This window comes from Thalassophryne amazonica, chromosome 6 (genome assembly GCF_902500255.1).
Source record: "Thalassophryne amazonica chromosome 6, fThaAma1.1, whole genome shotgun sequence".
NCBI lineage: Eukaryota > Metazoa > Chordata > Actinopteri > Batrachoidiformes > Batrachoididae > Thalassophryne > Thalassophryne amazonica.
Window position 1 is genome coordinate 4,649,175 of NC_047108.1, and position 240,000 is coordinate 4,889,174.

The 240,000-nt window shown below is 43.0% G+C and overlaps 2 protein-coding genes across 2 annotated transcripts; both read right to left on the reverse strand.

Annotated features, from left to right (window-relative positions):
* Positions 1-80,643: 80,643 nt before the first annotated feature.
* On the reverse strand, positions 80,644-102,494 carry mapre1b (microtubule-associated protein, RP/EB family, member 1b). Its single transcript, XM_034171677.1, has 7 exons — positions 102,329-102,494; positions 96,323-96,453; positions 91,140-91,285; positions 89,567-89,768; positions 88,714-88,823; positions 88,338-88,490; positions 80,644-80,995 (listed from the first exon to the last, which is right to left on the reverse strand). The coding sequence occupies exons 2-7, from the start codon at positions 96,441-96,443 to the stop codon at positions 80,951-80,953; spliced, it is 777 nt and encodes a 258-aa protein (XP_034027568.1). The 5' UTR covers positions 96,444-96,453; positions 102,329-102,494; the 3' UTR covers positions 80,644-80,950.
* Positions 102,495-110,008: 7,514 nt separating this feature from the next.
* Positions 110,009-231,010, reverse strand: LOC117513134. Its single transcript, XM_034173468.1, has 27 exons — positions 230,890-231,010; positions 228,495-228,640; positions 216,956-217,109; positions 204,056-205,533; positions 201,956-202,123; positions 192,878-192,976; positions 192,413-192,653; positions 192,082-192,141; positions 176,014-176,168; positions 163,872-164,009; positions 163,685-163,792; positions 163,360-163,498; positions 159,400-159,563; positions 159,131-159,292; positions 158,227-158,659; positions 148,358-148,405; positions 146,139-146,227; positions 145,907-146,019; positions 145,010-145,193; positions 144,483-144,567; positions 133,185-133,330; positions 120,139-120,229; positions 119,456-119,604; positions 119,176-119,261; positions 118,994-119,063; positions 118,743-118,864; positions 110,009-112,922 (listed from the first exon to the last, which is right to left on the reverse strand). Exons 1-27 carry the CDS (start codon positions 231,008-231,010, stop codon positions 110,009-110,011), a joined length of 7,863 nt encoding a protein of 2,620 aa, XP_034029359.1.
* Between the last annotated feature and the right edge of the window lie 8,990 nt (positions 231,011-240,000).

Below are 240,000 nucleotides of genomic sequence, written 5' to 3' on the forward strand. Positions count from 1 at the left end.
AATGCTACTGTGTCAGTTATGCAGTTTTCTCGTGTGTCAGAGGCAATCAAATGTCATCAACATACACTAATAGTTGGCTATCTGCCGGTGGAACGAAATTGGCTAAACATGCTGACATGACTTGAGAATAAATAGTTGGACTCTCTGCGTAACCCTGCGGTAATCTGGTGAATGTATATCGTTGTCCTTTAAAGGTAAAAGCAAACCAGAATTGACTATCTGGGTGTACTGGCACAGAGAAAAATGCATTACTTATGTCAATTACTGAGAAACTATTAGAATTTGGTCTCAGCGAATTTAACAAGGTGTGTGGATCTGGGACACATGGTGCTCTTTTAATCACAGCAGCATTTACTGCCTGCAGATCTTGAATCATTCTCCACCCCACTGAGGGCGGAGCCTTTTTCACAGGAAATATGGGTGTGTTACATGGTGAATCTGGACATGGCACTATTACTCCTGCTGTTAATAAATCCTCTATTACTGGCCTGATTCCTTCAATTGCATCAGGTTTCAATGGATACTGTCTTACACATGGTCTGTATTCTGTTTTTGGCCTTATAACTACAGGTTGTGCATTTTTAATCAGTCCTACGTCTGAAGGACCTGTTGTCCACAATCCTGACGGTACTGAAGAGAGAAGAGCATCCTCTTCAGGACTCAACTGAAACACTCAGGATTGTGAAGTGGACACATCAATGTGTGTTCCAGCTGTCAGCACCAATGAGACATTAACTGGCACTTTATACAATTTAGTTGATGGACTGAACTCCGTTCATGGTCCAACTCTGCTCCAATCAGAGGCTGACAAAGCTGTTATGACTGTCAGTCCCAATTCTTGCCATTCTGTCAAATATGGCTTACAAAGTGACATATGTAATGGCATACCTGTGAATCTCAATTTTGATACATCTTCAGTGGCGCCTGTTACTGTTATGACAGCTGTTGAGTTGCCATCATGAATCAAATCGGTCATTGTCAGTTTCACAGGTGAAACATTTTTCAATTTAGTTTCATAGTCACCATCCGGACCTGGAGGATCTTTATGCCACATTGTGACATGCAGGTCAGGTGGTGACATCTGTTGTTCAGGATTTTTTAGTAGGGCTGTCGCTTGCAAGACGACATCTTTACCCCATCCTGCAGCATCTTCTTCTGAGATGTCAAATGTATAGTAATAATGGAATGTGGGGTCAGCGCTTTCTTCTCTTACCATGTTAACGCCTCCTGTGCGTTCAACAACTAATTTCCCTTGTTCCACAATTATGGACAAGCCCAATGCAGTCAATCCGTCTCGTCCTAGGAGGTTAACTGGACATTGTGGCATGCTCAACACTGACATGGTACACGTCAGGCCAAATGGATCTGTCAACGTTATGGGTTTGGTGATAGGGACGTCTGATGGTTGTCCATTTGCAGAGCGAACCCTAAAGATTTCGTTGCTTAATTGATGGACAGATATGTTGTCATTACATGTGGTTCTACATGCTCCTGTATCACAAAGGAATGTCACTGGTCGTCCATTTACCAACAAAGTCACTTCTGGTTTTGGTACCGGATTTCCCAGCAAGGCACACAGATCCATATCACAATCAGACTGCCTATCTGATGTGGAATCATGGATTATGGATTCTAGTCATTGTGGATACTGTGGCTGCGGAGGATTATTCCGTTGTGGAATTCCTCCTGCTGCTCCCTCAGTAGGTGGATTCGGACAATTTCTATACATATGTCCCTCTCTTCCACAGTTCCAACAAATCAGGGGACCACGTGGTGGCCCTCCCTGTCTGGGCTGCTGTTGTGGTTGCCATGGTCCTTGACGTTGTGGCTGTCCACCTTGTCTATTTTGCCATGGCTTTTTGGGGCGTTTGCACTGCTTCTGCTGTCTTAAGTTACCCTGCTGGTAATATATTTCATCATCTCCATGTGCTACATACACTCCTTTGTCGCTGTTTCTTGTCTTTTTCTGCTTTAAGACTTCTTCTGCATGACAGCAGTGTGTATGTGTGTCTTCCAATGTGCCTGTAGGCAATCCAATCCAATGTTTCTGTATCCAAGCTTTTATATCCTTATTGGAATGTTGGATCAGAGCGTTTTTCAATTGTTGTTCATACACAGGTGTTTCTGGCAATATGCCACTATGGACCCTAAACACATTCTCAAATCTGCACCTAAACTCTGTCCATGGCTCTCCTTCTTTCTGAGTTGTCTTGGTAATTTCAGTATAGTTTATCTTTGGTCCTAACACTCCTTTTGCACGTGTAATCATAGCTTCCACTCTTGTTTTCAAGACTAGATCATCATGTGTCAGTGGTACGCCTTGTTGATCTGCAGGATTCCAGTCTCCACGTACCTGACTCCATTTAGGGCCACATGCTTTCATCCACACCTGTTGGACTTCAGGTCCATTAAGGTGGTAAGATGTTCTAATGTTTTCTATATCCTGCATAAATCCCTCAATGTCGACATGTGGCGATGGTATCATGTCGACTGCTGCTTGATATCATCAGCATTCCATGTCCGATAAACGAGCATGGTTGGTAGCTGTCCTGCTGTTTCTGCACGAGGATTTGGTACTTCTATCATAGGATAGGCACCTCCCTGATCACTATGTTCCACCATGGGAGGGGCTGTAGGCACTTTTGCTTGACTGCGTGTTTGTGGTTTTTCTGGTTTTTCTCTTTTTACCTTAGGTTTTACTGCCAAATCATACTGTGGTGGCGGTACATCGTCATCCTCTGGTAGAGGAGATAAAGGTCTCTTTGCCACCGACGGTCCAGCCGGCGGTGGTTGTTGAGGCTGTTCTGGCTCTCTGTGCTGAATTATCACATCTTCTTCTGCCTTACCTACAGCTTTCTTTTTTCTTGCTTTCTCTAATCGTCGCTTCTCTGCTCCTTTCTGTCTGTTCTCTGCTTCCTCCTCCCAAAATGCCACTAAATCTGCCCCTACTTTCTGCATCTTTTTCTCATCACCTTTATGTTCCCGTTCTAACTCCTTCTTCAGCTTCTGTATACTGATCAGGTTCAGTCGTCCGTCAAAGTCATGTTTATTTATCCAGGTCTCCAATTTCTTTGTTGCTTTTGGATTTTTTGCCTCCATAAATTTCCAGTCGTCAGTTGATAAATTTTCCTTATTTTTAGACGTCTTACCCCCCATTTTTATTATCCCTTGTTATAATTTGGACTTCAGACGGGGGCACACCTAGGGTGTTCTAAATCTGAAGTTTTCACACTTTCTTTGGACGTGACAATTAATTTGCCGTCGTGTGGTTGATTCCTTTCACCTCCCCGTAGGAAGCGGAATCACTTGCCTCTGCTTCCACACGCACGGTTGTCACTAACGTTGTCCAAAGTATTACACACACACAGTTTTCACACAGTTATTTACACTTGCGCAAAACACTATTTACACATAGAAACACTCCTAATAATTGTACGCGTATTCTTATGCCAGGGGAGCTCACCCTCCTGTGAAATTTAACTAATGTCCTGCATTAGGGGACTCCGCCGTCCCTGCCAAATTTAACTACTTTTTACAGTGCACGTATTTCTACCCGGGATTTCCTTTACGTATTAAAACAGAGGAGTCCGTATCCTCCTTCCGGAATTTAACTACTTGCGTCCCTCGCAACCGTAGAGGAGTCCGCCCTCCTTACAGAGTTTAACTGCTTTGCATTAACAGACGATTCTGTATCATCGCTTACGGAGTTTAACTGTTCTATGTGATCACTTTTATCCCCTACCGGTACACGTATATAAACAGAGGAGTCCGCACCCTCCTTACAGAGTTTAACTGCTTTGCATTAACAGACGATTCTGTATCATCGCTTGCGGAATTTAACTGTTTATGTGATCTGATCACCACTCACTCAGTACTATTTACAAAGAAATTCTACTCACTGACTCGACTTCCTGTCTGTCTTCTTCGGGAAAATCTCGTCAACCAGACGATGCCAACGGTGGTCGACAATTGCAGACACGATCAATCGATCGGACCTTGGCCAAGGATTTACGTCTGGACTTGACGACCTCCGCTGGACACCTCCGGTGTTGTTGAGCTCCCGGACGTAGCCCCCAGTCAATGTTGGGTATTTTCTCCTCCAAACATTTTTAAAACCTTTAACAAGACAAACAGAGTCAAGAAACACCAGTGAGACAGAAAGTCAAATATTACGCGCGGAGTGCGGCCAGGCTGTACACCAAGGCTACACTAAAGTCTGGCCTGCTTTTCCGCTCTTTTTATTAAGAGACGCCCTCATCACATAAACAAGAAACTTGTCCTAAGGGTGGGGGTAATGACGCAAGACAAGTTTCTTCCCATAACATAAACGCATACGTCAAGTGCAGCTGTAAGGAAGAACACTTCAGGTCAGCACATCTCGTTCGTCTGTTGCAGGTATCAGCTGTTCTGCATCTGCCTGAAGTGTCCTGTCTTCCACACTCCTTCACACTAAACACCACATCACAATAGTCAAAACGTTCTCTTGCTCCCAGTCGTTAGAGGCTGCGAAAACAAAGTTATGTTATAACAATAAGTACATCCAGTCCTTCATTCCCAGCTCAGATTGACCCCAGAGTGCTAAAACAAAATTGAATTCTCAGGATTGCATTAAGACAGGTGCAAAACAGCACATCTCCGTTCTCATGAGAAAGAAGACAAAGCTAAACAAGGTTGAATAACACGTACGTTCTCAGGGTGAAGTGCAAAACAGCACAACACCGTTCTCATGAGAAAGAAGACAAAGCTAAACAAGGTTGAATAACACATACATTCTCAGGGTGAAGTGCAAAACAGCACAACACCGTTCTCATGAGAAAGAAGACAAATGTACAAACGTTTAACAGTGATAACATATATACAAAATCTTTAACACAGGGCACTTGCCAAGTGGCAGATTACACTGTGGATTTTCGCATTCTTGCCACCAAGAGCGAGTGGAATCCAGCCATACTCCAAGATGTCTTCTTCCAGGGGCTGGCTTCAGAGGTTCAAGACCAGCTTACCGACACCGAGTTGCCTGAGGACCTGGATGAATTGATCGTCCTGACAATCCGGATCAACCGTCGCCTGGTGGAACGCCCTCGCCGCTAGCCTCGTCACCCACACCGGCTCGCCATCACCTCACACCCAAGTTCGACCACCGTTCACTACTCTGACGTCAACACCGCACATCCTGGGACCAAGGAAACCGATGCAGCTCAGTCACATGCATTTGTCTCAGGAGGAACGACGGCGCAGACAGGATGACGGACTTTGTTTTTATTGTGGATAATCAAGTCATTTGATTTCTTGTTGTCCAGTCAGGGATGCAATTTCTCCCTCAGGATCTCAAAATGTAATTTCTGCTAAATTGGAATCTGCTCAGAACACTGAACTGGTGCATGCATTTGTGGATTCTGGGTCTGGTGCTAATTTGATGTTATCCTCTCTCGCCAGGTCCCTGCACCTTAGATTGTTTCACATCTCACGACCTCTGGTGGTCAGGGTGGTGGATGGCCACGAACTTGGGCAAATTACTCACAGAACTCAGTCAGTCTGTCTCTCTATTAATGAGAAAAAAAGTGGAAACAATCACTTTCTTTGTTTTCAATGATATGACTCACTCTGTAATTCTGGGGCACCCCTGGCTGCAACAGCACAGTCCCAATTTTAATTGGGCGAACGGTACAATTATTGAGTAGTGGGCTTTTTCTTGCCTGGGAAGTGTTTAACCATCCCCAAACCACTGTCTTCATCCGTTCTTTCAGATCTGATTTGGGTTCCATCTTTTTATCATAATTTAGCTACAGTGTTTAGCAAGGCTAAAGCTAAGTCGCTCCTGTCTCATCGTGCATATGATCGTGCTATTGATTTGTTGCCTGGGGCCAGTCCGCCGCAGGGAAAGTTGTGTTCTCTGTCCGCTCCTGAACGCACCGCCATGCAGGAATACATACTTTGGTATTGTTTGGGGTTGATTGATGCTGGTTTAATTCAGCCCTCGTCGTCACCAGCCAGGGCGGGGTTTTTCTTTGTTGAGAAAAAGGATAAGACTCTTCGTCCCTGTATTGATTATCAGGGTTTGAAAGATATTACGGTAAAGAGCCATTATCCCTTACCACTAATGTCATCTGCTTTTGAGTCGCTAGAGGGCGCCAAAGTATTTACTAAATTGGATCTTCGAAATGCATACCATTTGGTCAGGATTAGACAGGAAGATGAATGGAAGACGGCGTTTAACACTCCCACAGGACACTACAAATATCTGGTGATGCCATTCGGGCTTACAAATGCACCAGCCCTCTTCCAGAACCTTGTTAACAATGTACTGCGGGAATACTTGAATAAGTTTGTGTTTGTGTACTTAAATGACATCCTGATCTTCTCTCCTGACCTCGAGACTCACAGCAAGCACATTCGGGCCATGTTACAAACCCTTCTGCTGAACGAGTTGTATGTTAGGCTGAGAAGTGTGAATTTCATAAATTTACTGTGTCATAGCTGAGGGAAAGATTCAGATGGACGCCAATAAGGTGGCGGCGGTATGTCAATGGGTGGTTCCTAGCAGCTGAAAAGAAGTTCAGAGATTTTTAGGATTTGCTAATTTCTACCAAAAATGTATCCAAAATTTCAGCTCCGTAGCTGCTCCACTTTATAACGTGACCTCATCGCTACAGGCGTTCAAATGGACTCCAGAATTTGACAAGGCCTTTAGGGTCCTAAAGCAGTGGTTTACAGCAGCCCCTGTGCTACTCTTTCCTGACCCTGCATGGCAGTTTGTGGTTGAGGTCGATGCTTCTGATATTGGGTTGGGAACAATCCTGTCCCAGATGTGTCCCACTGACAGACGGTTACATCTGTGTGCGTTTCTGTCCCACAAGTTGTCTGCTGCGGAGCACAATTATAGTATCGGTGACCGGGAACTGCTAGCGGTCAAGGTGGCCTTGGAGGATTGGTGACACTGGCTCGAGGGGGCACAGATGCCATTCTCGGTTTAGACAGATCATCAGAATTTTGCTTATTTACGTTCTGCAAAATGTTTGAATGCCCGTCAAGCTCATTGGGCAATATTTTTCAGTCGGTTTGATTTCGTCATCACTTACCGGCCCGGGTCGAAGAATGCAAGCCAGATGCATTGTCTAGGCAGTATGATGACTCCAATACTCTAGCCGATCCAAGTAATATTTTGCCTTCCACTTGCTTTGTTTCAGCCATTACGTGGGAGATAGTCTCTTGCATTAGGGCCGCACTTGAAACGATTCCGGCCGACTGTCCTACCGTGTAATTGTTTGTTTCGGCTCCCCTTAGGGGTGAAGTTATCGAGTGGGGCCATAGTAGTCAATTCTCCTGTCATCCGGGTATTAAAAAGACTTTGTTTGTTCTCCAACAAAAGTTTTGGTGGCCACATATGAGCAAAGATGTTACAGAGTTTGTGAATGCTTGTCAGGTTTGTGCCATGCACAAATCTTCAACTCATCCTCCTGCCGGTTCATTGTTACCCCTGTCTGCCCCTAGACAGCCGTGGACTCATATTTCCCTGGATTTTGTTACTGGACTGCCTCCCTCAATGGCACACATGGTAATTCTGACTGTTGTCGATAGATTGTCCAAGATGTGCCCCTGCCTAAATTGCCTTCTGCCAAAGAGTTAGCTGAAATGATGCTCACACGTTTTTCGTCTCCATGGTTTTCCACAGGACATCGTCTACGACTGGGAACCACTGTTCGTTTCGGGATTTTGGAGGGAATTCTGCCCTTAGGGCCACCTCCAGTCTAACGTCTGGGTACCATCCCCAGGCTAACAGTCAGACTGACCATTTTAATCAAGAGTTAGAAAAAGGTCTTAGAATATTATGTTCACAGTACCCGTACACCTGGTCTTCACAGTTGTCATGATCGAGTTAGCACACAACAGTTTACCGTCTGCATCTTCTGGGTTTTCTCCATTTCATGTCGTTTTTGGTCATCAACCTTCCTTGTTTTCCCCACAGTTCTGCGATCCCTGGTTCCGTCAGCCCTCAGTTTGGTCATTTGGTGCCAACGAACTTGGGAGCGGGCTCAGCGAGCCCTCGGTCGATCTTCAGATTTTTATAAGGCAGCGGCTGACCGTAAGCGGTCAGTCGCTCCAGCCTATATGGTTGGTCAAAAGGTTTGGTTATCTACTCGTCATTTACCTCTTCATGGGGTTCCTCGCAAATTGGCTCCCAGGTTCGTTGGTCCCTTCGCCATGTCTAAAGTCATCAATCCTGTTTCTGCTCGGCTCCGGTTACCCAGCTCCATGCGCATTCACCCCACCTTCCATGTTAGTCACTTTAAGCCTTTTAATTCCAGCCCGTTGTGTCCTCCGACCTCCTGCCCAGTGCGTGGATGGGGGGCCTGTGTTTTCGGTCCGGCGGCTGCTTGCTTCATTGTTGGGGCCACGGATTTCAATATTTGGTTGACTGGGTGTCAGGATCTGCCCCAGCTTGGGGTTCATGTCTGTGATTTCTCTTCTCATGTCTCTCTTGCACTTACCTTTGTCTTCCCTGGTCACGCCCCCTTCCAGCATTCTCTGCACACCTGTTCCTCATTTCACACTCTGATTCTTCCACTAGTATTTAAGCCCTCACAGTCTCACAGTCCCTCGCCAGATTGTTGCATGTTGCACTTTCCAGCCTCACGCCTTTGTCCTGTTTTGCCTCGTAATATTTCTGACCTTGCCTGTGTTACCGACTTCCGCCTCATCTTATCCCTGAACTCTGCTCGTTTTTTGACTTTGCCTCTGCCTCAGCCCTATGAACTCCTGTCGCCGTGTATTTGGAACTGTGCTTGTTTTTTGGACTCCGCCTCAGCTTGCTACCTGCCTGTACCTCCACTACGTTGACTGATGTCCTGTGTACCGAACCTATTGCCAGCTTATCAGATAAAGTTATTTTTCTTACTCCAACACCTGTGTGTGTGAGTCTGCATTTGCCTCCTACAACTTTCAGGGTCAAGCCAACATGAACCATGACAGAACAATCTGGCCAGTACCTGGAGGCAGCGGACTCAGACCCTGAGCTGAACTTGACCAGAATTAAAGAGATTTTCACTGACATAAGATTTTTTTTCACCTGTTTCCACCACACCTACACCCCATGGGAAAGGTTTGACTACCTGGAGCAAGCTTGGGAAGTCATTGAAGCAAATACCTGGCTCTACAGCCTCTTCCCTGACTTAGAAGATCTGGACAATTTGTTTACTGCAGAGAGGCTGCCTGACTGGGTGAAGCAATCTGAGCTATATCTGCAGTCCACTTGCCCGCCATGCAATGATGACACTGAGTGGGTTGACTTAGATGAGGATTCTTCATCTGAGACAGAGGAGTCATCACTCCAGCAGATGGCAGAATTTCTCTTCAAAATACAGGACTTATTTTTTAAATTCAGAGACAGTTCAGGTGAGCGGAACAAGCAGCGCATTCTTTCTGCTTTAGAACTTCTTCTACACGTTGCACCCAAAATGGTAACTGCCTTCCCAGAGTTAAAACATATCAAAACTCTTTATAAGCAAGGTCGGCTTCCTACCTGTCTCGAAGATCCGATGGACTAGTTGTTTGAATCAGAGATCTATGACTCCTGTCTGGACATGCCCAGCTTCATCACGCTGTCGGCCGAAGCAGTCACGCCTCCTCAGCCGTCCACACCTTCCACGTCCTGCCTGCCTCCAGTTCCTGCTCCATGAAGGCTGTTCAGACAGGAACAGAGATCTTATGCGGCACCAATTGCGGTCCCGCCTCATCTGGCCCCCGTGCCCGCACCTCGGAAGCTCCGGGTGCCATTGCGCCAGCCTGTTGCCACCACGACTTCCTCGCCCACAGGAATGAAGGTTCCCATCTTGCCCGATCTCTCTACAGAGGACATGTCTCTCCTGGTGCCCACAGAGCCATCGGACAAGACCACGTCACCTCAGCCCTTGGCCGCACCAGTTGTGACATCACCGGAGCAAGCGGAGAGACACACGCCCCCAGTTTCTCTGATGCACACAATCCAGAAGCCAGCTGAACAGCTCACGTCACCACAGCTCGTCACGCCTCAGTTTCAAACAACTGTGCCAACATTACTGGCGTCACATACGGTGCGCACTCTGCTCCAGACTCAACCAGCGACGTCCGAAGTTCTCACGGTGCGCTCGCTGCCATCATCAACGGCCACGTTTCTCCGGGAAGCAGCAGTACGCCCTGTTCCTCAGCCTTCAGCGAAAACAGCTGATTCTGCCACCGTGCGTGTGCGCCAGGCCTCGATCTCCAGTCCCGTCAGTCCAACATGCAGCAGCGCACACAGCTTCTCAGCCTTCAGCAAAAACAGCTGATTCTGCCGCCGTGTGAGCCAGGCCACAATCTCCAGTCCCGTCAGTCCAGCATGCAGCAGCACGCACAGCTTCTCAGCCTTCAGCAAAGCCAGCTGCATCTGACAAGTTGTGTGCTTTTCCACGTGCAGCTGCAGAACCAGCCGGGTCGACTATGGCGCGTCCGACGCAGGACATCCCTTCATCACCTCCGTCTCTATTCAGATCTTCAGAGGTCTTCCCAACAAGAACTGTTGCTGCCGTAATCAGCGGAACTGTGAGTCTTTTGTTATTTTTCCTAATCATGCTTTCCCATTTTCAGGGCCCGTTAGGAGGACTGTTTAGTGTCTTGGTTCTGGACAACATGGGGCTCCTGCATTTCTTTGGTGCTAAGCTATTTCTTAGCTTATCAGTTGTCATTTGTTTCAAAATGTGCTTAAAACATAAGTTCTCTCAATATCTGTATTTCTGTTGGGAATTAGTTAGCCTCCCACGACATGGTTTACTGAAGTTCTCTTTGTGGATCCATAAAGTGGTATTGGACCTGGTTAGCTCCCCAGGTGAATCTGCTTTACTGTCAGTTTTTCATGGTTCCACTTTTGCAAATTTTGGCAAGTTTCTCCGTTCATTAGGTTCCCGTTTCTGGCAAGTAATGCTTTTCTGGTTGTTTTGGTTTGGTAAGCAGTTTTGTGTTTTGAATCTCATTCTGGATTTGTCCCCACTCGTTTCACGTTCGACATGGGTCATCCCTCCAGGTCCTTTTGCATAGAATACCACTCTCAGTTCTATTCATCAAGTTTCAGTTATTGATTACCCTCTATGTCAGTTTAGTTTAGTTAGTTTAGTTTTTTGTACCTTTTGCCTTTTATTTATTTATGTAGCAGTATTTATATTTTCTCCACGGTTCCCATAAAATTTCTGTCCGATGGTTGTTTCATGTTTTGTTTGTCCTTATTTCACAGTGTTCCTCTACATGTGGTTCCCTTCTTGGTTCCCCCACTTTCCTAGGTCTGTGTAGAAGTTTTGTTCAGTGGCATTCCTTTTTGTTTCATTCCTCCCTTCATTTTTTTGTCAGGATTTTCACTTTTGGCAATCCTTCAACTTTGTGGTTTTGGTTTTCCAGCATAGTTGTTTTTGGTGGTATTTGGGTTCTATTTTTGGTGTCTGTCATCTGTTTATCTCTTCCTCCATTCTTTTCTTGGTTTGTCTGGTTGTTACTAACTGCTTTTTCTTCTTGTTGTATTCCTGGGATTGTACGGAAAGTGGCCACGCAGGTCCTCCGTCCCCTTCGTTCATTGCTCAGGTTTGTTGGTCTCTCCCGTTTGAGCACTGCTGTGATGTCGGGGAAGATATGTCCCACTACCACGCCCTGCCCTGTCCCAGATTCTGGTTTTGTCTCTGTTCCCATGCATCCCTCGGGGAAACCTCTTGTCACACCCTTGCCTCCTGTTGGGCATAATGGTTGCCCTCCTGGCTCTCCCGTGGGCTGCTGTGTACCCCAGGACCGGACTCTTGGGGTTCCTTGGTCCCTAGTTCTGCCCTGTTGTCATCCATTTGGGGATCTCTCTGGTTTTGGTCACCCGTTCAGGCTCAGGCATTCTATTCCCCGTGTTGAGGGTTGTTGGTTGTCTATCATGCTGCCTCCTGCCTCAGATTTTTCTGCCGATTTTCCATGGTTTTGTGCTTTGTCCTGTTTTGCCTCAAAATATTTCTGACCTTCCCTGTGTTACCGACTTCCGCCTCGTCTTATCTCTAAACTCTGCTCGTTTTTTGACTTTGCCTCTGCCTCAGCCCTGTGAACTCCTGTCACTGTGTATTTGGAACTGTGCTTGTTTTTTGGACTCCACCTCAGCTTGCTACCTGCCTGTACCTCCACTACGTTGACTGATTTCCTGTGTACCGAACCTATTGCCAGCTTATCAGATAAAGTTGTTTTTTCTTACTCCAACACCTGTGTCTGTGAATCTGCATTTGCCTCCTACTACTTTCAGGGTCAAACCACCACAAACCATGATACTGGGAGGGTTACGGTCCAGAGGAGCGGTCGTGGGTTCCCTCCCATTTTATTTTGAGTCTCATTCGTGATTTTCGTTTGGCTAATCCTGCTGCTCCTGGGCCGTCTGGGGTCGGCCCTTGAAGGGGGAGTACTGTCAGGATTCTGTCTGCTTTTATTTCTTTGCTTTGATTCATTTGTTCAGTTACTCTCTGTTTTGTTTCGTCTCTTGCTGGGGTTTTTCCTGTTTGAGTCTGTCTGTCCCTTTCTCTCTTGTCTGTCTCGGCTAGCTCTTGGTGGTGGGTGTTTCCCTCTCTCTGGCCACACCCTCTTTCTGGAGCATTCCACACACACCTGCTTTCAATCTTCACCTCATTACCTAGCAGCTATGCTAATAAAAATGCTAATGATGCTAATTGTTACCAAACTGAATAAGTTGTTCTGTGTTGATGTTTTGGAAGAGTAACCACTGTTAAGAAGTAAGTGCATCATGCTGGTTCAAATGAGCTAGGTATTGTTCAGTTTGCAAAATGTCAATTTTGATGCCCGCAGTGATGCTTCTGCCATAATTAGTTTAGGCCTCCTTGTGATACATTGCTTAGCTGAATGATTTAAAGAATTACTTTTACGTGTGCTCTCATTTAAGGTCTTAAGGTTTTATTGCATTGAAGAAAATTGAAGGGTTTTTAAAGAAGAATTGCTTTGTCGAGCTGCTGATGTTGTAACCTGTGAAACTGCCTTTTCTGCTGAAACTGTTGGAATTTTTCCGTGGTTTTATCTTGTCTCGCTGTGGACTGAGAAACAATTCCAAATAAGGACTGCATTGAACCACATTCTGGTAAAACTGGTCAGAACCTGCTCAGGAGAGCAGTGAGAGAACAGATGTCGTAAAGACATCTGACTCAGGCATGAAGTGCTGGTAACCTCTCTGCCTTTAGCTCGTCTGACCAGTTTACCACACCCTTGGATGATTTGCCTTTAGCTCGTCTGACCAGTTTACCACACCCTCTGATGATTTGCCTTTAGCTCGTCTGACCAGTTTACCACACCCTTGAATGATTTCAAGAGGACCACTCAGGATGCCCCACACACCCCATCACTCCCGAAGACCTTTCCCCCCAATTCCCCAAAGGCCTGTCATGCTCACACCCCTGCCTTGCCCCGGCGGCCAATCAGAGACTGACAACACCCTCACTGAACTGTATAAAGACCGAACTCTTTTTGTGTTCGAGGTTCCTCGCCTGAACACACTTGTTGTCTCCGGTATTGTCCGTTCAAATAAAGTTTCGGCAACAAACCCACCGGCGCTTGGTGAAATGATGATCTGACTGACTTACTCTGCTGAATAAAACTGAACGAAGTCTGTATATTGTAACCTTCTGTTTCATGTGTGTTTGCACAACTCAACATCAACGAATACGCCGAGGGGTGCCAAAGGTAAAAGTTGAGTTAATGCGTCTGTGATCGGACTGCTGACACAGTAAAGAAGATCAAGAGTACCCTTTTTTCATCCTCTTCATCGATGACCTTCCCAAACCAATGGTACATGGATTATCACTATTTCTTTTTGCAGATGATACAAAACATTTTAAGCCTAAGTGAGGATATCAGTATCTAGAAATCTAAAAAAAACTCCACTTTTTGATTACAAACTAGGTCATAACAGAAATATTCTTAATTAATTTTCAGAAGAAAAGGACATTTTCAATTTCAATTTATTTTCATTTATATAGCGCCAAATATAACTATTTATATAGTTGCCTCAAGGCGCTTAACACAGGTAAGGTCTAACCTTACTAACCCAGAGGAGCAGTGGTAAGGAAAAACTCCCTCTGAGGAAGAAACCTCAAGCAGATCAGACTCAAAGGGGTCTGCTTAGGCCATGCTACAGACATAAATTACAGAACAATTCACAAAACAAATATACAGGAAATGCTGTTGGTGCACAGGACAGGAGGGTCTCCAGCACAAATACCACACCCATCTCTCGATGGAGCTGCACCTTAAACAGAGAAAAAAAAACTGAATCAGGCATCAGAGAGACAACAAATACAGTATAATTTGCCAGCATTAAACAACAACAAAAAAAAACAGGGAATACTAAGGTGATCACCAACATAGGTTATACGTAGATGATAAACTTAGGTTTGACAACATATCAATGACAAAATAAAAAGGCTGATAAAATACTTGGAATCGTACAGAGGGCATTTGATGATATGGATCATCAATTGAAATTTCAAGCTGCTATATAAAGCACTTGTTCAACCCCATTTAGAGCTTGCCATTGGAGTTTGGGCACCACATTTAAACAAACATACTATTCCCTTGGAGAATGTACAGTGAAGTGTTATGTGCCGACGCGGGTTGAGGAGCGGACCTGCGTCTGACTGAACCCAGCGCTAAATAACCAGAAAGCGGTTCCAAAAAACAAAACAAGTTTATTTTCCCCCTCTTGTGCAATACTCAGTGTACAAACATAAAAGCTTGTTTGTCTGGCGGAGTGAAGGACGGCGCGCTCTCCAGCGCCCAAAGGGATCGAAGCCCGGCGCTTCTGAACTCACGTTCACCGCCAAACACCCCCCAGGTGGACACGACAAACTGACTCTGTGAAGGATAGAAAAGGTGAGGTAAGTCAGCAGCTACAACTAATATCCTTCAAAAGGCACACACTATCAGCAACACATTCAGGTCTGAATTTAAGCTTTATGTAAATGAGCAGCTTCTCACAACAGGTGGAGGATCATCAGTCTGCACGCCACGGCCATGAGAAGCGAGCTGCACAATTCTCATCAATGTTCAAATATACTGTGTAACAAAATACCAAATTACTATTAACACTTATTCAGACAATCAATCACCTCTGATGTGTGCTGACAGCATGTGTCCCTCACCCATCCTCCTTCACAGGCACGATGTGTCAAACCCAGGCGCGGTCCTCAGCGTCTCACAAATGAACGTCACAAGGTCGAGTTCCCGGCAGTTCTGCTTGAATCACTCATGGCTTAAATGCAGAACGCCATCTCATTATCTGCTTCAGCTGAAAGTCTTTAAGTTTGCACGTGAGCATCATCCACAGGTGCTGCAAATCATGCTGATGAGGGTGAAGGACTCTTCTGCCAGCACCTTCTCCACAGACAAAAACCAGTTTGCATACCACCTGGAGAGCAAAGAAAAGAAAAGAACACCAAAACATCCAGCCACACCCCCCCAACACACAACAGTGAAGGGCAACAAAATTAATTCCAGGTTTTAATCTTTTTTCATCTCCAGAACATATGAGAATTTTAAAGGAGATTTATGGGGAACATGACCATTCATTAAACTGTCTTATAATAACATAGCTCATGGACATTGATGGAAATAAGAATTGATTAGGCCAAACCTTCTGGATTTCCAGGTCTCCCTTGTAAAAGAGAGCTTGATTTCAGTGGGACTAATCTGGTTAAATTAAAACCTTAATATTAGAAAATTTGCCTTCACTATATATGCTCTGCAGAGAGTTGGAATAAACTTCCAGGAGATGTAATGTTAGCAAAGACTATAAATAGATGAAAGGACCATTTGGGCAAACTGTGGAGGACTTTACCATTACTGTACAACTTTTAACAACTTTTAACAATTAAAAGCATATACAATAAACTGCTGCTCATGTTCACTGCCTGGACATGTGGATCCTCGACAAAGAAGAAACTACTATTGGATAATATCTGTGTTAATTCCTTAGTTTATGTTAGTGATCAAGTATTTGCCTTTGTTATTTGTTTGGAAGTCTCTGAGATCTGGTTTAAAGTTTAAACATAAGCGTTAAGTTTCACTTCCATCACGCATGTGCAAGTTTTAGATACAGGGAGGACTCCCCTATCTGTGAGAGCCAGTAACATATAGACTAAACCACACCAACTGTAATGCCCACATTGTATAAAAGTGTTGTGCAAGCTATCTTTGTCATCTTTTACAAGATCGACGCCATCTGTGAGGACCCAGGCCTGGTTTTCAATGTGACCTTCAATAAATTCAAAATGAGGAATATACGTATATGTGCTTTAGACAGTTTTAGAGAAATGTATCTTTGCACACTTGCAGCCTTTTTTTTTAGACAAAAATGGCACATTGGATCCATTTCAATCGCGGTACAAAGCATTTCACAGTACCGAGTCTGCACTTTTAAAGGTTTTTAATGACCTCTTTTTAACAACTGATTCTGGCAGTTCAGCCATTTTAGTGCTTTTAGACCTCAGTGCAGATTTTGACACAGTCAACCACACAATTCTTTTAGACCGCCTGAGAGACTGTGTGAGTGTCAGGGGGACTGTTCTGGAGTGGTTTAGGTCCTACATGTCGGAGAGGTCTTTCTCCATCAGGCTGGGGGACTCCACCTCGTCTTCAGCCCCTCTTCATTGTGGAGTCCCCCAGGGTTCTATCCTGGGACCCATCCTCTTTGCTCTATATCTCCTCCCACTCAGAGAGATTTTTTAAAAACATGGCATGGCCTACCATTTTTATGCTGATGATTGTCAAATCTACGTCTATCACTAAAAACAGCCTTTGCCCCTGACACCCCTACTCGACTGTCTGTGTGACATCAAGTCTTGGTTATCACAGAATATTTTTAAAACTTAATGAGAGCAAGACAGAGGTTATGTTGTTTGGAAGTGCCTTCGTTGGCTTGGGACCTCTCAAGGATTTTGTACGTCCCAAAGTCACCAGCCTTGGCGTCACCATAGACAGCTAATTTAAATTTGACAAACAAATTAATGGTGTTTTGAAATCGTGCTTTTATCATCTCCGTCTTTTATCAACAGTAAAACCGTTTTTATCTTTTAACTTTTTTGAACAAGTTGTGCGCTCTTTTATTTCAAGTCGTCTGGACTACTGTAATGCACTGTATTTCAGTATCAGCCAACGAGCTCTTTCCCATCTGCAGTTAGTCCAGAACGCTGCAGCGCGACTTTTAACAGGGGCCTGGAAGCGTGATCACATAACTCCAATTCTTGCATCTTTGCCCTGGCTTCCTGTTAATTTTAGAATCGATTTTAAGATTTTATTGTTTGTTTTTAAAGCTTGAATGGAATGGCCCCTCAATACATTACTGACCTCCTACAAACTTACTCTCCGGCGCGTGCTCTGTGGTCTGAAGGCCATTTGCAGCTTGTGGTGCCAAAGACGAGACTTAAAACCAGGGGGGACAGGGCTTTGTCTGTGGCTGGTCCCAGACTCTAGAACGCTCTGCCCCTCCACGTCCTAACAGCTCCCATAGTGGAGTGTTTTAAGTCTTGTCTGAAGACCCACTTTTATTCTCTGGTTTTTAACACCGCATGAGTTGTGTGGTCCTCTGTTTTATTGTTTGGTTTTTACTGTTTTTCATCCAGGTTGATTTTATTGGTTTTATGTTTTGTATGCTGTATTTATTTATTTTTGTTGATTTTCTTTGTTTTTTTTCTTTGCATGTTTTATTTATTTTTCTTGTTATTTTACTTATTTTTTTTTATTTATTTTATGACTATTGGGGTCTTATCTATGTTGATTCTATGTGCAGCACTTTGGAATGTCTTTGTTGTTAAATGTGCTTTATAAATAAAGTGGACTGGATTGGATTGGTTCTTTGTAAGAGGCACTAAACTGCATAAAGAACCAGGAGAAATTACACTACCAAAGAACCGACAGCAGAGGCCTTCAGCTGAGCCTACAGTCCTGATTCATTATAATGTAGGTTGGACACATTTGGTGTAGCTACATTATCATACCTACAATTTAATTTTACTTTAAAACTGTAATCTGACATTTAAATCACATCTGGTGACTAAAAGCAGCCATGGAAAGCAGCTAAACCTGTTTTAAACTCATTATGTCAGGGAGACATGTCAGGATGAAGCTTTGGGTCCAAATTGGAAACCACGTGGGAAAACCATGGCCTATATAGTTTGTAAGCTGGACCGTGACATGATCCAGGTTCACTTCCCGATCCCAGCCAAGGTCACAACAAGCATCTTCAGAGCTAAATGTCGTATTGTCTCCATCTGTGTGAACTTTGAACTGGGGTGCTGGGAGATGAAGAGACACGTGCCGTGGGCCCTTCTGGAAACAAGCTTACCAACCAAACCAGGTGGGAGCTTTCGTTGGTTATCCATGTTAATCACCCATGTTAACAAAGACTCCCTTTACCTGGGCAGACTTCATTGCAGACTATGAAAACCTTCATCCTTCATTCATGCCACAATGGCACTTCATTGTAGTTTTTCCAAAATCATTATTTGCCTGGTCTCAGCTCCAGGAGGGTCACCATGGCCTTATCTGGCTGTTGCACAGTGTTGCATCAACTCTGTCACGGCCAATCTGTTCCCAGCCCACAGTGTGACAGTAACCCTACAAACCGTGCCATATTTTCAGATTTCACACTCACTAAAGTCAAATTCCAATGCTGCACCTGGAACTTCCAATTATTTTTAAAAATGTAAGCATGAAAAAAAAAAATCAATGTTATGAGTGCAGTGTATGGAATGCTATCTAAGTCAACATTAAATAAATAAGTCACACCTGTCAAAAAATGCCTCATTTGCACTTGGTATTTAATGCTTTTTATTTTTATTTTCTTGTACTTCTGGTTAGATGCCATGTGCATTTCATTGGGCCTGTACCTGTACTCTGCACAATGACATTAGAGTTGAGTCTAATCTAAAAAAACAAACAAACAAATGTGGCAATAAGAAAATTGCCCTGAAATTAAGAAAAATAGTCCTCTGAAAAAAAAATATATAAACATATTTGAACTCATTTGTATATTTAAATTTTTCATCTGTATTCCACTGTACTCTGAGTAGATCCTGATGAGTACTTGGCTGACAGATGGCTTTGGAGGACCAGGAGGTGAGTGTGTTTCTTCATGTAGAACTGGGGTTCATCAGGAAGGACAGCCGGCATAACCTGTCCCAAATTCCAGTGCAGATCTGGACTGCATCTGCTGTAGCAACCCTGAACAACCAGGGGCAACAACTTCACAACAATTTTTGTTTATTTCACTAGTGTGTTGGCCGTGGGGATCCACGGACTCCAGATTGGGTAGTGTTTAGAAAATAGGTAGCTGACATTTTTTCAAGGGTGGTAACAAATTATGCAAAGTTTCTATAATGACTTGGAATGACGTGTGTGTCATGCTTTAGCCCTGGACCTGCCCCGAATCTGGTTTTGTCCCCCAGTCTCTGTCTGTTTCCCTCTCTTTGTCCTTCTGTCTGACCCTGAATGTTTATTTTCTGTTTCTTCCACTTTGGTCTTGGTTTTATGATCTGTTACACTTCAGCCACGTTAAGTTCTGTTATAGTTTAGTCTCTGCTTTTTATTTAGTTATACTGTGTTATCACATTAAGTTTTGAGGATTATCTGTTACACTTCAGCCACTTATTGAGTTCTGTTCTAGTTTAGTCTTCATCCTTTACTTTCTGGTTATTCAGTCACTGTCTTGAGCACATTTGTAAATCAGGGTTTTCTGTACACTCCTGCCACATGTTGAGTTCTCATCTAGGTTAGGTCCAGCCTTTAATTTTCTGTGCTGTTCCTGCCTTTGTTTATTCTGTTACCACATTTGTATTCTAGGTATCATTATTTCCTTATTGTTTAACATTTGTTCTGTCACTGTCATATTCCTCTTTTTCCTGCTTTTGTCTGACACGCCCACCTGTCACTCCACTCGTCTCATTCAGCCACGCCTTCTTTACTCCACTCGTCTCACTCAGCCACGCCTTCTTTACTCCACTCGTCTCACTCAGCCACGCCTTCTTTACTCCACTCGTCTCACTCAGCCACGCCTTCTTTCCTGCACCTGCATATCATCACGCCCTGATTATCCTCTGATTTAAACCCCTTGTCTTCAACAGCTCACTGCTAGTTCGTTGTGCATATTGCCTCGTTCCAAGCCTCTCGTGTTTTCTGCCATAGCCTGTTTTTCTTGTCGTGTATGACCTTCGCCTGTTTTGACCTTGCCTTTTGCCTGAGCCAGTTAACCTGGTTCTCTGTGCCTGAACCCTACTTGCTTTTGCCTCCTCCCATACACCTGTTTGCCCGTGCTGGAACTCTGCTCGTTACTGACCACGCCACCGCCTCACGACTGTCTGTACCTCCGCCTGCCTGCTTGTGACCTTGTGTATGGACCAGAGCCTGTTTTTTGAATTAAACCTTTTTTCTAAATCCGTCCTCTGAGCCATGAGTCTGCATTTGTGTCCACCTGCCTGTCGTGCCAAGTCCTCACAGTTCCTGACAGTGTGAGTCCAGAATGTTTTTAGAACCTCAGGCCTCAACAGTTTTTTGAAGAATTCAACCCTTTTGTTTCCTGTTAATTACGTAATTTTTTATGTTAATTTACTGTCTTAATGAATTTATAAATTGTTTGGGTTCTTGTTATCATATACACACTATTATTATTGTTGTTGTTGTTATTATTATCATTCACTTGCTCATCTTCAACCTCTTATCCGGGATCAGGTCACGGGAGCAACAGCTCCAGCAGGAGACCCCAAACGTCCCTTTCCCGGTGTAACAGTTTATCTTCCCCCCTGGACATCTTCCTCCCTGGGGTGTAAGATGTCCTAGGATATCTTACACCCCAGGGAGGAAGATGACATAGACATAGACAACTTTATTCATCCCACCAGGGGCAATTGGTTTCGGCAGCCTGCATACCGGCACATTAACATACAACAACAACAACAAAACAAAAAACAGAATAAGATAAAAAAAAATAATATATATAAATATATATACAACATCCATACATCCTCATACCTATACATCTACACCTCACAAAGAATTTAAAAGACGGATAACAGAAGGGATAAAAGATTTTAACAATCGATTCGTCCTGCAGACAGGTGAAACATAACGTCGACCCGAAGGCAACAGAGAAAATTCACCTGCTAGCACATGTCCGGAAGAAGACAAAATACATCTTGCCTTCCTTATCATTTGTTGTTCACAAAAACTAGCTAGGTCTCTAGTTTCCATTCCAATGATCTTTGAACATATCCTTGTAATACTAGACAACCTTTTTTTATCCTTCAGAGCCAAGCTGGGAAACCAGCAGATAAAAGAAAAACATAAAAGGCTTTCAATAAAAGACTGATAAAAGCGGCCCATGATAACAGGCCTAACAGAGAAGGAATTCAGTTTGCGCAGAAGGTACACTCTCTGTTGCCCTCGTTTCACAATATCTGCCGTATTTACATCAAATTTCAACTTCTCATCAAAGAAAGTGCCTAAGTATTTATATGCAGAGACTTTTTCCACGGCTTTACCATGAATAACAGTGTCCACAGCTGACCCTTTATTTCGTCTGAAATCAATTATTAACTCCTTCGTTTTGGATACATTTAAGTCCAAGTGATTTGCATCACACCATGAGACAAAATCAGTGAGGGCCTCCCCGTGTTCTGACTCATCTCCCTGAAGGAGCGACAGCAAAGCAGTGTCATCAGAAAACTTAACCAAGTAACTGCCCTGCCTAACACTTCTGCATTCATCTGTATATAAAATAAAAAGTAAGGGGGAAAGGACACAGCCCTGTGGTGAGCCAGTGGACAAAACCACGGAGTCTGAAACACGTCCGTTTACCAAGACTCTCTGCCTCCTATTAGTCAAAAAGTCTGACAACCATACAACAATCTGGTGGGGATCACCATCTGCATCAGATTAAAAGCTGAGGAGAAGTCGGCAAATAAAAGCCGAGCATGAGCTCGAGGCTTCTCTAAATGCCTATAAAGACAGTTAAGAATGAAAAGCTTAGCGTCCTCCACTCCTTTTCCTGCCTGATACGCAAATTGGAGTGGATCTATATTCCCCTCCATATTTGCTATTATCATATTCTTCATGATTTTCTCAAAGACCTTCATGCACAATGATGTAAGCGCTACGGGTCTGAAGTCATTAAACTGCTTAGGGAATTAATTTTTTGGGACAGGAATTATGAGTGATGATTTCCATAAGTCCGGTACTTGACCACAAATAAGTGACCTCCGAAAGATATAAAGGAGGACACTACTAAGTTGGTCAGCACAATACTTTAGTGTGTGTCCACAAATTCCATCTGGACTGCAAGACTTCCTTACATTAACCTTCTCCAGAAGTTTTTTCACACTATCCTCACTAATGGCTATCCCATCATCAGTAGCAGAGGGAGTACTTTCCAGGAGGAGTTTCTCTGCAACCTCATGGTTCTCAAACCGGGAATAAAAGCAGTTGAATGCATTTGGCAGATCCTCCTCGCAACTCCCCTCTACTTTAATTGGTGCTTTATTATTATCCTGTTGAACGTTAGTAACTGAAGCCATAAATTTAATGCCTCTCCAGGCCGCCCGCAGGTCACCACTGCTATACATATATTCTACTTTATCCTTATAAGCTCTCTTCGCTTTCCGGATTTCAATCCTAACCTCTTTATTAATTTCTTTCTTTTCCCTATTATTTCCTATAAAAAAAAAAAATTTTCTTCTTATTTAAGACACCCTTTAAGTTTTTGGTAACCCACGGTTTGTTATTAGCATAGCTAATAATATTCTTCTGAGGGATATTAATGTTGACACAGAAAGAAATATAAGAAGAAACAGTCTGTGTCAGTTCATTCAAATCCGAGCATGTGTTATAAAAAACCTCCCACTCTGTCCATTCGAAGTAAGCCCTCAGTTTGTCGATACAATCTTCTGACCAACACCTCACCGACTTTATAGTCCGTTCACAACGTCTACAGACTGGCCTATAAGTCAGCAGGAGAAGGACACTGCTGTGGTATGAGGCTCCAAAAGAGGGCACACTGGTGGACCTGTAAGCTTTGGCTGCTGAGCCATAGCAAAGATCCACCGTAGAGTTCCCCATTGTTGTTGGACATGTAACATACTGCTCGTATGTCCTCAGCACACCGTCCAATCGGCAGTGATTAAAATCCCCCAAAATAAATTTGGGAGCATCAGGGGAAATTGCAGTCATTTTATTATTCACATCCTCGATCAGCTGGCAGGCTGCCGTGACGTCAGCTCTCGGGTGAATATAAACAAGAGAAAAAAACAGCTGAGGAAATTCCCTCGGTAAGTATAAGGGGCGAAGTGAGATACACAATAGCTCAATATCCGAGGTGCATATTTTCTCTCGCACCACCACAGTTTTACAGTATCTCTCATTAATGTAAAAACAAACCCCGCCTCCCCTAGACTTGCCTGTGATAAAAGGGGAGCGGTCAAGACGAATGGGGAGTCCAAAGCCAGTTAAGCAGAAATCCTCATTCTTGTCTCGCTCTCCCAACCACGTTTCAGTGAACGCGAGGAGGCAAGTCTCTCTAAACTCGCGTTTCCACTTAGCGTAGATCTCGAGTTCGTCCCTCTTATTCCTAATGGACTGGATATTGGAAAGAAGGACTGTAGGGAGAGGCGGGAGCCGGCGTCTGTCGTCAAGTCCGATTCTTCTCAACCGGCGCTGGACGCCCCCCCTCCTCCCCCTTCTTCTCCGGCGCTTCCTTGGCACAACCCCACTTACTGCGATGTTAGAAAAACCGTCTGGCAGGCCAGGAGGACACAAGAACTCTGTACTCGCCGTTGGCAAACGGAGAGACATCAGGAGTTCCCGGCTGTAAGTAATCTTACCAGCACTCACATCTCCGCCATCTTGGTAGCCGCTAATGCTCCGACACCATAGCGACCAAAGGGCAACAAGGATCCCGATGTGAGCTCCCTTCATAGTTCCGCGTAATCCGCGTAGTCCGGCTTAATCCTCGGTAACAAATGTTAGGCATAGAAGGAAAGAGAGAAAAGAAAAAAAAAATATCGGCAACACACAGCACTCAAACCATACGCCACAGCAAGCTGCACAGTGTCGCACAGGAAGACGAGCGCCACTTCCGCCACTTCCCCAAACGAGCACAACGTGAACCCCAGATGTCCTAGGATATCTTACACCCCACCCTGGAAATCTTACCCTCCACCCCAGTATCTTGCCAAAACGAAGTTTTGCAAGATGTTTCTTAATATGTATGTTTTTTTTTTTTTTTGGTGTTTGTTTGTAACTATTGTCTGAGTTATTTTCATTAGTTACTTCATCCAAACCATCAACATGTTTATTAGACCCCATTCCTACCAGGCTGCTCAAGGAAGCCCTACCATTATTTAATGCTTCGATCTTAAATATGATCAATCTATCTTTGTTAGTTGGCTATGTACCACAGGCTTTTAAGGTGGCAGTAATTAAACCATTACTTAAAAAGCCATCACTTGACCCAGCTATCTTAGCTAATTATAGGCCAATCTCCAACCTTCCTTTTCTCTCAAAAATTCTTGAAAGGGTAGTTGTAAAACAGCTAACTGATCATCTGCAGAGGAATGGTCTATTTGAAGAGTTTCAGTCAGGTTTTAGAATTCATCATAGTACAGAAACAGCATTAGTGAAGGTTACAAATGATCTTCTTATGGCCTCGGACAGTGGACTCATCTCTGTGCTTGTTCTGTTAGACCTCAGTGCTGCTTTTGATACTGTTGACCATAAAATTTTATTACAGAGATTAGAGCATACCATAGGTATTAAAGGCACTGCGCTGCGGTGGTTTGAATCATATTTGTCTAATAGATTACAATTTGTTCATGTAAATGGGGAATCTTCTTCACAGACTAAAGTTAATTATGGAGTTCCACAAGGTTCTGTGCTAGGACCAATTTTATTCACTTTATATATGCTTCCCTTAGGCAGTATTATTAGACGGTATTGCTTAAATTTTCATTGTTACGCAGATGATACCCAGCTTTATCTATCCATGAAGCCAGACGACACACACCAATTAGCTAAACTGCAGGATTGTCTTACAGACATAAAGACATGGATGACCTCTAATTTCCTGCTTTTAAACTCAGATAAAACTGAAGTTATTGTACTTGGCCCCACAAATCTTAGAAACATGGTGTCTAACCAGATCCTTACTGTGGATGGCATTACCCTGACCTCTAGTAATACTGTGAGAAATCTTGGAGTAATTTTTGATCAGGATATGTCATTCAAAGCGCATATCAGATGGTGGAAGCTGAAGGAGGAAGACTGTTGTGTGAAATTTAGCGAGCAGGTGAGAGAAGCACTGGTTGGAGGGGAAGCAATTTTGGACAACTGGAAAAGTACTGCAGATGTGGTGAGGGAGACAGCTAGGACAGTACTGGGTATGACATTTGGACAGTGGAAGGAAGACAAGGAGACTTGGTGGTGGAATGAAGAGGTCCAGGAAAGCATAAGGAGAAGGGTTGGCAAAAATTTTTTGGGATAGTCGGAGAGATGAAGAAAGTAAACAGTAGTACAAGAAGATGCGGCATAAGGTGAAAAGAGAAGTGGCAAAGCGAAGGAAAAGGCATATTGCGAGCTGTACAAGAAGTTGAATAGTAAGGAAGGAAAAAAGGACTTGTACTGATTGGCCAGACAAAGGGACAGAGCTGGAAAGGATGTGCAGCAGGTTATGGTGGTAAAAGATGCACATGGTAATGTGCTGACAAGTGAGGAGTGTGTGTTGAGAAGGTGGAGGGAATATTTTGAAGAGCTGATGAATGAAGAAAATGAGCGAGACAAAAAGCTGGATGATGTGGTGAGAGCAAGTCAGGAAGTACAAGAGATTAGTAAGGAAGAAGTGAGGGTTGCTATGAAGAGGATGAAGAGTGGAAAGGCAGTTGGTCCAGATGACATTCCAGTGGCGGCATGGAAATGTCTAGGAGAGATGGCAGTAGAGTTTCTAACCAGGTTGTTTAATAAAATCTTGGAAAGTGAGAGGATGCTTGAGGAGTGGATACGAAGTGTGCTGGTTCCTATTTTCAAGAACAAGGGTGATGTGCAGAGCTGCAGTAACTACAGAGGCATAAAGTTGATCAGCCACAGCATGAAGTTATGGGAAAGAGTAGTAGAAGCTAGGCTTAGAAAACAGGTGAAGATCTGTGAGCAGCAATATGGTTTCATGCCGAGAAAGAGCACTACAGATGCAATGTTTGCTCTGAGAACACTGTTGAAGTACAGAGAAGGCCAGAAAGAGTTACATTGTGTGTTTGTGGACTTAGAAAAAGCTTATGATAGGGTGCCAAGAGAAGAGTTGTGGTATTGTATGAGGAAGTCTGGAATGGCAAAGAAGTATGTTAGGGTAGTGCAGGACATGTACAAGAATAGTGTGACAGCAGTGAGATGCGCAGTCGCAATGACAGACGCATTTAAGGTGGAGGTGGGATTACACCAAGGATCAGCTCTGAGTCCTTTCTTGTTTGCAGTGGTGATGGTCAGGTTGACGGATGAGATCAGACAGGAGTCCCCATGGACTATGATGTTTGCAGATGACACTGTGATCTGTAGTGAGAGTAGAGAGCAAGTTGAGTCTAGTCTGGAGAGGTGGAGAAATGCTTTGGAGAGAAGGGGAATGAAAGTCAGTAGGAGCAAGACTGAGTACATGTGTGTGAATGGGAGGGAGCCCAGTGGACTTTTGCAGTTACAAGGAGTAGAAGTGGTGAAAGTAGATGAGTTTAAATATTTGGGGTCAACTGTTAAAAGTAATGGAGAGTGTGGTAGAGAGGTGAAGAAGAGAGTGCAGGCAGGGTGGAGTGGGTGGAGAAAGGTGGCAGGAGTGATTTGTGACCGAAGAATATCAGCAAGAGTGAAGGGGAAAGTTTGCAAAACAGTAGTGAGACCAGCTATGTTGTACGGCTTAGAGACGGTGGCCCTAACAAAAAGACAGGAGACAGAGCTGGAGGTGGCAGAGCTGAAGATGTTGAGATTCTCTTTGGGAGTGATGAGAATGGACAAGATTAGGAATGAACATATCAGAGGGACAGCTCAGGTGGGACGGTTTGGAGACAAAGTCAGAGAGGCGAGATTGAGATGGTTTGGACATGTGCAGAGGAGCGACCCAGGGTATATAGAGAGAAGGATGCTGAGGATGGAGCCACCAGGCAGTAGGAGAAGAGGGAGGCCAAAGAGGAGGTTTATGGATGTGCTGAGGGAGGACATTCAGGTGGTTGGTGTGACAGAGGAAGATACAGAGGACGGGGTGAGATGGAAACAACTGATCTGCTGTGGTAACCCCTAACGGGAACAGCCGAAAGACAAAAAAGAAGAAGAAAACAGACACTTGAATGAGATAATACAATCTAGGACATCTTCCCCTCCAGGGGGGAAGCTATCCGGGGGGGAGGCTATACTGTTACACCGGGTCACATTAACTACCAGTGTGGAGATATAATCTCTCCACCTAGTCCTGGGTCTTCCCCGGAGTCTCCTCCCAGATGGACGTGCCTTGAACACCTCCCTAGGGAGGCACCCAGGGGCATCCTTACCAGATGCCCGAACCACCTCAGCTGGCTCCTTTCAACACAAAGGAGCAGTGGCTCTACTCCAAGCTCCCCACAGATGACCGAACTTCTCACCTTATCTCTAAAGAAGACATGACCCAACCCTCTTGACCATAGGTGAGAGTAGGAACAAAGACTGACCAGTAGATCAAGAGCTTCTCCTTTTGGCTCAGCTCCCTTTTCGTCACAAAAGTACAGTAGAGCGAATGCAACACCATCCCTGCTGCGGCGATTCTCCGGCCAATCTCACGCTCCATTGTCCATTCCTCACTCGTGAACAAGACCCCGAGGTACTTGAACTCCTTCACTTGAGGCAAGACCGCATTCCCTTGTCTGGATTCCCTACGCAATCCATTGGTTTCCTGATGAGAACCATGGCCTCAGATTTAGAGGTGCTGATCCTCATCCCAGCTGCTTCACACTCGGCTGTGAACCAACCCAGTGAGTGCTGGAGTATTATTACCTCCACCAAGGAGGTTATGTTTTCGGTCGCGTTTGTTTGTTTGTCTGTCTGTTTGTCAGCAGGATAACTCAAAAAGTTTTGAACGGATTTTGATCAAATTTGTGGAGTGGTTGGAAATGACAAGAGGAACAAGTGATTAAATTTTAGTGGTGATCCGGATCATTTTGACATTCTAGTTTCTAACTCCACAAAAACAAGGCAGAAAGGCTTGAAAAAAATTAGGGTGTAACATAGTCAAATGTTCTATCAAACAACAAAGTTTGGTGATGATCAGATCTGGATTCCGGATCTGGTGATCCAGAATATGCAAAAATATAGGGAAAATAGAAAATGTGTCAGTGTGAGGTGACAAATGAAGCTAGATATGCACAACTAACACCAAATTGTAGCTGAATCTGTACTGATTCAGTAAGGTGTCATCAGATTTGATGTAGCTTCAAATGTTATGGAGCTAGATCCAGAAGAAAACCGCCATTACTGAAAAATCGTTTTTATACAATAACTTTTGAACTAATAAAGACATAAAAGTGATTCCAAGTTCTAGTGGTATGTTTTCATGGTCAAGGATGTCAAATATAAAGGAAAGAAAAGTGTATGTATCATAGTTGAATAGATCACTGTGCCAAGGAGGGAATCTCTTTAGGGTCAGTGACCCTATGGCCTTGGCAGAGGTTTGCACTCTCTGAGTGCTTCTAGTTATAATTATTATTATTATTATCAGTATTATTATTATTTGATTTTTACTTCTATTTTGCCATTTGATTTTGAAATAGACCACAATGGAAATAAGTGTTTTCACCTTCTTGTGTCATCCATTTATTTTTTTCCAATTATACTATGCACTTATATTGAACTTACTAAATAAAATCAGACATGCACGCACACTTTTAATATAGAGATGATTTACTGCCTCCTGCTGGATTGGCGTGTGAATCCAGAATGTAAATATAAATGTCCATTGTTCAGTATTGTTAGGTAATATGTAGCTTCTCTAAAACTATTACGTAATCCTATAAACATTCAATTTTGGCGCCATTCATCCTTGACCCAAAATATATAAGCATACCAAATGGCAAATGTCAGCTCTCCACAGTTTGTGCATGATCAAAATTGCATACACGCACACACGCATGCATGCATGCATGCATGCATGCACAGCTTTTAGTCTTTTCTGCATTCTGCTGGAAACAGGTGTTTTTAATTTGACAAACAGAGACATGGCAGAAGACATTAAAAGCAATACCCATTTCACTTATGGTACCAACATGACATTTAAGTACTCATAGTAACAGCAACATATCACTTAACTGACCAAACCAATTGAACTAGAAAAACATAATAATCAATAACAGTAACAACACTGTTAAACTCACATGAACCTCAATAACAACATTTAAAACCCCAAAACCCGGAACTCCCATGGTGCATTGCAGCACAAAGTCCATTGTTTACTAGTTAGTTAAAATCACTAATAACTTAAAAAAATATTTGTCCTATCAACTTTCCATTTTCGCAGTGTTCATCTTTGATACAGAATATCAAAAGCATACCAAATGGCAAATGTTAGCTCTCCCTGGTTTTGTCATAATCGAAGCCATACACACGCACACAGAGGCCACTTGGCTCTTATAAATAATATAGACAGGCATTTATATATTTAATATTGACTTAAATCACATTCTATAGACCTGGAACATGGGGGCACTACAGGACTAAATCAAACAGAGAATGACAGAGGAGAAACTGAGGATGAAAACAGAATTTTATGGGCAAATGGCAGTTTTCTGGTGTGGTTGTGTGGCGTTACTGAAATCCTTGAGCACTGGGGAAGAGGGGGGCGCACAGGTGTGAGGAAACATACAACACTTTTGGACATTTTAATAAACTTTTCCATAATTATATTTTGCCACATATTTGGAAGCAGCTATACTTGTCATAGAATTTTGTTACGATATTTAAGGATTCCTATGTGATTATTTTACTTTTGGACAGATTTTAAATACATTTTCCTATTTTAGACAGTTTTTGTTTTTTCCAGGAAAAAAGATCTAAAACCTGTTTTTGCCAGGTTTTACCCATGATGAGTCAAACGACCATGTCTGTCATCCTGCTATCATCATTAACGTCTTGTGCTTTTGCAGTGGAAAAGGATTAGGACTACATTATTAACTCATTTTTTAATTCTGGGGTTGAACTCAGAATTCTTATGATTTTTTAAAATTGTATTTATTTATTTATTTGTAGGTGTTCTGTCTTTGCAGTGTTCTAACGGCAAAACTTTGCAGTCCTCTGGTCTTTGTACAAAGTCCACACTGCCCTGGAGTACCTCCAGAATTAGTATGTGTTCAGACACATTTTGATTCTTGTTTTTGTTTGTGACGTGTGTTCGGAGCTTCGGGGGCTGTTTTCTTGTCTTTAATTTAACCCACTGAGAGAAGTGACAGGATGTCAAGTTTGTGACCTCATGATCAGCATCCTCCAAGTCCTCCACATGTATACAGGTGCATCCAAAAAAAAGTTAGAATATCATGGAAAAAATTCAGCTTTTTTTTTTTTGTTTGTTTGTTTGTTTTTTGTCAGGGATTTCAGAGTGAAAATTTTACATATTTTACTTTCAGTACATAGAAACTAAAATGTTTCAATATTTTTTTATTTTAATTTTGCTCCCCCCTCCAAAAAAAAAACAGAAAAAGCATACCTCAAAATATTAGAATATTTTAATTGAAGTCACGATTTATGCAGTATGAACACCATGAATCTTGAATCTGGTTCAGTACACACAACCACAATCACGGGGAAGACTGATGAAGTTGCGGTTGTCCAGAAGACACTCACGGACACGTCCACAGGGAGGTTAAGCCACAGAAGGGCATTGCTGAAAGCTCTGGCTGTTCACTGTGTTCTGGATGAAAGAATATTCATTGAAAGTTGACTGGAGGGAAACGTGTGGTCGGAAAAGATGCACAAGCAAGAGGGATGAGAGCAGCCTTGAGAAGATTGTAAGGCAAATCTTACAATCTTCTGAAGGCTTCACAAGTAATGGGCTGAGGATGAAGTCAGTGCATCAAGTGCCACAGTGCACAGATGTGTCCATGAAATGGGCTACAAATGTTCTACTTATGGTACCAAGCCACTCCTGAACTAGAGACAGTGTCAAAAAAGTCTTACCTGGGCTAAGGAGAAAAAGAACGGGACTGTTGCTCAGTATTGTCCAAAGTCCTCTATTGAGGTAAAAGTAAATTTTACAATTCATTTGGAAATCAAGGTCCCAGAGTCTGGAGAGAATCCAAGGTGCTTGAAGTCCAGTGTGAAGTTTCCACAGTCAGTGATGGTTCGGGGTGCCGTGTCATCTGCTGGTGTTGGTCCACTGAGTTTTATCAAGTTGTACGTCAACCCAGCCCTCTACCAGGAGATTGTAGAAGACTTCATGCTGCTGACCAGCCTTATGAAGATGCTGATTTCCTTTTCCAGCAGGACTTGGCATCTGCCCACAGTGCCACTACGACTAGTACTTGGTTTGCTGACCATGGTATTAAAGTACTCGATTGATCCCACAGACAATCCCTCCGATTTTTTAAGGGGAACATAAGAGACACCAGAACCAACAATCGCCTCTACACCTGCTGCAGGAATTCATTCAAAAGGAGCTACAACCAAATACTGAGGACATAAATGAACAAACATTTCAGAAGTTAGATGTTTCTGGATTATAAATCAGAAACAGAATCAGAATAGCCTTTATTCGCCAAATATCCACAAGAATACAAGGAATTTGAATTTGGTTTGAGCTGCACTCTCTCTGTATGGCATGTATAAATATACACTAAACACCGAAGAATTCACAGTGATAAAATGTGCAAATTAAATGTGCAGCTAAAATAAAATGTGCAATAAGAGAAAAAAATGTGTGAAACAGAGAAACAGATTGAAGTTGTACATGAGGTATACAAGGTCTGTTTGTGTGAGCAATGGTCCACCCCCTCGTCGGATTTTTATTGCGAGTAAATGTCTGAACGATTTGGAGCTTTGCTGCTTTGCTGTTAGTTTTTTTCATGGAAAGAGAAGCGGAGGGATGCGCCACGGAGCCGCGAATGGCGCGGGACAAAAGCATCTCTGTGTTGGTCTCACAGGACGGCTTTGAGATGGCTTTCAGATGGCTTTCGGTGGCTTTTCAGTCGTGTGACTATCCGAGAAATTGTGCATGAGCTGGACATGCCAGGACATGTCCTGTGAGGCTTCATCACGGCGTTGCTGTGCGCCATGCAGCTCCACCGCGACGCACGGAATTCCTCCGCTCTTCTTTTCATGACAAAACCTCCTGTAGCAGTGGAATGTGCCGAAAAAGTCTTGATGTCCACGTCTTCTGCCATATTTGTAGAAGTCAGACGACGTCCCGGATCAACAAAGCCTTCACGTTGGAAATTATCTGGTTGTTTCAGCGGGGTGTCAGCCTGTCAATCGGCGCTCGGAGTGTGCCGCGCTCTCAGACGCTGTGGGCGGTCTTTAAACTGGCTAGAGCACTCCTTAATCTGTGTAATCCCCATAAAATCATCCCTGAAAGCCATCTGAATTTTCCGAATGGTGTCCACCTGGAGGTCTCTCATAGTTTCTGGAAAAATTTGATGCAGTAAAGCTCCAAATTGTTCAGACATTTATTCCCAATAAAAATCTGATGAGAGGGGTGGACCACTGCTCACACAAAGCCTGCTAATAGGCAAATGACGCAACCGACAGGCGTGAAAAAACTCACGCATGTGCATGAAGGTTCAAGCTTGGCTGATGCAATCACACGTGATTCAAATCCATATGGTTTTTGCAAAAAATAAAAAGGTTGGATACTTTTCTAACAGACCTCGTATGAATGAGTGAGTTTTTTGACAGGTTAAGTTGTTCATCAGTGTGATGGCCTGTGGAAAGAAACTGTTCCTGTGTGTGGTTGGTTTGACGTGCAGAGCTCCGTAACATCGACCAGAGGGGAGGAGTTTAAACAGTGTGTGTCCAGGGTGTGAGGGGTCTGCAGAGATGTTACCAGCTCTCTTCCTGGTCCTTGTCTGGTATAAGTCCCACAAGTGCATGCTCCCAACAGGGATGGATCGGAATCAGACAATAACAAAAAAGATGCAAACAAAAAATGGAAAAGGGTAGAGAGAGTTTTTATAGGTCCTGTCACACCTTGACGATTTAGCCAGCGTGTCAACCATATTAAAAAAGGCTGACATACGTGGGCCTACGTCTAATAAGTTATAGTATAAGTTTTTATACATTTAGAGCATGTTGACGCACGCTGATATACGTCCTAATGCGCTGAGCACCTTGAAAAATTTTGGGCCTGCTGCAAATTTTCAACGCATGCCAGCATATGACTCATATGTCCCGCATATGTGGGACATAACTTGTAGGTAAGTTATGTGATTGTTGACACACGTTTCTTGTAATTTACTCATAAGTCAAAATACGTCCATTAATGCTGTCCACTGTTTGACTGAAAGCTGCGTCCTCATGCGAACAGACTGTTTCAAATATTAAACCAGTCACACATGACGTCTTACCTGTTTGTTTCAACACCACAGTCTGATAAAGTATATCCACATAAAGCCTACTTGGAAAATGACGTCTAAAAATACTTTAATTCCTTGTCATGGCTGAAGAAATGTCTGTCTGTGACACCGGCCCTTTGCGTTCTTGGCTCCACCAGAACATGGTTGGCTGCCCATCTGCTACAGCTGCTGCAGGTGAATCCGTTGCTGTCTGCTGTCAGCGGAGCCTCACCTCCAAATCAAGGTAAGCTGTACAATTTCTTCTTTTTCAGACTGAATTTGCGGACTTTTCTGCCAAAGGTACGTGATCCCAAAATGTAATCACCATGCACACTGCAAAAACTATTAAAATATGATGGGAGACAGAGTGAAAGCAGAAAAGTGTCAAATCACACCTTTTGTGTCTGATTTAACAGGTGTAAGTCGAGGCTGCGGGTCCAAGTCTGAGCATGGTGTGAAAAAGTAAACAATCAGTCTTTTAATCAGGGAAATGACTCTGGTCCTACTTTCCTGAAATTGGCGAGTGTAAGAGCTGAACTTGACTTTGTAACTCTGTGACTTTGCACATCCAAACTGCTTGGGGTTTTTAAATGGAAATACACTGCGATCGGACAGGACATTTTATCCAATGTGAGCGAAAATCCGTTATACAAAATCTGTTATGTACAGACAGTGTTTATTACATGGAAAACAAAACAAAAACTTTGTGACTTTTTTGTCTGGTGACTGCGAATATCTGGTTTATACGACGACTGTTTAGGTGAGTTTTACTGTACATGGGACTGAACAATAAATTTACCTCTCAAAGCTTTGATGATGATGTCAGCTTCCATCGCACACAGCTGACTTTATTTTACCAAATTTTTCTTCTGTTTGGATCTGAAGGGAATCTGTACATCTTGAAGCCCTTGTGTCCATTTATGCATCCACATGTATAACAACCCGGCATTTTCAGTGAATAAATAAATAAAATAGCTGGATTTACATGCAGATGCAGACCAGCAAATGGTATTCAGGCCCCAAGATGGCCCCACGAGTCACGTGACCGTTTTTTCCGACTCGCCATGTCATTACTTTCTCAATTAAGGGACTCTAACATGGCCATAAGTTTGATAAGTTAATGTTTTCCACAATTTCTTTGTCATTATCTTCCACTGAAAAAAGCAGAACATATCAGACTATGTTCAACAACATAAAATATTTTTTACACCGTATCATGCATCCTTATGCCGCGTTCACACCGGGCGCGACGCGAGCAACTGCAGCCACAGGTTGCCATGTAATCCCTATGTAAGGACGCATTTTGGCGCCAAACCACGCAGCGCGACACGAGTGAAGCAACGCGAGTGAAGCGATTTTGAGCGTTTTGCGCGTTTGTGGCGCAATATTGCGTCGCGCCACGTCATGTTGCCCTCCTCCCCAAGTTGAAAATTCTGAACTTTTTCGTCTCGTCGCGCCGCGATGACCAATCAGGGACAGAATATGTAGTGACGTGGAGATGTCTGGAGTTTGACTGAAGATGTGAACATGTCCTGTCTCTGGTAGCAGCCTGTGAGCAGAACTTATGTCTCTTTTGTCCTTTATTTCACAATCATGACAGAGTTTTTGGAGCGAGCAGCAGCACCACAGCAGCGGGGACCGGAGTTTCTTTATCCTTTTATTTTACGTGCGCGTGAGAGTGAATCGTCTGTGGAAATTATTTTACTTATTAACTACACAGATGTATAATAAAACAAATGGTGACTGGTTCCTAAATACAATTATGACAGAGTTTTTTGGGGGGGAAGAGCCAGCTGCATTCCACAGCAGGCAGCAGAGTTTCTTTTTTTTTTTTTTATTGTTTACATGTGCGCGCGTGAACGGGACAGGAGGTCCTCAAGCTGGGTCCCGCAGAGGAGGAAAGACCGCTGAAAGCAGCCGTCATCCAGACGCAGCTCCTGCAGCAAATACTCCCTGTATTGGGAGCTTTCCACAACAACTCGCTCCATGTGATCAAGGTCCGTCGTGTTAACTTGACTGAAAACCGGAGCCGGCGAGTGGAATGGAAGCTCCTCCTATTTGATGACGCACCGGGGCGAATTTTCGCAGCAAAAGCAGAGCGACACACCGGGCGAAGGAGGCGCGTCCGTCGCCTGGCGACTCATGCGAATTTGTAGCATCTGATTGCGCCCGGTGTGAACGCGGCATTAGAAGTTGGATAAACTTCTACGATCTGCTTTATATTACTATGAAGTCTTTTTGGAGATTCCTGGCCAATCTATCAAAAATTCCTTGGTGATTATGCTGTTGCTAGTTTGTCTCCTAACAGGTGATGGCAGGAAACATTTTCATGGTCATCACATACTTTAAACTGCCCTCAGCTCAAGCTCAGGTCAGGTCGTGACCTCAGTGCCTTAAATGGGCAGGGTTTAACCCACAACTCCAATTCCAATGAAGTTGGGACGTTGTGTAAAATGTAAATTAAAAACAGAATACAATGATATGCAAATCCTCTTCAACGTATATTCAATTGAATACACCACAAAGACAAGATATTTAATGTTCAAACTGATAGACTTTATTGTTTTTCTGCAAATATTTGCTCATTTTGAAATGGATGCCTGCAACACGTTTCAAAAAAGCTGGGACAGTGGTATGTTTACCAATGTGTTACATCACCTTTCCTTCTAACAACACTCCTTCTAACACAACGCTTTGTAAGTGGAATTCTTTCCCATTCTTGCTTGATGTACGACTCCAGCTGTTCAACAGTCCGGGGTCTCCGTTGTCGTATTTTGTGCTTCATAATGCGCCACACATTTTCAATGGGCGGCAGGTCTGGACTGCAGGCAGGCCAGTCTAGTACCCGCACTCTTTTACTATGAAGCCTCACTAACACGTGCAGAATGTGGCTTGGCATTGTCTTGCTGAAATAAGCAGGGATGTCCCTGAAAAAGACGTTGCTTGGATGGCAGCATGTGTTGCTCCAAAACCTGGATGTACCTTTCGCCATTGATGGTGCCATCACAGATGTGTAAGTTGCCCATGCCATGGGCACTAACACAGCCCCATAGTACCACAGATGCTGGTTTTTGAACTTTGTGCTGGTAACAATCTGGATGGTCTTTTTCCTCTTTTGTCCGGAGGACACAATGTCCATGATTTCCGAAAACAATTTGAAATGTGGACTCATCAGACCACAGCACACTTTTCCACTTTGCGTCTGTCCATTTCAAATGAGCTCGAGCCCAGAGGAGGCAGCGGCGTTTCTGGATGTTGTTGATGTATGGCTTTGCATGGTAGAGTTTTAACTTGCACTTGTAGATGTAGTGACGAACTGTGTTAACTGACAATGGTTTCCTGAAGTGTTCCTGAGCCCACGCGGTAAGATCCTTTACACAATGATATCGGTTTTTAATGCAGTGCTGCCTGAGGGATCGAAGGTCACGGGCATTCAATGCTGGATTTTGGCCTTGCCGCTTATGTGTAGAAAGTTCTCCAGATTCTCTGAATCTTCTGATTATATTATGGACTGTAGATGATGGAATCCCTAAATTCCTTGCAAGGGAACATTGAGAAACATTGTTCTTAAACTGTTGGACAATTTTTTTTTTCATGCAGTTGTTCACAAAGTAGTGATCCTCGCCTCATCTTTGTTTGTGAATGGCTTAGCCTTTTGGGGATGCTCCTTTTATACCCAATCATGACACTCACCTGTTTCCAATTAACCTGTTCACCTGTGGAATGTTCCAAACAGATGTTCTTTGAGCATTCATCAACTTTCCCAGTCTTTTGTTGCCCCGTCCCATCTTTTTTGAAATGTGTTGCAGGCATCCATTTCACAATGAGCAAATATTTGCACAAAAACAATGAAGTTTATCAGTTTGAACATTAAACATCTTGTCTTTGTGGTGTATTCAGTTGAATATAGGTTGAAGAGGATTTGCAAATCATTGTATTCTGTTTTTAATTTACATTTCACACAACGTCCCTGACACGACTGCAGACACTGGGTGGCTGGACACAAATGCAAGACTCACAGACACAGGTATATAAGAAAAAAGGCTTTAACCAAAAATCACTGATTAAGGTACAGTACACAGATAGGCAGTCAGCGTGGCAATGGTACAGACAATCAACAGGCTGGGGCGTGGTCATTCAAGAAGCAATGGTCATCAAAATATGGCGCCAGGGTGATCAGAGGGCAAGACAAAGGCTAGGTTCAAAAAAGCAGGGTCAAACACAGGCTGGCAATCAGGCAAAGCAAAAACAGAGCTGGGACAAACACAGTGAAGTGCAATGAACTAGCAGTGAGGAGGTGAACACAAAGGACTTAAATAGAACAGGAAGTGATTAGAAAACAAGCTGCACATGTGGGGAGAAGTTTCTAGAAAGGGGTGTGGCTGGGTGAATCCAAGATGATACATGGTGCAAGATAGGGAGGACAACACAAGGTGGAGTGATGACAAGACAGAGATATATGAACAGCTGCCAAGAGAGTGAGTGAAGGAAAACACAAAGCAGAGAGCATAAAGGTGAGAGACAAAGACACGAGACAGGTACAGTGAGAACATAAACGGATGGACGTGAGAGTGAACACAAACAAATGAGATGTGGGAAAACTGAGCACAAGGAGCAAACAGAAAGTGAGGGCGGAATAAAAAGTTAATAGGAACCAAACATGAGAACTAAAAAGCAACCATCAGCTATTAACTATTAAAGAAAACTACATAAGAACAGATCAGAGAGCAATGAGAGAATAAACACTAAAGCTGTTAGGAAAGTGAGTGAAATGGACCCACATTAGCGGGGGCGTAAATGAACGGTCAATAGGATATCCAATAAATAACAATTTATTATGCAAATTCAACACAGATCCAAATTATGCAGAGTCCAATCAAACACGAAGTGACACGTGGGCAGGCCCGAGGGTAGGAGATGCCTATCCAGAGAAGAGCTGGGACCCATGATGTTCCACCGCCAGCTGGAGGTCTGCAGTACCCCAGAACTGCCAAGTCCTGGTTCCCCAGGTGGCCACCGCTCGAGGCTGTTGGACTGGTACTGCTGGCAGTAGCAAAAACAGGTTAAGTGTGGGTGTGGGTACACCCAGCAAACAGTCAGCAAAAACACAGTTTTCTCCTGAAGGAAAAATCCAACAACTCCCAGAAAGCAGGAAAAATGAGAACGTGCAGTACCAGTAGTAATACTTAGAAATTAGGAAAGTGAGGAGTGGAAACGCCAGCTCCTCCAAACTTCCACTAACCCAGCTCCAAGCTGCAAGTATACAAAGGTCACGACTGCAAAGACATCAGTAGCAATAAATGTGCGAACAGCACAAAACGGCTGAGAGAGTTTACCTGTCGGGTAAGCTGATAACTCGGCAGAGTTGTGGTGTCCTTCCCAGGCTTTTATGGTAAGTGTGATGATGATGATGATGATAGACCACAGCTGATGACAGCCTCCAGGTGCGCCTCCAGGGCTAGTGCGCCCTCCAGAGGCCCAAAGGTGCCAGCATGGCAGGGCGCCATCTGGTGGTGGGCCAGCAGTACCTCCTCTTCGGTGGCCCACACAAAAGGACCCCCCCCCCCCCAAAGGGTGCCTCCTGGTGCCCACCCCGGTTTGTCTGGGTACTCCTGGTAGAAGTCCGCTACGAGGGTGGGGTCCAGAATGTAGCTCCACTCCACCCAGGAGCATTCCTCTCGGCCATATCCCTCCCAGTCTACCAGATATTGGTAACCCCGAACCCTCCGTCGAACATCGAGGAGTTTCATCACCGTCTAGGCTGGTCTCCATCAATGATCCGGGCAGGAGGCGGCGCCGGTCCAGGGGAGCAGAGGGCTGAGGTGTGGTACGGCTTGATGCGTGAGACATGGAACACCGGGTGAATCCGCAGTGAAGCAAGGAGTTGGAGCTTCACCGCGGCGGGGCTGATCACCTTGATGATCCTGTAGGGTCCAATGAAACGGTCAGTCAGTTTCGGGGAGTCCGTGTGTAGAGGGATGTTTTTGGTGGATAGCCAAACCTCCTGCCCAGGCTGGTAAGCAGGGGCCGTGGCCTGTCGGCGATCTGCATGGTCCTTAGCCCGCGTCCTGGCTTTCAGGAGAGCAGAGCAGGCTTTCTTCCACACCCAACGGCATCTCCTGAGGTGGGCCTGGACCGAGGGCACCTCGACCTCTCCTTCGACTGCCGGAAATAGCAGGGGTTGATTAAATCAAATCAATTTTATTTATATAGCGCCAAATCACAACAAATAGTTGCCCCAAGGCGCTTTATATTGTAAGGCAAGGCCATACAATAATTACGGAAAAACCCCAACGGTCAAAACGACCACCTGTGAGCAAGCACTTGGCAACAGTGGGAAGGAAAAACTCCCTTTAACAGGAAGAAACCTCCAGCAGAACCAGGCTCAGGGAGGGGCAGTCTTCTGCTGGGACTGGTTGGGGCTGAGGGAGAGAACCAGAAAAAAGACATGCTGTGGAAGAGAGCAGAGATCAATCACTAATGATTAAATGCAGAGTGGTGCATACAGAGCAAAAAGAGAAAGAAACACTCAGTGCATCATGGGAACCCCCCAGCAGTCTAAGTCTATAGCAGCATAACTAAGGGATGGTTCAGGGTCACCTGATCCAGCCCTAACTATAAGCTTTAGCAAAAAGGAAAGTTTTAAGCCTAATCTTAAAAGTAGAGAGGGTGTCTGTCTCCCTGATCTGAATTGGGAGCTGGTTCCACAGGAGAGGAGCCTGAAAGCTGAAGGCTCTGCCTCCCATTCTACTCTTACAAACCCTAGGAACTACAAGTAAGCCTGCAGTCTGAGAGCGAAGCGCTCTATTGGGGTGAGATGGTACTATGAGGTCCCTAAGATAAGATGGGACCTCATTATTCAAAACCTTATAAGTAAGAAGAAGAATTTTAAATTCTATTCTAGAATTAACAGGAAGCCAATGAAGAGAGGCCAATATGGGTGAGATATGCTCTCTCCTTCTAGTCCCTGTCAGTACTCTAGCTGCAGCATTTTGAATTAACTGAAGGCTTTTCAGGGAACTTTTAGGACAACCTGATAATAATGAATTACAATGGTCCAGCCTAGAGGAAATAAATGCATGAATTAGTTTTTCAGCATCACTCTGAGACAAGACCTTTCTAATTTTAGCGATATTGCACAAATGCAAAAAAGCAGTCCTACATATTTGTTTAATATGCACTTTGAATGACATATCCTGATCAAAAATGACTCCAAGATTTCTCACAGTATTACTAGAGGTCAGGGTAATGCCATCAAGAGTAAGGATCTGGTTAGACACCATGTTTCTAAGATTTGTGCGGCCAAGTACAATAACTTCAGTTTTATCTGAGTTTAAAAGCAGGAAATTAGAGGTCATCCATGTCTTTGTCTGTAAGACAATCCTGCAGTTTAGCTAACTGGTGTGTGTCCTCTGGCTTCATGGATAGATAAAGCTGGGTATCATCTGCGTAACAATGAAAATTTAAGCAATGCTGTCTAATAATACTGCCTAAGGGAAACATGTATAAAGTGAATAAAATTGGTCCTAGCACAGAACCTTGTGGAACTCCATAATTAACCTTAGTCTGTTGTTGGGTTTGCACCCTGTTTTTAAAGAAATGAGAGGCACAAACACTGAAAAGAATCCAGTCAGAGAGAGACAAATGTATATATTTTTTGCTCTGCGCAGAGGAGGAGAACAATGAAGCAGCTTGTAAGTGCTCAGCTACAAAGCTCTCCTAAAATCTCCTCCTCTGGCCCAGCCTTTTATTTAGTTCAACATGAGAAAAAACAAACAAGGACAGTCGGGAGAGGTTACACATGAGTCATGTCTGCAAGAGGGTGATAGCAAAGCGAGGTAACAGCTGAAACCTTCCATTCCTGCAACATGAGCCTTGGCGCTCATCAAAGCAGGATAAGGCAAAATGAAAAATAGTTTGCTCAATCATGAAGAATGCAGACAACAAGTCTTTCTTTCTAAAACCTCCTCTTCTCACAAAGAGGAAAAATAATAAGCATAAACTATAAGAAAATAAATAATAATAATATAAGCATAAACTAAAGAAAATAAATGATAAGAGCATGAACTATATAAAATCCTTGACATAATCCTCCCTGTTTATCGTTTATTTACATACGTCATGTCCAAAACACACTTCAATAGAAAATTTGTCCACCTTAACCACTTGTCTTATTACATTTTCAGCTAAAGCTTCATAGGCTAAGAGTGTGTTAACTCATCACGTCAACAGTTCAAGCTTGAACTGGAGTTGTGAGCTTTTCAATATCATCATAATTCTCAACACAGTCATTATAGTTTTCTCCACTAAGGTCTGACTGTTTCAATGCTTGATATCTTGGCATAGTTTGTTGGAAAGCCAGATTACACTGTACAAATGTATTTGACACCATTTTGCCAACCATTGTTTTGATACAAGGGATCACACAACACATGCAAAGTCCAATCAGAATTAGGACTATAATAACTGGTGTCACCATTTTCAATAGTAACTGCCACCATGGTCCTGAAGTCAACCAGGACCAGGGATTCCACCGGTTCACTGCTAGGGTGTCTTTATGCATTGCATCACGAAGTTTATTCAGCTCTTCCAATGCGTCCTGCATATCCACTGAATGAATGGAGTCTGGGATGAAAGTACAGCATGTTGTGTTCAGCAGAACACAAACTCCTCCCTGTGAACCAGTAAGCAAGTCTAAAACCATGCGATTTTGCATCACCATGGTACGTAAAGCATCTATTTCAGTATTTTGAGCTGCTACTATTTTCTCAGTTACATTCATGAACAGACCCAATCGATAATTCAGAGTTTCAATCATTAATGAATTTTTTACCACTCCTATCCAGGGGAACAATGAATGTGCTATTTTATCTCCTACAGACCACAATTTTTGGTCCTTTGGTACATCCGAGCCCCACATGTGATCATGTGGTAACACATCTGGGTATATCGATCTCCTCCGTCTGGTGCTGCCATTCTTCTCTGTGGAGGTCCTTGGCACTACCACATATGTATGGTCAGTCACCTGGGTAGGTGAACACACACCACCCCAGTTTGGTGGGAGACTCATGTACAGTCTGGAACCACAAAGCCAATAGATGTCATCATACACCGGAGTACCATTTACAGGTGGTAGCAAAAACTAACTAACATAAGCACATGATTCATCCGTTCCCCATGGACAGGAGCCTGTATAATTACATCCCCGTCCAATGTGATAAAGATAAGTACCATCCACATATTATGTTTTGGTTAGGCTTAAATTATTTGAAAAAACATACGTTTGGGTACACAGACGTTTCTTAATTTTACCTACAGTTTTATTCCCTGTCACGTAAAAGCAAATCGGGAATGGCCGTTGTGATGACAATTTAACATGTGATGATATTTTTGCATTTCCCTTCAGTCTAGTCAATGGAGCAGCACTTGGGCACGCTTGCACGTCTTCTGTTGAAATCCCTATCATATAAGCGGTTGCACTGAGACAAGTGGTATTATGTCTTATCAGATTTGCTGAGAACTGTTGTCCCCGAAATACAGTTTGATTATGCATCCGTATGATAAGACATTCTGTCACCCTAGCAGGGTACGGTTTAGCCGTCAGAGCTGGGTGTGTTGAGGATATAGGCATTTGCGAACAAACATAACAATTAGTAACATGTAATTCCATAGCCAATAAATGAACATATCTGTACCACATATTAGTATGGTATATATGAGGGTGTCCATCTGTCTCATTCACATTATGAATAAACCTCTTCTGACGTTGCTTCCGTTGTTCTCTGGCTCGGTCCACAGTGAGCTGAAATTCTTGGGTCAACCACCAGGCCAGGAATCCGAGGAGCACGAAACACACTAAGATCACAACGCAACCGGCTGCCCTACCAACAGTCCGGCAGCGGCGGCGCTGAGCACGCCGCTCCGGGGTCTGCTGTAGTTCAGTCATGATTGCTAGGATACAGTGTTGTTAACCAACCTCACCTAATAGTGCAAGGATCTCCCTGCTTCACTGGCGTTGAGACAATCTATTGCTAATTAAATAGACTCCCTTTGTAGCCAGACTTCCCCTTACACTGTGGAGGCAGCCAACACACGCTGTATCTTACAGTGACTTAGATGTATCCACGTTGATCTCTGTGCTATCTTTACTGCAGTTGGTGTTGTTAACAGCACTTGGTATGGACCTTCCCAACGAGGACTGGACCAGTTCTTCCTCTTAATCACTCTGATGAACACCCAGTCTCCTGGCTGGACTACTGGAAGGCCGTCCTGTGGGAGATCAAAATTATTCGGCAGTAAATGTGTTTAAGTTATCTCTTTCTGTGTTAATGTCTTTTTCATAAAATCTGCTAATGTTTGTTCCTCATCTGCTGTTTTAGTATCCATGTCAAAAATTGGTAGACGATATGGTCGTCCATAAAGTATCTCAAATGGTGTTAAACCTGATGGTGTTGGTGTTATTCTCATATACAATTTTACTAGGTCCAAACATTCAATCCAGGTTTGTTTTGTCTCTTCCATACATTTCCTTAATCTTGTTTTTATTGTGCCATTTGTCCTTTCCACTAATCCTGCACTTTGTGGGTGGTAAGCACAATGATGTTTTAATTTAATTTTCATGTGTTCTGCTACTCTTTGTACAACTTAATTTACAAAATGTGTTCCATTATCACTGTACAATGTCTCTGGTATTCCATAATACGGAATAATTGTCTTACACAATGCTTTTGCTACTGTTAAAGCATCTGCTTTTTGTGATGGAACAATTTCTACCCATTTTGAAAAGGCATCAATTAATACTAGACAGTATTGATAAGGTCCACATCGATTTAGTTAAAAAAAAAAGTCCATATGAACAATTTGAAAAGGATACTGTGGTTTTGGGAATTGCCCTCTCCGGGGTCTTATACTTCCCTGTGGGTTGTGTTTCAATCAGGTAACACAGGCTTTACAAAACTTTTTTGAGTATAAATTAAATCCATAGGTAGTAAAGTATTGGTCTACCATATATACCATCCCCCCTGTTGACACATGTGTTAACCCGTTAAAAGGTCAGAATCTATTAATGGTTCATTGTCTGTCTGAGCTGTGTAAATAGAAGAAGTACCATATCGACCAGCTGCTGCTTCTTTCGCTATTTTGTCTGCGAGACAGTTTCCTCTGGAGACAAAATCTGTACCTCTGGTGTGGGCTGCGCATTTACATAATGCCAGGTGTGATGGTAATGTCACTGCTTCTAGCAAATTTGTGAGTAAGCGTGCATGTGTCACTGGTTTCCCTGTAGAGGTTATCATACCTCTTTGTTGCCATTGTTTTGCAAAGAGCCAAATTGTTGAAAATGCATATTGACTATCTGTATAGACTGTCAGTTTCTGTCCTTTAGCCAAGATACAAGCTCTGGTTAATGCAATGAGTTCTGCAGCTTGGGCTGATTTAAAATGATCGATCTGTTTTGTTTCAATAACAGTATTTGGTAATTGAACAACAGCATAGCCTGTTAATGTCTGTCCTTTCTGATCTTTGAAACATGAGCCATCCACAAAGTAATGTAGTACATCTGTAAATGGTTTGTCTGTTAAGTCTGGTCGAGGTAATTGTTGTTTCTGTGTGTCTGCCAAACAATCGTGCGGTTCACCGTCTGTCTCAGTAGGTAGGAGCGTGGCGGGATTCAAGGTGCTGCATCTTTCAATGGTAATATATGGCTGAGACAATAGCATTGCTGTATAAGCTATCTGTCTAGCAGGCGATAAGAATGTATCCAAACGTTTGGAATAATAGCCAACTGGTTTATTTTTATTACCATGTTGTTGTAGCAAGATTGCACACATGAATCCATCAACATGTTTATTAGACCCCATTCCTACCAGGCTGCTCAAGGAAGCCGTACCATTATTTAATGCTTCGATCTTAAATATGATAAATCTTTCTTTGTTAGTTGGCTATGTACCACAGGCTTTTAAGGTGGCAGTAATTAAACCATTACTTAAAAAGCCATCACTTGACCCAGCTAGCTTAGCTAATTATAGGCCAATCTCCAACCTTCCTTTTCTCTCAAAAATTCTTGAAAGGGTAGTTGTAAAACAGCTAACTGATCATCTGCAGAGGAATGGTCTATTTGAAGAGTTTCAGTCAGGTTTTAGAATTCATCATAGTACAGAAACAGCATTAGTGAAGGTTACAAATGATCTTCTTATGGCCTCAGACAGTGGACTCATCTCTGTGCTTGTTCTGTTAGACCTCAGTGCTGCTTTTGATACTGTTGACCATAAAATGTTATTACAGAGATTAGAGCATGCCATAGGTATTAAAGGCACTGCGCTGCGGTGGTTTGAATCATATTTGTCTAATAGATTACAATTTGTTCATGTAAATGGGGAATCTTCTTCACAGACTAAAGTTAATTATGGAGTTCCACAAGGTTCTGTGCTAGGACCAATTTTATTCACTTTATACATGCTTCCCTTAGGCAGTATTATTAGACATCATTGCTTAAATTTTCATTGTTACGCAGATGATACCCAGCTTTATCTATCCATGAAGCCAGAGGACACACACCAATTAGCTAAACTGCAGGATTGTCTTACAGACATAAAGACATGGATGACCTCTAATTTCCTGCTTTTAAACTCAGATAAAACTGAAGTTATTGTACTTGGCCCCACAAATCTTAGAAACATGGTGTCTAACCAGATCCTTACTCTGGATGGCATTACCCTGACCTCTAGTAATACTGTGAGAAATCTTGGAGTCATTTTTGATCAGGATATGTCATTCAAAGCGCATATTAAACAAATATGTAGGACTGCTTTTTTGCATTTACGCAATATCTCTAAAATTAGAAAGGTCTTGTCTCAGAGTGATGCTGAAAAACTAATTCATGCATTTATTTCCTCTAGGCTGGACTATTGTAATTCATTATCAGGTTGTCCTAAAAGTTCCCTAAAAAGCCTTCAGTTAATTCAAAATGCTGCAGCTAGAGTACTAACGGGGACTAGAAGGAGAGAGCATATCTCACCCATATTGGCCTCTCTTCATTGGCTTCCTGTTTATTCTAGAATAGAATTTAAAATTCTTCTTCTTCTCGTAGTACCATATCACCCCAATAGAGCGCTTCGCTCTCAGACTGCAGGCTTACTTGTAGTTCCTAGGGTTTGTAAGAGTAGAATGGGAGGCAGAGCCTTCAGCTTTCAGGCTCCTCTCCATGTGGAACCAGCTCCCAATTCAGATCAGGGAGACAGACACCCTCTCTACTTTTAAGATTAGGCTTAAAACTTTCCTTTTTGCTAAAGCTTATAGTTAGGGCTGGATCAGGTGACCCTGAACCATCCCCTAGTTATGCTGCTATAGACGTAGACTGCTGGGGGGTTCCCATGATGCACTGTTTCTTTCTCTTTTTGCTCTGTATGCACCACTCTGCATTTAATCATTAGTGATTGATCTCTGCTCCCCTCCACAGCATGTCTTTTTCCTGGTTCTCTCCCTCAGCCCCAACCAGTCCCAGCAGAAGACTGCCCCTCCCTGAGCCTGGTTCTGCTGGAGGTTTCTTCCTGTTAAAAGGGAGTTTTTCCTTCCCACTGTAGCCAAGTGCTTGCTCACAGGGGGTCGTTTTGACCGTTGGGGTTTTACATAATTATTGTATGGCCTTGCCTTACAATATAAAGCGCCTTGGGGCAACTGTTTGTTGTGATTTGGCGCTATATAAATAAAATTGATTGATTGATTGATTGATGAATCCCTGTTTTGTGTCCACCATGAGAGTGAATGGCTTGGCATAATTGGGCAGAGATAATACTGTGGAACTCACAAGTTCTTGTTTAAGAGCTGTAAACTGTTCTTCAGCTTCTTTATTCCACTGTATTTTGTCAGTCATATCCATTGGTATAGAGTGTATTAAATCCTGCAATTTCTGCACCATCTCTGCATAACATGGAATCCAGGCTCTGCAATAATTACAGATACCTAAAAAAGTCATCATTTCCTTTTTCTGCTTCAGGTTTTAACGGATATTGTTTGATCCGTGGTCTCCAATCAGATCGTGGCTTAATTTTGACTGGCGGAATATTTTTCAACAGTCCTACATCTGTGGGTGCATTCACCCAGAGATGAGGAGGCAGTTTGGCCAATAAAGTCTCATCTTCTTGTGTCAACAACACAGATGTTGTTAAATTTATGCTTCCCTTAGGCAGTATTATTAGACGGTATTGCTTAAATTTTCATTGTTACGCAGATGATACCCAGCTTTATCTATCCATGAAGCCAGAGGATACGCACCAATTAGCTAAACTGCAGGATTGTCTTACAGACATAAAGACATGGATGACCTCTAATTTCCTGCTTTTAAACTCAGATAAAACTGAAGTTATTGTACTTGGCCCCACAAATCTTAGAAGCATGGTGTCTAACCAGATCGTTACTCTGGATGGCATTTCCCTGATCTCTAGTAATACTGTGAGAAATCTTGGAGTTATTTTTGATCAGGATATGTCATTCAAAGCGCATATTAAACAAATATGTAGGACTGCCTTTTTGCATTTACGCAATATCTCTAAAATCAGAAAGGTCTTGTCTCAGAGTGATGCTGAAAAACTAATTCATGCATTTGTTTCCTCTAGGCTGGACTATTGTAATTCATTATTATCAGGTTGTCCTAAAAGTTCCCTAAAAAGCCTTCAGTTGGTTCAGAATGCTGCAGCTAGAGTACTGACGGGGACTAGCAGGAGAGAGCATATCTCACCCGTGTTGGCCTCCCTTCATTGGCTTCCTGTTAATGCTAGAATAGAATTTAAAATTCTTCTTCTTACTTATAAGGTTTTGAATAATCAGGTCCCATCTTATCTTAGGGACCTCATAGTACCATATTACCCCATTAGAGCGCTTCGCTCTCAGACTGCGGGCTTACTTGTAGTTCCTAGGGTTTGTAAGAGTAGAATGGGAGGCAGAGCCTTCAGCTTTCAGGCTCCTCTCCTGTGGAACCAGCTCCCAATTCAGATCAGGGAGACAGATACCCTCTCTACTTTTAAGATTAGGCTTAAAACTTTCCTTTTCGCTAAGGCTTATAGTTAGGGCTGGATCGGGTGACCCTGGACCATCCCTTGGTTATGTTGCTTTAGACGTAGACTGTGTTTCATAATTATTGTATGGCCTTGCCTTGCAATGTGGAGCGCCTTGGGGCAACTGTTTGTTGTGATTTGGCGCTATACAAGAAAAAAGTTGATTGATTGATTGAAATTTCAATCGTCCAGATCTACTTCATGTATCACCGGTGTCGTCCAAGCACTTACAAACATATATTTCCGATACAAGCCTGTGGATGGACTGAAATCCCACACCGACACTGCATCTGCTTCGTGCCAATCAGTTGCTTCCTCAGCTATTTTAACAATTCCTCCAAGGTCCTTCCAGGACTGAGTGTCTGCCCTTGTCAGTGAAATATGCGGCACAGCCTCAGGTTTTCCTCTCTACCATTTGTCTGCACTTTGGGTCAGCACTACACTACACACAGAGGTGGTTTTTCTGTCTGTGTATAGGTGTGCTACTGTCTGTAATTCTGATGGAATTTTCAGAAATCCTGCTCCATACCTTTCATCCTTTTGTGGAGTGAATAGCATAGTTATGTGTAGATCTTTTGGTGACATCATTACTACATGTTCTCTGTTTTCACAGGTCGTCAGACCTTCCTCCAATAATTGTTCAGTTTGTCTCAACTCCGACAGATCCAAAGAGTACTGCCAGGCCTGGGCCAAATTTGTATATACAGTAGCGGGCTGCCTCACAGCTCTCATACCACCTACTGTTGGTGTGACTCCTATAGATAAGGCAGTCATCAAATCTCGTCCCAGTAAATTTACTGGACAATGGGGCGAATAAACCACAGAGACAAGCAGTTTGGTTCATTTCAGGATCTTCAAAATTGACAAACTTCAATATTTTCTCTGAATTCACCTGTCCATTTGCAGATTTTACCCAAATGACCTCTTTTGCAAATTTAGTTCCGGGAGGTCTGTCTGTTATCACTGTCCTACATGCTCCTGTGTCACAGAGAAAATCCATGTCCTGTCCATTTACCTTTAGAGTCACCACAGGTCTTTCTTTCAGGAGTGGTAATGACCATGCTCCATGAATATCCACTGTGATTGTTATCTGTTTTTCTGGTAACTCATCAATGTTGTCACTTATTGGTGTGTTTGTTGTTATGTCCAGTATCTTAATCATATCATCTGAGTCAGTGGTCTCATTGTGCTTTCTAATCCATGCACTACTTTCTGGCTTCAAACCATTCAGGAGGGCTTGTTTCAGCTGATTGTGATATGCTCCCGCTTGATCATCATTATGCGGTATACCGCTGTTTGCACGGAAAACTGTCCCTAAACGCTGATTATAATCATCCACATTCTCATCTACCTTTTGTTTACACGCATTTATTTTACCATAGTCCGCTTTCTGTTTAAACTTGTTTTTAACTCTGGTCATTAGATCGGTTATTTGAGCCTGTAACGCCACTGCCAGATCTTCCTCATTCCCGTATGGCAGGACTGTGCCGTCTGCAGCACGTCCTGTAAATGTCCCTCTCACGGCCGTCTCATTATCTTCAGGTTTTACAAACATTACTTTCCCCTCTGACTTTCCTTTCTTACTTTCCTGTTACCCTTTTTATTTGCTGCTGCTGCTGTAAGCTTTAACACCAAACCTTCACAATCTGGCATGACCAATTTACCTGAAAAGCCATATTTCTTTTTTCATTTAATTATGTACTTCAGATTTTCCAGATTGCGTTTGTGCATGTATTTTTCGTCGCCCTGAAATAGGGGCTTATTTTCTGTGCATGTGTTTCCCATATTATTCACCTATTCCCCTTCACTCTGCAAAGTTCAGGTCAAGCTTCTACCCCATGGGGCGGACCTTCCTTGGAATCCCCCTCTTTGCAGACTCGTCGGGAATATGTGAGTGTGGTGCGTATGGACTTAAAATGACCTACTTTGCAGACAACGGCTCCACTTTTATCCCCTGATAAAATGGGATATCAAGCTGTCCGTGCTTCAGTCACTCACAGTCTCATTCTTTTATCATAACTAAGGAATACTCAGTCAAACAATACCACACATCCAGTCCGACACTGTCACACACACACACACACTCCCACGACCGCTCCAACTCTCACACACATACAAAATAAATTTCAGATTACATCAATGACTGCAATTACAGACAAGCCCTCATCTAAAAATAAAAAAATAAATAACACAACAAAATCCTTACAACAAAACAACAAAAACAGAATTTTCTCTCATTCATACCACAAACACACTTAGTTTCACTTTTGAAATAATCAATTAATTCGCGTCTCTCTAACTGCTTCTCCTGAAATTTATTCTTACTTCTCCTGTATTTCTCAGCCGGATGGGGACTCTAACCCCTCCGTCACCTGTGCCGGCAGGACCGGAGACTCTAACTCCCTCCCCCGCACTTTATTCCGGATGGGGACTCTAACCCCTCCGTCACCTGTGCCGGCAGGACCGGAGACTCTAACTCCCTCCCCCGCACTTTATTCCGGATGGGGACTCTAACCCCTCCGCCACCTGTGCCGGCAGGACCGGAGACTCTAACTCCCTCCCCCGCACTTTATTCTGGATGGGGACTCTAACCCCTCCTCAACATTTTTTCCTCACAGACAGGCAGTAATTACTTACGTTAATTTGTTGCGCCCCTCATTTGGTTCGGAGGCGTCGTCAGTCTACTGCAGCGAGCGGAGGTGGACGTCTATAGTCACCGGCCCGACGGAGAATTCACTCCTCAGGACTTTCCTTCGATCCCTCTAGTGGAATCGGACGTGCACGGTCTGCGGCGTGTCTCCCTCTGTTGGGCGCCAAGAAAAAACTGTTGAGTTTGCACCCTGTTTTTAAAGAAATGAGAGGCACAAACACTGAAAAGAATCCAGTCAGAGAGAGGCAAATGTATATATTTTTTGCTCTGCGCAGAGGAGGAGAACAATGAAGCAGCTTGTAAGTGCTCAGCTACAAAGCTCTCCTAAAATCTCCTCCTCTGGCCTAGCCTTTTATTTAGTTCAACATGAGAAAAAACAAACAAGGACAGTCGGGAGAGGTTACACATGAGTCATGTCTGCAAGAGGGTGATAGCAAAGCGAGGTAACAGCTGAAACCTTCCATTCCTGCAACATGAGCCTTGGCGCTCGTCAAAGCAGGATAAGGCAAAATGAAAAATAGTTTGCTCAATCATGAAGAATGCAGACAACAAGTCTTTCTTTCTAAAACCTCCTCTTCTCACAAAGAGGAAAAATAATAAGCATAAACTATAAGAAAATAAATAATAATAATATAAGCATAAACTAAAGAAAATAAATGATAATAAGAGCATGAACTATATAAAATCCTTGACATCTGTGAAGAAGATTCCCCATTTACATGAACAAATTGTAATCTATTAGATAAATATGATTCAAACCACCGAAGCGCACTGCCTTTAATACCTATGGCATGCTCTAATCTCTGTAATAAAATTTTATGGTCAACAGTATCAAAAGCAGCACTGAGGTCTAACAGAACAAGCACAGAGATGAGTCCACTGTCTGAGGCCATAAGAAGATCATTTGTAACCTTCACTAATGCTGTTTCTGTACTATGATGAATTCTAAAACCTGACTGAAACTCTTCAAATAGACCATTCCTCTGCAGATGATCAGTTAGCTGTTTTACAACTACCCTTTCAAGAATTTTTGAGAGAAAAGGAAGGTTGGAGATTGGCCTATAATTAGCTAAGATAGCTGGGTCAAGTGATGGCTTTTTAAGTAATGGTTTAATTACTGCCACCTTAAAAGCCTGTGGTACATATCCAACTAATAAAGATAGATTGATCATATTTAAGATCAAAGCATTAAATAATGGTAGGGCTTCCTTGAGCAGCCTGGTAGGAATGGGGTCTAATAGACATGTTGATGGTTTGGATGAAGTAACTAATGAAAATAACTCAGACAGAACAATCGGAGAGAAAGAGTCTAACCAAATACCGGCATCACTGAAAACAGCCAAAGATAACGATACGTCTTTGGGATGGTTATGAGTAATTTTTTCTCTAATAGTTAAAATTTTAATAGCAAAGAAAGTCATGAAGTCATTACTAGTTAAAGTTAATGGAATACTCAGCTCAATAGAGCTCTGACTCTTTGTCAGCCTGGCTACAGTGCTGAAAAGAAACCTGGGGTTGTTCTTATTTTCTTCAATTAGTGATGAGTAGTAAGATGTCCTAGCTTTACGGAGGGCTTTTTTATAGAGCAACAGACTCTTTTTCCAGGCTAAGTGAAGATCTTCTAAATTAGTGAGATGCCATTTCCTCTCCAACTTACGGGTTATCTGCTTTAAGCTGCGAGTTTGTGAGTTATACCACGGAGTCAGGCACTTCTGATTTAAAGCTCTCTTTTTCAGAGGAGCTACAGCATCCAAAGTTGTCTTCAATGAGGATGTAAAACTATTGACGAGATACTCTATCTCACTTACAGAGTTTAGGTAGCTACTCTGCACTGTGTTGGTATATGGCATTAGAGAACATAAAGAAGGAATCATATCCTTAAACCTAGTTACAGCGCTTTCTGAAAGACTTCTAGTGTGCCTTGGGGCAACTGTTTGTTGTGATTTGGCGCTATATAAGAAAAAAGTTGATTGATTGATTGATAGTGTAATGAAACTTATTCCCCACTGCTGGGTAGTCCATCAGAGTAAATGTAAATGTTATTAAGAAATGATCAGACAGAAGGGAGTTTTCAGGGAATACTGTTAAGTCTTCAATTTCCATACCATAAGTCAGAACAAGATCTAAGATATGATTAAAGTGGTGGGTGGACTCATTTACATTTTGAGCAAAGCCAATTGAGTCTAATAATAGATTAAATGCAGTGTTGAGGCTGTCATTCTCAGCATCTGTGTGGATGTTAAAATCGCCCACTATAATTATCTTATCTGAGCTAAGCACTAAGTCAGACAAAAGTTCTGAAAATTCACAGAGAAACTCATAGTAACGACCAGGAGGCCAATAGATAACAACAAATAAAACTGGTTTTTGGGACTTCCAATTTGGATGGACAAGACTAAGAGTCAAGCTTTCAAATGAATTAAAGCTCTGTCTGGGTTTTTGATTAATTAATAAGCTGGAATGGAAGATTGCTGCTAATCCTCCGCCTCGGCCCTTGCTACGAGCGTTCTGGCAGTTAGTGTGACTCGGGGGTGTTGACTCATTTAAACTAACATATTCATCCTGCTGTAACCAGGTTTCTGTAAGGCAGAATAAATCAATATGTTGATCAATTATTATATAATTTACTAACAGGGACTTAGAAGAGAGAGACCTAATGTTTAATAGACCACATTTAACTGTTTTAGTCTGTGGTGCAGTTGAAGGTGCTATATTATTTTTTCTTTTTGAATTTTTATGCTTAAATAGATTTTTGCTGGTTATTGGTGGTCTGGGAGCAGGCACCGTCTCTACGGGGATGGGGTAATGAGGGGATGGCAGGGGGAGAGAAGCTGCAGAGAGGTGTGTAAGACTACAACTCTGCTTCCTGGTCCCAACCCTGGATAGTCACGGTTTGGAGGATTTAATAAAATTGGCCAGATTTCTAGAAATGAGAGCTGCTCCATCCAAAGTGGGATGGATGCCGTCTATCCTAACAAGACCAGGTTTTCCCCAGAAGCTTTGCCAAATATCTATGAAGCCCACCTCATTTTTTGGACACCACTCAGACAGCCAGCAATTCAAGGAGAACATGCGGCTAAACATGTCACTCCCGGTCCGATTGGGGAGGGGCCCAGAGAAAACTACAGAGTCCAACATTGTTTTTGTAAAGTTACACACCGATTCAATGTTAATTTTAGTGACCTCCGATTGGCATAACCGGGTGTCATTACTGCCGACGTGAATTACAATCTTACCAAATTTCCGCTTAGCCTTAGCCAGAAGTTTCAAATTTCCTTCAATGTCGCCTGCTCTGGCCCCCGGAAGACAATTGACTATGGTTGCTGGTGTCGCTAACTTAACATTTCTCAAAACAGAGTCGCCAATAACCAGAGTTTGATCCTCGGCGGGTGTGTCACCGAGTGGGGGAAAAATGGTTAGAAATGTGAACGGGTTGGCGGTGTACACGGGGCTTCTGTTTAGGGCTACGCTTCCTCCTCACAGTCACCCAGTCGGCCTGCTTTCCCGGCTGCTCGGGATCTGCCAGAGGGAAACTAACGGTAGCTAAGCTACCTTGGTCCGCACCGACTACAGGGGCCTGGCTAGCTGTAGAATTTTCCACGGTGCGGAGCCGAGTCTCCAATTCGCCCAGCCTGGCCTCCAAAGCTACGAATAAGCTACACTTATTACAAGTACCATTACTGCTAAAGGAGGCCGAGGAATAACTAAACATTTCACACCCAGAGCAGAAAAGTGCGGGAGAGACACAAGAAGCCGCCATACTAAACCGGCTAAGAGCTAGTAGCTGCGCTAAGCTAGCGGATTCCTAAAAACACACAAAGTGAATAATGTGTAAATAATTTAGAGGTGATTCAGCAGAGGGACTGCTTTAGTTAAAGCATGTGAAGATTACACTGTGAAACAAATCGTTATCTAGGTAACTAGATCAATCTAACTGCGCAGATTAAACAGCTAACAGATACAGCAAAACACCGCTGTGCTCCGGAACAAGTGATACAATACCGCAGTGAGAGCCAACCACCAGTAGAGGCCTTAAGTAATATCACTGAGGACATCATGTTGTGTGGACCGCTGAAGAGGAGGTACTGCTGGCCCACCACCACCAGATGGCGCCCTGCTTGGAGTGCGGGCTCCAAGCACAAGAGGGCGTCAGAGCCGCTGGGAGTGACAGCTGTCACTTATCAGCACCAGCTGTCACTCATCACATCACTATAAAGGCCGGACTGCAACTCCACCTCCTCGCCGAGAAATCATCTACGACTCGAGGTAATTTTCTCTGCTGTGTTTATTCGTTGTCTGAAAACAGTGGTCTGTGTGCAGCCATGTTCCTGCGGGGTCTATTGAAGGCTGGATTGGCGGACAGTGAGAGGACAACGGTCTTCGCCTCTCACTCCATCCAGGAAGGAGACCAACAGGAGCTACACGGGTGACATTGTATCTGGAGGTGGAGGTTCTCCCTCCTGGAGGAACTGAGCAAGGGACGATTACTGGGTGTGTCTTCTCACACCCACCATTAACTGTTTCTGTTTCTGCCAGCAGTACCTGGTCTGACAGCTGGAGACGGTGGCCACCTGGGACTCGGGACTTGGCGGCTCCGGTGTTTTTCAGATCCGCTGGCGGTGGAGGCCGTGTGGTATCCGGCTCTTCTCTGGACAGACGTCTTCTATGCTCGAGCCTGCCCACACGTCACCTTTGTATATTGATTGCATACAAATTCTCTGATTGTCTGTATTTCGTTGTGCAATTCACAACATTAAATTGTTACTTTTTGGCTCATCCATTGTCTGTTCATTAATGCCCCCTGTTGTGGGTCCGTGTCACTACACTTTCACAACAGGATTTCTCGGCCAGCGTCATAGATCCTGAGGGGCGTCAACCATCACTTGATCAGCCAATGGAAGAGCGAGGTGAACAGGCATCAGCAGGAGGCGTGTTAGGTGAGCTGCAGCAAATCTTAACCGCTTTCACTGCTCGGTTGGACTTAGTCACTGAGCAGAATGTTATTCTCAGTCGGAGGATGGAGGCTCTCACCGCCCAGGTGGAAGCGCGTGCTCAGGGCGCTGCTGCAGCACCTCCTCCTGCTGACCGGAGGCCTGAAACAGACATTCCGCTGGTCGTTCAACGACCCCCCCCCCCACCATCCCCTGAAGCTTACATAAGCCCTCCAGAGCTGTACGGAGGCTGTGTCGAGATGTGCGCAGACTTCTTAATGCAGTGCTCGCTCGTCTTTTCACAGCGTCCCGTCATGTACGAGTCAGACGCCAGCCGGGTGGCTTACATAATAAATTTGCTTCGAGGAGAGGCACGTGCCTGGGCCACGGCGCTCTGGGAGCAAAATTCACGGCTCCTAACGACATATACTGGGTTTGTGAGGGAGTTCAGACAGGTGTTCGACCACCCTCATAGAGGCGAGACCGCTTCAAGCGTGCTGCTGTCGATAAGACAGGGGTGCCGGAGCGCAGCTAAGTATGCAGTCGACTTCCACATCGTGGCAGCGCGAGCCGGCTGGAATGCTGTTGCGCTCCGCGCCGACTTCGTAAACGGACTGTCTCTGGTCCTTAAGGAGCACCTGGTGGCGAAGGACGAGCCGCGGGATTTAGACGGGCTTATCGACCTGGTAATACGGTTAGACAACCAATTAACAGAACACCGACGGGAGCGAGACGAAGGGCGTGGTCAGGCACAAGCCGTCCCTCTTCCTCCCGGGTCCGAAAGGGAGCCGTCTTCCCCACGCTCCACAGCCAGGGTACTCCACGTGACGACAGCTCCCCCTGCTGCCGTTGTTAGGGAAATGAGCAGGACCAAAATGAGATCAGATCAGAGACAAAGGAGGCTGGTCTGTGGGGAGTGTTTTCTCTGCAGCTCAACCGAGCACACGCAGAAAAACTGCCCCAAACGGTCAATACAGCAGCACTCGTCCTTAGAGACTGGGCTAAGGGTGGGTCACAATACCCACACGGGGAGACCCCGAAAATATGCACGCATCCCAGTCACGATCCTGAGTGGGGATCTAACCCTTCACGCCCCAGCACTGGTGGACACGGGGTCGGAGGGGAATCTGCTGGACAGCAGATGGGCAAGGGAAGTCGGGCTCCCTCTAGTGGCTCTACCTTCACCTTTGAAGGTACGGGCACTAGATGGCACCCTTCTTCCATTAATCACACACCAGACACAGCCAGTGACATTGGTGGTGTCTGGTAATCACAGGGAGGAGATTGTGTTTTATATAACACCTTCTACCTCCCGTGTGATATTGGGTTATCCTTGGATGATAAAACACAATCCCCGGATTGATTGGCCGTCTGGGGTTGTGGCTCAGTGGAGTGAAACCTGCCACCGGGAATGTCTCGGATCCTCGGTTCCGCCTGGTGTGACAGCTAGTGAGGAGGTTAAAGTCCCCCCCAATCTGACGGCGGTGCCAAGTGAATACCACGATCTTGCTGACGTTTTCAGCAAAGATCTGGCGCTCACCCTTCCCCCGCACCGTCCATATGATTGTGCCATTGATTTGATCTCGGGCGTTGAGTACCCGTCCAGCAGGCTGTACAACCTCTCACGTCCTGAGCGAGAATCAATGGAGACCTACATCCGGGACTCATTAGCTTGCATGGAGCCCAAATTTTCACCAAACTGGATCTTAGGAATGCTTATCACCTGGTTCGGATCCGGAAGGGAGACGAGTGGAAGACGTCATTTAACACCCCGTTAGGTCACTTTGAGTACCTGGTCATGCCGTTCGGCCTAACCAATGCGCCCGCGACGTTCCAAGCGTTGGTTAATGACGTCTTGTGGGACTTCCTGCATCGGTTTGTCTTCGTATATCTGGACGATATACTCATTTTTTCCTCGGATCCTGAGACTCATGTTCAGCATGTACGTCAGGTCCTGCAGCGGTTGTTGGAGAACCGGCTGTTTGTGAAGGGCGAGAAGTGCGAGTTCCACCATACTTCTTTGTCCTTCCTGGGGTTTATTATCTCCTCCAACTCCATCGCCCCTGATCCGGCCAAGGTTGCGGCGGTGAGAGATTGGCCCCAACCAACAAACCGTAGGAAACTACAACAGTTCCTCGGTTTTGCTCATTTTTACCGGAGGTTCATCAAGGGCTATAGTCAGGTGGTTAGTCCCCTGACAGCCCTAACCTCCACTAAAGTCCCCTTCACCTGGTCGGATCGGTGCGAAGCCGCGTTTAGGGAGTTGAAACGCCGGTTCTCGACTGCACTAGTTCTGGTGCAGCCCGATCCAAATCGCCAGTTTATAGTTGAAGTGGACGCCTCTGACTCAGGGATAGGAGCCGTGCTATCCCAGAGCGAGGAGTCCGACAAGGTTCTCCACCCATGTGCCTATTTTTCCCGCAGGTTGACCCCAGCTGAAAGGAATTATGACGTCGGCAATCGGGAACTTCTTGCGGTGAGGGAGGCTCTGGAGGAGTGGAGACACCTGTTGGAAGGAGCTTCGGTACCATTCACGGTTTTCACAGACCATCGGAACCTGGAGTACATCCGGACCGCCAAGCGTCTGAACCCCAGGCAAGCCCGCTGGTCACTGTTCTTCGGGCGTTTTGACTTTCGGATCACATACCACCCCGGGACAAAGAACCAACGGTCTGACGCCCTGTCCCGGGTGCACGAGGAGGAAGTCAGGACCAAGCTGTCAGACCCAACAGAAACCATCATCCCCGAGTCCACTGTCGTTGCCACCCTCACCTGGGACGTGGAGAAGACCGTCCGGGAGGCCCTGACACGGAACCCGGACCCGGGAACTGGAACGAAGAGCAAAATGTACGTCCCACCAGAGGCCAGGGCTGCAGTCCTGGACTTCTGTCACGGTTCCAAGCTTTCCTGCCACCCAGGGGTGCGAAGAACCGTGGCAGTTGTCCGGCAGCGCTTCTGGTGGGCGTCTCTGGAAGCCGATGTCCGGGAGTACGTCCAGGCCTGCACCACCTGTGCCAGGGGCAAAACGGACCACCAAAAGACCCAAGGCCTCCTCCAGCCTCTGCCAGTGCCTCATCGCCCCTGGTCTCACATCGGCCTGGACCGATTCTCCAAGGCGGCCCACTTCGTGGCCCTCCCAAAGACTGCAGACCTCCTGGTCCACCATGTCGTGTGTCTGCATGGGATTCCATCAGACATTGTCTCAGATCGTGGTCCTCAGTTCTCCTCCCAGGTCTGGAGGAGTTTCTGCAGGGAACTGGGGTCCACCGTAAGTCTCTCGTCCGGGTACCACAACCAGACGAACGGGCAGGCAGAGTGGACGAATCAGGAATTGGAGCAGGCCCTCCGCTGCGTGACCTCCACGCACCTGACGGCCTGGAGTGACCATCTGGCCTGGATCGAGTATGCTCGTAATAGCCAAGTGTCCTCTGCCACTGGCCTCTACCCATTCGAGGTATGTTTGGGGTACCAGCCCCCATTATTTCCGCTAGTGGAGGGAGAGGTCGGGGTGCCCTCGGTCCAGGCCCGTCTGAGGAGGTGCCGTCGGGTGTGGCATACTGCCCGCTCTGCCCTGCTCACAGCCCAGACGAGGGCTAAGGCCCATGCAGACCGCCGGCGTGCCCCGGCCCCTACGTATCAGGCCGGGCAGGCAGTCTAGCTATCTACAAAGGACATCCCCCTGCAGGTGGAATCCCACAAACTTAAGGACAGATTCATAGGACCCTTCACCATCCTAAAAGTCCTCAGTCCTGCCACAGTGAAGCTAAAGCTGCCAGCTTCACTGCGGATACACCCGGCTTTTCACGTGTCACGACTCAAACCCTGCCGCACCTCTCCCCTCTGTGCCCCTGGACCGGCGCCGCCGCCTGCCCGGATCATTGACGGGCAGGGGGTTCCAGTATTTGGTGGACTGGGAGGGGTATGGACCCGAAGAATGCTCCTGGGTGAAGAGGAGCTTCATCCTGGATCCGGCCCTCCTGGCCGACTTCTACCGGCGGCACCCGGACAAGCCTGGTCGGGCACCAGGAGGCACCCGTTGAGGGGGGGTCCTGTTGTGTGGGCCGCTGAAGAGAAGGTACTGCTGGCCCACCACCACCAGATGGCGCCCTGCTTGGAGTGCGGGCTCCAAGCACAAGAGGGCGTCGGAGCCGCTGGGAGTGACAACTGTCACTTATCAGCACCAGCTGTCACTCATCACCATCACTGTAAAGGCCAGACTGCAACTCCACCTCCTCGCCGAGAAATCATCTACCACTCGAGATAATTTTCTCTGCTGTGTTTATTCGTTGTCTGAAAACAGTGGTCTGTGTGCAGCCGTGTTCCTGCGGGGTCTATTGAAGGCTGGATTGGTGGACAGTGAGAGGACGACGGTCTTCACCTCTCACTTCCAACAGGAGCTACACGGGTGACATTGTATCTGGAGGTGGAGGTTCTCCCTCCCGGAGGAACTGAGCAAGGGACGATTACTGGGTGTGTCTTCTCACACCCACCATTAACTGTTTCTGTTTCTGCCAGCAGTACCTGGTCTGACAGCTGGAGACGGTGGCCACCTGGCACTCGGGACTTGGCGGCTCCGGTGTTCTTCAGATCCGCTGGCGGTGGAGGCCGTGTGGGATCCGGCTCTTCTCTGGACAGACGTCTTCTATCCTCGAGCCCGCCCACATGTCACCTTTGTATATTGATTGCATACAAATTCTATGATTGTATTTCGTTGTGCAATTCACAACATTAAATTGTTACTTTTTGGCTCATCCATTGTCCGTTCATTAACGCCCCCTGTTGTGGGTCCGTGTCACTACACTTTCACAACACATCACTTGCATTGTGAGGGCACATCTGTGGCATTTTGGTTATGAGTGTTTCTGTGTGCATGATCCAGTATGTAGGTGCTTCAGTGTTGTGGACCCCAGGAAGTGGAAGACCAAGGAGACGCCCACGTTTGTCTTAGCTCCAGTAGATATATAAGGTGAGGATGGACCAGGTGCCTGTCCGGGTGGTTGCCACCCAAGACCCAGGACAATTGGTTTTGGCAGTACAGTTTTTGGCCAGCACATGATCCCAGACATGATTGATGTAGTGTAACAGTCGACTGCAACATCATGTCCGCCACGATTAAATAATATCTCATACATGACACAAGAAAATACTACACGGATCCCTCACATCAATCACCATAACTGTGGCAGAAACTTGGATATCAGCGAATCTGCAGAAAACTCACATGTGAAAGTGACAACAAGCTGCTTCCGATATGTTTGTTCATGTATCTGTCACTGTCATTTAGAATCTAACAATATGTGAGCTTGGATATTTTGCAAATAAATGTTATAAAAAATAATAAAGCTGTGTCCCGGTTACAGGCAAAACTGTCTTTGTCCTTGCCCTTTTTAACCTCGTGTGGGTAGTTTGTCTGTTTTTCCTCCAGGTGGTGCACTGCAGAGCTGAGGAACACCTGCAGCTCATCTTCTCCTCGCTGTTGACGCTCATGAGCTCCTGATCAGGAGCCGGCTACTTAAACCCCGGCTCTGAGCTCAGTCTTTGCCAGAGTACTTGGTGACCCTGATCTGCGAGAGTCTTCCGTGACTCTCCGTGACTTTCCATGATGCTCCGTGAGCCTTCCATGAGAAATCCATGACCCGCTCTGACGTCTGAGCTTACCACAGCTCATTTCAAGGTAACCTGGCCACCTCTAATTCCTGTATTAGAGCTCGTTGATCTTTTGGTGTTTCCAGACACTTTCCTGCGCGGCTTCCAAGCTGCATGCTCCTGGCTTCCACGCCACCTTCTGCATGACGTCACTTTGGAACTCATCTGCTCTCAGCCTCAGAGCACATAGCTCTGCCACATTCAGCTACGTGTCTGCATTTCTGTGAGATCCCGTTCTTACACTGTTCCTGTTTGTGACTGTGCATGACCAAGAACTGTATTCCAATACTGTTTCCAAGAACTAGTACCAAGAACTAATTCTAAGAACTGTTTTCCAAGAACTGTATGAGCTCTGATGCAGAACCACTAAGAACTTCCCAAGTCATTTCTAAAGTCAAGTCCAGCTTAATTGGAACTGCATCACAAGACACGCAGCAACTGACATCTGAGGACAATTCATGAACTGTGAATGTTCCTGCCTAAAGCCTACAATGAACTGCTGTGTTGAGGGCTTCCAGTGTTATGAGTGCTATCAATCACCTCTGTTCTCCTCTGTCCTCTTAGTTCCTCGTCCTCGGCTCTCTGTGTCCCACCTGGTTCTGATTCCAGTTCCATATACTCCAGGACTCCAGCTCATTCTCAGACTCTCAAGTCTGTCCCTGTGTGCACTGCAGCTCCTGAACTTCCACCACTATATGTGGGCCCGGTGTCAGCTCAGCAGGCTTCCTCCAGATCAGCACCTCAGTTATTTATTATTGTAAATAAAGCCCTTTTCATTCACAACCTGTTCTGGTTCTTGCTATCTAGTGTTTGAGTCCATCACCTGAAATGGTCCAGTCCTGTCTGGACCTCTAACCACAACAGAAGACTCTGGCCATAAATATGGACTCAGCAGGAGAAGATCCAGTTCAGCAGACTCTGTCTTCAAGGTAGAATCCTGGGAGAAGTACAGCAATCCATAGTTTCCATGAGGGACCAAGTTCTGAACCTTTCAGCCCAGGTTACACACTCTGACACACTCATTTCACAACGCACTGCTCAAATATCTGTCAGACACTCACATTACTCAGCTCTAGCCGCACAACTCTGACTCCTCCGACACACCGGCTTCTGTGTCTCCATTCACCATGCAAGTAGTTTGCTCGTCCGCGTCAGTTAGTCCAGCTTCTGAGCCATATATCTGTCATCCAGAACCTTATACCAGTTGTGTATATGTGCACAACCGGCAAAAAAACTGTACATGTGCAGTTTTTTTTATGCAATATTTACTTGTTTTTTCCCAGAGACCCTCACAGTTCTCCTCTGACAGTAATCACGCAGCATTAATTCCAGGTCCACGTTTTTCTGTCTGTCCTTAGTTCCTTAAGAAATAATTTTTTTCAGTACTTTCTCAGTTTTTGTTCCCTGTTTCCCAGACTAGTCCCAAGGTTATGTCCCCTGGTTCCCAGACCAGTCTCGGGTCTTTGTGCCTTGGTTCCCAGTCCAGTTTGTTTTTGTGGGGTTCTGGCTGAGTTACGATATTGGCTGGAGGGAGCTGTAGTTCCATCCCTAGTATGGACTGTCCTCTGTGACCTCAATTTGGACATTCATAGTGCAGACTGTCTGTAATTCCGGACCCTGGACCTCATTCCCACAACTTACCTAACGTCCAAATAGGACTGTTTTGTCAGATTCCTAATAGTCGCACGGCCTCCCTGTTCTCCGCCGTGGGCTTAGAAGAGTCACATGCTTCAGTTCATGTCCCCCTGTGGGCCCTGGAGAGTTGCACAGCCTCTCTGTTCTCTGCTGTGGCCTCTGGATGGCTCTGTCATACTCTGTTTAGTCACCAGGAGGTGCCCTGTGGGGGGTGGGGTGTACAGTCATGGTCTGCATTTGTCCTTGCCCTTTTAAGCTCTTGTGTGTAGTTTGTTTTCCCTCCAGGTGGTGCGCTGCAGAGCTGAGGAGCACCTGCAGCTCATCTTCTCCTCGCAGCTGGCACTCATGAGCTCCTGATCATGAACCAGCCCCGGCCCTGAGCTCAGTCTTTGCCGGAGTCTTCGGTGACCCTGACCCATGAGAGTCTTCCATGATTCTCCATGACTTTCCATGATACTCTGTGAGCCTTCCATGAGAAATCCATGACCCTGTCTATGCTGATGCTTCCATGCGCTCTGACGTCTGAGCTTCACGCAGCTCATCTCAAGGTAACCTGGCCACCTCTAATTCCCATATTAGAGCTTGTTAATCTTTTGGTGTTTCAAGACGCCTTCCTGTGCGGCTTCTATGCTGCATGCTCCTGGATCCCATGCCACCTTCTGCACGATGTCACTTTGGAACTCATCTTCTCTCAGCCTCAGAGCGCATAGCTCTGCCACGTTCAGCTAACTTCCTGCATGTCTGTGAGAGCCCGTTCTTACACTGCTCCTGTTTGTGACTGTGCATGACCAAGAACTGTTTCCAAGAACTAGTACCAAGAACTAATTCTAAGAACTGTTTTCCGAGAACTGTATGAGCTCTTATGCAGAACCACTAAGAACTTTCCAAGTTGTTTCTAAAGTCAAGTCCAGCTTAATTGGAACTGCATCACAAGACACACAACAGCTGACCTCTGAGGACAATTCATGAACTGTGAATGTTCCTGCCTAAACCCCTGTTGTGTTGACGGCGTCCAGTGTTATGAGTGCAATCACCCATCTCTGCTCTCCTCCGTCCTGCTAGTTCCTCGTCCTCGGCTCTCTGCATCCCACCTGACCCCAGTTCCAGCTCCATATACATATTGTTCCAGCTCATTCTCAGACTCCCAAGTCTGTCCCTGTGTGCACTGTGGCTTCCGAACTTCCATCACTATATGTGGGCCCGGTCTTGGCTCAGCAGGCTTCCTCCAGCTCAGCACTTCAGTTATTTATTATTGTAAATAAAGCTGTTTTTGTTGACAACCTGTTCTGGTTCTTGCTCCCTAGCGTTTGAGTCCATCACCTGTAACAGTCTGATCCTGTCCTGACCTCTAGCCACAACAAAAACTGGACAAACAGGTGTGGGGTCATTCTGGTTAAACGCTTTCATATCTGTTTTAAGTTGTACTTTTTCTGTATGTGGAACCTTTTTTTTTTTTAATTAACACAGCATTTCCCTCTGGGCAAGTTTAACAACAGACGGGAATTCAGTGTAGCACGTGCACATCACAGCCTGTGCTGTTACTTAACACAAAGGCTTTGAAATTCCAAAAATAAGCAAGGTGGACAAATAAATGTACATAGTTAGACATATTTGATAGTTTGGACAAAAGAACAAGTCAGGTGAACACATATTTCTGGTCCACAGCAACATGGAGAATTGAACAGTGGCCTTTTGCAGGAAGCCCTCGGCTTGTGGTGTGTAACATAATGTCTGTGTCATGTGGGGCTTTGTTTATGCAGAGGATTTTGTATTGTTCTATGTTCAAGTTTGGGTTTTGTATTGTTTTGTTTACGTTTGGTTTTGCATTATGTTCATTTTGGGGGTTTTGTGTTGTTTTGTGTTCACGTTTGGGACTTTGTATTGTTTTAGGTTCACGTTTGGGACTTTGTATTGTTTTCCTCCAAAAACAGGATGGCCGGATCCAGGATGAATCCTCCAAACCGTGACTATCCAGGGTTGGGACCAGGAAGCAGAGTTGTAGTCTTACACACCCCTCTGCAGCTTCTCTCCCCCTGCCATCCCCTCATTACCCCATCCCCGTAGAGACGGTGCCTGCTCCCAGACTACCAATAACCAGCAAAAATCTATTTAAGCATAAAAATTCAAAAAGAAAAAATAATATAGCACCTTCAACTGCACCACAGACTAAAACAGTTAAATGTGGTCTATTAAACATTAGGTCTCTCTCTTCTAAGTCCCTGTTGGTAAATGATATAATAATTGATCAACATATTGATTTATTCTGCCTAACAGAAACCTGGTTACAGCAGGATAAATATGTTAGTTTAAATGAGTCAACACCCCCGAGTCACACTAACTGTCAGAATGCTCGTAGCACGGGCCGAGGCGGAGGATTAGCAGCAATCTTCCATTCCAGCTTATTAATTAATCAAAAACCCAGACAGAGCTTTAATTCATTTGAAAGCTTTCTCTGTGAATTTTCAGACCTTTTGTCTGACTTAGTGCTTAGCTCAGATAAGATAATTATAGTGGGCGATTTTAACATCCACACAGATGCTGAGAATGACAGCCTCAACACTGCATTTAATCTATTATTAGACTCTACTGGCTTTGCTCAAAAAGTAAATGAGTCCACCCACCACTTTAATCATATCTTAGATCTTGTTCTGACTTATGGTATGGAAATAGAAGACTTAACAGTATTCCCTGAAAACTCCCTTCTGTCTGATCATTTCTTAATAACATTTACATTTACTCTGATGGACTACCCAGCAGTGGGGAATAAGAACAACTTTGGATGCTGTAGCTCCTCTGAAAAAGAGAGCTTTAAATCAGAAGTGCCTGACTCCGTGGTATAACTCACAAACTCGTAGCTTAAAGCAGATAACCCGTAAGTTGGAGAGGAAATGGCGTCTCACTAATTTAGAAGATCTTCACTTAGCCTGGAAAAAGAGTCTGTTGCTCTATAAAAAAGCCCTCCGTAAAGCTAGGACATCTTTCTACTCATCACTAATTGAAGAAAATAAGAACAACCCCAGGTTTCTTTTCAGCACTGTAGCCAGGCTGACAAAGAGTCAGAGCTCTATTGAGCTGAGTATTCCATTAACTTTAACTAGTAATGACTTCATGACTTTCTTTGCTAACAAAATTTTAACTATTAGAGAAAAAATTACTCATAACCATCCCAAAGACGTATCGTTATCTTTGGCTGCTTTCAGTGATGCCGGTATTTGGTTAGACTCTTTCTCTCCGATTGTTCTGTCTGAGTTATTTTCATTAGTTACTTCATCCAAACCATCAACATGTTTATTAGACCCCATTCCTACCAGGCTGCTCAAGGAAGCCCTACCATTATTTAATGCTTCGATCTTAAATATGATCAATCTGTCTTTGTTAGTTGGCTATGTACCACAGGCTTTTAAGGTGGCAGTAATTAAACCATTACTTAAAAAGCCATCACTTGACCCAGCTATCTTAGCTAATTATAGGCCAATCTCCAACCTTCCTTTTCTCTCAAAAATTCTTGAAAGGGTAGTTGTAAAACAGCTAACTGATCATCTGCAGAGGAATGGTCTATTTGAAGAGTTTCAGTCAGGTTTTAGAATTCATCATAGTACAGAAACAGCATTAGTGAAGGTTACAAATGATCTTCTTATGGCCTCGGACAGTGGACTCATCTCTGTGCTTGTTCTGTTGGACCTCAGTGCTGCTTTTGATACTGTTGACCATAAAATTTTATTACAGAGATTAGAGCATGCCATAGGTATTAAAGGCACTGCGCTGCGGTGGTTTGAATCATATTTGTCTAATAGATTACAATTTGTTCATGTAAATGGGGAATCTTCTTCACAGACTAAAGTTAATTATGGAGTTCCACAAGGTTCTGTGCTAGGACCAATTTTATTCACTTTATACATGCTTCCCTTAGGCAGTATTATTAGACGGTATTGCTTAAATTTTCATTGTTACGCAGATGATACCCAGCTTTATCTATCCATGAAGCCAGAGGACACACACCAATTAGCTAAACTGCAGGATTGTCTTACAGACATAAAGACATGGATGACCTCTAATTTCCTGCTTTTAAAGTCAGATAAAACTGAAGTTATTGTACTTGGCCCCACAAATCTTAGAAACATGGTGTCTAACCAGATCCTTACTCTGGAGGGCATTACCCTGACCTCTAGTAATACTGTGAGAAATCTTGGAGTCATTTTTGATCAGGATATGTCATTCAAAGCGCATATTAAACAAATATGTAGGACTGCTTTTTTGCATTTACGCAATATCTCTAAAATCAGAAAGGTCTTGTCTCAGAGTGATGCTGAAAAACTAATTCATGCATTTATTTCCTCTAGGCTGGACTATTGTAATTCATTATTATCAGGTTGTCCTAAAAGTTCCCTAAAAAGCCTTCAGTTAATTCAAAATGCTGCAGCTAGAGTACTGACGGGGACTAGAAGGAGAGAGCATATCTCACCCATATTGGCCTCTCTTCATTGGCTTCCTGTTAATTCTAGAATAGAATTTAAAATTCTTCTTCTTACTTATAAGGTTTTGAATAATCAGGTCCCATCTTATCTTAGGGACCTCGTAGTACCATATCACCCCAATAGAGCGCTTCGCTCTCAGACTGCAGGCTTACTTGTAGTTCCTAGGGTTTGTAAGAGTAGAATGGGAGGCAGAGCCTTCAGCTTTCAGGCTCCTCTCCTGTGGAACCAGCTCCCAATTCAGATCAGGGAGACAGACACCCTCTCTACTTTTAAGATTAGGCTTAAAACTTTCCTTTTTGCTAAAGCTTATAGTTAGGGCTGGATCAGGTGACTCTGAACCATCCCTTAGTTATGCTGCTATAGACGTAGACTGCTGGGGGGTTCTCATGATGCACTGTTTCTTTCTCTTTTGCTCTGTATGCACCACTCTGCATTTAATCATTAGTGATCGATCTCTGCTCCCCTCCACAGCATGTCTTTTTCCTGGTTCTCTCCCTCAGCCCCAACCAGTCCCAGCAGAAGACTGCCCCTCCCTGAGCCTGGTTCTGCTGGAGGTTTCTTCCTGTTAAAAGGGAGTTTTTCCTTCCCACTGTAGCCAAGTGCTTGCTCACAGGGGGTCGTTTTGACCGTTGGGGTTTTACATAATTATTGTATGGCCTTGCCTTACAATATAAAGCGCCTTGGGGCAACTGTTTGTTGTGATTTGGCGCTATATAAAAAATTGATTGATTGATTGATTTTATGTTTTGCATTATGTTCACGTTTGGGGTTTTTGTATTGTTTTATGTTCACGTTTGGGGTTTTGTAATGTTTTTGTCAGGGTGTGAGGGTGCTCTGATTTGCTTTGTTTTTAATCTGTTTGGTTGCTCTCCCATTTGTTTATTTCTCTGTTATACTTTTCATTGTTTTTTTCTGTCTCTCTTCGTGGTGGGCGTGTCTCTCTCTCTCCCTGACCATGCCCTCATTCTGGGCCCTTCCATACTCACCTGCTGTCAATTTGCTGCTCATCACCAGGATGTATATATACTGCTCATTTTGCTTTGTTTCTTCACCAGATTGGCGCACCCTGTGCCTTCTTTCCAGCTCTGGGTTCTGTATTCTCTAGCCCTGCCTGCCTTATCGTGTTCTCAACCTCCAGCCTGTTTATTCCGACCTTAAGCCTGATGTTTTTTGTACTGCTTGGACTGCCTTCTTGTGTGCTGACCATTGCTGTCCTCACCACTAAAGTCTTGCAACAACCAGAGCTGCCTTGGTGAGCCTTGCATTTGTGTCCAAACTAAACCATCTGTCAGTTTTATGTTCATGTTTGGATTTAGTATTGTTTTATGTTTACATTTGGTTTTGCTTTATGTAAACATTTGGGGTTTGTATTGTTTTATGTTCACGTTTGGATTTTGTATTGTTTTATCTTCACGTTTCTTGCCAGGTCCCTTCACCTTAAGATGTATAAGCTCTCATGCCCTCTGGTGGTACATGCCATAGATGGTCATGTTCTGGGCCAAATTACACACGGCCCTCAGTCGGTCAAAATGATCTCCCACATACACTCGGAATCAATCAGTTTTCATGTAATGAATAAAATATGACTCACCCAATCATACTGGGGCACCACTGGTTACAACATCATGGGCCCAGTTTCGATTGGGTAAAGTGTGAGATTGTTTCTTGGAGCCCGGCATGTTATAATGTATGACTGCACACATCCATCTGCACTCCACCGGGTCCCAATCCGGATCTCGCGGGAGTCCCTGAATGTTACCACTTTAGTAAAGCCAAAGCTAAATCGTTACCACTGTATTGTGAATATGACAAGTGAGCTCCTCCCAGGGGCATCTCCACCACGGGGAAAGCTCTTTTCTCTTTCAGCTACTAAACATCACACTATGAATGAGTACATTCAGGAGTCTTTGACAGCTGGTTTGATTCGTCCTTCATCATCGCCCACAGGGGCGGGCTTCTTTTTAGTCGAAAAGAAAGATAAGACACTCCGCCCCTGCATTGATTACCATAGCCTAAGTGACATCACTGTCATGAACCGCTACCCGCTACTAATCTCCTCCACGTTCGAGTTGTTAGGAGTCACGATTTTTACCAAACTCGATCTGCGGAACGCGTATCACTTGGTCAGAATAAACAGGGTGATGACTGGAAAACCCGACGCTTCATCCCGACAAGGGGACCCAGTTGACGCGCCCGTAGAGCCGGAAACAATCTTACCCTCCTCCTGTTTTGTGGCCACACTAACTTTGGACGTCGAATCATGCATCAAGTCGGCCCTGGGCGATGCGTCCATTCCCGCTGGGTGTCCGCGGGAAAAGCTCTTCATTCTTCCCGCCCTCAGGGGCGAAACTATTGGCTGGTGCCATGAAAAAAGAATGTTTTGTCATCCAGGTATTAGGAAGACCACATTCATTGTGCAGTAAAGGTTATGGTGGCCAGGGTTAGTCAAGGACATCTCTAAATATGTGTCTGCTTCTCAGTTATGCGCGATGCACAAATCTTATAATCGCCCACTCACAGGCGCTTTGCAGCCTTTGCCAATCCTGATTCGTAGGTGGTCTCACATCGCGATGGATTTTGTGACCAGTCGTCCACCCTCTAAGGGACATACGGCTGTCCTGACAGTGGTAGATCGCCTCTCAAAGATGGTTCATTTTATACCTCTAAGCAAACTTTTGTTGGCTAAGGAAACCGCAGTAGTAATGTTAAATCAGATCTTCAAATTACACGGGTTGCCTCAGAACATAGTGTCAGATTGGGGTCCGCAGTTTGTATCCCATTTTTGCAGGGAGTTTTGCTGTCTCCTCGGGGTCACATCCAGTTTAACCTCGGGCTACCATCCATAGGCCAGTGGGCAGGTGGAACGGTTGAATAAGGATTAGAGAGAAGGGGCTTTGGTTGCTTGCGTCACAACACCCCGCATCCTGGTCAGAACAACTTCCTCGGATAGAACTCACACATAACAGTTTGTCCTCAACTTCCACTGATTACTCTCCTTTCCACGTGGTTTATGGTCACCAGCCCATGCTCTTGTCCTCGGTCAATCTTGACTCCCCAGCCCCTTTGGCACTCTTTGCCGACAAACATGGGAGCGGGCACAGAAAATTCTATTGCGTTCCGTGGTGTCATATAAAGCCTCCGCTTTTGTTTCAGTGCTTTGACTCCAGGGTAGGTCCGATACAAATATTTATTAATTATAAATGTGATTATCCATCCATCCATTTTCTTCCGCTTTATCCAGAGTCGGGTCGCGGGGGCAGCAGCTCAAGCAAAGCCGTCCAGACCTCCCGATCCATACACACCTCCCCCAGCTCCTCCGGGGGAACCCCAAGGCATTCCCAAGCCAGCCGAGAAATGTAGTCCCTCCAGCGTGTCCTGGGTCTTCCCCGGGGCCTCCTCCCAATGGGACGTGCTCGGAACACCTCTCCAGCGAGGCGTCCAGGGGGCATCCAGAAAAGATGCCCAAGCCACCTCAACTGACTCCTTTCGACGTGGAGTCACGGAGAATGAAAACAACGTTTGAAAATATTGACTGGCTGTAGTTTTAAGAAATGTTACTACTGTGCTACTGAGGATTAACATGTAACCCTTTTGCTGATTTTTAAGGTATTACAAAAAGAGTACATGTGAAACATTATACAGACAGTCATGGGTGCAATTTGGTGGGGGATGGGGGACATGTCCCCCCCACCTTTTCAACCAGGGGGGACAGAATAATGTACGTCCCCCCCCACCTTCTGACATATATGTGTGTACTTGAAACATGCTATGTCAGTCTTATGTGCAATTTTTTTTACCACATTGCAGTTGTTGTTTTTTTAATGAAAACTCAACCGATCATTCTTTTTAAGTTCTACACATGTGGTGATACCTTATTTACACCAGGATGTTAATAAAATCAATGCTTGTTATTCTCAGAATAAAGTACTTATATCCACAGTTTCAAATTGCTTAAGTCAAATGGTGTCCACTTTATGGTCTTCTCAAAACATTAAAATGACTGTTCTGGATGCTCAGAATGCATCTGAACTTATCTAGAAACCGTTGGCTTCTGGGGGCCTAAAGTGGCCCCCAGACCCCGGGCCTATGGGCTTCAGCCCTGCAGGCCTCGCACTTGGTCCCCCTCCCAATTTCAAGTTCTAAATAGCGCCCTTGCAGACAGTCAGAGAAACATAAAAAAGACTGATGTTTATGATTTTTCATGAAAACTACTGTTAACACAATATACGTAATTATGTAGACGCAAAATGTAAAACCTTGTATATCTTGGACACAGTAGCCAATTAGCCACTTACATGCCAAAATCCATAATAGATAACACATTTTTTTTTCTGTTGCAGACAACTTTTAAATATTTGTATACCAATGTTATTATTTAGCTTCATGCTGAATTCATTCTTTGGTATTTTTCCACCTCAAATTCAGAAACATCTGTGACGCTCTGTAGTTTGGAGGCAAACTCTCAGACATACGAACATATTTTCTAACCCTCACAGGTCACTTCTTTTCTGTCCATCTGTACTTGTTTTGTAATCAAATCAGCAGTGTGACAAAACCGCTGAACTGTTTTTGGTGAACACGTTGAGTCTCAGTCGATTCCTCACAACAGTGTCAAACATGATCGCTCTGAACATCAGAAAACATTAACGTGAAACATTTGCATCAATCCTACATGTGTTTAATCTTCTTTGAGCCAGTTTGCTGTGACGGTGTTCATCAGCTCCCCCCCACAGATTTTTCCTGAAATCCGGATTTTTTTATGATGACCTGGACAAAGTATTCCTGCCTTTTTGGCTAAAATAAGGCTTAAAATGAGTCTCGGGGATTCTACAGCAGGCCACAGACCCCCGGCTGACTTTCAGGATGTCTCATTCTCATGATGCCTGTCCCCCTGATGGACATCCGGTGATGTCCATTAAAGGACAAGTTCATTTTCTTATTTTAAATACAGCCGTAATCATTAAAACATCATCACTTGGGCCTCTGAGGGATCTGCTCATGTTGGATTGCTGTGTTTGGAGACAAACCTCTGTTGTCTACTGAACATAGAAAAGCAAATGTGTTTGCAGTAGAACTCAAACTGCATTTTTCCAACTTTAAAACAGCACAATGGAGTTACTGACGGGCCTGTGCACTCCAAGGTAACTTGCATATATTTCTGGTGGTTTTTATAGTTCTATAGGGATTATTTATCTCTCACACACACACACCATCTTTAGACATCATCTACCATTAATGTACCAATGATTTTATTTATTTAAAACCAAAGCAGTTTGCTGGTGCAGTTTTGTTGTTTTGAGTTTACAGGTTATTTATTATTTTTGATGTGAGGCTTTTTGTTTTATTATGTTTGTAGGTTTCCGCATTAAAACTGCTCTTTAAATAAAATATTAATATTATTATTACTTGCAGAAGTGGGGTCGGTACTCATTTAAAGGAGGGTGGACTGTGAAAATGAAAGCACACGGGACAGGTTGAATGAGCAGGAACTGAATCCCGGCTCAGTCTACATACTGGAGGTCCAACGCTGCTGTAAAACCATTTAAACATCAAAGTTGAGCACAAAACTCAGAGACTCAGCTGTTTGAACAGCACTCACGTTGTAAAATGGTGAACTTGGCTGATTTTTTTTTTTTTCTTTTTTTTTTCAGGGAAAAAGTGTCTGTGCAAAAACTGTCAAAACATTTCCACCACCTGCTCTCAGTGCACAAACACGTCAAACAAGTCAAGGGTTTGGATTTCGACTGCAGAACAGCTGCTCTGTAACACTGTGTAACAGAAACCCTTTTGTTTCTTAAGGCTACGTAACACCGAGCTCCTCAAACCCACCAAGACGCTGCTCCATCTGCAACTTCAGCCGGAGCTTCTGCTTTTCTTTGTGTGTGTGTGAGATGACGACAATGATAAAAGTTTTAAAGGGGTGCAGATTTTAGGTCTGTTCCTCCAGACTGTGCTACAACATCAGTGTGAACAAATGGAGGCCAGTCCACAAAACATTCAGGCTAAAGGTCCAAGTGTGGAAAATAGACATCTGGACAGAGTCAAACTGCAGGAATCTTTTTACTCTTACCTGCTTGATAATGTTTTAACCACACTGCAACCACAAAACCTAAACTTTTCTGTATTTTTCTGGAGCTGTGGACTTTCAGAATTCAACGCAAACCCAAAAACAGCAAGATTTTACAGCTTAGAAGAAAAAAATTAAAGCTCTTTTTCATGGTGTAGAATCAGAGCTGTTTCTTCACCACACAGGACAAGAAGGTGAAGAGAGAGAACCCAAAGACAGGTTCTCATCACAACAATCAGAAATCAACAAAAGCCAACCTTCAGTGCTGCCAACCGCAGACACGTCACCAGAATAGCCGATATGAAGCTCGTGTCTGGGCAGTACCATGCTGGCTACGTGACAACGAACACATGGGCAACTCAGTGTGTGACAAAACAAACCCGAACACACCCGTCTCCCCAAGTCTGAACCACCTAAACGAACAGGCCAGCCTCGGTTGGGGTGTTTATTAAATCACGTTTGGGGACTGCGCGGCCGTTGTTGTAATGGTTTTGTTTGGTGTAAACATTAAAAGTTATGAGCTACTTATTTTCTCAGTAATAAAGCATTAAATGGACCAAACAGATAGCTGGTAAAAGTGCCAACACCATTAATATACAACATTAAATAGGACAATTGAGTCAGAGCGATTGTTACAGCAGGGACATCTCAGAAGATCTGTTAAGAAGTTTCACCACAACCAGCCAGATTATTCCAGGTCTTTGTAACAAAATACTCCAAACGAAACGCACACAACAGCTCGCAGCCGTATCGACCGAACTCTGAGCTCCCGACGCAGTCAGAGGCGGAGTCACTCAGCTCAGCCGCTGTCACGCAAAGCAACCACACCCCCAAATTACACAGGACTTCAAAAGTCTTAAACTAACAAGTTAGGGAAAAAATTATAATAAATTCACCTACATACAGTTGTCACGGAGGACGAAACTATCTATAGAGACAAAACTATTTTAGTACCAGGCTGGAAACATGTTTATTTCTGCTCTAAAGCTGGACATTTTAAGAAGGACTCCTACGAGAATGTACCATGTTTTGGAGCCAGACTCAAGCAGCCAGTCAAGGAAATGCAACCTTTTGTACTTCCAGTAGGGCTTCATCTGAGCCTAAGGCCATCGAAATTTCCTACAAACACATCTTCATGACAAACTACAGCATCATCGCTGTTAACCTTTCGGCAACTGGGGCATGTCTTCATCACAACTAACATTTCAGCAAGCTACATCTTATGTCAACCAACGCGTCTTCATTGCAACTGGCAACGCTGCAACCTGCATGTGTCATTGCGACAGAATACATCCCTTTATAACAACTAACGTTCTGTAGCTCGCACATTGTCGTAGCATACGATCAATCTTCACCTCAACCTGCAACTAACATTCTGACAGAAAGCAAATTATGACATCCATCACAGTAATTATAACGTTTACAATACGACCATTAACATAGTCCACGAGAACAAAACTGATCCACAGCACAAAGACGGCAACAATCGAACAAACGATGGTGCAAACTACTGAGTTCATGAAATGTACAACCCCTGGCAAAGATTATGGAATCACCGGCCTCGGAGGATGTTCATTCAGTTGTTTAATTTTGTAGAAAAAAAAGCAGATCACAGACATGACACAAAACTAAAGTCATTTCAAATGGCAACTTTCTGGCTTTAAGAAACACTTAAGAAATCAGGAAAAAAAACTGTGGCAGTCAGTAACGGTTACTTTTTTAGACCAAACAGAGGGAAAAAAATACGGAATCACTCAATTCTGAGGAAAAAATTATGGAATCATGAAAAACAAAAGAAAGCTCCAACACATCACTAGTATTTTCTTACACCACCTCTGGCTTTTATAACAGCTTGCAGTCTCTGAGGCATGGACTTAATGAGTGACAAACAGTACTCTTCATCAATCTGGCTCCAACTTTCTCTGATTGCAGTTGCCAGATCAGCTTTGCAGGTTGGAGCCTTGTCATGGACCATTTTCTTCAACTTCCACCAAAGATTTTCAATTGGATTAAGATCCCGACTATTTGCAGGCCGTGACATTGACCCCATGTGTCTTTTTGCAAGGAATGTTTTCACAGTTTTTGCTCTATGGCAAGATGCATTATCATCTTAAAAAATGATTTCATCATCCCCAAACATCCTTTCAATTGATGGGATAAGAAAAGTGTCCAAAATATCAACGTAGACTTGTGCATTTATTAATGATGTAATGATGTGCCTTTACCTGACATGCAGCCCCATATCATCAATGACTGTGGAAATTTACATGTTCTCTTCAGGCAGTCATTTTTATAAATCTCATTGGAACAGCACCAAACAAAAGTTCTAGCATCATCACCTTGCCCAATGCAGATTTGAGATTCATCACTGAATATGACTTTCATCCAGTCATCCACAGTCCACGATTGCTTTTCCTTGGCCCATTGTAACCTTGTTTTTTTCTGTTTAGGTGTTAATGATGGCTTTTGCTTAGCTTTTCTGTATGTAAATCCCATTTCCTTTAGGCGGTTTCTTACAGTTTGGTCACAGACGTTGACTCCAGTTTCCTCCCATTCGTTCATTTGTTTTGTTGTGCATTTTCGATTTTTGAGACATATTGCTTTAAGTTTTCTGTCTTGACGCTTTGATGTCTTCCTTGGTCTACCAGTATGTTTGCCTTTAACAACCTTCCCATGTTTGTATTTGGTCCAGAGTTTAGACACAGCTGACTGTGAACAACCAACATCTTTTGTAACACTGCGTGATGATTTACCCTCTTTTAAGAGTTTGATAATCCTCTCCTTTGTTTCAATTGACATCTCTCGTGTTGGAGCCATGATTCATGTCGGTCCACTTGGTGCAACAGCTCTACAAGGTGTGATCACTCCTTTTTAGATGCAGACTAACGAGCAGATCTGATTTGATGCAGATGTTAGTTTTGGGGATGAAAATTTACAGGGTGATTCCATAATTTATTCCTCAGAATTGAGTGAGTCTATAATTTTTTCCCTCTGCTTGGTCTAAAAAAGTTACTGACTTCCACAATTTTTTTTTCTTGATTTCTTACTGTTTCTTAAGCCCTGAAAGTTGCCATTTGAAATGACTTTAGTTTTGTGTCATGTCTGTGATCTGCTTTTTTTCTACAAAATTAAACAACTGAATGAACATCCTCAGAGGCCGGTGATTCCATTTTTGCCAGGGGTTGTAGACCTGCAATAGTACACAGATTCCTGACGTAGTATAAGAAACCTTGTGCCAGCTCCAAGCATCACAACCCTAACAGCTAACATGAGTACACATCGCCACGAGTACTACCGTTTCAATGAGCAGTACCTGTGTTGCACTTTATTAAAGGCGCCGACAAATGTGTGCTCAAGATTTTGGGGGAATCCGTCTGCATCATAATGTAGAGATGTAGTGGATTTGAGGGTCAACAATGTAGAAAATGTAGCATTTTACAAACCCCCCGATTTATGAAACTAAAAATGATTTAACTAATATTTGGCATATAATATTTTGCACTAACTAGCTAAAGCTTTGCCCCAGCAAGTACTTCGTTTTATTATTTAGAGGCATTTTAACTGTTGATTCTTCAGTAAATTTCATCATCAGTTGGATTGAACTCGGGCAGCTGACTTTCCCCACTCAAGAACCGTTCAATGACTGGCCACAAACTAAAGAATTCGTTTTTTGTTGTTCAATGTAACCCAGTAATCCTAAAATGAATGACTGCAAAGATTCCAAAACTGATCATCAAATTACAGCAGTGATTAATTTATGATGAATTCTTTAAGTGTGAGAGACAGTTGCTTTGGAAAGTTGAAAATACTCAAGCTCCTTCTCAAACATCAGTTTCTTAAACTGTGTTAGAGCACAGCCTAGTGGCAGAAGATTTTACTCCAGCTGTTTTCAGGTCGAGCACAGTAGTTTCGCAAATCTCGGTAATGGAACGAGCACCTCTGTAGCAACAATAGAAAAGAGTCAGTACCTGAAGATCTGGAAAGTGGACAGACACACTGCATGGTGGTGCTTATACACAAAATAACTTCACACACTGTGGTGTGGCAGAAGGAGCATACATTCCAAGGACAGCTGTAATTTGGAATTTATTTCAGAAGGTGAAAGAACTGCTGAATATTTTACATGTGATCTTACCAAAAGTCAAGTAGCAGATTTAAAAACACCAGATAAGTAGGCACCATGTCGTTTGTAGAGGCGTGTTTCAGCTCGTATGCTAAATCATGGAACTACTGCAACAAAATACATGATTTAAAATTTATCACGTCTCCTCTGTCAGCAAGTGAAACAACTGAATTGAATGAATGAACCTATGAAACCAAAGTCATGAAATGTTTGTCTGTTCACCGATGATTTTGAAGTTAGTTCCAAAACGCCTACAATATTTATTTCTAGATCACCACAAAAACAATGTAACAAACATTTTCTCACATCAGAGCAGTACATTAAAGTAAAAAAAAAAAAAAAAGCTTTTGAATTTTATGCAAAATATTATAAGGCCATTAAATGTGTACATGCAAAAACAGCATGTTACTGTTAACAGAGTTCAGACATCTTTAATACCAGCAAGTTATTCCAAAATAATAGGTCAGTAATGAGTTGGGTTTACATATATATTATATGGAAAAGGATTCAAATTAGAACCAAAACATGGTTGCTCAAATATTCCAACATCAACAAGGCTTTTTATTCCAGCCGTACACCACAGCACATCTGTGGAAGGCGAATGATATCAGCTCATATTCTAAACATTCACAGTTTAAATCTGAACCGTTTACAATTTACAGTAACGTTTGTATGTTTGCTCATAACTGACTTCAACACATTTTGTACCTCCTGCAGAGTGTTACTGATCTGGCCCCCATGGAACTGAATTTCACTGAAACAAGTAACTATCCTACATACTATTAGATTGGTTCCCTTAAAAACATTGGGACCACATACAAAATGTACTGTCATTGTTGAAGCGTTTCACCATTGAAACACATTAAAATTAAACCTGACAGTCTGCACTATGAGCTCGTTGTGCATTAATTAGATTCAACTGCATTTGACTGTCGTAACCAGATGCTGTCGTCAATGTCAAAATATTTATGGACCTAACTCAACCGTATTAAATTAATCTGTGCATGGAAAAAGAAAATTGGCATGATGCAAGAGAGGAAAAAATTAAATAAAAGACACCAGTCAACATTGTGCTTTCAAAGAGTAATCTGCCTTTGGTGTGAAAAGTTTATAACTTGCTGAAATGCGATTTAGTCATTCAACAGAAAGTACAGGAAGGAAAACAAACAAAAAACCTAAAACGTCTACCATGAGGATAAAAAAAAAAAAAAGTAATCAATCCACCTGAGATAGAAGTTAGTAGGTTAGAAAGACACACAGGGCACTTTATCAGGCAGTTCTAAAAGGTTTCAAATGGTTGTGACTGCTTCGACGACAAAGTGATCAACCACAGCTGAAGCTCACAGTGTTTGTGGTGCAGCGAGTCTGAAATCCCACCTTCCACAGCTATTCCTATTGGCTACAGGATGATTAAAGGCCAGCAGTATAAAACTGAGCATCTGCCTTAAAATGTTCAAAAGGAAGAAAAAAAAAAAAAAAAAAAAAAAAGGGAAATTGTATTGTCTTTGATTGTACAGTCTCTCTCACACACACACACACACCAACATTAACTGTTGATCAAAAAGCTGCTGTCCACTAAAGGTTCAGACATTTTGTCACACGTCCCCAAAAAAGAAACAAGATACTTTCCTGGAAATGAAAACTGCACATTTAGGAAACACTAAAGAAAGAATTGGGGGGGAAGAGAACCATGACAAAACCCTCTTTTCCTCTCCGCGTCATTGCCGGAAAATAGGTTTCTGCACGAGATTAATTAGATGGCCTGGGAAAAAAAAACCACACAAACAAACAAACAAAAAATAATAAAAAAATACAAGAAAGGGGAGCAAAATAGAAAGATAAAAAAAAAAAACCTAAAACAAGTTAGGGGGGAAAAAAACAATCAGCAAAGTAAATGCAATCAAGTATCACTTTTAAATGTGAAGAAGACAAAAGCACCTTGCGGTACTGTCGGTGGCGGTAAACGCAGGGTGGACCGCGGCCTTGTCCCAGACTAAAACCCTGAGCACTGCAGCGTTCTATCCTCCAATGAAGTCATTCTCTCTGTTCATTAGCAGAAAATGTTTGGCAGGATGAAGTCAACATTTGCCTTTTCAAATACAAAACATTAGCGGGCATGGCTAAAATAAAAAACAAAAACCGCCAACACAAACAAATGAAGCTCTTCGATCAGTTTAGTACTGTTTATAGTAGCTGGTCAGTATGACACCATGACAGCAGTGACAAACTTGCCCCCACTTCAAGTTCAACGCTTCAGCTGGAGGCGTGCGCGAGATGTAAACCAGTCAACAGCTGCAGCGCCAAAACAAACCACCAGGATTAGTTTGGGACAAGACGTCTAACGGGCAAACAGCCGGATCAGCAGTGGAGGTTCTTCATGTTGGATTTGATTCAAATCATGTTCTAAACAAACAGACTTTACAAAGCACAGAGAACATCACCATGATTTTACACTCGTCCTTTCCAAACACAAACGGCACACAACATGGCACGTGGGGGGGGATGAACTACACGTCAGAGTGGAAATGTGGGGCTGTGTGTAAGCAGGAAGAGGCAGTGATCAAAGCTTGATGAATAAGGTCGCATTTCAGTAAAGCAGGAGTGGACCTGTGTGGGAGCTGAATTTGGCCTGATGTAAGAAGATCAGGGTTGGTGTTCCTTAAAAGACCACCTGGTATTGTTTGAGTAAGATAACACGGAAGAACTGGGTTGACCGAGCGGCAGTTTGTAGGGGAGGACATCGATGAGAACGGTGTTTGATCTTCTCAGGATTAAAACTCCTCCTGGTCCTCAGCATCTGGTATCACAAAACCCTCCTGTGGAAACAAACAAACATCAAAGAGTCAAGCTGCATCCTTCATTCATTTGTGTGGGGGGCAGTACCTTTGAAACAAACATACCAGAAGAGATTTTATCAGTCAATACCACTACTGATCATACGTACCACAGGTCCGATTCCACCATCAATTCATGGGTGTGTTAAAAACAACTAGAGGTTTTCAGTACGGCTGGGTATCAATTCAAATTTCAAGAATCTATTTGATTCATAATCGATTATTTTGATTTGATCAGATATCGATTTGGGTTAGTGTTAAAACTGTTTTTTGAGCCGTTACCTGATTGTCTAGTTATGCAACATATTAATATTAGTATTAAACTGACATTTGACAGCAAATTAATGAAGTTGTTGTTTTCCAGTCGGCTGCTCCAGGTTCTGTTTGGGGTCACCACAGCGGATACAACCAGATCTGCGTTGGTAATTGGCACAGGTTTTACGCCGGATGCCCTTACAGACGCAACTCCAGTTTTACCTGGAGAAACACACACAGCCGCTGGTGTTCCAAACAGGTCTCCCATCCAAGTACTAACCAGATCCTGCTCTGCTTAGCTTCTGAGATCTGACGGGATCAGGCTGACAAAGAGCAGACCGGCTGCAGCAAATTAATGAAATATTGATAGTTAATAATGATGGCGATAAGACTGGTGAAAACAGCGAGGACCAATCCCCCTCCCACAATGACAGACTGGGATCTTTATTTATTTATTTTACAAACATGTTGTAGGGCAGAATTACTGAACAGATCCAGGGCAGCCAAAAGAGGGCGACTATGGGAAAAATTCTCCTGCAGCGTGCCGTGCACAGAGCGCTGGTGGAAAGGTTCTCCAATGGTACACACCAGAGAACCTTCATGCGCTGTCCCACGGAAAAGGCACATTATGAGGAACAAAAAAAAAAAAAAAACAAACAAACAAAAAAAAACCTACTGTGTGAATTAAACAGCGGCTGATTCCCTTTTCTTGCCCACAACAACAGACAAGAATCCCGGGGGTCATGATTGACATCTTTAAATGGCCTTGACAGAGGTTGATGAATAAATTGCACAATCAGTGACGAGAAATGATCATTTAATTTTTCCCATTAAACCCTCAAACAGCACAATGGCCCAACTGCAGTGTATTTTTTTTTTTTTTCCCCAGGCACGGTGTTATAACACTGGCGAGAACTGCATACACACACACACGTATATATACACACACACACACACACACGTATATATACACACAACAAAAATATAAACGCAACACTTTTGGTTTTGCTCCCATTTTGTATGAGATGAACTCAAAGATCTAAAACTTTTTCCACATACACAATATCACCATTTCCCTCAAATATTGTTCACAAACCAGTCTAAATCTGTGATAGTGAGCACTTCTCCTTTGCTGAGATAATCCATCCCACCTCACAGGTGTGCCATACCAAGATGCTGATTAGACACCATGATTAGTGCACAGGTGTGCCTTAGACTGCACACAATAAAAGGTCACTCTGAAAGGTGCAGTTTTGTTTTATTGGGGGGGATACCAGTCAGTATCTGGTGTGACCACCATTTGCCTCATGCAGTGCAACACATCTCCTTCGCATAGAGTTGATCAGGTTGTCAATTGTGGCCTGTGGAATGTTGGTCCACTCCTCTTCAATGGCTGTGCGAAGTTGCTGGACATTGGCAGGAACTGGTACACGCTGTCATATACGCCGGTCCAGAGCATCCCAAACATGCTCAATGGGTGACATGTCCGGTGAGTATGCCGGCCATGCAAGAACTGGGACATTTTCAGCTTCCAAGAATTGTGTACAGATCCTTGCAACATGGGGCCGTGCATTATCCTGCTGCAACATGAGGTGATGTTCTTGGATGTATGGCACAACAATGGGCCTCAGGATCTCGTCACGGTATCTCTGTGCACTCAAAATGCCATCAATAAAACGCACCTGTGTTCTTCGTCCATAACAGATGCCTGCCCATACCATAACCCCACCGCCCCCATGGGCCACTCGATCCACAACACTGACATCAGAAAACCGCTCACCCACACGACGCCACACACGCTGTCTGCCATCTGCCCTGAACAGTGTGAACCAGGGTTCATCCGTGAAGAGAGAAGAGTTGTGGTATTGTATGAGGAAGTCTGGAGTGGCAGAGAAGTATGTTAGGGTAGTGCAGGACATGTACAAGAATAGTGTGACAGCGGTGAGATGCGCAGTCGGAATGACAGACTCATTCAAGGTGGAGGTGGGATTACACCAAGGATCAACTCTGAGTCCTTTCTTGTTTGCAGTGGTGATGGACAGGTTGACGGATGAGATCAGACAGGAGTCCCCATGGACTACGATGTTTGCAGATGACATTGTGATCTGTAGTGAGAGTAGAGAGCAAGTTGAGTCTAGTCTGGAGAAGTGGAGATATGCTTTGGAGAGAAGGGGAATGAAAGTCAGTAGAAGCAAGACTGAGTACATGTGTGTGAATGAGAGGGAGCCCAGTGGAATAGTGCAGTTACAAGGAGTAGAAGTGGTGAAAGTAGATGAGTTTAAATATTTGGGGTCAACTGTTAACAGTAATGGAGAGTGTGGTAAAGATGTGAAGAAGAGAGTGCAGGCAGGGTGGAGTGGGTGGAGAAAGGTGGCAGGAGTGATTTGTGACCGAAGAATATCAGCAAGAGTGAAGGGGAAAGTTTACAAGACAGTAGTGAGACCAGCTATGTTGTATGGTTTAGAGACAGTGGCACTAACAAAAAGACAGGAGGCAGAGTTTGAGGTGGCAGAGCTGAAGATGTTGAGATTCTCTTTGGGAGTGACAAGAATGGACAAGATTAGGAATGAACATATCAGAGGGACAGCTCAGGTGGAACAGTTTGGAGACAAAGTCAGAGAGGCGAGATTGAGATGGTTTGGACATGTGCAGAGGAGGGACCCAGTGTATATAGGGAGAAGGATGCTGAGGATGGAGCCACCAGGCAGGAGGAGAAGAGGGAGGCCAAAGAGGAGGTTCATGGATGTGCTGAGAGAGGACATGCAGGTGGTTGGTGTGACAGAGGAAGATACAGAGGACAGGGTGAGATGGAAAGGACTGATCTGCTGTGGCGACCCCTAACAATATAAACGCAACACTTTTGGTTTTGCTCCCATTTTGTATGAGATGAACTCAAAGATCTAAACCTTTTTCCACATACACAATATCACCATTTCCCTCAAATATTGTTCACAAAGCAGTCTAAATCTGTGATAGTGAGCACTTCTCCTTTGCTGAGATAATCCATCCCACCTCACAGGTGTGCAATATCAAGATGCTGATTAGACACCATGATTAGTGCACAGGTGTGCCTTAGACTGTCTACAATAAAAGGCCACTCTGAAAGGTGCAGTTTTGTTTTATTGGGGGGGGGGGATACCAGTCAGTATCTGGTGTGACCACCATTTGCCTCATGCAGTGCAACACATCTCCTTCGCATAGAGTTGATCAGGTTGTCAATTGTGGCCTGTGGAATGTTGGTCCACTCCTCTTCAATGGCTGTGCGAAGTTGCTTGATATTGGCAGGAACTGATACACGCTGTCGTATACACCGGTGCAGAGCATCCCAAACATGCTCAATGGGTGACATGTCCGGTGAGTATGCCGGCCATGCAAGAACTGGGACATTTTCAGCTTCCAAGAATTGTGTACAGATCCTTGCAACATGGGGCCGTGCATTATCCTGCTGCAACATGAGGTGATGTTCTTGGATGTATGGCACAACAATGGGCCTCAGGATCTCGTCACGGTATCTCTGTGCATTCAGAATGCCATCAATAATATGCACGTGTTCTTCGTCCATAACAGACGCCTGCCCATACCACAACCCCACCACCACCATGGGCCACTCGATCCACAACATTGACATCAGAAAACCGCTCACCCACACGACGCCACACACGCTGTCTGCTATCTGCCCTGAACAGTGTGAACCGGGATTCATCCGTGAAGAGAACACCTCTCCAACGTGCTAAACACCAGCAAATGTGAGCATTTGCCCACTCAAGTCGGTTATGACGACGAACTGGAGTCAGGCCGAGACCCCGATGAGGATGACGAGCATGCAGATGAGCTTCCCTGAGACGGTTTCTGACAGTTTGTGCAGAAATTCTTTGGTTATGCAAACCGATTGTTTCAGCAGCTGTCCAAGTGGCTGGTCTCAGACGATCTTGGAGGTGAACATGCTGAATGTGGAGGTCCTGGGCTGGTGTGGTTACACGTGGTCTGCGGTTGTGAGGCTGGTTGGATGTACTGCCAAATTCTCTGAAACGCCTTTGGAGACGGCTTATGGTAGAGAAATGAACATTCAATACACGAGCAACAGCTCTGGTTGACATTCCTACTGTCAGCATGCCAAGCACGCTCCCTCAAATCTTGCGACATCTGTGGCATTGTGCTGTGTGATAAAACTGCACCTTTCAGAGTGGCCTTTTATTGTGGGCAGTCTAAGGCACACCTGTGCACTAATCATGGTGTCTAATCAGCATCTTGATATGGCACACCTGTGAGGTGGGATGGATTATGTCAGCAAAGGAGAAGTGCTCACTATCACAGATTTAGACTGGTTTGTGAACAATATTTGAGGGAAATGGTGATATTGTGTATGTGGAAAAAGTTTTAGATCTTTGAGTTCATCTCGTACAAAATGGGAGCAAAACCAAAAGTGTTGCGTTTATATTTTTGTTGAGTGTATATATACACACACACACATATACATACATACATTAATCAATCTTTGGATGTATGAATCAATCTGTGGGAATTACAGTGACAATCAATTTAAAATCGGCAAATCAATCTTTTCAACCCAACACTAGTTTTCAGCATCAGTGCTGTAATTTTCCTGGTTGCACGGTTTGACGTCATGATGTTACATCTGAAATTGTGAGACACGAGTTTGCAACGCAGAACTGTCAGAAAAACAGGCCGGCGTTGATAAGAGGAACAGACGATGGCTGAGGCATGATTCTGATGGACTAAAAGCTGGAACAGTTTCTTGATTCCCATTCACTGGAGCGCACATCTCTGCCAAAGCCCAAAACTTTACCCCTCGAAACTAAACCTGAACCACACAGAATGCATAAAGAGGCAGCCTGCTGACCAGAATGGAGCTTGTTTTTTGTCTGTGGAAACATACTGACGTTATGGCTGTGAAGTAACACCGGACCTACTAGGCTGAGACACCTGCATGATCATGTGATGCCATCTCTTGGTCACTGTATAATTCAGTAGAAAGACACAGCTAAAAACCTTCAAGTGACCTTTGATCAGTTCCTGTCCTTACAGGAACTGATCAAATATATGCACATCAAAGAAGCGCCATTTCATTTACGAAATACTGCGAAGACTAGAACAGTCTTGGTTTGGATTGTTTTAGTTACCTTCTTTTTTGGAATGTTTTGTTTGCAGAACTCCCACTTAAAAGCATCAGAAGTCTTCAGCTGATTTAGCAAGTGGCTGCTCGAATTCTGATCTCATTACTCTGACCTCTCTTCAATGACTATGTGTTGTCACAAAGGTGGATTCTAAGACTTTGCTGTCCTACAATCTCAAGGCACGATGCGTTGTGTTTCTCCATGTATGATGCAGCACAGGGCTGCTTCAGTGCCGAGGACCCCAACGGCTGAGGAAGGCCAAGGTCACACCCATGTTTCACCTGGCTATGGCAGCTGTATGGTTACTTTTGAGAAGTGGGGGTGGACCACTTGTCTGCCTGGGTGGTTGCCACCCAGAATCCAGGGCAGTTCTGTTGTGGAAGCCGTGAAGCTTGGACAGTCGCACCATTTTCCACACATTAAAGATTAAAAAAACAAACAAAACAAAAACAGACAAAAGGCAGACATTTTACATACAGGAAAATGTGCCTGTTGCCATGACTAAACAAAACCAAATCCTCTGTGAGTGTTTGTTCAAATTACAGTGAAGGACTTTAAAATTTAAAGCATTCTCAAAAGTGATGTCATCAGGAAGTTTTAATAATGAAGAGATCAGGGCTTCTGTCCACAAAGCAACTCAAAGCCCTCTCAAAGAGTTCCTAAGCAATAATTTGAAATCACTTTTTTTTTTAAACCAAAATTGGAGCAACTTTAACTTCTGACCCCTGTACAAACTGAAATTGACCTGTCATCGTTTTTGCTGTTTTTACCCTGTAACTCCACAACATTTAGTCAAGGATACTCCAAACTATACCTTTTTGGAATTGTTATGATCAGACAAATAACACTATGTAACAAATTTTTAGTTTTGTTTTGTTCCTGGGTACACTGTGTTTTCCTAACCTGTTATACCTTAAATAAATACAAAATAACTTATTCCACAGAAACTTTGCTTCTGTGATCAGGACAATGATATTTTGAAATTTGTCTGTTTTCAAGAATATTCTCGAATCGCCTTCACTACTACTGAGTAGTCTTCTAGAATATCCTTTAACTGCTAGAACTGTCCAGAATTTTCTAGAAGTTTCCAGAATTATCTAGAAATTTCAAGAAACTTTTAGAACTTTCTAGAACGTTAAAAAAATAAAATCAAAGTTTGTGCTGAATGTAGTCATTTTTCCACAGACTTTAGACATAAGCAGTTGAAATATAACACTTAGAAGCCAGGAACAAAAATGGTGTTACATAGTGTAATATGGTATACTTTTCAAAATGATTGGAACATTTTTAAATTTTGACCCCTGTGTAATTCTTTATTGACCCCTATAGGTCAGCTCCAGAATACCTCCACATCTGAAAATGAACATGACTTAATTTAGGATATGTGTGCCAAATTTCATGTTTTAGTCACAAAAGCAGAATCATTTTGCCTCTGCTGCACTAATACAGGCCTCTGGACCCGAACCAGTCACTCAGATTTGAAAAGGATCAGCTCTCATCAGTGTAAAGACACACAGAGAAGCCTGCAGACCGTTTACTGTTGATTTTGTCAGTCACACTGCAGCCAGTGAGCACTCCACGTTCCATTCCTCTGCAGGAATTTTAAGAGCATCAGCAGTTGTTAACAGCAGAGCAAATTGTTTTCAACTGGTGCTGGACTCAGACCACAGTGATTTAGAAACGATAATTACTGATAGAACGTCAGAGTAACGTTCACAGCATTTCTTTGTTTATAAACTCAGTGCTAAGCCTCTTAGCGGGATTTATTGCATCTTTAATAATGGCACTTTAAAATAAGTATTTTGACAGACTGGTGTGTTTACACTGATCTACTCAAGCACACGATCAAGTATTGATTGTTTTCCTCTTCTGAGAGCGTTACGTCTCAACAAAACCTCGTCAGAAAGCCGTGGAGGACTTTGATTAAAACTCACGTCTGTGGCGTAGAGGATGTCAACAATCCTCTGCAGTGTGGGGTCGCCTTCTCCCTCCTTCTCTTGGCAAATCAGCTCAATGTTTCGCAGCTTTCCAAAATAAAAGTCCCTCTCCTTCTCCATGTCCTGAATGGTCGTTTTCAGGATCTCTACCTAAACATTAAAAAGCAAAAACTCTGACTGACAATTTTTTTGTTTTAAACAATCATACATTTGTCGTCTGTGTTTAACAGATTTTTGTATGAACCTAAAAAACAGTGTGAAATGAAAAGTTGAACCTACTAGGAAATAAATCATTTTTTTACACTAATATCAGTAAAGCACAGAGATGTGTTTCTAAAAGCCATTATTTATTTATTTTTAAGTGTGTGCTGACCTCCTGCAGGAGCTCAGCCCTTTCGTCGCTAGCCCCTCCCATCCCAGCCTTCCTCGCACCGCTGGGAGCCATCTTGGGAGCTACCTTGGCAACAGGTGGCCTCTGTGTACCTGGGACACACACACACACACACACACACACACACACACACACACACACACACACACACACACACACACACACACACACACACACACACACAATAATAAATAAAATAAACAGCTTAAAGTTAATGAAACAGAAACAGGTTACATTCACACCACTGAAGTAAGACAAACTAGGATTAATTTATTAACCATCTGATTTACAGTGTTGAAGTAATTTTGTAATTTGACTTTTGTGGACTGGTTTGGGTTCGAGTTGTTCATTTCAGTGTCACTGATTGCTGAAACTGTCCCAGCATGAAAATCTGTGCAAATAATCAATATTGTTTAGAAATATGTCACATCACTGCAGCTACAAATAATCTTAAGGTAACATTACAACAGGGCAGCGCGGTGGATTAGTGGTTAGCACTGTTGCCTCACAGCAAGAAGATCATGGGATCAATTCCCACCCGTGACCTTCCTTTGTGAACTCTGAATGTTCTCCCCGTGTTTGTGTGGGTTCCCTCCGGGTGCTCTGGCTTCCTTCCACGTCCAAAGACATGCAGATTAGGTGGACTGGAAACTTGTAAAAAAAAAAAAAAAAAAAAAAAATTGTTTGTAGGTGCGCGCGCAGGTGTGACTGTGTTTTGTTTGTTGTAAGCGGTTGAAGATGAGTGAGTGACAACACTTTTTAAACCCATTTTAAATGCAGTGAACAGGAGTAAAAATAAATCGCATTTATTCTGATTTTATCAGAGTGGCCTGACCTTGGCTGAGGGCCTTCTTAGGTGGTTTGTTGAGGGCTGACATAGATGGGTTGGGTGAGAGCGTGGTTTCTTGGCCTTGCCTCGCCTCCACTGGATCATAGTCCCTCCCATCATAGTTGGCATCAAAGAACTTCTTAAACCACTGGATGAACTCAAAGTTGTCCTGGAATTTTCCCTTTACCAGTTTGTCTACTGGAATGATCTGAAGCAAAAGACCACAGACAAAAAAAAAAAAAAAGTCTGCCTCATTTTTGAAGTGACACCAGCATGATGCCTCCAGGCCATTCGGTGGTGCTGTTCTCCACCAAGACATTACCATTCAAATGTCCATAAGGGGCTCCTTCTTCTGCTTACAACTGGAATGAGGCCCTTATTGACAGTCGCCTTGTGTTGACTTAATGTAGAATGGCAACTCCGAAACAGAAAGAGGCTAAGGTAAGCAGCTACTGTACAATCGGTCATTTTAAAAACTTCATTTCCATTTAATGAGGCAAACAGCCACACCTTTACCACTGCACAGATCCTCTCTGTGCTACCAGACTCATTTAATGACATTTTCACCAGTTCAAGTGAAAAGATTAGACCAAAAACATCTGAAAACTAGAAGCACTCAGAGAGTGCAAACCTCCGCCAAGGCCATGGGGTCACTGACGCCATAACATCTACACGCCGTGGAATCACTGAACCTAAAAAAGTCTAACAATGATGTTTGCTCAGTAGTAAAAAAGTTTCATCTGCTGTGACATGTATCCTTAGCGCTTGGCATCACAGTTTATTCCAACTTGTACCTTTCCCAGAAGCTACTGTCATCTGAGCGCTGATATTGATATTGCATGTGCTTATAGACAAAAACAAATAAGAGACAAAATTCAATTTATTATTCAACTGCAAATATATGAATTTTTTTAACATTTATGAAACACTTCTCTAAACAAGACCATAGGGTCACTGACCCTAAAGAGATTCCCTCCTTGGCACAGTGATCTATTTCTTTTTGTCTCTTTCTCTAAAATTGTATATAATAATCATTAGATTATTAATATATAAACAAAAATAAATTTAAGAAAGATTACAATTTGAAAACAAATGCACCCGAACGTGATGACAGCTCCAACTGCTTAATTCTAATTTTTAACATTGAAAATGCCATAGACATGCTAACGTGTTAGCATCGGGATCCGGATCACTACTAAAATTTAATCACTTGTTCCTCTTGTCATTTCCAACCACTCCACAAAATTTCATCAAAATCTGTTCAAAACGTTTTGAGTTACCCTGCTGACAGACAAACAAACACGACCGAAAACATAACATTTTTGCTATGAATTAGTATGACTGCATTTACAAACTGTGAACCAAAAGTGAATGTCAAACTGTGGTCAACAACACCTAAATCACTCACAAAAACAAATGGTACAATCTGTGAACCCAAACGCGCAGACGTTTTCCAAAATGATCAGGGAAAACACCAGACACATCAGTAGCTCAGAAAGACTTCATTATTTTTCATATAATTTTCACTCTAGTATTTATAATTTATAGTTCTCAGCTCATAGTTTGTCAGCATCCTTACTTTATCGACGCCCATCTTTTTGAAGGCAAACTGCAGGAGCTTGAAGTTCTGGATGTACTCATGCTCCAACTTGGCAGCAAATTTCACTTTCTTCAGAGGCACAGAGTTGGGGAACAGCATGTCCATGAACTGGCAGTAAGCAGCACCTGGAAAAACAATGACAACATTATTTTAATTTAACCATCATTACCAGGTTAGTCCCATTGAGATCAAGTTCTGTTTTGCAAGGGAGACCTGGGCAATTTCCAATTCACCTAACCAGCATGTGTTTACAGGGGAATTACCAAATACCAAAATGTGTTCATAAAGGGATTCCCAAAAAGCAAGAACATGCGACCATTTTTCTGCAAATAGAGACAAAATCTAGACTTCATATTTCTTTCCTCTTATCTAGTTTATGTATTTTTTTTTCCACATGCAAAAATGGCATTTCAGTTTTCTACAATGCCGACAATGGTGTGTGAGTGTGTTTGTGTGAATGAGTGAATGTGAAGAATAATTGTAAACTGCTTTGCGCGTGTGATGCAGACGGAAAAGCGCTATAGAAATGCAGTCCATTTTACCATTTACCATTCATTTGATGTTAAAATAAGGAAAAGGTTTTTCTCAAATAAAATACTTGCTGTTTAAAGAGCTTCTGTTTTATTTAGAAGTGTAGCAGCAGCTGTGAGTTTGCAGAGAGGACAGATGAGCTGCACCCTTAGGACAATTAACCAGATGAAGGTCTCCTCTGCAGCTTCAGCCTCAAGTTGGTGGCAATTTTGAAGACACTTTCCTCACATTTTGAAATGCAGAGATGTTCTGGACTTCAGATTTTGGTATATTTAGGCTAACAAAGAAGGCTTTTGGGGGGGCGGGGTGAAGCCTAAGCACCCCGAACCCCTGCCATTTTAAAGGTGATTTTTCCATCCCATTACACTGAGAAAAAAATCCTGCTGAGAATCCTGAGCACGATGACGTGCATTCTTTATTATTAAAATTTTGGAAATTAATTTTCAAAACCTTTATTTTGATTAACATAGTAACATTCGTACTTCCAAGATGGCATAGCTCGAGGATGTGAATATCTACAGGTGTGAAATAATACAATATGCCTGAATGCATTTTTACATGACTGGTTTTGGCACCGATCTGACGCTACAGTGAGGAAAATAAGTATTTGAACACCCTGCAGTTTTGCAAGTTCTCCCACTTAGAAATCATAGAGGGGTAGCAGGAGGTGGTAATGGTAGAAAATATATATTTTTTCAAATATGCTTACATCCACTTCAGAGATTGTGCAATTTGGGAGATATTTCATATAGGAAATGGGTGTCTACCATGACAAAAAAAACCCAACCCCAGATGTTAAAACTGCAATATATACTGTAATTTTAACATCTTTTGAAATATTAGAATGTAACTGTTTTGACTTCATGATTAGTTTTGATGAACGCTGCATTGAACACACCATTCAAGTTTATGATATATATAATGCTCCTGACTTGGTAGTACTTTTTTAGAGAAGTCACAAAAGCTACATAAGTACTGATATTATTACAGTGATCATGCAATTACACATGTAATTTCAAGTCACAGCATGGCACGTTGTAGTAAATCAAGTGTCATGGCCAAGCCAAAAACAAGATCTCAGGCTAAAGAATTTGATAAAACCTTTGACAATGGTTTATGTTTTTAAAGTTTTTGAAGAGCATGGCATCCTCCTAAGTTCTGATATTCACACAGTGTGACTGAAATAAAACCTTTGACAATGGTTTATGTTTTTAACATTTTTGAAGAGCATGGACAAACTTTACACATAGCAGAATAGCCAGATAATTAAAAACAGACCATACTTTGTTACATTCAAGGGGTGGGGGGTTATTTTCAAGATATAGGATTAATTTTGATGCCAAAATGCTGGTATTAATATTGTGAATCATTTCCCAAGTGGATGTATTGAAATTCTGACTTGTGATTTTACCACCTCCTGCTAGGAGCGGTCTGAAATTTTCACCTTAGTTGCACGTCCACTGTAACAGACATTCTCAAAAAAAAAAAAAAAAAAAAAAAATCCGGAAATCAATGTATGTATTTTTGTAGAGAATCCAGAACGTATTCAAAGCACTGCACTTTTCCACATTTTTTTAATGCTACACCCTTAAGCCCCTTTCGCACGGGCCTGTGTAGTTGCATTGTGCTGCGTATGTAGTATGCAGGAATGGCTGTGTAAGTTGCACACAAGGGGGAGAAGCTTGGCTCCATGACGCTGTCCAGTCCAGTTTTTTTAATCATATTTTTAACCAGTGTTTGGAAACACAGCATATCTCCAAAGTGTGGAAAGACACTGTTGTGGTCCCAGTTCCTAAATCCAGTCATCCAACAACTTTGAATGATTTTAGGCCTGTTGCCCTAACATCAATTCCGATGAAACTTTTTGAGAAATTGGTATGGTCTGAAATGCTAAAAAAAACAAACAAAAAAAAAACATTATGCATGCACTTAATCCGTTACAATTTGCTTACAGGCCTAACAGAGAACAGAGGAGTGGAGGACGCCACACTCACTCTGCTTAATTTGCTTTTTAGACATCTGGAGGGAAGTGGGTGTCATGCCTGGCTTTTATTTATTGACTTCTCCTCAGCTTTTAACACAATTCAACATTTTATTTTAACCCAAAGGCTTTTAGAACATTTTAATTTAAGCAACAATCTTGTGGGCTGGATTTTAGACTTTTTAACAGGCAGAACACAAAGTCAGAGTGAATGTGATTTTATCAAACACACTGTGTTCTTCTACTGGCTCGCCACAAGGATGTGTGCGCTCTTTTTTTTTTTTTTTTTTTTACACCAGTTATGTGTCAGAGCACTTTTACAAACAGGTTCATTTTAAAATATGCAGATGACACAGTGATTGTCAGTCTGCTGCGGGACAATGAGAACATCCACGGCCCTGTAGTTGACCATTTTGTTAAATGGTATGAGGACTCATATCTTCAGATCAATACAACAAAAACTAAAGATATGGTCATTGATTTCAGGAAGCATGGTAGCACACCTGACAACACAATAATTAATGGTCAACCAGTTGAAATTGTGCAAACTTATAAATACCTTGGGACTATCACTGATAATTCGCTGAAGTTTGAGGCAAACTGTGAGGTGGTGTGCAAGAAGGGGCACCAGCGCTTGTTCTGCCTCAGGAAACTGTCCTACTTCCACATCGGCCAAACCATGTTAACACCATTTTATCATGCTTTTATTGAATCTGTTTTATCTTTTTCTTTGGTGGCATGGTTTGGCAGTCTGACACTGAAGGACAGGAACAGACTGGGTCAGATTACACTATTTAACAATTTTTTTTGTTTGTTTGTTTGCTCCTGGGTACACTGTGTTTTCCTAACCTGTTATGCCTTAAATAAATAGAAAATAGCTGTTATTCCACAGAAACTTTGTTTCTGTGATCAGGACAATGATATTTTGAAATTTGTCTGTTTTCAAGAATATTCTCGATTCGCCTTCACTACTACTGAGTAGTCTTCTAGAATATTCTTTAACTGCTAGAACTGTCCAGAATTTTCTAGAAGTTTCCAGAATTATCTAGAAATTTCAAGAAACTTTTTGAACTTTCTAGAATGTAAAAAAAATAAAAAATAAAATCAAAGTTTGTGCTGAATGTAGTCATTTTTCCATAGACTTTAGACATAAGCAGTTGAAATATAACACTTAGAAGCCAGGAACAAAAATTGTGTTACATAGTGTTATTAAATGGTCCAGTCGGCTGATTGGTGAGTTGCAGCTGAGTTTAGAGTCCCTGTACACCAAACAATTACAGCAGATAACCAGCTGCATCACAGTTGATGACTCACACCCTCTGGCTAATGAATTTCAGGTCCTACCTTCTGGCCATAGGTTTAAAGTCCCAAGGTGTAGGACAAAATGCTACGGGAGTAGTTTTGTCCCAGCAGCAATTGTGCATTTGAACAAATCTTAGGTTTTGCACATATTTATTTATTTATTTTCCCTTTGCACATCAGTTTTATGCTGACCATCTTTTAGTGGGTTCTCCTGATGCTTCTTTCTTTTTTTAGTGGTTTAGTAAGCTTGTGAGTGCCCGGTGGTGTCTGCGTTACACTTTGTTTTGCATATGTTATTCGTTAGTGTTTTCATTGTTATTGTTGTGTCTGACTGACATGGATGCCCTTTTCTGTTTGCTGCAAGTCAAATTTACATACAGGTACAAATAAAGTCACCTGAACCTGAACCTTTACAAATTGCCTGGACACACAGATGGATTTGACACACTGGGAAAAGTCAGAATACATTATTTCCAGGAGTTAATGGACTGTATTTAACATGCCACAATCCAGAGAACTTGAGGAGGTGAATGCACCGCAGAGCTGCAGCCGATGATCGCACACGATCCGTCCATTAGGAGTGGACAGTGGACATGTCCTCTCACTGGCGATCCATTCGTGAGGAGTGGATGTGGCCATGTCCTCTCACTGGCGATCTGTCTGTGAAGAGTTAGTGGACATGGAAGCTTGGCCAGCCAGCCTCTTCTTCTTCCATGGTTTTGAAGGTTCACTGCCAGCAAAGTCCAGCGGGATGAATAAAATCTAGCAATGCAGGTATGTACTGTTAAAAACCAAAAAGGATTTTTTGCCCTGGAGTAGGGGTGTGTACTACTGAGGAGGCTTGGTTGCAGTGGTGTGTAGATTTACATACAGTAGCGGAGTGTTGTGTAGACTTGCATGGAACACTGTATCTGGTGCTCTACGCTGAAAGTAAAAAAAAAAAGAAAATAATAAAAAAAATGAATGTTTAATTTTTTGCATCCATTGCGTGGACCCCATTGTGTCCCTCAGCGTATTGCCACGTAGGGCTGCATAAACTCAGCGCAGTGCTGCATAAGAACGGGGTAGTCGGTATGATGCATTACGCAACTCTATATTGGCCTGGTGTGAAAGGAGCTTTACTCCAAAATGGAAATTAAATTGCGTAGATTTTTTTTTGGGGGGGGGGGAGAACACTCAAACCAGGACCAGCGCACCACTGCCCTGTACAAGTTTATTTCTGCTCTTTTGCGCAAAAGGATGTGTGATTAATTTAGATTTTAAAAACTGATGCATTACATGCTGTAATTAATCAAAATGAATGAGTTATTTTGACAGCCATAGAATCAACTTTTTTTGTTCTTTTTACCTGAACACAACATTTCTATCTTGGTGAGGTTCATCTGCAGAGATTCGTTGATCCAGGCCAGCAGGTCTTGACGACTTAAATTGTCACTGGTCACTGAGGTTGAGTACACGTTCACAGCCATTGTCGGTCACCTGATGGCACAGAAGAAAAATTATTTACACATCTTTACACAAGAGCTAAGGGTAAATGTTACCAAAATTGGAGCTTTAACTTTTGACCCCTGTACAAAGTGAAACTGACCTTTGTCACCATTTTTGCAGTTTTTACCCCATAACTCCATGGAATTCAGTCATAGGTAACCCAAACTATACCTTTTTGGAATCGTTATGATCAGACAAATAATGTGGTATAGTCTCCAACATGACTGGAGCATTTTTACATTTTGACCCCTGTAGCACATTAGAGGTCAGCTCCAGGATGGCTCCATATCTGAAAATAAACAGTCAATTTAGAATGTGTGTTCCAAATTCCATGCTTTTATCACAAAATGAACAATCTTTATGGAAATTTAACTAAGCTGCACAACCACCCCATTTAAAGATACCTGAACATGATTGAAGCTGTTAAGACTACAAACATTCAGATGTGACTGTGTAATGATGCAGATTTGCCGAATCAGGGTGAAATTTTTGAACAGCTCGAAAATTTCACCCAGATTTCAAAACTGATGCTGATGATGGCCGTAACTACTGCGTATACCAAGTTTGTTTGTAAAGATTGACAAAAGATAGATCAAGAAGTTACTGTGATCCTTCAAAACGTGCCTCAATTTGCATTCAGGGTGAAACGAGAAGGAACGGCGCTCTGTGGTATTAATGCCCCAAATGAAGAAGTTCAATTATCTTGAGGTCCTGTTTACAAGTGAAAGAGGAACGTGAGAATACTTGGAGAAATGCAGCAGTTGGACTTCGCTCCTGTATTTTATGACAGATAACTCATCCGTTGTCAAAAGCTCTTAATTTACACATAATGACCACCTGTACATGAACTCTTGGTAATGACTGAAAGAATACAGTGGGACTAATAAGTATTTGATCCCACCTACAAAGAACGGAGAGGTCTGCAAGTTTTATCGTAGGTACACTTCAACTGTGAGAGACAGGCTCTAAAAAACACTAGTGATCCACTAGAAAAACAGACCTTAATATTTGGTACAGAAACCTTTGTTTGCAGTTACAGAGCTAAAATGTTTCCTGTAGTTCTTGACCAAGTTTGCACACTGCAACAGGGATTTTGGTCCACTCCTCCATGCAGATCTTCTCCAGATCTTTCAGGTTTTGAGTTTCACCTCCCTCTAAAGATTTTCAATTGAGTTCAGGTTTTGAGTTTCAGCTCCCTCTAAAGATTTTCAATTGAGTTCAGGTCTGGAGACTGGCCAGGCCACTCCAGGACCTTGAAATGCTTCTTACGGAGCCACTCCTTAGTTGTCCTGGCTGTGTGTTTGGAGTCATTGTCATGCTGGAAGATCCAGCCACGACCTTCTTCAATGCTCTTACTGAGGGAAGGAGGTTGTTTGCCAAAATCTCGCAATACATGACCCCATCCATCCATCCTCCCTTCAATACGGTGCAGTCGTCCTGTCCCCTTTGCAGAAGAGCACCCCCAGAGTATGATGTTTCCACCCCCATGCTTCATGGCTGGGACAGTGTTCTTGGGGTTGTTCTCATCCTCCAAACACGGCGAGTGGAGTTGATGCCAAAAAGCTCGATTTTGACCTCATCTGATCACATGACCTTCTCCCATGCCTCCTCTGGATCATCCAGAATTTGTACTTCCGCGACTGTCCGCTCTGTGAAAACACGCTCGGTCTGTATGACATTCTACTGAAATCAGCCAGTTTGCTTTTGTCTCTAACTTGCTTCAGCCAGCTGACAGCTATCATTGCTTGGAACAATGACATTTATACACCAAGCTGACCTGAAATGAACCACTGCACATTAAATTGACTTTATTGACAAGTGTGACCCTTTTGAAAAACGGAGTGGCTATACGCCCAACCGTTGGTTCAATAAAGTAAATATGCAAACATATACGCCCAACCACAACCGACCAATGAGCGTGCTTCTAAGTTCACTTCCGGTTTCAACGTGGGGGGAAAAAAGCAGGTATCTTCTCGCCGGCTGCGGGAGGGTTCGCAGCCCACAGAGGGGCTGTGATCTAAAGCGGTTCTGTTTGGCTCATCACACCCAGAGAACTGTGTCAAACTAACACCATCTTACAGGCAACAAAGAGCGTTTTGTACATAAAAACTGCAATAGAGCCTTAAAGTGGTGTAAAAATGTAGTTTAGATGCACAAAATGTGCCAAATATACTCTCGTGGTTGGGCGAATAAGGTAAGACATTATATTTATCTGCCCAGCAGTTGGGGGAATAAGGTAAGACATATTTATCTGCCCAGCAGTTTGGGGAATAAGGTACGACATATTTATCTGCCCAACGGTTGGGCAAATAGCCTCTCCATTTGAAAAATGACCAAATTACATGCATTTTTATTGAGTTTGCCAATGTTTTCACCAACAAAACCTGCCCCTCGAGGTTAAATGCCTGGATGACCGACCTTGAGAATTTGCAAGTTTTCCTCACACATCCAACAAAAAAATCACGGAGCAGATCTGATGCAGCAGTCATGTATCCTGTTTGCACTGAAAAAAGCTTTGGATCCTCCAGAAGGGAGAGGATGAAAAGGAATGTGAGAGAACTGCCACTTGACGAGTGGAAATGGGTGGATTGATTACCTCCGCCAAGGAGGTTATGTTTTCGGTCGTGTTTGTTTGTTTGTCAGCAGGATAACTCAAAAAGTTTTGAACAGATTTTGATGAAATTTTGTGGAGTGGTTGGAAATTACAAGAGGAACAAGTGATTAAATTTTAGTGGTGATCCGGATCACGATCCCGATGCTAATGCGTTAGCATGTCTATGGCATTTTCAATGTTAAAAGTTAGCATTAAGCAGTTGGAGCTGTCATCACGTTCGGGTGCATTTGTTTTCAAATTGTAATATTTCTTAAATTTATTTTTGTTTATATATTAATAATCTAATGATTATTATATACAATTTTAGAGAAAGAGACAAAAAGAAATAGATCACTGTGCCAAGGAGGGAATCTCTTTAGGGTCAGTGACCCTATGGCCTTATTTAGAGAAGTGTTTCATAAATGTTAAAAAAATTCATATATTTGCAGTTTAGTTGAATAACAAATTGAATTTTGTCTCTTATTTGTTTTTGTCTATAAGCACATGCAATATCAATATCAGTGCTCAGATGACAGTAGCTTCTGGGAAAGGTGCAAGTTGCAATAAACTGTGATGCCAAGCGTTAAGGATACATGTCACAGCAGATGAAACTTTTTTTACTCATGAGCAAACATCGTTAGACTTTTTTAGGTTCAATGATTCCACGGCGTGTAGATGTTATGCCTCAGTAATAATTAACTAGAAAAGAACCATTAGAACCATAATTAACTAGAAGCGCTCTGTGAGTGCTTCTAGTTAATTATGGGTCACTTTACTCGGACACAGGTGAAACTGTAAACTGTTCCTACTACCAGCAAAGTGGCTTTACGTCTTAAACTGACTACCAAACGTTCAGATTGCCGGAGAGACAAAGATATCTGAATCACCATCTGATCACTCGTAACACATTATATTACTGTCACTGACACAAAACAAACAGTTTAATCGGTTTGAAAAAGGAACAGTTTCAGCTCTACATCATTTCCACGTTAGCGGTGCGCAGCTTAGCTTGCTGGCTAGCTGGTTAGCTCTGCTGTTAATGACATGCTAAAGGCAAGATAACGGATGACAGCTGATCGAAAGAGTTTAGTGACGTTAAAGAACAAACTGAGTGAATATTAATTATGTTTCTGCCAGCAGCTACACATGACATGACGCCGGCTATATGGTGAGCGACTTGTGGAGCTCTCCCGCCCTGAACTAACCAAGCACTTCGCTAACTAGCTAAAGTTAGTTAGCAAACTTTTGGACATTAAACTTGATCGCACTGCCTGGATAACAAATACTGCGTGAACCAGCCGAAGTTCGCTTTCCTGAACGATCCTAACCGGGTCGCTATCATAAGCTAATATAACGTTACCTTGAAGAAGCTCCGAGGCACGTACCGAAGAAACGATGCAGTCTTCCGAAACTTGATTTGTTTTGCCCTAATCACGTGATTACCAATGCTTCGCTCGCCTTCACCACGTGAGGTTTTCCGCTGACAAGTAAGCAAGTTCTAAAGGAATAACCACTTATTTCCATAAAGCATAAATGGTGTTCACTTTCAGGTGTGCAAAAATATGAGTTTGTATGTATCTGAATACTGTGGAGCATCTGTGCAGGACTGGTACCAATATTGCAGGTTGTGCTTGTTGGGCACTGTGCCACACTGACCCAAATATCACAGTGTGCATGCACAGAGTAACAGGAAGACAGAGGCGTTATTTGTTAGGTCATAGGAGGTGCTTTGATTAATTTCATTTTCAATTCTTAATCCCCAACACTTTCATCATCTCATACGAGAAGACTGAACATATATTTGTGAGACTGGGTGACAATAATTGTCATTTACATCTTCAGGTATACTTGGCTAAAGGCAGCAGATGGCTCTCAACAATGCTAACAGATATATCAGGGTTAAATAAAAAAATAGCCGATACACAATAACTGGCAGTGTAATCAGTCAACACTGTCAACCAGAAAAATAGGCGATATGCGGTATCGAGGTCCAGATGTGTCCAAATGTCCTGCAAATCTTAAATACATACTAGAGCCCAGCCAATATATCAGCTGGCTGATAATATCATATGATCAGAGCCTTTCATGAACAAATTTGTTGTAGCTACATTATTTTTGCTATTACAAAAACTTGTATTTTCCCAAATAAGCAATTCATAAAAACTTGCTTGCAACTGCTGTTGGAAATGGTGTCATTGTGTAGTTTATCCAGCAGAAAGTGCACCAACGGCATTATTTACAATGCTGTCAAGCACAGCCGGAAGCCCCATCACCCCCGGTCTCAAGAGCTACAAGAAACAGGCAAAAAAAAAAACTAATTTTCAATCAGAGTGGGTATTTTATAGTAACAAGGGACAAGTGGCCGCTATGCCATCAGCTAGGTGGGGCCAAAAAAGTCCATTTTATGCAAATGCTGAGTGACACTACACAGCAAGTGCCAATCCAAACGAAGGTAGCGTTATCTAAGTTGGTTGGTTGTTGGTGATATTTGTAGTTTATAAAAAGGTTCAATGCTTAAATGGTAAAACATCAAACCTCAGTTACATTTCTTTGTCATAAGGGCTTCATAACAAAATGTTAAAATGTTAAATGTTGCATTTTTTTCATGTATTTATCTGTACCTGAATTTTTTAAACTACAAAATATCTGCATCAAGCCCCAAAAGAATCCACAGAATCTGACCTAAGAAACCATTTCTGCTTTCTGTGGGTAAATGAACTTCAAAAATGGAGCTAAAATTTGAATTAAAAAATCCACATCTGGATCGACATTTATGGGTGACCAAGAAGACTAGTCATTCTAGGTTTTGTAGCAATCAGGTGAAAACTTTAGCTGTATAATTAGAGTAAAGCAGAAAAGGAGTAAACTCATCTTGCAAAAAGTTTGATAACCTTTTAAGTGCATTTTAGTTTTATGCCGTTTTAAGGTGCTTTATAAGTTGGTATGGTATCTTTGAGAAGGTGAAAGTAGTCAAAAGTTACCTTTTTTTCAGTTTAATAACTGTACTACTTGATTATTTTATGTTGACTAATTATTCATTTCAAAACTGATTTATGTGCAGTTATATCATTACCATCGAAGATGATGCGGTTTTCTTCCTTTTGTCCAGCAGATGCCACTGTTGAACCATAAAGCGTTCAGAAATCCGAATCTTTTTTCGACATACTTACGAGCGAAGCCTCTGTGCTTCAGAAAGCTTCACTTTAAGCTAACACGTTAGCTAACAGGGTTTAGCCACACAGATAAATGATTCCGCTTGTAATGTAAACCTACCTTGAGTCGAAGGACTTTCAAAGTTCTTTGACGCGATAATTTATTATTTTTGGCTGCAACTCTATAGTACTAAAGGCACAGTCTTTTAGTTTTCTGCCACTTCTGCTTTAACACCCCTCTTCTCCTTTTTGGCAGTTCACGTTCACTCTACCGGCAGCGGAAGTAGCTACTAACACGACACGCCCCCGTACAGTGACGTCAGCGTTGCAAAATGCGCCCTATGAGCCCCCTGCACCCACCCACCCACACCCACACCCACACCCACACCCACACCCACACCCACACACCCACACCACACACACACACACACACACACACACACACACACACACAAAAACAACCCACGGCTCGTGTGTAAAAGTATATTTTAATGTACGAGATCCAAATTGTAAAAATCTCAGCTTTTGATTGTCACAGGATATATTGAATGACAGGATTAATAAAGATCGGTGTGTTAGTTTTGAGAAATTTATCAGAAACATGTAAAAAGCTTCATCTCAGCATCAAAATGAAAATGAATGATTCAGCTTTTCTTCCCCAGCTTTGCCCACTTAATCAAAAAGCCGCCAGCTGTAGATGCGGCGTGCCTCCACACTGGATCATATCCAAAAACATTGTGTCTGTTCTAAAGCAGCTCTAATACCTGGTTGTGATTATCGACACACCTCAAATGATTTCACTTCAGTGCAGAGACCTCCCATGCAGGCACACCACTCAGCAAAAGTTGAGAAAAGTCATCTTTTTTTCCCTGAGCTTGGTGGACAACCACCAACCTCCATCCATCCATCCATTTTCTTCCACTTTATCAGGAGTCGGGTCGCGGGGGCAGCAGCTCAAGCAAAGCCGCCCAGACCTCTCGATCCACACACACCTCCCCCAGCTCCTCCGGGGGAACCCCAAGGCGTTCCCAAGCCAGCCGAGAGATGTAGTCCCTCCAGCGTGTCCTGGGTCTTCCCCGGGGCCTCCTCCAGATAGGACGTGCCCGGAACACGTCTCCAGTGAGGCATCCAGGGGGCATCCGGAAAAGATGCCCGAGCCACCTCAACTGGCTCCTTTCGACGTGGAGGAGCAGCGGCTCGACTCCAAGCTCCTCCCGAGTGACCAAGCTCCTCACCCTTTCTGTAAGGGAGCACCCAGCCACCCTGCGGAGGAACTCATCTCAGCCGCTTGTACTCGCGATCTCATTCTTTCGGTCATGAGCCAAATCTCATGACCATAGGTGAGGATCGGAACATAGATCGATTGGTAAATTGAGAGCTTTGCCCCCCTACTCAGCTCTCTTCACCACGACGGTCTGAAACAGTGACCGCATCACTGCAGATGCTGCACCGATCCGTGTATCGATTCGACGCTTCTATTCATTATCTTTATGGACAGAATTTCTAGGTGCAGCCAGGGTGTCGAGGGTGTCTGGTTTGGGAACCGCAGAATCTCATCTCTGCTGTTTGTGGACGATGTGGTTCTGTTGGCTTCATCAAATCAGGACCTTCAGCGTGCACTGGGGCGGTTTGCAGCCGAGTGTGAGTCGTCCGGGATGAAAATCAGCACCTCCAAACCCAAGGCCATGGTTCTCGACCGGAAAAAGGTGCTTTGCCCTCTTCAGGTCGGTGGAGTGTCCTTGCCTCAGGTGGAAGAGTTTAAGTATCTCTGGGTCTTGTTCACGAGTGTTCACCACCAACCTCGTTATTGAAAATAAAAAATTAATTAAATCTACATAAGCAAGGAGTAAAAATGGAATAAGGAGGCATGATGTACATATGATGAATTTAACTAAGAAGCTGTTATGCTGCAAATGTTATCAAACCTCTTGCAAAAATAATTTGTTTGTATGGGAATCAAGGTGGCAAAGGCATTGACCTTGTAAGTTATCACAAGTAACGTTCCCATAAGGACAGGGACACAACTGTAAGTTGATTTTTGGCTGTCAGCTCATTTTAGTTAACTTCTCAAATGAATAAACAATCAAGATCTTGCCGCACATTTGAGCAGCTTTTGTCACCATCAAACTGGAGATGTGAATGTTCCAGGGCTTCTGGTACATTTCCTACAACCCCAATTCCAGTGAAATTGGGATGTTGTGTAAAATGTAAATAAAAATAGAATACAATGATTTGCAAACCTCTTCAACCTATATTCAATTGAATACACCACAAAGACAAGATATTTAATGTTCAAACGGATGAACTTCATTGTTTTTGTCGGTTTCGGTTTTTAATGCAGTGCCGCCTGAGGGATCAAAGGTCACGGGCATTCAATGTTGGTTTTCGGCCTTGCCGCTTACATGTAGAAAGTTTTCCAGATTCTCTGACTTTTCTGATTATATTATGGACTGTAGATGATGGAATCCCTAAATTCCTTGCAATTGAACGTTAAGAAACATTGTTCTTAAACTGTTGGACTATTTTTTTCACACAGTTGTTCACAAAGTGGTGATCCTTGTCCCATCTTTGCTTGTGAATGGCTGAGCCTTTTGGGGATGCTCCTTTTATACCCAATCATGACACTCACAATTAGTGTCCTCAGTTCCCAAATGCTTATTGAGTGTTGTTTGAAGGAAAGGTGATGTAACACAGTGGTAAACATACCACTGTCCCAGCTTTTCTGAAACGCGTTGCAGGTATCCATTTCAAAATGAGCAAATATTTGCACAAAAACAATAAAGTTTACCAGTTTGAACATTAAATATCTTGTCTTTGTGGTGTATTCAATTGAATATAGGTTGAAGAGGATTTGAAAATCATTGTATTCTGTTTATATTTACATTTTACACAACGTCTCAACTTAATTAGAATTGGGGTTGTACTTGAAACCCAGAAATCAGTTAAAAAGGTATTTATAAATATCAGAAATGCATGATTTTTTTTTTTTTTGGCAGGCAGGGCTTTGACCTCCAAGTATTAATACATAAAAAATTCAATTTTGAGAATTTTACAGTCCGTGAGTTATTAGAACGTGGAAGGTTTAGCTACACGGACAGATGGAAGGACAGTAATTTCTCCTGACAACCACAACTTGCAGTTGTGAAAAAAAAAAACATCAAGCACAGACAACAAATGTGAATATACAGGTATAATAAAGACACACTTGGGCTCATTCTCACATTTCTTTTTAATTAGCATTTCATAGTATTGTTACAAAAATATGAATACCTTTTTGTTTACTGGTTTTGACTATATTTGCAAGATTAAAAAGGTAAAATCATAACCTCCTTAGCAGAGGTAATGTAGACACTAACAGCAGATGTAGATAAAGAACACAGTTCCATTCATAAACATTTCTGTGTCTGGTGGTGCAGTGAATATGGCTGAGTTTTCCGAACCATCACAGTTAGTTTGATCACTTTGGGGGGCTTTTTAATGCACACATATTCTTTGGGGGATTTTAAATGAACTGTGACCAGAAGTAACACAAGTCCCAAAATTAACCACAGCAATGATCACGGTTCACTTGGTAGCACATCATGCACAGACTAAAAAGTTGTGAGTTCAGTCCCCAGCACCTTCCTGGCGTTGGTGTATAGAGAGGTTACAGGCCCGACATAAACAGCTGATTTATTTAATCGGAAATGTGAAAAATTAACTCTACCATGAAGAACAAGAAAAACAAACCTACTCAGCATATCTCACTGCATGAATCTGCAGATAAATCATTTAACTCTACGTGGAAGCAGTCAACATTCTATTTAAAACTGTGCAAGTTCCAGTGACATTGTCTTTTTGGGGGTTTTCTGCAATTCTGTTGTGCATTGAGCTCCATTAAATTTCGACTGTAATACTGAGGTTTTAGTGTCTACGTGGTTACACGTTACTGTTATCAGATCAGCGAATTCACAAAACCACTGCAGTCAGTCGGGCTGATGCACTGTCAAAAGGATGTGGTGACTCCACGCGAGTCAGACGACTCATCTTCACTGTAAAATCTGGTATGTTAGCTCAACTCAACAATTTGAGGAAAATGATTGCTTTAAACCAATTAAGTTCACTTAACTCAAGGAGTAGGTAAAATTATTTGAATATAGTAAAATTCAGTGAATCATCATCCATTGGGGGGGGGGGGGGGGGGGGGTATAGAATCATGCTGTCTGTGCATGCATCCATCCTATTTTCACATCATTGACATGCATAATCATATACGATGTTTTCTTGCCCTTTGTACTTTTGGGTCATCTGTCAGGATTTTTACAGCAGAGCCACTTCAAATACTGTGGTCTCTGTACGAGTACATTTTATTGTTATTGAACAACATCTGTAACTTCTGTCTGATTGATTCCACGTGTATACTGAGACAGCAACGAGACCCTCTGTGGAAATGATACACGAGTGTTTTGTTTTTGATTGCATTAAAAATATCAAATGTGATGGAAGAATGCTATGAATTATTACAAATTAAATGAATCTATTAAGTTTTCCACATCAAATATAGTATGTTAATGTAACACAAACTAACCAACTTCAGTGTTCAGATTTTCAGCAATGATAGGACACTTTGCTCAGTCAAAGCAACAAGATATCTCGATTTTGTCAAGTGGAGTCAACAATCCTTTTGTTTATCAGTAACAATGCAAAGTGACAAATCTGTGCAGGTGGAAATGTAATTCGGTGGTAACGTGACAGAAAAAAAAAAATCTCTCCGTCTTTGCTGTAGAAAATATTTGTTGACTCCACTTGAAGAAGTCATGTTGTTTGAGTTATGTAACTGGAACGTGTTAACTGTAAACCTTCACACAAACACTGAAGCAACAGCGTCAAAACAAGACGATTTGACGCCTTCAAGTGAAGTCAGCAAACCCAGTGTGCCGAAGACACCAGGAAGGACGAGTGATGCTGCAACTCGTCCTGAAAAATGAACCAAAAACAATACTAAAAAAAAAAAAAAAACACACACACAATTCTCCATGTTTGTCCGACAGTGTGAAGCTGAAAAAAGCTTTTGTTTCAGGCACCGGACATTCCTTTACAGCGTAATCACTTCACAAATCGAGTGGTTAAAGAGACACTCAGATTTGCAGCCAGTAAGAAATGTTTTATTTGAAGGATGTCGAGAACAAACACTTGGTGCTGGTGTGAAGCTCGACACACAGCCAGCCGTATCATGTTACAGTTGTCAGAGATCAACAAACAGTCAAGTCGTCCGATGACCTCGATGCTCTGAAGAGAAAGAGTCTGATTATGAAGTAGCGTCCCTTTAATGAACGACTGCATCGTGCATGATTCCGCACATTAACAGTAACAATCAGGATGCATTTGTTCATGTTTACCACCAAAGCAGCATAAAGGCGCCTGAAAGTCTTTTACGTCTTTTGTCACAGTTCAGTGCGTAGAAAAGTGGCGGTGCAAACAACGCATGAGTTCGACAGCTCCAGTTCAAACAAACAAACAACACAATTCAACAAATCTCCCTAAAATAACCTTCATTCTTAATACAAAAATCAAGGTTGTAATAAACTGCATCTATATCCCTGAGTTGAACAAAACAAGAAAAATACATATAAAAACAAATTCATGAAGAATGATGAAACAACACAATAATCCACAAGCCTCCGCTGTGGATTTTGGCTTTTACACATTTAAATTTTTCATATGACATCAAATTGTAAATTAAGAATTCAGGTTTTCCTGTGTTAAAAATTATTTTATAATTTTCATAATTAAGCTATAAACTGTAAGTTTTAAAGCTTTCAGTGAACTCAAATTTCCACATGACCTTAATTAAAAATATAAAAAATCTGAAATTATGGAACACATACAGTATGGGCACCTTTCAGTGTAAGAAGTAATAAAAATATCTTTTGCCTTCTCCCATTTCCACGTGTTGACTTTGCAAAAACTCTACACTGGATGCCCTTCCTGATGCACCTCCAGATGTACAAAGAGAACTTGCTGTGAGTTTTTCACATTTTTTGGTGTTATTTTATCTTTACACTATACGTTTTGTAATGACGACTCATCACAAGTTAAACTGTCCAGACAACTAAAACCAAATAACAACTATAACCAAATAAGCATGTACTTAATTATACCAGCCATTAGTTTATGTCGTGTGTTTTTAAGTTGGGTCATGTAAAAAAACAAAAAACAAAAACAAAAAAACCCCAAAAACATATTACTGCATAAAAAATGCTTGATATCACAGATGAATAAAAATGTGTAAAAGTGCAGAGGTAGGAAGATAAAAACTACACTGTAATTTTTTTTAAGACGATAACCCAGTGACCTTTGAAAGTATGCTGAGTGTTTCTCCTAGAGATTATGAAACATGATTGCACTGTCATAAAAAAAGCAGCATAGCAGAACTTCACCTAGAGCAAACCTGAGACGTTTCAGCAAATTACTCCAGTCAACACGATACGCATTTTCTTGATGCTACTTAATTTAAAAAACATAGTGTATTTTCCAGACTATAAGTCTTGTTTTTTTTTTGTGTGTGTTTGTTTTTACTGGTTCTGCGACTTGTATATGAAGCATTTTGCATGGAAAAAAAAATACTGCCTTGTCGTCTATGGCCACAAAATGACACTGTCTACATGCGTGACAAGATGCCCCTAAAAGAGGTAGTGTGATTCACACTCGAGTAGAAAGTGGCGGTAATGCACCACTAAATGGAATGACAATGGCCATAAAACAAGAAGGAAACCTGAATGAAGAATAATTCATAATAATAAATCATGCTCTCAAACTGAAACACCATAATCATGAAGAGAGATGGTAATCTTCATATTACTCGCTACTCTATTGCTGTTCTGGCTGTCCCACACAGCCAAAACAGCAATGAAGGATGGCAGCTAGACTAAGATAAAGCTAACTATTATATGAGTTTTAGAATATTTAATTACATTTATTCAGATAAACATGCACGTTTAGTTCTAACAGAGCCACTATTGGACAGTGGTCACAAGAAGCAGTTTATTCTGAGTTCTTTGTGCCTGGAACAATAACATTAATTAGCCCATTAGCTTCTGTGCACTAATGTGAAATATAAATAAATGTGTTAAATTAATTTTGTTTCTTGTTACATGAAGTAAAAACACTTTAAAAAGAATGAGATTTATAAACCCATGCCAATTATACACGTTTTTCTTCATGATGCATTTTTGGACAGATGCAACTAATACTCTGGTGTGACTTATAGTCTGGAAAATACTGTACTAACAAGATTTAAAAAAAAAAAAAACTTGATTAAAAGGTAGCAGTGATATGCTACAAACTAAAAAATATCAATCCAACCTCTGAAAAGAAAATTGTATCCATTACAAATACTTTAAAAATCTCACAGATAGAGATCCTGTTAAATCGACCAGACATCAATCAGAAATTGCTTGTAAAATGGCAATTACAGATCGGAAATTAGAAGACTGCAATCACATACTCATGTGTTTCAGGGTTGTTGTTGTTCTTTTTAGTTTTTTTTTTTTTTTTTTTTTACCTGCAACACCGGATCCTTGGCTCATAGCCTCTTCGACTGAGACGGGATGGGGAAACAAGCAGTGTAGTGTGCTTGCACTCCAGTAGGTGGAAATGGTGAGAACAAAACTGGCAAAACTAGAGAATATTGCTTTTTTCCTTTTTTTGCAACTCATTACAAGACCTACATGTGTGGTAGGCAAAAATTTGCTCTGTACTGCGCTCACCTCAGAATGGCAGAATTTCCATCAAATTTCTCACTATTAAAAAAACAAAAAGATTACTCCAAGATCATTTCCTGTATATCTGGAGATACAGGGTAGGATGGGGAGGAAGTGTTGACAGGTGTGCTGGGCGTGGTGATGTTGGTGACAGGCGTGCTGGATGTGGTCATGTCGGTAGCAGGCATGTTGGGCGTGGTCATGTCGGTGGGAGGCGTGTTAGATGTGGTCATGTTGGTGGCAAGCATGTTGGGTGTGGTCATGTTGGTGGCAGGCGTGATGGATGTGGTCATGTTGGTGGCAGGCGTGATGGATGTGGTCATGTTGGTGGCAGGCGTGTTGATCGTGGTCATGTTGGTGGCAGGCGTATTGGTCGTGGTCATGCTGGTGGCATGCGTGTTGGGCGTGGTCATGCTGGTGGCATGCGTGTTGGGCGTGGTCATGTTGGTGGCATGCGTGTTGGGCGTGGTCATGTTGGTGGCATGCGTGTTGGGCGCGGTCATGTTGGTGGCATGCGTGTTGGGCGCGGTCATGTTGGTGGCATGCGTGTTGGGCGTGGTCATGTTGGTGGCATGCGTGTTGGGCGTGGTCATGTTGGTAGCAGGCATGGTCATATTGTTGGCAGGTGTGGCCAAGTCGGTGGCAGGCGTGTTGGGTGTGGTCATGCTGGTGGCAGGTGTGCTGGGCATGGTCAAGCTGGTGGCAGGTGTGCTGGGCGTGGTCATGTTGGTGGCAGGCATGCTGGGCGTGGACATGCTGGTGGCAGATGTGCTGGGCGTGGTCAAGCTGGTGGAAGGTGTGTTGGGCGTGGTCATGTCGGTGGCAGACATGCTGGGCATGGTCAAGCTGGTGGCAGACATGCTGGGCGTGGTGAAGCTGGTGGCAGGCGTGCTGGGTGTGGTCATGTTGGTGGCAGGTATGTTGAGCGTGGTCATGTCGGTGGCAGGTGTGTTGGGCGTGGTCATATCGGTGACAGGCGTGCCTTGCGTGGTCATGTTGGTGGCAGGTATGTTGAGCGTGGTCATGTTGGTGGCAGGAGTGCTGGACGTGGTCATATTGTTGGCAGGTGTGGTCAAATTGGTGGAAGGTGTGTTGGGCGTGGTCAAGTTGTTGGCAAGCGTGCTGGACGTGCTCATGTTAGTGGCAGGCGTGTTAGCCGTGGCCATATCACTGGCAGGCATAGTCATATTGTTGGCAGGTATTGTCATGCTAGTGTCAGGAATACTGGGTGTGGTCATGTTGGTGGCAGGCATGGTCAAGCTGCTGGCAGGCATGCTGGGCATGGTCATATTGGTGGCAGGCGTGCTGGGCGTGGTCATGTTGGTGGCAGGCGCGTTGGGCATGGTCATGTTGGTTGCACGCGTGCCGAATGTGGTCATGTTGATAGCAGGCATGTTCATATTGTTGGCAGGTGTGGTCAAGCTGGTGCAAGGTGTGTTGGGCATGGCCATGTTGGTGGCAGGCACGTTTGGCGTGGTCATGTCGGTGGCAGGCGTGTTGGGCGTGGTCATGCTGGTGGCAGGCATGGTCAAGCTGATGGAAGGTGTGTTGGGCGTGGTCATGTTGGTGGCAGGTGTGGTCAAGATGGTAGCAGGCGTGTTGGGCATGGTCATGTTGGTGGCAGGCATGATAAAGCTGATGGAAGGTGTGTTGGGCGTGGTCATGTTGGTAGCAGGCATGGTCATATTGTTGGCAGGTGTGGTCAAGGTGGTGGAAGGTGTGTTGGGCGTGGTCATGTCCGTGGCAGGTGTGCTGGGTGTGGTCATGTCGGTGGCAGGCGTGCTGGGTGTGGTTATGTCATTGGCAGGCGTAGTCATATTGTTGGAAGGTGTTGCCATGCTGGTGGCAGGAGTGCTAGGTGTGGTCATATTGGTGGCAAGCATGGTCAAGCTGCTGACAGGCATGCTGGGCGTGGTCATATTGGTGGCAGGCATGCTGGATGTGGTCATGTTGGTAGCAGGCATGTTCATATTGTTGACAGGTGTGGTCAAGCTGGTGGCAGGTGTGTTGGGTGTGGTCATGTTGGTGGCAGGCATGCTTGGCGTGGTCACGTTAGTGGGAGGAGTGCTGGGCATGGTCATGTTGGTGGCAGGTGTGTTGGGCGTGGTCATGTTGGTGGCAGCCGTGTTGGGCGTGGTCATGTTGGTGGCAGCCGTGTTGGGCGTGGTCATGTTGGTGGCAGGTGTGTTGGGCGTGGTCATGCTGGTGGCAGGTGTGTTGGGCGTGGTCATTCTGGTGGCAGGTGTGTTGGGCGTGGTCATGCTGGTGGCAGGCGTGTCGGGCGTGGTCATGTTGGTGGCAGGCGTGTCGGGCGTGGTCATGTTGGTGGCAGGCGTGTTGGGTGTGGTCATGCTGGTGGCAGGCGTGTTGGACGTGGTCATGTTGGTGGCAGGTGTGTTGGGTGTGGTCATGCTGGTGGCAGGCGTGTTGGACGTGGTCATGTTGGTGGCAGGTGTGTTGGGTGTGGTCATGTTGGTGGCAGGTGTGTTGGGTGTGGTCATGGTGGTGGCAGGCGTGTTGGACGTGGTCATGTTGGTGGCAGGCGTGTTGGACGTGGTCATGTTCGTGGCAGGCGTGTTGGGCATGGTCATGCCGGTGGCAGGTGTGTTGGGCGTGGTCATGTCGGTGACAGGCGTGTTGGACGTGGTCAAGCTGGTGGAAGGCGTGTTGGACGTGGTCATGTTGGTGGCAGGCGTGCTGGACGTGGTCATGTTGGTGGCAGGTGTGTTGGGTGTGGTCATGTTGGTGGCAGGCGTGCTGGGCGTGGTCAAGCTGGTGGCAGGCGTGTTGGGCGTGGTCATGTTGCTGGTCAACGTGGTCATAGGAGCTAGCTCTTCGCAGGAAAAATAGTCTTTCAAGGGAGCAAAGAGGTGACGGATAACTGGCACACTCCACGCTTTCCCCAGCACCTTCTGTCGCTGCTGCCGATTCATGTTCCTCACGTCAGTGTAGTGTTTGGGAAAACCGAAGATTCTGATAAGAAATCAGGGAGACATGACATGTTAGCCAGGTCCAGCTTCCACCTGGCTCAAATCATCAATGTTAAGTCAGAAAGATAAAATTCCTGCTAATTTTCAACGCGCATTTTGGAGTCTTTATTATCCCCTTAATTTTTAACATGACTTCTTTTATGTACACATGGGTGCAAGCAACTGAAAATTTTTTGACTGAACATTTTCTGTGAGTGGACAGCCAAGCACTGAAGGAGCGAGGTCAGTCTGGGAGCATGCATCCCCCAGGAAATTTGAAAAAATGGTACAATTTGGTAGATTCTGAGAGCACTTTGGCCCATTTTTCTTGGTTTAAAACACAGTGGTATTTGACTCTTATACTAGGACAAAATATAGCTCAAGTCTTGATTTCATTAAAGTTTATTTACTATCTTATATGTATTGTCTGTAATAACTTTCCACAAATGGATTGACTGTCTGCACTAATTGACTTTAATTCTGCTTTCATTGCTTTTATTCTACATTTATCAAATTGTAAGTGTATCTAACAAAACAAATCAATAATTGCACCATTTCTGCTTTTAGTAAATAATACCCTTAAAGACATGGTAACTATTGCCAAAGAAAAGTCTTTAGCCACTTGTAAGTCATTTAAAACTGATGCAATAGTTCAATACCACATAATAATGCTAAATACCACGACCAGAACAATTGAATTCTAAATAAAGTGTGAAATGCCATCACCAGATTCACTGCCCAGTTTGTTCGGTACACCTTGATAGTACCAGGTGGAATGTAAATATCCCTCAGAGGTTTTGCTCCATATTGTTGCTCCACCATCATGATGTTGCCACACCCTTACACCAGGGTGTAAGGGTGGCCTATGGACCAATGCTTTACAATTCTGACCATACTATCTGAATGTCATTTCAGACTTCAGACAACTTTATTGATGTCTAAAAGGGCAATTATGTTTACACTCCAATTACCTCAGACAAAATACAGCAATTAATCCACAATTATTACTTGTTTACCCTAATAATGGCACACATCAAAATTAAAGACAACACATATACATTTGACATTGTTTATGTGCTCTAAACGTGAAGTAGTCCGTCATCCGAATTGAGGCAAAGTGGGTGAAGGCCGCAGCAGCAGGGGCCCGCGCCGCCCAGCTTGAGGGCTGAAGGCTGCAGCAGTAAAAACTGCGCTGCCTTTGAGGTGGCAGGGAGGAAGCCAGGGTGAGGGGAGTAGAGAGACACGGGGGGGGGGGGGGGGATAGTAATCCCAACTTTTCAAATCATGCAGCATTTTTCCAGTTTTCCATTGTCTAGTTTCATTGAGCTCCTGGCCACTGTTGCCTCAGTTTCCTGTTTTCAGCTGACAGGAAGTGACAAACGGAGCACTCTTCCGCCAATGTAGTCCATCTGCTTCAAGGTTTGACGAGTTGTGTTCAAACATGATCTTCTTCCTTGGTGGTGCCTTTCTATCTGCTTGAACCAGTATGGCCATTCCTCTCTGACCTCTGACTTCAACAAGGTATTTTCACACAGACAACCACCCATCATTGGATCTTTTGATGGATCTCCATGTGTGCAGGAAAATCTCAGCAGATCAGCCACTTGTGAGGAAAACAAATCAGCCCACTTGGCGCCAATAACTGTGCCAGATATTAATTCACTTAAATCACTGTTCTTCCTCACTCTGACGCCTGGTTTGAATTTCAGCTGACCTTCTTGACCATGTCTATGTGCCTATTTGCACTGAGGTTCTGCATTGTGATCGGCTCACGAGATATTTGCTTTAAGCCCCTTCCACACCTGGCCTACGTAGAGTTGCGTAATGCGGCATACTGACTACGCCGAGCTTAAGCTGCCCCACGCTGGCCTTGTGTGACAATATGCTGAGGGATGCAAGGGGGTCCATGAAATGTTAAACCTTTTGCATCCATTTCAGCGTAGAACACTGGACGCAGAAAGTAGGTTGTTTTTATGCAAGTCTAGGCAAGTCAATGAAACACTATGCTACTGTACACCACACACACCTATGCAATAGCATGCTACCCAATGCCATTTTATTCATCCCGCTGTACTCCATTATCACTGCTGAACTTTACTATTCCTGGCCTGCAGGAATGCTTTAATTTCTGAAAAATGCCATGAAGGAAAAGCAGAGGTTGTGGCTGAGGTAAAAAAAAAATCTCCTCCTTCTTCGCATGCTTCCACTGCTAAAGATGAGGAATCACCTGCACCACCATCTGAACATGATGCAGCTGGCAGTGATGCTTCAAAACCACAGAAGAAGAAGAAGCAGTCCACTGTAATTCCAACAGCAGCGATGTGTTCTGGACAGCAGGTAGAAGTGGATTGAGAGGCAGAAAACTAGGTTGATATAGTGGCAAGTAGGGATGTCCTGATCCAGATTTTTTGGCTTCCGATCCGATATTTTAAATGATTAGTCTTGCCGATAATGATCCGATACCTATTTTGAAAGCATTAAAAAACACAACCATTATTACGTCACAGTTTTTACTTTGCTTGAACATGACCAACAATATTGCTTGGCTTTTGTAACAAACAGCTTCTGAGTTATTTTGCTTGTATCAAGTACATCAGGGCCTGCACAAGTTCAAGATTTGGGAGAAATTATTTCAAATTTTGAGAACATTTATTGTGTAGATCTCAAAACTAGAGCTACATTTTGCCAGAAAGTACATTTAAGACGCAAGCCTAGATTTGTTGTTTTGGTACACTTGTTGTTGGGTCAGTGACTGAAGTGTTTTCTCTTGAACACTAGATGGCACACCCACTCTGAATACATGAACTATTTTCAGGACAGAGGCATTTCCTCATTTCCAAACTGCAACAAGAACCCGCCCCAAAAAGTACTTAATTTACTCATATTTGAAGTTAGTCTGGGTAAATTGTTGTTCCCTGGCAGATGTGTTATGTAATGTGGCCCTTTCTGATGAGCTATAGGGCTTTATTACTCCAAAATGTTAATGGCAATCCCTATTTTACCAATTTTGAGTGGTTTTAGATTTATTGAAAGCAAGAATAATTGACAAAAAAATGACTTACATTGTAATATTTAATATCAAACTTTTCTGCATGTTTCTGTCAAAGTCTTAGTTAATAAAATTAATTTTCTTGAAAAGGTTATAAATAATGCTGAAAAGGTTAAAAACATTAATATTGCATCATGGATATAGAATTTGCTCTCAACTTCAAAAATGACAGTACTTTTTAATCCAGTGAGGAAGAGGCCTGTGTCTCACAATTTAACACTGTGACACTGACTGTGAATGTAAATTTGCACACAGCAGCTTAGTTTTTCTGTCATATTGACAGTTTTGCTTTTCCAATATTTTAAAGTGGGATTGCATAACTTTTCTGTAACAGAATAAATTAAACCCAAATATAAAAAACAATGTTTGAACAAGAGCTGCCTGAACTGATTTGTCAAACCTGCTCTTTCAAAAATTAAATCTGAATGAATAAAATAAATAAAAATTCTACAAATGATTGTGGGATCATTTGGACACAGTAAGCAGTTTGTACAGTTGCTCTTTTCATGTGAAAATGAGTGAAGCTCCTCCCTCCTCATCTTCTCTGACCCCCCTGCTCAGTCAGACTGTTTTTCCTCCTTTGCCCAATCTTGGGAGCTTTTTGAGAACATGAAGCCTTTCAACTATAATAAATCGTAACTTTCTGAAAGTACAGCAGCTACAGATGCAGAATTATTGGATTAACTGGATTATTTAATGAAATATTTTTATGGAGTTTTTTTCAGATGCTGTTTAGAGTGCTCAAGCTTATCAGAGAACAGGCAGCTGATGGCACAGTGATGCTGAAAACAGACGCTGCTGTTTTGCAGCCTCACTGAGCTGTTTGTCAGCATCTCTGTACTGGCTGCATCGCACGTTTCACATGAACAGTGAGAGAGACACACGTTAGCTCAGAACACCCCACCCCCCACACTCAGCCTTCTGCAGCAACGGAGCAGCGGTTCACAGACATTTCACACAGGTTTTCCTGGATCGAAAAACTCTGCGGGCATTAACGTGGTTAGGCAATGGAGTCCAAATCTCTATCGTAGGCGCAATGTTTTTGCGTTGCGTCTTGGTTTACAGTGTCCATGCGGCGGTGGTTTATGTAATGATGCTGAAAAGTAACATGAATTGGCCCGATACTGTTCCCAAATCCGATACCAACAGATTCTCGCAAAGTAGCCGTATCGGCATCCGATACCGATACTGAGTATCGGCTCGGGACATCCCTAGTGGCAAGGGCTACAAAAGTAACAGTAAGCATACAGTACGCCAGGGGTTCTCATTCCGGAAAATCTGCAGGTTCAAGGGTCCTTGAGGACCAGATTGAGGACCTCTGCAGTAAGCAACCAAATGCAACTGTAAGCAAACCTAGGTACACAACCATACGCCATCGTACGCCAGCCAATGCATAACCTATGCCAGGACTACGGCAAATCTGAACGTAGCAATATTTTTTTCAGGCATACTCGATACACAGCACAATGCAACTCTATGCAGACCCAGTGTGAAAGGGCCTTTAATGAGTAGTTGAACAGGTGTACCTAATGAAGTCAGTGAGTATAATGCTACAGTCACATTAGCTACAAGTAACAGCAAGCGACAGAGGCAAAGCGGCGACTTGTCTCTCATTTTCAATCAGACGTTTTGCAGTGACATGAGACGGTGGTTGCTCTGCCACCAGCTAGGCGGGGCCTACATAGACTAGAAGTCTATTTTATCCCAGTGGAAATGTACAAACTCACATAAACGGCGAGAGATTAGTTGGAAATGTCTGACGCGCAAAACAAAAGACACACTTTGGCACAGGTACAGCTGATTGTTGGAGACTGTATGGTTCTCAGTAAGCAGGTCACTGGCATATCTTTTGAGATTGTCAAAAGATAAAAGAATTTCATAAAGCTTTAATTAGTGTATTTGACATTAATAATTTACCATGACAGTTTTCTACCATATTCCTGGGAAACCTTAATGATTTTTACAGATCTTTAAACAAATATCTTTTTGCAATTTTGATAGCAGCAGTCAAAAAGGCAATAATAAGACGCTGGCTCCTTCCCGACCCAACCAACAATGTTTGAGTGGATAAATATAGTAAATGACATTTATGTAATGGAATCGATTACATTTTCAATCCGGCTTAAAAAGGGGACTTTTGTTAAGATGTGGAAAAAAATGGGTTATATAAAAAACGCCTTTACAAACAGACTTTATGTAGGTTACTCGTATAGAAATTATACTGAAATTCTCATTCCCATTTCAGTTTTTGTTCAGGATTTACTGTGCACATTGTTTATCTCTCCCAGCCTGTTCAGCATTTTGTTTAAAAAAAAAATAAAAAAAAAAAGGAAAAAGGGGGGAAAAGTGGATATTGTATGATATGGTTGAACTGTTATATTTGGTGCTGTTTTTCCCCTTTTTGAAAATAAAGAATTAAAAAAAGAAAGTTTATTTTATGCAAATGCTGAGCAAGACAACAAGGCGACTACCAATCTGAGTGAAAAGGCAGTGACCAGCTGGTTGTTCACTTGAACTAATAATCAAGATGGCGAAATATGCTCAGAAACAACTGTATTTCTGTATAAAGCTTGCATGTCAGTGAGAAATAAACACTTGCAAATACAAAAATGCTCTGTTTGTAACCACACAAGACCTCTGAAGTGATTTATAAGACATCTTATGGTTAGCGTGCACGCCCTGGGAACATCCAACAAGCGACAAAGCAAACTGCTTGTCGCCATCATTTGTAGCTAATATGACCGTAGCTTTAGTGCACAGATGGGGAAAACTTACTTTTCAAGTTCAGTGATCCAGAAATTGTCCTCCTTTCCATTATGGATGATGGGCAGCAGAGATGCATTCTTGCCTTGCTTCAGAGAGTTTGAATTGGTGGTGATTGTTCGTATCTTAGTGACCTGAAGGTGGGAAAAAAAAACCTGTATCATGATTATTCACCGTATTGGGGAAAAATCTTTTCTTTTTGTTAAGTGCAGCATTTAGATGTTGCAGTGAATAAAACTGAAGCAGCAGGTTCGGCGTCTGACCCTGGCAATTCTGCCGACCTCCAAACACTCCTGGAGATTCAATTTGTCCTTATAAGAAGCTGCAATGGGCCTGATTGGAAACAGACAGACAGATACACAAAACAATAACTGATTCAGCGCGTGACTGTGAGGGCTGCGGTGTTAAACACGATGACAAGAGAAAAAAAAAAAACAGTCTGTACCTGCTCATCCCTGGAATGTTACCCCAGAAGTAACGAGCTCTGTGGGCGGGGCTAACTTTGACTGCATCCACCAGCACCGGATTGCACTGTTAAGCAATGTGAAATACTGTCTTCAGTTAGTCAAGACCTGCACACGGTGCTGCTCTGCCCACACCTGATATAATTACAAATGAGGAGCAGTGCAATGACGATGGAAGGATGGAAGGAAAGAGCAAAGGAATAAGGACAGAGATGACGGAGTTACAAGGAGCCAGAGGAATAAAACTGGACAGAACCAGACCTCCAGGAAGCGGCAAATGTTCACTTTGGTGTACGTGTTCATGAAGACCACATTCTCAAAAAGCCAGAAGAACGGCCTCTGGTCTTCCTCTTTGGGTTTCAGCAGCTGCAGGATGCGATAAAACTCAAAGAACAGCCTGCCAGTGCCCTCTGCAGGACAGAAGCATAAATGACAGCAGATGAAAAATAACAGCAACATTTCATTGATTTTAACACTAACAGCTTTTAAATTATTAGTTATGTAAATGGCCAGTTGCAGTCAAAATATGTTTTACCATGATTTCAGCTTTGTTTAACAACTGCTTATTTTATTCAGACTTTTTTTAAAATGACAACAAATTTTTACAATTTTTTTCTCGTGCCAACAAATGTCAACATAGCAGATGGTGCTGATTAACAAGTCCAGAATTTCATAACGGAAGAAACTTAAAACACAGTGCAACGAACCAAAGAAGAACCAATGAGTGAATTGATCAAAATGTTCATTAATTTTCTGTTCATCAATTAACAGACCAATGTTTCTATTATTTCAATGTCTTTAAAACACCAAGGTATAAAATTGCTCAAAAATGACTACACATAACAAGCTTTTAGAAAAACTTAAAAAGCCCTGAAACATAAATACCACACAAAAATTCTTATTACATATAACACTACAGTAGCAGATACACTTGTTGGACCTACCATAGAGGCCTTTCCTCAACGGGTTGACAATAGACAGGTCATTGCACGGGCTTCCACCAATCAGCAAATCAAATGGACCCCACTTCTCAATCTGAATTATCAAAGGAAGAAGAATTTCAAGCTAAGACAAAAAACAAAACATGGAATTCTGTCTTTACAGTTAATGACAGCATAGAAGACCATTCATTAGAGTGCAAATTTCTAAAAATGTCCAAAAATTAAAAATGTTTTCTGAAATGTTGTGGTTCCAGTCCTTTACTCTGATGGACCCCCCAAAATTTAATAACAAATGTGTTTCATGAGACTCAATCTTTTCAACAAGTTTATTTTTTATTAAAATCTGTTTATTCTTAAAATCCCTGCTCTTTTTCCCCACTCTGTCCTTTTTTTTTCAAATCTGCAAAAAAATTCAAGGCATTCCTCCTGACCACCAGAGGGCGATGCTTTAGCACCTGGATTATTCCATGTGCGCATGCACAGATGTCAAGTCTGCCGCGTTCACACCGAGCGTGACGCGAGCGACTGCAGCCACAGGTTGCCATGTAATCCCTATATAAGGACGCGATGGAGGCGAGTGAAGCGACGCGAGTGAAGCGATTTTGAGCGTTTTGCGCGTTTGTGGCACGATACTGCGTCGCCTCACGTCGCGCTGCCCTCCTCCCCAAGTTAAAAAATCTGAACCTTTTCGTCTCGTTGCGCTGCGATGACCAATCAGGGACTGAATATGTAGTGACGTGGAGATGTCTGGAGTTTGACTGAAGATGTGAACATGTCCTGTATCTGGTAGCAGCCTGTGAGCAGGACTTATGTCTCTTTAGTCCTTTATTTCACAATCATGACAGAGTTTTTGGAGCGAGCAGCAGCACCACGGCAGCATGGAGTGGAGTTTCTTTTTATTTTTATTTTATGTGTGCGCGCTGGAGATTATTTTACTTATTAACTACACAGCTGTATAATAAAGCAAATGGTGATTGGTTTCTAAACACAATTGTGACAGTTTCTGGAGCGAGCAGCAGCCCTACTTGCAGCAGCGGGAGCGGAGCTTTTTCCTTTTCTTTTTTTTTACGTGCACGCGTGAGCGAATTGTCTGTAGAGAATATTTTATTAATTAATTACACAGATGTATAATAAAACAAATGGTGACTGGTTTCTAAACACAATTATGACAGAGTTTTTTAGAACTCCCTGTCACTTAGAAACGAAAACGCTTATATATGTATATATATATATATATATGTGTATATATATATAAATATATATATACGTATATAAATCACCCAGAATCCCAGAAAAAAAAAAGTTCATTTACCACTGATGATGGTTAACTAAAAAGGTCAAAAACGGCCTCCAAACCTTATAAAACATATCTTCAGAGCCCTTCATGACAAAACAAATCTTTTCCAGTTTAAGATGAAACAATACATCTTTAATCCAGTGTGATACTGTGGGCGGGGCAACATCCTTCCACTTGAGAAGAATAAGGCAGTGTGCTAGCAGTGTTGAAAAGGCAATCAGTTTCTGGCCCCCGGCAGGTAATCCTAATCCCATGTCAGTAACCCCAAAAAGAAACAAAAGCGGGTTTCAGGTTAGAGTCACTCCAAGTACATTCTTTAGCGCATCACAGATACCTTCCCAGGACTGCTGTATTTTAGGACAGGACCAGAACATATGCATCAAAGTAGCCTCAGCTGATTTCCATCTGTCACACGTTGGATTAATGAGGGGATAAATCCTAGCTAGTTTGGCCTTATGAAGGTGCGCTCGGTGAACTACCTTGAACTGAACAAGAGAATGTCTTGCTCACATTGAAGACGAGTGGATTTTACTCAGCGCATCGGCCCACTCTAAATCACTAATATTCAACTGAAAATCCTGTTCCCAAGCTTCCTTGATAACAGCCATCAATGTGACATCCAGATGAGAAATTAGGCGTAACATTTTAGAAATGGCTTTCTTTTGGGTTGGATTAAAAGACATTACATCATCTATTACGTTAGTGGGAGGTCTATCTGGAAATCCTGAGATGCAGCTCATCACAAAGTGCCTTACTTGAAGGTATCTGAAAAAATGTGAGGAGGTCAAGTGATATTTAGTTGACAGCTGTTCAAAAGAGGCAAATTTATTTTCTAGAAAAAGGTCATTGAAGGTCGTCAATCTCAGTGTGAACCATTTATGGAACGTGGTATCCTGCATAGAAGGGGAGAAGAAGGTATTTTCTATCGGACTAGATGAACTCATATTTTGAAGGCCAAAATGTTTTCGGAATTGTAAATAGCAGAGGTCGAGTCTTATACCAACAAAGTCACAGCAGTAGGTGTGACCTGGGTGATGTCAGCGACAGTATATGACCGCACGTTACCCAGCATTCAGTTCTTTTTCCGTGTCTCGCATGAGAAGCAGAAGGTCGAACTTTTTCTGATCGCTTGTTGATCAGATTCCGTGGCTGGAGCTGCGCATATGCACCCTCCACAGGCTGCAAGACCACGAGTTCTTTACTCTGTTTTGCTTACCGCTGTGGGTGAGTGACCCCGCTTGCTGCGAGTGTTCAACTGAATTGGCCTCAGCTCTCTGAGTAACTCTGTTTTACTATGAGTAAGCGATTGTGGCTTCACTTGTTTTCCGCTAATGTTTGTGGGACCTGTCACTCTCGTTTTCCTACGAGTGCACGTTCATTTGTTACCACTACTGTGTGCAATGCTATTGTGTGTGGGACATGCCGGGTTATGCTGCACTGTCGGACATGCCACACTGTCTTCAAGCTGTGGTATGAATATTAATTCTTCGGTCTGAGTTTATTACAGTGATGCACCACAGTATGGCTTAGACAACATGCCTTCAGTGGACAGTGTTGTTAGTAGCCTGACTGTGGTGCCTGCTGATGCTGCCTAGCAAGTCCCGCTGCCCACGACCTCAATGTAGGGTCACTGATGACCTCCTTACCAAGAGCTATAACAATGCAGCTTGAATTGGTCATCTGGGGAACTCTGTCTCACCTTGCCCTTGCACTTTTCCAGTCTCTCCAGGATAATGGAGCTGACACTGACACAGCGCCTGAGTGATGCTTCGCCTACATGTCACGAGAGCTTGGCAGACTGATGTCCACTCTGACCATAGCCTGGCACCAGGTGTGGCTGGCTCAATCCCCTCTGTCGTCCCCCCAAGTTCAATGGTGTAAAGGTCACCATTGTTACAGACCCAGAGAGGTCTCTCGTTCTCAGACATTAGATTCTTGAGCTCCTGAAGAAAGGAGCCACAGAGCAGGTCCACAGTTCAGATCACCTAAGGGGGTTCTATTCAACTTATTTTGTAGTTCCAAAAAAGGATGGTGGCTTTTGCCCCATCCTCGACCTCAGGAAATTAAATCAGTACGTAAAAGTGCTGCATTTTCGCCTGCTCTGCACAACGGATATTCTCCAGGCAAAAGGCCAGTGAAACTCTGGACTGAAGAGCCCACTGAGAGGCTGACAGACTGTTTCAGAACCACAGACTGGAGCATGTTTCAAAACTCTTATGGTGAAGACATCAACGGCCTGACCCAGTGTGTCACTGACTACATGAACTTCTGTGTGGAGAGCACTGTGCCCACCCGAAGAGTACGGTGCTTTCCCAACAACCACCCCTGGGTGACCCCCAAGCTGAAGGTCCTGATGAACCAGAAGAAGAGGGCTTTCAACTCAGGAGACAGAGAGGAGGAGCGTAGGTAGAGTCCAACAGGAGCTCCAGTGGAAGATCTGTGCAGCCAAGAAGGTGTATGGAGGGAAGATGGAGGAGCAGCTGGCCTGGAACAACGTCAGAGATGTGTGGAGATGCCTCAAGACCGCCTCCGGATTTGGGCAGGGTGCCAGCAAGACTGCAGATAGAGATTCTCGATTTGCAGATGAGGTAAACAGCTACTTTAACTGTTCTGGCTCCTCCACGCCTGCCCCCTGCCTGCTCCTGGCCCTCCATGTCTCCAGCAGCCAGCCCTCCAGTCCCTCTGACCCCCCACCTTCTGCCCCCCGGTCACCTCCACTGCACCCCGGACCTCGTCCCTCCCCCCCACTGCAACTTCAACCGAGGTGAGAGACCAGCTCCTGCGGCTGAAGCAGAGGAAAGCAGCAGGACCTGATGGAATCTCCCCGAGGCTGCTGAGGACCTGTGCAGATGAGCTCTGTGAGGTCCTCAGACACATCTTTAACAAGAGCCTCAGCCAGGGAGTGGTCCCCACCCTGTGGAAAACCTCCTGTGTGGTCCCGGTTCCCAAAACACAGCACACCAAGGAACCAGCCCACTACAGACCAATTGCCCTGACCTCCCACCTCATGAAGACCATGGAACGGCTCGTCCTGTCTCACCTCCGGACTGTGGTGAGCAACACCCTGGACCCACTGCAGTTTGCCTACAGGCCCAACATCGGGGTAGATGGTGCTGTCATCTACTGACTGTAGCGAGTGCTCACCCACCTGGAGACCGGCGGGAGCGCTGTGTGAGTCATGTTCTTTGATTTCTCCAGCGCTTTCAACACCATCAGACCGGCACTGCTGCGGGGGAAGCTGTAGGACACAAGTGTGGATGGACATCTCGCCGCCTGGACCATCGACTACCTCACTGACCGCCTGCAGTACACGCGGCTGCGCGGCTGTCAGTCTGAGGTGGTAAGGTGCAGCACCGGGGCCCCCCAGGGCACCGTTCTCTCACCTTTCCTCTTCACCCTCTACACCTCGGACTTCACCTACAACACAGACAGCTGCCACCTCCAGACGTTCTCTGATGACTACGCCATTGTGGGTCGTGTGTCTGAGGGGAACGAGCTGGAGTACCGGTCGGTCATCACAGACTTTGTGGTCTGGTGTGAGCGCAACCACTTGTGTCTCAACACCAGTAAGACGAAGGAGATGGTGATCGACTTCAGGAGGAAACCACCACCTCACCCACCGGTGAACATCCAGGGGGGAGACATAAAGACTGTGGACAGTCTCAAATACCTGGGTGTCCACCTCAACAGCAAACTGGACTGGACTCACAACACGGTCGCCCTGAACAAAAAAGGTCAGAGTCGCCTCCACCTCCTGAGAAGACTGAGATCCTTTGGAGTGAGCAGGCCTCTGCTTAAGACCTTCTACGACTCTGTTGTAGCCTCAGCTCTCCCCTATGCTGTCGTCTGTTGGGCCCCGGGCAGCACAGAGCAGGAGAGAAAGAGACTGAACAAGCTGGTCAGGAAGTCCAGCTCTGTCCTGGGCTGTCTTCTGGACTCTCTGGAGGAGGTGGCTGAGAGGAGGGTGTTAACCAAGCTCAAATCCATCATGGACAACTCCTCTCACCCTCTGCACCGGACTATAGTGGAGCTGAACAGCTCATTCAGTGACAGGCTGAGGCACCCTCAGTGCAAGAAGGAACAATACCGCAGGTCATTCCTCCCTGCCGCTGTCAGACTGTACAATAACACTGTGAAATAACCACATGCAATAATATGTCCACCAATCATGTGCAATAACAACTCGCTTACAAATCCCTGCACTAATGTCACCTTATCACATCTAAACTCCATTTCACATATTGTAAAGAAGATGCTCCAATCTCCTTTTCAATCCCAATCATGTTTATATATATATATATATATATATACATACACACATATATACACATACATATTCTATTTCTACCTCATTTCTTATGTCTTGTACTGTTACAAGTATTATTATTATTGCTTATCCTTGCACACGCTGTTCGATGAACATTTTCCTCTACTTACACCCATCCTGTGTGTGTTTTTTTTTTTAAAGAGCTGACTTAACATGTGAATTTCTCCTCTGTGAGATCAATAAAGTTTATCTTTTGCTAGGGCACTGGCTTACCAGCGTGGACCTGAAGGATGCGTATTTTCACATCCCAGTATCAGTTCACCACAGGCAATTCCTCCAGACTGCCTACAAGGGACAGGCGTACCAATTCAGAGCACCCCCTTTGGGCTCTCACTTGTTCCCCGTACCATCACCAGGTTCATGGCAGCAGCACTCTCTCCCTTGCAAGTTCGTGGGATATGGATTCTTCCGTATCTGGACGACTGGCTTGTATGCACACAGAGCCAACAGCAATCACTCGATGACACTCGCACCCTACTGCAACGTGTCACAGCTAGGGCTCACTGTGAACTTCGCAAAGAGCTCCTTGACCACATGCAAACAGGTGATATTTATTGGCATGGCGCACGATTCACTGGCAAGGACTGCTCACCCATCCTTGAGAATGGTGGACAACATTCTCACTCTGGTCTGTCATGTTCGCAGGAATGCCAGACTGACTTACGGTCTGCTCCTCCAGCTCATGGGGAAACCGATGGCAGTGTCAGCAGTCGTGCCTCTGGGACTCCTGTCTTTGTGCCCCTTACAAATTTGGCTCAACAGCCTGGGCATCAACCCCACGCTGCATCAACACAGGACTGTGCATCTTTCAGCTCAGTCTGTCCAACATCTTCACCCCTGGGGGAAAAGGGAGTACCTAACACATGGTGTTCCTCTGGCCTCTCTACCCTCCGGCAGGGAGGTTGTTCTAACAGATGTCTGGAGCCCTCAGGAGAGGCTCCAACACATCAATGTGCTAGAGCTGCGTGCTGTCTGCCTAGCTCTGAGCCATTTCTCTCCTGCCCAAGAGGGGAAACGTGCTTGCAACACAATGACAATGTGCCATCAATAAACCATCAAGGAGGCACCAGGTCTGTTCGTTCCCTGAGAGAAGCCCAGGTACATCGCCAGTCGGCTTTCCCTCGCATGCTGAGTCTCAGGGCTGTGCATCTGACAGGCGTGCACCACTACGTTGCTGTGGATTTTCTCTCATGTCAGAAACCGCCACCGGGCGAGTGGCGCCTCAACCCGGATGTGGTTCAACTGATCTAGGACAGGTTTGGCAAGGCGGAAGTCAATCTGTTTGCCTCCAACGCCACAACACACTGTCACCTGTGGTTCTTTCTCTCAAAACCTCACAGCCCACTGGGCCAGGACGCACTGGCTCACCCTTGGCCAGCCTGTCTACTATATGCGTTTCCTCCTCTTCCGCTGATCACGCTGATACTACACAGAATATGCATGACCGATCACACAGTGTTGCTAGTAGCCCCGTACTGGCAGGACATGGTTCCCCATGACTCTGGTGCTTTTCATCGGAGAGCTGTGGCCTTTCCCACAGAGGAGGGACCTTTTGTCGCAGCTGAACGGGAACATTTGGCATCCTCAGCCAGAGCGTCTTCAACTGTCGGTGTGCCCCCTGAAGGGACAGGCTCCATGTTGAAGTCTTGTGATCAAGCTGTCGTGTAGACTATACTGAATGCCCGTGCGCCCTCCACTACGGCAGTATACAACAACAGATGGAAGCTTTTTACCCGCTGGTGCAGTACGCAAGGCATGGACCTTGAGCGTTGTCCTGTGCCAGTGCTGCTGAGCTATCTTCTAGGGGTGTCGGAAAAAAATGATTCACGTCCGAATCGTGATTCTTATTTATTACAATTCTGAATCGATCCAAAATGTCCAAGCATCGATTTTTAAAAAGCATTTTTTTAAACATTTTCTTCGCTGTGTGTACTGTTTGTCAGGCAACGGCTTCCGTACTACAGCGTCCCTGCGAGGGGTGGGGGGTGGTCCGGCATGCTTCAAACACTCGTGAGCTGCAGAGTTCAGTGGCTGTAGCTTAGCATGGTGGATGAAAAGCTAATTCAGCCAGCACCGTCTTTGCTGAAGGCAAATGTTTGGGCACATTTTGGATTTTATTATTTGCTGCGTAAGAAGGAGCTTGACATGACTTATGCAGTGTGCAAAATCTGCAAAATGAAAGTCAAGTACTTCGTAAACACTTCAAATCCGCAAGCCCACATGCTACACCATCACCCGGAGCTAAAAGAGGGGAGCAGCGGTATCTGTCGACTACTGCCAGCTAACTAAGAATGAGCAAAGCAAATAAGTAAATTTGCATCTAGAATCACTTGATTAACCTTGTAAAGCTGCATTTTCTTAAACATAAACATTTTTTAAGTAATATAACTATTTCTCAGAGCTATTTGAATCGAAAATCGATTCTGAATCGAATCGTAACCCCAAGAATCTAAATCTAATTGAATTGTGAGTTGTTGTACGATTCACATCCCTACTATCTTCAATCGTTGTTTGACAGCGGTGTTTCTGTCTCTACAATTAGGGTTAGGGTTAGGGTCACCTGTTTCCAATTAACCTGTTTACCTGTGGAATGTTCAAAACAGGTGTTCTTTGAGCATTCATCCACTTTCCCAGTCTTTTGTTGCAACTGCCCCAGCATTTTTAAAATGTGTTGCAGGCATCCATTTCAAAATGAGCAATTATTTGCACAAAAACAATAACGTTTATCAATTTGAACATTAAATATCTTGTCTTTGTGGTGCATTCAATAGAATATAGGTTGTAGAGCATTTGCAAATCACTGTATTCTGTTTTTATTTACATTTTACACAACATGCCAACTTCATTGGAATTGGGGTTGTAAGTAATGACACCATTTCCATTAGTCATCGTGTTTTTCTATATTGTATATTTTGTCAAACACCATAGTTTCCAGACTATAAGCCGCTATTTTTTTTCACACACTTTGAACACTGCAGCTAAAACAATGATGCGGCTAATTATGGATTTTTACAGGCGGACATGCCACACTGTCTGCATGCTGTGGTATGAATGTTAATTTGTCGGTCTGAGTTTATTACAATGATGCACCGCAGTATGGCTTACACCACATGCCTTCAGTGGACAGTGTTGTTAGTAGCCTGACTGTGGCGCCTGCTGATGCTCCTAAGTCGAAACACGTCAATTTATGCTGTCAATTGATTTCCTGAAAGCTGCGATCCTGAGTGTAAATATAAGGTTTTACCTGTTCGTTTTAGTGGATTACTACAACCCCTGGCAGTAATTATGGAATCTCCGGCCTCGGAGGATGTTCATTCAGTTGTTTAATTTTGTAGAAAAAAAGCAGATCACAGACATGACACAAAACTAAAGTCATTTCAAATGGCAACTTTCTGGCTTTAAGAAACACTATAAGAAATCAGGAAAAAAAATTGTGGCAGTCAGTAACGGTTACTTTTTTTAGACCAAGCAGAGGGAAAGAAATATGGACTCACTCAGTTCTGAGGAATAAATTATGGAATCACCCTGTAAATTTTCATCCCCAAAACTAACACCTACATCAAATCAGATCTGCTCGTTAGTCTGCATCTAAAAAGGAGTGATCACACCTTGGAGAGCTGTTGCACCAAGTGGACTGACATGAATCATGGCTCCAACACGAGAGATGTCAATTGAAACAAAGGAGAGGATTATCAAACTCTTAAAAGAGGGTAAATCATCACGCAATGTTGCAAAAGATGTTGGTTGTTCACAGTCAGCTGTGTCTAAACACTGGACCAAATACAAAAAACATGGGAAGGTTGTTAAAGGCAAACATACTGGTAGACCAAGGAAGACATCAAAGTGTCAAGACAGAAAACTTAAAGCAATATGTCTCAAAAATCAAAAATGCACAACAAAACAAATGAGGAATGAATGGGAGGAAACTGGAGTCAACATCTGTGACCGAACTTTAAGAAACCGCCTAAAGGAAATGGAATTTATATACAGAAAAGCTAAACGAAAGCCATCATTAACACCTAAACAGAAAAAAACAAGGTTACAATGGGCTAAGGAAAAGCAATCGTGGACTGTGGATGACTGGATGAAAGTCATATTCAGTGATGAATCTCGAATCTGCATTGGGCAAGGTGATGATGCTGGAACTTTTATTTGGTGCCGTTCCAATGAGATTTATAAAGATGACTGCCTGAAGAGAACATGTAAATTTCCACAGTCATTGATGATATGGGGCTGCATGTCAGGTAAAGGCACTGGGGAGATGGCTGTCATTACATCATCAATAAATGCACAAGTTTATGTTGATATTTTGGACACTTTTCTTATCCCATCAATTGAAAGGATGTTTGGGGATGATGAAATCATTTTTCAAGATGATAATGCATCTTGCCATAGAGCAAAAACTGTGAAAACATTCCTGATTCATTTCCTGATTTCTTATAGTGTTTCTTAAAGCCAGAAAGTTGCCATTTGAAATGACTTTAGTTTTGTGTCATGTCTGTGATCTGCTTTTTTCTACAAAATTAAACAACTGAATGAACATCCTCCGAGGCCGGTGATTCCATAATTTTTGCCAGGGGTTGTAATACTTTAATTCCTTGTAGTGGCTGAAGAAAGGTCCCCCTGTGGCGCCAGAGTTGTGCCATCAGATCAGTTAGTGAGTGGAGCCTTCTCCCCCCAACTGGTTCTCTGTCTTTGTGCAACAAGTCGAAAAAGTCACAGCGCCTCAATAACGTCTCATTTACCACAGATTCCACCTGATCGTGGCTGCACATGATGAAATCTCAAGAATAAGTTAAAATTACTCAGTTCTCCGTGTGGAACAGAGACACCGTGAGTGCGCTGTATCACGTGCGCGTTAATTTTTACGTGACACCTTCAGCGAAAAAAGCATTTATGGTACGTATTTAATTAAAAGTAAAAAAATCTTTCGGTCGAACATCTTTCTGTTTAAATATCTCATGCTACAACGTGGAGCTCCACGGCTTATAGACAAGTCAGCCAATTTATGTACAATTTCTTTTTTCTTTTTAAAATTGGTGGGTGTGGCTAATATTCAGGTGCACTCTATAGTCCGGAAATTACGGTAATAGTTTTCATGTTGAATAGTTTTCATATATGCTTGTGAATGGCTCATATTGGCTGATATTATCAGCCAATATATGAAGATGACCTTAAAACTGGAGTGAAACAATGTCAGTCTGAAGCTACTTTTGGGAAACTGGGAGCAAGAATTGTTGAGTTTATTTTCACTCATTACTGTACATAGAGTGCAGCCAGAAAGTATTAACAGCGCTTCACTTTTTCCATATTTTATGTCACAGCCCTATTCCAAAATGGAGTAAATTCATTTTCCCCCTCAAAATTCTACTCAGAATATCCCATAATGACATGAAAAAGGTTTTTTTTTTGGCTGAAATGTTTGCAAATTTATAAAACAAACAAACAAACAAACAAACAAACAAACAACTAAGAAATCATGTGTTCAGAATTATTCACACCCTTTGCTCAATACTTTGCTGATGCACCTTTGGCAGCAATTACAGACTCAAGTCTTCTTGAATATGATGCCACAAGCTTGGTGCACCTATCTTTGGGCAGTTTTGCCCATTCCGCTTTGCAGCACCTCTCAAGCTCCATCAGGTTGGATGGGGAGCGTCGGTGCACAGACATTTTCAGTTCTCTCCAGAGATGTTTAATCAGATTCAGGTCTGGGCTCTGGCTGGGCCACTCAAGGACATTCACAGAGTTGTCCTGAAGACTCTCCTTTGATATCTTGGCTGTGTGTTTAGGGTCACTGTCCTGCTGAAAGATGAACCGTCGCCCCAGTCTGAGGTCAAGAGTGCTCTGGAGCAGGCTTTCATCCAGGATGGCTCTGTACATTGCTGCATTAATCTTTCCCTCAATCCTGACTAGTCTCCCAGTTCCTGCTGCTGAAAAACATCCCCACAGCATGATGCTGCCACCACCATGCTTCACTGTAGGGATGGTGCCAGGTTTCCTCCAGTCGGGCTGCCATGTGCCTTTTACTAAGAAGTGGCTTCCATCTGGCCACTCTACCATACAGGCCTAATTGGTGAATTGCTGCAGAGATGGTTGTCCTTCTGGAAGGTTCTTTTCTCTCCACAGAGGAATGCTGGAGCTCTAATAGAGTGACCATCAGGTTCTTGATCACCTCCATAACTAAAGTCCTTCTCCCTTAATCACTCAACTTGGACGGGTGGCCAGCTCGAGGAAGAGTCCTGATGGATCTGAACTTCTTCCATTTATAGATGATGGAGGACACTGTGCTCATTGGGACCTTGAAAGCAGCAGAAATGTTTCTGTACCCTTCCCCAGATTTGTGCCTCCAGACAATCCTGTCTCAGTGGTCTACAGGCTGTTCCTTTGACTTCATGCTTGGTTTGTGCTCTGACATGCACTGTCAACTATGGGACCTTATATGTAGACAGGTGTGTGTCTTTTCAAATTATGTCCAATCAACAACATTTACCCCAGGTGGACTCCAATTAAGTTGTAGAAACATCTCAAGGATGATCAGTGGAAACAGGATGCACCTGAGCTCAATTTTGAGCTTCAGGCAAAGGTTGTGAATACTTGTGTACATGTGATTTCTCAGCTTTTTTATTTGTAATAAATTTCAAACATCTAAAAAACAAACAAAACAAAACATACCCTTTTCACATTGTCAGTATTATACTGTGTGTAGAATTTTGAGGGGAAAAAAAAGAAGTGTATCCATTTTGGATTAAGGCTGTAACATAACAAAACTTGAAAAAAGTGCAGCACTGTGAATACTTTCTGGATGTACTGTAGTTGTGCTTCCTAGCAGATCAACCTGAGCTATGTACAGGTCTTTGGAAACTGGCACTCTGCTCAGATAAGAAGAAAATACCATCCATCCATCCATCCATCCATCCATTTTCGTCCGCTTTATCCGAAGTCGGGTCGCGGGGGCAGCAGCTCAAGCAAAGCCGCCCAGACCTCCCGATCCACACACACCTCCCCCAGCTCCTCCGGGGGAACCCCAAGGTGTTCCCAAGCCAGCCGAGAGATGTAATCCCTCCAGCGTGTCCTGGATCTTCCCCGGGGCAAATACCAACAGCACAAAATGACACTTAAAATACCTACAAATTTGGATACACCATGAGTGAATCACAAATACTTTTTACACATTTTTGGAAAGAAATTATTGTGTCCAATATATTCAGAAAAACTTTTGAAAAGCCTTACAATTAGGTCAAATTCCCCACAGACTAAAGTTAACACACCTGTGTCCATGCAGTCAGGAGTTACGAGACGACAGAATTGTATTTTGTCATCACATATAAAGACTGCATACTAACAGTAATGTGACATCATGAAAAAACCCCACCAGAGCTCTGCAAATGGAAATATAAGCAGTGAAGCGCTGTGCAAACACACCTGCTCCTTCGTGATGAACCTGGCATCGTCAACGTGAACAATCTTTGCATCATGGTTAACAGCCGCCACTGCAATTGAGTCTTCATCAACCTCTGAGGCCACGTATTTCTCCACTTTGAAGCCAAGGTCCTTCAGCACCAGATAGCCTAGAAAGAAACAGACCACAAAGCTTCTTTTATGCCACAGGTACTTTTTTTTGTGGTAACAATTAAGTAAAGCTGCGAGAGATGAAAAACGTGCAGAGCACAGAGTCAGAATCACAACCCCAATTCCAATGAAGTTGGGACGTTGTGTAAAATGTAAATAAAAACTGAATACAATGATTTGCAAATCCTCTTCAACATATATTCAATTGAATACACCAGAAAGAAGAGATATTTAATGTTCAAACTGATAAATTGTTTTTATGCAAATATTTACTCATTTTGAAATAGATGCCTGCAACACGTTTCAAAAAAGCTGGGACAGTGGTATGTTTACTACTGTGTTACATCACCTTCTAACAACACTCAATAGGCATTTGGGAACTGAGGACACTCATGATTGGGTATAAAAGGACCATCCCCAAAAGTCTCAGCCGTTCACAAGCAAAGATGGGGCGAGGATCACCACTTTGAACAACTGCGCAAAAAATAGTCCAACAGTTTAGAACAATGTTTCTCAATGTTCAATGCAAGGAATTTAGGGATTCCATCATCTACAGTCCATAATATAATCATAACATTCAGAGAATCTGGAGAACTTTCTACACGTAAGCAGCAAGGCCCAAAACCAACATTGAATGCCCGTGACCTTCGATCCCTCAGGCGGCACTGCATTAAAAACCAACATCATTGTGTAAAGGATCTTACTGCGTGGGTCAGGAACACTTCACTGGCTTCGTAGTAAAAGAGTGCGGATAGACTGGCCTGCCTACAGTCCAGACCTGTCGCCCACTGAAAATGTGTGGCACATTTTGAAGGGCAAAATACGATAACGGAAACCCCAGACTGTTGAACAACTGATGTCGTACATCAAGCAAGAATGGGAAAGAATTCCACCTACAAAGCTTCAACAATTAGTGTCCTCAGTTCCCAAATGCTTATTGAGTGTTGTTAGAAGGAAAGGTGATGTAACACAGTGGTAAACATACCACTGTCCCAACTTTTTTGAAATGTGTTGCAGGCATCCATTTCAAAATGAGCAAATATTTGCACAAAAACAATAAAGTTTATCAGTTTGAACATTAAATATCTTGTCTTTGTGGTGTATTCAATTGAATATAGGTTGAAGAGGATTTGCAAATCACTGTATTCTGTTTTTATTTACATTTTACACAAAGTCCCAACTTCACAACTTCTGGAATTGGGGTTGTAAAAAAGAATTACGAGTAAAGCCACCTTGACATTTGCATGAATTTTATCCCTGCATCGACACACATTCTATATGCCAATGAGTAAACTTGTTGTAAACTGTGCGTGGCTATGTGCCAGTGCGCAAAGAATTTTATAGCGCAGCATAAAGCGGGACAAACTGGCACGGTGACTTGTGTGGCAGTGCGGGGATGATACATGGAAGTCTCAAGGTGCCTTAACTTATTACATTTCAGGGCAGATCTGGACAATGAGCAGAGCTATTTTATAACAGTATAACTTTGTTATCAAGCTAACCTACTATCATAACATTTCTGAATTGTTAATGTGTTCCAAGTTATTACAGTGGCACATTGGCAAATGAATTGAAGTGGCCCCCCAAAAAAAAACAAAAAACAAAAAAGGAAACCAAATCCTCTTGGAAGAAATCAATGAAACAAGTTTTAAGAGGAAAACAGATTCCCAACAGGACTACAGAATGACCCAACTTATAGAATAACCAGATCCTGGAGCTTGCTATAGTTTGCCTCAGACCACTAATAAAATGATGATGAGCCCAAAATAAAATCACATTGTTATTATTATCACTTACTTAAACAAGCACATACAAACCATGCTGAGCAATACGACACATCGACTGCCAGACTGAGTGAAGATAGCATGAGGTACGATGGGTGGTTGTGCAAAAACAAATAAATAAATAAATCCAAGATGGCAGAATACACGCCGAGACAGGTGTATTTCTGTATAAATCTTACATGTTTAGCACTTTTCTCTTATATTTTGTAAAGGTTATTGAGAAACAGACACTCTTAAATACAAAAACCCTGTTCCTGTCACGAGATAATGCCTCTGAGGTGACTTAAGAGTAGGGATGATATTGATAAGATTTTATCGATATCGATGCCATTATCAATTCCATTCATCGATCCGATTCCTTATCGATTCCCTTGCCAATACCTCTTGTGAATTTTCTGTGTACTAAAAGTAGGCTTTACAGGTTTTCTATGTCAACAACATTTTAAATTGGTCACTGTATCCTTGATCTCTGGACATAAATAAAAATAAATAAAATATGTATTTTTTGTCAAATGCATTTCCTTTCAGACATTTTGGCATGAATGTCTCTCCGTACCTCTGAGCTGAGCTTCGCCAGCTGCTGCACGTCAGCGCAGGATGTCTCATTTTGGGAGGAAAAAAATGTTTTGATCGACTACAGTTTGTTTGTATTACAACATTTGGAAAGAGGTGTCAATTGATTTAAACGGCGTTTCGCTAAAAGTTATAAATTCCGACTGGACTCTATCGTTCTAACTTGACTCGGCAGAGAGCCGTGCAGCGTTTGGAGCTGTGTGAACAGAACGGAGGACGATTCTCGTTTCTTTCTCGCAACAAGACAGGAGTCCCAGTTAGTAACTTTAATCCACACAAAAGTGACTCAAGATTGACATTTTCAGGAATGAAAGTGGTGAAAAAGAAAAAAGCTGTAATCCAAAATTACCCCCCAACACCACCCGCATGAAAATGTTTGAATTCTAGAAGCTCTGAAATGCAATCTGGGACTATTCCAGACAATAAACTGCAGTGAGTGTAGCATCCATTTTGGTTAGAAAAAAAACAACTTTCCTTATTCATATTCATTCCAGTAGTATTCTGTTCTTACCAGGATGCAGCAGTTTTCTAGTTTGGCAGATAGTTCTGGAGGAAATCACTGAAGAAATTAACAAAATGAAAATATGGTTTGACCGAAACAAATTAAACTTAAAACAGGGATGAAGTGGAGGTGTAAGAGTCACTAGGTGTTCACAGGAAACAGTTATTTATTTCTACATTTATTTATTTATTTATGTTCATTGCTATAGTTGGTTTTATCTTTTCTGTGTTTTGTTTTAGGCAAAGGCTATATGCCCAACCGTTGGGCAGATAAATATAATGTCTTACCTTATTCGCCCAACCGTTAGGCAGATAAGTCATATATTGAACATTACATGCACAACCGTTGGGCAGATAAATATAATGTCTTATCTTATTCGCCCAACCGTGATCGTGTATTTGACACGTTTTGTGCATCTAACGTTTTTTAGACCACTTTTTAAGGCTCTATTGCAGCGTATGTTTGACACATTTAATGGCGCCGTCTTTAATTACTGCGAAAACACCGCAGTGGATCAAAACAAACAAACTTCATAAGCATTTTGAATGGAAGCCTGTTAACAATGAGAAAACAGTTTTTGAACAAAATGCTGCTTGTTGGCTGTAAGATGGTGTTAGTTTGACACTGTTCCCTGGGTGTGATGAGCCAAACAGAACCACTTTAGACCACAGTTCCTCCGCAGGGCTGCAAACCCTCTCACAGCTGGCGAAAAAATATCCGCCTTTATTCCCTCCCGCATTGAAACTGGAAGTGAGCTTACAAGCACGCTCACTGGTCGGTTGTGGATGGGCGTATATGCTCGCAAACTCCGTTTTGTTTTATCAGGGTCTTTTTGTCTCTTTCTCTAAAACGTATTGTAGCATTATTGGTTATTATTACTATTGCTGTTGTTGTTGCTATTATTACTATTAATAAATTAAAAAAAAAAAAAAAAAAATTACAATTTGTAATACATTTGACTCTTTTATGACAACAAATGCTGAGCCATTATTATACAGAAAACAAATGCACACAAACGTGCTGAGATATGAACAGCTTAATACTAACTTTAACATTGAAAACGCCATAGACATGCTAACGCATTAGCATCGGTCCCATTTTTAAGTTATAAAATACATCTATCAACGGTTTCAGAAGACCATAACAGGTTGATTTAACATAAAAAAGGTAAATATTACTCACAGACATATGTTCTTTAGGGTTTTAGTGGGGAAAAATTAAGATAAAGTGAAATAAAACAAAGAACCAATGAAGCAGCAGATCGAAGCAATGCTTCATTGATTCAAGGTTCAAAGCAAAGCCGCGCCGCAGAAACGGTTGATTACAGAGCCGCTGCAGGGTCTGCAATGAATGTAGAGACATGATCATTTTCCTGACAAACACCTACAAAAACAACGACCACTCTGAAGGACCGATATGGGAATCGTTAAGCAAAAAGTCTATTGATGTTGATGGATTGAATAATTTCTTAACGATACCCGAAAAGAACCGGTTCCTGATACCCATCCCTACTTACGAGACACCTTACCAAGCTTACTAGCAATACAGCAGCATGTAACATGTTTTACTGAAATAAATCAATTGAACTATGGTTCCATCAAACACCCAGGAGATGTGGCAGTGGTTGCTGCTAACTGGGGTGTAGCAACACTTATCAGTGTGACAATTACACTGTATAAAAAAAAGAAGAAAAAACCTCAGTTCCAGGGCATAACAATATAGTGGGCGGATAATGAAATTATCGCCCCGCTATATACTACCATACAGGGGTGAAAGCAAGCCGGCGCAGTCCAGAACTACGTATTGGAAAAAGATTGACAGCCGGTGCGTAGTTGACGCATCTACTATCAGTATGTCATCTGAAACATGTTGTTCTTCTTATCGAATGTTTGTAAGTCCTCCTGAAATCCTAAAGTGTCCGTGTGGTGATTTTGATCTGTACGTGTCAGACGTTAACACCTGACTGTTATTCACGGTCACTGTCGGAGTTTGGCAGGAGGACGTTTGGTGCCAAAAAAATCTCCCAAATACAATGTGTGGCTCTTTCACAGTATTGTGTACTTTTATTCCAACATCACAGAACGCAGCGCTTCATTTTCTCCCCATTAGATCACGGACTGTGCATTGTTAGCGGTGACTACACTGGAACAAATGGTAAGATTCCTACAAAATTCTAAAGATTTTTGTGGTTGGTTTACAACCCTGGCAAAAATTATGGAATCACCGGCCTCGGAGGATGTTCATTCAGTTGTTTAATTTTGTAGAAAAAAAGCAGATCACAGACATGACACAAAACTAAAGTCATTTCAAATGGCAACTTTCTGGCTTTAAGAAACACTATAAGAAATCCAGAAAAAAAGATTGTGGCAGTCAGTAACGGTTACTTTTTTAGACCAAGCAGAGGAAAAAAATATGGAATCACTCAATTCTGAGGAAAAAATTATGGAATCACCCTGTAAATTTTCATCCGCAAAATTAACACCTGCATCATATCAGATCTGCTTGTTAGTCTGCATCTAAAAAGGAGTGATCACACCTTGGAGAGCTGTTGCACCAAGTGGACTGACATGAATCATGGCTCCAACACGAGAGATGTCAATTGAAACAAAGGAGAGGATTATCAAACTCTTAAAAGAGGGTAAATCATCACGCAATGTTGCAAAAGATGTTGGTTGTTCACAGTCAGCTGTGTCTAAACTCTGGACCAAATACAAACAACATGGGAAGGTTGTTAAAGGCAAACATACTGGTAGACCAAGGAAGACATCAAAGTGTCAAGACAGAAAACTTAAAGCAATATGTCTCAAAAATCGAAAAATGTACAACAAAACAAATGAGGAACGAATGGGAGGAAACTGGAGTCAACGTCTGTGACCGAACTGTAAGAAACCGCCTAAAGGAAATGGGATTTACATACAGAAAAGCTAAACGAAAGCCATCATTAACACCTAAACAGAAAAAAACAAGGTTACAATGGGCTAAAGAAAAGCAATCGTGGACTGTGGATGACTGGATGAAAGTCATATTCAGTGATGAATCTCGAATCTGCATTGGGCAAGGTGATGATGCTGGAACTTTTGTTTGGTGCCGTTCCAATGAGATTTATAAAGATGACTGCCTGAAGACAACATGTTAATTTCCACAGTCATTGATGATATGGGGCTGCATGTCAGGTAAAGGCACTGGGGAGATGGCTGTCATTACATCATCAATAAATGCACAAGTTTACGTTGATATTTTGGACACTTTTCTGATGTTTAAGGATGATGAAATCATTTTTCAAGAAGATAATGCATCTTGCCATAGAGCAAAAACTGTGAAAACATTCCTTGCAAAAAGACACATAGGGTCAATTTCATGACATAGGGTTAATGTCAACGAGCAGATGTGATTTGATGCAGGTGTTAGTTTTGGGGATGGAAATTTACAGGGTGATTCCATAATTTATTCCTCAGAATTGAGTGAGTCCATATTTTTGTCCTCTGCTTGGTCTAAAAAAGTAAAGTTACTGACTGCCACAAACTTTTTTCTTGATTTCTTATAGTGTTTCTTAAAGCCAGAAAGTTGCCATTTGAAATGACTTTAGTTTTGTGTCATGTCTGTGATCTGCTTTTTTTCTACAAAATTAAACAACAGAATGAACATCCTCCGAGGCCGGTGATTCCATAATTTTTGCCAGAGGTTGTACATGCCGTCACCTGTTATATTAGACAGCCTAACTGTGACTATTTTTAGATGTTTCAGGGGCAAAAACAGGGAAGACAAAAACGTAAAACACTATAAAAAAAAGTGAAGTCAACTTAAAAATGTAACAACAAGCTGCAAACGGTTAAGTTTTCTAAACGTCAGGCCTGGTAGTTGTGCTGACTGAGCTTCACAGAAGAGGAGGTTAAGTTGACTCAACTTTGTAATACAACTAGAAACTCAGCTTTGGTTCAGATAGAAATGATCTTTAGAATGATCCTGTGGTGACCCTTCAACTTGTGGCTCAGGGTCACCACAGGATCCGAAGTGGATCTGCATGTTCATTTGGCACAGGTTTTACACCGGGATGCCTTGATTGACGCAACTCCATATTACATGGAAAGGGGTGGGGTTGAAACCAGGAACATTCTAAACTAGACCAAGCACACTTAACCACTTGGTCACCACCCCAAACTACATCATTTTACAACCTATTTTTACCCGAGGCCATCAAATATGGCCTTTGGGTATTACAAAGACTTTATGCCCGCCCGTGCTCAGCGTAAGTCCAGTCCTATTACCACCACAGTCTTCGAATTCACATGGAACATTCTTGGGACACAGACCTTGGACAAGTTCAGATGGCTAACCTTGACATATTTTATGAGGCGTTTTAAGAGGTTAAAGTCACGTCCTGTTTCATTCTGTTCCTTTTTTTTTTTTTAAGGGGTGGGGGTGCCGGCCAATCAGAATCAAGTGGCACTGTGTGTAAATATAATCTCTGACATATATTATGTAAAAGCGAGTGAGAAATAAACTCTTCTAAAACTGAAAATGCTGTTTTTATAACCTGATAACACCTCTGGAGTGATTTACAAGACATTTCGCGGACGTTAGCGTGCATGCTAACCTCTGCTAACTCAAAGCTAACTTCCACTCTTGTCAAAAGCCCATGTACGAGGTCTGTCCGAAAAGTAACGGACCTTTTTATTTTTTTCAAAAACTATATGGATTTGAATCATGTGCGCTTGCATCAGCCAAGCTTGAACCTTCGTGCACATGTGTGAGTTTTTTCACGCCTGTCGGATGCATCATTCGCCTGTGGGCAGGCTTTGAGTGAACAATGGTCCAGCCCCCTCATCGGATTTTCATTGTCAGGGAAATGGCAGAGCGACTGTCGCTTTGCTCCATGAAATTTTTTTCAGAAACTGTTAGAGACAGCCAGTTGGAAACCATTCGAAAGATTCAGATGGCTTTCGGTGAAGATTCTGTCGGTGTCACATGGATTAAGGAGTGTTAAAACCTTTTTAAAGAGGGTCCACAGCGGCGGAGGGCGCACCGCGCACCGAGTGGCCATCGACAGGCTGGAACGACCAGATAATTTCCAAACTGAACGCTGTGTTGATCCTGGACATCGTGTGACTACCACAGAAATGGCAAGAGAGCTGGACATAGCACTTTTGTGGCACATTCCACTGTTACAGGAGATTTTGTAATGAAAGACATGCGGAGGAATTCGCACGTCGGCACGGAGCCGCTCATGGCGCGCAACAAAAAAAACACCTCCATGTTGGAAACCATTCGGAAGATTCAGACAGCTTTCAATGGCTTTTCAGTTGAGTGACTATCCGAGAAATTGTGTAACAGCTGGACATGCCACAACATGTCCTGTGAGACTTCCAACACGGAGGTGTTTTTTGTTGCACGCCGACGTGCGAATTCCTCCGCACGTCTTTCATTGCAAAATCTCCTGTAACAGTGGAATGTGCCACAAAAGTGCTATGTCCAGCTCTCTTGCCATTTCTGTGGTAGTCACACGATGTCCCGGATCAACACAGCATTCAGTTTAGAAATGATCTGGTTGTTCCAGCCTGTCGATGGCCGCTCGGTGCGCCGCGCGCCCTCCGCCGCTGTGGGCCGTCTTTAAAAAGGTTTTAACACTCCTTAATCCGTGTGACGCCGACAGAATCTTCACCGAAAGCCATCTGAATCTTTCGAATGGTTTCCAACTGGCTGTCTCTAACAGTTTCTGAAAAAAATTTCATGGAGCAAAGCGGCAGTAGCTCAGCCATTTCCCTGACAATAAAAAACCGACGAGGGGGCTGGACCAGTGCTCACTCAAAGCCTGCCCACAGGCGAATGACGCAACCAACAGACGTGAAAAAACTCACGCATGTGCACAAAGGTTCAAGCTTGGCTGATGGAAGCGCACATGATTCAAATCCATATAGTTTTTGAAAAAAATAAAAAAGTCCGTTACTTTTCGGACAGACCTCGTATATACAGTGAGGAAAATAAGTATTTGAACACCCTGCGATTTTGCAAGTTCTCCCACTTAGAAATCATGGAGGGGTCTGAAATTTTCATCTAAGGTGCATGTCCACTGTGAGAGACATAATCTAAAAAAAAAACAAAAAAATCCGGAAATCACAATGTATGAATTTTTAAATGATTTATTTGTATGTTACTGCTGCAAATAAGTATTTGAATACCTGTGAAAATCAATGTTAATATTTGGTACAGTAGCCTTTGTTTGCAATTACAGAGGTCAAACGTTTCCTGTAGTTTTTCACCAGGTTTTCACACACTGTAGCAGGGATTTTGGTCCACTCCTCCATACAGATCTTCTCCAAATCTTTCAGGTTTTGAGTTTCAGCTCCCTCCAAAGATTTTCTATTGAGTTCAGGTCTGGAGACTGGCCAGGCCACTCCGGGATCTTGAAATGCTTCTTACGGAGCCCCCCCTTAGTTGCCCTGGCTGTGTGTTTGGGGTCATTGTCATGCTGAAGACCCAGCCATGACCCATCTTCAGTGCTCTTACTGAGGGAAAGAGGTTGTTTGACAAAATCTCGCAATACATGACCCCATCCATCCTCCGTTCAATACGGTGCAGTCGTCCTGTCCCCTTTGCAGAAGAGCACCCCCAGAGTATGATGTTTCCACCCTCATGCTTCACGGTTGGGATGGTTTTCTTGGGGTTGTTCTCATCCTCTAAACATGGTAAGTGGAGTTGATTCCAAAAAGCTCTATTCTGGTCTCATCTGACCACATGACCTTCTCCCATGCCTCCTCTGGATCATCCAGATGGTCACTGGTGAACTTCAAACGGGCCTGGACATGTGCTGGCTTGAGCAGGGGGACCTTGCTGCCCTGCAGGATTTTAAACCATGACAGCATCATGTGTTACTAATGTAATCTTTGTGACTCTGGTCCCAGCTCTCTTCAGGTCATTGACCAGGTCCTCCTGTGTAGTTCTGAGCTTTCTCAGAATCATCCTTACCCCACAAAGTGACATCTTGCATGGAATCCCAGACCGAGAGACATTGACAGTCATCTTGTGTTTCTTCCACTTTCTAATAAATAATCATAACATTTGTTGTCTTCTACCAAGCTGCTTGCCTGTTGTCCTGTAGTCCATCCCAGCCTTGTGCAGGTCTACAGTTTTGTCCCCTGGTGTCCTTAGACAGCTCTTTGGTCTTGGCTATGGTGGACCGGTTGGAGTGTGATTGATTGAGTGTGTGAACAGGTGTCTTTTATACAGGTAACAAGTTCAAACAGGTGCAATTAATACAGGTAAAGAGTGCAGAATAAGAGGGTTTCTTAAAGAAATATTAACATGTCTGTGTGAGTCAGAATTCTTGCTGGTTGGTAGGGGTTCAAATACTTACTTGCAGCAGTAACATACAAATAAATTATTTTAAAAAATCATACATTAAGATTTCCGGATTTTTTTTTTTTTTTAGATTATGTCTCTCACAGTGGACATGCACCTAAGATGAAAATTTCAGACCCCTCCATGATTTCTAAGTGGGACAACTTGCAAAATTGCAGGGTGTTCAAATACTTATTTTCCTCATTGTATATACACTTTTCATTGGGATACCAATTAAACAACTGCAACTTTTAAAGAAGACAATGCTCATAAGGGCAAGGGCATTTTAGCATTGCATTATTTTTAGCATTTAAGAATGACAAACACAAATTGTTTAACTCAATCCGAGTGTTTATTCCATTTAACTATAATTAAACTATATGCCAGAGTAACTGTTCTAGATTTCTTCATTGTTATCAGTGAGTGCTGACAGTCAAATTGAATCTATTTATAATTATCTTTTTAAGTGCTAACTGTTCATGTGTTAAATTAGGCAGTTATTGAAATTAAAGCAAACAAGTTGTGAGGACTCTGATTTTTTGGGGGGACTACTGTATTTGCACATAAGCCTATTAAAGGTTACCTCTCACAGTAAAATATTTCAAGTCATATGTCAAGTGTTTCAAATTTCTTTTTTGTTCAGACACGTACTAAAATATTGAAATGTTTATTTTTCAAGGATGCCTAACAAGTAATGAACAATATAAAGTGGTAAAGTAATATAGATTGTGACCATACCGGCACAAAATTAAAACCACTTTCACCTATGACTATATACTACATCAGCCCATCTTCCATTCCTGCCAGCCTGCCTTTAGCAAGCTGTTAGAATATCAGCTTTAGAATCCAGCTTATCACCTTATCAGCTTCCATTAAAAGTAATGCTGACCTACCGGGAATGCCAAAGTGAGTGACAATAATGGGCCATAACACACCCTCTAAAATCCACATACTCACCCGTTGCGATACCATCGAACAGTGACAGAACACGCAATGGTTTGCGCTGGCTGGCAGGGATTGATGGATAAACACGATGCGGCTCCTTTATAAAAAAAAAATTAAAAATTAAAAAAGGGAGGGGGAAGGAGTTGGTTAAAATTTTTTTTTTGGGTGGTTTTCACATGGATAGAGCCCTTTTTGTGTATAGGTTTAAGCCCCTTTTAAATCTAGGAAGAGTGAAACAAAGCTAGCATTCATTTAAACCCAAAGTGCATCTGTAAAACTAAGTTGTACACACACACACACACACACACACACACACACACACACACACACACACACACACACACACACACACACACACACACACACACACACACACACAACACACACTATACATAATTCCATAATATGTTAAATTTACAGAATTCAGTCTTTAACATAATGACATATACAATACAAATAATGAATCATCATCATGGCAAATCAGACACTGTGAATTTGTGCATTTATCCACTTTCAACAAATGCACACTGATAACTTACAAACTCCATCCCACTGTTGTTGGCAAATAACTCTTGAACACGAATGCTCCAGTCCTCCCGGGGAAACAGAGAACCATGAGGTTGATGGATTTGACACAAGTAGCAGATCCAGGGATCGATCTCCTTCAATGAATCAAATGTCCCCGGGCCAACGAGGATGTTTAGACAGTCGGCACAGTAAGATCTGCAGAGGAGGCCGGTGCAGAAAAGAGGAAACAGGTGAAAAGAACAAAAATGGAATAGAAGAAAAGTAAAGAAAATTGTTCAAAGGTTGAAAAATCAAAGGTCAGCAAAGAAAAGAAACTAACTTTTATTAGCAGAGTACATCATGACAATCACTGTATGTCACGTTTTACAGCATGTACTGCAGAAATTAGAGGGTTCAATAGTGTGGAAGAAATATTTATGTTTTCATCATGTCTGTAGGGCAGGACATACCAGCTCAGGGTCAATCAATCAATCAATCAATTTTTTTATATAGCGCCAAATCACAACAAACAGTTGCCCCAGTCATCCCCCTCCTTGTTGATATATCTCTTAGTGTTTCCCCAAATTATGACTAAATGTCTAATCATGGCCCTGACTAGCTAAAGGCCATGTTTGTGTTATGATCTTATTTTGTTATGGCAGAGGTCCTTAAAGCAGGTCTCTGAGAATGGAAAGGCTTTTAATCACGATACATTGTCATGTTCAATTTATAGGCCAGCCCTAGGGCTAACTCACCTATGGCCATGAACTTTGGGCAGTGACTAAAATAATGACATCACACCTAGAAGAGGCCAACACTTGCAATGCGGTGGGTTTCCTCTTATGAACAAGGTGAAGAGCTCAAACATCCAGAAGGCGCTCAGGTTGAAGAGCACAAGAAATTTAAAATGAATAAACAGACCAACCAACCTGCAGCAGCTGTCTTTACCACACAGGATTACTTCCATTCCATAGCAGCAGATAGTGCAGTACGACTGATAGCCATCTTCGTCATAACGATACAAAGTTTCTGTAAAGTTGTCCTATGGAGACATGGAAAGTTTCAGCCTGCATTAATTTCATTTTCATATGTGGACAGACTGAAAACCTGTGACATGCATTCAGAAGCCTCAGTGGATGATAAAAGCTGATTGTTGCTTACTTTACACTTCAAGCAGAGGCTTCCTTTAAATAAAGGGTGGAAGATCTCAACATTTTCAGTTCCACAACACAGACAGAAGCCTGAATACACAATAATAAGAGAACAGTGAGGGAGGAAGCAGGTAAGAATCGTAATTAGGCCAAATCAGCAGTGAAACAGGATCTTTGAACAACTACACCTTTATGACAACAGGTGAAATTACAATTCATTCATTTTGTCAACCTACTTATTCTAATTAAGGGTCAAGGGGCACTGGAGGCAAACCCAGCAGTCAACGGGTGAAAGGTGGGGTTCACCCTGGACAAGCCGCCGGTCTGTCACACAACTGAGGCATATAGAGAAATTGAATCGCACTCACACCTACGACCAATTTAGCCACCATTTCAGCTAACCTACAGTAGTGTTCAGAATAATAGTAGTGCTATGTGACTAAAAAGATTAATCCAGGTTTTGAGTATATTTCTTATTGTTACATGGGAAACAAGGTAACAGTAGATTCAGCAGATTCTCACAAATCCAACAAGACTAAGCATTCATGATATGCACACTTTTAAGGCTATGAAATTGGGCTATTAGTAAAAAAAAAAAAAAGTAGAAAAGGGGGCGTTCATAATAATAGTAGCATCTGCTGTTGACACTACAAACTCAAAACTATTATGTTCAAACTGTTTTTTTAGCAATCCTGTGAATCACTAAACTAGTATTTAGTTGTATAACCACAGTTTTTCATGATTTCTTTTCTTTTTCTTTCTTTATTGTTGGTTTGGAACCAAGATTTTGCTCGTTTACTAGTGTGTGTGGGGTCATTGTCTTGTTGAAACACCCATTTCAAGGGCATGTCCTCTTCAGCATAAGGCAACATGACCTCTTCAAGTATTTTGACATATCCAAACTGATCCATGATACCTGGTATGCGATATATAGGCCCAACACCATAGTAGGAGAAACATGCCCATATCATGATACTTGCACCACCATGCTTCACTGTCTTCACTGTGAACTGTGGCTTGAATTCAGAATTTGGGGGTCGTCTCACAAACTGTCTGCGGCCCTTGGACCCAAAAAGAACTATTTTACTCTCATCAGTCCACAAAATATTCCTCCATTTCTCTTTAGGCCAGTTGATGTGTTCTTTGGCAAATTGTAACCTCTTCTGCACGTCTTTTATTTAACAGAGGGACTTTGCGGGAGATTCTTGCAAATAAATTTGCTTCACACAGACGACTTCTAACTGTCACAGCACTTACAGGTAACTCCAGACTGTCTTTGATCATCCTGGAGCTGATCAATGGGTGAGCCTTTGCCATTCTGGTTATTCTTCTATCCATTTTGATGGTTGTTTTCTGTTTTCTTCCACACGTCTTTGTTTTTTTTTTTTTGTCCATTTTAAAGCATTGGAGATCATTGTAGATGAACAGCCTATAATTTTTTGCACCTGCGTATAAGTTTTCCCCTCTCCAATCAACTTTATAATCAAACTACGCTGCTGTTCTGAACAATGTTGAACGTCCCATTTTCCTCAGGCTTTCAAAGAGAAAAGCATGTTCAACAGGTGCTGGCCTCATCCTTAAATAGGGGACACCTGATTCACACCTGTTTGTTCCACAAAACTAATGAACTCACTGACTGAATGCCACACTACTATTATTGTGAACACCCCCTTTTCTACTTTTTTTTACTAATAGCCCAATTTCATAGCCTTAAGAGTGTGCATAACATGAATGCTTGGTCTTGTTGGATTTGTGAGAATCTACTGAATCTACTGGTACCTTGTTTCCCATGTAACAATAAGAAATATACTCAAAACCTGGATTAATCTTTTTAGTCACATATACTACATACACATACATTTGGTCACTACTGTACATGTCTTTGGATGTGAGAGGAAGCTGGAGCATCCAGAGGGAACTCACTCAAACCTGGGGAGAACATGCAAATTCCACACAGAAAGGACGAGATGGGAAGCAAACCTGAGACCTGCTCTCTGTGAGGCAACAGTGCAAACCACTAAGTCACCATTCTGCCCCCTTAAAAACCAGTTAGTAGTCATTGGACAAGTGTATAATGGCCTAAAGTTTTCATTTTTTCCTCTTCAAAGCAACTACAAACTTTTATTAAAATTTTTATTAAAATAAAAATAGTCAAATTAAATAATCATTTCTCTATTTAATATCTTATCATTAGGTAAAAACAAGAGAATTTACAATTCTAACACTCACATTCAATGTCCAGCTTTGTGTCCATGATGATCTTCCGAATGATCTTCTCTGCAAGAAAAGAAACCTTTAAATTTATAATCAGTCAGGACCTACAGATGATACTTGACACTGCTGTCTTTTATTTTACACAGTTAAGTTTATATCAACCTTTTTCAGAACAGATACTTTTATACTGTAGAAGGTAAAGCAAAGGTGTAAGAAGTAAGTCTTATGCTGCGTTTACACATAACAACGGCAAGTCACGAATGCCACGAAGTATTCATACTTGGCCGCTGATCACGAATGTGATGATTTGAGGCAGCGGCATCAGGTGTCCTCAGGAACTGCTGCAACCTGTTACCACGTGTTAATGGCACGTGTTACTGGAGAATTACCAGGAACCATTACGCATGGACAAGAATAATGTCTTGTCAATAGCCACGTTGTGAATGAGGCAAATTGTCTCCACACACACACACACCCATATTCATCCTACCAGCCTACCAGCTGCTAGGGCTGTCATGATTATTACAATATTCGTCAATCGCGATTATTTTTCATATTCGCGATTATTTTTCATATTCGTGATTACCGTGAATTATTTATTTTATCCACAATTAGCATACAACGACTCAGAATCTGACGTCATTGTGGCTGCAGCCTCGCTCTCGTCTTAAGGCGATCCGTCCTGCCGTTTGGACCGTCTTCTCAAAAGCCGTCTAAAATGCGGAGCTGTCGGCGTGTGTGTCTGTGTGTGCGCGCGCGGAGTCAACAGGCTGCATGAGGGAGATTCCTGAATGCAGGCGCGACACGTTACAGTCTGAGAACCATCAGTGCACAGCGAGCGCGGAGCATAGAGACAATTTTAACCCGAGTGAACATCTTAACAAAACCAAAACGTGAAGCTTTTACTTCTCTCTGAACTTTCTGTAAAGGTGTGATTCTGCCGTTACCGTCCTGTTCACACCAAGTGCGCGTCGTATGCTGAATTTATGAGATCATGAGATGAAATAAACGGTCAAATATCTTTAAAAACATATTTAAAAATGAGAATACATGAATGAACTGAGCCACAAAAAAACCCAAAAAAACCCCCAAAAAAAAACCCTGACATGGTTGATGTTCAGACGCACAGATCACAAAAAGCAGATGAGAACTCTGAACTTTAACAGCTGTTATTTTCCAAAGGTATTGATTTGTTCAATCTTGAGCTTAATGTAGTGGTTAAGCACAAAACGTGACTGATGAGGAGAAACAATTTCAGAAATGCAACAGAAACAACCACAAATCAGAAAAAGTTGGGACTGTATGAAATGAAGATAAAAATAAAAATGGTGCACATTCCCAGTTTCTCCACTCACAGAAGCTAAACATTCTTCCAGAGTTGTGTAATTATACTACAATAGTAGAATATAAAGAAGGGGAAAAAAGAAAAAAATAGACAATATATTCGTCAATCGCAATTATTTGTCTGACAATTAATTGTCTCCAGAAATTCCTAATCGTGACAGCCCTACCAGCTGCTGAACAATTCAGATTGCTCCAGTCTGCTCCTCAAAATCTAGAATAATCCACAGCAGAAGAACTTCGTGACTGCATGCTTAGTTGGGGTCTGTGCTGTGGAGTGGCACAAAGAGGAGGAGGAGACAGACAGAGCCAGATGTGTGGCTCCACGCCGCTCTCATCTCGCTCGTTTTCCCAAACATCAGGCATAACAGTAGCAGCAGGTGGAACACCTGCAGGAGCGCGCTGATGAGCATTGGAACAAGTTTTTTATCCGACTTGGCGTCACTGTCTTTCTTTGGCATACTGCAGTAATGAAACTGAATGCAGCGTAGCAGGGTTTAACTGTGCGCACATCAGAAAAGAACGCTGTCATGCTCTATTAAGGTATCACCTCTAATCAAGACGGATCAACAGGCTCAATTGCGACCTCCAAGACATGAGGCGAAATGAGGGTGATGCGTGACATCGTGGAAGATTTTTTTGACAGCCAAAAACATGCTCCATGAAAATCACGACTACCACGCACCAACACGCACTATTAAGAAACCTATTCAGATGTGTTAAGTCATGTTAAGAATGCCAGGAATGTGCCAAGAATGACGCAAATATGACATTTGTAACGCGTCCTGCCTCTGTGTTAATAAAGTATTATATTGTGCTGGTGCTTATCACCAGAATCCACAGCGTGAAGCGGATGAGGGCCTATAACTACATCTTGATGGGCCACTAGTCTGACGCAGGTTACTTCCTCAGTCAAGGCTGGTACCCGTTTACAGCTGGACTGAGACTGTGCAGACCAAATGTCTTAACCAAGGGCCTGGACAGGTTGAGTGAATGGGAACTGAACACAGGTCTAGTTGGTAGCCAACTCCTTATCCAACTAAGCTACCTGGTCTACTGCATGAGCAAGCAAAACTTCATCAAGCAGTTTTTGATGATAGGAAGAAACCTGAAGCAGACCACATGCGGTGGGGTGATCATCTTTGGTCAAATGAGCAAATAAAATAAAACAATACAGAATTATGAGAACATGCAGGGATAGAAATGTTGCAGCTAAGCAACCATATATAGTTCAGCATCCACAATGCTAGATGGCTTGAAAGTATAACCTGAAGACAAAAACCAGAGTCCCGGCTGCACCAGCCAATGAAACTGCACCAATTCCAGGTCAGAAATGAATTATTTTCTTCCAAAAATTTAGGCTACTGTATAAAAGTCAGTTTTGATTTTACCGTTTTTGTGCAGTATCATCAGTGCGGATGATTCTGGAAGATGGTTTTTTCTTCCTCCTCAGAATGCTGCAGGTCAGTGATGAGGGCAGGCGATGAGGGCGGACGATTCTGTGCGGACAATTTGGACGATTCAAAGTTTTTGGATGTGACTTATAGATCCTTACTGCCGGGTCAAACTGGACCGGAATTTAGACGCGCCTAACTCTGAATTGTCCAGAATCCCCGGCAAGCAGCAGCCAAAGGAAAAAAAGATACCAAACCCACTCCAGATGAAGAAATCATTACCATCCAAGAAGGAATCATGCTTCAAATGGTCAAAACTATTGTAATATGGCAAAGTAAGCTGATTTTAAGTTTTTTTAGTCAACATCAACTCGCGGTTTCCGAGAACTCGCAGTGTGATCGATTTTGTGGACCCCAACTTGCACGACTTAATGAGGTTCACCTGTGTTGCATTCTTTTTAATTTTACGTGATGTTTGTGGACAATAATTTTTATTAGTTATTATTATTAATATTAGGAACACAAAGTAAACCTGCATCTTGAGAGGTATTGCATAAAGCCTGATGAGTCCCATAAGACAACCATTCCAAATTCTTGTACGCTAACTACAGAACCACCCTTCCTACTGCTTTCCTGTTATTCACGGGAAAACAATAAAGAGAGGCCAACAGATCTGTGATGTGATTAAATCTCCTGTTTTTAGGTGAAACTCTAGCAGCTGTACAGCATCTTTTCAATGGCGTCAGAATTATTAGCGCACCAGCCGTTTTATTTTCCCCCCATCTTGGTGAAATCGGTGAGCAAACAATAGATAGCAGAAGCATACATTCTACAACCCCAATTCCAATGAAGCTCGGACGTTGTGTAAAATGTAAATACGAGGCGGTATCGTAAAGTTTTAATTATGGCCATGAAGTAAACGAGTCTGAAACTTCATTTTTATTTGTGGTCCTTAAGACTTGTCTACATAGTCACCGTCCAGAGTCACACATTTCTCCCATCATTTCTAGACCTTCTGCAGGTCGCCGTTGTAGAAGTCCTCAGATTGTGTTGAAAACCACTGTTCCACCTCTTGAATGACGTCATCTGTGTCATCAAATCGCCGACCCTGCGGACTTCTGCACCTTAGCTTTCTTGGGGGGGATGTGGTGTGCTTCCACTCCTTGCTCATCAATTTGGTCTCTGGATCATACAGATAGACCCAACTTTCGTCTATAGATATCAGACGACCGAAGAAATCCTCATCTTGCTCCAAAAGAGTCAATATCTGCCTCGACAGGTCAAGCCGTGTCGGCCTTTGGAGAGGAGTCAGTGCGGAGTAAGTGCGGAACCCAGTGTGCTGATACCTTAGGCATGTGCAGTTCGTTGTGAATAATTTTCCACACACTGCCGTAACCAAGACCAGTCTCATGCATGATCATGTGGATGGTTACTCGTCGGTCTTCCAGGATAAGATCCTCCAGTTTCTTCACTGTGGCCGCACTGTCCGTGAGTGATGGTTGTCCAGTTCTTGTTCAGTTCTTCCCTCAGCTCGTCTATGAGGGACACGTGGCCAGTTTGGAAATTCCTTTTCCATCTCACAAGTGTTATATGACGGGCAATCATCACATAGACAGCCTTCATTTCATCCATGGATTTGCCGGGCACTGTAAACCTTCAAATGCAGGAACTTAATCACGCTGCAAGCCTCAATCTTCTCCATCTTGCAGGTTAGTGACATCTAGCACCACGTGCAAAAAAAATAAACAAACTTAAGAGAACATTTTTGCACCATCATGCACATGAGGACCAGTGATTACACTGACAAAATTTAATCGACATAGCTGAATAACTTCTGGTGATAATTAAAACTTTACGATACCCCCTCGTAAAAACAGAATACGATTTGCAAATCCTCTTCAACCTACATTCAATTGAATACACCACATTGTTCTTAAACTGTTGTACTATTTTTTCACGCAGTTGTTCACAAAGTAGTGATCTCGCCCCATCTTTGCTTGTGAATGGCTGAGCCTTTTGGGGATGCTCCTTTTATACCCAATCATGACACTCACCTGTTTCCAATTAACCTGTTCATCTGTGGAATGTTCCAAACAGATGTTCTTTGAGCATTCATCAATTGTCCCAGTCTTTTGTTGCCACTGTCCCAACTTTTTTTTTAATGTGTTGCAGGGATCCATTTCAAAATGAGCAAATATTTGCACAAAAAAAGTCTATCAGTTTGAACATTAAATATCTTGTCTTTGTGGTGTATTCAATTGAATATAGGCTGAAGAGGATTTTCAAATCATTGTATTCTCTTTTTATTTACATTTCACACAACGTCCCAAGTTCAGTGGAATTGGGGTTGTATCCTCTCCAATGCTGAAAGTTCGGAGCCCTGTCAGAGGAGTTGAAAAACTACAAAAGCTTGGATGTCTATAACATTTGTTTGTGGCTGGGTCCGAGAAAAATATGTCACGGACTGTGGAGGACAAATGGGAAAACTAACACTAGAGCCACATCCACAGCACATGGACGATGTGTTCTTGTTGTATGGCTGGGGCGCCTGGCTGCCTTTTTGTTTCTGTCTTTTGTTTTTCCTTCCAGGTGGCTTGCATTTGGGACTGAGTGGCTGTGTTGCTGAGGTTATCAGGACCTCACCCTGATCACCTGCGGCTCGTCAGGACTCACAGCTGTGGTGCATCTATATGGATTGGAACATGGTGGCATTTAAGACTGGAGTATACAGTGTGTATTTGCCAGAGACTCGACCTTGTGACCAGACGGGTGAGATCGTCATCTCGGGAGCCATCTCATCATCAGTGGATGCAGAGAACGTCCAGGGTTTGATGCACGGTCTGTGAAAGAGGAGGGGGTGAGGTCTCACGCTCGTCAGCACACTTCCTGAGGTACGTTAGATTTTGTGACTAACGTTTATACAGTCAGTAAATGTGGTGTCCCTCACACCTTATTATATTGAGCTGTACGTTAGTCATGTATCGGCTTCCACTGCAGTGGAGTTTTGTGAACTGGATGTTCCATGCCTGCAGGTTGGGAAGCTGATTAGTAATTAAGCCAGGAAGTGTTTGCTGTTTATGTACACCTTTGAGTGGTCTCTCTGTGTGTAGAGTGTGGACTCACATAATGGTTCCTTCTTTCACAGACTCGGTTTGTTGCGGCCACCTGGGGGGTGTCGGCGGGGTCCTTGGGTCCGAACGGCTTCTGGCTCCGGACCGTTAGCGCTGCTGGGAGCGCACCGTATCACCACCACGCCAGACCGCACACTCTTTTGTTGTTTTGTATCACATCACTGTTATGTATTAAATTCAGTTAGCCTTTGTACCGTGCTCTGCTTATTTCATACTGGGTCCTTCAAACGCTGGTCGGTTCTCCGAGCTGCGTCCGACACATAACAGTTCTCCCTTGTTAATGTTTCCTGCTGCTCTGCCACACATACAGGTAAACTCACTCACTGATCTTCAACCGCTTACTCTGGATCTGGTTGTGGGGGCAACATCTCCAGCAGGGGACTCTGAACGTCCCTTTCCCGGGTCACATTAGCCACCCCTGACTGGGGGATACCAAGGCGTTCCCAGGCCAGTGTGGAGATTTAATCTCTCCACCTAGTCCTGGGTCTTGCCCAGTGTCTCCTCCCAGATGGAAGTGCCTGGAACACCTACCTGGGTAGGCACCCAAGGGGAATCCTTACCAGATGCCCAAGCCACCATAACGGCTCCTTTCAATGCAAAGGAGCAGTGGCTCTACTCCAAGCCTCTCACGGGTGACCGAGCTTCTCACCGTATCTCTAAAGGTGCACTGACATGTGCATGACTTGATTCACGTACTTGCATGCACATCGTCGTGATGATCCCACCTGCTGTGTTCCCAGCTGGACACCGTTCTTTGTTCTACCGCCTGCCACGCTCTCTATGCTGTGTATATAAAATAATTATTTCGTAGTGGATTAATCATTTTCTCTGCAAGTTGTCTGCTGAAAATGGCTCTAATCGCTTCCTGAATCACAGAGGACTGCTCCAGCAGCGCCGTTCACATGCACGCACTGAATGAGTTGGAGAAAGCATTTGGAGCCATCTAAAAAGGTCATTATTTGTCATGTTTCCGTCATCATGGCTTGGTAAAACAGTTGCATGTTCTTTCCTTCTTGTCTGCAGCTGTAAAAGTATGCTTATGATAGATTTAACATCTCGTTGTTATAATCATTCCGACGAGCTGCACTCTGATGCGATCCGCTGACGCAACCACTTCTTCTTTACTCCACTTGATGAGCTGCACATCGTGTTGGCGAGCAGATCGCGCCATGTAGCATGACATTTATGCCTGAAGGATTTTTTTGAACATTTCAAAATTCTCTTTGCGCAACTGCACGCCAGCACCCCTCTCACGTTCAGTCTGTACCCATTAACGACGAGTTTACTCTCCTGCATGACACAGGTCGTGCAAGTGCATGAATTTAAGTCATGCACGTGTCAATGCACACCTTAAGGGACACACCAGCCACCCTCCTGAAGAAACCAATTGTACCCATGATCTAGTTCTTTCGGTCATGACCCAACGCTCATGACCATAGGTGACAGTAGGAATGAAGATTGACCAGTTGAGCGAGAGCTTCGCCTTTTGGCTCAGCTCCCATTTCGTCACCACAGTACAGTAGAGTGAATGCAATACCGCCCTGCTCCGACGATTCTCCGGCCAATCTCATGTGCCATTGTCCCCTCACTCGTGAACAACACCCCAAAGTACTTAAACTCCTTCACTTGGGGAAAGACCTCATTCCCTACCCAGAGTAGGCAATCCATCGGTTTCCTGCTGAGAACTATGGCCTCAGATTTAAAGGTGCTGATCCTCATCCCAGCCAATTCACACTCAGCTGCGAACCAACCCAGTGAGTGTTGGAGGTAACAGGTTGATGAAGCCAACAGGACCACATCATCTGCAAAAAGCAGTAGTGAGACCTTGAGCCCACCAAACTGCGGATGTAATTTCCTGAACATATTTGTAATATTTCACTCATAAACATTCATTATTTCTGTAACATTTTACCAGTACAAGCTCTACGTTGTTAACACAAGGAACATTCTGTCCCACCAATGACGGAGTACCATAGCGCTTAAGACTATTTCTAATGAACAGTCAAATTCAGCAGCTCAGCTTTGACTCACAAAAGTGCCATTCACTTCCACATGTATCACCAGACTGACTCACCACCTACAGATTTGTGTCAACATGCGGTAGCTGCATCGTGACATCACCAACCGAAATACATAAACAACCAACTTTAACAAAAATGTTCTATTTAGCGCGAATACATCTGACAATGCCTAAAATATACCAAATGTACCCATTCAAACGAGACTCAAAATGTAACGACAGCTATTCTAGGCTAGTCTCATATCTTTCATTACATTCTGTGATAACTGATCCCTGGAGTTTAAAGGTTTCAAGTCTGTGGGCAAGCAATGAAATTATTTTACTATGTATTCTCTCTATTGTCAATAAAAGCTATAATAGCCTAATAATAATAACTCTGTTTCCAGACACACCACAATCTGTAGCAGTTTATATTCCAGACCAGGCTTGTGATTTCTTAGTTTTTGAATAACCCTGATATATCCGTGTGTCGCATGTGCAGGGAGACAGACACCCTCTCTACTTTTAAGATTAGGCTTAAAACTTTCCTTTTTGCTAAAGCTTATAGTTAGGGCTGGATCAGGTGACCCTGAACCATCCCTTAGTTATGCTGCTATAGACTTAGACTGCTGGGGGGTTCCCATGATGCACTGAGTGTTTCTTTCTCTTTTTGCTCTGTATGCACCACTCTGCATTTAATCAATAGTGACTGAGCTCTGCTCTCTTCCACAGCATGTCTTTTTCCTGATTCTCTCCTCTCAGCCCCAACCAGTCCCAGCAGAAGACTGCCCCTCCCTGAGCCTGGTTCTGCTGGAGGTTTCTTCCTGTTAAAAGTGAGTTTTTCCTTCCCACTGTCGCCAAGTGCTTGCTCACAGGGGGTCGTTTTGACCATTGGGGTTTTTCCGTAATTATTGTATGGCTTTTGCCTTGCAATATAAAGCGCCTTGGGGCATCTGTTGTTGTGATTTGGCGTTATATAAATAAAATTGATTTGATTTGATTACTGTCTGCATTTCAGATCATTCCATTTCAGGCCTTCATATAAATGCTGGTCCACTGACAAAGTATAATACATCAGTATTATAATTCATATTTGTTACCCCCGTGCAGCAGTAGTGGCTAAGTGTTTAGCACGCTTGGTTTCAGTGCGGAAGGTTCCCGGTTCAAACCCCAAGCCTGCCACATTTCTCCACATAATGTGGAGTTGCGTCTGGAAATGTCAGAGTTGCTCGTTAAGTCTTCACTGTCAGTTTTGACAGTGCTTTTAGTGTTACCTTTAGTTGTTATCACTCTTGTTGTCTTTGTTTTGATTTTTTTTTACTTTTTTAAATTTCTTGTTTCTTGTATTTTGGACTGTTAGTCTTTATTATCTCTGCACCTTTTTAGTCTTGGAGAAATAAACACCTGTTTTTGCAGTTAACCCTTCTGTATTCTTGCTATTCTGCATTTTGGGGTCCAACCATCTCTTTAGTGGCACTAAACTGTAACAGGATGGTCACCGGGCATAAAACTTGTGCCAATTCAACATGCAGATCCACTTCGGATTTGCTGTGGTGACCGAGTGCAAACAAGGGAGCAGCCAAAGGGACTTACTTTTATTACACCTGTGCTTTTTCCTGCTACAAGGGGTGATCGAGATGTTTTGAGCCGGACCCAGAAAAAGTAGGGTGTGGTTCTCCACCTTTTCCATTGTGACAAACCAACATTTCTCGACAATGTGTGACATTTTGACTCACTGGGTGCAATGTCACATTGTCGAGAAATGTTGGTTTCTAAGAATGGAAAAGGTGGAGAACCACACCCTACTTTTTCTGGGTCAGGCTCAAAACGTCTCAATCGCCTCTTGTATAGTAAGTGGAAATGTGGCCTGTGTCCATCTTAAATCAAACTGCAGTCCTTTTCAATTGAGTGTCAACTACCTGCTAAAATTTTGTGAACTTTTTCTTCTTTTGTATATGGTGAGTATCAGCATAATAGCCCAAATTGATAAAAGGGCCTAAAGTAAATTTAAAAAAGTACCTCTAAGTTTCTGGTCAGGCTGGGTGTAAACACTGGTCGGCTTGATGTCCTTACTGAGGACTTTGTTGTAGGTCCTCCTCTTTTGCGGCACATAGTCCAGAGAAGCATCATCATCAAAGCCACTAAAAAAGCTGCTTTTATTTTTTGGGGTCTTCCGTGCTTTCCATCCTCCCTTGCTCTTCGGTTTTCCCCATCCCCCTTTCACTTTCTCCAACGTGTCTTTCTGATCTGCTTTTTGGGCTCGTCCCCTCTCTTGTGTCTCCAGCTGGTTACAGGGCAGTTTGTTCAAAGAAGCTGACACTTCATTCAGCTCAGAGCTGATGTCCCGTTTGCTCTTCTTTGGGCTAGAGTCTCTGGAGGAATGAGGAGTAGAACTAGTTTTGAGGAAAAGTTTCTTCTTCCGCTTCGGCTTATTGGTTTTTTTTGGCATCACCTAGAATGAAGACAGTCATTCAGTCATGTTACCATCAGCTCTATACCACAAAAACTAACAACATTAACCTGTGTGATTCAGAATCTTTTAAAGATTAGTAGACACACCCTCTATTGAGGGCTTTCTCAATGTGCATGCTCTTTTTTCCAGTAAAGTCCCATTCAGGTGAACTACACAAATATAAATATGATGATGCATGTAAATGTTATTAGTACATGAGCTCAAAATACCAAAAAAAAAAAAAAAACTTGAATAAGCTTGTATACAGTCATTAACGCTTTTAGATGCAACATACTGCCTTTATAATCAAAACGTTCAACATCGTCAAGCTCGAAGACCCAAAACAAAAGAGCAGAGTTTCAGCAGTGCCCGAGGAAAGTACTCCCCACAAAATACTCCGTCCTGGCTCCTGAACATTGGGAGGAGCTAAAGACAGCCATAACGACACCCCGCCAAAGGACACTTGGACACCAGAAGGACTGGTTTGATGAGAATGACCGGGCCCTCCAATGGCTCATCGACCAAGCCCTCATCAACAGAAATAACAGCAGAGGCTTTTTCAATGCCACTAAAACAATATCTGGCCCCTCCATCCAAAGACAAGCGCCTCTTCAAAGCAAGGATGGCTTTAGCCTGATGAAGAGCAAAGATAACATCAGTGCTGGAGGGAAAGAACACTTTGAAGATCTCTTGAACACCAACCCAATCGTGGAGAAGGAGGAAATGTTCGCCCACCAGACATTGTTGAAGAACTCAGCTGAACCACAACCCTCGAAGAACCTCTCGTCACTCTTAAAGGCATGAAAAACAACAAACCACCCAGGGAAAACAACATTCCCTTTGAGGTCTTTAAAGAAGCAGGTCCCTTTCTCCAGTGCCAACTGCACCAACTCATCATCAAAATCTGCACTCAAGAATAAATACCAGCAGACCTGAAAGACTCAGTGGTTATCAAGATCATGAGGGACAACAGACGTGATCTTCACTGTCCTCCAATTGCAAGAAAAGTGGAGCGAATAACACCCACCATTGCACCTCCCCTTCACTGACTTGACAAAGGTGTTCAACAGTGTGTCAAGCCCACTTCTGTGGAAGATCCTGAGCAAAACAGGCTGTTCAGAGAAATTCATCAAGATCCTGACACTCTTCCACAATCACATGTCTGCCAAAGTTCTGGTAAATAGCAGAAAAATGGAAGCCTCCAATGTTCAATCAGGAGTAGAGCAGGGCTGTGTCATCAGCCTACATTATTCATCACCTTCATGGCAACAATCACCCACCTGATCAAGAACAAGGTGCCACCATTAATTGAAACCATGTGTGCAACAAATGGAAAGCCAACTAAGCCAAAAAGAAACTTACCACCACTTTGCTCCTGGACTTCCAGTATGCTGACAACACTGTCATTCTTTAAGGAAGGAGGACTTCAGAAAATCATTGAAACCTTCAATGAAGCCTACTCCAAGCTTGGTCTGTACATCAACCTGACAGGTCCTGGAGAATGTGACCCACTTTCAATACCCAGGTAGCACTGTGTCATCAAATGCTGACTTTGATGACAAGATCCAACACTGACTCAAGTGTGCAGGAACTGCCTTCGGCTGACATCGCACCCATGTTTTCAACAACAAAGACCTTCAACGCAAGATGAAAATCCTTGTCCACAAAGCTGTTGTCATGCCAACCCTGCTGTACGGATCTGAAACCTGGACCACCTACCACCGCCACCTGAAGACCCTCAAGCATTTCCAACAACGTTGCCTGAGGACTATCCTCTGCATAAGGTGGGAAGCCTACCATACCAACATCAGTGTCCTGGCCTGACCGAAGCCAAGCTCCAGAGCATAGAGTGTATCATCATCAAGAACTAGCTTTGGTGGGTGAGTCACATCATGAAGATGGATGACAGCTGACTTCCCAAGCAGATCTTCTACTCTCAGCTGAGGAAACAAAAATGGTCCAGAGGAGGGCAAAAGAAACACTACAAGGACCTCCTGAAGCACAACCTCAAGAGCTGCTCCATCGACTGGAAGACCTGGGGTGGACAAGCGAGTGAAAAATATCAGCTAGCAAGCAATGGTCAACAGGGGAGTGGAGGTTTTCCCCCCAAAAAATGTGAACAAACAACACAGAGAAGTGGAGAAAGAGGAAGGAGAGAGAGCAAGATCCTGACTGGCAGAAGCTTCCAGCATGGGCAGCATCTGTCAAAAACAGTGCAGGTCAATACTGCATCTGTTCAGTCATCTCCATGTCCACCATCCCATCCAGGAATCAATCAAGAGAATCTCTCTCACCACAACTGCCTTTACAAATCCCTTTGATTCCTTTTATGACTAAATGGTCTCCATTAGTGATTAATTTCCTTCATGAATTTGTCCATTTTTTGGTCACTTGTGATATACTGTATTTTCTGGAGTATAAATCAGATTATTATTATTAATTTTTTTTAACTAGGTTGACAGTTTATTATAATAAAGAAAAAAGCTGATAATAAAAAAGGTGTGAAATATACTCTGGTGCAACTTATAGTTGTGTTCAAAATAATAGTATTTGGGTTAAAAAAGTGAGTAAAGCTCAAAATCCTTAAAACAGCTTTTATTTCCATACACTCAAATGTATTGGGAACACTGCACATTCTATTCCAAATCTGACCTCTAGTAATACTGTGAGAAATCTTGGAGTCATTTTTGACCAGGATATGTCATTCAAAGCGCATATTAAACAAATATGTAGGACTGCTTTTTTGCATTTACGCAATATCTCTAAAATTAGAAAGGTCTTGTCTCAGAGTGATGCTGAAAAACTAATTCATGCATTTATTTCCTCTAGGCTGGACTATTGTAATTCATTATTATCAGGTTGTCCTAAAAGTTCCCTAAAAAGCCTTCAGTTAATTCAAAATGCTGCAGCTAGAGTACTAACGGGGACTAGAAGGAGAGAGCATATCTCACCCATATTGGCCTCTCTTCATTGGCTTCCTGTTAATTCTAGAATAGAATTTAAAATTCTTCTTCTTACTTATAAGGTTTTGAATAATCAGGTCCCATCTTATCTTAGGGACCTCGTAGTACCATATCACCCCAATAGAGCGCTTCGCTCTCAGACTGCAGGCTTACTTGTAGTTCCTAGGGTTTGTAAGAGTAGAATGGGAGGCAGAGCCTTGAGCTTTCAGGCTCCTCTCCTGTGGAACCAGCTCCCAATTCAGATCAGGGAGACAGACACCCTCTCTACTTTTAAGATTAGGCTTAAAACTTTCCTTTTTGCTAAAGCTTATAGTTAGGGCTGGATCAGGTGACCCTGAACCATCCCTTAGTTATGCTGCTATAGACGTAGACTGCCGGGGGGTTCCCATGATGCACTGTTTCTTTCTCTTTTTGCTCTGTATGCACCACTCTGCATTTAATCATTAGTGATCGATCTCTGCTCCCCTCCACAGCATGTCTTTTTCCTGGTTCTCTCCCTCAGCCCCAACCAGTCCCAGCAGAAAAATGCCCCTCCCTGAGCCTGGTTCTGCTGGAGGTTTCTTCCTGTTAAAAGGGAGTTTTTCCTTCCCACTGTAGCCAAGTGCTTGCTCACAGGGGGTCGTTTTGACCGTTGGGGTTTTACATAATTATTATATGGCCTTGCCTTACAATATAAAGCACCTTGGGGCAACTGTTTGTTGTGATTTGGCGCTATATAAAAAAAAAAATTGATTGCTTGATTGATTGAAAGCATGAAGAAAAAAGGATCAAATTTGTTATTACTTTACAGAAAGTGAAGAAAAAGGAAGATGTGTCAAAAGGAACAGGTGTCAAACAGGTGGCCCTTATTTAAGGACGAAGGCAGCAAATGTTGTACATGCTGGTTGTCGTGCATTTCTCTCTGGCAAGCTGAGTAGAAAGGGTCGTTCCAGACATTGTTCAGAAGAACAGCATATTTTGATTAAAAGTTTGATTGGAGAGGGGAAAATATATAAAGGAGAGCAGAAAATGACAGACTGCTCAGCTAAAATGGTCTCAGTTGCTTTCATAAACCAGAAACAACGTGGAAGGAAACTGAAAACTGTCAAATGGATCAAAGAACAGCCAGAATGGCAAAGACTCAGCCAATGATCAGCTCCAAGATGACCAAAGAAGGTCTAAAGTGACCTGTGAGTACTGTATCAATTAGCAGACGCCTATGTGAAACCAAACTATGGGCAAGAAGCCCCAACAAAATCCTATTGATAAAAAAAAAAAAAAAAACGACATGTGTTGAAGAGGTTACAATTTGCCAAACAACATACTGACTGACCTAAAGAGAAATGACGCAACATTTTGTGAACCGGTTAAAGCAAGATTGTTCTTTATTGATCTAGGGGCCACAGACAGTTTGTCCGATGAACCCAAAAACCTAATTCAAGCCACAGTACGCTGTGAAGACAGTGAAGCATGGTGGCGCAAACATCATGATATGGGGATGTTTCTCATACTATGGTGTCAGGCCGATTTATCGCTTATCAGGAATCATGGATCAGTCTGAATACATCAAAATACTTGAAGAGATTGTGTTACCTTATGCCAAAGAGAAAATGCCCTTGAAACCTCGAACACAAGTGATGTCAGTAAGTATTATTTTCATACTACGAGTAGTTTGAGTTCTATAGCTTGCTTGTTGTATTAATAACATTGAAGGCAGAACATTTCAACTGAACCTGTTTCTTAAGCAGATGTCTGTACCTTCTTTCAAATCCTTTGGCTTGAGTCCATCTGGCCCCGTTGGTTCAAATCCTTCAAAGGCCCAGTCCAGCATTTGCTTCAGCAGCTCCTGTTTGTCGTCACACAAGGAGAATTGCTTCTGACATCGCAGAGCTGCCTCCTACGTATACATATGTAAGCAGAAATAAAGTCGTTCAAAATACGTATTTCCTGAGTTGAAATTTTTCTTCAGCTGGATTACAGATATAAAGAGAAGCAGTCAGTTCTGATGGGACTTTGTGGATCTTTTTGACATTTTTTTTAATCCTTATGATGTTTATTTGTCAAAACACACACAAATACAGACCTGTAGACACTGAAAGATGGCGTCTTGGTAGCTAGCCATGGTAGCAAAGGAGTTTGCACAGAAGGACTGAGCGAAGTTGGCGAACAGCTTGAGATTGTTCACACTGATCTGAAATCAGAGCAAAGAGGTGTGACAATATGAAGAAACATCTTTACAGCCATCGTTATCACTCTCACCTCTGACTTACCTGAGAACATATTCCTTGTCCAAACCATTCAACCATTCTTTTCCCTGGAATTTTTTCCTTTCTTTGGCATGGTCTGATGATGCCTGGCCAGGGAGAGTAGCCCTCCACCCAACCCCAGACCAGCTCCCCAACTTTATCCTGAATAACAAACACATTCACATTTTGTAAATGCGTCAACACTGACAACTGCTGATGAACAAATGAATTATTGCACAAGTCACTTTCAGAATCATGAAAAGGTATTGGGGCCTTCACAACACAATTGCCTTGGGTCAGTGATTACGTATGTGGTCTCAAGCATAAGGCTAGAGTTCTACAATGAAAATGGCATAGTTCAAAACTAGAAGTATTCCACCTCGTGTGGCACATTGCTATTCTAGACGATAAACATGCACTACTGGCTACAAAGCGGGCCTATGACTGATTGAAGACACATAGTAATTATAACTATATTTTTGCCTGTTACATTTTCAGGGATGAGAATGGGCAAAGAAAAAAAAACTGAAAATCAGCGGGGTCCGGGGGCTGCCGCTGGGCCCCAGCAGGGTCCAGGGACAGCACCCCTGGTGGGGCCCACAGGTTTTGAGCATTTTAGAGGCATTTCGGGGCCACTAGAGAGACCTAATTTCATGAATTTCCATTTTATATTTTTTGTATGTTGGGGAATGTGGAAGTCTTACTGTAATAAAAGAATCTGTCAATGTAGACCTTATTTCAGTGATACCTGCCTCGTGCTATAGCACATGTACTTACTATGAATGCTATAGCATTGGACAGATATCACTGAACATGCCAAAACTACTCTTTAAGTGTCTTTCCTTAACCTGCAATGAACTCTGAAATATACTGGAACTTCATGCAAGCACATGTAAATCATTTAAAGAGATTAAAACCAACATTTGTGGTATAAAACAGTGACTTTATTAATATTTACATGTAAAATGTATCCTTACAAATTACTGCCCCATAATAAATTCCTAAAGTTCAAAGTGAACTTTACTGTCAATCAAGTCATGCAACAGTACATTACACAGAAGACTGAAATTGCATTTCCCCAAACAGATGTGCAGTAACAGAGGCTAAATTAGACATACAACTAAATATAAACTGGACAAGAGACATCACTAGGACATAAAATGCAAATAATATCAGTAACAGAACAACAATCAACACAACATATAGACAACAGTGAGCATACATTTCCAAGACTGTCATAGTGTTACAGAATGTAGTCAGTTGAGGTATGTTACTGGAGTGCAATAGTACCGAGTACAACAATATAGGTGCAATGTGGCAAAAGTGCAGAGTGCAGAGTAGCAGCATGGAGATGAATAAGTTTTTAAACTTTTTGTTTTTTTGTGCAAAGGAATGTGCATAAAGGTAGTTTGGTCTGTAGTGTGTGAGTGTGTGGTGGTGGTGGGTATTTTCTTGCTTTTGGGATTGAGTTTAGCAGTCTGATGGCCTGTGGGAAAAAGCTGTTTTTATATATATATATATATATATATATATATATATATATATATATATATATATATATATATATGTGTGTGTGTGTGTGTCTGTGTGTATACTAGCTGGGGTACCCAGCGCTGCCCGGGTTAACCTGTTTTAGACATAAGCCAAATGCCAATCATTTGTTTTTGTAATGCTGATGTCTTCTAAATATAATAGTTAATGGGCTAAAGTTTGTCCAGCAGAACTATAAGAGGTGGACTCCCCAAACTAAGTAGAAATACTTGGTTAAAAGACAAACACATTTGAAGTCCTTCATGCAGACTTTGTTTATAACAAAATTACACACAAAAGGTAGGTAACAGTAAATGTAAATATCAATGAATCAAAATTGAGGTAGTGGTGTATTTCACTGTTTTTACATTGCAATTTTACAAACATAAAATGAATGTACGAGTATTCAGACAAGAAGGCAAACTGGGTTGTACAATACAGTCAGGTGCTTAACAGTTGAGAACATAAAGTAGCTGAAGGCAGGGATTAAATAAAGAGAGATGGCAAACACATATACAGGGCTGGAATTTTGAATCTGCCTGGTCATACCCACAGCCTCAGCCTAACCATGTTGTTGTTTTGCTGAGTGTGCTGTGGCTGTGCTGAGTGTGCTGCAGAAATGGATTAAATAAACAGAGAAGGCCAACACATATACAGAGCTGGAATTTTGAATCTGCCTGGTCATACATACAGCTGGCTATTTTGGGGGTAATTTTCAGTTCAACTTTTAAAAAAATGGTACCAGTTTGTTCCCCATGTCATAAGGGTTCAGAATATATTTAGTTTTAGGGCTACATATTATAGTTTGGGAGTTTATCGCACATGGTACAACACTGTATGGTCTTACATAAATGGCTATTTTGGGGGTAATTTTCAGTTCAACTTTTTAAAAAAATGGTACCAGTTTGTTCCTCGTGTCATGAGGATTCAGAATATATATAGTTTTTAGGGCTACATATTATAGTTTGGGAGTTTATCCCGGACAGAAAGACAGACAGACGGACGTAGCCCTTTATGTGTGTGTGTGTATATATATATATATACATACATACATACATACATATCAAACAATCAATCAATTTTTTTTTATATAGCACCAAATCACAACAAACAGTTGCCCCAAGGCGCTTTATATTGTAAGGCAAGGCCATACAATAATTATGTAAAACCCCAACGGTCAAAACGACCCCCTGTGAGCAAGCACTTGGCTACAGTGGGAAGGAAAAACTCCCTTTTAACAGGAAGAAACCTCCAGCAGAACCAGGCTCAGGGAGGGGCAGTCTTCTGCTGGGACTGGTTGGGGCTGAGGGAGAGAACCAGGAAAAAGACATGCTGTGGAGGGGAGCAGAGATCGATCACTAATGATTAAATGCAGAGTGGTGCATACAGAGCAAAAAGAGAAAGAAACAGTGCATCATGGGAACCCCCCAGCAGTCTACGTCTATAGCAGCATAACTAAGAGATGGTTCAGAGTCACCTGATCTAGCCCTAACTATAAGCTTTAGCAAAAAGGAAAGTTTTAAGCCTAATCTTAAAAGTAGAGAGGGTGTCTGTCTCCCTGATCTGAATTGGGAGCTGATTCCACAGGAGAGGAGCCTGAAAGCTGAAGGCTCTGCCTCCCATTCTACTCTTACAAACCCTAGGAACTACAAGTAAGCCTGCAGTCTGAGAGCGAAGCGCTCTATTGGGGTGATATGGTACTACGAGGTCCCTAAGATAAGATGGGACCTGATTATTCAAAACCTTATAAGTAAGAAGAAGAATTTTAAATTCTATTCAGAATTAACAGGAAGCCAATGAAGAGAGGCCAATATGGGTGAGATATGCTCTCTCCTTCTAGTCCCCGTTAGTACTCTAGCTGCAGCATTTTGAATTAACTGAAGGCTTTTAGGGAACTTTTAGGACAACCTGATAATAATGAATTACAATAGTCCAGCCTAGAGGAAATAAATGCATGAATTAGTTTTTCAGCATCACTCTGAGACAAGACCTTTCTAATTTTAGAGATATTGCGTAAATGCAAAAAAGCAGTCCTACATATTTGTTTAATATGCGCTTTGAATGACATATCCTGATCAAAAATGACTCCAAGATTTCTCACAGTATTACTAGAGGTCAGGGTAATGCCATCCAGAGTAAGGATCTGGTTAGACACCATGTTTCTAAGATTTGTGGGGCCAAGTACAATAACTTCAGTTTTATCTGAGTTTAAAAGCAGGAAATTAGAGGTCATCCATGTCTTTATGTCTGTAAGACAATCCTGCAGTTTAGCTAATTGGTGTGTGTCCTCTGGCTTCATGGATAGATAAAGCTGGGTATCATCTGCGTAACAATGAAAATTTAAGCAATACCGTCTAATAATACTGCCTAAGGGAAGCATGTATAAAGTGAATAAAATTGGTCCTAGCACAGAACCTTGTGGAACTCCATAATTAACTTTAGTCTGTGAAGAAGATTCCCCATTTACATGAACAAATTGTAATCTATTAGACAAATATGATTCAAACCACCGCAGCGCAGTGCCTTTAATACCTATGGCATGCTCTAATCTCTGTAATAAAATTTTATGGTCAACAGTATCAAAAGCAGCACTGAGGTCTAACAGAACAAGCACAGAGATGAGTCCACTGTCCGAGGCCATAAGAAGATCATTTGTAACCTTCACTAATGCTGTTTCTGCACTATGATGAATTCTAAAACCTGACTGAAACTCTTCAAATAGACCATTCCTCTGCAGATGATCAGTTAGCTGTTTTACAACTACCCTTTCAAGAATTTTTGAGAGAAAAGGAAGGTTGGAGATTGGCCTATAATTAGCTAAGATAGCTGGGTCAAGTGATGGCTTTTTAAGTAATTGTTTAATTACTGCCACCTTAAAAGCCTGTGGTACATAGCCAACTAACAAAGATAGATTGATCATATTTAAGATCGAAGCATTAAATAATGGTAGGGCTTCCTTGAGCAGCCTGGTAGGAATGGGGTCTAATAAACATGTTGATGGTTTGGATGAAGGAACTAATGAAAATAACTCAAACAGAACAATCGGAGAGAAAGAGTCTAACCAAATACCAGCATCACTGAAAGCAGCCAAAGATAACGATACGTCTTTGGGATGGTTATGAGTAATTTTTTCTCTAATAGTTAAAATTTTGTTAGCAAAGAAAGTCATGAAGTCATTACTAGTTAAAGTTAATGGAATACTCAGCTCAATAGAGCTCTGACTCTTTGTCAGCCTGGCTACAGTGCTGAAAAGAAACCTGGGGTTGTTCTTATTTTCTTCAATTAGTGATGAGTAGAAAGATGTCCTAGCTTTACAGAGGGCTTTTTATAGAGCAACCGACTCTTTTTCCAGGCTAAGTGAAGATCTTCTAAATTAGTGAGACGCCATTTCCTCTCCAACTTACGGGTTATCTGCTTTAAGCTACGAGTTTGTGAGTTATACCACGGAGTCAGGCACTTCTGATTTAAAGCTCTCTTTTTCAGAGGAGCTACAGCATCCAAAGTTGTCTTCAATGAGGATGTAAAACTATTGACGAGATACTCTATCTCACTTACAGAGTTTAGGTAGCTACTCTGCACTGTGTTGGTATATGGCATTAGAGAACATAAAGAAGGAATCATATCCTTAAACCTAGTTACAGCGCTTTCTGAAAGACTTCTAGTGTAATGAAACTTATTCCCCACTGCTGGGTAGTCCATCAGAGTAAATGTAAATGTTATTAAGAAATGATCAGACAGAAGGGAGTTTTCAGGGAATACTGTTAAGTCTTCTATTTCCATACCATAAGTCAGAACAAGATCTAAGATATGATTAAAGTGGTGGGTGGACTCATTTACATTTTGAGCAAAGCCAATAGAGTCTAATAATAAATTAAATGCAGTGTTGAGGCTGTCATTCTCAGCATCTGTGTGGATGTTAAAATCGCCCACTATAATTATCTTATCTGAGCTAAGCACTAAGTCAGACAAAAGGTCTGAAAATTCACACAGAAACTCACAGTAACGACCAGGTGGACGATAGATAATAACAAATAAAACTGGTTTTTGGGACTTCCAATTTGGATGGACAAGACTAAGAGTCAAGCTTTCAAATGAATTAAAGCTCTGTCTGGGTTTTTGATTAATTAATAAGCTGGAATGGAAGATTGCTGCTAATTCTCCGCCCCGGCCCGTGCTACGAGCATTCTGACAGTTAGTGTGACTCGGGGGTGTTGACTCATTTAAACTAACATATTCATCCTGCTGTAACCAGGTTTCTGTTAGGCAGAATAAATCAATATGTTGATCAATTATTATATCATTTACCAACAGGGACTTAGAAGAGAGAGACCTAATGTTTAATAGACCACATTTAACTGTTTTAGTCTGTGGTGCAGTTGAAGGTGCTATATTATTTTTTCTTTTTGAATTTTTATGCTTAATTAGATTTTTGCTGGTTATTGGTGGTCTGGGAGCAGACACCGTCTCTACGGGGATGGCAGGGGGAGAGAAGCTGCAGAGAGGTGTGTAAGACTACAACTCTGCTTCCTGGTCCCAACCCTGGATAGTCATGGTTTGGAGGATTTAAGAAAATTGGCCAGATTTCTAGAAATGAGAGCTGCTCCATCCAAAGTGGGATGGATGCCGTCTCTCCTAACAAGACCAGGTTTTCCCCAGAAGCTTTGCCAATTATCTATGAAGCCCACCTCATTTTTTGGACACCACTCAGACAGCCAGCAATTCAAGGAGAACATGCGGCTAAACATGTCACTCCCGGTCCGATTGGGGAGGGGCCCAGAGAAAACTACAGAGTCCGACATTGTTTTTGCAAAGTTACACACCGATTTAATGTTAATTTTAGTGACCTCCGATTGGCATAACCGGGTGTCATTACTGCCGACGTGAATTACAATCTTACCAAATTTACGCTTAGCCTTAGCCAGCAGTTTCAAATTTCCTTCAATGTCGCCTGCTCTGGCCCCCGGAAGACAATTGACTATGGTTGCTGGTGTCGCTAACTTCACATTTCTCAAAACAGAGTCGCCAATAACCAGAGTTTGATCCTCGGCGGGTGTGTCGTCGAGTGGGGAAAAATGGTTAGAAATGTGAACGGGTTGGCGGTGTACACGGGGCTTCTGTTTAGAACTACGCTTCCTCCTCACAGTCACCCAGTCGGCCTGCTTTCCCGGCTGCTCGGGATCTGCCAGAGGGGAACTAACGGCGGCTAAGCTACCTTGGTCCGCACCGACTACAGGGGCCTGGCTAGCTGTAGAATTTTCCACGGTGCGGAGCCGAGTCTCCAATTCGCCCAGCCTGGCCTCCAAAGCTATGAATAAGCTACACTTATTACAAGGACCGTTACTGCTAAAGGAGGCCGAGGAATAACTAAACATTTCACACCCAGAGCAGAAAAGTGCGGGATAGACAGGAGAAGCCGCCATGCTAAATCGGCTAAGAGCTAGTAGCTGCGCTAAGCTAGCGGATTCCTAAAAACACGCAAAGTGAATAATGTGTAAATAATTTAGAGGTGATTCAGCAGAAGGAGTGCTTTAGTTAAGGCACGTGGAGATTACACTGGGAAACAAATCGTAATCTAGATAACTAGATCAATCTAACTGCGCAGATTAAACAGCTAACAGATACAGAAAAACACCGCTGTGCTCCGGAACAGGAAGTGATACAATACCGCAGTGAGAGCCAACCACCAGTAGAGGCAAGCAAGAGCAGTCTATATATATATATATATATATATATATATATATATATATATATATATATATATATATATATATATATATATATATATACATACATACATACATATATAAAGACATGGATGACCTCTAATTTCCTGCTTTTAAACTCAGATAAAACTGAAGTTATTGTACTTGGCCCCACAAATCTTAGAAACATGTTGTCTAACCAGATCCTTACTCTGGATGGCATTACCCTGACCTCTAGTAATACTGTGAGAAATCTTGGGAGTCATTTTTGATCAGGATATGTCATTCAAAGCGCATATTAAACAAATATGTAGGACTGCTTTTTTGCATTAACGCAATATCTCTAAAATTGGAAAGGTCTTGTCTCAGAGTGATGCTGAAAAACTAATTCATGCATTTATTTCCTCTAGGCTGGACTATTGTAATTCATTATTATCAGGTTGTCCTAAAGTTCCATGAAAAGCCTTCAGTTAATTCAAAATGCTGCAGCTAGAGTACTAACAGGGACTAGAAGGAGAGAGCATATCTCACCCATATTGGCCTCTCTTCATTGGCTTCCTGTTAATTCTAGAATAGAATTTAAAATTCTTCTTCTTACTTATAAGGTTTTGAATAATCAGGTCCCATCTTATCTTAGGGACCTCATAGTACCATATCACCCCAATAGAGCGCTTCGCTCTCAGACTGCAGGCTTACTTGCAGTTCCTAGGGTTTGTAAGAGTAGAATGGGAGGCAGAGCCTTCAGCTTTCAGGCTCCTCTCCTGTGGAACCAGCTCCCAATTCAGATCAGGGAGACAGACACCCTCTCTACTTTTAAGATTAGGCTTAAAACTTTCCTTTTTGCTAAAGCTTATAGTTAGGGCTGGATCAGGTGACCCTGAACCATCCCTTAGTTATGCTGCTATAGACTTAGACTGCTGGGGGGTTCCCATGATGCACTGAGTGTTTCTTTCTCTTTTTGCTCTGTATGCACCACTCTGCATTTAATCATTAGTGATTGATCTCTGCTCCCCTCCACAGCATGTCTTTTTCCTGGTTCTCTCCCTCAGCTCCAACCAGTCCCAGCAGAAGACTGCCCCTCCCTGAGCCTGGTTCTGCTGGAGGTTTCTTCCTGTTAAAAGGGAGTTTTTCCTTCCCACTGTCGCCAAGTGCTTGCTCACAGGAGGTCGTTTTGACCATTGGGGTTTTTACGTAATTATTGTATGGCCTTGCCTTACAATATAAAGCGCCTTGGGGCAACTGTTTGTTGTGATTTGGCGCTATATAAATAAAACTGATTGATTGATATATTTTTATATATATATATATATATATATATATATATATATATATACAGCGAGATATTTTTTTTTTGTTTAAGTTAGTGGTTTTACATGACGAAATAAGCTGAACATGGAAACAAATTTTGACAACAATCTGTATACAAACAGGCTTGTGGTGCTGAATTTCACTTCAGTACATGTACAGCATAAATAACTGCATCACATTAAAAAATTTCAGTGATTGTAAACACATTTTAATTGCATGAATAGTTATTGGACACGCAACTGAGCACTGAATGTTCGCTCGCTGACCGGTGTCAGGAGCTTCTCACTCAAGTGCTGTGGGCTTTGGGGCTCACTGTGCCTCTTCTGCACTCTTCTGGACCTGCCTGTTTAATATTAACTTTGGTGACATGTTTCTTCATGTTGCAGTGTTCTTCCAAGGTTGTGTTGATGAAATACAAACATAACATGCAGAGGGTTTTACCGGGGAGCTCAACCTTGCGGACAAACTCACAGAGTCTTGCTTTTGTCCCGTAAACGTACACCTCCCGCTCCAAACATGTCTACTTAAACCTTTTTTTTTTTTTAACACCACTATCGATGTCTTTAATGTGGTCTTCATCCTCTCTCTCTGTAATTTTGGCCATGTTAAAGACTTAGCTTGACAGACCAAACTTGTTCACGTGTGGGTACTTTCAGTGACTTTAGATATCACAGAGATTCTGACTGGCTGAAAGTTTGCTGTTGTAGAAAAGAAATAACCTATGACATTGTGTGTTTTAGCTTGCAGTTTCAGCAATGCGGTTCCGTGCATATGAGGAAAGGTTTAACAAGTATGGCCAACTGCTGCACCTCTCTCCCTCCCCCCAATTTTTCTCAACAGATTTACGCTGATTTCAGAAATGGCCCAGAAATTCAGTAAAGGTTCCACGGAGAATTCTCATCCCTGCATTTTCCAGTACAAATACATTCACAGTGTAATTTCTTAGTATAGTTTAATTCACACGCACCCTACAAAATTAATTTTGTCATACAATTAATTTCCTAGTGGAAATTTGTATCCTGTACACATTTTTTCTACTTCATTTCTTTATTTAAGCTGTTTTACACACCCACACACACACACAAGAATTATTAGCCCTCCATGAAATTTAAAGTTTTCTTCAAAATTTTCCCAAGTGCTTTATTTTTAAACAGAGCAAGGAATTTTCAACACAGCATTTCTAAACATCCTAGTTTTATTTTTGATACTTATATTATTTTACTTTGCACACAGAAACAAAATCATTTCACAAAAACCTAAAACTACCAGGGTCCTAATTATTTGTCCTTCTGATGCTGATGATCAATTCTGTGCCCCTTTTTCTGGATAACAGCCAGCAGTCACTCGTTGTAGTTCTCAAAAGGTCTCAGACATGTCTCCTGAGGAATCCCAGCCCATTCTTCTTTGGTGAATCTCTCAAGTTCCTCCAGATCTGATGGTCTTCTGGCTTGGACCTTGGTCTTCAGTTCACTCCACAGATTTTCAATGAGATTCAAGTCAGAGCTTTGTGTGGTCCAGTCAGTAATGTTCACTTTGGTCTTCTGGAGGCAGCTCTTCACCAGGAGCGATGTATGTTTTCGGTTTTCGATCCAGACCCAGTTTTACTGCTAACTGCTTGAGGTTTTCTTTCAAAATTTTCACATATCCTTCTTTCTTCATGATCCCTTCCACCTTGAGAGGATTCCCAGTTCCAGACGCACTGAAGCATCCCAGCATAATACTCCCACGGCCGTGTTTCACTGTGGGGATGGTGTTCTTTGGGTGAGATGCTTCTCCCTTCGATCACCAAACATGCAGTGTCTCTATTACCAAAGAACACACTTCCAGTATGCATAATGTTTCTCCAGGTTGTCCTTCGCGTACGTCAGTCTGGCTTGAAGATGTCTCTTCTGCAGAAGTGGCATTTTTCTTTGTCTGCATCCTCACAATCTATTCCTATCCGGAGATCTACTGATTGTCTTCTTTGAGACTACAATCCCCGGCTCGGCTAAGTCACTGAAGTGTCTTGTTGTTCTGGGGTCTTTAAACGCATCTCTCTCTCGCTTTCTTTCCAGAGTCTTTGAAATCTTTCCCTTCCTACCTCTGCCACACTTGTTCAGTACTGTGTGGCTCTCTTTGAATTTCTTGATGATACTTCTCACTCCAGTTCTTGACACTTGGAAAACCTGTGATAACTCCTACTGGTTTGTGAGCTTCAACAGTTTTTTCTTTTTTTTGCTTTTGATGCTTTCTCAAGTGAAGTTTTTATACTGTGTGTACATTGGAAGATGTACACACCCCAGGCTCGAGCACCTGGTGAGGATGCCCCTGGTCATCTCCCTAGGGAGGTCTTCCAGGCATGTCCAACTGGAAGGAGGCCCCATGGAAGATCCAGTACATGCTGCAGGCTTGGGAACACTTTGGGATCCCCCGGGAAGAGATACAGAACTTGGCTGAGGATAGGGAAGTGTGGGTTGAGCTGCTTGGTTTGATGTCACCGTGACCCAGAAACCCAGATAAGTGGCAGAAAATGAATGAATGAATGGACATTGGAAGATACCCTCAGTTTTAACTTAATTTTACCAGCTTTGAGCTTTACATAGTTAAAGCACATCCTTGCTCAGGTCAGTTCTTAAGGGAGCTAATAACTTTGACCCTGGTTGTTTTTGGGTTTTGTGAAATAATTTTATTTCTGTGTTGTAAGCACAATAATGGAAGCATTCAAAATAAAATGAGGATGTTTAGAAAAGCTGTGTTGAAAATGACTTGCTCTGTTAACACCCCTGTCATACATTGACGATTTAGCCAGTGTATGGCTGACCGTATTAAAAACACTGGCATACGCCTAATTAAGTTATGGGTAAGTTTTGTATAAGTTAAGAGCACATTGAAGCACACTGGTATCCATCATAATATGGTGGGCACACTGAAAAACTTTGGGCATGCACAATATTTTCGATGTATGCCAGCATATGGCTGATGCGTCCTGCATACGCGGACCATAAGTTGTAGGCAGGTTTTATGATTGTTGACACATTTCTTGTAATTTACTCATAAGTGAAAATACATTCATTGATGCTGTCAACTGATTGGCTGAAAGCTGCAGTCATGTGAACAGTTCAGACTGTTTGACATATTAAAACCATTCACACATGGAGTAAATATAAAGTCTAAATCTTAACTGTTAGTTTCAGTTGGATTCATCATCACAGCCTGATGAAAACTTATCCACATAAAGCGTCCTGATTTTGGAAAACGACATCTGCAAATACTTTAGTTCACTGCCGTAACTGAAGAAACGTAGCATTTTAAAAGAAGTCCCTCTGTGTTTTGTGCGGTTCTCAGCCTGAACCAGAGAACGCCAGCACTTTGCACCAAAACAAGACAACTTACTGTAAAAGTTGAAAGAGTCACAGTGCCTCATTCATTCACATCAGCATTTACCACAGGCATCAGTCGATACTTCAGCATTATGTATGCAATGAAAATAAATCCCATGATCCACCAAGACAAAAATAAAATAAAATTTTAAATTTGCTAAATTACTCTGGCCTCCGTGTGGAGAAAAGATGCCGCGTGACAGCGTACCTGTGCTCCATGTTGTGCTCATCAACTATTTGTTTTCTGACACAAAAAACTATACTGACCTTAAATAATTTTGTTTTAGGTGAAGCTGAGGGCACCGCTGTGTCTCCCAAATCCATTTCATCGTCATTGTCATCATCACTCCTCACTATGTAGACACATTCTGCTGGTGGATTCCCATCAACTGCACCAAGTGGCAAAGTTCCATGTTCACCAGCTGTGTAAAAGTATGAAAACACATATATGATAATTAGTTTATTTAAAAAATGTAACTACAGTGGCCTCTGTTTATAGCCAGTCTGCTCTGTGTGGGCCTGACCTATTCCGGTCTCAGAAGCTAAGCAGAGTGGGTCCTGGTTAATAATTGAATGAGCGATCTCTGTGGAAGTCCACGGGCTGTGCCTGTTTCTTCAGGTAAAACTAGCTGTGCTCAGGACGAGCGTCCAGTGTAAAACTTGTGTCAAATCCCAATGCAGGTCAGTACTGGATTTGCTATGGTGACCCTGAATGACACGGGGGCAGTCGAAAGTCAAACAACCACAGTGGCCCAATTTAATACATTTATATGGATTATGGTGGCAACAATGTTTTGACCATGACCTACTTTTGCTGAGCCACCAGAGTGACTTGCTCACAATGTGAACTCACCTGAGATTTTGGTCAAGTGAGCATGTGTATCCAATATGAAAGCAATACCTGCTAATGAGTTATGGTAACAAGGCTGTGATGGACCTACTTTTAACTGGGTCACAGAGGTCACAAGGATCACAGGGCACTTGTAATCTTGTCCAAAATTTTGGTCCAGACAGCATCTGTATCCAATATGACAATTATACCTGGATGTGTTGATGAGTTATCAAGGTGAAAAGGTTTTAACCATAACCTACTTTAACTTGATCAGAAAGTTCACAGAGTGATCATGTGCAAACATGCAAGAGACTGGTTCAGACAGCATGTGAATCCTTTATGAAAGCAGGTGTGATGCTTGGACCCCAATCCATTTTAAATCAACTCCGGGGAAGAGACAAGGTGACTAAATCCACTACAAATGCTTTGCTTCTGTACAGCAAGACAAGCCACTGAAAAACCATCAAAACTAGAATCAGCAACTTCTTAACATCAGGCCTTGACATGTTACATGAAACTGGAAGAGCTGATCACAATGGAGGAATTTAAATCCGTTTTAAGGGCCTGTTACACTAGATCACAAATGGCGTACCAATCACATGAATGGAAAAAACAAACAGAATTCAAGCTGCATTTGTACAGGAGACATTGGCACAGCTGTGTAAAAATGTCATTTGAATACCCAGAATGTGGTACGAAGCCGACTCAAATGATTCGCGCACATTTGGAGTGCAGCAGCTCCCAAATCCAGGTCGACTATCCAGAGTGCAGATCGAATGAAGAACCACTTGGCACGTAACACAAAAAATAAAAACAGAATAAAAAAAAAAAAAAGCAGAATAAAAAGAATGTTGTGTGGGCCGCCAGAAGAGGAGGTACTGCTGGGCCACCACCAGAGGGCGCCCTGCCTGAAGTGCGGGCTTCAGGCACGAGAGGGCGCTGCCGCCACGGACACAGCCGGGGGTGACAGCTGTCACTCATCTCCACTTCATCAATCCACTCCATAAAAGCCGGACGTCATCTCCACCTCGCTGCTGAGATATCATCTACCTGTGAAGGTAATTGTCTCTGCTGACTTAAACACTGAGTAATAATCTGAACTTCTTTGCAGCCGTATTCCTGTGGCGTTTCCTTATCTGTGGGATTGGCGTAAAGTGTGATCAGCGACGGCTTCGCTTCACACTCCAGCCAGATAAGTGATTTAACAGGAGCTGCACGAGTGTGTGATTAGAGGTGGAGGTGACTTTCCACCTTCTGACTGTTTTTGTTACTGGGTGTGCACACACCCACATCTCACTGTTTGTGCTCCTCGCCAGCAGTACCAGATCCGACAGTCAGGGACGGTGATCACCTGGGAAGTCGGGACTTGGCGGCTCCAGTATTCACCAGGTTCGGTGGCGATGGAAATCGTGTGGTTACGGCTCTTCTCGGAACAGACGTCTTCTATCCTCGAGCCTGCCCACACGTCACCTTTGTGTATTGACTGCTATCAGATTCTGTGATTGTCTGTATAATCGTTGTGCACATTCACAACATTAAATTGTTACCTTTTGGCTCATCTATTGACCGTTGATTTGCGCCCCCTGTTGTGGGTCCGTGTCACTACACTTTCCCCAACAGGATATCTCGGCCAATGTCATGGATCCCGAGGGGCGTCAACCATCTGTCGGACAGCCAATGGAAGAGCAGGGTGCACAGGTGTCGGCTGGAGTCGTGATTGGTGAGTTGCAGCACATCCTCACCGCCTTTACCGCTCGGATGGACCTGATGACCGAGCAAAACATCATCCTTAATCGCAGGATGGAGGCTCTCACCGCGCAGGTGGAAGCGCGCGCTCAGGGCGCTGCTGCAGCTCCTCCTCCTGCCGACCCGGTGCCGAATACAGACATTCCACTGGTCATTCAACAACCCCCCCCACCATCCCCTGAAGCATACATAAGCCCCCCAGAGGAGGAACCGCGGGATTTGGCTGAGCTTATCGATTTGGTTATACGATTGGACAATCGGTTAGAAGAACGCCGACGGGAGCGAGGCGAAGGGCGTGGTCAGGCACAAGCCGTCCCTCTTCCTCCCGGGTCCGAAAGGGAGCCGTCTTCCCCACGCTCCACAGCCACAGCGCTCCGTGTGGCTACAGCTCCCCCTGCTGACGATGCTAGGGACACGAGCAGGGCCACATTCAGACAGAGGAGGCTGGTCCACGGGGAGTGCTTTGTCTGCGGCTCGAGTGAGCATCAGCAGAGAGACTGCCTCAAACGGTCAAAACACAAACGCCCGCCCTTAGAGACTGGGCTGAGGGGGGGTCAAACATTCATGTGGGTCATACACATCTTTCAACACGACTCCCAGTTACAATCCTGAGCGGGGATTTAACCCTTCAAGCCCCAGCACTGGTGAACACGGGGTCAGAAGGGAATCTGCTGGACAGCAGATGGGCAAGGGAGGTAGGGCTCCCTCTGGTGGCGCTTTCTTCGCCAGTGAAGGTGCGAGCACTAGATGGCACTCTTCTCCCTTTTACCACACACAAGACACTACCTGTAACCCTGGTAGTGTCTGGGAATCACCAGGAGGAGATTGAGTTTTTTGTGACTCCTACCTCCCAAACTGGACCTTAGGAATGCGTATCACCTGGTTCGGATCCGGAAGGGAGACGAATGGAAGACGGCATTTAACACCCCATTAGTGTTATGTGTCGGACGCAGCTCGGAGAACCGACCAGCGTTTGAAGGACCCAGTATGAAATAAGCAGAGCACGGTACAAAGGCTAACTGAATTTAATACATAAGATAACAAAACAACAAAAGAGTGTGCGGTCTGGCGTGGTGGTGATACGGTGCGCTCCCAGCAGCGCTAACTGTCCGGAGCCAGAAGCCGTTCGGACCCAAGGACCCCGCCGACACCCCCCAGGTGGCCGCAACAAACCGAGTCTGTGAAAGAAGGAACCATTATGTGAGTCCACACTCAACACACAGAGAGAACGCTCAAAGGTGTACATAAACAGCAAACACTTCCTGGCTTAATTACTAATCAGCTTCCCAACCTGCAGGCATGGAACATCCAGTTCACAAAACTCCACTGCAGTGGAAGCCGATACATGACTAACGTACAGCTCAATATAATAAGGTGTGAGGGACACCACATTTACTGACTGTATAAACGTCACAAAATCTAACGTACCTCAGGAAGTGTGCTGACGAGCGTGAGACCTCACCCCCTCCTCTTTCACAGACCGTGCATCAAACCCTGGACGTTCTCTGCATCCACTGATGATGAGATGGCTCCCGAGACGACGATCTCACCCGTCTGGTCACAAGGTCGAGTCTCTGGCAAATACACACTGTATACTCCAGTCTTAAATGCCACCATGTTCCAATCCATATAGATGCACCACAGCTGTGAGTCCTGATGAGCCGCAGGTGATCAGGGTGAGGTCCTGATAACCTCAGCAACACAGCCACTCAGTCCCAAATGCAAGCCACCTGGAAGGAAAACCAAAAGACAGAAACAAAAAGGCAGCCAGGCCCCCCCAGCCATACAACAATTAGGTCATTTTGAGTACCTGGTCATGCCGTTCGGCCTCACTAACGCCCCCGCGACGTTCCAAGCTTTGGTAAACGACGTCTTGCGGGACTTCCTGCACCGATTCGTCTTCGTATATCTGGATGACATACTCATCTTTTCCCCGGACCCTGAGAATCATGTCCAGCATGTACGTCAGGTCCTGCAGCGGTTGTTGGAGAACCGGCTGTTTGTGAAGGGCGAGAAGTGTGAGTTCCACCGCACCTCTTTGTCCTTCCTGGGGTTTATCATCTCCTCCAACTCCGTCGCCCCTGATCCGGCCAAGGTTGCGGCGGTGAGAGATTGGCCCCAACCAACAAGCCGAAGGAAGTTGCAACAGTTCCTCAGCTTTGCAAATTTCTACAGGAGGTTCATTAAGGGCTACAGTCAGGTAGTTAGCCCCCTGACAGCCCTGACCTCTCCAAAAGTCCCCTTCACCTGGTCGGATCGGTGCAAAGCAGCGTTCAAGGAGTTGAAACGCCGATTCTCGTCTGCACCAGTTCTGGTGCAGCCTGACCCTAGCCGCCAGTTTGTGGTTGAAGTGGACGCCTCTGACTCAGGGATAGGAGCCGTGCTATCCCAGAGCGGAGAGACCGATAAGGTTCTTCACCCGTGTGCCTACTTTTCTCGCAGGTTGACCCCAGCTGAACGGAACTATGACATCGGCAATCGAGAACTCCTTGCGGTGAAAGAGGCTCTTGAGGAGTGGAGACACCTGTTGGAGGGAGCGTCTGTGCCATTAACGGTTTTCACTGACCATCGGAACCTGGAGTATATCAGGACCGCCAAGCGGCTGAACCCCAGGCAAGCCCACTGGTCACTGTTCTTCGGCCGTTTTGACTTCCGGATCACCTATCGCCCCGGGACCAAGAACCAGAGATCGGATGCCTTGTCCCGGGTACACGAAGATGAAGTCAAGACGGAGCTGTCGGATCCACCGGAGTCCATCATTCCTGAGTCCACTATCGTGGCCACCCTCACCTGGGACATGGAGAAGACCGTCCGGGAGGCCCTGGCACAGAGCCCGGACCCAGGAACCGGTCCGAAGAACCGTTTATATGTCCCACCAGAGGCCAGAGCTGCAGTCTTGGACTTCTGTCACGGTTCCAAGCTCTCCTGTCATCCTGGGGTGCGAAGGACCGTGGTAGTTGTCCGGCAGCGCTTCTGGTGGGCGTCTATGGAGGCCGACGTCCGGGAGTATGTCCAGGCATGTACCACCTGTGCCAGGGGCAAGGCAGGCCACACGAAGACACAAGGACTTCTGCAGCCTCTACCGGTGCCTCGTCGCCCCTGGTCCCACATTGGCCTGGACTTTGTCACGGGTCTCCCACAGTCCCAGGGCATGATGACCATCTTCACGATAGTGGACCGATTCTCCAAGGCGGCCCACTTCGTGGCCCTCCCGAAGCTCCCAACGGCCCAGGAGACAGCAGACCTCCTGGTCCGCCACGTTGTGCGTCTGTATGGGATACCAGCGGACATCGTCTCGGACCGTGGTCCTCAGTTCTCCTCACAGGTGTGGAGGAGTTTCTGCAGGGAACTGGGGGCCAGCGTGAGCCTCTCGCCCAGGTATCATCCTCAGACGAACGGACAGGCAGAGCGGGCCAACCAAGAACTTGAACAGGCCCTCCGCTGCGTCACGTCAGCGCACCCGTCGGCCTGGAGTGACCATCTGGCCTGGATCAAGTACGCCCATAACAGCCAGGTATCCTCTGCCACCGGCCTCTCCCCGTTCGAAGTGTGTCTGGGGTATCAGCCCCCACTGTTCCAAGTGGTGGAGGGAGAGGTCGGTGTGCCCTCGGTCCAGGCCCACCTGCGAAGATGCCGACGGGTGTGGCGCACCGCCCGCTCTGCCTTGCTGAAGGCCCGGACGAGGGCTAAGGCCCATGCAGATCGCCGGCGTTCCCCGGCCCCTGCTTACCAGCCCGGGCAGGAGGTATGGCTATCAACGAAGGACATCCCCTTACAAGTGGATTCCCCTAAGCTGAAGGAACGTTACATTGGACCATTCCAGATCCTCAAAGTCCTCAGTCCACCCAGTCTTTCATGTCTCACATGTCAAGCCATACCACACCTCCACCCTCTGCACTCCTGGACCGGCGCCACCTCCTGCCCGGATCATCGACGGGGAGCCTGCATGGACAGTACGCAGGCTCCTGGACGTCCGTGGTAAGGGCCGGGGGTTTCAGTATTTGGTGGACTGGGAGGAGTATGGACCAGAGGAACGCTCCTGGGTGAAGAGGAGCTTCATCCTGGACCTGGCCCTCCTGGCCGACTTCTACCACCGTCACCCGAACAAGCCTGGTCGGGCGCCAGGAGGCGCCCGTTGAGGGGGGGGGTCCTGTTCTGTGGGCCGCCAGAAGAGGAGGTACTGCTGGCCCACCACCAGAGGGCGCCCTGCCTGAAGTGCGGGCTTCAGGCACGAGAGGGCGCTGCCGCCACGGACACAGCCGGGGGTGACAGCTGTCACTCATCAACTCATGACAGCTGTCACCCATCTCCACTTCATCAATCCACTCCATAAAAGCCGGACGTCATCTCCACCTCGCTGCTGAGATATCATCTACCTGTGAAGGTAATTGTCTCTGCTGACTTAAACAATGAGTAATAATCTGAACTTCTTTGCAGCCGTATTCCTGTGGCGTTTCCTTATCTGTGGGATTGGCGTAAAGTGTGATCAGCGACGGCTTCGCTTCACACTCCAGCCAGATAAGTGATTTAACAGGAGCTGCACGAGTGTGTGATTAGAGGTGGAGGTGACTTTCCACCTTCTGACTGTTTTTGTTACTGGGTGTGCACACACCCACATCTCACTGTTTGTGCTCCTCGCCAGCAGTACCAGATCCGACAGTCGGGGACGGTGATCACCTGGGAATTCGGGACTTGGCGGCTCCAGTATTCACCAGGTTCGGTGGTGGTGGAAATCGTGTGGTTACGGCTCTTCTCGGAACAGACGTCTTCTATCCTCGAGCCTGCCCACATGTTACCTTTGTGTATTGACTGCTATCAGATTCTGTGATTGTCTGTATAATCGTTGTGCACATTCACAACATTAAATTGTTACTTTTTGGCTCATCTATTGACCGTTCATTTGCGCCCCCTGTTGTGGGTCCATGTCACTACACTTTCCCCAACAAAGAACACAGCAAGAATCTTCACAATGCCAGTGGTGTACATTCCACTCGAGGTATAGGTGGAAGGCACCGGGGGGGTAGCCTGGCAGGTTGAGTGCTGTGGTCCACTCTGTTGAAGACCTGCCATGTCCCACTGCTGAGTGTCAAATGACATCCAACCCGTGGATTGATTACATGTAAACCACAGTGGCAGCACAGTGGCTTAGTGGTTAGCATTGTTGCGGGAAAGCAATCAGCTGTTTATGAGCGCACGCGTTCCACCCTCACACACATGCTGTGGTTTGTGTGGGTGAACCAGCCACACATACAAACAGTGCTTCAATCAGCTGTTATCCTGACCGGACTGAAAGGCCCAGGAGGGGAGCAGAAGGCCATGAGATCGCTGGAGGCCTGTAAAAACCAGCAGACGCCTCCGATTTCACATGGATGTGGCCATGGTACCAGCTACATTGTTGAATTACGTTACTGATCCATATTTATATGATATCTGACACATATCTGTCAAAAGGGGGAATAAATATAAGTATAAAGATGATTGACTGTTTGCCCACCTGCACCCTTGCTGCACCTTTCAGTCCAGCCCGGCTGCAGGCTGGCTAGCGTGCGCCTTGCGGGTCCATCTGGGGCAGTTCCAAAGGTGACGATTTATTCAATTCATACTGTGATGGCTTGGTAATACAGTTGAGATATCAGTCCTTCATATGTATTGCTGTGATTTGATGTGTGTTACAGCTGTGACAGCCCATTCAGCTATCAATCAATCAATCAATCAATTTTTTTATATAGCGCCAAATCACAACAAACAGTTGCCCCAAGGTGCTTTATATTGTAAGGCAAGGCCATACAATAATTATGTAAAACCCCAACGGTCAAAACGACCCCCTGTGAGCAAGCACTTGGCTACAGTGGGAAGGAAAAACTCCCTTTTAACAGGAAGAAACCTCCAGCAGAACCAGGCTCAGGGAGGGGCAGTCTTCTGCTGGGACTGGTTGGGGCTGAGGGAGAGAACCAGGAAAAAGACATGCTGTGGAGGGGAGCAGAGATCGATCACTAATGATTAAATGCAGAGTGGTGCATACAGAGCAAAAAGAGAAAGAAACAGTGCATCATGGGAACCCCCCAGCAGTCTACGTCTATAGCAGCATAACTAAGGGATGGTTCAGGGTCACCTGATCCAGCCCTAACTATAAGCTTTAGCAAAAAGGAAAGTTTTAAGCCTAATCTTAAAATCAGAGAGGGTGTCTGTCTCCCTGATCTGAATTGGGAGCTGGTTCCACAGGAGAGGTGCCTGAAAGCTGAAGACTCTGCCTCCCATTCTACTCTTACAAACCCTAGGAACTACAAGTAAGCCTGCAGTCTGAGAGCGAAGCGCTCTATTGGGGTGATATGGTACTACGAGGTCCCTAAGATAAGATGGGACCTGATTATTCAAAACCTTATAAGTAAGAAGAAGAATTTTAAATTCTATTCTAGAATTAACAGGAAGCCAACGAAGAGAGGCCAATATGGGTGAGATATGCTCTCTCCTTCTAGTCCCCGTCAGTACTCTAGCTGCAGCATTTTGAATTAACTGAAGGCTTTTTAGGGAACTTTTAGGACAACCTGATAACAATGAATTACAATAGTCCAGCCTAGAGGAAATAAATGCATGAATTAGTTTTTCAGCATCACTCTGAGACAAGACCTTTCTGATTTTAGAGATATTGCGTAAATGCAAAAAAGCAGTCCTACATATTTGTTTAATATGCGCTTTGAATGACATATCCTGATCAAAAATGACTCCAAGATTTCTCACAGTATTACTAGAGGTCAGGGTAATGCCATCCAGAGTAAGGATCTGGTTAGACACCATGTTTCTAAGATTTGTGGGGCCAAGTACAATAACTTCAGTTTTATCTGAGTTTAAAAGCAGGAAACTGTTATATGGCTGGGGGGGCCTGGCTGCCGGTTTGTTTCTGTCTTTTGGTTTTCCTCCCAGGTGGCGTGCGTTTGGGACTGAGTGGCTGTGTTGCTGAGGCTGTCAGGACCTCACCCTGATCACCTGCGACTCGTCAGGACTCACAGCTGTGGTGCATCTGGATGGATTGGAACATGTTGGCATTTAAGACTGGAGTGCACAGTGTGTATTTGCCAGAGACTCGACCTTGTGACCAGACGGGTGAGATCGTCATCTCGGGAGCCATCTCATCAGCAGCGGATGCTGAGAACGTCCAGGTTTGATGCACAGTCTGTGAAAGAGGAGGGGGTGAGGTTTCACGCTCGTCAGCACACTTCCTGAGGTACGTTAGATTTTGTGACTAACAGTTATACAGTCAGTAAATGTGGTGTCCCTCACACCTTATTGTATTGAGCTGTTTGTTAGTCATGTATCAGCTTCCACTGCAGTGGAGTTTTGTGAACTGGATGTTCCATGCCTGCAGGTTGGGAAGCTGATCAGTAATCAAGCCAGGAAGTGTTTGCTGTTTGTACACCTTTAAGTGTTCTGTGTGTAGAGTGTGGACTCACATAATGGTTCCTTCTTTCACAGACTCGGTTGTTGCGGCCACCTGGGGGGTGTCGGCAGGGTCCTTGGGTCCGAAACAGCTTCTGGCTCCGGACCGTTAGCGCTGCTGGGAGCGCACCACGCCAGGCCGCACCTTTTTGTTATTATATTATCACTGTTATGTATTAAATTCAGTTAGCCTTTGTACCGTGCTCTGCTTATTTCATACTGGGTCCTTCAAACGCTGGTCGGTTCTCCGAGCTGCGTCCGACACATAACAGAAATTAGAGGTCATCCATGTCTTTATGTCTGTAAGACAATCCTGCAGTTTAGCTAATTGGTGTGTGTCCTCTGGCTTCATGGATAGATAAAGCTGGGTATCATCTGCGTAACAATGAAAACTTAAGCAATGCCGTCTAATAATACTGCCTAAGGGAAGCATGTATAAAGTGAATAAAATTGGTCCTAGCACAGAACCTTGTGGAACTCCATAATTAACTTTAGTCTGTGAAGAAGATTCCCCATTTACATGAACAAATTGTAATCTATTAGACAAATATGATTCAAACCACCGCAGCGCAGTGCCTTTAATACCTATGGCATGCTCTAATCTCTGTAATAAAATTTTATGGTCAACAGTATCAAAAGCAGCACTGAGGTCTAACAGAACAAGCACAGAGATGAGTCCACTGTCCGAGGCCATAAGAAGATCATTTGTAACTTTCACTAATGCTGTTTCTGTACTATGATGAATTCTAAAACCTGACTGAAACTCTTCAAATAGACCATTCCTCTGCAGATGATCAGTTAGCTGTTTTACAACTACCCTTTCAAGAATTTTTGAGAGAAAAGGAAGGTTGGAGATTGGCCTATAATTAGCTAAGATAGCTGGGTCAAGTGATGGCTTTTTAAGTAATGGTTTAATTACTGCCACCTTAAAAGCCTGTGGTACATAGCCAACTAACAAAGATAGATTGATCATATTTAAGATCGAAGCATTAAATAATGGTAGGGCTTCCTTGAGCAGCCTGGTAGGAATGGGGTCTAATAAACATGTTGATGGTTTGGATGAAGTAACTAATGAAAATAACTCAGACAGAACAATCGGAGAGAAAGAGTCTAACCAAATACCGGCATCACTGAAAGCAGCCAAAGATAACGATACGTCTTTGGGATGGTTATGAGTAATTTTTTCTCTAATAGTTAAAATTTTGTTAGCAAAGAAAGTCATGAAGTCATTACTAGTTAAAGTTAATGGAATACTCAGCTCAATAGAGCTCTGACTCTTTGTCAGCCTGGCTACAGTGCTGAAAAGAAACCTGGGGTTGTTCTTATTTTCTTCAATTAGTGATGAGTAGAAAGATGTCCTAGCTTTATGGAGGGCTTTTTTATAGAGCAACAGACTCTTTTTCCAGGCTAAGTGAAGATCTTCTAAATTAGTGAGACGCCATTTCCTCTCCAACTTACGGGTTATCTGCTTTAAGCTACGAGTTTGTGAGTTATACCACGGAGTCAGACACTTCTGATTTAAAGCTCTCTTTTTCAGAGGAGCTACAGCATCCAAAGTTGTCTTCAATGAGGATGTAAAACTATTGACGAGATACTCTATCTCCCTTACAGAGTTTAGGTAGCTACTCTGCACTGTGTTGGTATATGGCATTAGAGAACATAAAGAAGGAATCATATCCTTAAACCTAGTTACAGCGCTTTCTGAAAGACTTCTAGTGTAATGAAACTTATTCCCCACTGCTGGGTAGTCCATCAGAGTAAATGTAAATGTTATTAAGAATGATCAGACAGAAGGGAGTTTTCAGGGAATACTGTTAAGTCTTCTATTTCCATACCATAAGTCAGAACAAGATCTAAGATATGATTAAAGTGGTGGGTGGACTCATTTACTTTTTGAGCAAAGCCAATAGAGTCTAATAATAGATTAAATGCAGTGTTGAGGCTGTCATTCTCAGCATCTGTGTGGATGTTAAAATCGCCCACTATAATTATCTTATCTGAGCTAAGCACTAAGTCAGACAAAAGGTCTGAAAATTCACAGAGAAACTCACAGTAACGACCAGGTGGACGATAGATAATAACAAATAAAACTGGTTTTTGGGACTTCCAATTTGGATGGACAAGACTAAGAGACAAGCTTTCAAATGAATTAAAGCTCTGTCTGGGTTTTTGATTAATTAATAAGCTGGGATGGAAGATTGCTGCTAATCCTCCTCCTCGGCCCGTGCTACGAGCATTCTGACAGTTAGTGTGACTCGGGGGTGTTGACTCATTTAAACTAACATATTCATCCTACTGTAACCAGGTTTCTGTTAGGCAGAATAAATCAATATGTTGATCAATTATTATATCATTTACCAACAGGGACTTAGAAGAGAGAGACCTAATGTTTAATAGACCACATTTAACTGTTTTAGTCTGTGGTGCAGTTGAAGGTGCTATATTATTTTTTCTTTTTGAATTTTTATGCTTAAATAGATTTTTGCTGGTTGTTGGTGGTCTGGGAGCAGGCACCGTCTCTACGGGGATGGGGTAATGAGGGGATGGCAGGGGGAGAGAAGCTGCAGAGAGGTGTGTAAGACTACAACTCTGCTTCCTGGTCCCAACCCTGGATAGTCACGGTTTGGAGGATTTAAGAAAATTGGCCAGATTTCTAGAAATGAGAGCTGCTCCATCCAAAGTGGGATGGATGCCGTCTCTCCTAACAAGACCAGGTTTTCCCCAGAAGCTTTGCCAATTATCTATGAAGCCCACCTCATTTTTTGGACACCACTCAGACAGCCAGCAATTCAAGGAGAACATGCGGCTAAACATGTCACTCCCGGTCCGATTGGGGAGGGGCCCAGAGAAAACTACAGAGTCCGACATTGTTTTTGCAAAGTTACACACCGATTTAATGTTAATTTTAGTGACCTCCGATTGGCGTAACCGGGTGTCATTACTGCCGACGTGAATTACAATCTTACCAAATTTACGCTTAGCCTTAGCCAGCAGTTTCAAATTTCCTTCAATGTCGCCTGCTCTGGCCCCCGGAAGACAATTGACTATGGTTGCTGGTGTCGCTAACTTCACATTTCTCAAAACAGAGTCGCCAATAACCAGAGTTTGATCCTCGGCGGGTGTGTCGTCGAGTGGGGAAAAACGGTTAGAGATGTGAACGGGTTGGCGGTGTACACGGGGCTTCTGTTTAGAACTACGCTTCCTCCTCACAGTCACCCAGTCGGCCTGCTTTCCCGGCTGCTCGGGATCTGCCAGGGGGTAACTAACGGCGGCTAAGCTACCTTGGTCCGCACCGACTACAGGGGCCTGGCTAGCTGTAGAATTTTCCACGGTGCGGAGCCGAGTCTCCAATTCGCCCAGCCTGGCCTCCAAAGCTACGAATAAGCTACACTTATTACAAGTATCATTACTGCTAAAGGAGGCCGAGGAATAACTAAACATTTCACACCCAGAGCAGAAAAGTGCGGGAGAGACAGGAGAAGCCGCCATGCTAAATCGGCTAAGAGCTAGTAGCTGCGCTAAGCTAGCGGATTCCTAAAAACACGCAAAGTGAATAATGTGTAAATAATTTAGAGGTGATTCAGCAGAAGGAGTGCTTTAGTTAAGGCACGTGGAGATTACACTGGGAAACAAATCGTAATCTAGATAACTAGATCAATCTAACTGCACAGATTAAACAGCTAACAGATACAGAAAAACACCGCTGTGCTCCGGAACAGGAAGTGATACAATACCGCAGTGAGAGCCAACCACCAGTAGAGGCAAGCAAGAATCAGGCTATGCGTGGTACAGCGCGGCTGAGATGCACTGACCTCCTGCGTAGCTCGCCTGACCAGGCTGTTACAGATATATGGTCATGCCCTCTCATGGGTTACATAACATATGTGAATTATGATGCTGTAAGATCACGTGCGGTGCCCTGCCCCACAGCGAGTCAAAGGCTATGTGCAGTGCGCCAGTTACACCCATACTGTGCATGATATTACACATCCATTGTCAGTCCACCTCATGTGTCAGAGGATGTATCTGTAAAATCATGTTATCATGGCTGTTAGACCCCATCCAGATGGCAGCGCTGCACGTCAGCACGGCTCTGAGACGCACTGACTCGCTGTGACACACGGTGCATTCGGTGTGCTCTAGTGAGCATAACGATTGCGTGCCACAGATTTTGCACATTACAATATTTCTTTGTGTGTCCTGAACAGGATGCCCGAGTGGTCCGGCTCATCAGGGGTGCAATCGGGATCTGCCAGTAGGCTTTGGCGTGCCTGATCCATTTTGAGGTTCCCTCAAACACAACCAGAATGCTCCCAATGCAGTCAGACTGCCGTACAACTGCCATTCAAATTTTCCCAAGTTCGAATGCAGTTCGACAGGGGTGTGCATGTTCTCTACATTTGTGCTGACTGCGAGAATTTGACTGATTTTGTTAAGTGCCACACGAATGCTGTATGAGGAATTCAAATGGAGCTTGATACGCACAAATGACATTCAAATGCCCATTTGTACGCTATCCGTGCTCATTAGTGTTCTAGTGTGACGGGGAGGATGGTCGAGACATTCGACCAGGATTCAGTGTACTCCAACAATTCCTACAGCCCCTCAAACGCAGTCTGAATGGTTTAAATTGCATACAAATGACCGTATGCATGTCATACCACATTCATACAGCAGTCAGAATGTGGTACGACTGCTGTTTTTGTCCCATAACTCCATAGAATTCAGTTACAGATAGTCCAAATTCTACCTTTTTGGAATCTTTATGATTAGACAAATAATGTAATGTAGTTGTCAATTTGATTGGAGCATTTTTAAATTTTGACCCTTGTGTAATTCTTCAACTGACCTCTACCTGGCTGCCTATTGAAAATTCAAGTGGCCAGTCATTTTTTTATTTTTTTGCCAAATTTGGTGCTTCTATCACTATTTGAAGGATTGTTTCAATTATCTGCTGCACTACTACAGCAAGGAGGAGTTCAAGGCCTGCTGTAGTGCTGTGGACCTTTTACAGCTGTTCATTTCAATTTCAATTTATTTTCATTTATATAGCGCCAAATCACAACAGAGTTGCCTCATAGCGCTTCACACAGGTAAGGTCTAACCTTACCAACCCCCAGAGCAACAGTGGTAAGGAAAAACTCCCTCTGAGGAAGAAACCTCAAGCAGACCAGACTCAAAGGAGTGACCCTCTGCTTGGGCCATGCTACAAACATAAATTACAGAACAATTCATGGACGAATATACAACAAATGCTATTGGCGCACAGGTCAGGAGGATCGCCAACACAAATACAACTCCCATCTCAGGATGGAGCTGCACCTTAAACAGAGAGAAAAAAAACCAGAATCAGGCATCAAAAAGACAAAAAATACGGTATGACTTGCCAGCATTAAACAACAAGACAAACAGAGAAATACTAAGGTGATCGCTGGCCACTAGCCCTAAACTTCACTAAAAGACCCAAAATTTAGGTAAAGTTGAGGCCGTAGCCAGCTCCAATTACTAATAAATTAATTAAAAGAGTAAAAAGTGTAAAACAAAACTGTACCAGTATGCTAGCCATATGAAAGGGAAAATAAGTGCATCTTAAGTCTGGACTTGAAAATCTCCACAGAATCTGACTGTTTTATTGACGCAGGGAGATCATTCCACAGAACAGGGGCACAATAAGAGAAAGCTCTGTGACCCGCAGACTTCTTATTCACCTTAGTGACACAAAGTAGTCCTGCACCCTGAGAACGTAAAGTCCGGCCCGGTACGTAAGGTTTAATTAGGTCAGCTAGGTAGGGAGGTGCCAGTCCATGAATAATTTTATAGGTTAGTAGCAGAACCATAACAGCTGTTCATGGAAAATAATCTTGGCAGAGGTCTTTTCCACTGCAGAAGCTGAGAGGTGCTTCTCCACCTCGGAAACACCATGAACCAGGACAGGCTGAATGGACTGGACATGCTGTCAACACAAAAGAAACTGGTGACGGAGATGACGGACTTTAATCAGAGGGTCACTGAGAAATTTACAGTCCAGAAAGAAAGGAGGGTAAAATTTCTGTTCAAATAGTGTCTCTGAATGGTGTCAGACAGCAACAAAGTAGGTTGTGTTGTGATTTTGATTTGTCTTTAGTTTGTTCTTTTGTTGCCCCGTATGAAGTGCTTTTTATTTTGTTTCCTGTGCGCCCCCCTTAAAATTCTGAGCACCAGCCGCCACTGCAAGAAATGCATTTTGTGCACTACAGGACTCCCCCCAAGAAAACTTTGTGAGCCTCCAACAAAGGTCAATATATTATTACATTTACTCCAGCGGTGGTTAAATTATTTTGTACCTTTAGAGTTTCTTGGTAGGGCGGTCTGTGGCGACTTGTCATCTGTGATTTCAATCACATCTGAAAGAATAAAACAAAGGAAGTGGTCAACATTATCATCACCATTTGGTATTACTGGAAAGGATAGCGTAGTATTATACGCATGAACCTAATATTGTGGCTTGACATGAATAAAACACAAAAACAAACAGAACCACATTGCTTGTGGTTTTACCTGCATGTTGTGCATGATAACGGAGAAGAAACCAAACTATCATAAGTAGCATATATAAGTTAATACGTTTGGATTCTCAGCCGCACCTGCACAGTAAAACATGAGTGTGGCTCTTACCGGAGGAATTTTCAGTGCTGTCTATCATTCTCTTGTCATTATGCACGGTGACAGGGAACTGGATACCACATATTTTGACAGAAACATCACTGTTATCTGAAGAATCGCAATCATCCTCCTTCGTTTTTCTCTTGTATGAGTGGATGTTGAAAGATTTCTCAGCCAACCTTTCCGTCCTTGGTTGAACTGAATCTTTAAAACCTTCCTTCCTTTGAGAAATCCGCTTGGTGTTTGTGAACATCTTGGCAAAGGAACAAGCACACACACGCACGCACGCACACACACACACTTTAAGAACACAGTCCAAAAACTGAATCAGTCACTTATGAAATATATGTCTATGAAATTTACAATCCATATTTTTATTACGCCCAGTCATCCTGAGCACTTTTTCAGGTGTATTTGGTTTGTATACCAAACAGAATGCTTTCTTTTCAGGTTTAGCTTTAAACAGTTAACACTGACCTCAGCAAACACCAACTCTCTGTCTACAGAGTTAGGAATGGCCAAGAGGGTAACGAGGAATCTGCGTAGAATCGAGTCTGGTTTCATGCCACGAAACACCTGCACAGAAATAGGGACAACTGTTGTCATGATATTAATCATATTCCCCAAGTCTTTGCACAAGAGGTAAAGGGGAACTAACCAAGCAAAGTAAAGGGCAACTAAGGGCCCCTTCACACATAATGCGAAGTTTGGTCGAAACAGGATGCGAAACAGTTTGAATTAGTGCATCATGAAACATTGCGCCGACGGCAGACATGCACGACCCCGGTGCAAGGGTTCATACACGCCACGGTGTCTTTCGAGCAGGAACACAGTGCGAGGTGTACCACATCACACTGCTGATGTGGAATAAATAAAAAATATATACCAGCGGGTACCTGTGGAACGACATCACGATGCTTATGTGTAATAAATAAAACACAAAAACCAGCTGGTACCTGTAGAACCACAATGCACTGCTTATGCGGATTAAATAAAACATAAAAAACAGCTGGTACCTGTGGAACCACAACGCGCCGCCGATGTGAAAAAAAAAAAAAAACACAACATACCACCCACGGGAGTCGTACTGCACTTTACTGATTGCCAGCCCGAAACTTTACCACTGAGCTACCATCACTGGCCTGTAAGTAGTGCAGGGAAAATGCCTGAAATCAACAAAGAGATGGATGTATTTAAAAAAATTAAACCATACACCATAAAAAACACATAATTTTGTATTGAATCCCTCTTATCAAGCAGGCAATACAAATAAGATCCATCTGTTCCTCTGTAGACATACAGTCATGAAATGACATGAATGAGAAGCAGTTTGCTCTTCTCATGTCCATATCTGCTGGTGCATGTCCAGCCGGCCCACACGTGTCCTGCTCGACACGCTTCTTGTGGACGCGTGCCAGAACTTGCCTCTTCCCACATGCTAAAACCACCTGTGTAAGTGTGGCTTCTGACTGACTTGTGTTTGGATTGTTTGATCTGAAAATGGCTGTGAATCAATGCTCCCCATCCAACCTGATGGAGCTTGAGAGGTGCTGCAAAGAGGAATGGACAAAACTGCCCAATGATAGGTGCATCAAGCTTGTGGAGTCGTCAAGAAGACTTGAGGCTGCAATTGGTGCCCATGGTGCATTAAGAAACTGCTGAGCAAAGGCTGTGAATACTTATGTACATGTGATTTCTTAGTTTTTATTTTTAATAAATTTGCAAAAAAAAAAAAAAAAAATCATGTCATTATGGGGTGTTTTGAGTAGAATTTTGAGGAAAAAACTGAATGTACTCCATTTTGGAATAAGACTGTAATATAACAAAATGCTAAAAATGTGAAGGGCTGTGAATTCTTTCTGGATACAATGAATCATCCAAAAACAGCTGGTTGGTCTCGGTTTTCCTCACATACGCAGAATGGGAACTTGGATAGAAGGTACCCACATCAAGGCCACCCCTGCCCATTCTCTGCGTATTGCAGTTGCATCAGTAAGGGCATCTGGTTTAAAACCTGTCACCTCTGATCTGCTGTGGTAACCCCGAGTAAAAACAAGGAAGAACCAGAAGGGACTTACTTACACAGCGTGGATGCTGCAGCTTTACCACTCGTCGTCTCCTTAAAATTCTTTTTACAAAGACAGACACTGTAATGAAGCTGCCTGGCCAATGTACTTACATAAAAAGTACATTACCAGGAAGTAGAAGTAGAAACAAATTTACGTAAAGAACATGAAAAGTGCTCATGAATGGTTGCCAGGAACCATGTTCCATCCTCTGCAAATAACATTTATAAAATCACTTACTGACATTTGTGAATCGACTCATAGTCATCCCTGTCCACATCGTGACACATCTAAGTATTGATTTACCCTCACTCCGAGTTTCCATCAAGTGATGGATTGTGGCTGCTGGGTTTTGTCTTCTAGCAATTGCTGCCTTTTTAGCAAAGCTTTCATGAAAACTGTAGTGCCAACAGTTAGGGTGATGGAAGGGTAAGACCTGCTAAATACTGTCATTTGTTTGTTTCTAATCAAATCCAATATTGCCATAACCTTATCTCTTATAAGGTTTGGATTTTCAAAATTTCCTGAAAAATCACATCATGTGAGTGTTCAAAACATTTTTTTTTTTTTTTTGTGGTATTTAAGAGTTTTTTTTTTATTCATGTGTTTCCATTACGCATATTTTCAACTGGTTACTTCAAATTGTGCAATTTGGAGGGTAATAGAAACCCATCTAATGATGTTCAGGCTGATCCGAAATTAACAAGTGCTCATGGTTACCTGAGGTTGCGAGTCAAAAATATCTTTAACGATATTCGGGTCAATGGACTTCCAAGACTTCCGGTTAGTGAGCCTCTCGCTTGCATGTTTGGCGTCATTAGAAACACAAGCTCACCTGTCAGATTTCCAGGGAGTAAAATGACCAGTGGAGGCGAATTCCACGCCGTATCGGTAAATAATTTTGTTGTCGTTGTTGTTAACCCACAAGGAATGAGAAGGAGTGCTGCAGTGGTGTGAATATCGACGTAAAGCCCCGATCACACGGCACTAACGACGGACAAGAAATCTGGACTTACGTTGACTTTCAGACACCATTTAACCTTCATCCAGCTTTGGTCCTGTAGCTGGCGCTTCGTCAGAATTTTCAAACTGTTGAAAAATGTGAGCAAATCCCGATGACAACTTAAATTCAGCCGCAATCCGTTTTGCTTTCTGTCTTGATGGTTCCTCATTGTTTGCGCAGCTCCCGTACCATCAGCGTTCCGTTTGATTGATGTTCATCTCTGTCCAACCTCCCAAGTCCAACGTCTTGCACGAACATTGACAATATCTGAACGGATCAATAACTAAATATCTTTTCCAGCCAGAGACGACATGCGAACGTGTGCACAGCTGTCTGTCCCACATGAGTCCTGGAGAAGCTGCAAACTGAATCACCCACAATATCCTTTTACTCAGAAACCAAATTATGTGGCTTGGGATCATTGTTATTGGCTTATGTAGTTTATTTTCCACCAGTGATAAAGACAAATGTTGTGTGGGCCGCCAGAAGAGGAGGTACTGCTGGCCCACCACCAGTGGGCGCCCTGCCTGAAGTGCGGGCTTCAGGCACGAGAGGGCGCTGCCGCCACGGACACAGCCGGGGGTGACAGCTGTCACTCATTATCTCTTGACAGCTGTCACCCATCTACTCTACAGCATCTCACTCCATAAAGACCAGACGTCATTTCCACCTCGTTGCCGAGATATCGTACTTCTATGGAGGTAACTTTCTCTGCCTATATTAATTGATTCTAAGAGCTATTGTTTTGCAGCTGTCAACCAGAGGACCGGCGTGGGTCGCGACTGTTTCGTCCTACGTCCGTCAGATAAATGGTTAAACAGACGCTACACGAGTGTGTGTTAGAGGTGGAGGTGGCATTCCCACCGTTGTTGTTACGGGGTGTACACACACCCACACTTGACTGTCTTTGTTCTTCGCCAGCAGTACCAGATCCGACAGTCGGGGACGGTGATCACCTGGGAATTCAGGACTTGGCGGCTCCAGTATTCACCGGGTTCGGTGGCGGCGGAAATCGTGTGGTTCCGGCTCTTCTCAGGACAGACGTCTTCTATCCTCGAGCCTGCCCACACGTCACCTTTGTGGATTGACTGTTATCATATTCTGAGATTGTCTGTGTATTCGTTGTGCACCTTCACAACATTAAATTGTTACTTTTTGGCTCATCTATTGACCGTTCATTTGCGCCCCCTGTTGTGGGTCCGTGTCACTACACTTCCACAACAGACAAATTCATGTTTTGTTCTGTTTTTTTTTTTACTTGTGTTGCTTTGAGAGTGGGGAGAAGGGAGAAAAGAAACTCCATTTGCGCACGTCATGCGCAAAGTGCACACCCACAAGAAAAAAAATGTGGGGTTGGTGGGCTGTGATCAAACACATGTGGGGTTAGTGACTTCTGATTGGTTAGCTTGTGTGTTTTCCACCAATGACAAAGGAGTTATGTTTCTTCCTACCGCTGTACATAAACACAGCAAAAATGACAATAATATTCATGAAAACACATGGCATAAAAAATACTCATACATCAAATTATACTAGGCCTAAGTATTTGTATTTGAAAATACTTAAATAAATTTTTCGGAGTATTTGTATTTTTTTATTTTGAATTCAAAGTATTTGTATTTCAAATACATCACCGATCCCAAGTATTTCCAAATACTTTTACAAATACTTTTTCAAATACTTTTCAAACTTGGGAATGTCTGTGACACCATATTGAATATAGATTGTGATAGTTTGATTATTGCCTGTGATATTATAATAGTGAATTTGTGATAAAACATTCAATCCTTCACTTATCAATAGTATTTGGCCATGCTATTTTCACAATAAATTGTCACCGGTTTATCAGTTTTTGTGTTGATTTGTTGTTTATAGTTCATAGAAAGTATTTGTATTTGTATTTGAAAAAGTACAAAGTATTTGTATTTCGAAAATCTAAAGTATTTGTATTTGTATTTAAATACAATGCAAAGTATTTGACTCCATGTCTGCCTATTAACAAATTTTAAAAAGTGGCATAAAGATTGAACACTGCATGTTTAACACGCATTCAAAGGGAGACTCAGAGTGCAGCGGACTGGGTGTTAAGACTTAATTAGGTCATGTGACTTGACGTGGAGGAGCATCATTTGACTCCTAGAGGATTAACCAGATTATAAAGAATAATTTACAATATGTAAATGGATATAAAAAATCTCATGCTTGTTTGAGTCGAACATATACATGTAATTGCTATATTATTTGTTATAATTAATTAAATAATGAATTATTATATTATGGCCAGGGCATGTAAGGCTGCGTTGAATCCCAACGACAACACAGGAAGCCAGTGTTGCTGATACTCTCAATACAAGTCAGGCAGGTAAAGTAACTGAAAGGCAGGTTGATAATACAATCTAATCTAATGTAATATATAACAGAACGCTGACACCGCACATGCGCACCATTTTCATTGATTTCTCGCCGTAACTTTTTCAAGTTTGTGCAGCTTAAACGTGTTGAACTTTTCAAATTACATGTTCATATTTTAATGTACAACCAGTGTTATTTTCAAACATGATTGCAATTCACGTCGGCAGTAATGACACCCGGTTACGCCAATCGGAGGTCACTAAAATTAACATTGAATCTGTGTGTAACTTTGCAAAAACAATGTCGGACTCTGTAGTTTTCTCTGGGCCCCTCCCCAATCGGACCGGGAGTGACATGTTTAGCCGCATGTTCTCCCTGAATTGCTGGCTGTCTGAGTGGTGTCCAAAAAATGAGGTGGGCTTCATAGATAATTGGCAAAGCTTCTGGGGAAAATCTGGTCTTGTTAGGAGAGACGGCATCCATCCCACTTTGGATGGAGCAGCTCTCATTTCTAGAAATCTGGCCAATTTTCTTAAATCCTCCAAACCGTGACTATCCAGGGTTGGGACCAGGAAGCAGAGTTGTACTCTTACACACCTCTCTGCAGCTTCTCTCCCTCTGCCATCCCCTCATTACCCCATCCCCGTAGAGACGGTGCCTGCTCCCAGACCACCAACAACCAGTAAAAATCTATTTAGACTCTTTCTCTCAGATTGTTCTGTCTGAGTTATTTTCATTAGTTACTTCATCCAAACCATCAACATGTCTATTAGACCCCATTCCTACCAGGCTGCTCAAGGAAGCCCTACCATTATTTAATGCTTCGATCTTAAATATGACCAATCTATCTTTATTAGTTGGCTATGTACCACAGGCTTTTAAGGTGGCAGTAATTAAACCATTACTTAAAAAGCCATCACTTGACCCAGCAATCTTAGCTAATTATAGGCCAATCTCCAACCTTCCTTTTCTCTCAAAAATTCTTGAAAGGGTAGTTGTAAAACAGCTAACTGATCATCTGCAGAGGAATGGTCTATTTGAAGAGTTTCAGTCAGGGTTTAGAATTCATCATAGTACAGAAACAGCATTAGTGAAGGTTACAAATGATCTTCTAATGGCCTCAGACAGTGGACTCATCTCTGTGCTTGTTCTGTTAGACCTCAGTGCTGCTTTTGATACTGTTGACCATAAAATTTTATTACAGAGATTAGAGCATGCCATAGGTATTAAAGGCACTGCGCTGCGGTGGTTTGAATCATATTTATCTAATAGATTACAATTTGTTCATGTAAATGGGGAATCTTCTTCACAGACTAAGGTTAATTATGGAGTTCCACAAGGTTCTGTGCTAGGACCAATTTTATTCACTTTATACATGCTTCCCTTAGGCAGTATTATTACACGGCATTGCTTAAATTTTCATTGTTACACAGATGATACCCAGCTTTATCTATCCATGAAGCCAGAGGACACACACCAATTAGCTAAACTGCAGGATTGTCTTACAGACATAAAGACATGGATGACCTCTAATTTCCTGCTTTTAAACTCAGATAAAACTGAAGTTATTGTACTTGGCCCCACAAATCTTAGAAACATGGTGTCTAACCAGATCCTTACTCTGGATGGCATTACCCTGACCTCTAGTAATACTGTGAGAAATCTTGGGAGTCATTTTTGATCAGGATATGTCATTCAAAGCGCATATTAAACAAATATGTAAGACTGCTTTTTTGCATTTACGCAATATCTCTAAAATTAGAAAGGTCTTGTCTCAGAGTGATGTTGAAAAACTACGAGGTCTGTCAATAAAGTATTATTTTTTTCAAAAACTATATGGATTTCATTCATATGTTTTTACGTCAGACATGCTTGGACCCTCGTGCGCATGCGTGAGTTTTTCCACGCCTGTCGGTGACGTCATTCGCCTGTGAGCACTCCTTGTGGGAGGAGTCGTCCAGCCCCTCGTCGGAATTCCTTTGTCTGAGAAGTTGCTGAGAGACTGGCGCGTTGTTTGATCAAAATTTTTTCTAAACCTGTGAGACACATCGAAGTGGACACGGCTCGAAAAATTAAGCTGGTTTTCAGTGAAAATTTTAACGGCTGATGAGAGATTTTGAGGTGATACTGTCGCTTTAAGGACTTCCCACGGTGCGAGACGTCGCGCAGCCGCCGCGACGCTCCGCCACAGGAAAAACACCTCTGTTGGAAGCCTTAAGGACAAGCTGGAACATGTCCTGCTGTTAAATAATTTCTCATACACTCACTCCACTGAAAGCCATCAAAAGCCACCTGGATTTTACAAATGGTTATCAACACGGAGGTGTTTTTCCTGTGCCGCCGCACCGTGTCGGCTGCGTCCCGACGCGCGGACCCGTCCGCACGTCTTTCATTAAAAAAATCTCCTTTAACAGTGGAATATCCGGATAAAATGCTGAAACCGACTTCTTCTGAAACTTCTCTGTTCTCTCACGACGTCCTGGATAAATAGAGACTGAAATGTGGAGGTTTTCAGCTTGAACAGGCTGACGACGGCGGCTGAGAGCGCTGAGCGATGTCTCGCACCGTGGGAAGTCCTTAAAGCAACAGTATCACCTCAAAATCTCTCATCAGCCGTTAAAATTTTCACTGAAAACCAGCTTAATTTTTCGAACCGTGTCCACTTCGATGTGTCTTACAGGTTTAGAAAAAATTTTGATCAAACAAAGCGCCAGTCTCTCAGCAACTTCTCAGACAAAGGAATTCCGACGAGGGGCTGGACGACTCCTCCCACAAGGAGTGCTCACAGGCGAATGACGTCACCGATAGGCGTGGAAAAACTCACGCATGCGCACGAGGGTTCAAGCATGTCTGACGTAAAAACATATGAATGAAATCCATATAGTTTTTGAAAAAATAAAAAGGACCTATACTTTATTGACAGCCCTCGTAATTCATGAATTTATTTCCTCTAGGCTGGACTATTGTAATTCATTATTATCAGGGTGTCCTAAAAGTTCCCTGAAAAGCCTTCAGTTAATTCAAAATGCTGCAGCTAGAGTACTGACGGGGACTAGAAGGAGAGAGCATATCTCACCCATATTGGCCTCTCTTCATTGGCTTCCTGTTAATTCTAGAATAGAATTTAAAATTCTTCTTCTTACTTATAAGGTTTTGAATAATCAGGTCCCATCTTATCTTAGGGACCTCATAGTACCATATCACCCCAATAGAGCGCTTCGCTCTCAGACTGCAGGCTTACTTGTAGTTCCTAGGGTTTGTAAGAGTAGAATGGGAGGCAGAGCCTTCAGCTTTCAGGCTCCTCTCCTGTGGAACCAGCTCCCAATTCGGATCAGGGAGACAGACACCCTCTCTACTTTTAAGATTAGGCTTAAAACTTTCCTTTTTGCTAAAGCTTATAGTTAGGGCTGGATCGGGTGACCCTGAACCATCCCTTAGTTATGCTGCTATAGACTTAGACTGCTGGGGGGTTCCCATGATGCACTGAGTGTTTCTTTCTCTTTTTGCTCTGTATGCACCACTCTGCATTTAATCATTAGTGATTGATCTCTGCTCCCCTCCACAGCATGTCTTTTTCCTGGTTCTCTCCCTCAGCCCCAACCAGTCCCAGCAGAAGACTGCCCCTCCCTGAGCCTGGTTCTGCTGGAGGTTTCTTCCTGTTAAAAGGGAGTTTTTCCTTCCCACTGTCGCCAAGTGCTTGCTCACAGGGGGTCGTTTTGACCATTGGGGTTTTTACATAATTATTGTATGGCCTTGCCTTACAATATAAAGCGCCTTGGGGCAACTGTTTGTTGTGATTTGGCGCTATATAAATAAAATTGATTGAATTGATTGAAACAGCGAATTTACAAGAACGAAAACGTTTTCTGAAGGGTTTCTAGCGTTGATCCAATTGCCTTTTGGAGTCACAGTCAGGTTGAATTAAAGCATTAGGCATCAGGTTTGAGTCTCTGGTGAATGAACCTGTACAGCACTGCTGTCTGTAGCACATAAACACGTGTTGTGGATGGAATCAGTGTTCAACATACGTACAGTTCAAAGTTCATCTTTTTTTTCTAAATGAACAAAGATTTAAGCCAGTTACAGGTTAGAACCCTCTTGAACCTTCAGTCCAGTCTAGTCCTGTTGGTTTACCTTTGCCCAGCAATAACGGTGTCCTGTTTCTCTCCTTGTTTCCTCCTGTAGTGTCTCACTGTATTTGAGGTACTCGTCTGATAGTTGTTGTGTCTGTGCAGAACCGGCAAGACACAGACCCAGCTGAACACCGAGCTCTGACAGCACCTGAGTGGACACTTTATGAACCTGAATGGAAAGTGCAGACATCACAGTGTGATTAGAATGATCATCGTTAGCAAGCCAGAGGTATATAAGGAGCCAACATCACTGACAGAGTACCACCTCCAGGCTTTTCCCTGTCACCATACAGACCCCACAACTCTGCTGGCCCAAAAAAAATTCATAATTCGGGAGCAGGCAGAGCTGCTGTGGCAAGCTACCTTTATAGTTTCCTGCTGTAGACAACAAGCAAAATGTGCAAAGCTATGACTGAGAGCTGTTTCACAATAAAGGCATTTTCATGTTAAATCACTAACAGTTACAAATTAAGAGCACCGTGAAGTGTAAAAGCTGTACCCTTCTAACATTATTGACGTGCTAATCACAAATACCTAAGATTGAAGTATCACCTGTGGATGATAAACGACAAGGACTCAAAATGAGGAGGACTGATGAGCAACTTATTAACAAGTAAAAAGAGATCCAAAACTGAAGTACAGAGGTGCAGACGGTTTTCAACTAAAGCCCCTTTCACACCAGGCCCACTTCCGAGTTGCGTTGTGCGGCGTCATGACGATGCCACGTGGAAGCAACCCAGTGCTGAGACGATGCAGCTCAATGCCACAACATCGCGAGGGACGCAAAGGACGAAGTGAATCGAAAACCAAAAATTAAACGTTTAATTTTTTTTTTTGCGTCCTCTGCTCGACGCAGAAATTAAGTGGTTTCAGCCCAAGTCAGGGCAACACAACGTTACTCAACATGACTGGAAGCCACACCCTCACAACACAACATTACCCGACGCCAATTTATGATTCCTGCTGTGTTCCATTGTTCCCAAAGTATAAATCAAGCAGGATTGTTTTTATACCGTGTACACAATGCAGTGAAACTACACGCTCAAAAAGAGCACAGAAAAAAAAATGCTGATTGCAGCTGCAGCTACTCGCTCTTAAATTCTCTCATAACTATGTTTAAATAAAGTCCATAAAAGCCCTGCTCACAGACTGACTGCCAGAGACAGGACATGTCCACGTCAAGTAAAATGTCTGGAACATCTCCAGTCCACTCACAGATGATTCGTTCGCGTGCGCACATGTGAACAATTAAAAGAAAAGAAAAAAACTGTCTGGCTGCTGCAGTTCCTCGCTTTCTGCTCAAACTCTCTCATCACTGTGTTAAATAAAGGACAAAAAGGACATAAGTCCTGATCACAGGCTGATTGCCAGAGACAGGACATGTCCACATCAAGTACAACTCCAGACATCTCCACATTTGCTCACGGACGGTTCGTTCACGCACGCACGCACGCACACATGCAGCTTGCGGTCAAAGGAGGAAAGATAAACTATAACAGAACTCAGAGTGCATACCTGCAGCTCAGCACAAAGAACAAATATAAACTAGAAGAGAAATCAGAGTGCACAGCCTGGCTGCAGCCAAACTGTGCACTCTGATTTCTCTGTACAGAGAACCTGCAGGCTGCATCCTCACCTTCTCTCTGCCCCCTGCTGCGTGCACCTGACGCAGATATTCCTGCGTCGTCATGACACCACAGGAACCAACTTGAAGCAGCCCCGGTGTGAAAGAGACTTTACTGTAAAGAGTGTGCTTCCCTCTCTCTATGTAGCCCATCCGTTTGCAGAAAGGCACAGAGTTCTTGGTCCTGACTACCAGGCCAACAAGACAATGCAAGGAGGTAACTAACCTCTCCCTTTACACAACAAAGGAAGAGTGGTGCATCTTTATGCTACAACAATCTTTAACCAAACTAGAGACACCAGCCAGCAGAGAGCCCACAAACAGTTTAACTTTGTAGGTTACCCAACTTATTAGTTCAGTTTTAATGATCTTAAATAAAAATAAATTAATTAATAAAAAAAATAATTCTTAGGTGAAACATGCACATCTTCAGATCATGAAAACAATTTTAACGGACCAGTAGTTGGAAAAACGTACACTGGGATTTTCAGGTTGTCTCAGCAGAATGATGATATTCCTCAGCACTACCTCTCCAAGTTGATCAGGAATACTCTCCACCAGACTCTCCAGCGCTGCTTTATAGAAAAGCACTGCATTCTTCAGAAAGTCTGTTCTGTCCTGCTCCCCAAACTGGAAACACGACAAGAAGCTCCCTGCTCGAGAACCAACATTTACTTCCGCTATAGGCAGCAACTCTTTGTCAGTGTGGAGGAAATTCAGGTCTCGCTTCCTGACAAAACGCTCAGTGACGGATGGCCGTAAGATGCTAGCTGCATAGGAGTGAACCAGCATAGAGGTTAATTGAAGTTCCACAGCCAGTTCTCCTGTACGAGACTGCTGTAATTCCTGGAGAACTCGGACGGGCTCCAAAGTGTGGGACAGGAACAGAAAATGCAGCATCACTGTAGGATCCATGAGCTTGGTTCTGATATGTAGCACATTGCTATCTTGCCACACAGACTGAAAATAGTCCACCAAATCCTCCCAGTTGTTGGCCATCTCCTGCACAGTCTGAATGACAAATAAGCACTGTGCAGAGACAGGACGGGAACGGTCATAAGACCCTACACGAGTAAAGAGCAGTTTCAGCCTGTCGTCAATAGGGCAGCTGGTGGAGCTGTAGTGATGGTGGATGTCTCTGATCAGGTCCAACACATAGCTAAAAGCAGCCAAGAGGCCAGCCTGGCAGGCTCTACTGGCTATCCCAGGAAGTCCACAGACCGATAACAACCGAGGGCTGAAAACCTGGAGGCAGGACACAAACTCCCTGCTTAACCCCAGAAGAGGAGAATCACAGTAAAACACAGCAAGATTATACAGCGAAAGGCCAGTTTGCTTTAAGAACTTAGTAAGGATCCCAGCATCTGACTTTGCATTGTGTGCGACTGCAGCAGGTTGTGGGTTTCTGTCAACACCCATCTGTAGAATACCCAGCAGTCTCAACTCAATAACTCCTGTGTTCTGGTCAAGATAGCCAATCAGAACAACACTTGTGCTTTGCCTTTCACCAATCTCCACCCCCATGTACAGGTAGAGGCAGTACGGCGTGTGCAAACAGGCCTGGATGATTTCTGAAGAGTAGGAAGGACTCAAAACAGCTGAAACTATTGATCCTAAAGCCTCTGAGTTTGTGTTCCCATTTCCACAATGGCATCTTCTGATGAAGTGCAGCAATGTATCACTGCAGTCTTGTACTGAAGTCATCATATCCTCTTTCTTCTGTGCCAGTAAAGACTGGGCTTTTCCCGTTGGGTCCTTTTGATCTATTTGTCCTTTTTTCCACTCACCAGTCACTTCCAAGATGCTGTTCTCATCATCATCCGATATCAACACTATTACACCTGAATTATCATTCAAAGGCCCCTGTTTCTGTTTGCTTTGTTCTTCGATTCCTTTGCCATCCATCTTTACAATAATCGCCACTTTTGGATGAGAGCTTTGGGATGAACGATCATCTGTAATAGAAGAACAACAACAACAAAAAAAACTAGTCAAACTGAGTGTACATGCACACGCTCACGGACCTCGGAGGCTGAAAGCATTATCGATTATCTAGAGTAATTCAAATCATTAGAAGTATTCTAACATTTGACTGGCAAGCAGTTTTATGGTCAGGCGTGGCCTGTTCCCTCGTTATTCCATGACAGATTACATAGATAAAAGGTCTTGAATCAATTCCCTGAATTTGTATTTGAAAACTGTTGAGTGGAACTCTCGAGATGAAGTCCAAAAAGGCTTCTATGCAGGTGAAGGAGGCCATAATTAGGCCAAAAAACAAACAAACAAATCACACAGATAATAGAAACAGAAATGAACTATTTGGTACACACTTAAAAAGACGGAATACACCAGCAAGCTCGACAACACCAAAAGGCTTATGAGACAACAAAAGACAACTAAAGTGGGTGAGAGCAGAATTTTTTTCTCTTGGTGATGAAAAAAAATTACTTCACAACATCTAGCCAAATCTAGAATGCTCCTGAGGACGTAGACTTATGACTGTCAAAGTCTAGAACGCTCTGGAGGAGGCAGACGTAATATAGTCAAAGTCTATACCACACTGGAAGAGGTAGATGTACCATTTTCAAAATCTACAATCAAGAGATGCCTTCAAGAATATAAATACAGAGGGTTTCAGACAAGGTGGAAACCATTGGTAACACTGAAGAACATCCATCCATCCATTTTCTATACCCGTTTACTCCAGTTACCATTGTTATATTCTCAATGCGCATGCTCAGTAATGTGCAAATCTTCCACTGTCAACATAGGGGGCGTGCACTGCCTATTCGTCCAAAATACGTATGAGTAGAAGCTCTCACAGCTTATTCCATAGAATGCTGTTGTACGTGCTAAAACAGGATGAAATGGCTTAATCCGACTTGCCTCCTAACAGGCTGGTTTATAAAGTGCAGACCTGGCAACCCGCCTCCAAATGAAAGTAAACTGCACCCTCGGCCAGAATGCTAAATGGACTGCATTTATACAGCACTTTTCCATCTATATCAGAAGCTCAAAGTGGTGCAGCCGATCTGATCAGTGTAAGCCTGATCCCGTCAGATCGCAGAAGCTAAGCAGTGCAGGACCTGGATAGTACTTGGATGAGAGACCTCTTTGGAACACCAGCGGCTGTGCGTGTTTCTCCAGGTAACACTGGAGTTGCGTCAGGAAGGGCATCCGACATAAAACCTGTGCCAAATATCAATGTGGATCTGGTTGTATCCGCTGTGGCGACCCCGAACACAAAAAACAGGAGCAGCCGAATGGACAACCATCAGAAGCTCAAAGTGCTTAACAGCAATGCCTCACATTCGCCCATCACTCGCACACCGATGTCAGGGTGCTGTGCTAAGGTGCCAAGGTGCTCACTACATACAGAGAGCAACTTGGGGAATAAGGGCCTTGTCCAAGGGTGGCTGGAGTGCGATCACTGTCCAGTGCACATCTGGATGGCTGTAATGTCCAGCTGGAACAGCTGACTGCTTTGTACTTGCAACTCAGCTGCAGAACACATATCGTGCCATGAACAACACTCCACACAATGTACATGTGTGGGCAATTTTCACAGGGTGGGCATAATTAACAGTGTGAATTGTGTTACCAGCCGGCTGGCCAGGCTAATGAACCTTTCACCGCGTAAATTTTAGTCCACATGACAGACAGAAAGAGTGGAAAATAAATAAAAACATATATATGATAAGGGGAAACCTGTGAACTCATTCATGTGTGATAACTTTGCTCACAGTGCTGTGGACACATGGGGCGTGTCAGCTGATCGCCAGCCAGTGACTCACTGTCAGCTGCAACTTACAGCGAGTCACATATTACACTATATTACACTAATAGTGCACACGACATATTACATTAAAAACCAAGAGAACACAGAGAGGCAGGACAAATAAATATGACAATAACTACATACATATTTACATCACAAATACATAAAATAAACAAGCAAAGAACAACAGAACAGAGAGTGAGAATTTTTTTCTGAGAGCTGATTGCAAAGATGGGTGTGTCCATGACAGCAGCAGCTGTTGAGAACGGTGTCCTCGCAAGTCACAGTTGAAGAACACATAATGTGCTATGCAGGAAATGACCTCACAATACTCCACCATGAGGTACGTACATCGGCATGGTGCCTTCACATGGAAATACATAAAAAAAACAACACGTGGGCAGGAGCAACAACGTCAGTGCACACATCATCAGGCAGGCTGCCCAATGTAAAAAGATCCGTCTGATCATGGGAACACTCAGATGGCGATCCAAATGTCACGTCCACCACATGAGTTATTGTCCACATGTATCCTTCGGCGCACCACTTGCTGGACAGCTCAACGCGTGGAGCCAGCTGATGTGGACATGATATGAGCACAAGGCTTCATCCATGTCAGTCCATTACATGGTTTACGTCCATGACCATGGGTCATGTAAAGAGGAACAGGACATTACAGTATACAACCCCTGGCAATAATTATGGAATCACCGGCCTCGGAGGATGTTCATTCAGTTGTTTAATTTTGTAGAAAAAAAGCAGATCACAGACATGACACAAAACTAAAGTCATTTCAAATGGCAACTTTCTGGCTTTAAGAAACACTATAAGAAATCAGGAAAAAAATTGTGGCAGTCAGTAACGGTTACTTTTTTAGACCAAGCAGAGGGAAAAAAATATGGACTCACTAAATTCTGAGGAATAAATTATGGAATCACCCTGTAAATTTTCATCCCCAAAACTAACACCTGCATCAAATCAGATCTGCATCTAAAAAGGAGTGATCACACCTTGGAGAGCTGTTGCACCAAGTGGACTGACATGAATCATGGCTCCAACACGAGAGATGTCAATTGAAACAAAGGAGAGTATTATCAAACTCTTAAAAGAGGGTAAATCATCACGCAATGTTGCAAAAGATGTTGGTTGTTCACAGTCAGCTGTGTCTAAACTCTGGACCAAATACAAACAACATGGGAAGGTTGTTAAAGGCAAACATACTGGTAGACCAAGGAAGACAACGCATCAAGACAGAAAACTTAAAGCAATATGTCTCAAAAATCAAAAATGCACAACAAAAAAAATGAGGAAAGAATGGGAGGAAACTGGAGTCAACATCTGTGACCAAACTGTAAGAAAGCGCCTAAAGGAAATGGAATTTACATACAGAAAAGCTAAACGAAAGCCATCATTAACACCTAAACAGAAAAAAAACAAGGTTACAATGGGCTAAGGAAAAGCAATCGTGGACTGTGGATGACTGGATGAAAGTCATATTCAGTGATGAATCTCGAATCTGCATTGGGCAAGGTGATGATGCTGGAACTTTTGTTTGGTGCAGTTCCAATGAGATTTATATAAGATGACTGCCTGAAGAGAACATGTAAATTTCCACAGTCATTGATGATATGGGGCTGCATGTCAGGTAAAGGCACTGGGGAGATGGCTGTCATTACATCATCAATAAATGCACAAGTGTATGTTGATATTTTGGACACTTTTCTTATCCCATCAATTTAAATTATGTTTGGGGATGATAAAATCATTTTTCAAGATGATAATGCATCTTGCCATAGAGCAAAAACTGTGAAAACATTCCTTGCAAAAAGACACATAGGGTCAATGTCATGGCCTGCAAATAGTCCAGATCTTAATCCAATTGAAAATCTTTGGTGGAAGTTGATGAAAATGGTCCATGACAAGGCTCCAACCTGCAACGCTGATCTGGTAACAGCAATCAGAGAAAATTGGAGCCAGATTGATGAAGATGACTGTTTGACACTCATGAAGTCCATGCCTCAGAGACTGCAAGCTGTTATAAAAGCCAGAGGTGGTGCAACAAAATACTAGTGATATGTTGAAGCGTTCTTTTGTTTTTCATGATTCCATAATTTTTTCCTCAGAATTGAGTGATTCCATATTTTTTCCCTCTGCTTGGTCTAAAAAAGTAACCGTTACTGACTGCCACAATTTCCTGATTTCTTATAGTGTTTCTTAAAGCCAGAAAGTTGCCATTTGAAATGACTTTAGTTTTGTGTCATGTCTGTGATCTGATTTTTTGCTACAAAATTAAACAACTGAATGAACATCCTCCGAGGCCGGTGATTCCATAATTTTTGCCAGGGGTTGTATATATACAGTAGTGTTCAGAATAATAGTATTGCTATGTGACTAAAAAGATTAATCCAGGTTTTGAGTATATTTCTTATTGTTACATGGGAAACAAGGTACCAGTAGATTCAGTAGATTCTCACAAATCCAACAAGACCAAGCATTCATGATATGCACACTCTTAAGGCTATGAAATTGGGCTATTCGTAAAAAACAGTAGAAAAGGGGTTGTTCATAATAATAGTAGTGTGGTATTCAGTCAGTGAATTTGTCAATTTTGTGGAACAAACAGGTGTGAATCAGGTATCCCCTATTTAAGGATGAAGCCAGCACCTGTTGAAGGGAAAACTTATACGCAGGTGCAAAAAATTATAGGCTGTTCATCTACAATGATCTCCAATGCTTTAAAATGGACAAAAAAAAAAAAAAAAAAAACGTGTGGAAGAAAACAGAAAACAACCATCAAAATGGATAGAAGAATAACCAGAATGGCAAAGGCTCATCCATTGATCAGCTCCAGGATGATCAAAGACAGTCTGGACTTACCTGTAAGTGCTGTGACAGTTAGAAGACACCTGTGTGAAGCAAATTTATTTGCAAGAATCCCCCGCAAAGTCCCTCTGTTAAATAAAAGATGTGCAGAAGAGGTTACAATTTGCCAAAGAACACATCAACTGGCCTAAAGAGAAATGGAGAAATATTTTGTGGACTGATGAGAGTAAAATGGTTCTTTTTGGGTCCAAGGGCCGCAGACAGTTTGTGAGACGACCCCCAAACTCTGAATTCAAGCCACAGTTCACAGTGAAGACAGTGAAGCATGGTGGTGCAAGCATCATGATATGGGCATGTTTCTCCTACTATGGTGTTGGGCCTATATATCGCATACCAGGTATCATGTATCAGTTTGTGTTGTGTGGGCCGCTGAAGAGGAGGTACTGCTGGCCCACCACCACCAGAGGGCACCCTGCCTGAAGTGCGGGCTCCAGGCACCAGAGGGCGCTGCCGCCTCACAGGAGCAGCCGGGGTGACAGCTGACACTCATCACCTATGACAGCTGTCACCACTCATCGGATCAGCATCGGTATATCAGCAAGACGTCATCTCCACCTCTTTGCCGAGATATCGTTCTACCTGGAAGGTAACGTACCTTAGCTGACTGTTTGACAGTGTTTTTGTGCATAGACTTGTGGACTACTTTTCCAACGAGAGGTGGAGGTAGTTTTCCTACCGTGCGGATTCCTGGGTGCAAACGCATCCTCATTTAATTGCTTTTTGTTCCTCGCCAGCAGTACCAGGTCCGACACGCGGAGGCAGTGGCCACCTGGGAGTTCGGGACTTGGCGGCTCCAGTATTCCCGGGGTCTGGTGGCGGAGGAAATCGTGTGGTTCCGGTTCTGCTTTGGACAGGCGTCTCCTATCTTCGAGCCTGCCCACACGACACCTTTGTGAATTGACTGTTGTCTATTGTTGTAATCTGTTGTATTTGTTGTGCACATTCACAACAGTAAAGTGTTGTTATTTGACCTACTCCATTGTCCGTTCATTTGCGCCCCCTGTTGTGGGTCCGTGTACCTACACTTTCCCAACAGTTTGGATATGTCAAAATTCTTGAAGAGGTCATGTTGCCTTATGCTGAAGAGGACATGCCCTTGAAATGGGTGTTTCAACAAGACAATGACCCCAAGCACAATAGTAAATGAGCAAAATCTTGGTTCCAAACCAACAAAATTAATGCCTCACAGATGTGAAGAAATGATGAAAAACTGTGGTTATACAACTAAATACTAGTTTAGTGATTCCCAGGATTGCTAAAAAAGCAGTTTGAACATAATAGTTTTGAGTTTGTAGAGTCAACAGCAGATGCTAATATTATTGTGAACACCACTTTTCTACTTTTTTTTAGTAATAGCCCAATTTCATGGCCTTAAGAGTGTGCATATCATGAATGCTTGGTCTTGTTGGATTTGTGAGAATCTACTGAATCTACTGGTACCTTGTTTCCCATGTAACAATAAGAAATATACTCAAAACCTGGATTAATCTTTTTAGTCACATAGCAATACTATTATTCTGAACACTACTGTATATATATATATATATATAGCAAAATCACTACTGTGAAATTAACACGGGCCTTGTCTATATGGGTCCACACATGAATAATTTTACAATTTTGGTATCAACAATTGCAGATTCTTCTTCTTCAAAATTATAAAATTATTCATGTGACTTTTGATATTATAAATATTTGAAACAAGGAGTGTTTTTGTGTTCACCCTATATATATATTTACAAATTGGAGACTCGGCTCCGCACCGTGGAAAATCCTACAGCTAGCCAGGCCCCTGTACTCGGTGCGGACGAAGGCAGCTTAGCCGCCGTTAGTTCCCCTCCAGCAGATCCTGAGCAGCCGGGAAAGCAGGCCGACTGGGTGACTGTGAGGAGGAAGTGTAGTTCTAAACAGAAGCCCCGTGTACACCGCCAACCCATTCACATCTCTAACCGTTTTTCCCCACTCGGCGACACACCTGCCGAGGAACAAACTCTGGTTATTGGCGACTCTGTTTTGAGAAATGTGAAGTTAGCGACACCAGCAACCATAGTCAATTGTCTTCCAGGGGCCAGAGCAGGCGACACTGAAGGAAATTTGAAACTGCTGGCTAAGGCTAAGCGTAAATTTGGTAAGATTGTAATTCATGTCGGCAGTAATGACACCCGGTTATGCCAATCGGAGGTCACTAAAATTAATATTGAATCGGTGTGTAACAATGCAAAAACAATGTCGGACTCTGTAGTTTTCTCTGGGCCCCTCCCCAATCGGACCGGGAGTGACATGTTTAGCCGCATGTTCTCCCTGAATTGCTGGCTGTCTGAGTGGTGTCCAAAAAATGAGGTGGGCTTCATAGATAATTGGCAAAGCTTCTGGGGAGAACCTGGTCTCGTTAGGAGAGACGACATCCATCCCACTTTGGATGGAGCAGCTCTCATTTCTAGAAATCTGGCCAATTTTCTTAAATCCTCCAAACCGTGACTATTCAGGGTTGGGACCAGGAAGCAGAGTTGTAGTCTTACACACCTCTCTGCAGCTTCTCTCCCCCTGCCATCCGCTCATTACCCCATCCCCATAGAGACGGTGCCTGCTCCCAGACAACCAATACCCAGCAAAGATCTATTTAAGCATAAAAATTCAAAAAGAAAAAATAATATAGCACCTTCAACTGCACCACAGACTAAAACAGTTAAATGTGGTCTATTAAACATTAGATCTCTCTCTTCTAAGTTCCTGTTAGTAAATGATATAATAATTGATCAACATATTGATTTATTCTGCCTTACAGAAACCTGGTTACAGCAGGATGAATATGTTAGTTTAAATGAGTCAACACCCCCGAGTCACACTAACTGCCAGAACGCTCGTAGCATGGGCCGAGGGGGAGGATTAGCAGCAATCTTCCATTCCAGCTTATTAATTAATCAAAAACCCAGACAGAGCTTTAATTCATTTGAAAGCTTGACTCTTAGTCTTGTCCATCCAAATTGGAAGTCCCAAAAAACAGTTTTATTTGTTGTTATCTATCGTCCTCCTGGTCGTTACTGTGAGTTTCTCTGTGAATTTTCAGACCTTTTGTCTGACTTAGTGCTTAGCTCAGATAAGATAATTATAGTGGGTGATTTTAACATCCACAAAGATGCTGAGAATGACAGCCTCAACACTGCATTTAATCTATTGTTAGACTCGATTGGCTTTGCTCAAAATGTAAATGAGTCCACCCACCACTTTAATCATACCGTAGATCTTGTTCTGACTTATGGTATGGAAATTGAAGACTTAACAGTATTCCCTGAAAAACCCCTCCTGTCTGATCATTTCTTAATAACATTTACATTTACTTTAGTGGACTACCCAGCAGTGGGGAATAAGTTTCATTAGAGAAGTCTTTCAGAAAGCGCTGTAACTAGGTTTAAGGATATGATTCCTTCTTTATGTTCTCCAATGCCATATACCAACACAGGGCAGAGTAGCTACCTAAACTCTGTGAATGAGATAGATTATCTCGTCAATAGTTTTATAATTTCATTGAGGACAACTTTGGATGCTGCAGCTCCTCTGAAAAAGAGAGCCTTAAATCAGAAGTGCCTGACTCCGTGGTATAACTCATAAACTCGCAGCTTAAAGCAGATAACCCGGACGTTGGAGAGGAAATGGCGTCTCACTAATTTAGAACATCTTCACTTAGCCTGGAAAAAGAGTCTGTTGCTCTATAAAAAAAGCCCTCCGTAAAGCTAGGACATCTTACTACTCATCACTAATTGAAGAAAATAAGAACAACCCCAGGTTTCTTTTCAGCACTGTAGCCAGGCTGACTTTAACTAGTAATGACTTCATGACTTTCTTTGCTAATAAAATTTTAACTGAGAAAAAATTACTCATAACCATCCCAAAGACATATCGTTCTCTTTGGCTGCTTTCAGTGATGCCGGTATTTGGTTAGACTCTTTCTCTCAGATTGTTCTGTCTGAGTTATTTTCATTAGTTACTTCCTCCAAACCATCAACATGTCTATTAGACCCCATTCCTACCAGGCTGCTCAAGGAAGCCCTACCATTAATTAATGCTTTGATCTTAAACATGATCAATCTATCTTTATTAGTTGGCTATGTACCACAGGCTTTTAAGGTGGCAGTAATTAAACCATTACTTAAAAAGCCATCACTTGACCCAGCTATCTTAGCTAATTATAGGCCAATCTCCAACCTTCCTTTTCTCTCAAAAATTCTTGAAAGGGTAGTTGTAAAACAGCTAACTGATCATCTGCAGAGGAATGGTCTATTTGAAGAGTTTCAGTCAGGGTTTAGAATTCATCATAGTACAGAAACAGCATTAGTGAAGGTTACAAATGATCTTCTTATGGCCTCAGACAGTGGACTCATCTCTGTGCTTGTTCTGTTAGACCTCAGTGCTGCTTTTGATACTGTTGACCATAAAATTTTATTACAGAGATTAGAGCATGCCATAGGTATTAAAGGCACTGCACTGCGGTGGTTTGAATCATATTTATCTAATAGATTACAATTTGTTCATGTAAATCTTATAAAGCTAAAGCTTATAGTTAGGGCTGGATCAGGTGACCCTGAACCATCCCTTAGTTATGCTGCTATAGACTTAGACTGCTGGGGGGCTCCCATGATGCACTGAGTGTTTCTTTCTCTTTTACTCTGTATGCACCACTCTGCATTTAATCATTAGTGATTGATCTCTGCTCCCCTCCACAGCATGTCTTTTTCCTGGTTCCTCTCCCTCAGCCCCAACCAGTCCCAGCAGAAGACTGCCCCTCCCTGAGCCTGGTTCTGCTGGAGGTTTCTTCCTGTTAAAAGGGAGTTTTTCCTTCCCACTGTCGCCAAGTGCTTGCTCACAGGGGGTCGTTTTGACCGTTGGGGTTTTTCCGTAATTATTGTATGGCTTTGCCTTACAATATAAAGCACCTTGGGCCAACTGTTTGTTGTGATTTGGCGCTATATAAATAAAATTGATTTGATTTGATAACGGCTGAGTGAATCCTTGTCATCTGATTAGTTGCTGATTACCATTGCACGCTGATTATCCCACCCATGCACACACTAGTGGGCGTGGTGTTTAGCTAAACATGGCAGAGTTTGTTTTGCTGAAGGACGACAATTTGAATGAGCTAAATGATTGTGCTAATTCTTGTAACACACAGAAAAAAGAAAAACAAATCCATTACACCACAAGCCGTCTGGAGGCATGACAGAATGAAGAGGATGAAAACCTGGACAAATTTCGGATGTGATTTTTTACTGTACCGAGGAAGTACACAGTCTTTTTTTTTGGGGGGGGGGGGGGTACACACAAAGTCAGTGCACGGCATCATGGACTTTATCGTCAGAATTATTTTTGAAGTATCTAACTGTTTTTCCAAGTTGACTGAGAACAATTTTGGACTCCTATTTAAAGTTTTTTTAAGTCCCTTTTCTATTGTTTATAAATGAATAAAATATCAAATGACAAGGCTCTATTTTATCTGTTGTATAAAACAAATAATGAATGTTTTTGATTCTTTCAAAGGAAGGAATATTTCATTTGGTGAAAGCTGGAATGTACCATGAAATGAAATATTCGTACCATTGGACTAACATTCATTATTTGTATTATGAATGTTTATGAGTTCAATGGTGTGAATATTTCATTCGCCTTGATGAATGGAACATTCCAGCTTTCACCGAATTAAATATTTGTCCCATTGAAAGAATTCAATTCAGAGGAAAAAATGAATTTCATCCATTCTGGAATAAGGCTGTAACATAAAATGTGGAAAAAGTGAAGTACTGTAAATTCTTTCCGGATGCACTGTATACACACACACACACACACACACACACACACACACACACACAACTTTGCTATTATAATATAGAATATATAAGTGTGTGTATGGCTTCGATCATGCAGAAACCGGGGAAAGCTGAAATAAGAAAAACAGAAAAAAAGAAAAAAGAAATATCAAAGATAATTAAAGAACTTAAAAGCGCCTTGGAGAAAGACTTAAGAGCTGTTAGGATGAAGTACAGCAGTCTGTACATGGATATCAGTGCATGGCATCACAGACAAAATTGTTTTTTGCAAGTTGACTGAGAACAATTTTGACTCCTACTTAAAGTTCGTGTTGGACGGCTGATGTCAAAGCAACAGTGACGCACAACAAAATGAAGGTCTCTTTTCTGTTGCTTATTGGCCTCGTTGAATGGAACATTCCACCTTTCACCTCATGAAATATTCGTACCATTGAAATGTGTGTATATGATAACAAGAACCTAAACAATTTACAAATACATTAAGACAGTAAATTAACATTCAAAATTACATAATTAACAGAAAATAAAAGGGTTGAGTTGTTAAAAAAAACCTGTTGCAGTCTAAGGTCTAAGGTTCTAAAAACATTCCAGACTCACACGCCATTCCAACTCATTACAGAAACTTTGCACAATTACCACCCTTGAAAAATGTCAGCTACTTGTTTATAAACACTATCTAGAGCCCGTGGATCCCCACACGGCGGTGGCAATATTATGGTTAATGACAGTCCAGTTAAACCTTTTGAATTAAAGGTGAAAATCAACACTACAGACCCACCTTAACCGCATAATTTTAAATCAGTTATCAGCTGTTATCATGCTTTTGGTGCATTCTACATGCTGCTGTATGAAAAAAAAGAGAAACTTGATAATAGCTCAATTTAACTTGTCACATACCTGAGTTGGTAGGAACCATACTCTGTCCTCCTCTGGCCTCCAAAGCGTGATACTCTCTGCCTTCATTGTTCTCATCAAAGAAAAGCTTGAACCACTGCAGGAATGTCAGAGTCACTACAGCATTCCTGTTCATCAGCGCATCTATGGGGATGTACTGGCAGACAAGAAAGAAATATCATCATTATAACCACCTGCCAATAAAACAAACTTTGGCAATGTCACAAATTTGAAGTGAGCAAAATTCAATATTAACATTTATCCACTTGTCAGATAAGTTGAAAAGTTATTTGGACAACAGTGGCACTCTATTATACCATCCAAAGTTAAAGTGGCAGTTTTTATTTTCTCTCAACATCAACACAGCATCTCGCTATGTGGACAATGCCGCTGTACTTGTTTACATCTCGCAACATACTTTTTGGCGTTCTTGTGAAATTTTCAATAGTAGTGATGTCGAAATGAAGCTCAACACCTCAATGGTCTCACAGCACAACCGCTTGATTTAAGGATGATTTATCAGCTCATACTGATGTCTACTGCTCAAATAATTATAACACACTTGAAATGATATAATTAGCTGAAGGCCACACAGCACAATTCTTCTTTTCATTTAACAGCAAGCAATGTTATAGTCATTACTGACAAAATGACTGATTAACAAACTTACAGAAAGACAGACAATTCCAATTTTCATGGCAATAGTAGAGGACCTAGCTGAGACATGTAAGCACATCATTTAGGAGAGGACAACTCAAATGTTAGAAAGTTTACACTCTTCTATGACCCTTCGAAACATGTACTGGTCATTCTGAACATATCGAGTACCTTGAAAAGCTGTAGCTACTGCAGTTTAGAAAATACAACTGTATTTGAAGTAACACTTGGGGCTAAAAAGGGCCTGGTCATTTTCAAGATGTTCATCCTGGATAAAGATTTTGGCATACATCCCAAGTTGTTCACTGGGGCCATCGCCTCTACTGGTGGTTGGCTCTCACTGCGGTATTGTATCACTTCCTGTTCTGGAGCACAGCGGTGTTTTTCTGTATCTGTTAGCTGTTTAATCTGCGCAGTTAGATTGATCTGGTTACTTAGATAACGATTTGTTTCACAGTGTAATCTTCACGTGCCTGAACTAAAGCACTCCCTCTGCTGAATCACCTCTAAATTATTTACACATTATTCACTTGTGTGTTTTAAGAATCCGCTAGCTTAGCGCAGCTACTAGCTCTTAGCCGGTTTAGCATGGTGGCTTCTCCTGTCTCTCCTGCACTTTTCTGCTCTGGGTGTGAAATGTTTAGTTATTCATCGGCCTCCTTTAGCAGTAATGGTACTTGTAATAAGTGTAGCTTATTCGTAGCTTTGGAGGCCAGGCTGGGCGAATTGGAGACTCAGCTCTGCACCGTGGAAAATTCTACAGCTAGCCAGGCCCCTGTAGTCGGTGCGGACCAAGGTAGCTTAGCCGCTGTTAGTTTCCCTCTGGCAGATCCCGAGCAGCCGGGAAAGCAGGCCGACTGGGTGACTGTGAGGAGGAAGCGTAGTTCTAAACAGAAGCCCCGTGTACACCGCCAACCAATTCACATTTCGAAAAGTTTTTCCCCACTCGACGACACACCCGCCGAGGATCAAACTCTGGTTATTGGCGACTCTGTATTGAGAAATGTGAAGTTAGCGACACCAGCAACCATAGTCAATTGTCTTCCGGGGGCCAGAGCAGGCGACATTGAAGGAAATTTGAAACTGCTGGCTAAGGCTAAGCGTAAATTTGGTAAGACTGTAATTCACGTCGGCAGTAATGACACCCGGTTACGCCAATTGGAGGTCACTAAAATTAACATTGAATCGGTGTGTAACTTTGCAAAAACAATGTCGGACTCTGTAGTTTCTCTGGGCCCCTCCCCAATCGGACCGGTGAGTGACATGTTTAGCCGCATGTTCTCCTTGAATTGCTGGCTGTCTGAGTGTGGTCCAAAAAATGAGGTGGGATCATAGATAATTGGCAAAGCTTCTGGGGAAAACCTGGTCTTGTTAGGAGAGACAGCATCCATCCCACTTTGGATGGAGCAGCTCTCATTTCTAGAAATCTGGCCAATTTTCTTAAATCCTCCAAACCGGGACTATCCTGGGTTGGGACCAGGAAGCAGAGTTGTAGTCTTACACACCTCTCTGCAGCTTCTCTCCCCCTGCCATCCCCTCATTACCCATCCCCGTAGAGAGCGGTGCCTGCTCCCAGACCACCAATAACCAGCAAAAATCTATTTAAGCATAAAAATTCAAAAAGAAAAAATAATATAGCACCTTCAACTGCACCACAGACTAAAACAGTAAATGTGGGTCTATTAAACATTAGGTCTCTCTCTTCTAAGTCCCTGTTAGTAAATGATATAATAATTGATCAACATATTGTTATTCTGCCTTACAGAAACCTGGTTACAGCAGGATGAATATGTTAGTTTAAATTGAGTCACCACCCCCGAGTTCACACTAACTGCCAGAATGCTCGGAGCACGGCGAGGCGGAGGACTAGCAGCAATCTTCCATTCCAGCTTATTAATTAATCAAAAACCAGACAGAGCTTTAATTCATTTGAAAGCTTGACTCTTAGTCTTGTCCATTCCAATTGGAAGTCCCAAAACCAGTTTTATTTGTTATTATCTATCGTCCACCTGGTCGTTACTGTGAGTTTCTCTGTGAATTTTCAGACCTTTTGTCTGACTTAATGCTTAGCTCAGATAAGATAATTATAGTGGGCGATTTTAACATGCACACAGATGCTGAGAATGACAGCCTCAACACTGCATTTAATCTATTATTAGACTCAACTGGCTTTGCTCAAAATGTAAATAAGTCCACCCACCACTTTAATCATATCTTAGATCTTGTTCTGACTTATGGTATGGAAATTGAAGACTTAACAGTATTCCCTGAAAACTCCCTTCTGTCTGATCATTTCTTAATAACATTTACATTTACTCTGATGGTGGGGAATAAGTTTCATTACACTAGAAGTCTTTCAGAAAGCGCTGTAACTAGGTTTAAGGATATGATTCCTTCTTTATGTTCTCTAATGCCATATACCAACACAGTGCAGAGTAGCTACCTAAACTCTGTAAGTGAGATAGAGTATCTCGTCAATAGTTTTACATCCTCATTGAAGACAACTTTGGATGCTGTAGCTCCTCTGAAAAAGAGAGCTTTAAATCAGAAGTGCCTGACTCTGTGGTATAACTCACAAACTCGCAGCTTAAAGCAGATAACCCATAAGTTGGAGAGGAAATGGCGTCTCACTAATTTAGAAGATCTTCACTTAGCCTGGAAAAAGTCTGTTGCTGTATAAAAAAGCCCTCCGTAAAGCGAGGACATCTTACTACTCATCACTAATTGAAGAAAATAAGAACAACCCCAGGTTTCTTTTCAGCACTGTAGCCAGGCTGACAAAGAGTCAGAGCTCTATGAGCTGAGTATTCCTTTAACTTTAACTACTAATGACTTCATGACTTTCTTTGCTAATAAAATTTTAACTATTAGAGAAAAAATTATCCATACCATCCCAAAGACGTATCGTTATCTTTGGCTGCTTTCAGTGATGCCGGTATTTGGTTAGACTCTTTCTCTCAGATTGTTCTGTCTGAGTTATTTTCATTAGTTACTTCATCCAAACCATCAACATGTCTATTAGACCCCATTCCTACCAGGCTGCCTCAAGGAAGCCCTACCATTATTTAATGCTTCGATCTTAAATATGATCACTCTATCTTTATTAGTTGGCTATGTACCACAGGCTTTGTAAGGTGGCAGTAATAAACTATTACTTAAAAAGCCATCACTTGACCCAGCTATCTTAGCTATTATAGGCCAAATCTCCAACCTTCCTTTTATCTCAAAAATTCTTGAAAGGGTAGTGTTAAAACAGCTAACTGATCATCTGCAGAGGAATGGTCTATTGAAGAGTTTCAGTCAGGGTTTAGAATTCATCATAGTACAGAAACAGCATTAGTGAAGGTTACAAATGATCTTCTTATGGCCTCAGACAGTGGACTCATCTCTGTGCTTGTTTTGTTAGACCTCAGTGCTGCTTTTGATACTGTTGACCATAAAATTTTATTACAGAGATTAGAGCATGCCATAGGTATTAAAGGCACTGCGCTGCAGTGGTTTGAATCATATTTTATTCACTTTATACATGCTTCCCTTAGGCAGTATTATTAGACGGCATTGCTTAAGTTTTCATTGTTACGCAGATGATACCCAGCTTTATCTATCCATGAAGCCAGAGGACACACACCAATTAGCTAAACTGCAGGATTGTCTTACAGACATAAAGACATGGATGACCTCTAATTTCCTGCTTTTAAACTCAGATAAAACTGAAGTTATTGTACTTGGCCCCACAAATCTTAGAAACATGGTGTCTAACCAGATCCTTACTCTGGATGGCATTACCCTGACCTCTAGTAATACTGTGAGAAATCTTGGAGTCATTATTTATCAGGATATCTCATTCAAAGCGCATATTAAACAAATATGTAGGACTGCTTTTTTGCATTTACGCAATATCTCTAAAATTAGAAAGGTCTTGTCTCAGAGTGATGCTGAAAAACTAATTCATGCATTTATTTCCTCTAGGCTGGACTATTGTAATTCATTATTATCAGGTTGTCCTAAAAGTTCCCTGAAAAGCCTTCAGTTAATTCAAAATGCTGCAGCTAGAGTACTGACGGGGACTAGAAGGAGAGAGCATATCTCACCCATATTGGCCTCTCTTCATTGGCTTCCTGTTAATTCTAGAATAGAATTTAAAATTCTTCTTCTTACTTATAAGGTTTTGAATAATCAGGTCCCTTCTTATCTTAGGGACCTCATAGTACCATATCACCCCAATAGAGCGCTTCGCTCTCAGACTGCAGGCTTACTTGTAGTTCCTAGGGTTTGTAAGAGTAGAATGGGAGGCAGAGCCTTCAGCTTTCAGGCTCCTCTCCTGTGGAACCAGCTCCCAATTCAGATCAGGGAGACAGACACCCTCTCTACTTTTAAGATTAGGCTTAAAACTTTCCTTTTTGCTAAAGCTTATAGTTAGGGCTGGATCAGGTGACCCTGAACCATCCCTTAGTTATGCTGCTATAGACTTAGACTGCTGGGGGGTTCCCATAATGCACTGAGTGTTTCTTTCTCTTTTTGCTCTGTATGCACCACTCTGCATTTAATCATTAGTGACTGATCTCTGCTCCCCTCCACAGCATGTCTTTTTCCTGGTTCTCTCCCTCAGCCCCAACCAGTCCCAGCAGAAGACTGCCCCTCCCTGAGCCTGGTTCTGCTGGAGGTTTCTTCCTGTTTTTCTTTCCCACTGTCGCCAAGTGCTTGCTCACAGGGGGTCGTTTTGACCGTTGGGGTTTTTACGTAATTATTGTATGGCTTTGCCTTACAATATAAAGCGCCTTGGGGCAACTGTTTGTTGTGATTTGGTGCTATATAAATAAAACTGATTGATTGATTGATATTAGTCTAGAACAGTTGAGTTATCCTCTCCTAATGTTCATACATGTCTAAACTAGGTCCTAGACTACAACTCAGAAGTTTATTTCAACTCTAAGTTAGTTGAATAATGTTTCATAGGACAATTCCTTTCTTTTTTAGAAAAGTAAATAAAAGGTGTATCCCGATAGTTAAATACTGCACTGCCTCAAGGTTCTTCACACAAGTAAGGTCTAACCTTACCAACCCCTAAAGCAAGCACACAGGCGACAATGGTAAGGAAAAATTCCCTCTGACGATACTGAGGAAAAAACCTCAAGCAGACCAGATTCAAAGGGGTGCCCCACTGGCATCTCCCTAAGGAGGTCTTCCTGTTATGTGTCGACGCGGGTTGAGGAGCGGACCTGCGTCAGACAGAACCCAGCGCTAAAAATAACCAGAAAGCGGTTCCAAAACAAAACAATTTATTTTTTACCCTCTTTGGTGCATAACAATGTGTACAAACTAAACAGCGTCTTTCTGGTGGAGTGACTGTTGGCACGCTCTCCAGCGCCCGTAAGGATCTAAGCCCGGCGCTCCTGGACCCACTACCACCGCCAAATACTCCCCAGGTGGACACGACAAACTGACACTCTGTGAAGCAAAGAAGAGGTGAGGTAAGTCAGCAGTTACAACAATATCTTTCAAAAGACACATGCTATCAGCAACACATTCAGGTCTATATCTTTTTTAACTTTATGCAAATGAGCAGCTTTTCACAACAGGTGGAGGATCACTTATCCGCACGCCACAGCAGTGAGAAGCAAGCTGCACAATTCTCATCTCAATTCAAGTATACTGTGTAACAAAACACCAAGTTACTATCAACAATTAGTCAAACACTTAATCACCTTTAATGTGTGCTGACAGCATGTGTCCTCACCCTTCCCTGCTTCACGGGCTCAATGTGTCAAACCCAGGCGCGGTTCTCAGCGTCTCACAAACGAACATCACAAGGTTGAGTTCCCGGCAGTTCTGCTTGAATCACACATGACTTAAATGCAGAACGCCATCCAATTATCTGCTTCAGCTGAAAGTCTTTAAGGTTGCATGTGAGTACCAGTCGCAGGTGCTACACATGATGTTGATGAGGGTGAGGACTCTTCAGCCAGCACCTTCTCCACAGACAAATCAGTTTCCATGCCACCTGAAGAGCAAAGAAAAGAAAAGAACACCAAAATATCCAGCCACACCCCCCAACACACAACAGTACCCCCCCATCAACGGGAAGCCTCCCGGCGACCGAACAGACCAGGCCCGAGAACAGCACCTCCCTCCGGGGTCCACGTCAGGAAGCAGACAACACCACGCTCCCAAGGTCCACCACAGACAGCAGGACAGGCACCGCAGCTGGAAGGCTGGCTGGCATCAACAAAAGCCCAAAAACATTCCCCAGTACAATTCAACACACAGAAAAAAAAACATAAAACCCTCCCAAAACCTCCCCAGGGGACCGTCCCATCAAACCCCGGGAAGAAAAGAAAAACTCCCAAACGCAAAAACCCAACACAGCCCCACAAACACAATACAAACGTAAATGCATAAAAGAAAAATAACAAACAACCCCCCCAGAATGATCTGCAGAGCCCAACCCCCCCCCCCCCCCCCCCCCCCCCCAGAAGGCCTTCATCGCCAGTTCCAGGAGGAACAGCCAGAACCATAATCCCACAAAGGTCCCCAGGTGTACATGGAGCAAACGGCGCCCCCCAGAGGACCGTACCATCAACCCCAGGAGGAACCCTCCCCACAACCCCGGCACCCCGAAAGACCCCGGGTCCCTCCCAGAGCCCCTCGGCGGCTCAACTTTGGCAAACGGCTCAAAACATTAAGCCGGGGAAGGGAACAGGAAAAACTAACCCAGCCCCAACCCCAAGGCGCAGCAGAGAACCGGAAATACGTCCGGTGCCCCAACTCGACCATACACCCAGCCTCTCGGGAGGGGTGGAACTACTGAAATGGCGAACGGCAACAGATCGGCCCACCCCTCCAACTGAGGTATGTCTCCGCTGCACTACACCCCGGCAACACCAATGACGAACGGTACAAAGGCTCACCGAGGCTGGAGTTGAACCGGGCCCTAACCAAACCAAGAAAAACGCCTCTAACACCCCCCCCCTAGGTGCAGAGGTCTTCTGAGAATGCTCAGCGTGACCAACCTGCACCACCCCAAAACCCACAAGACAAACGGTCTTGGGGCAAGTGAGGTTGGGGTTAGGGATGTAGAGAAATAAAAAAACAAAATAAAACGACCCAACAACCCAAACAGAAAATACCTAAAAACACATAAAAAGTAACAATGATGTGAGCCCAGGCGGACTTCTAACCGCCTAACAGTCACTCCACCAGATACGCCTCTGACTCCCCATACAATTATAACCCCTATTTAAAGAAAACAAAACATTTACCCGTGCTAGATTTTTTTTTTTTTTTTTTTTTTTTTATGTGTGTTAATTTGCCTGTCCCAGAACACTTGGAGATACGTCACCATTATTTCTCTTGACGCTTACATGTCGGGGCAATACAGTAATCTCTGCTCTTCCAAGCTGCATGGGCTCGTCAACAGGAGGAGCCAGAGGTCCCGTCGGAGGAGCTTCAGTGGGGCGAGAAAGAGGCGGCCCAGATCTGTGTCGGGGAAAGCCCCGAGACGAAAAAACCCGCTCTGATGGGCGTCCTCTTTCGCGTCCACGCTCCTTCATCCGATCATCTAGACGAATCACCAACGATATTAGCTCATCTACAGCGTTTGGCTCATCACGGACTGCCGGCTCGTCTTTTAATGACTCATTTAACCCATCTACAAACATTCCTCGTAAAGCTACGGCGCTCCAACCTGACTGAGCAGAAACCAGAGAACATTGCATCACCGCACAAGGCTCCGGACGACAAACAATCGGTTCGGACGCGGAATCTCTGGGTGACGGAGTTATCTGCACTAGTATCAATGGTGCCGCGGCTGGAGCAGCAGGAAGCGGAACAGCTTGCGCTGCAAGCTCCGTAACACGGGCATCTGTTTGTTTAATTTGGTTTGCGAGATGCTGTAATTGCTCCCATATTTTCTCCAAGTGTTCTTGAACTTTTTCGGCAAAAGGAACCGCCTCTGCCGCTGGGTCCATTATGGAATGGCCGGGAACTACTGTTATGTGTCGACGCGGGTTGAGGAGCGGACCTGCGTCAGACAGAACCCAGCACTAAAAATAACCAGAAAGCGGTTCCAAAACAAAACAATTTATTTTTTACCCTCTTTGGTGCATAACAATGTGTACAAACTAAACAGCGTCTTTCTGGTGGAGTGACTGTTGGCACGCTCTCCAGCGCCCGTAAGGATCTAAGCCCGGCGCTCCTGGACCCACTACCACCGCCAAACACTCCCCAGGTGGACACAACAAACTGACTCTCTGTGAAGCAAAGAAGAGGTGAGGTAAGTCAGCAGTTACAACATTATCTTTCAAAAGACACACGCTATCAGCAACACATTCAGGTCTATATCTTTTTTAACTTTATGCAAATGAGCAGCTTCTCACAACAGGTGGAGGATCACTTATCTGCACGCCACAGCAGTGAGAAGCAAGCTGCACAATTCTCATCTCAATTCAAGTATACTGTGTAACAAAACACCAAGTTACTATCAACAATTAGTCAAACACTTAATCACCTTTAATGTGTGCTGACAGCATGTGTCCTCACCCTTCCCTGCTTCACGGGCTCAATGTGTCAAACCCAGGCGCGGTCCTCAGCGTCTCACAAACGAACATCACAAGGTCGAGTTCCCGGCAGTTCTGCTTGAATCACACATGACTTAAATGCAGAACGCCATCCAATTATCTGCTTCAGCTGAAAGTCTTTAAGGTTGCATGTGAGCACCAGTCACAGGTGCTACACATGATGTTGATGAGGGTGAGGACTCTTCAGCCAGCACCTTCTCCACAGACAAATCAGTTTCCATGCCACCTGAAGAGCAAAGAAAAGAAAAGAACACCAAAATATCCAGCCACACCCCCCAACACACAACACTTCCAGGCACATCCAACTGGGAGGAGGCCCCGAGGAAGGCCCAGGACACGCTGGAGAGGTTATATTTCCCAGCTGGCTTGGGAACACCTTGCAATCCCGTGGGAAGAGTTACAAAACTTGGCTGAGGATAGGGAAGTGTGGGGTAAGCTGCTTGCTCTACTGCCACCACAACTCAGACACAGATAAGCGGTTGAAAATGAATGAATGAATGCAATTATACCAGTACTTATAACTGCAGCTGATAATAGATTATGTGCATCATCTATATATGGAAGAGGAAAAACATACACTCAACAAAAATATAAATGCAACACTTTTGGTTTTGCTCCCATTTTGTATGAGATGAACTCAAAGATCTAAAACTTTTTCCACATACACAATATCACCATTTCCCTCAAATATTGTTCACAAACCAGTCTAAATCTGTGATAGTGAGCACTTCTCCTTTGCTGAGATAATCCATCCCACCTCACAGGTGTGCCATATCAAGATGCTGATTAGACACCATGATTAGTGCACAGGTGTGCCTTAGACTGCCCACAATAAAAGGCCACTCTGAAAGGTGCAGTTTTATCACACAGCACAATGCCACAGATGTCACAAGGTTTGAGGGAGTGTGCAATTGGCATGCTGACAGCAGGAATGTCAACCAGAGCTGTTGCTCGTGTATTGAAAGTTCATTTCTCTACCATAAGCCGTCTCCAAAGGCGTTTCAGAGAATTTGGCAGTACATCCAACCAGCCTACCAACCGCAGACCATGTGTAACCACACCAGCCCAGGACCTCCACATCCAGCATGTTCACCTCCAAGATCGTCTGAGACCAGCCACTCGGACAGCTGCTGAAACAATCGGTTTGCATAACCAAAGAATTTCTGCACAAACTGTCAGAAACCATCTCAGGGAAGCTCATCTGCATGCTCATCGTCCTCATCGGGGTCTCGACCTGACTCCAGTTCGTCGTCGTAACCGACTTGAGTGGGCAAATGCTCACATTCGCTGGCATTTGGCACGTTGGAGAGGTGTTCTCTTCACGGATGAATCCCGGTTCACACTGTCCAGGGCAGATGGCAGACAGCGTGTGTGGCGTCGTGTGGGTGAGCGGTTTTTTGATGTCAATGTTGTGGATCGAGTGGCCCATGGTGGCGGTGGGGTTATGGTATGGGCAGGCGTCTGTTATGGACGAAGAACACAGGTGCATTTTATTGATGGCATTTTGAATGTACAGAGATACCGTGACGAGATCCTGAGGCCCATTGTTGTGCCATACATCCAAGAACATCACCTCATGTTGCAGCAGGATAATGCACAGCCCCATGTTGCAAGCATCTGTACACAATTCTTGGAAGCTGAAAATGTCCCAGTTCTTGCATGGCCGGCATACTCACCAGACATGTCACCCATTGAGCATGTTTGGGATGCTCTGGACCGGCGTATACGACAGCGTGTACCAGTTCCTGCCAATATCCAGCAACTTTGCACAGCCATTGAAGAGGAGTAGACCAACATTCCACAGGCCACAATTGACAACCTGATCAACTCTATGCGAAGGAGATGTGTTGCACTGCATGAGGCAAATGGTGGTCACACCAGATACTGACTGGTATCCCCCCCAATAAAACAAAACTGCACCTTTCAGAGTGGCCTTTTATTGAGGGCAGTCTAAGGCACACCTGTGCACTAATCATGGTGTCTAATCAGCATCTTGATATGGCACACCTGTGAGGTGGGATGGATTATCTCAGCAAAGGAGAAGTGCTCACTATCAAAGATTTAGACTGGTTTGTGAACAGTATTTGAGGGAAATGGTGATATTGTGTATGTGGAAAAAGTTTTAGATCTTTGAGTTCATCTCATACAAAATGGGAGCAAAACCAAAAGTGTTGCATTTATATTTTTGTTGAATACGCAGAATGTAGGGACAGGAGGGCAGTTAAGAAAAACAGAAAAGCATCAAAGTTTTATGGGAAAAAAAAAATCAAAACCAGAACCCTTGATTTTTTAATAAACATAGTACTCACTCGAACAACTCCAACCTTTCTGAATGCTGCTTGCAGTAAACTATAGTTGTGGATGATGTCCACCTGTTCTTTGCTTTGGAAGCGAACCCGGGATAAGTCCAGTGACCCCGGAAATATCCAGTCCATCAACTGGCAGTAGGCTGCACCTAACAGATAATCACACAAATCAATAATCACAGTCGTCAACATTCCAAACACAAAATTATTCATTAAAAAAGTCCAATAAACCATTTAGAAAATTGGACAAGCACCATGAGGTCAAGAGTAGCATTTGCACAACAAAAACATATCTACTTGGTTACCATAATCTCTTGTAGCACCTGCCTTTATATTTAGTGAGTAGTAGAATCACGCTAAGGGCCTGGTCCCACTGGGGAGAGGATTAATTGCGCATGAATTGAGTATACAAATTACAGGCATTCGTTGTCGTCCGCAACAAAAATGGCCAAAAATGACAAATGTCCCAGTGTGAATTACACTATGTAACAAATGTTTTTGTTTTGTTTTGTTCCTGGGTACACAGTGTGTTTTCCTAACTTGTTATGCCTTAAATAAATAGAAAATAGCTGTTATTCCACAGAAACTTTGCTTCTGTAATCAGGACAATGATATTTTGAAATTTGTCTGTTTTCAAGAATATTCTCGATTCGCCTTCACTACTACTGAGTAGTCTTCTAGAATATTCTTTAACTGCTAGAACTGTCCAGAATTTTCTAGAAGTTTCCAGAATTATCTAGAAATTTCAAGAAACTTTTAGAACTTTCCAGAATGTAAAAAAAAAATAAAATAAAATCAAAGTTTGTGCTGAATGTAGTCATTTTTCCATAGACTTTAGACATAAGCAGTTGAAATATAACACTTAGAAGCCAGGAACAAAAATTGTGTTACATAGTGTTACGGATATATTAATAATGTATAGCGAGTATATGATGAACAATCACGGTTGTATAACGCATGTAGTGAGGAAACAGATCCGACACATTGCGATTATCATAGCAGTATTACAGGTGTATTATGAATGCATCACGCACGTGTTGCGCGTGCATGGCATCTGTATTGCGGTCATAAAAGAAGCGCATTCGGGCCGTCGGCATCACTATTCACACCAACAATACAGGCTCTGGAGCATTTACTGGACTTGGACAAGTTGATTGTTAAAGTGCACTGACACGAGCCTGCTTTCTCCTCATGACACAGATCGTGATGTGTCGTGCTGGAGAGTAAACTCGTCTTTAACAGGTGCAGACAGGATGCCAGAGGGGCGCCGGTGCGTGCTATTACGCACAGAGAATTTTGAAATGTTCACAAAATCTTTCACGCACAAATGTCGTGCTATGTGGTGTGATCTAATCTCGAACACGACATGCAGCTCAAGTGGAGTAAAGAAGCAGTGAACAAAGCGAGTGGTGATGTCAGCGGATTGCGTCAGAGCGCAGCTCGTCTGAAGGAGTATAACAAGAAGTTAAATCTGTTATAAACACAGGAACAAATACTGTAACAGCTGCAGACAAGAAGGAAAAAAGCACGCAACTGTTTTATCAAGCCTTGACAATGTAAACATGTCAAATAATTACCTTTTTAGATGGCTCAAAATGCTTCCTGCAGCTTGTTAGCCATTTGCGTGCGCGTGCTGCAGCTTCCTGTGATTCAGGAGGTGATTAGAGCCGTTTTCAACAGCCAATTTGCACAATAAAATGATTAATCCAGCACGAAATAATTATTTTATATATGCAGCATCCAGTGCAGAGCACGTGGCAGCCGGTAGAACAAAGAACGGCGTCCAGCTGTGAACACAGTGCATCTGATTTGCATCCGGCGAAAAATCAGATGCAAAGCAGACTTAATAAAAACGCTTTATTCGTGGCCAATCTGTATGCAGTCGCTACAACTTATTTTAGTCCGTGATGTGGACATGATGGGCACACAAAATATCCGTTTTACACACTGTCCCAGTCTGCTGCAAAGCCGCAAATCCCTGTCAGTTGCAGATATCAGCAGATGATGGCGAATATACAGCGCACAGATTATGTATTGTGTATGTATGGAGTATGTAAGGTGGATGTCATCCGCAGCCAAAATTATGTGCAGCTCAAAAATCCTGGTAACAGAAAAACGTGCCTCTGCCGATAATTGTGGACGTGTGCGGGTGTCGGCCGACTCATACAAGCATGTTTCACGGATATTGTGGATGTTAAGCGAATATGAGCCAATTCTGTGCGCAATCCATACGCAAATCCTCCTAAACGCCAGTGGGACCGGGCCCTAAACAAGAAAATGCATGATTTAGCTAAAACTGCATAGCTCCAATTATACTCAAAGTGCCCTACTAACATGACTGTGTTTTCAAGAGTCAAGCTTGTGATTATGACACAATAAAATTGATGCACACTCCTACCTGTGCACACTTGTTCCACCTTGGTGAATCCTGTTTGTAAAGATTCATTGAGCCAAGCCAGCAGTTCATATCGGCTATATGACTGTCCTGGAGTGAGAGAAACATTCACAGCTACAGCCATCTCCCACAGGGATGGACCTGCAGAAATACCATATATACATGCAGAAATGTAGACACACATAATTAATGCCAATGGTCATCTGAGATGTGTTCTGACATGGCTTTGCAACAGGTTGCACAAATCACGCATTAAAATGAGCAACAGCCACGACAGACACCCAGCTGTCGCAATATATTGTGTCTTTGCATAACCTAAGGGTGGGTGTGAGTTTTGTATATTTGGTAGAGAATATTACAGGAAATGTTCAGTTACTTTTCACACGCAATATCTGAGTACATTAATGAGTATTTAAAATTTTGAATTAATTGTTTACATGTACGTAAATACCCACTAAGCCTTGAACAGAACTAACTAATTGTTCCACTGATTACAAGCAATGGGCCAATGATAATCACTGTAACACAGAGTCAGTGACGTGGTGACAACATGGCTGCATGCAGTGAACAGGATGTGTCATCTTTGGATGAAGAAACAGTGTGTTTTATGTGTATCTTCCCATCCAAAAGTGTAAAGTAGTACCATTTTCAGAGAAGATGTGCATATTTTTTTAAGAATTATGTTCCAAAATGGAAGACTTTGGAAGTTGTGCAAGCAGAAATTGCAAGGAATAACGCCACTCAACACCTGGTCATGTGGGCAGATTTCAGTAATAATAATAATAATGGTGGTAAACCTTCAATACACAACAAGAGTGGATTATATAAGACATGCTATACACACTTTACCGACTCAGAACGTGTTGAAAGAACTACAAAGAGCATCAAAAGTAAAGCAGAAGCTTCTATATGGAGGTAAGCCTAATATTTCATTTCATTTACGCATAAATCAAACACTGTGACTCACTGACTGTACAGCATTGCCTTTGTCTACTTGAGTGGCTGTTTTTGAAGATTGTGAAGTATTACTGTAATGTGGTGGTCATGGTGATACAAAAAAACCATGAAGATTATTATGCTGTTTTTGTCTGCATACATTTTGTTGGTTATGTATTAGCTATTGATAGAGGTGCACCAATCAGGATTTTTTAGGTCAATCACCGATCACTGAAATTTTGATATGCCAATACCGATCAAGGCCGATACCGATCAAGTACATATTTAGATCATGCCCAAAATAAGAATATAGGTCTAACGTATAGGACTATTTTTGCATTAAAAGTTAATGATGAAAACAAAAAAACTTGCATTCAAATAAAGACACTAGAATAAACTGCCAACTTTTGTTTTATTACACTGACTTTGTTCTACCAGCAAGCTTTTTTTTTTCCATGTTTCATGTTGCTCAGGTTACAGCCTACAGAGAATACGTTGAGAATGTAAAATACAGCCCTCATTCTATGGGGTTAAAATTGTCTCATTAATATTTGTAAATGCACACAGGGTGATCTACAAATAATCATTGATTTGCAAATGTGTTAAGATATCCACAAATGCAAATTTCATATTTGTAACTTGTAAATTGGTCTTTGCAAATATAAAACTTAATTTGTAAAAAAAAAAAAAAAATTTCATTTGTAAAACTGGAAATTGTATATGTGAGTTGAGTTTCAGCATTTGTGGATCACCAATTACATGCATTCATCACTTTCCTCTGTGACGTCATTTTGAGACATTCTTTTCGCGAAATCCACAGATCCACAAACAAATCAATCAATCAATTCAATCAATTTTTTTTTTCGAACTTAGTTGTCAATTCCAGTATCATGGCAGTTCACAGTATAAGCAAATCAAATGAACAAAGCTTCTTTGTACTCTCTGTACCTCTACACTCATATGAAAAAATAAACAAAATCAAAATGCCGACTAATTCACAAATACACACTCGCGCACACTGGATATCCACTTGATGGCAGTGTGATTCCATTCATTACACAGCAGTCTATTTAGATCTCTCAGAGCCATTTGACTCATTTTGACTTCTGATATGAGCTGGATGGACATGGACTACATTAGATGATGGCGACTGCTCTCCTTGTCCGTCCAGCTCATATCAGAAGTCAAAATGAGTTTACGTCACAGAGGAAAGCGTGTCATGACAGGACCAAGTGCTCCCTGTGCTACTGCCTGCACTGTTGTGATCGGTCCTTTTGATCGACACATCTTGCCGATCACAGATCAAGGCGTGATCGGCCGATAATGATCGGTGCCCGATCGATCGGTGCACCTCTAGCTATTGATATTCAAAGAAATCAGAATAGACCAATACTTGATGCATCAATCAACATCATGAAAGACATGATCATGATCACACACAGCCTTATCATTTCTGACAATTGTAACTTATAGTACTACTATACTGATGGTTTGATGCTTTGCTGCTAGACATGCAGGAGATCCTCCAGCCTTTATTTATTTAATTATTCATTCATTCATTTGTTTAGTTACTTACATGTACTTATTCTTCAGCAATTACAAGAATATCACTTCTCATGGCTATTCGAATTCATGGTAATTGTGGCATTAGATGCTTCACTGCACAGGGAACCTCTGGCCAATTTTTTTTGTTTTGTTTTTACTGCTCAGCAATTGCATAACTGGAATGTCATATCTCATTGCTAACTGATTTCATGGCAATTGTAATTTCATGCAATTGCGTGATTGTGCAATGGAACTTGCATATTGCACTGGTAATTGTAAAAAAAACACCAACAACAACTAAATGCAGAGATGCAGACATTTGTACATGTCTACAAAACAATGTTCCATGCACAGATCTGTGCAAATGTGCCAGAAATGATAGCCATAAACATCACTGGATGCAATATTTTAGATAATGACAGTGGAAAAAGTCTCTGATGGGGACAGCAGCAGCATAAATACTGAAGAAAGTATTTTTAAAAGTCAATTGCATGCTTTCTGTGTTGTTATTTAGATTTTTTTTCTTAAAAAAAAATAAATAAAAAAATAACATATACTTAATGCATGTTGACATTTTGGACCAACAGTTCTCACCAATGTTCAAAATTCATGTTTGGGAAAAATGTATTTTTGGGGGGGTATCACAGGCTTTCATTTGCCAACACTTTTGCACCCATCCCAGATGTATGTCATGGTCTCAAAAATCCAAAGACCAAAATCCATTGATTACATAGCTCATGGTCTATGAGTCATTTCCCCAAACACAAAGTCCTCTGAGCAAGGTGTAAAATCTCTCTCTCTCTCTCTCTATATATATATATATATATATATACTCAACAAAAATATAAATGCAACACTTTTAGTTTTGCTCCCATTTTGTATGAGATGAACTCAAAGATCTAAAACTTTTTCCACATACACAATATCACCATTTCCCTCAAATATTGTTCACAAACCAGTCTAAATCTGTGATAGTGAGCACTTCTCCTTTGCTGAGATAATCCATCCCACCTCACAGGTGTGCCATATCAAGATGCTGATTAGACACCATGATTAGTGCACAGGTGTGCCTTAGACTACCCACAATAAAAGGCCACTCTGAAAGGTGCAGTTTTGTTTTATTGGGGGGGGGGGTTACCAGTCAGTATCTGGTGTGACCACCATTTGCCTCATGCAGTGCAACACATCTCCTTCGCATAGAGTTGATCAGGTTGTCAGTTGTGGCCTGTGGAATGTTGGTCCACTCCTCTTCAATGGCTGTGCGAAGTTGCTGGATATTGGCAGGAACTGGTACACGCTGTCGTATACGCCGGTCCAGAGCATCCCAAACATGCTCAATGGGTGACATGTCCGGTGAGTATGCCGGCCATGCAAGAACTGGGACATTTTCAGCTTCCAAGAATTGTGTACAGATCCTTGCAACATGGGGCCGTACATTATCCTGCTGCAACATGAGGTGATGTTCTTGGATGTATGGCACAACAATGGGCCTCAGGATCTCGTCACGGTATCTCTGTGCATTCAAAATGCCATCAATAAAATGCACCTGTGTTCTTCGTCCATAACAGATGCCTGCCCATACCATAACCCCACCGCCACCATGGGCCACTCGATCCACAACATTGACATCAGAAAACCGCTCACCCCACACAACGCCACACACGCTGTCTGCCATCTGCCCTGGACAGTGTGAACCGGATTCATCCGTGAAGAGAACACCTCTCCAACATGCCAAACGCCAGCGAATGTGAGCATTTGCCCACTCAAGTCGGTTACGACGACGAACTGGAGTCAGGTCGAGACCCCGATGAGGACGACGAGCATGCAGATGAGCTTCCCTGAGACGGTTTCTGACAGTTTGTGCAGAAATTCTTTGGTTATGCAAACCGATTGTTTCAGCAGCTGTCCGAGTGGCTGGTCTCAGACGATCTTGGAGGTGAACATGCTGGATGTGGAGGTCTTGGGCTGGTGTGGTTACACGTGGTCTGCGGTTGTGAGGCTGGTTGGATGTACTGCCAAATTCTCTGAAACGCCTTTGGAGACGGCTTATGGTAGAGAAATGAACATTCAATACACGAGCAACAGCTCTGGTTGACATTCCTGCTGTCAGCATGCCAATTGCACGCTCCCTCAAATCTTGCGACATCTGTGGCATTGTGCTGTGTGATGAAACTGCACCTTTCAGAGTGGCCTTTTATTGTGGGCAGTCTAAGGCACACCTGTGCACTAATCATGGTGTCTAATCAGCATCTTGATATGGCACACCTGTGAGGTGGGATGGATTATCTCAGCAAAGGAGAAGTGCTCACTATCACAGAGTTAGACTGGTTTGTGAACAATATTTGAGGGAAATGGTGATATTGTGTATGTGGAAAAAGTTTTAGATCTTTGAGTTCATCTCATACAAAATGGGAGCAAAACCAAAAGTGTTGCGTTTATATTTTTGTTGAGTGTATATATATATATATATGGTTGGGTAGGATTACTTTGAAATGTAATCCAAAAGTAGATTACATCAGATTACAAGTAATCCAAATGTATGTACATATATACATGTAATCCACATGTATTCTTTCAAAGTACCGTATTTTCCACACCATAAGGCGCACCTAAAAGCCTTAAATTTTCACAAAAATCGGCCGTGCGCCCTATAATCCGGTGTGCCTTATGTGCGCACTGAATTCCAAAATCTGTAAAAATGACCGACGTTGTCTTTGACTGTCGGAATATCGGACCATTTCCCGCTGACACAAGGACGTAATACGTAAAGTATGTACGCTAGCAGCGTAGAGTACGTACCCTGGCAGCGATAAGAACATTACGTAATACGTAAAGTACGTACGCTGGTAGCGTAGAGTACGTACGCTGCCAGCGATAAACCAATCACAGAAGAGTCCGTGAGTCCGCGGTACGTACACTTATCTCCACCACTCCAAAAAAGAGCGCCAACAACTACCCATAACTGTGTTCTTCACTCGGAAAAAAACACCTGCACCGAGGTGTCACCCAGTGGAAAAAGGCGCGACAGCGGCGCGGCGCCAGGACGAAAAGGCGCGATCAGAGGAAATGTGAAATACTGGTCATTTACTATTAATAATTTCTTATGTGTCCAACCTCGTAGGTTGATCGTTAAAATTAAATTCATTAGTTCTAAAAGCCATCATATTATTTATAGGAAAACGTTCTATTTTTATTTCTCAAACAAATGTGTGGGCCTGAAAACAGGTTGGTCTTATTTTTCTACTAAGGTTTGAACTTTGAGAGTGTTTACACAGGAGAGAAAAGTGAGAAAATGTTAATGCCTGTTTGAGAAAAGTGTATAAAGTGTGTAGTGAGGGGTTTTACAGCCTTAAAACGTCTATAATAATTGAAAAAACGCTGACTACTTCACAGATTTCGCCTATTGCGGGCTATTTTTAGGACGTAACTCCCGCGATAAACAAGGGACCACTGTATACGAGGGCTGTCAATAAAGTAACGGTCCTTTTTATTTTTTTCAAAAACTATATGGATTTCATTCATATGTTTTTACGTCAGACATGCTTGAACCCTCGTGCGCATGCGTGAGTTTTTCCACGCCTGTCGGTGACGTCATTCGCCTGTGAGCACTCCTTGTGGGAGGAGTTATGCAGCCCCTCGTCGGAATTCCTTTGTCTGAGAAGTTGCTGAGAGACTGGCGCTTTGTTGATCAAAATTTTTTCTAAACCTGTGAGACACATCGAAGTGGACACGGTTCGAAAAATTAAGCTGGTTTTCAGTGAAAATTTTAACGGCTGATGAGAGATTTTGAGGTGATTCTGTCGCTTTAATGTGATGTGTCTCACAGGTTTAGAAAAAATTTTGATCAAACAAAGCGCCAGTCTCTCAGCAACTTTTCAGACAAAGGAATTCCGACGAGGGGCTGGACGACTCCTCCCGCAAGGAGTGCTCACAGGCGAATGACGTCACCGACAGGCGTGGAAAAACCCACGCATGCACACGAGGGTTCAAGCATGTCTGGCGTAAAAACATATGAATGAAATCCATATAGTTTTTGAAAAAAAATAAAAAGGACCTATACTTTATTGACAGCCCTCGTATATATATATATATATATATCGTATATATGCCTTTTAGAATTTTTGTCTCATCAGATGTTGATGTTTTGTGCTTTGAGACGTCAGTACTGTACTTGAAAACAGGAAGCCTGATATGCTTTAGGAGGCTTCATTATCCCATCACTACGGGTTGCCACAGAGCCATGTCACTTCCAGCGAAGTGGCCAATCCAAAAGCAAGAATTCGTACTTCTGCGACTGGCTGCCTGATGAAAACAAGCTTGGGCTAAATTGATTGTCTATTGAATCAGCTGGTTTTGTTTTGTCTCTAACTTGCTTCAGCCAGCTGACAGCTCTCACTGCCTGGAACGATGAGATTTATACACCAAGCTGACCTGAAATGAACCATTGTGCATTAAATTGACTTTATTGACGAGTATGACCGCTTTGAAAAATGACCAAATTACATGTATTTGCAATGAGGTCGGCGATGTTTTTTCATCGGCCAAAACTGGCCACCGGAGGGCGCTCGGTGTAAAGTCCGCGGCAACCCACTACTACTGCTAAATTACTTCCATATTTTAAAAGAATGCTATACATTTACAGTATAGTAAAACAACAGTTGGGGGTTTGTGTTTGACCTAAATAAACTATATTTTAATTTGCCTCTTTATAATCCCAAAATCACAGTTGCTGCTCGAGTTGCCGCAGAGAATTTCAGGTTGTCGAATAGGCAGTGAACGCATCACAGTGTAGCCAGACGTTATTGTCTCTACGCCAATCAGAACAGACTGGTTTCTACTCTGGCCAACAGAATCAATGAAGCTACTCTTATACGACTGGTTTAAAGTCAGATTGAGCGCTAAACCATTGTGTTGTTAAGTATTGGTTAACTGACCCCAGATCGGCAGTGCAGAGAAGAAGTCATGGTGTTTTAAAGTTAGTGAACTGTGCAAGGAACAATAAACAACACCGAAATCAGGGGGAAAAACGACTTATTGATACTTCATAAACATGTAACGATTATAACACAACTTTAAATCTATAAAACACAACTTTTTCATACGTAAAAGACAACAAAAGTCGCCAAAAACAACGTGTATTGCACACTGCACAAATACTTTAAAAACACCTAAATGTGTGTCAAATGCAAAAACATGCCAGCCAGACTTCAAGTTACATTATTTTGTTGAGGGATTTTTTTTTATTATTTTTAGTTCCAGCTGACACCGGTTTGCGCTAAGCTACTGACTAGCTTTACTCTAAAGTTAGCTACAACACTATAAACAAGACGTTTCCATATACGAACCGCTATCTACTGATCAGCCTTCATTTTTCAAGTTTCACCCAGTAAACATAAATGAGCCTTAACTTTAAACAGATTTTCAGCTAAACAAATGTGTGCCGAAAAAAAAACCAAAAAAAACGCGTGCACACTCACCTTCGTCCAACGTATCGCGATGAATTTAACTTCAGACTCTCGAGCGCCCCCCGCGGCGGCCTCCTCTCTGCGGCCTGGCCACATAGTGACGTCATCTTCCCCCCCACTCTGCCGCCAAGACCAATCACGTGGATTGTTTTTTTTTTTTTTTTTCGTTGAAATGGGTTGTAGCGGACTTTACTCTAGCGCCCTCTGTGGCCATTTTTGGCTGATGAAAACATCGCCGAATTCAGTCCAAGTATATGTAATGTGTTCACTTTTTAAAGGAGGTTAATTTCAGGTCAGTTTGGTGTATAAATCCCATCGTTCCAGGGAATGATAGCTACCAGCTGGCTGTTAGAAACAAGCTAAAGGCCAAACTAGACCAGACGGGGCCCTTAAGATTCGCCACTTCACCGGAAGTGACGTAAACCCGCGCTCTCCTTTTGAAACGTGTTGCTAACCACGCTTTTCAGCTATCATATTCATATTTACAACAACAATGGTACACGCCATACCTAAGATGATTTGTAACACATTTAGCTACCAGGTTGCCTTTACTAGTGAATGGTGAATAGAAAATGTTAACAACTAGTGATTAATTATAGTTGGAATGCTAGGCAATCAAGATTAACTTTGTCTGAAATCAATCCAGCTTGAGCGGGATTCGAACCAAATCCGGCTCGAGCCAGATAGGTTTTTCAGAATCTGAATGGCACAACTGATTTAAGCCGGAGTCGGATTTGAGCGGAATTTGTGAAGGTCTAGATGTAGATGTGGCTAGAATCCGGCTCACTCTGGGGTCATGATGTCCAACTTCCTCACTACGTGTGTGCGTCCACAGCGTCTTCTCCATCAGCGTCCAGTGTGCTGCAAACGGTGAGGACCGCAAACAACCTTCTTTCTCTTAGGCACCTTCTTGTAAAGAAAAAAACACCAGTTGCATTCCCTCGTCACAGATGTTCAGATTACAAATCCGTGCTGTCGTGTCCACATCCAAACGTACACACTTCTGCACTCTCACTTCCAGAAACATCTCTTTTGTCTTTACCCAGATTGAGTTTGGATTTGTGTGTAGGAGCTGGATTTGAAAAACAGGTCTGACCGCTGTCTGGCTAGAAAGCAATCGGATCCAGCTCAAGCCGAATTACCAACTCCATTCTGAATGGGGCCCTCC

What these genes read in the sequence shown, in the direction of transcription:
- LOC117513134 (XM_034173468.1), bottom strand. Translation starts at nt 231,010, where the DNA reads ATGGCTGTAGCTGTGAATGTTTCTCTCACTCCAGGACAGTCATATAGC. An exon ending in CAGCACTGAAAATTCCTCCG is followed by an intron (nt 192,142 to 192,412) that starts GTAAGAGCCACA and finishes TTATTCTTTCAG; the next exon opens with ATGTGATTGAAATCACAGAT. An exon ending in GGTAAAGACAGCTGCTGCAG is followed by an intron (nt 145,194 to 145,906) that starts GTTGGTTGGTCT and finishes CCTCCTCTGCAG; the next exon opens with ATCTTACTGTGCCGACTGTC.
- mapre1b (XM_034171677.1), bottom strand. Translation starts at nt 96,443, where the DNA reads ATGGCTGTGAACGTGTACTCAACCTCAGTGACCAGTGACAATTTAAGT. An exon ending in GATAGAAATGTTGTGTTCAG is followed by an intron (nt 91,286 to 96,322) that starts GTAAAAAGAACA and finishes TTGTTTTTCCAG; the next exon opens with GTGCTGCTTACTGCCAGTTC. An exon ending in ACATCCTCTACGCCACAGAC is followed by an intron (nt 80,996 to 88,337) that starts GTGAGTTTTAAT and finishes TTGTTTCCACAG; the next exon opens with GAGGGTTTTGTGATACCAGA.